At 57.8% G+C, this 264183-nt stretch overlaps 5 protein-coding genes across 15 annotated transcripts; 2 read left to right on the top strand and 3 right to left on the bottom strand.

Annotated features, from left to right (window-relative positions):
- The first annotated feature begins 1602 nt into the window (after positions 1–1602).
- Positions 1603–145949, top strand: NFIC (nuclear factor I C). 2 transcript variants are annotated; one of them, XM_039515593.1, is made up of 11 exons: positions 1603–2076; positions 45365–45896; positions 94649–94720; positions 101524–101598; positions 102002–102125; positions 104569–104693; positions 111996–112118; positions 112899–113083; positions 116599–116758; positions 119873–119958; positions 134503–134906. In XM_039515593.1, exons 1-11 carry the CDS (start codon positions 2047–2049, stop codon positions 134629–134631), a joined length of 1641 nt encoding a protein of 546 aa, XP_039371527.1. In that variant the 5' UTR covers positions 1603–2046; the 3' UTR covers positions 134632–134906. The 2 variants fall into 2 exon arrangements, with proteins under 2 accessions (XP_039371527.1, XP_039371528.1); XM_039515594.1 differs by lacking the exon at positions 134503–134906 and adding an exon at positions 142930–145949 and having other exon boundaries at positions 1605–2076.
- Positions 145950–172001: 26052 nt separating this feature from the next.
- SMIM24 (small integral membrane protein 24) lies at positions 172002–179806 on the bottom strand. Of its 2 annotated transcripts, none has more exons than XM_039516022.1 (4): positions 179575–179806; positions 179063–179198; positions 175572–175610; positions 172002–172738 (listed from the first exon to the last, which is right to left on the bottom strand). In XM_039516022.1, exons 1-4 carry the CDS (start codon positions 179636–179638, stop codon positions 172645–172647), a joined length of 333 nt encoding a protein of 110 aa, XP_039371956.1. In that variant the 5' UTR covers positions 179639–179806; the 3' UTR covers positions 172002–172644. The 2 variants fall into 2 exon arrangements, with proteins under 2 accessions (XP_039371956.1, XP_039371955.1); XM_039516021.1 differs by having other exon boundaries at positions 172002–172741.
- A 14213-nt stretch (positions 179807–194019) lies between these two features.
- DOHH (deoxyhypusine hydroxylase) lies at positions 194020–201454 on the bottom strand. 5 transcript variants are annotated; one of them, XM_039515173.1, is made up of 5 exons: positions 201371–201454; positions 199201–199568; positions 198455–198531; positions 197297–197534; positions 194020–195756 (listed from the first exon to the last, which is right to left on the bottom strand). In XM_039515173.1, exons 2-5 carry the CDS (start codon positions 199472–199474, stop codon positions 195440–195442), a joined length of 906 nt encoding a protein of 301 aa, XP_039371107.1. In that variant the 5' UTR covers positions 199475–199568; positions 201371–201454; the 3' UTR covers positions 194020–195439. The 5 variants fall into 5 exon arrangements, with proteins under 5 accessions (XP_039371107.1, XP_039371103.1, XP_039371105.1 ...); XM_039515169.1 differs by lacking the exon at positions 201371–201454 and adding an exon at positions 201069–201192; XM_039515171.1 differs by lacking the exon at positions 201371–201454 and adding an exon at positions 200985–201055.
- A 13402-nt stretch (positions 201455–214856) lies between these two features.
- Positions 214857–218427, bottom strand: LOC120391549 (protein ANTAGONIST OF LIKE HETEROCHROMATIN PROTEIN 1-like). Its single transcript, XM_039515276.1, has 2 exons — positions 218168–218427; positions 214857–216478 (listed from the first exon to the last, which is right to left on the bottom strand). The coding sequence occupies exons 1-2, from the start codon at positions 218309–218311 to the stop codon at positions 215360–215362; spliced, it is 1263 nt and encodes a 420-aa protein (XP_039371210.1). The 5' UTR covers positions 218312–218427; the 3' UTR covers positions 214857–215359.
- Positions 218428–224096: 5669 nt separating this feature from the next.
- On the top strand, positions 224097–259765 carry FZR1 (fizzy and cell division cycle 20 related 1). Of its 5 annotated transcripts, none has more exons than XM_039515865.1 (14): positions 224097–224251; positions 239567–239712; positions 243793–243918; positions 244239–244302; positions 244584–244711; positions 245625–245707; positions 248990–249173; positions 249408–249473; positions 251148–251250; positions 251944–252128; positions 253411–253644; positions 253745–253849; positions 254778–254870; positions 256206–259765. In XM_039515865.1, the coding sequence occupies exons 2-14, from the start codon at positions 239644–239646 to the stop codon at positions 256245–256247; spliced, it is 1482 nt and encodes a 493-aa protein (XP_039371799.1). In that variant the 5' UTR covers positions 224097–224251; positions 239567–239643; the 3' UTR covers positions 256248–259765. The 5 variants fall into 5 exon arrangements, with proteins under 5 accessions (XP_039371799.1, XP_039371801.1, XP_039371802.1 ...); XM_039515867.1 differs by having other exon boundaries at positions 224119–224251; positions 239570–239712; XM_039515868.1 differs by lacking the exon at positions 224097–224251 and adding an exon at positions 226385–226430.
- The last annotated feature ends 4418 nt before the right edge of the window (positions 259766–264183 follow it).

The raw sequence follows: 264183 nt of genomic DNA on the forward strand, positions 1-264183 counted from the left end.
GAACCCGAGAGGACGTTTCCCGTTTTCTTCTTGCTTAATAAGGCCACTGCTAAGATAACGCAATTTAGAAAGAAGTTGCGGGACAGTCGATCAAAAATCGCAACCCTCGAGAGTCTGACATGTTGCCATGGGAGAGCAGGGCTGAGGTCTCACTTTCAGAATTATGAAGCAGGGATTCCCTTTGGTTTTTCTGTACGTGTCTTTCCCCCCCCCCCCCATTAGTTTTATTAAAGCCTCCAGAATTTTTTGGTGGTTGTTTTCGCCGCTTCATGCAGCCAGAATTTGCGGTTTGGAGTTTGCAGCTTGACTGGGGCGGGTGTTTTCTTTGCTGTTCTTGTTGCGCTGTTTGTGTTGAGGAAGGAGGCGAAGTGATGTTACTAATTTTGAACTGAGCAAGTGCCCCCCCCCCCCCGGCTTTGCAAACTCTTAGCCGCGGCTGGACTCAAGGAATCTAGGAACCCGACAGATGTGTCCGCTAATGCTCACCTGTCGCTGAATGGCCTCGCCCCCCCTCGCCCACTGCGAAACCGGAGCGGCCCGAGGAGTTCACTCGCCTGCTGCAGCAAACAGCAAACGAAGTGACTACGCTAAAGCCTGCGGAGTGAGCGGGGTTCGGGGTGTGACTGGCCGGCTCGCAGGGTGTGATCCCAGGGGGGCCCTGCAGAAAGGCGGCTGCGGGGGGCTGGTAACAGCGCGATTAGAGCCCCGCTTGGCTGTTGATTTGGCACTAACATTTCCCAGGGCCGCTCCGGCCTGTTGCGCTGGGGACCGGCTCTGTAGATCCGGATTTTGCTCTCGGAGCCGCTTCTCTGCACTAGGCGCCCGTGCTGGGCTGAAGGGGGACACCGGGGTGGGGGGCTCGGGCTGCCACTTGCGTGTCCGGGGTCGCTTCTGGTCTGGTCTCTTCCCCCCTAAGCGGGCGCCCGGCTGGTCGGAAGGAGAGTGACCCGGAGGGGCGGTTAGGCGCGTCTGGGTGGTTGTTGTTGTTTTGTCTACGTGCCCTGGGTCCAGATGTTAACAGAAGATCCCCCCCCCCCGCACACACACATCATATCGGGCGATGCCCTTCCGCCAGCTCCAACCCCCTCCCCATCCAGAGCCACCCTTGGGTGCCTTCCCGTGCGTGTTGGCCTGGGGCAGCTCCCGCCGGGGAAGACGCATGTGTCTGGCTGGCTACTAGATACAAAGTTGACAATGTGTTAGCAGCCAGGAGTGAAACTCGAGGGGGGAGCGGGCTGCGTGTGTGTGTGTGTGTGTGTGTGACACACACCCCATCCCTGGCACAGTGACTTCCCCAGAACCTCCAGCCACCGGGGCTTCCATCCTCAGCGTCTCCACGGCCGCCCGCCCAGCAGACGAATATGAATCTGCAGTTTTGATCCTAAGGGCTCTGCCCAACCGCTCCGCAAGCCCTGGCATCTCCCAGCCACCTTGTGCCCCCCCCCCAGCCCCGGAACCTAGGCATTCCCCCACATCTCCCCACTCTGCGCCCCCGCCCCGACTCCCAGCGCGGCTTCGCCCTGCAGCGGCGCAGCGATGTCAGCTAAAAGGGGGATCCTGCATCTTTAAATGGGATGTAATATTTTGGGATGGGCTTTTTCATAACGTCACTTCATTCCTCGCTCCTTTTTTTTTTCATTTTCTCATTCTTTCTTTCCTCTCTCTCTCTCGTGCCCGTGTCTCCAATGGAGCGAATTTCCCTCTAACTTCCCCGATCGCTCCCCCTCTGCCCCCCTCCACTTTGTATTTGGGGGGGGATCTTCTAGGGGGGTCGGAGATCTATACCCCCCCCCGGCTGAGGATGAGTCTTTTTCGTCTTAAATTTCGGGTTGATTTTTTCCCCTCTTAAAGTTGGATCTTTCGCTCTCTCTTGATTTTGGGGTCCCGCCCGACACCCCCCCCCTCCCGCCTGCGATCCATCCCCAGAGAAGAGAGATTCCGGAGAAGGAGACGGGGAAAAACTGCTACAGCCTTCGAAATGACTCAGTAACTTTTGCGCCCTGGGTCTCTCTGCTGCAATTAGTCAGTTTCCCAGATCGGCTCGGGATGTATTCGTCTCCTCTGTGCTTAACTCAGGTAACAGCCCCCCGTGTCCCCCCTCCCCAAATCCCCTCCGGCTGCTTCCCTCCAAGCCCCTGCTTCACCGCTGGCTCTGTTCTTGGGAGCTGGGATGCGGACAGAGAGATTTGCTTCCCCTGCGGAGATCGGTGGGGTTCTCGGTGGAGCAATTTCTCTGCCACCATTAGTGCAAAATAGTTTTACAGTTAAAGAAAAGGGCGGGATTTCTGGTGTGTGTAAAGATCCGGGCTGTCTGCAGCGGGGATGACGCTCGGGTCTTGCCGCTGTTTTTATTAGGCTGGGGGTTGTTTTTTCTGTCTAGTGATTCCCCCCCCCCCCTTCACTTTCACTGGGGCTGGGTTCGCAGGGTTGCGATTGTGGTTGTTGTTGTTGTTGTTTTGTCATGCGGCGGGAGGTGGGTGGGTGCACGGAGACTGCAGGGTTTGGGGGGGCATTTGGGGAGAGAGGAGGGATGGGGGGCATTTGGGGTGTAATTAAAAAGCGCGACTGGCAGCTCGCAGCCGGCTCGCCTCGGGGCACTCCTGCCTTCATGGGCATTTAGAGGGGAAAGAATCGGCCTATAACTAATTCCTTTCAGGCCCCCCCCCCCCCAGTAATACACGTGAAACTTTCCTCTGCACCGAACGGCACATGCCTCCCCCCAGGCCTGGGCTTGCGGGGACGGGCACGATGGGGACAGTTTTTCTTCGAAATGATCTAACTTTGTACGAAGTTGGAATCACGTGTGTGTGTGTGGACTCTCTACCAGCAACTCTGTGTGTGTGTCTCTCTGTGTGTGTGTGTTATTTTAGGGGATACTCTGTGCGCCGTGGCTAGTGTGTATTGTGTAAGTCACAAATATTCACGGTGTGTGTTGTGTGTGATATTCTGAGGGATCATATTTTCTTGGTGTATATTGTGTTTGTGTTAAAATATGGATTATGCGTGTGTTGCTTTAAATGAGAACCTATTCATTGTGGGTGGCTGTGTTACTCTGGGTGATAAAATAGGCTCTGGGTGTTGTGTATTTTATGTGCATGTTATTTTAAAGGGGGTGGCAAAGATCACTACCTGTGTTGTGCATTGTGTTACTCTAGGTCATCAAATAGTCCCTCTCTGTGTGTTGTTTTAGGGGATCACTGGGACTGTTGTGTGGGTTTGTGTTATATTGGGTTATAACATATTGACCGCAGGTGTTACTTTAGATCACAGCATATTGGCCCTGTGTTGTGTGTGTGTTAGTTTATAAAACATAGGCTGCAATATGGTATGTGGGTGTTCTTTTAGGTTCTGTTCACAGTTGGTGTTGCGTGTGTTATTTGACAGGAGAGACTATTCCCTGGTTGCGTTGTGTGTTACCGTTGTGGGCTCTCTGAGTGTGTGCTTTGTGCGGTTTCTTTTTGTGAATAAAATATTCGCTTGAAAGTTTCTTTGCATATTCCACCAAAACTCGGCAGAGGCAGGGCCACGTTGGAGGGGGAGGCTGGATCGCTTGCTCTGTCCATATTGATTCTTGATATTTATTTAATTATTGAGCAGCCAGCCCTCCCTTTGCGTCTGAGTGACCCTTTCCCTGCTGCAGGGCCCACTTGCTCCAGCGAAATCAGGGGTCCGCAGCCTTTCAGAAGTGCTGGGCCGAGTCTTCATTTGTTCACTCTGATTTAAGGTTCCGCGTGCCAGTAACACATTTTAATGTTTTTAGAAGATCTCTTTCTATAAGTCTATAATATAGAACGAAACTATTGTTGTATGTAAAGTAAATAAGATTTTTAAAATGTTTAAGAAGCTTCATTTAAAATTAAATTAAAATGCAGAGCCCCCCGGACGGTGGCCAGGCCCTGGGCCATGTGAGTGCCCCTGAAAAGCAGCTCGCGTGCCATAAGTTGCCTACCCCTGAATCTCTCCTCCCTCTGCTCCTTAGCGACTGTGAGGGTCTATGCTAGGCCTGGGAGCTCCACTGAAAAGAGGGGAGGAGAAAGGGCAAGGACCGAAGGCTCGGTCTGCTCTGGGGTCCCAGCCCCTCAGCTCCCAGCTGCCCCCCAGAAGGAGGGTGATGTTAGTGGGGCAGGATACTAGCAAGACACCCTGCTCGCTTCTCCTTCCGTCTGCCAGTCAGTCCCTCTGGGGCTGGACTTTCCTGTGGCTTTAACCTGATTCTTGCTTCCCCTTCTTGCAACCCCCACATCAGGGTCACCTGCTGCCCCCTGCACTGGGTGTGGGTAGGGGCCCACAGATCTGCACCCCCGGGGAGACAGACACGCCACAGGGACAGGAGGATCCCTACGGCTTAGCTGACCACCCAGGAGGCAGTGCCCGGGAGCAGGCTCACCTCCCCTGTCTTAGGTGTCGTGCACATTGCAGCCGTGTTCCACCTGCCTGTGTCTCTTGGAGAAAGGGGAAGAGAAGCCCCTGGGTTTTGATCTCGCCTCTTTTACTGGCGTTAGTATTTCTGGGCAGTTCCCGAGACAGGCCTCAGGTTCCAGCCCCAGGAGCCCAGGCGACGGTCGTCCCCCCTACATTTTGCAAATAAGGTAACTGAGTTTGCACAAGGCCGCGTCTGGAAATAGAACCCAAGGGTCTCAGATGCCAAAGCTGCATCTCATCGACTCAGCCATGCTGCCTTTGGGAGGGAAGGTGCCAAATCTGTGTGCTTGACTTTGCTGGCTGCAATCATTGCTCTAACCACTAGACCATGCTCTGCTCACTGCTCCAGGAAGGGAACCCAAGACGCCTGATACCCTACCACAGCCACGCACTGTGTAGCCTGCTGGCAAAGCGTGTGTCCTGTCCCTCTCTGGAGCTGCAGTGGGACAGGCCTGTGGCTGGAAACGAAGGGCCTAGATTCGCAGACGGCTGTTGAGCCAGGACGGTGTGTGAGCACGCAGTTAAACACACAGACGAGAGGCTGCAGAATTAAGGTTGCATGAGTGACATTAGCTGTGGTGCTTCCTCAGTTCTGACTTTCTAACCTTAAAGATCTTTAACCCAGCAGCTCTCTCCTTCTCTCCGTCCTGCCTCTCCCCATGCACACGCCTCGCCCCCTAGACAGCCCCTCCTAGGTTAGCACTTGCCAGGGACCAGATGTCTTGGGGGGCTGGTAGTGGCCTGTCAGTCACCACTAGCCCAGTGCAGCAAGGACAACAATTGTGCCCATCGAGTGGGTCTCTCCCACCGTGGCACGGGACTGAGGCAAACCAGGAGCAGAAGCTCCCACGCATGCCCGGCAGGGAGCCTCGTTTGGCTTCGGGAGCTGCCAGAATGGGCCAAACCCTCACCTGACCCCCGCCCTCCCGGTGATGTGGACCTGCCCCAGGTTTGGGCTTTGCGGGGCTCCCTCTGCCCTCGCTCGTGGGCCAGGAGAGTCCCCCCGACGAGCAGCAGCTCTGGGATTGTCCCTTCCCTGCCAGAGCTCGTCCAAGGCACTAAAATAGCCCTGGCACCTCCGCCTAGTGCAGCGCTGGCCGGGGCTCTGCAGTGCTGGCCTTGGTTCCGATCCAGAAGCACGATGACGCGATTGCACACGGTCCAGCTCTCTCTCCTTGACATGGGGCTTCCCTCCACCGAGACCCAGGTTCACTCCTGTCCCCTCGGACAGCAGCGTGAGCTAGCGGTTAGTGCACCGCACTCTCAGCTCTGCCGCTGGCTCCTGGGGTGTGACCTCAGGCAAAACACTTCCCCCTCTGTGCCTTGGTTTATCCATCTGTAAAATGGGGACAGTGATAGTCACCTACCTCCACGGGGCGGGAAGGTCTGAGGCTAAATTAATAACTGCAAAGTGCTTTGAGATCCTCAGCTGGACGGTGCCTTAGATGAGCAATTTATTATGAGTGCAATTAATTATTATTATTAATGCAAGGAGCCTCTAGTGTGTGCAATACCTCGGCCTGCAGAAGCAAGAAAGCATGTGACCTGCTGATTAATTATTATTTATTATTATTTCTGGTTGAGTCCATCCACCCCCTGGTTTGCAGACAAGGTAGGACTGTCCCAGCCAGGGGTAACTCTAGATAATACTGAGTCCTGCCCTGAGTGCAGGGGACTGGACTAGACGACCTCTCGAGGTCCCTTCCAATCCTATGATTCTATGAACTCTTACCCTGAATTCCTAAAGCTACTTCTGAGCAGCGAATATTTCCCCTTTGAAATCCGTCAGAGGCACCAAATCACAGTCTCTCCCCCGCTCCCCGCCCCCCCCCAAAAAAAGCAAAGAAAAGAAAAATGCTCCTGGGGAAGATTCCTATAGCTTAAGGCCAGAGGGACCACTGGCTCCTTCACAGCACAGGCCAGAGAATCCACCCAGGGGTTCCTGCATCGAGCCCACGGCAGCTTCAGCTCCCACCTCTGGCCCTTGTGCAGTCAGTGACCAGTGCCTGGGAGTGTAAAGCACCTGCCGTGCTGGAGGGCAGGAGAATTGGGCCTATGGCGTTCACTCCCTCGTTGTTATTCTAGTTCTTGGCCTGGGACAGGCTTTTCCTCTGGGTTTACCCCGCATCAGGGAATCCCATATCAGCTGCGCTTTCCTCTTCTGCAGAGGGGTTTGGTCACGTTTCCCGGATGCTCGTCTCCAGTCTTGGTCCCACGTTTGTTGTCGCAGAGCTGAGGAGACACTTGCAGGGTTTCAGAGATGAGTAGAGTGAAGTTCAGGGTCATAATCTGCATTCGGGTGCCTGGATCCCGGGTTCTGGGTGGACCCACCTCTGCTTCTGGGGAAGATCCAGGGAACTAACCATGTGCAACCGCTGACCAGGGGAGCCCTGTATGGGTATTTAAACCTCCCAGAGAAGGGGGTCGCTGCCCAGCGTCACCCAAGGGGTAGGAGCCGTGGGGGGAAGTATGTGGTCAAAAGGAAACACAGGACCTGTGTGGGGAGCAGTGCGGCTTTGGACTGGGTGTGTGTGGACGTGTGGGAAGGCGAAATCGGGCTTTCCCATGTGTCATTGCTACAGCTCTCTGAGACTGACCTTGGCCTGGGGAACCACATGATCTTGTAGTCTCACTTGATAAGCCCCCACCTTCTGAGCCCCCGGCCCTTGAATTCCCCCCCCCCCCCGGCTAGGTCTTTATCTGGGTGGAGGAGGGACAGGAGATGTGCTGGGTGGTTGTGCTGTTTTGTCCTCATTCCACAGCCCATGTGGGGGCTTGTGTGAAGGGGGTCGGATGCCCAGCTCCACTCCCGTTGAGGCTGTGCTGGTTTACTCCCGCTGGGCCCATTCATGCCTTCAGCCCAGCGACACCTGACTTACCCTGGCGTCAGGCGGAGGAGCACCAGGTCCCCCGGGTGTGGGCATCCGTGAAGAAAATAGTCCTTCCTAAGAGGGAGTGCCTTGAAAAGCTCACTTCAAATGAACCTCAGTTGAATTGTGCTGGAAAATGACTTGGCAGGGCTGGTGGCTCCGAGCCCAGGTCTGAGAGTGCTGTCTGGCTTGGCTCCAGGGCCCTGCGGGGCTGGGCTCAGGTATTCAAAAAGGGGAGCCCTGGTACCTCTTTGCAAGGGGAGGTCAGAGGAGATGAGACAGCCGCTCGGGCAGTGAATTCCAGCAGTGATCTCAGATCATGTGCTGAAACATGAGGGGTAACTAGCTAGGAACTCGTGGGTTGTGTGTGGGGGGGGAACGTTGCAACATACTTTCGATTCTCCCATCTGCTGCGCATTGTTTGGGAAAAACAATGGGCCCCTTCTTTAAATGTAACCTTCGCGATTCTCTCTCTCGCCCATGTCACGTTCTCCCACTGTCTGTGCCCACCCTCCACCGTGCAGGCCGGGGGCTTGGCCACATCTCCCAGCCGTGCCCTCATGCTCTGCAGTGGCTTAGCAGAGATTTGGCTCCTTCTGCCTGGTCTAATTTTAAAAGCTGGGTCGGTAAAAATAGATCCCCTTTTTAGTGCAATTTATGAACCCGGATACGAGCAGGCAACAGAGCCTGCAGGGAGCTCAGATCCGGAGCTGGGGAGACACGGGGTGCAGGGATGGGTCGGATCAGTAACATGGAGATGGCAGGGTCTTGCGCTGCGCGTTTCAGTGTATGGCTGTATATGTGAGTGTCTGTGCATCCGAGCTAGCTTCCTCTCTCAGCTCCCCCAGGGAAATTCTAGTGACTTCCGGGGAGTCGGGTCCTCTGGGATACATCACAGACTGTTTAGTTACCTCCTTTGGACACTGTTTGTTTAAAACCAGTGGCCAGATGTGATTCTGGTTTACAAACTGCGTCAGTTCCGATGGACTCACACAGTATAACTAAGAGCCGACTTGGGCTCCATACATTAAATTATTAACCCTCATCTGGGTTACCAAAATACCCTTCAATAATTAATGTTAGGCATCTAATTTTCTTTTCCTCCTTTCTGCGGTTGGTTTATTTGCAGCATTTTGCTCAGCCTGGCAATGAAAACAGACTCCTCAGACTCTCATGTGCTGGCACCATCCTGCAATGTTTGGGTTGCTAAGCTCCAAAGAGCGGGTGGGGAGATTACATTAAAATTAAAAAAACGGCTTCCAATGACATTTGGGGGCAAATCAAGAGAGGATTTCTATTAATCGGAGAGTTTAATAAACAAAATCTCAATGTCGGGCCTGAATTTCCTGACAGTGTCTCTTTAAGGGCGCTGGGAGCTGATAAACATGGTCTGTGGCTTTATTTTAGGGCATGCTGGTTACAGGAGCATTCTGGGAGCTGTAGTTCAAATGGGCTCAGTGACATCGCTTCCTGGTGTTGCTCACTTTTACTCTTCCCAGAGGCTCTGGCGGTTCAGTTAGTGCTGGTCCCTAGCAGTGAAATCAGGATCTGGATGAGGAATGTTGGGAGGTTATAGCTGGGTGCTGGAGCCAGCCTCATCGCTGAGTCGAAACGTAGAGGTGACCCGAGGAACAGAGAAATGGGCCTTGGGCACCGGTTCTTTTGCGTCTTGGCGATGGCTAAAGAAGGCTTGGGAGTTGTTTTATGTGCTCCTTGGTTTTTTTCCATGAGAAGCTCAGGTCCCGTCTAGTGTGGAATAGTCTGTGCATAAATGAAAGTCGGGTTGTTGAGCGAGGGAGAGATTTGTAGGTGCACGGCTGTAACTATACAGGTGTACGTTAAATCTGTCCTCCCCCCACCCCACCCCCAGTGTGGACACAGTTACCTTGGACTGGAAGGGCCAAGACACCTTTACACCCGCACCCACACTAGGGCTTGTGAGATGTCACAGTCCCGACGTTGCTTTACTGGGAAAAGTGCCGCGTGTAGAGCAGGCGGTTTAACGCCGAGTTAACCCAGGCTCTGAACCTGGCATTGCCCCTACCCTGCTCCTGTCCACAAACAAAACCCTCTCCCCCGGGGGGTGGGTGTTTGAGCCCTGTGCTGAGCTGCCCGGCCGGAGGTGGCTGCCCTGCCCTGACTCAGGCTGGGAACCCGCTTTGCAATGTGACTGAGGCCAAACCGCTCTCTGCTGCTAGTCCTCCAGCGCCTGCCCACAGGTCCCCGCTGTGCCCAGTAGGACAGACGGCGTCTCCCACAATTGGCTGGGAAGGAATCACCGACCAGCTCTGCTCACTGCAGCAGGGAGCCCCCGGGATACGTCCTAGCAACACGTGGGGGAAGCGCAGTGCCAGCGAGGGGACAGCCGCCTGGGCAGGGCTTTGCAGCAGGGCTGCTGACAGCCAGGCAAGGCTCAGACCCAGGCGCCGAGCGCGCCGGGTGCTCTGCGGTGGCTTTGGTTTGGTTTGATTCACCCCCGGTGAACTGCAGCGGTGGAGAAAGCCTTTGCTAAAGACTGAGCACCCTGGGTAGGGAGGGTACAAGACGCATCCTAACAAGGCCTCCACGTTCCCGCGATACCAGACATTTCGGCACTTCCCACCCCTGCCTGCCCCGCCCCCAGCAGCATGCCTATTATGCACGGCGCGTGCGAGGTCACGCTGGTGGAGCCGGAGCGGTGCACTCTTCCAAAGGGCGTCCCCCGTCCAATACCGGACAGACCCATGTCTGGTTATCGCCCGGCACCGGAGAGGGGACAGAGCAGCCCAAAGGAGACCCCATCTGGTGTAAAACCGGGCAAGTGGCCATCCTATCTCCAGCAACGCCAGGGACAATCGAGCGGACGTGCCTGATACTTACCAGTAAAACCAAGCGCAGTGTGTGTGTGTGTGTGGGGGGCCTTGCCAGGCTTTCTTGAGCGATCCCTGGAAAAAGGAGGTGGGTCCATGTGCTATTTAAAGACCCCAGCCTAATTCTTCTCGGGTGAGAGAGTTCGAGTCCCCGTCCTCTGCTGTTCCTGGTGCCTTGAACTCCGTTCTGGTGGGCGGCAATGCCACTGGAACAGCCCAGCGGGTTTACTTTGTTGCAAACCCTGGTGCTGTAAAAGGGAGTTGAAGATGGGAATGCTGTTATCCACTGTATTCGAGAACAGCCCCAGTGACCCCAACCGCTGTGCCCTTTACACACACGTGGTGAGAACGTCCCTACTCCTGGGCGCTCACAATCTAAACAGACAAAGGGAAACCGAGGCACGGAAACGTCCCTAAGTTCACAAAACAGGTCATTGGCTGAACCCATCACAGCACCCCCTTTTCCTGGCTCCCCAGGCTAGTGCCCAAACCCCAAGCCCATAATGACTTGAGCTCACGTGACTTTATTCAAACACACAAAAAGTTGGGTGACATTTGCCCTGCCGATCGCGTCTCATTGGTGCAGCTCATTTGGCCGCGCGGTTTCCATATAGACCCCGGGGGTGAACTGCAGCCGCGTGCAGAGTCGGTGCCGGGGCGATGCAGGGCTCGAGCCCTGGTTTGAGGTCTCGGTGGGGACCTCGCTGAATGCTGGAATGCACAGTGGGGAACTTCACCCCGTCGGAACAAGAGGCCAAAACAAAACTCCCTCTCCAAACTTTGGGCGAGTTTTGACCTGGGGCTGAACTTCGTGGTTCAGGTTCCCTCTCTAATTATAAGGAGATCATCAGAGTCAGGCCCTCTATTTCTGATCCCAACATTTTTTGAACGCACACGCCCACCCCATGCGTTTTATAAGCCTGTAATTTTTCAGCTGGCAGATCCGGCCTGGCAAACAAGCCACTGGGACTTTCCTTTCTGGGTTTGTGTTGTCACCAGGGATACGGCCGACTCCCTTGGAGTTGTGGGTAGCTGATTCTCTGTGTAGCGCCAGAGTAAATCACTTCAGTTTATTCTGGGGCTCTCAGCTCTCTCCCGCGTCACGTGGGCTGGGAATCTTTCCGTCTCACTCACGGCCAATGGATTAATTTGTCCCTGTTCATTTCCCTCCCCCTTCCCCAGAAGCGCCGGGATTCTGTCTGTGCGATGGGGTGTGGCCGCCCAGCATGGCAGCCAGCAGTTGGGATGGCTCGGCCTGGCACTGGCTTCTGCCCCTTCCCCCACCAGATCCGAGCGGTTGGAGGCCGCAGCAGCTCTGGTGTTTGCTGCATCACCCTTCCAGCGGGGCATGGGGGGGGGGGCATTTCAGTCATCCCTGACCTGTCAGGAGCTGGGTTTTCCAGACCCCTGCCCCCCGCTTCACTCTCACCCAGCCTATCGGTTCCCCTCCCGCCGTACACCCCAAATAGCCCAAGCTGCCCTTGTTTGGCCCAAATCTCTGAGGACACTCGATTTTCCAGCCTCTGGTTTGCAGCGTCTCCTCCTCTCCCCCAGTGCAGCCTGGGCGCTGGAGATCGAGACTCTGAACCCCCCGCGATGGTGGCTGCAGTGACACAGGAGGACGGGCACCGAAAGCAGCAGGGGTCAGTTGGGGGGCGGGAAGGGCAAAGGAAATACTCCCAAGCCCAGCGTAATGCTCCTCGCTGCGCCTCTTCCTGGGCGATGCCGGAGTGTCGGTAATTACCCGCGCGCACGGCTGCACGGCCGCGGGGTGGGGGAGCAGCGAAACCCTTGCGGGGACAGTTCCCCTGCTGATCCTGCTCTCACTTTGTTCCCACACGGGCTGAGCCGGATGCTCAGGTCTCCTGCCGTCAGCACGACTCCCGCAGCCAGGGCCACCAGCTCCCAGGCTACGAGCGTGTCTGTCGGCAGAGCCATCGCTCGCCCCCCACCAGCCCTACCGCTCCCGGCCTGTAGCTTGTGTTGTAGGATCGCCCCAGGAGGTACTGGGTGTTGGTTACACCGAGGGGTGGGGATGGGGGGGGTATCGTTCTGACTTTCTGAGCCCACTCTGCTGCTCTGAATTCTCCGCCTTTGCGCCTCTCTCTCAGCCTGAGATTTTCTCAGGCTTGGGCGGGTTCCTAGGCTGGGGAATCCCAGCGTTTAAGGCCAGAAGGAACCACCAGATCAGATGCTCTCCCCTGTCTCAGCAACCTGCTGGGATCCACTCAGAGATGCAGCCGCTAGCTTGTGGCTTGGATGGAGCCGGAGGTGCTCAGCGCCTCTCCGGACCAGGCTGGTGGTGGCACCCGAGCCTCCCCAGGCACCAGTCATGGCGTTGGCTTTGATCTATACAGGCCCTGTAAGGCTGGTCGGTGGGGCAGCAGGCTGGATCCAGGCACTGGCAGAAATCACCCCTGGAGAGAGACTCCGGATTTACGCCAATGCAGCTGAGATCAGCGCCCGCCCCTTGCCGTGCCCTGATAACCCCCATTGCCCGGGATGCTCCCCAGAGCTGCGCGTTTGCGGGTGGAGGACAGGAGTTCCCTTCCCTTGTGCTGACCTCCAGTCTCCCTGCATGGCTGATCCCTGTCCCCAGGCCTCTGCCAGGAGGGGTCATGCAGGGAGGGTCCTGTTGGCTTTGTTTTCTTTCCTGAGCCCCGGGGCAGGGAGCTTGGGAAGGGGGGCTCTGTGCTGCTGTTTGGTTTGATGGCTTTGGACACCCTGAAACACGGAGAGAGGGGCTGGGATTCTGCCAGCCGGGAGCCGGGCTGTGCACCCAGCATACTGAGCCGGGGCAATGCATGTTACACCAGGGAGCAGGGATCGCCTCGAAATTCCTTCCTAGGGCTCTGGAACAAGTAAGGAAGACGCTGGTTTCCTGACGGGCCACCCCGTCGGTTGTGCTGAGCCCAGTTCCGGCTGGCCCAGGATGTGGGCCAGTGCGAGGATGAGTGAGAGCCATGCAGCTCCCTTCATCCATCCTCGCTCTGCCCCCTCCTCACGCCAGATCAACTCCCCACGTCTTGGGCCAGCTGGAGTCAGACGAAGTACGGGGTGGCCCGTCAGGAAACCAGTGTCTTCCTTAGTTGTTCCAAAGCCCTAGGAAGGAATTTCGAGGCGCTCCCTGCTCCCCGGTTTGAGCCCATTTTTGTGGCATGGAAAATGCTGCGCCGGGGATTGATTTATTGATCAGCTGTTTCTCTAAAAGTGCATTAAACCATGGCTTCCCCGTCTCCTGCCAGTGTCCATCTGCAATTAGCGCTAAGGCCAGAGTATCCGGCCTGTGTCTGAATGTGATCGTATTCGAGGCAGGGAGAGTGTAAAAGAAAAGTCAAACAAGCAAAATATTTTTTTATTCCACAACTGAAACCCAAAAATATTTGGCACCCAAAAATGGAAAAATGTTTGGTTTGGAGGCAATTTCCCCCCCCCCTTTTAGTGGCTGAAAAGAGGGGGAAATATCAATTTTTGACAGACGCCCACAAACCATTGATGAAAAATTTCTGGGAAACCTTTTTTTGAGTTTGTCTAAATTTTTCACAGCTCCAAAAACCATTTCCCGGCCAGCTTAGCTGGGGACCCTGCCCGCTTCCATCCTGTTCTCTTTCACGGAGCCAAACCAGGCCCGCCTGGCCACTGATTTGGGGGGGGTGCCCTCCCCACTGCCCCACACCTCTCCCATCTTTGCAGCAGCCTGGGAGGGTAACTTTGGTGGCTTGCCAGGTTTTCCTCGGTAGCCTCCAATCATGGCGTTTGCTGCAAAGCACTAGGCTGAAACTCCAGATAAATCAGGGGATGGATGAGGTTTATCACCAGCATTGCTTGGCTGCAGTTGGGATCTTCATGCCATCTCCCCCTTCCCCCAATTCTCCCCCCCCCACCGCCCCGGGATTAAGGAAAGTGAGACAGTGGAGAGAACTGTAATGTGAACCTCTCTGAGCACGGCTGTAAAATCTCCTTTAGTAACCTGTCCGCCTGGGCTAGCGTGCACCACGGGGTGCATACAGATGAAGCCGCGCTGCTGAAAAGTGCAGAGTAAAGGGTTTTTTGATGGAAGTGGCCGTGCATGCGAGATGGGTGTTGGAGAGAGTGTATGTGTCGGTGTGTTTGTGTGCCGGGGGGGACGTGCACGAGCGTGTACGTGTGTGCAAGGCGGCGTGCTTGGGTGCGCGAGGCTGTGTGCGTGTGCGCACGAGGAGCTGTGTGTGTTTGTCCGAGGGGGGAGGCAGAGGTGCGTGGGAATGCCTGGGCACACGCCAGTAGCACTGTGTGTGTAAATTAGTGAAAGGGAGGAGACGAGCCGCCTGGGTGTGCACAGGAAGGGCCGTGTGAGTGTGCGAGATGGCTTGGGGATGAATGGAGGGGGTGGGCTGTCGGCCGCCCGCCCCGAATTCTCATAGCGGCCTGCCTTTGGGGGTCTCTGCTGCTCCCCAGCTGTGGCTTGGGCTAGGCCAAGGGGTTCCCAGGCCAGAATTGCTCTGACTGGCCCCTGCCTGCAAGGAGCTGATGGGCCGGGGTTGGTTTGTTCTTCCCGGGGCCGGAACAGAGCCCCGGGACAGCCCAGGAGAGGGAGCTGCGCGCCACGGGCTGGGGCGTTCTGACAATCCCAGGGATGGCAAATCCCCACCCTCCAGTCGCATCCGGGAAGCCAGAGAGAGCTGTGCCTTGCCCTGGGTGATGATCAAAGGGGCCGGGAGCCACTGAACCAGGCATGTCTGAGCACAGCTGCTGGCTCCAGGCCCAGCCCACCTTCCCGCTCCTCTCTCCAGAGAGTTTATTAAACAAATCTCTTTAATTGCACCCGGAGAAGAGTTTGTAGGAAAAGCAAGGGAAATTCCCCTGCTCTCTGCTCTGCCTTTCCTGGCTCTCAGGGATCAGCCACTTCCCAGACTGGGCGTGCGTTTTCTCCTCCTTGCCGTCTCTTTTTCCTCCGGCTTCTTACTGCAGCAGCCCTGAGTGCAGAGCCCTGTTGGGCTCTGAGCTGGACGTGCAAACAGTGAGAGACTTTCCCTGCCCCAAAGAGCTTCCCCTCTGCCCAGACAAGGCAAAGGAGGCGAGGAGACATGACTTGCAGAGCGTCGCACGGCAGGGCAGTGGCAGAGCCGGGCTTAGCACCCAGGGATCCTGAGTCCCCGCTGGGTACCCAACCTGCTACACCGCTCGGCCTCACCGCTGGCCAACTTTGGGAGGATGAGCTCTGTGCCCCTCCCACCCCCAGCTTCCATCTTGGCTCAGGCTTTGCTCCAGCTTTTTGGCAAGGGGGGAGGTCTCACCCCCTCCAGTTCACTCCCGAATGCAACACGCGGAACTGGCTGGTGCAGGGTGTGCACTTCTGCCCCCTACTGGAGAGAATCAGCACGGTGTAGCAATGGGGCCCTGGGCGCCTACCACCTAGCGGAGAATCTTCTTTAGCATTTTGGAGCAGGAGGAGCTGAGCTCTGGGCCTGCGGCCAGCGCAGGATCCAGCCCACGGTGACAGCGCTGCAGCGGCTGATTGCGTGCAGTGTCCTGTCCTGCAGTCCGGGTCGTCCTACCCTGCCTGGCTGCGTTAGGTCTGTCCGCATCGAGGTCCCCCCTTGACCGGTGCCCCCGTGCCGCTGAAGCCCCTTTGGAACAGAAGCCAGTCTGTGGAGCACGCTTGTGAAAGGAAGACAAGCCCCGGGGGCGAGGCGGTTTAATCCACTTGCCGGGCCTGGCCTCCAGCGGCTGCCGCGCCTCACCAAGGAAGCTGATAGCCTGCGTAGGCTCCGGTGTGGGTCACTGCTGGCGATCGCTGCCCGCACTGGAACTGAGCGCGCTAAGATGACCTTCGAGCTGTCTGCAGAGCCGGCCCAATGAGGCTCCCACATGTTGCGTCTGGAGACGGATGTGGAGGGAGAAGGCCTAGTTCTGACCCCACCCCCCGCCTTGGACAGCCCCAGTCCTCCTGGGACAGATCCTGGGCCCTGCTCCAGCCCTTGGCTACTCGGTCGTGGTACTAGCCGGGGCGTTTAGGCGAGCTGTGCACGGAGGGGCGGAGGTGCCCTGCTACGAACAGCTGTGTAGACATTGCAGCTTGGGCCTGAGGCCTGGGGAGGGGGCATCTCTCGGCCTGGGCTCGGAGACTCCACGCTCGCTGTGCAGATGCACCCTTGGTAGCCCCCAGCGCTCGAGCCCGACTCTCTAGCTTACGCCGCCTTTCGTTCGGGAGCTCCCCAGTTCTGGGCCAAGACGGCGGTCGGCTCATGCCGCCGTCCAAATCTGGCCCCGATTTAAGTCAGAGGAGAATTAGCCAGGCCCTGTCATGTGCCTTCTAAGCCGTGCCGCATGCCAGCCAGCAAGGGGCACTCACTGTGCCACTGCCCTGGGGAGAGTTGCAGGTGCCAGCTGCAGAGTCTGTGCCTGGTTGCGAGGCTGACAAGGGAGTTGGGGAATGGCCCGTGTAACGTGCACGTCTGCCCATGGGCGACTGCAGCGAAGGGCTCTCCTTGCTCAGGGCAGGCCGCTCTGGGTCCCTTCCATCCCGCCCCAGCTGAAGGCCGTGTCAGTTTCACTTTTGTTTCTAGCTAGTTGTGAGTCAGTTTCTCTTCTTCTTGGCTGCAGTGTTGGCTGGGGAACCCTTGGCTGTGGAGCTGTTGCTTGTCAGAAGGATCTGTGGTGCTCTGGAGGAGCCAGTGCAGGGGACTCGCAGGGCTCAAGCCTTGTGGAATTTAACGGGTCTATGAACCCCACGCGGGATCCTTTGCCCACAGGTGAATTCTGCATTTCGTGCCTGGGAGGCAACCGGGCAAACCCTCCCGGGCAGATGTTGGGCTTTGTCCCACTGGAGTGACAAGCTCTGCGCCTGGCTCCCTGCACTGTATCCGGCTCTTCATGCTAAGCTGAGTCAGCGGCCCAGCAACGTGTGACTGCCTGGCAGTCCTGCCCAGGTGAAGTGTCTAGTGACCCGCTTCTCCCTGGGCTCTGGGAGTCACGAAGGCTCAAATTTCCAAAAGCTCCTGTGTAACTTAGGAGCTGAACTCCCGTTTTCAAAAGTGATCTAGGCACATAAAGGCCAGATTGCCAAAGGGATTTAGGTGCCTGAAGATGCTGATCATACCTAGTTGGATTCATAAACCCCCCTAAGGAGGTTAGGCCCCCAACCTTGACTTTCAATGGGAATTAGGCACCTAACTCACTTGGGCATTTTTATAAACTCCACCTGGTGCATCAACCCCTTGGAAAATCTGGCCCCGAGTCTCACAGAAAGTCAGTGTCTCTTAAGTCCTTTTAGGCACTTTGGAAAATGTTGCCTGAGTGGCCGCGGGCCCTTTAAGGCCTCTCTGGAACGGAATGCCAAACGCCGCTGTGTTTTTTCAGAGGCCTTGTTGATGAGGGTTCTAAAAATAGAGTCATACTGGGATCTTAATGGGACTTTGTGGGAAACCTGGAAACATTTTCTCATCCCTGTAAATGAGTCCAGATGCATTAGCAGTGACTGCAGCGCATCCTGAGGTAACGCCAGAGGAAGCAGGGACGCGTTTGAATTTCTCCTCTGATTGCAGCAGTAAAACCGTACAGAGCTGGGCCATGGCCTCCCCTCCCCGCCCCCGCTCCCACCCGAGCCTGGCTCTGCCCAGTGCCAGGGCTGGTGGGGACCCCGGGGCTTTAAACCTCCCCCCCTTTATTCTTGCTCCTGCAAGAGCAGCCTTGGAGCTAATTTACGCTCACCCGTAGCGCCTCTAGTGCCTGTTTCGCAGATGAGAAAAGCAGGAGCTCGGCAGCTCTGGCCGGGCCTTGGGCGCGCTGCTCTCTGCCTGGAGTCCCTGGTCCTTGTGCTGAGGGGATTCCTCCCCGGGGCAGTTCCCATCAATAAACCTTCTCTGTTTTTACAGTCTGCTGAGAGTCACATCTGACTGCCGGGGCAGAGCGGGTCCCTTGCCTTTGCCCCAGGGCAGCGTGGAAGGCAGGACCCGGCCCGGGAATGCTCTTTAGCTTTGGAGGGTAATAAAAACATGGCAAACCCTTTGGGCGGCGCTGGGGAAAGGTGCTGGCCCCTGAGCCCTGGGGATGGAAATGGGCCCGGTTCACAGACAAATGCCACCCCCTGCTCTGCCCCAGACGGGCCCCCCAGCACCAGCTTGTCTTGCTCAGGTCTCTGCACCGAGCCCGCTGGATGCGATGGCTGTGCACGAAGCGGAAGCCGGACTGCGGTCGCTAGTGCAGCTGGTGGAGGTCAGCGCGCAGCACGTCCTGTCGCTGCTGACCAGTGACCTGAGGGCGAGAGGCTCTGTAGCCCATTCCCGACCTGCCGAGCCAGCCGCTCCCGGCCCACGGACACACCAGCCCACTCCACCCCCAAATCCTCCAGTTTGCACCGAAGCAGGGCCACGCGCTAGGGGCTGCACGTGCCCTGGAGAGCTGGCGCTCCGCATGCACAGGCAGGGAGGCGGTGGGAGAGGAAAGGACTTGCCCATTGTCACCCCAGCAGAGCTGGGAACAGAGCCCCCTTCAAGGCCCCGCTCACTAGATCGTGCTAAAGCCATTTAGATTGGGGAAAGGGGGGTCCTGTACCCCACCTCTCTCATCCCTCATTATCCAACCCCCCCACCCTGCCCCACACACGCTCACTCACACTCGTTCACTCACACACTCACACTCGCACTCTTCCTCACTCTCACTTGCTCGCACACTCGCACTTGCACACACTCTTGCTCACTCACTCGCTGACTCTCACTCACACACACTTGCTCACTCTCACACATTGAGGGGGACCTAGGGGTTACAGTGGACGAAAAGCTGAATATGAGTCAACAGTGTGCCCTTGTTGCCAAGAAGGCTAACGGCATTTTGGGCTGTATACGTAGGGGCATTGCCAGCAGATCGAGGGATGTGATCATTCCCCTCTACTCAGCACTGGTGAGGCCTCATCTGGAGTCCTGTGTCCAGTTTTGGGCCCCACACTACAAGAAGGATGTGGATAAATTGGAGAGAGTCCAGCGGAGGGCAACAAAAATGATTAGGGGGCTGGAGCACATGACTTATGAGGAGAGGCTGAGGGAACTGGGATTGTTTAGCCTGCAGAAGAGAAGAATGAGGGGGGATTTGATAGCTGCTTTCAACTACCTGAAAGGGGGTTCCAAAGAGGATGGATCTAGACTGTTCTCAGTGGTAGAAGATGACAGAACAAGGAGCAATGGTCTCAAGTTGCAGAGGGGGAGGTTTAGGTTGGACATTAGGAAAAACTTTTTCACTAGGAGGGTGGTGAAGCACTGGAATGGGTTACCTAGGGAGGTGGTGGAATCTCCTTCCTTAGAGGTTTTTAAGGTCCGGCTTGACAAAGCCCTGGCTGGGATGATTTAGTTGGGGTTGGTCCTGCTTTGAGCAGGGGGTTGGACTAGATCCCTCCTGAGGTCCCTTCCAACCCTGAGATTCTCTGATTCGATGATTCACTCTCTCACTCACACTCACTCACACACACATACACTCGCTCACTCTCACTCGCTCACACTTGCTCACTCTCACTCACACACTCGCTCACATACACTCACACTTGCTCACACACACTCTCAGCTGATGGCTAGGGCTGTCAGAGGCCCACCACCCTCCCACCTCCCTGCCTCGTGCCAGGCTGGGCTGCCGTTGGGGGGGTGCTCCGGTAGGTACATGTCCCTATCTTATCAGTGACCTAGAGAGAGTTGTGATAAGGGCCGTGCAGCATGGGACCTGCTGATAACGCCCCAGTGCGACACTTCCCATGTCAGGGACCTGTTATCTCCAGGCTTTCTACAGTCGCCTTCTGTCTTGAGCTGAGCTCTTCTGCAGCCGCCAGATTCCCCCTCCCAGCCAGAGGTGCCTGGCGCAGCCGGGATCCCCCTGCCCCCCCGCCACCCCCCAAAGAGCAGCTAGCGGCGGCGTGGGAAGTTCAGGTTTCTCGGCTGGGCTGGTGCTGTCATGGGGCTGGTTCCTTCCCAGCTCAAAGGTAGCATAGACGGGCCCAGCTGAAACCCTGGACGGGGCAAGGCAGCCTTCTGAAAAGTGGCCTCTAGCGGTGGGTGCCTGAGCTGCCAGCGGCCTGTCCGCTCCCCTAACTGGTGACCCCTTCTGACCATTTTGGCTCACAGCCTTGACCACGGCCCTTGGGCAGGTCACACACACACACACACACACACGTCTTTCCCCTCCCGCCCTGTGCCTGCCTGGTCTGGAAGCTCCTTGGGGCGGACCGCTCAGGACGTGTCTGTCCAGCAGCCGGCACACCGGGGCCCCACTCCGTTTGCAGCTCTAGACTTTGCCAGAGCGCAAGCGAAGGAGAGTGTAGCGAGAACGCTCTGGCTACGTCCCGTCTGCGCGGCTTCCGTCCCAGGAGTCCTGACTGATTATAGCCAGAGCCGGTCCTGGGCCACGGGCTCCTGGCTCCAGCGCTCAGGATAAATCTCCAGTGCCGTGGTCGCTGCGTTGCTGTCGAATGCTGCACTCTGCTTCCGCAGGGTGCCCGGGGCTGAGCTGGAGCCAGGGGCTGTGCCCTCTTTGCATGGCTTTAGCAATGGCTCCTGTAGCGTCTAGGAATAGGGAGGTATCCCAGGAGGTCTCCCCTATCTGCTTGCTGGGGTGTTCGTCCCACTCCCTCGGAAGTTTCTGGTTGTCTAGGTTAGCTGCGCCGGGTCTGATCTGCGCCGGCAGCGCCTGGGGTCCGGGGATCCAACAGATCCCGCCCCAGGCTGTGGGGATAAAGCCAGAGACTCCCCGGGGAAATATCGAGACGTCTGGTTTCACTTCGTTTGGGTGCAGACCCATGACCACCCTGACACTGGGCCTGTGTTGGCCCGAAGGGGTCCCTGAAGTTAACCTTGACGGATCTAGGGACCGTCTGCGTCCCCGTCACAGGCGAGTTCTGCCTGGTTCTGCCCTGGGTATCCCCTGGGGTCGCAGACCCCAATGTTTCTCTCTGTGCCTCGTCCATTTGGTCTGGTCCCTTCGGTGCCTGCTGACCCTTGGCTTACAGAGAAGGGGGCTGGGAGGCTGCTTCTGCGGTAAGTTTGTCTTGTTCAGTAGTGAAATGTGGGCTGCATACAAACGAGCGCGTCCGGCTGGCTGGGTCTGAGACTAGGCTCCAACCCTGCAGCTCTCGCTCGCAGGATCAGGCCCCTCGTGTACCCTCTGTGCCTTTCACGCTCTTCCACCCTCTCCTCCTCCTCCTCCTCCTCCTCCGCTTTCCCTGGCAGCCCGGCCGCTGCCGCCTGCAGCACTGCGGGGTTTGATGGACTGCGCCTTCCGGGGGAGCCCCACGTCAACTCGCGCTGTGCAGCGCCATGGAATTTTCCACCCTAATGGAAGCCCCGGCTCATAACCCTGTGACAGTTCCCGCTGACGGTGCGCAAACCCTCCGCCAGGCAGGATTCAGCTGCTCTGCCCATCCCCCCGGTCTCCACGCCAGCCAGTGATCACAGGCAGGGTGAGGTGGAATGGGGGGGCCTGGGACGTTTCAACACGGCCCGGAGTCTTTTCCATGTTGCTGTAACGTTAATTTCCCCTCAATCTCTTGCCCTGCGGAAATCCATGCAGCTGATCCAGGCAAATGGCCCCTAGTAGAAATCCCAGTGGGGTCCATTAGAATCCCCTAGCTGGCCTGTGGCCTCTACTGGTGCTACTGGCTTCTGCTGGAGAAAGAGTAGCTCAGGGGGATGGACCGAGAGACCCCTGGTTCTCTGCCAAAGTCCAGCTGCCAGTAGGAACCTGCTGAGAATTTTCAGGTGGTTGGGCTTTCTAATGAGGCAGTCTGGCTCAGTGGCTAGCGCCAGAGAGCTGAGCTCTGTCCCTGACTCTGCCACCGACATGTTGTGTGACCGTGGGCAGGTGACTTCCCCTCTCTCACTTTGGCTGTCTGCCTGGTGAGGCCGTAAGTTGGTCAGCGCAGGGCCTGCCCCTCGCTGTGGGTCTGTGCAGTGCCCGGGGATCTAAGCAGTAACACCCCTTTCCGTGACAGTGGGGTGGTGAGAGGCTACAGTAGGGCGCTGAGAGCAGGAACAGATTTACTGGGGTGTCAAGTCCCTGCTCCGTGCCTCAGTTTCCCCACCAGGCATAGTAGCGCTGACTGAGGGACGTGTTTGCGAAGTGCTGCCCCCCCTGGCTGCAGGTGGGGCTGTGAGGGTGGCTACTGCTGCCCCAGGCCCTGGATGGCTCAGGGATGGAACCTGCCCCACGCAGCACACACCTGAGTGAAGTTGTGGTGCCTCCCAGTCAGTTTCCTCTGGTCCCCGAGGGCTTTGTTACAGGGCGGCTGGAGCGATGGGCTGCTGGAGGGTTCTGTGACGTCTGCTGGGGGACCCTAGCAGTGCTGATAGGGATCTTCAGGCTCCCCAGGCTCTGACGATGGATCTGGGCTGACTGGGGCTTCGGGAGCAGAGTGGGGGAGCTGGGCTCTGAATCTGATCTTCCCTCATCAGTCAGGTCCAGGGGATTGGTTTGGCCTGGTGCCCAGCATGGCTCTGGACCCAAACTCCTCCGAGGTTGAGGTGGCTCCAGGGTTCCGATCTGGCCCCGTTTTTAGTTCAGGTCTCTGCCTCTGAGCCGTTTGTAGCCAATGTGTAATTCTGTTGGTTCGGCAGCCCCCGGCGGGGGCACTGAACTGTGTCCCTGCAGTCCGGCCTGGGGAAGGCAGAGCAGCCCAGCCTAGTGGAGACGCGATTACGTGAAAACTTATTTGCTCCTTGCAGAGTTCCCATCCCCCCACTGGCCTTGGTCTTTAAACTCCCGGGTCTGCTTCTGGCTCTGCCACTGACTCGTTTTGTCTCCTCGGGCAACTCACTTAATCCTGCTGTGAAGCAGGGCCCGTGATGTGATCCCTGCTCAGCGTGGCGAATGGTTTTAAGATTGTGGGCTGGAGGGCACTGGCGAAGGCCCTCTGCAGACAGGCTAAAAGGTGTGGCTGGGCCCGAACCCACTCCTGTTTGTATTGGCGTGGCCATCCACGCCACCCTTTGTAAACACGTTCGCTCCCTCCAGTTTGCGCCAGGTAAATCTCTCTCGTGTGGACAAACCTTCCAGGTGTTGTTATTAGGGGTGAAAAGTTCCCCGTGATTCTCCTCTGGCTGATCCAAAACCCCAGCCCCCCAAAGCTTTCGGGGTCTCCAAAACTCTTCAGAAAGGTCGTGTGGCCAGTCAAGAACAGCCTTCAGATCAGGAGGGTGGCTTCAAAATTGTGCGATATTTTGAAAAAGAATCCATTTGGGGCTCTTTTTAGTTGGATTTTGAGCCTTTAGATCACACTCAGGTCCCGCTTTCCAGCTTTTCTCTCCAACCACAAGGGCTAGACAGTTGAGCATCACAGGCTTCCAGGAGCTGGGGCTTTAATGAAAACACAGCCTGCTGTGAGAGTCACGATACCATGGCGAGAATTATCAGCGCTGCCAGTGGAGGGTTACGCCTCCTCCAACAAGCACATTGACTCCTCCAGCCTGGAGGGCTTGGAAAGCAGATAGCCAGGGCCACTTCAATTCACATTCCCAGGCGGTAATGCGGTGCCATGTGGCACCACCAGCATGGTGTGAGATCTGTAGCTACATAGTGGTTTTGCTGTCTGCGAACTGCACGGTTAAGAGTCTAGGAAATGGCTCTTGGCAGAGGATGGCTGCCATTTTGTGAGGCCAAGTGGATACAACGTGGTATGGAACAGATGCACGCGCGCACACTGTGCTCTCTCTCTCTCTCTCACACACAGAGACTTTACTTTTGTTCTTTCTTGGCTTAGACCCTGCTCCTGTCATCAGGATATGCAGGAAGTCAGCCTGCGCTTTTAGTTTGAACAGGAACAACAAAATAAGAAAGAAGAAAAGTAAAGTCTCCTACAGATACTTCCCCAGTTTTCAGATGGGGAAACTGAGGCACAGATAGGTGTAGCAATTAGCCCAGGGTCACCCAGTGGAGCTGGGATCAGAGCTCCAGACTCCTAATTCCCAAGCGTGTGCTCCTCCCATTAGGCAGCACTTCCTCCGCTCCACGGGGAGCTCAGCAGTCTGGTCTGCCCGAGGCTGTCTGCACAGGTGTCCTCTCGGCTCCCCACCAGGCCGCCGGAGGCTGCGTGTGTCACCAGGACGTGCTGATCTGCGGCGGATATTCTTTGTCCCGGGGACTCAGCATCTCCTCCCTCCCGGGGCCGTGAACTTTTCACCTCCCGATCTAGGGACAGGAAGACTGTCGGCTTGCGCCAGCCAATCCTCTTGCCACGTTACCAACTCCCCTGCAAAAGGCCTTGGTTATTTTTAGCCAGTGACTAGCTCCTTGTGCCCGCCCTGGATTTCCAGTGCAGAAACCACCCGCTAGGAAGGGGAGGGGCTGCGTGCGTGGGGGGGCACTGGATCCCGGCCCCACAGCCTGGGGGGTGGGGATGGGGAGCTGGGTTCTCGGGTGCGTCTACACAGCAGTAAAACACCTGCGGCTGGCCGGTATTGGCAGACGCCGGCTCGGGGGGCTCAGGCTGCAGGGGGGGCCCAGGGCCTGGTGCTCAGTGCTGCGGGCGGGTGAAACAGGCAGGCCTGGCCCCGATCTGCCATCTCACAGCTGCGGTCTCGGAGCCAGGTGTGCTGGGGGAGGTGCTGCTCGTGTGCTGGGGGGGGGGGGTTCTGTGTCTGTGTTTGGGGCGGGGGCTGTGTTGGTTGGGCGGGGGGGCGAATCCAGGTCTGACGGGGCTGGTGAGGCCCGTCCGGGGCTGCGTGTTTCAGGGGGCGCTGTCTATTTCTCAGGGGGTGCCTGGTACTGGGGGGCTTGTGGGATCGCACCGGGGGCACAGGACTCTGACTCTGTCCCTGCTGGGTCTCCCTGCGGCTTCCCAGTGGTGGTTTGGGGGATCCCCCATTCTTGGGCTATCTCTCCCTAGCAGCAGTGTGCCACCGTGGGCACAGCCCCCCAGATCACAGCTGTTGTATAGGTAAATAACCCCCCCTGCTGCCAGCCCCCCACCCCGCCCAGTAACCCTGTGTGGCTGGCTGGGCTCCTGACCCCCCCACGCCTCCTTGAGCTTTCCCACCTCATCCTCAAACACCGGGAGAGCCCCCTCCCCCCCCAAGCTGGAACGAGGCACAATCACCCCCAAGTGGGGCAGTCACTGCAGCCAGGCCGATCCCTTCGCTCTCCAGTGGGAATCAGGGTTCAACTGCTCATCCACCCCCGCATACCTCTCCCTCCCTCCCACACACACCCCCACTGTCCTGTCTGTCCACCCATGCGTACGCCGCCACTGCAGAGTCAGACAAGAGCAGGAAGAATGATCAAGGGCCTGGAGAATCTCCCCCGTGAGGAGACAATTGAAAAGATGGGGATTGTAACATTAGAGGGGAGACGGGCGAGAGGGGACGTGATGAAAGGCCAGGAGACACTGTGGAACTCCCTGCCACATGAAGTCTTTGAGGACAAGAACTTAGCAAGATTCCAAGGGGGACATTCCCAAGGCTAATGGGACTGTCCAGGGTTAGAACCGTGGATGGTACGGAAACGCCGGAGGAGATAAACCTCCGACTTCAGGGCTTAAAACAATCACTGGCTACCAGAGACCAGCCGGGGGCGGGTTAGCTGCCACCTGCCTACTGGGGCGTTCTCACACCTTCCTCTGAAGCAGCTGGTGCTGAGACAGGAGGCTGCTGAGACGGACCTCGGGTCTGAGCTGCTGTGACCTTGCGATGTTCTGTCCGACCGGACTGAGCGATTCGCCTGCGGCCCCACCCTCTGTCTGTCGCATTTCGAACACTCCTAGGGCTTGGCCTGGCAGCCTGCACCTGCTGCGGCCGCGCGCAGGGCCTCCCGCTGGCGCTAGCTCTAGTGTAGATGGGTGTTGGCCTCAGAGGTTTTCACCCCCAGGCTCACGGTCCCCAGGCTGCTCTGAGCTCAGGGTTTGGCTGCGGTTCAGGCTGTATCCTAGGATCTCCAATAACTTTCTAGTCATTAGCTATTGAACCTCATCTCACCCCTGCAGGGGGCGTAATAGGGATCTCTGGCTGATGTGTCTGCTGCCTCAGTTTCCCTCTCTTGGCTCTCCACTGAATGCACACATGTGGGGTGCAGATAACACCTCCTCTTAGGGACTGGGTTAGAGACGCAGCTCGAGGAGGCCCCAATAGTCCATCTCTTATGCCTCTGAGGCTTAACCTTTTCTCCCCCTTGGTCACCGCCACCTCAATGGCCACTACCCTAAACAGCCTCCCCTCCCCCCAGCAGGGTCTCACAGCCTGTCGCCCCCTGCCTGACTCTCGGGGTCTCCTCCCTGGGTGCAGGGGGCTGTGCACCCTCCGGGGTTCTGTCCGCCCGCTGCCAGCTGAACCCCGAACCGCTCCTGCTGCTGCCCAGCCTTGGAGCTGGTATCTGGTTAGGTCCTGTGTTTACGCCCAGTCATGTGCCCTGGGACGCCAGCACGCAGCTGGAGAGGACCAGGACCAGTGGCAGATGCCCTGGGGTGTGGCAGATGTCCAGGGACCCGGCCTCTGTGACAGCCTCTCATCATCCTTGTTCTACAAGGGGAAACTGAGGCAGGGAGGCTGGTCGATGTGCCCACCGTCTCACGGGGAGTGAGACGGGACCAGAACCCAGGAGTCCCGAGACCCTGCTCCACTCTGCTAACGCACAGGCCACAGTCCCCTCCCAGAGCTGGGAACCGTGTCATTACTGGCACTGCCCTGTGCAACGTACCAGCTGAACCGCAACCCAGGGGCAAGCTCTGTAGGTGCTTCCCAGCTCGGCCCTGCTGGCACCAGCCCCGGGGCGTCCCAGGATCCACACAGACACAGGGTGTGTTCCTAGGACTGCAGGACGGGGACGACTGCAGAGAGCCTGGGTACAACGGCAGAACCAGTTACTGTCGCAGTGAGGGACGGCGGATCCTGGTGGGATCCCTGGGGCAGGGCAGCCCTGGGGCCTGGGGGCCCCACTCCAGTTCAGTGCTCGCAGGTCTCCAGGCTCTTAGCGTCTCTCGTTGGGGTCCCCCCACCCTGGCTCCATGCCCAGCCGCTGCTGCCCCCCGTAAGCCCCACACAGACCTGCGCCCAGCACGGGGCTCTGTCCACAGCTCCCTGCTGTCGGGCGGCTCCTGACCCAACTGCCCTGCAGGTAGGTGGCAGCCGTTCCCAAAGGGAGCTGGGCCGCCTCCTGGTTCGGGATCACAACAGAACCCAGGAGTCCTGGGCCCCTGACCCCATGGCGCTAACCGCTCCCCTAGCAGAGCAGGGAATAGAACCCAGGGCCCTCACGCGGGTGTCGCCTGCTCTAACCACTAGACCCCACTCCTTCCCCTTGTCGTAGCGTCGCTGTGAGGTCCAAGCTGTCCCCTGGTGCATTCCCTGCAGCGCGGGGCAGGCAGAGACGTGCAGTGAGAGGAGACCAGACAGCAGCTCTACGGGGATGGCCAAGCTCTCCTCTCGCCCCTGGGATTTCCAGCCAGCTTTGAGCCCAGCCAACCCAGTCAGCCCTGCCCTTGTCCAAGGACTGTGTGGGCCTTTGGCAAATGTTGTGAAGTGGGACTGCGCATGTCTCTTTGGGTGAAGGCATCTCCCCTTCTCGCTGGCTGCAGCCCCCCCGCCCCGCTCTCCCCTCTGCAGGCTGGGCAGTTTGGCTCTGGCCTCTGGCGCCAGGCAGACAGCACGGTGCTGTGGAGAGAGGCTGTGGGCTGGCGAATCAGGACCCCTGGCTTCTAGTCCTGCCTCTCCTGCAGACTTGCTTGAATAGCCTTGGGCCGGTTTCGCCACAGCCCCGTGCCTCAGTTTCCCCACCTGTAAAACAGAGGCAGCGGGGCTGGGAGGACTGTGTGCAGAAGGCAGCGTTTAAGGATTAAACATTTCGATCTGTTCTGCGCTCTCCTTCCACCCTTGGAGACGCCCGGGTTGGACCGACACCAAAGAAATGCCAGACAAAAGGCTCTGAAGCAACGAAATGAGAGTCGTGCTGAATCTCCGGGTTCCTGCAGCTGGTGCGGCAAGGAGCAGTGTGCTAGAAGAGAGCAGGGACCCGGGTCCAGAAGCCACAGCTGGAGACCCGAGGGTCAACCCCCCAAGGAAGCCCTGTGAATTCCTGTCTGAAGCGTCTGGGATGGTTCTGTTTTTCCAAACCCTAAGAGCAGCCCCTCGCTCTCACCCCAAACGACTTCCATCTCAGATGAAGGGGGAAACCACAACAAGCAAGAACAAAAGGAAACCCCTTCCTCAATACTGAGTGACTGAGAGCACAGTGTGCATCTCCTCCGTAACATGCTGCAGCAGCCCTGAGAACAAGATGGCTGCTGTGCTCCTCCTGCAAGGGAGAGCGCCTGGAAATGCAAAGGTCTGGGACACAAACCAGCTCCCAGCTGTGAACCCTGCACGCTCAGCAGCCCAGCACATCCCGTGCAAAGGCGGCTCTGGCTGCAGTGAGATGCTCTTGGTTTTGCAGTCAAATAGCCAGGCCCTGTGATACAACCACATGCCTGGTTTGATCTGATCTGGACTCAGAGAAGAGCCGGTGTCCCATTACCCGAGCACCTCCAGATCTTTCATCTAGATGTCCTCACAGCCCCTCTCTGGGGTCATGTGCCTTTCACAGATGGGGAAACCGAGGCACGGTGCCACTCAGAGACCTGCCCAGGGTCCCACAGGGAGTTGGTTGCAGAGCAGGGAATTGTAACTAGGTCTCTGGCTAGCTCCCTAACCACTAGACCGTCTTTCCTCACCTGTCCCTTCTTTATGGCTGCTGCCTTTGGGCCCAATGACGTTGGGGGCCCCCTGCCCTCCATGGAGATGCCGGGGGGAGGGGGGGACTCAATTCGCTTCCCGCAGCCAGCGGAGCGGAAAGAGGCTAAGACAGAGCGAGGTGCTCGGGGGCAAAGGGAGACTTTGGCAAACAACCGCAGCAGCGCGTGGAGCAGCCGGCAGCCGCTCCCCAGCTGTTTCCTGCGATTCCCAGGGAGCCCGGGACCTTTGGCTGCACTGCAGGGATATTCGGTTTCACCGTCATGCTGGAGCCCAGGAGCCCAAGCGAGGAAGGGTCGTTTCCCCCCTCCCGGCTGGCGGACTCGGCCCGCTCCTCGCTGCCTTCCAGGCCCCGAGCAGCTGGGACTCCCTTGGGAGGACGGGCCGCTGCCTTCCCGGAGCTCTGGCCCCAAGCATGCAGCAGGCAGAGCCCAGCCCGCGGTCACAGGTACAGATGGTGCCGAAAACCAGAGAGCCGAGCCTCCAGGGGAGGGGCGCTCCCAGAGCCTTGGGCAGAGCTGTGCGGGGGGACCTGCGCCCCTGGAGACGTTACCAGCACCCTGAGCTGGTGTCAGGCCCTGGGGGGCTGCAGCAGGGGCACTGGGGCTGTTCTTCCGTTCTCTCGGCCTCCGTCCGTCGTGTGCCCAGCGCGGGTGGGCAAGCCAGCCCCAGCCCTCAGGCCTCCGGCTGCTCGTCTGGTCTCAGCCGCCCGCCCGCTCAAGCCGGCCGGGGTTGCCTGCTGGCAGAGCCGCGGCCCGTTGAAGTCAATGGGAGGCCACCCCGTGCCCTCTGGCCAGAGCCCATGGGGGCAGCGTGCTCAGGAGAGGGTCTGTCGGGACAAGCGGGAGGCCCAGGTTGCTCCTTGCTCCTCTTTCACAGCCCACCGCAGGCGCAGAAGGGACGTGCCAGGATTGCAGGCCTGGGGTCAAGGGCTCGGCTGCCTTTGCCCCACCAGCCAGCCTCACGCGGGGCCCAGCTGGGAGCAGCTTCTCCAGGAAGCTGCCTGGGGCAGAGGCGTCGCTTGCAGAGGCTCTGACGGGGACAGCTCTGATGTGACAGCCTAGCACACACCCAAGCACTAGGGAGGAGTCCAGAGACCTGCCTTCCATCCATTGAGATCAGATGGTGAAGTGCTTGGAGCAGGCACTGTCTGTTCATTGCACAGCTGGGCAGGGTCAGGGCAGGGACTGTGTTTGCTCTGTGACTGTACAGCGCCTAGCGCGGTGGAGGCAGGGGCAGGGCAGGGACTGTGTTTGTTCTGTGACTGTACAGCGCCTAGCGCGGTCGGGGCAGGGCAGGGACTATGTTTGCTCTGTGTCTGTACAGCGCCTAGCGCGGTGGGGGCAGGGGCAGGGCAGGGACTGTGTTTGCTCTGTGTCTGTACAGCGCCTAGCGCGGTGGGGGTGGGGTCAGGGCAGGGACTGTGTTTGCTCTGTGTCTGTACAGCGCCTAGCGCAGTGGGGATGGGGTCAGGGCAGGGACTGTGTTTGCTCTGTGTCTGTACAGTGCCTAGTGCGGTGGGGGCTGTGCTGCGCTGTCGCTGGTACCCGTTGGCACCCGTAGCCGTGGCAGCCGTGGCTCCGTCTGCGCTGTCGCTGGTACCCGTTGGCACCCGTAGCTATGGCAGCCGTGGCTCCGTCTGCGCTGTCGCTGGTACCCGTTGGCACCCGTAGCTATGGCAGCCGTGGCCCCATCTGCGCTGTTGCTGGTACCTGTTGGCAGCCGTAGCTATGGCAGCCGTGCCCACTTCCCACTACCTCACGCGGACCCCTGCATTTTGAGACCCCTTTGCTGCAGGGGATGAAACCCCGACCCCAGGCCCTCGCAGCTGGTGCCACCAGCTAGCACCTTTCGGTTGCATTCTGCTCACCGGAGGTTTCGCTGCGCTGCCCGGAGTGGTTATGCGGCAGCACGCTGGGTGCTGATACTACATGTTCCACCCCAGAGGCAGCTGCAATTGAGTGATCCCGGCTTAGTTCTAGTTGGTGAATGATGTTCCGGTGCCCTCGGTCGCCCCCTGAACCGTGCCGGGGGCGAGGTGCATTTTGTCCTGTTCGTCTGGTTGATTTCTAAGCTGGCAGAGACTCAGAATTCAGTGACACCCGCTGTGCCGGGACCCCGTGTGCCAGCGGAGAGCACAGCCCAGAACAAGCATTTCACGGAGCCGAGCCTGGGAAGGCTGCTGGCTTCTCCGCCCTGGAGCCTCTCCCCCCAGGGGAGGGGCCGGCTGGGCGGCGTCTGTGCCAGGCTGGTTGCCCAGCCCTGGTGGAGTCTGATGCCCTGCTCAGCCCGATCAGGTTGTGCTAGAGCCAGGCGCGGACTCTGCACCCCATGGCCCCATTGTGCCTCCTGGGGTCCTAGGGGTACGCTCAGACTCGGGGGCCCATTTGTCCCTTGGCCTCTCTGCTGAGGCTGCCAGCAGGCGGTCGGGGGGGGGGGTAATTGCTCCTGTCCGTGCTGCTCTCCTGGGCAGGGCTCGGGCCTGCCGGCTGCAGGGAAGGGCCCCGTCCCCCCCGGTTCCAGCAGAGGCTCTGGGCGGGTGGGAGGTCGCGCTCCGTACCCAGTGTTTCTCTCCCCGAAGGCCCGTGGCCAGGGCAAAGCTCACCCGGCAGGAGGCTGCTGCATTCGGGGAGCACTCGTCCAAACCCGGCCACGCTCCGGCGTGACCCACAGCGCTGGGCTCCCTCCTCCTCCCCCCGCGGGCCCAGCTGCAGCAGCCGCGGCCGGACGCTGCTTCGTGTGGTTCCCGAGGTCGCCCCGAGCGGCCCCATTGCCGTGCAGGCCCCCGGACTCGCTGTCCTGATCGCCCCACCCCGGCACCTGCATTTAACCTTCACTCCGCCCCTGGGGCAGGCAGGGCTGGGATCCCTGCAGCACAGGCGGGGAACTGAGGCCCAGAGACGGCCCTATAGCCGAGCAGGGACTTCAAGCCAGGTCTCCCCCGTCCTAGCCCAGCACCCCCCACCTCACCTTCGCCCCCGCCCCCGCCCAGCTAGCTGACTCTCCTTGCAGAGGGGGAGCTGAGAGAGACTGTGACTCGCCCCCGTCCCACTGGGAGCCTTTGGCAGCGCTGGGAATTGGACCCCCCCTCTCTGACTGGTGCCTTGATCACAAAGCCATGTGGGGCCCTTCCAGCCCCTCGGGGAGCTGGGTGCGGGTGGGTGCAGGGCCGGGTGGAGCACAGCTCCCAGCACCCCCAGGGCAGCTGTGACGGGCCGTCCCTCGGGCCCAGCCAAGGGGCAGTGACAGGCGGAGGAAGGGGCAGTGCTGTTCCGTTCTGCAGTGCATCAGCCTTCGTTTCATATCGGCACCAGCTCCTCCTAACCCAGCGCGTTCGCCTTCCTCTTGTAGTCGCAAGGCTCCTCAGCGCTGCCGTGCGGCCTGGTGCGCACAGGCCAGGACACCTGGGTTCTTGTCCCGAGTCTGCCACCAACTTGCTGGGTGGTCTTGGCCTGGCTCGCTTGACTGCTCAGTGCCTCGGTTTCCCTGTTCATAATTCAGCTCAGCTGCCTCCTAAGGTTGCTGAGAAAACCTCATTAATATTTGCTTTGAGATCGACGGACGAACGGGGCTGGACAAGTGGCAAGAATTACAAACAACCTTTTATGAATAATTAGTAAACGATGAGCAGCAATCGATTTCCTCCCCCATAATCAATTATGGTAAAATGGATTCAAATAGGTCGCAGTGGCGGAGCCTGGCAAGCTCCCGTGGATTTCGGGGGCTAAGTGCTTTGTTCCAGGGGCTGTAACATTCCTTCTTTACAAGGGTTTGTGCCTGGCTTTGTAGCGGGTTTGAACCTTTCTCAGGATCGCGTGTGACCAGAAGCCCTGGGAGCTGACCCAGCGCGGGAAGCAGAGATCTCCTGAGATCTCCAAGCGCTTTCTAAAGCTGGGGCGGGGAATCAGCAGCATCTTACAGGCCGGGGAGAGAGCGAAGGGATGCGGCTCGCCCCAGGTCTCACACTGAGGCGGCGTCCGAGCTGAGAATTACCGCAGGCCTCCGGGTTCCCAGCCCTGTGCTCTAACCAGCAGGCCGCACAGCCTGAACTAACCTCCGGCTCTGAACTCTGGAAATCCAGAGCTGAACGTTGCTGTTCTGGAGAAAGCCCTCGGCTGCTAAGCCAGTGATTTAATACAGGCCAGATTATTGTCTGTTTCTCTTCAGTGCTGGCCCTCCTGGGACCTGACTGCTGTCTCCAGCGCCCGCCTCGCTGAGGCTGGAGCCTGGGCCAGACGGTGCCAGGAGATTCACATGGCCAAGGCCGCGAGAAAGCTCTGAGTCAGGCAGGGAATGGGGCGGCTGGCCCAGAGCACCTGTGGTTGACGGGGGCATGAGCAGGGGTCAGATAATGGTCCATCTAGCCCAGTATCCTGCCTGTGGCCAGGGCCAGGGCCAGGTGCTTCGGAGGGAGTGAACAGAACAGGGCAATTACCCAGGGATCCATCCCCTGCCCTCCAGCCCCTGGCCTGGCAGGCAGAGGTTTGGGGACACCCAGAGTGTGGTGTTGTGCTCCTGGCCAGCTTGGCTAATAGCCGGGGATGGACCCAGCCTCCTTCGGCTGATGTAACGCTGCGGACGTTGGCCAGGTTTCCAAGCGCTCTGCGCCCGGGATCAGGGCCAGTGAAGGGCTCGGATTTGAGACGAGCTCGGCAGCTCCCAGGTGCTAATCTGGCCTGAAGTTGGCATAAGGGGGTCAGACCCATAGGGGGCCAAGGAGGTGAGACCTCAGGGCTGTCGTCTCCTAAGAGAACAGAGCTCACAAGTGGATTCCAGCCCCTCCCCACCCTCGGGGGCCCTCAGATCTAGGTGCTGCTCAGGACTGCTTCTCCCTGGGGGGGGCATGGAGACTGCGGCAGTTTCGAGGTGGTTGCCAGGCTGGCGAAGGGGCTTAGCAGCCATTAGTAAAATAAACCCTGGCTGGTCTCTGCTGGGGCCGGGCTGCCTTCAGGCAGCCGGGGGTCTCTCCGCGTCTCCTTCCCTCAGGCCAGAGACAAAACAGCCCAGCACCAGGGCCAACAGCTGGGGCATGAGGCAGGGCAGGGGTCCAGGGCCCACTCCGGAGGGATGCGCTCCCCAGATTCGGCATCCCCAGCTCCAGGAGTCATGGGATTTAGGTGAGAATCTCAGTGTTTCTGGACTGAAAGAAATAAATGTCTGGCCCTTGGGGTTGGGGAGAAAAGCTGGAAACTGCAACCTCCAAAGGGCTCAGAAAAGAAGCCATTGAACGGTGGATTCTCTCCATCGCTGGCTATGTTATGGGCAGGATTCAGTGCCTTGCTAACAGAGCCGCTCGAGTTCAGACCGGAGGGATTTCTGGGAGGGCAGGCTGGCTGCTCGCAGGGAGGCTACGAATAAAGAGAACCCACTGTCGGTTGTTGAACTGAACGGCTGATTTTCTAAGCCAAGCTTATGAGGTTCTGAGCCATGGTTTTTGAACACGTAAGGTTGCCAGCACCGTAGCTGCCCGAGCACCAGCCCCGTTCCCACCCCATCCGCCCGGGGTGGCTGAACCTCAAACCATCAAGAGAACTTTGCTTTGGGCAGCCTGGGCCAGTGGGCCCAGCACAGGGCAAGGCGCCAGGCGCGCCTGAGTTCTGATCCAGGCTTCGCAACTGACTCACTGTGTGTCCTTGTGTGAGTCCCTTTGCCTCGGTTTCCCCATCTGTAACTCATGGCTGATGCTTCCCTCCCTAGCAGGAACGTGGCGGCTTAAGTCTGCCTGGGCAGGGCTCTGAAATCTCTAGCTGGAAAAGGCCACAAAAGAGTTAAAAAATAAAGGCTAAATCTGCTCCCACTGAAGTCAAACAGCAGCTGGGTCCGCGGGAGCAGGATCGGGCCCCGTTTCTACAAAAGCAGCACCCTGCAAGCTGGCCTGTTTCCCCAGATCTCATGGGCTCTATAAAACGGGGTTGGACATGGCCCAAGGACAGGATCTCCTGCCAGATTCCTGGCCGGAAATGCCACGAGAACAGCCTTTCTGTGGTATTTCAGCGCGGCTGTCTCCAAGCCCAGCAGTGCAAATGAAAAACAACAGAGGAGAAGTTAACCAAACTTTTGCTGAACTTCAGGAACGGGCCAGTTTGAGTTCGAGGCACAGGGTGGCCCAGCCTATTCTTCCGTCCCCAGTTGTTCGGCGCTGTAATGAACTGGCTAGGGTGAGTGTGTGTGTGCATCGCTGCCCTCTCCTGGATGGAATCGGAGGTGCTCAGTGTGTGCCATATGCCCTATACTGGTGTCCGGTGCCCGAGATCATCCTTTAGTTCCAGTGGCATGGCTGGGGGAGCTGGGCTTTCAGAGCAGGAGGTGCTGAGTCCTCTCTCTGCTCTTCAGGAGGATCCAGCTAGCAGCTGGTCCCAGCTGTGAAGTCCTGGCTGGGAGGTGGGGGGATGGGTTACTGGGGCCAGGCATTGGTGTGTTCTCACCTGCAGCTCCTGCTGTGATTGTTCAGGTCTAAAGAGAGACAAGGCAGTAGCTGGTGGAGCAGGCTGGGCTCAGAGCCGTCCTTCTGCTGGGAGGGGAGGCAAGCTCCGCGGGGCCAGGCCGCAGCCAGCAAAGGAAGAGCTGCTCTGGGGGGCGAGTTGGTGTTCGCTGGCTCAGAGCAGCATGGCTGGGGCTGGGCTGTCTGTTACCCTCAGACCTAGAGGCCTTGACAAGACGGGGCCCTGCTGTGCCGGGAGCTGCACAGACACAGTGAGAGACAGGCCCTGCCCCAGAGAGCTCATGGTCCAGCTAGAGAGCTCAGGCAAAGGTAGGAGGGGAAACTGAGGCACGGAGGGGGGCAGGGATGTGCCCAGGCTCATCCAGCAGGTCAGTAGCAGAGCCAGGAATAGATCCAGGGCTCCGGTCTCCCCTACCAATGCCAGTCTTTCCCTCTGTTCTCTTCTGCACCACCTCCGCACAGCCCCGCAATGCACGGCCCAAGCCATGCCTGGCTGGCTGGCTCTCTTGCCCATCTGTATTCACACTGTGAGCTCGCTGGGGCAGGGACTGTCTTTCTAGTCAATCTTTGTACAGTGCCTAGCGCAGTGGGGACCTGGGCCAGGGTGGGGCTCCAGGCGCTACCGTAATACACCTAATAGCTAATGTACAGTGCCTAGCACAGTGGGGACCTGGGCCTACCGTAATACACCTAATAGCTAATGTACAGTGCCTAGCACAGTGGGGACCTGGGCCAGGGTGGGGCTCCAGGCGCTACCGTAATACACCTAATAGCTAATGTACAGTGCCTAGCACAGTGGGGACCTGGGCCAAGGTGGGGCTCCAGGCGCTACCGTAATACACCTAATAGCTAATGTACAGTGCCTAGCGCAGTGGGGACCTGGGCCAGGGTGGGGCTCCAGGCGCTACCGTAATACACCTAATAGCTAATGTACAGTGCCTAGCACAGTGGGGACCTGGGCCAGTGTGGGGATCCAGGCGCTACCGTAATACACCTAATAGCTAATGTACAGTGCCTAGCACAGTGGGTACCCGGGCCATGGCTGGAGCTGCTAAACACGACAGGGATACCAATAATATCTTAACTCCACTTTTTATCTCCCTAGCTACTGCACCAAACCAGCTGTCACTGCCCCTCCCTTGCCCGAGGAGCCGGGGTTTGCTTAGGGATTTTAACCACCCCCTGGGGCGTCACACAGCCCAGCCCCGCAGGAGAAGGCTGTCCAGTGGATAGGCTCAGGCCAATCACGGCGCCTGCCCAGTTGTTTGCGCGTCCCCCTGGAACATCTGTATTTACGGCACATGAATTGGTCCCTTGTCCGGCCTGGCCACTAAGGCAGATTAATGATATGCGACATCTTTGTGCAGTGGAGATAATCCGGGAGCGGGGGGAAGTTGTCCGAGTGGCTGATCGGATTTCAGGAGCTGCCCCAGCAGATCCCGGCTTAATCCCGGCACAGAAATCAGCCTTTTGGGGCCACGGGGCTTCTTCCCTGGACCAGCCACCAGTGCAAGGGGAGGGGGGGTCAGCAGCAGCCCTTGAACAGAGAATGCAGCAGAAACTGGAGCTGGGACCCTTCTTAATAAGCAGTGAGGCACCCTGGGAGAACAAGGGCCCCAGAACTGCGGCTATGGGGGAGTTTGAAGGAAATGCCTCTAGGCAGGAGCTGTTTCTTCCAGCGTTCCCATGGGTTTGTGGACGGGGCCCCGATCCTGACTGGGCCCCGAGCACTGCTGTATTAGATCTAGCACTCAGAGCGCTGGAGCAGGATGGAGCCGTCACCTTTGCGGAGCTGATGCCCCATTTGGGATTTTGCTGGGACTTGGCCAGATCCCCAGAAGGAGTTTGTTCATAGTGAAAAAAGAAAATCTTTGTGTGTCGGAGCAGGAGGGGCCAGACCTGGGGCTTGTATCAGATCTTCAGAGTCGAGATATATTGACAGCGTTGGGGCAGGGGGGAGCTCAGAGCTGGGCTAGCAGGGGGCTGCGAGTCGGGAGTGAGGGGCACCAGCAGAGCTGTGGGGGGGAGCCCAGGGCTGGGATAGCAGGGGGCTGCGGGTCGGGAGTGAGGGGCACTGGCAGAGTGGGGGGGTTCTAAGGACTGGACTAACAGGGGCTGCAGGGCAGGGTTGAGGGGCATGGAAAGAGCTTGCCCTGCCCCTGCCTGCATTGCCCAACGGTTCCTCCCCCACTGCTTTTCTCCAGGGCATCCCCTCCCCCCGGCCTCGTCACAGCGACCTGCCATTGCTGAGGAAAGTGGCGGGTGGTCCCCCCCGGAGCCCAGCTCTGCTGCTCCTTCAGCCCTCAAGGGTGGGCGCTGGAGGGCCAGGTGCTGGGCACGGCCTAGGCAGCTTCCCCCCTCCCCCTTGGCTGCCCCTGCTGCCAGGCAGAGGGGGCTGCTGTCTGCCCCTCCTCCCGGCCGCAGGCTGCCAGGCCAGGTCCGGGGCGAGGCTGGGCACCCCTGTGCTCTGGGGGCCCGGGGTCGGCTGATGGGCAGCGCGGTGCCTGTTCGCCCCTATGCCTGGCGCTGCAGAGGGGCACGGCTGCCCAAGGGGGTTGGGAACCGGCCCGGGGGCCTCTGGGGCAGGGCGGCTGGCGGTACCTGGATGCTGTCCCCAGGGGCGCGGTGTGGTGGCCTGGCTGTGAAATGAGTCCAGCTCTCTCCTGCGCTGGGGTCCCAGGAAGCCCAGCTCCCTAACGGGCCCCTTCCCAGGGCCGTGGAGTCATGGGCAGGGCTGGGCCAGTGAGCCCTGGGCACCGGGTCCAGGGTCTCACCAGAGTGCCGGGGGGGGGGGGTGTCACAGCCTTGCCGAGGGGGACACAGTTATGGAGAGAGCCTGGCAGCACGGGGGGGACGGGACACGTGGTGAGCTCGGCCCCTCTCGCCAGCACCCCCCAATGTCCAGCTCTTCACTAGACACTCAACCCCCCCACCACCACCGCTAGGCCAAGGGGCCTAGGAACAGTGAACCCCCCGCCAGGCTGGACGGTCAGAGGGGCGAGCTCGGCCCCCGAGCCCGGCGTGGAGAGACCCAGCTGCAAACAGAGGTGCCCTGTGTGTGAGCAGGGCTGCCTCTGAGTGTGTGAGGAGAAGGGCCCGCAGTGGGTGCGTGAGGAGAGGTGTCAATGGGTGTGAGGAGAGGTGCAAGTGGAGGGTGTGTAAGGCGAGGTGCACACAGCAGGTGTATAAGGAAAGATGCCCATGCTGTGTGTGAGAGGAGGGGGTACCTGCAGTGGGTGTGTAAGGAGGTGCCCATGCTGGGTGTGTAAGGAGGTGCCCATGCTGGGTGTGTAAGGAAAAGTGCCCATGGTGGGTGTGTGAGGAGGTGCCCGTGCTGGGTGTGTGAGGAGGTGCCCATGGTGGGTGTGTGAGGAGAGGTGTCCTTGATGGGTGTGTGAGGAGGTGCCCATGCTGGGTGTGTAAGGAGGTGCCCATGCTGGGTGTGTAAGGAAAAGTGCCCATGGTGGGTGTGTGAGGAGGTGCCCGTGCTGGGTGTGTGAGGAGGTGCCTATGCTGGGTGCGTGAGGAGGTGCCCATGGTGGGTGTGTGAGGAGAGGTGCCCATGGTGGGTGTGTGAGGAGAGGTGCCCATGCTGGGTGTGTGAGGAGGTGCCCATGGTGGGTGTGTGAGGAGGTGCCCATGGTGGGTGTGTGAGGAGAGGTGCCCATGCTGGGTGTGTGAGGAGGTGCCCATGGTGGGTGCGTGAGGAGGTGCCCATGGTGGGTGTGTGAGGAGGTGCCCATGGTGGGTGTGTGAGGAGAGGTGCCCATGCTGGGTGCGTGAGGAGGTGCCCATGGTGGGTGTGTGAGGAGAGGTGCCATGGTGGGTGTGTGAGGAGAGGTGCCCATGGTGGGTATGTGAGGAGAGGTGCCCACGGTGGGTGTGTGAGGAGGTGCCCATGGTGGGTGTGTGAGAAGAGGTGCCCATGCTGGGTGCGTGAGGAGGTGCCCATGCTGGGTGTGTGAGGAGAGGTGCCCATGGTGGGTGTGTGAGGAGGTGCCCATGGTGGGTGTGTGAGGAGAGGTGCCCATGGTGGGTGTGTGAGGAGGTGCCCATGGTGGGTGTGTTAGGAGAGGTGCCCATGCTGGGTGTGTGAGGAGGTGTCCATGGTGGGTGTGTGAGGAGAGGTGCCCATGGTGGGTGCGTGAGGAGGTGCCCATGCGGGGTGTGTGAGGAGAGGTGCCATGGTGGGTTTGTGCTGAGGTGCCCATGGGGGGTGTGTGAGGAGGTGTCCATGGTGGGTGTGTGAGGAGAGGTGCCCATGGTGGGTGCGTGAGGAGGTGCCCATGCTGGGTGTGTGAGGAGAGGTGCCCATGCTGGGTGCGTGAGGAGGTGCCCATGCTGGGTGTGTGAGGAGAGGTGCCCATGCTGGGTGCGTGAGGAGAGGTGCCCAAGGGGTGTGTGTGAGGAGAGGTGCCCATGGTGGGTGTGTGAGGAGGTGCCCATGCTGGGTGTGTGAGGAGAGGTGCCCATGCTGGGTGTGTGAGGAGGTGCCCATGCTGGGTGTGTGAGGAGGTGCCCATGCTGGGTGCGTGAGGAGAGGTGCCCATGCTGGGTGTGTAAGGAGGTGCCCATGGTGGGTGTGTGAGGAGGTGCCCATGCTGGGTGTGTGAGGAGGTGCCCATGGTGGGTGTGTGAGGAGAAGTGCCCATGGTGGGTGTGTAAGCAGATGCCCATGGTGGGTGTGTGAGGAGGTGCCCATGGTGGGTGTGTGAGGAGGTGCCCATGGTGGGTGTGTGAGGAGAGGTGCCCATGCTGGGTGTGTGAAGAGGTGCCCATGGGGGGGGTGTGAGGAGGTGCCCATGCTGGGTATGTGAGGAGAGATGTCCTTGATGGGTGTGTGAGGAGGTGCCCATGGTGGGTGTGTGAGGAGGTGCCCATGGTGGGTGTGTGAGGAGAGGTGCCTGTGCTGGGTGCGTGAGGAGGTGCCCATGGTGGGTGTGTGAGGAGAGGTGCCCATGCTGGGTGTGTGAGGAGGTGCCCATGCTGGGTGTGTGAGGAGAGGTGCCCATGCTGGGTGTGTGAGGAGGTGCCCATGGTGGGTGTGTGAGGAGGTGCCCATGGTGGGTGTGTGAGGAGGTGCCCATGCTGGGTGTGTGAGGAGGTGCCCATGGTGGGTGTGTGAGGAGAGGTGCCCATGCTGGGTGTGTGAGGAGGTGCCCATGCTGGGTGTGTGAGGAGGTGCCCATGCTGGGTGTGTAAGGAGGCTGCCGGGGATTAACGGCTGCTGCCAATTGAGCCGGCAGCCTGGCGGTGCCGGGGGCCAGCGGGGATCCGGGCCTCCCTGCTCTCTTGCAGCTACGCTCCCGCAGGGTGCCAGGGACGGCCGGACGGGAGCAGCTGTCCAGAGTCTAGGGCCCAGCTTCCCTAGCACCCCCAGGGCTTGGCCTCGGGCCCCCACCCTCCTGCCGCCTTCTGCTGCCCGCCCCGAGTTGGATGGGCCGCACGGCGGAGAGCCACCACGGGTGGTACCGTGAGCTCCACTCTCCGTCCTGAGCTGGCAGCCGGTCTGGCCAGTCGCCACCTAGCTCTGCCAATGGGGCACGGTTGGGGCATCAGGTCGTTGCCACTAGGCACCGCTGTCCTGGGATGCTCTGAGCCACTGGGGCTTGATGGGGTGAAGGGGGGTTGAAAGTGAAACTGTGAATCTGCAGCAGGGGTGTGGGGGGTGGGCTCTCTGGGACTGGGCACAGAGGGGTCAGTGCCAGGGTGAGCCAGGGTGGGGGAGCCCTGGCTGTGGGCACAGCTGGGTCAGTGCCAGGGTGAGCCAGGGTGGGGGGTCCCTGGCTGTGGGCACAGAGGGGTCAGTCCCAGGGTGGGGGGTCCCTGGTCGGGGCACAGAGGGGTCAGTGCCAGGGTGGGGGTCCCTGGCTGTGGGCACAGCTGGGTCAGTGCCGGGGTGAGCCAGGGTGGGGGGTCCCTGGCTGTGGGCACAGCTGGGTCAGAGCCAGGGTGGGGGGTCCCTGGCTGTGGGCACCGAGGGGGCAGTGCCAGGGTGAGCCAGGGTGGGGTCCCTGGTCTGGGCACAGCTGGTCTGGGCACAGAGGGGTCAGTGCCAGGATGAGCCAGGGTGGGGGGTCCCTGGTCTGGGCACAGCTGGGTCAGTGCCAGGGTGGGGGTTCCTGGCTGTGGGCACAGCTGGGTCAGTGCCAGGTGGGGTCCTGGCTGTGGGCACAGAGGGGTCAGTGCCAGGGTGAGCCAGGGTGGGGGGTCCCTGGTCTGGGCACAGCTGCGTCAGTGCCAGGGTGGGGGGTCCCTGGCTGTGGGCACAGCTGGGTCAGTGCCAGGGTGAGCCAGGGTGGGGTCCTGGCTGTGGGCACAGCTGCGTCAGTGCCAGGGTGGGGGTCCCTGGTCTGGGCACAGAGGGGTCAGTGCCAGGGTGAGCCAGGGTGGGGGGTCCCTGGTCTGGGCACAGCTGCGTCAGTGCCAGGGTGGGGGGTCCCTGGTCTGGGCACAGAGGGGTCAGTGCCAGGGTGGGGGGTCCCTGGCTGTGGGCACAGCTGGGTCAGTGCCAGGGTGGGGGGTCCCTGGCTGTGGGCACAGAGGGGTCAGTGCCAGGGTGAGCCAGGGTGGGGGGTCCCTGGTCTGGGCACAGCTGCGTCAGTGCCAGGGTGGGGGGTCCCTGGCTGTGGGCACAGCTGGGTCAGTGCCAGGGTGGGGGGTCCCTGGTCTGGGCACAGCTGATCATGCCGTGGGGTCGCTTAGGGCAGGTCACTTGGCCTGGGGACCGCAGGATCTGCCCCAGCTCAGACAGGATCTGTCCACGTGCAGCCCTGGACTATCCCCCCTGGCGTCCCAGATTCCCCGTCTCCCCACCCCCAGCTCTGTGCAGAGCGGGATGCAGCCCGGGCTGGCGCTGCTGATGGGACCCTCGTCTTGCCCCTGGCCTGTGCTGCCCGTGCCGAGCAGAGCGCCGGCTCCCGCCCTGCCCCCAGCACGACCCTGGGAGGGGATGGGCCGAATGGCCCCGTGTCCGTCGGCTCGGCGGCTCTGGAACCGAGGCACGTGGCTTGCAGCTAAAAAGATGCTTTTTTGGTCTTGCTGCCCTGGCTCCCGGTTCGATTTTTATTTGGTTTTTTTTCATTGCCCACCCCAGGCACAGTCAGCCGGGGGCCTGAGAGCCCAGCTGGGCTTCCCCCTTCCCCAGTCATCGCTGCTCCGAAGGGCCTGCAGGTCCCTTCCTGCCCTGGGTGACTCCCTGTAGCCTTCCAATTCTGTGCTTGGAACGACTGGGGCTGCAACCAGGGGCGCTGGGGGGCTGCTGCGCTCCCCCCCCCCGAATCAGAGACTAGCAGGGCTGGAAGGGACCTCGGGAGGTTCTAGTCCCACCCCCTGCTCAAAGCAGGGCCAAACCCAACTAAATCATCCCAGCCAGGGCTTTGTCAAGCCTGACCTTAAAAACCTCTAAGGAAGGAGATTCCACCACCTCCCTAGGGAACCCATTCCAGTGCTTCACCACCCTCCTAGTGAAATAGTGTTTCCTAATATCCAACCTAAACCTCCCCCTCTGCAACTTGAGACCATTGCTCCTTGTTCTGTCATCTGCCACCACTGAGAACAGTCTAGATCCATCCTCTTTGGAACCCCCCTTCAGGTAGCTGAAGGCTGCTATCAAATCCCCCCTCACTCTTCTCTTCTGCAGACTAGACAATCCCAGTTCCCTCAGCCTCTCCTCGTAACTCATGTGCTCCAGCCCCCTGGTCATTTTCGTTGCCCTCCCCTGGACTCTCTCCAATTTGTCCACATCCCTTCTGTAGTGGGGGGCCCAAAACTGGATGCAACACTCCAGGTGTGGCCTCACCAGTGCCGACAGAGGGGGAAAATCACTTCCCTCGATCTGCTGGCAGGTAGTTATAACAAACATTGAATACCTGGTTTCTAGCCAGCACCCCTGCTTGGGACACCCAGATGACGCCCCAGGAGGAGCGGACTCCGGCCCTTTCTCCCTTTGCTGGGGTAGCTGGGTGGGAATCCAAAGCCGGGAAAGCTGTGTTAGTCACCCAGCCCAGGACACCCCCGGGAGGCGGAGGGTGACGGGAGGAAAGGGCTGGTTTTTTCAAACACTCATTTTTCAGAGCAGAACCACAGTCCAAAGAAAAATAATTTTTCCCCGGCTTTCCAAATTCTTGGGCAAAACTGCTGCTTCTCACAGTTCTTGTGTTTTCTTAAAAGCCGCGGGGCCGGATCCTGGCCTTCTCTTACGCCGCCGTAACTCTGCCGCTCGCCGTCGAGCCGCCCCTGCTTTACGCCGGGCCGGCGAGGGAAGGATCTCGCCCCCGAGTGAGCGAGGAGGAGCAGCTCCAGTTGTGGTTAGCAGCCTCCTGCCATGCGATCGCAAGGAAAACATTTCCGAAGTGCTGCCAGCGCAGAGCGGGCTTGGCGCGCGGGGCTTTTCCTGATGCAATCCCAATTAGCCTTAATCGGAGCCAGATTCAAAGCAGCGAGCGCGCCCAAAATGTCCGGGAGGTCTGGCACGAAGAACCCGCTGCCTCTTGGGTTTCATCTCAGTCCTAAATCGGGGTGGGGGGCGGATTTTTCCTTCCTTCGCGCACACGCAAAGGCGGCTGGGAACCTGGCTTGGGTGGTTTTTAATGGCAGGTGGTCCTGCAACACGGCTCCTTTTCCCAGAGTCCTAGCACCTAGTAAGCACCTCCCGGCACTTCCCCCCGAGCCACGGAATGGGGAAATCGGGGCTGGAGGGGACGTGCTTTTCTTGGTTTCGTTCTTGGACGGACTCTCTGGGAAACACTAGCCAAGTGGAAAAAGACCATCAGAGCGTGACTCACTCGCTGGAGCGGGGGCTGGGCCAGAAGTGGGGTGAATCTGGGGCGTTCCCTGGCTGGGCCTGCTGCTCACACGGCCGCTGGTCTGGGAAAGGGGGCGCTGGGCCTGGAGCCCTGTGCAGGGGCTGGCACATGCTCCCTGGCAGGGCGGCACATGGGCTCACGCTCATGCCCAGGCACTGCAGGTGGGCACAGAGACCCAGCCTGGGTGCCTCCGATCGCAGAATCTGATTCAGCTGGGGCTCAAGAATCCAGTCCGGCCCCTCCGCGCCTGGCACCGGGCTGGCATACACCTGGCACGGCCGTGGGGCGCTGGGCCGTCGGGGCGAGGGGAGGGGAGGGGGCTCGTTACTGTGGCTACAGCACATTAGGCAGCACCTCCCCCCTCTATTAGCTCCATTACACCTGGAACTGGAGCCTCTAGTCGCCGGCCGCTGGTGATCCAACCCCAGCCCCGCTCGCCACAGCGCCTGGCAACGCAGGTTCCTGCTGTGCTGGCCGTGGTGTGGGGGGGATCCAGATTCTCCTCACCCCCAGCCCCCCAGGCCTAAGTCTGGTGTAAGCTGGGGGGTGACTCCAAAGCAGACAGGACCCCCAGCCCCATGGCGGGAGCAGGCCCAAAGGGGGCTGGAGGAGCTCCAGGCTGGGCAGCAAAGGGTCTGAGCTCATAGCGGGCGACCCCACCGCCCCGGGGAACACGCCCCGACCCCCTGGCAGTGCCCTCGTTGCCAGGCCAGGCCCGGCCGGGGTCGCTCATTTGTGTCCATTAAACAGGGAGGATGATGAACGTGCAATAATTCGCTTTATCAAACGGCTGCAGCAAAATTCCCTGGGTGGGATCCCCAAGGCGCCAGTTCGACACCCCCCCCCCCAGACTAGCCTGGCCCTGCTAGGACGCACACACACTGGGACGAGAGCTCCGGAGTCCAGAGCCCCCGACTCTCCTCGCAAAGCTGGAAACAGAACCCAGGAGTCCTGGCTCCCAGCCTGCCCTGCTCTAAGCACTAGACACCACTCCCCTTGTATCCAGCAGCCCTAAGTCCCAGGTCCCCAGTGGTTAGAGTAGTAGGAAGCCAGACTAGGACTCCTGGGTTCTATTCCCAGTTCTGTCAGAGAACCCAGGAGTCCTGTCGCTTGGTCCCCAAGCTCTAACCGCTAGATTCCCCATCCTTTTCCATCGCTGGGAAGAGAACCCAGGAGTCCTGATGCTCAGCTCCTCCCCCCACTACTAGGCTATGTTCCCATGGGCCCTACAGAATCCCCCTGTGCACGGTGCCCGCCATGGTCCCGCCTGCCTGTCCTGACGGCCCGATGTGTCTGCTTGCTCCTGCAGGATGAGTTCCACCCGTTCATCGAGGCGCTGCTCCCCCACGTCCGGGCCTTCGCCTACACCTGGTTCAACCTGCAGGCCCGCAAGCGCAAGTACTTCAAGAAGCACGAGAAGAGGATGACGAAGGACGAGGAGAGGGCGGTGAAGGACGAGCTGCTGAACGAGAAGCCCGAGGTGAAGCAGAAGTGGGCGTCCCGGCTGCTGGCCAAGCTCCGCAAGGACATCCGGCCCGAGTTCCGGGAGGACTTTGTGCTCTCCATCACGGGCAAGAAGCCCTCGTGCTGCGTCCTCTCCAACCCCGACCAGAAGGGCAAGATGCGGCGCATCGACTGCCTGCGCCAGGCCGACAAGGTGTGGCGCTTGGACCTGGTCATGGTGATCCTCTTCAAGGGCATCCCGCTGGAGAGCACGGACGGGGAGCGGCTGGTCAAGGCCGCCCAGTGCACCAACCCCATCCTGTGCGTCCAGCCCCACCACATCAGCGTCTCCGTCAAGGAGCTCGACCTCTACCTGGCCTACTTCGTCCGCGAGAGAGGTAGGTGCCGCCCGCGGCTCCCCCAGGGCCGGGTTTGCATTGCGGGAGGGCACGGGGCTGTGCCCAGGGGCATCCCCAGGCCCGGTTCTTCCCTGTTTGAGGGACTTTGACCCGCAAAGATGAACCTGGGAACCAACTTGCCCCAAATTCTCTGCCTCAGGGACCGGTGCCCCAGCCACCCAACTCCCTGCCAGCTGCCAGGGTCCTCAGCCCCTCCCCACAACCACCAAATGCCCCCACCCTGCTCCTTTTCCTGGGCTCTCCCAAAAGGTAAACCTGTGTAAATGCCAGCCTGAGGGTGCCAGCTCCTGCCCGTCTGGAGTGGATCCTGGCTGGCGGGTGGTTTTGTCCTGGGTGAGCTGCCAGAGGTGGCTGCATGTCAGTGGTGGGGCGGGGGCAGGGCGGTTGTGTGCAGTCGGAATGCGGCATGTGCCTCCCTGCGGGATCTAGGCCCCCACCCACCGTCGCGCCGTCTCCGGGTGCTCCTCGGCCAACAGCAAGGGCAGCCCCCCTCTGCGGGGTTTGTCCTCCTGAGGGGCCATGTGGCTGCGGGGTGCATTGAAGGGTGGAGTGGGCGGCCTGGCAGCGCAGGGGCAGCCTCTACCCAGTGCGTCTCGGGGGGGGGGTGCTGCCTGGGTGCCCGGGGGCAGGGATCCCGGCCTTGGCAGGGCTGCATTCGGCTGCAATGAGCAGCGCGGGGGCAGCCGGAGGGACTGGGCCCGTGGGCATGGCTGGCAATGTGGGCCAGCAGGTGAAATGCCAGGGGAGTCAGCCCAGCACCGCCCGGGCAGTGAGAGCGGAGACAGAGCTGGGGGTGAGGAGACCGTGCTGTCACGGGCAAGGCCGGCTCCGTGCACAGAGGCACTGCTCAGAGCTGGGAGGCGATGCCCCCACGGGAAGCCCTGCAGGAATATCGGCCTCCGTTCTGCCCCAGGGAGCTCTGAGGTGGGGGGCTCCACATCCCAGTTCATGCCACAGTTTCAGGGCTGGCTGCTGATTCAGGGCCCCTGGGTTTCCAGCTCCCCTGATTTGCAGAGGCGCCGAGTGCTGAGAAAATACCGGCCTAAAACCATAGGCTGCAATAATCCCCATTGACTCCACTGTGGCCAGGATCCCCCAGCGCTCAGCCAGGGCCCGTGGTGATAAATCCCCCGGAGTGAGTCTGGGGTAGAGGCGGCTCTGGACTGGGAGCGACGGGCGGGGCCGGTTCTGGCTGTGGGAGCTCTGCTGTGGCTGCAGAACCAGCTCCCGAGGGAGGGGCCGGGGTGCAGCGCCCGCCTGCATCCCTGACGGCGAGGGGCTGCCTGGGCTTCCCCGGCTTTAGCACCTAGGATCCAAGGCTGGGGTTCTCCCTGGTCCCTGGCCATGCAGCAGGGGCCTGTGGCTGTGCTGGGGTGGGGAGGATGCTGTTGGTATTTCTGACGGTAGCACCCCCAGGCTCACTACGACTAAGCCCCGGGTTCTCCCGGGTATTTGGGCACCTCACTTCCATTGATTCCAATGGAAAGACCTTTGAGGAGCTGGACCTCCGGGATGGCTCTTCCCTGAAAAGCTCCCAGTCTAAATAGACAAAACACGGGAGGGGAAACTGAGGCACGGCCCAGGGACGTGACTTGCCCGAGGTGTCACGGCAGGTGCGTGTCAGAGCTGGGTGTCCTAGGCTAGAGCCTTAGCCACTTGTGTGTCAGCGAAGGTTTAGCTGGCGTGTGAAGCAGGAGTTCAGGTCTGTTGCTGGCCCTCGCTGGTACCCGGCTCTCTGACAGACCCGGTCCGGCGCAGGACATTTGGGGCCTTGGTCTCGCTGGCTGGCTCTCCGAATTGTGCCCATTGGTTGTGCGTTCTCCCTTCACCTCTGGGGTCCCGCTAGAGCCCTCTCCCTGCCCTCAGCACACGCTCGGGCCACGTGCTGATCCCGCCCTGGCCAGCGCGGACGGGGACAGAGCAAGGGACTGGATCGGCGGAAGGGAAGTAGCGTTTGCCCTCCGGCTGCTGCGCGGCTGGGATCTGGGGAGGTTTGCTGCAGTCAAGGCCATCGTTTGATTCCAAGACTTTAATCCACACGCGCTGCAGGAGATTTAGCCCCAGCCCTGGGAGCATCTGACCTGTGTCTGGGATCCCACTCAGAGCCCAGCACAAGCCCGGACAGATGGGAGGGGGTATCTGGGTGGCACTGGGGGTGGGAGCGTGGGACCAGAGCCCGGGAAATGGGGCTGACAATGCAGTGGGAATGTGGGTGCAGCAAAAGTCAGGACTCAGGACCTGGCTGCACCCGGAGAAGTTCAGTGCCTTGGCCTGGGATTGCTCCTTGCAGTGGACTGGTAGATACTGGTTTCCGCCTGAGGCAGAGACCCTGGCCCTTCCGTTCCCAGGCCAGGCTGCTTTCACTCCAGGCGGATGCCACAGGCTCGGGACTAGAGGGGCCAGGCCATGCCCCAGGGAGCTCATTGGAACAAGCCAGGCAGGAGAGGACTTTCCTGCAGGGATCTGTGCTGGGCTCGGGCAGGCCTCGCCCCAAATCGCCCCTCCCCAGCCAACCGCAGACGGGAGAGCAGAGCTCCTGCCCCCAGGCCCAAGGGCAGACAGACCCGAGTGGGCATTTCAGCGGCTGCCGTTCCATCAAAGGGGACCTGACAAGGCCATAAATGAGGCGAGGAGCAGCCCGTGGGCTGGGGAAATCGGAGAAGACGTTTGAGTTGTTAGGTGCTGTCCCCTGCCCCGCCAGGCTGGTGCTCCTGCAGCCGGCCGGGGATGGCAGGTCGTGGGGCTGGCGAGGGGTCGGGGCGCCGTCCGGGGAGCAGGGCAAACCCTGCTGCTGCTCCGCATCGCGTGCCTGAATCCTGGGGGGCTGCCAGGCTCTGGGGCCAGGTGTCTGTGCCGACTGGATTCTGCTTTTCTCCTGGGTGGGACCCCCACTGGGCTGAGATTAATCTCCGGTGGATTCGCTGTGGAGGCTGCTGGACACAGACAGGCCCTGTGGTTCTCTCTGGCTCCCCACCGGGTCTCTCCTGGAGGGGGTCAGCCGCCTACTCTGCAGCAGCCCAGAGCGGGGTGTGAAGTCAGCCTGCGTCGTCACCTTCACACGCTGGGCCCGGCTGGGGCAGCCAGTCGAATCTCACACCCAGCCTCTGGAGGGCGCCGCCAGGCAACGTGGTGACTGGTATAGAGCATGGCTGCTTCTCTCTGCCGGGGCTGGGGGTGGATGCGGCATGCCGGGGGGTGCTGTTCTCTGGAGGCGGGGTGTGGAGGGGTGCTTGGGGAGCCTGTGGGGAATGCAGAGAGAGCAGCTGGGAGGGATGGGACTGCGCCACCCCAATACAATAAATGTGGGGTGCAAATCTCCCTCCCTCCCATGCGTCTCTGCCTCCCCAGCACAAACCCTGCTGCATTGCGGGGAGCACCCCGGGGAGCTCCAAAGAGCCCCTCTCCGGAGCAGAAAGAGGAAACCTCGGACTTCACCCTCCTCCCTAGAGACACAGCAGGGCAGGCCGGGGAAGGCTCAGCTCTGAAGTGTGCCCTGGGGCAGGGGCATTGGGGAGGCCCCTGGGACCGGGCACAAGCCAGCCCAGGCCTGGGGAGCATTCTGCTCAGCGCCGCCTCCCTCCGCGGCTCCTGCAGCACCGAGGAGCTGGGAGCGTGAGGGCAGCGGCTGGGGAAGGAGCCAGGTCAGAATGTGTAATAAAGTGTGTGTGGAGGGGGGGGGAGGTCCCTGTGTTTGCAGAGACCCTGAGGTGCTGGGGGGGACCTTGGCTCGGATCTGCCCTCCGTGACCCTGGAGTCAATCCAGAGTCACCCCAGGTAGGGTGGAGCCAGGCCTGCCCAGCGCCCAGCCTCCCGCACACCGAGCTGCCCCAGCCCCGTGGCCTGGCCAGGGCGGTGCCCCCGGGGCGGCTCTGCTCTCCCATGGGTGCTGCGGTAGCACCCAGGGGCCCAGGCAGGGTGGAGCCAGGCCTGCCCAGCGCCCAGCCTCCCGCACACCGAGCTGCCCCAGCCCCGTGGCCTGGCCAGGGCGGTGCCCCCGGGGCAGGACCCGAGCAGCCCGCGGGGTGGCTCTGCTCTCCCATGGGTGCTGCGGTAGCACCCAGGGGCCCAGGCAGGGTGGGGGACCCCATCTGGGGAGACCCTGCCCCCCCCAGGAGACGGGGGGGATGCTCCGAGCTGGGGGGGCACCTCCCCCGCTGCCTCCGACCTTGACCCCAGGCGTCTGGGTCCCCAGGCAGCCGGAGTCACGTGCCCCGCCCGGCTGGCGGCGCTCAGCTGATAAGGCTCCGGAGCTGTCACTGGCCCCGGCCGCCTCTTAAGGTGGCGCCGCGTCCCCACTTAAGGCGGAACGGAGCCGGCCCGTGTGTGATCGGCGGGGGGCGCTGGAGGGGGGGGCGGGGCTGAGGTGTTCTGCGATCAAAGAGAAACAAGAAGGGTTTGATGGTTGTGATGGAAACCCCTGGATCTCACTGACGCCACCGGGTGTGAATCCAGAGTCACTCTGCTGCCGTACATGGAGTCACTCCAGATTTACACCACTGCCATTGAGATCTGAAATTGGGCTTTCTGGCCCTGATCCTGCAGGGGGAAATGAACCGGCCGAGCCCCTATGGAACATCTCCACGTGCCCATTATTATCCGGGAATAGCTATTGCTGTAAATTCACACCCTACCCTCATCCGGATTAGCTTTCAGGTGTAGACAAGCTGTTATGCTAGACCAGTGGGAGGGGAAGTTGAGACAGGAAGTGACTTGCCAGTGGACACACAGCAGGTCGGTGGCAGAGCCAGGAATAGAACCCAGGGGTCTTGGGGCCCAGCCGAGCCCCTGGACTCCTCACCCGTGTTAGGGCCACCAGACAGCAAGTGTGAAAAATCGGGACACAGGGGGGAGGGGGAATAGGAGCCTATATAAGAAAAAGACCCAAAAATAGGGACTGTCCCTATAAAATCAGGACATCTGGTCACCCTGCCCTGTGTAAAGTTAAGTGTGTGCGTCTGTGCGTGCCGGATCGGGGCCGATCCCCCCTTGTATCCCTGGGGAGCCAGGTTCCTCTGGCCTCACTGAGCCAGCAGCGCCGGTATCAGGAGAAAGGGGCTCCTGGGTGCTGGGTATGGAAATTATTTATCAGCTCGTTAGATCTGTCAAGGGCAGGGATATAACCCCTGCCAGGGAGCCGGTCTGAGCAAACTGGGACAGCAGCTGATCTCTGGGCCCTTGTCAGGCGCGGTTGCCCCTGGAGCTCAGAGCACTGCGTCACCAGGACCTGGCGAGCGGAGCCCCAGGACCGGTCAGAGGTGGAGGCGTCATTGCCCCCCCTCCATGAGACAGGTGGGGAAAGTGAGGCATGGACTTGTTAAGAGCCTCAGCCAAGGCCACCCAGGGAGGCAAGTGATGGAGCCAGCAGGAGAACCCAGGAGTCCTGACTCCTAGTCCCAGAGTGCACTTCCCCAGCCAGAGAACCCAGGAGTCCGGACGCTCCATCCACTGGAACTCAGGGATCCTGACTCCAGGGTGGGATTGCCTGGTGCGGGGGCTGGGCTCCAGAGGCTAATCAGCTGCACAGCTGAACCCGCCGGGCTCAGGGTGGGCTCTGCTGTCCCGGCTGCCCCTCGGTTCTGTTCACGTGTAAGGCCCAGCAGTGACTCGGGGGGGGGGGGGCTATGGCTGAGGCCAGCGTTCTCTTTACGGCTCCGCAAAGTGCTCCTGGGGGCGCTGGCTGGGGTCAGTGATGCGAATTTGGGGCCATTTGACCACTGGCTTCCTAAGATACAGCCCCCCAGAAATCTGTGTTCCTGGGCAGCGGCCCCTTCTTCCAGGGCAGCCCCTGCAGAGAGAGAGAGACCCCGTTCTGGGGGGGCCCGGGGTTCTCCCCTCCCCAAGCCCAGAGCAGGATTGTCCCCCTGTGTCTTCCCAGGGCTCCAGCATGGGGAACAGAACTGACCCTCAGAGCCTCCGTGGAGCTGGGGAGGGCAGGCTGGTGATGCGCTGCTGCTGGGCCTTTCACTGCTGTATCGGACTGTCCCACCTTGTGCCACTCTCCCAGCTCACCTAGACTCCTGCTCCCCGGGCCACTGCTCTGTCCAGGCCAGGCTGCCACCTTCACTCCTGGAGCCACATCCTGAGCCCAGCTCCTGCCTGCCAGCAGCAGCCCCCGCCTCAGGGCACCTGGGCCTTCTCCTCTGGAGATCTTAAAGCACTTTACAAACGGGTCATAGTCTTTGTCCCCATTGTACAGATGGGGAAATCAAGGCACAGGGAGGAGAAGTGACTTTCCCCAGGTCACCCAGCAGGCCACGCCAGGGATAGAACCCCTGTCTCCTGAGCCCTGGTCCAGGGCTCTAGCCACTAGGCCGTGCTGCCTCAGTAAAAGATTATTCCAAACCATCACAACCTGTGAGGCAGCTGGTCTGTACTTTGCAGGGGGTGAGGGGCGAGAGGCTTCTAGCCGATGCTGTGAACCCTGAGCTATGGGCACAGCTGTGGGAGGAGCCCCGGGTGGGAGTAGCTGGGGGTCAGGGAGCATTGGCCAGCCCAGGGGCGTATTATCTCCGGCCGCATCTCTGGAACTCACTGCATTTCCTGTAACGCAACACGCCTGGATGAGGCTCCTGCAGTGATGAGTTCCACAGCTCAGCCCTGCCAGGGCGGGCTCTGAACTCCTCCCCCTGCCCATTCGCCTGGTGTCCCGGGTCTGTGCGGGGGGACGGCCCAGCCATCATGCCCCCCTTGCCTGCCCGCCCCCCGCCTGCCGGCACTGCCAGCTCTCAGCTGCTTCGGTTCCGTGGAGTCGGCCCCTCCCCTCTGCCCCGTAGCCAGCCCCTCACACGGCCCCTCCCCTGTGCCCCATAGCCAGCCCCTCACACGGCCCCTCCCCTGTGCCCCATAGCCAGCCCCTCACACGGCCCCTCCCTCTGCCCCATAGCCAGCCCCTCACACAGCCCCTCCCCTCTGCCCCTGGTCCGAGAATTGAAACCGGATATCGTAGGAATAACCGAAACATGGTGGAACGGTAGCCATGCCTGGAGTACAGGTATGGAAGGGTATGTGCTGTTTAGGAAAGACCGAAACAAAGGTAAAGGTGGGGGAGTAGCATTGTATGTCAATAATGAGGTGAAATGTAACGAAATAACTAGCAATGCAATGGATAATACGGAGTCTGTTTGGGCAATGGTGACATTGGGGAAGAAAACTACTAGAGCGTCCCCTGGGATAGTGATTGGGGTGTGCTATAGACCACCGGGATCTAGCCTGGATATGGATAAAGAGCTCTTTAATGTTTTTAAGGAGGTAAATACTAATAGGAACTGTTTGATCATGGGGGACTTTAACTTCCCGGATATAGATTGGGGAACAAATGCTAGTAATAATAATAGGGCTCAGCTTTTCCTAGACGTGATAGCTGATGAATTCCTTCATCAAGTAGTTGCTGAACCGACAAGGGGGGATGCCATTTTAGATCTGATTTTGGTGAGTAACGAGGACCTTGTTGAGGAAATAGTTGTAGGGGACAGCCTTGGCTCGAGTGATCATGAGCTAATTCAGTTCAAAATAAATGGAAGGATAAACAAAATTGCATCTGAGACTAAGGTTTACGATTTCAAAAGGGCTAACTTTACTAAATTGAGGCGACTAGTTAGGGAAGTGGATTGGACTAACATATTTAGGGATCTAAAGGCGGAAGACGCCTGGGGTTACTTCAGGTTGAAGTTGCAGGAGCTGTCAGAGGCCTGTATCCCGAGAAAGGGAAAACAGTTCGTAGGTAGCAGTTTTAGACCGAGCTGGATGAGCAAGCGTCTCAGAGGGGTGATTAAGAAAAAACAGAAAGCGTACAAGGAGTGGAAAATGGGAGGGATCAGCAAAGAAACCTACCTTATTGAGGTCAGAGGGTGTAGGGAAGCAGTGAGAAAGGCAAAGAGCCGGGTGGAGATGGACCTAGCGAAGGGGATTAAAACCAATAGCAAAAGGTTTTTTAGCCATATAAATAGGAAGAAAACCAAGAAGGAAGAAGTGGGACCGCTTAAAACTTTAGACGGAGTGGAGATTAGGGATAATCTTGGCATGGCACAATATCTAAACGAATATTTTGCCTCGGTCTTTAATGAGGCTAATGAAGGGCTAAGGAATAGTGGTAGAGGGACTGATGGGAATGAAGATATGGGAGTAGACATTACGGTATCTGAGGTGGAAGCCAAACTTGAACAGCTTAACGGAAGTAAATCAGGGGGCCCGGATAATCTTCATCCTAGAATATTAAGGGAATTGGCGAGTGAAATTGCAAACCCGTTAGCGATGATTTTTAATAAATCTCTAAACTCGGGGGTTGTACCGTTTGACTGGAGATTAGCTAATATAGTTCCTATATTCAAGAAGGGGAAATAAAGTGACCCAGGTAACTACAGGCCTGTTAGTTTAACATCTGTAGTATGCAAAGTCATGGAAAAAATTTTAAAGGAGAGAGTGGTTACGGACCTTGAGGCCGATGGCAACTGGGACAAATTACAGCATGGTTTTACGAAAGGTAGATCGTGCCAAACCAACCTGATCTCCTTTCTCCTTGAGAAAGTGACAGATTTTTTAGACAAGGGAAATGCGGTGGATCTAATATATCTTGATTTCAGTAAGGCGTTTGATACGGTACCGCATGAGGAATTACTGGTTAAATTGGAAAAGATGGGGATCGAAATGAAAATCCAGAGGTGGATAAGGAGCTGGTTAAAGGGGAGACTGCAGAGGGTCGTATTGAAGGGTGATCTGTCGGGTTGGAGGGGGGTTACCAGTGGAGTTCCTCAAGGTTCGGTTTTGGGTCCGATTTTATTTAATCTATTTATCGCTGACCTCGGAACCAAAAGTAGGAGTGGGCTGATAAAGTTTGCGGATGACACAAGTTGGGAGGTATTGCCAATTCGGAAAAGGATCGGGATATCCTCCAGGGAGATTTGGATGACCTTGTAAACTGGAGTATTAGTAACAGGATGAAATTCAATAATGAGAAGCGTAAGGTTATGCATTTAGGGATGACTAACAAGAATTTTAGTTATAAGCTGGGGACGCACCAGTTGGAAGTAATGGAGGAGGAGAAGGACCTAGGAGTCCTGGTTGATCGTAGGATGACTATGAGTAGGCAATGTGATGTGGCTGTTAAAAAAGCTAATGCGGTCTTGGGATGCATTAGGCGAGGTATTTCTAGTAGAGATAAGGAGGTGCTAGTCCCGTTATATAAGGCGTTGGTGAGACCTCATTTGGAGTATTGTGTGCAGTTTTGGTCTCCCATGTTTAAGAAGGATGAATTCAAACTGGAACGGGTACAAAGAAGGGCCACTAGAATGATCCGAGGAATGGAAGGCCTGTCGTATGAAAGGAGACTTGAGGAGCTCAGTTTGTTTTCCTTAACCAAAAGAAGGATAAGAGGAGATATGATTGCACTCTTTAAATATATCAGAGGGATAAATACCAGGAAGGAGAGGAATTATTTCAGCTCAGTGCTAATGTGGACACGAGGACAAACGGATATAAATTGTCAGTCAGGAAATTTAGGCTTGAAATTAGACGAAGGTTTCTAACCATCAGAGGAGTGCAATTCTGGAACAGCCTACCGAGGGAAACAGTGGGGGCGAAGGACCTCCATGACTTTAAGATTAAGCTAGATAAGTTTATGGAGGGGATGGTATGATAGGATAACGGGTTTAGTCAATAGGTCAATAACGTGCCACACTGGTAATTAGTACAAAGGGTCAATGTTGGGATATTGTTAGCCTTTTCCAGAGGGTCTGGCTGGAGAGTCTTGCCCACATGCTCGGGGTTCAGCTGATCGCCATATTTGGGGTCGGGAAGGAATTTTCCTCCAGGGTAGATTGGCAGTGGCCCTGGAGGTTTTTCGCCTTCCTCCGAAGTATGGGGCAGGGGTCGCTTGCTGGTGGATTATCTGCTACTTGAAGTCTTTAAATCATGATTTGGAGCATTCAACTGCAGAGTCAAGGGAGAGAATTAGTTCATGAGTGGGTGGATCGGCTTATGTGGCCTGCATCTTGCGGGAGGTCAGACTAGATGATCATAATGGTCCCTTCTGATCTTGAATTCTATGATTCTATGCCCCATAGCCAGCCCCTCACACGCCCCCTCCCCTCTGCCCCATAGCCAGCCCCTCACACGGCCCCTTCCCTCTGCCCCATAGCCAGCCCCTCTCACGCCCCTCTCCGCCCCATAGCCAGCCCCTCTCACGCCCCCTCCCCTCTGCCCCATAGCCAGCCCCTCACACGGCCCCTTCCCTCTGCCCCATAGCCAGCCCCTCTCACGCCCCCCTCCGTCCCATAGCCAGCCCCTCTCATGCCCCCTCCCCTCTGTCCCATAGCCAGCCCCTCACACGGCCCCTCCCCTCTGTTCCATAGCCAGCCTCTCACGCCCCTCTGCCCCATAGCCAGCCCCTCACACAGCCCCCTCCCAGCATGGCAGAGACGGACTCACCCCCCAGGGCTCTCGCTCAGGCCTGGCCCCCAGCCTGTCTCTGTCTCACTCGCGCCCCTTTCACTCCCACCCGCCCCCCAGGCCAGGTGACCCAGGCTGATCCCATCACTGCCCCCAGGCAGCCCCCCCGAAATGTGACACCCCCCCAGAGAGCGACCGATGGGGAGAATGGGAGTCCAGGCCCCAGCCCCCCGGCCTCCCTCTCCTTGGGGGAGAATTAGGCCCGTGGCTAAGCCATGCGGACGCTGGACATTTCGCCCCCACCCCAGCTCCTGCTGCAACGAAAGGGTTAAGGCCGGGTGAGGGCTCGTTAACCTGGCACCTCCCTGGTCCCCGTTATCAGCCGGGAGCAGCCTGCGTCCCCCCCCCCCCCAGCCCGCTGCACCAATAACGGACTGAGCCCAGCGCTGGGCCTTCCACCCACCCCAGGATTCTTTGCCCCCCGCAGCCCCCCAGTCCCATCTCTCCCCACACAGCTCCTCTGGCCCCTCCCGCCAGGGACCCCTGTGTGTCCATCACACTTTGTTGTCCCGAGCCCCCAGCCTGGCCTCATCCCCTCCCTGCCACGGCCGTAGCGCTGCCCTTCGAGGGACTGGGAGCAGTGACCCGTCCTTGAGGAAGCCCCCTGCAGGCAGGATTGTCCCCATTTTACAGATGGGGAAACCGAGGCACGGATAGACTCAACCCAGGCCCCATCTCCAGGCGCCCCTGGGGCCTCAGGAAAGTTTGGATCCAGGCTTCACCACGTTAATGAGGCGACTTGTCTGAGGTTACAGAGAGTCGATGGCAGAGCCCTAGAGGGAACTTTTGGTCCTGTGCCCCATGGCTCCCTGCCCTGGCCATTAGCCCCCACTGCCCTCCCAGAGCCGGGGAGAGAACCCAGGCGTCCGGGCTCCCTGCTCTAAGCCATCCTGCCCCTGCCCCTGCAGGCGGAGCTGGGAACAGAGGCTGAGGTGCCACCTCCCCCCTTTGCTTTACAACCGCCGAGGAGGGGGGTGGGTGGGTCCATTTCTGTTACTGGGGGGGGGGCACGTTCCACCAGGCGAAGACAGGCCCTTATTGTGTGGGGCAGCCCCCCAGCGGCGCCCAGCCCTAGCACTGCCCCCCACCCCCCGCACACACGGGCAGCTGTTTGCTCGAGGCCAAGGAGAGAGGCGAGAGCCTTGGCCAGAGCTTCAAAGGCCTGGCTGGGCCGCGGCAGGGAGCAGGCCGGACACCAGCCAGGCTGGGCACAGCTACAGCGTCCCCAGGGCCCAGGCACAACCTGCGGAGTTGCCCTCCTTTCCTGGCACAGAGCCCTGGGCCCCCGGCTCGCCCAGCGAGGTGTTGGCGAGTGGGGAGCCCCCAGTGAGTCCGAAACGCCCCCAGACCCCGCCCCCAGCGTGGGACCTGCCCTGGCCCGGATAACGTACCGCGAGCAGGGCTCCCTGCCCCTGGACAGCTGCAGTCACCCCGGGGGAAGACCCTGGGTGCCCCCAGGCTGGGGTCGCAGAGAATCCCCAGGGCACAGCCCCACCCATGTTCCCCAGCCCGCTGTGCCCTGGGGGCGCTGGCTCAGCCCCCAGGGTGGGGTGATCTGACTGCGCCCTGTCACACAGGGCGAGAGCGCGGGGCCGGGCGGCCGAGGGCCGGTGCCAAGGGGGGTAGGGGACGTGCCGAGGGGGTGGGGGAGCCCCGTGATGTCGCTGCCTCCGAGGGTGGTTGGAAAGGCTGGGCCCCAGCTGCTAACAGGCGGGTCAGCGCCATGCTTGAGGGCGCTCAGCCGGGACCCCCCAGGGCTTCTCACGGGCTCCCTGCTGAGGCGCTGGAGCTTCGGGGTGCTGGGCAGAGCTGGCCAGGGAGGCAGAACCCCCCTTGCTGGTGCCAGGCTCAGGGGAGAGCACAGGCCATGCGGGATTAGTCGTGGGCACAGTTTGTCCAAGGAGCCATCACTGCTATCAGTCAGCAAGGGTGTGTGGGATCCGGGGCTGGGCTGCGGGGGGCTGCAGGTCGGGAGTGAGGGGCACCGGCAGAGCTGGGGGGCCCAGGGCTGGGCTAGCAGGGGCTGCAGGTCGGGAGTGAGGGGCACCAGCAGAGCTGTGGGGGGATCCCAGGGCTGGGCTGGCAGGGGGCTGCAGCTCGGGAGTGAGGGGCACCGGCAGAGCTGTGGGGCCCAGGGCTGGGCTAGCAGGGGCTGCAGGTCGGGAGTGAGGGGCACCGGCAGAGCTGGGTGGGAGCCCAGGGCTGGGCTAGCAGGGGGCTGCGGGTCGGGAGTGAGGGGCACCGGCAGAGCTGCGGGGGGCCCAGGGCTGTCAGGGGCTGCGGGTCAGGAGTGAGGGGCACCGGCAGAGCTGGGGGGGAGCCCAGGGCTGGGCTGTCAGGGGCTGCGGGTCAGGAGTGAGGGGCACCGGCAGAGCTGGGGGGGAGCCCAGGGCTGGGCTGGCAGGGGCTGCGGGTCAGGAGTGAGGGGCACCGGCAGAGCTGGGGGGGAGCCCAGGGCTGGGCTGGCAGGGGCTGTGGGTCGGGAGTGAGGGGCACCGGCAGAGCTGCGGGGGGCCCAGGGCTGGGCTGGCAGGGGGCTGTGGGTCGGGACTGAGCGCTGGGAGCTGCTTTCTCCCTTTCCCCCTGTGGCGCAGGAGGGAGGGGGGTGGGTTGACCTGGGAATGTCGTTTAGTTTTACTGGGGCTGTCTGTGTGGGGGAGGGGAGAGCAGTGACTTCAGGTGAGGGACGGTACCTGAGCCAGGAGGGGGGGTGGGGCGAGTCGACACCTTTGCCTGGGGAACTGGACAAAGGGAGGGGGAGAGGAGGGGGGAGCCGGCTGGGGGGGGTTTGGTTCAGCTTTGGGCTGGCTGGGAAGAGGCAGGACCCCCAAGTCTGGGGTCTGAGCTCCCTGCCCCCCCGAGGGACCTGGCTGGGGGGTCCTGGCTGTACCCACAAGCCCTGCTGGGGGCTGTTCCCGTCGTCTAACAAACCTTCCGTGTCACTGGCCGGCTGAGAGTCGCGGGGAATCGCAGGACGGGGGGTGCAGGGCCCTGACTCCCCCACACTCCGTGACCCCCCCCCCCTGCTCTTTCTCTGCCCCTCTCCTGAAGGCAGAAGCAGCCCTGGAGCCTGGGCAGCAGTTTCCCTCCCTCGGCATCGGCCTGAGAGCCCCCCAGTGCCGTGCTGGGGGGTGGCCTGGCTGGGGGCGCTGGCGCTGAGCCTGGGGGCTCGCAGGGCCGGGGGCTCGCAGGGCTGGGGGCTCTGGCGCTGAGCTCGGGGGCTCGCAGGGCTGGGGGCTCGCAGGGCTGGGGGCTCTGAGCCCAGGGGCTCGCAGGGCTGGGGGCTCGCAGGGCTGGGGGCTCTGAGCCCAGGGGCTCGCAGGGCTGGGGCTCTGAGCTCGGGGCTGCAGGGCTGGGGCTCTGAGCCCGGGGCTCGCAGGGCTGGGGGCTCGCAGGGCTGGGGCTCTGAGCCCGGGGCTCGCAGGGCTGGGGCTCTGAGCTCTGCAGGGCTGGGGCGCTGAGCTCGGGGGCGCGCAGGGCTGGGGGCTCTGAGCCCGGGGGCTCGCAGGGCTGGGGGCTCGCAGGGCTGGGGGCTCTGAGCCCGGGGGCTCGCAGGGCTGGGGGCTCTGAGCTCGGGGGCTCGCAGGGCTGGGGGCTCTGAGCCCGGGGCTCGCAGGGCTGGGGCTCGCAGGGCTGGGGCTCTGAGCCCAGGGGCTCGCAGGGCTGGGGGCTCGCAGGGCTGGGGGCTCTGAGCCCAGGGGCTCGCAGGGCTGGGGGCTCGCAGGGCTGGGGCTCTGAGCTCGGGGCTCGCAGGGCTGGGGCTCTGAGCCCGGGGCTCGCAGGGCCGGGGGCTCTGAGCCCGGGGGGCTCGCGGGGCTCGCAGGGCTGGGGGCTCTGAGCCCGGGGGCTCGCAGGGCCGGGGGCTCGCAGGGCCGGGGGCTCGGCCTGGGCCGCCCCGTGGCAGAGCTCTGGCTGATCCTGGGCATTGCCCCGCTCCCAGCAACAAGGGACCTGCCCCCCAAAGCCTTCCCTGAGCGCAGCTGGGCCCAGCCGCCCCCAGCCCAGGGCTGGCGGGTGCTGGGGCCTCAGGGCCCCCGGCAGAGGCAGCCCAGCCAAGCCGGGCCCCTTTTCGGGGACAAGATTTTAAGGCCTGTTTAAAAGTGGCTGGAGGTGGAGGCAGCATGGCCCAGTGGTGAGAGCGGAGAGCTGGGGGCCGGACTCCTGGGTTCTGTTCCCTGCCTCTGCTGTGTGGCCTTGGCCAAGCCCCTTCCCCTGTCACTGCCTCAGTTTCCTTAGCTGTGTGGGGGAAGCAGCAGTCATGCCCCCCCTCCCCCACAGACGCTGGGTCAGCCCCGCTGGCCCGACGCCGGGTTTGCACGGCTTTCCTCTGCCCCCCCTCCCCCAACCGAGCCACCCCGTGACGTGCCCCTCCCCCCACGAGAACCCCAAAGTGACCGAGAGGGGCCTGGGGCTGGGCCCAGCGGTCTGCAGCGTGTGGGGGGGGGCAGTGCTCCGGGGCCGGGGGATCGCGGGGGGCTGGGGGAGCGGGGGTTGGGCCCAGCAGTCTGCAGTGGGAGGGAGTGCGGGGGGGCAGCGCTCTGGGGCTGGGGAGGTCAGTGGGGGGGGGGCGGAGCTGTGGGGCTGAGTGACAGCGGGGGGGCTGGGTGGCCGGGGGCTGGGCCCCGCAGTCTGCAGTGTGTGTGGGGCAGAGCTGTGGGGCTGGGTGACCGGGGCTAGGCCCAGCGGTCTGCAGTGGGGCTGGGGAGATCAGTGGGGCAGAGCTGTGGGGCTGGGTGGCCGGGGCTGGGCCCAGCGGTCTGCAGTGGGGGCAGAGCTGTGGGGCTGCAGTGTGTGGGGGGGGGGGTCCTGGGGAGGTCAGTGGGGGGGGCAGCGCTGTGGGGCTGAGTGACAGCTGTGGGGCTGGGTGGCCGGGGGCTGGGCCCAGCGGTCTGCAGTCTGTGTGTGGGGGCAGAGCTGTGGGGCTGGGTGGCTGGGGGCTGGGCCCAGGGGTCTGCAGTGGGGGGGGCAGAGCTGTGGGGCTGGGTGGCCGGGGGCTGGGCCCAGCAGTCTGCAGTGTGTGTGTGTGTGGGGGGGGGGCAGAGCTGTGGGGCTGCAGTGTAGGGGGCTGGGAGGTCATGCGTGACAGTCAGCAGCTTGGCAGCGGCCCAGGAATCGATCGCCTGGATCAATTGTGCTGGGGCCTCCGGAGCATCCCGGGCGGATTCCTGCGGAGCCGCGTGTGGCTGACGCGGCCTCTGGGGCGGGCTCCCTCCCGGGGTGGGGCGAGCAGGCACGGGGGGGGCAGCTGCAGTAGGGCCGCAGTGTGCGGGGGCGTGGAAGGAAGGGGGCAGCTCTCCCCAGAGCCGGCCAGGCCGGGTGGGGATGGGGCACCCGGGGTGGGGTCCTGCCCCCGATCCACCCGGAACCAGGCAGCGAGAGAGAGAAAAGGGGCCCTGCTCCTTGGGCTGCCCCGGTGCCAGCAGGGCGGATGGGGGGGCACTGAGAGAGGGCCCTGCTCCGTGGTGGTGGAGAACCCCAGTGCTGTGAGCTTCCTGCCAGCAGTGCCCTGCCCTGGGCCCGGCTGACACACCAGCTGCAGGAGCTTTCACCTGCCCCCAGGCTGCCCCTGGCCCTGCCCCCAGGCTCCCACGGCTCTGTTGCGGCGCGGGAGATAGATTCGAGCCCAGGTACAGACCCTAATCTCACCACGTCCATGGGGTCCCGTGGGTGGCAGACCCCGTGTCCTCCCACCCGCCCGCCTGAGCCTGGCGGCTCCCTGGCGGCCACACGCACCGGTCCGTGTTCTGTGGCCCTACAATAACAGAGCAGGGGGCGCAGTCCCCCATGCCGAGCTACCCTGAGTGGGCACAGCCTGGCCGAGCAGCCCTGCTGTAGCCAAACGAGGGGCGGGTGGCGGGAGAACGAAGCCCCTTCCCCAAAGAAAGGGCACCCCAGTGGGCTGATTGACAGTGGTGAACTCCCCTGGGAGAAAGTCTGGTTCTGGATTCTGCAGCCCCCCTGGAACGGACTCTGCCTACAGCAGGTTCTTGTGCTCCCCTGGGGATGGGAGGAGAAAACCCGGAGTGGAGTTTAGTCCACCAGTGAAATGGATCCAACCCCGCCGAGGAGGCAAATGTGGGCTGGATTTCTGGGCCCTGGGGAATAGAGTCTCCCCATGGCGAGGCTTGAACCCTGCAGGCCGGCTCCCGTTAGTGGGTCCTGCTGCGGGCCCCGATTCAGCAGAGCACTCAGGCACTTGCTTAGCTGTCAGCGTGGGCTCAAATCCATCCCACTGCAGCTCCGTCCTTAGACGCAGGCCCCACCTGGTGCGCTGAGCTCAGTGGGGAGCACGTGCTGCTGGCGACGCACCCGCAGAAGTGCCTTGCTGAACGGGGCCTTTCGGGGTGTGGCCGGATGGGGGTGATGCAGCAGCCACTGGGCTGGTGAAGGAGGCTGCGGCATTCGGCTGCTCTCTGTGCTCTCCCCTTTCGGGGAGGGGATTGCCCAGGCTTGCTCTGTGACTGAGTCCTGCTGCAAAGATGCAGCGCAATGAAGAGGGAGGAAAAGTCCCTTTTCTCACTGTTGCTAGGTGCTGCGCATGCAGCGAGGGAGGAGGCTGGTCGCTGCCCCGGCGAGCTCAGGCCCAGGTCCCCAAAGGTGTTTCAGCTTCTACCGGCCACTGAATTTGAGGCTCTGGGCCGTAAAGTCTAAGTGGCCCAAGGGATGCAGAGAGGAGAAGTGGCTCGGCAAAGGTCGTGTAGCACTAACCACTGGGACAGGCTGCCTTGCTTGCCACATGTGCCGCAAGCTTTCTCATTGATGAGAGAGGCTGTGTTTTGTGTGTGACGCCCCCTTTCCCATCTCCCTCCGGCTCCTCACAAAGAGATCCCTCCCCTGGCATCTCCCCAGATGGGAAGGGAAGGACAAGGGGGAGGGGACGCCAACCCGTCTGAATTCCTCCCCAGCTTGGCAGCTGGTTCTCTGCACTCCCAGCCCCAGTGTAAGCCTGGAGAAAAGCGAGGCAGATGGCACCAATCTGCTGGATACCATGTGCCAAGCCTCTTGTCCTGAGCTTGCCTTATGTCTCAGAGGGCCACTGTGCCAAGTGTCTGTGCCGTCCTCCCATCTGGAAAGAAAAGATCTCCCCATATGCCCGCAGTGCACGGTGCCGCCGCAAATATTTATCACCGCGCTTGCAAGGAAACTGATGAGATTCATAATATTTTGAATATGCCTTTTGCAGAAATACGCACTCACGCACACTCACGTGCACACTCACCCATGCACTCACCCATGCACGCTCACATGCACGCTCACACATGCACACTCACCCGTGCACACTCACATGCACGTTCACACATGCACTCACCCACGCATGCTCACCTGCACACTCACCCGCACACTCACCCACGCACGCTCACCCACACACTCACCCATGCACGCTCACCTGCACGCTCACCCACGCACACTCACACCTATGCACAGGAGCACATGCCGATGCCCATATTTAGTCACACACACAAATACAGGCACATACACAGATATTCACACACCCACTTACGCACATAGAGACACATATTAATATGTGCACATGTATACACACATCCCTGTGTACTCACAAGCACGTGCACACACGTATTTACACATGCACGTGTGCACATACACATATAAATGCACGTCTATTCACACACACACATTCCCAGACAAGTCACTAAGTTCCAAGTACATCAGGGTGAAGGACCCGCCAATAGCCCCAAGCCAAGGAAATGCAGAGCTAAGCTTCCATGGAAAAGCAGCCTCGCCGCGCTCAGGGCTGGAGCCGCACGGCTGAGGCACCCTGGCCATTGTAGAGCTGCCCAGGAGTGATGCAGTGCAGTCCTCATGCCATTAAGGCAGTCAGTGTTTGGTTGCATGTGATTTTTAAAGATCTATTGGGGTGGGGTGGGGGCTTCACATTTTTCCCCCTTTCTTAGAGCTGGTCCTGGAGTGAGAATAAATGAGTCAAAAATAAACTGTTCCCCCCACTAGGAAATCATCTTTGCAAATAAAGTGCGAATTGCCAAGCTCCGGGGCGGGCTGAGGGGGGGGGGGGAATGTCTTTGGGATGATTTGGTTTGGGACGACTGTTATTTGCAGGGAGTGCTTGACCGACTGTGTGCGTGCGTCTCTCGGCAGGCGCATGGAGACACAGCCAGCCTATCTCTAGGGGGCATGCAGAAGGAGAGGAGACTATTTTTCCTGTGTGGGAAAGGGGCATTTCCCGTGGGATCGCTGGCAGAAATGCTTATCGGATGAGCTTGGGGCACGAGGCACGTGCAGGTTTAAACTAGTGTTGGGGATTCTCTGTGACTTGAGGTCTTTCAATGAAGATTTGAGGGCGTCAGTGACTCAGCCAGAGGTTCTGGGCCTGTTACAGGAGGGGATGGGTGAGTCTCTGTGGCCTGCAAGGTGCAGGAGGTTGGACTAGATCATGATGGTCCCTTCTGGCCTTGAGGTCTAGGAGACTCGGATTAAAAGCCCATTGCATAGAGAGATGTGAGGATGGTAGGAGACGTCTTTGTCTGGACGGCTCAGGAGTGAAATCCTGACCCCAGTTTTGCTGTTGAGGTCAATGTGACCAAGATGTCACCCGTGCGGCTAGCCGCAGCCCCTGTCCAGCGTGCCCACGCTGCACTGTGGCGTCTCATTCACACCTCAGCAGCACCTGTTCAGAAGCGCGTACAAGGATGTCCTGACTTTGTGGGGCTTAGCGTGGAGTGGTGTGACACTGGCACTCGGCGGCACCATCGCGCTAGGGGCTGTACATCTAGGGCCTGGCTGGTGGATCCTGCTCACACGTGCCCAGGGCCAGACTGGGGCTTGGGAAGGAATTTCCCCCCAGATCCGATAAGCAGGAACCTGAGGGGAGGTGGAGCGGCCTCCTTCTGCAGCATAGGTCACAGTTCACCTGCTGGGCTCATCTGGGCACATCTCACCTAACAACTCCCCTGCCAGTGCAGGGGCCTGCCCTCGGGCATTGGTGCCCGTCCTGGTCTCTGCCTGTGGATCGCAGCAGTTTGTTCCCAGAGGACTGCAGTGTTTTGGTCTAACTAAAATCTTTGGGCTCCATACCGGGGAGCACGAATCTCCTGCGATAGATGAGGTCCCTCCTGGCCTGGGGCTCCAGGAAACGCTCAGTGCCTGGCTAGACAAAGGGCAGGGAGGGAAACAGATGCAAGAAGCAGCTTGCCCAGGGTCTCACAGCAAGTGGGTGGCACAGGAGCCCTGGGCCATCAGCCCAGCCCTTCGTCTCCGGGCGCCCTGGGGCTGAGTGCAGGCTGCCCGCAGGTCACAGGAGCTGGGGAGGGCACGTTTGCAAGCTCCAGGTGGTCAGTGCAGGCTGCTCTGCTCAGCACCAGCCCTCGTGCAACAGTGCGTCTGACGCCCCCCGCGTGCGTGCGTCTCCAGGGAGATCCATCGCGCCACTCGGCCGTGGGGGTGGGGGGCTGTGGGCAGGGCTGAAGGCCGTCAGCGGAGCTGGGGCTGGGGAGCTGAGGATGGAATCGGGGGGCTGCGGGACAGGCTTGGGAGACATCGGCAGAGCTGTGGCTGGAGGGATCCCAGGGCTGCATTGGGGATGGGCAGAGCTCTGTGTGTGTGAGGGGGGCGGTGTACGCGCACACGTGTGTGTGTGTATTCACTGGGGCCGGGTGTATTCTAGCCTTTTCAGCCATTTCACAAGGTTCCCGGGGATATAAATGTTAAATGCTGGGGCTGCCTGATGACCCCTCTCAGCATGCAAGCGACTTTGTTTTTGTGTAGGACCTACAGAAAGAGTGGCATACCCCCTCCCCCACTCCTAGCAATTCTCAACCGGGGTGCCCAGCATTAGGCCGCCGTGGTTCTGATTCGGGGAGCAGGGGCACGTTTGATAACCCGTTGTGCTGCCATTGAGGAGGCGCGGAGCGGCGGGAGGACCCCAAAGCTACCTGGATGCTTGGTGGCTTTCTTCCTTCCCTCCCTCCTCTGGCCTCATTCGTTCCCTCGCTTTTCCACTCCCCTTCCTCCTCCTTTCACTGCCTTTCCTTGCTCCGTCCCTCCCTCCTTCCCCTCCTTCCTGGGCTTCCTCCCCCCAGCACGGCTGTAAGAACTCGGGGGGCAGACCCAGCTGCAGAGCGGGGCCGGTGCTGCAGTGGGCGGGCAGCTGGCTCGGCTGGGTCCCAGCCCAGCACTATGAAAAATGAACCTGCGGCGTCTGCTGGACCCAGCCCCCACCCCGCCGACTTATTTATAGCCGGCCAGGCGGCCGTGTGGCTGGGAGGGGGGGAGCGTAGCTCTGTGGGGAGCTGCTTGGGGGGTCATTGGGGTGCGGATTTGGGACGAGTGGGGGCTGGTGGCAACTGGGTGGGGTGATTAGATGGGGTGTGGGGCAAATGCCGGACCATGGGCAGAGGGGGGCAGATGTGGTGGGGGGGAGGGGCAGACCCATGGCACGGGATGGAGTGAATACCGCTGGGGGGCAGATTCACTGAACAGCCAGGACAGGGGTGACCCGCTGGTGGCTCAGAAGGGGGCTGGTGCCCAGTGAAACGCAGCCAGGTCCCTTTGGGCCCCGTCCCCTGTGCGGTGCGACCCCACGCTGCCCGCCCCCTGTGCGGTGCGACCCCACGCTGCCCGCCCCCTGTGCGGTGCAACCCCACGCTGCCCATCCCCTGTGCGGTGCGACCCCACGCTGCCCGTCCCCTGTGCGGTGCGACCCCACGCTGCCCGTCCCTGTGCGGAGCGACCCCACGCTGCCCGCCCCCTGTGCGGTGCGACCCCACGCTGCCCGTCCCCTGTGCGGTGCGACCCCACGCTGCCCGTCCCCTGTGCGGTGCGACCCCACGCTGCCCGTCCCCTGTGCGGTGCGACCCCACGCTGCCCGCCCCTGTGCGGTGCGACCCCACGCTGCCCGTCCCCTGTGCGCTGCGACCCCACGCTGCCCGTCCCCTGTGCGGTGCGACCCCACGCTGCCCGTCCCCTGTGCGCTGCGACCCCACGCTGCCCGTCCCCTGTGCGGTGCGACCCCACGCTGCCCGTCCCCTGTGCGCTGCGACCCCACGCTGCCCGTCCCCTGTGCGGTGCGACCCCACGCTGCCCGTCCCCTGTGCGGTGCGACCCCACGCTGCCCGTCCCCTGTGCGCTGCGACCCACGCTGCCCGCCCCTGTGCGGTGCGACCCCACGCTGCCCGTCCCTGTGCGGTGCGACCCCACGCTGCCCGTCCCCTGTGCGGTGCGACCCCACGCTGCCCGTCCCCTGTGCGGTGCGACCCCACGCTGCCCGCCCCTGTGCGGTGCGACCCCACGCTGCACTCCCACTCTGCAACGGAGGATCTGGCCGTGGGGCTGACCCTGGCTGTCACGAGGTGCCGATGTGGCCTGGGGGCAGTGAGGGGGCTGATCAGTTAATTCAAAGGAAACCCTGGTCTCCCCCCGCCGTGCCCCCCGTGGGACAGGAGAGGTCAGCAGCGGGGGCCAGGATTGGAGTGCTGCGTCGGGGGCGGGGGGAGCGACACAGACGGGCGCAAGGGGATCCAGCCCCCCCGGGAGGGGTGCACACACACAAAGCTGTGGGGGCGCAGGGACGGGGTAGGCCCCCCCCAGAGCGAGGGCCTCCCGTCCACGCCCCGGCCGTGGTGCACCCGGGACGTGCCAGGCACGCCCATGCAGGGCAGGGTGGGGGAAGCCTCTTCTGGCAGCGCTGCGAGGGCTGATGAATTAAAGATGAGCGGGGGGTTGTCTGGCTTGCACCTGCCCCCCCCCCCCGCAGCCGCGCCGCGCTCGTTGGCAGGCGCCGTGCCCGCTAATGGGTTTGCAGTTGCCATGCTGGCAGGCTGCCCACGCTCGCGCAGTGCTCCCGCGAGGGGGGGGGCAGCTGGGCCAGCACATGCTGATGCTTCCCTCTCCTCCCCTCCCCCCGCCTCCCAGCCCCGGCCAGGGGCCGACGTAGGCAGGGCCCAGCACTGGGGCACCGGCCGAGCCAGAGGGACTCGCGCCTTCACAGTGGCTGCTCCGCATCTCGCGGGATCCGCCCGGGCACAGCGAGCAAAGCCCTGGGGATGCCTCAGACTGGCAGCCCAGTGGTCCCCTTTGCTGCAGGGGGCCCGGGATTCCTAGCCAGCACCTGGAGCACTCAGCAGAGATAACCAGGGCCAGCCCCCCAGCAGGGTTAGAACGAGACGGCTCGTTCTGGGTCTAGCCTCACTCCGGAGCTGGATTTTGCCAGCTTGGTGGCCACCCAGGGCTGGTTCTGATCCATTTGAGCTGAACCACCAGGCCCGGCTGGGTCGGCTTAGAGACTCCAGATTTGGTTCTGTCTCTGTCCTGGCCAAAGGAAGTGAGTTGTGCCAAAGCCCGTTCTGAGCCAGGATCTGCTGTATCCAAGCCACCAAGGTGTGTGGGGAGGGAGATCAAAGAGCCTGGGCTTGTTCCATCTCCGTCCCGGGCAAACGGGTTTGGGGGGATGGTTCCGAGCCAGGATCTACTTCAATGGAACCACCTGAGTTCTGGTCTGGGGCTGAGATGAAGGTTACAGGCCTTGAACTCATCCAGCAGCTGTGAACCTAAGCGTGGGAGGTCGGCTGAGAGCAAACCTCCATCCCTGCTAATACCAGACCAACCTGCTGGTCCCGACTCACCCCCCAGAGCAACCTGAACCAGAGCATGCTGGCACTGCTCGGGCTGGGGGTACGATTCCCTGCGAACCTCCCAGCTCCTTCAGCCCCATCTGCGCCCCAGGGATTGCTCTGCCATTCCTATCACCACCCACCCATGTGTCCCGCCAGCCATGAATCGATACATCGGCTCCTCCAGAGCCGTCAGCTGCAGCCCACAAGCAGGGAAAGCCCGGCTGCCTCCAGATTCTCCTTAGGCACCAAGGAGAGGATGAGATCTAGCTGGTGGAGGCTTGGGTCGGCACTCGGGTATTCCCTTCCTGGTTCTATCTATCTATCTATCTATCTATCTATCCCCACACACCCCCTCTATCTATCTATCTATCTATCCCCACACACCCCCTCTATCTATCTATCTATCTATCTATCTATCTATCTATCTATCTATCTATCTATCTATCTATCTATCCCCACACACACCCTCTATCTATCTATCTATCTATCCCCATACACCCCATCTATCTATCTATCACCACCCACCCCATCTATCTATCTATCTCCATACACCCCATCTATCTATCTATCTATCTATCTATCTATCTATCTATCTATCTATCTATCTATCTATCCCCATACACCCCCTCTATCTATCTATCTATCTATCTATCTATCTATCTATCTATCTATCCCCACACACACCCTCTATCTATCTATCTATCTATCTATCTATCTATCTATCTATCTATCTATCTATCTATCCAGTGGCTCCTTGTATTGCTGTTCCAGTGCCTTTCCGGGGCTGGTAATCACCTTCACTAACGCGACCTCAAACCCAAAGTGAGTGACTTTAGCTGCAAAGCCTCCTGTGCTGGGCCACTGGGGAGGTGTCTTGGCAGCATGTGCTAGGCTGGGAGCACTGGGCTGCAGCCAGCCAGCGACTCTCCGGCCACCCAGCACCAGGTCACTGCTGCTAGTCTAATGAGCCGTCATGTCCTGCAGAGAGGCAGTGATCTGTGAGGGGCAGCAGGGAGTTCTCGTGCCAGCGGGGACAGCTGGTGGCACTGTGAGGATGCCAGGAGGAAGGCGCGGCTCAGCTGGCAGGATGGAGGCTGAGTGCATGTCTCCACACGGCAAGATGCGCGGGATTCTCCCAAGCAATTAACCTTGATTAAGCCACCCTCTGCATCTGGATGGGATAAACAGCTGGTAAACAAGTCCCTGATGCAAGGCTGCAATTAGCAGCACGCAGGTCCCTGTCTCCCAGCCAATCTGCCACGCACGGGGCTGGCAGGAGGAGGGCGGGTTGTTTTCTTTCTCTTCCGCGTTCTGTCTTTCCAGCCTGGGCCATGGCAGTGCTGGCAGGGCAGGTGGGAGCCGAGCGGGGCAGGATTCTGCTGCAGCCAGCGAGCTTAGTCACAGAGCTGGGAGTTACATTTAAGCCAGGTCGGTCCAGGGCTGGGCAGCGCCTGAATCCAGCCCCAGGCTGTTCGGGTGCACAAGGGGCAATGTGTTACTCCCGGAGCCCCCAGGGTCTCGCCCCACTGAACGGAGAAGTGAGCAAGGGGTGGTGGTGGGTTTGTGGCCCAGGCTGGGGCGGGGGCCATTGTAGAGCCGGGATTGATATGCCAGGAGGCTGCCTGGGGGGCACATCGTGATGCACTGCAGGCCTCCCCGTGCACCCGCGTGATGCCAGCGCCGGAGGGGGTGAAGCGACTCAGGTTGAGGCCACTGGTGCAAGGATGGCGTCCTGGGCAGCCCACGGAGGTTAACACAGGGTGATACTGGTGCCCATCTGGGGCACAGGGAGCTCCAAGCCACTGCTTTTGGCCATTAAACATCCCCCAGCCTTTTCCCTAAGAGCAGCCCTAGCCCAAAACATCCCGGCCACATGCGTTCTGCTGGTCCGGCGTCACCCCGGCAGTGTCACCGGGATACAGAGCTCTTTACTTCCTGTCCTAAACCGTAGTATTGCTGTGTGCTGTTCAGCTGCTGCAGCGTTCCACCCCAGAGGGGGCTGCATTTCAGCACCGGGTGACTTGATCTGTGCATGTGGAGGGTGCTTTGAGATCTCTGTGGGGCTGGGGGCATGAGGCAAAGGGGGTGTAGATTAACCACCGTCTGGCCACAGGCCGTTGCTTCCTCTGCCCTCCATGCCTGCAGACACCCTGCTCCCTCCACCCCCCTGCCCGGCTCCCCAGGGCCCCACTGTTCTCCAAGGCAGGCGGAAGCAACAGCTCAGGACTCCCTTGCCATCCGCCACCAACGGCAGCTGCCATGTGGAGCCTGGGAGCCCCCTCAGCTCCCCTCCAGCCGTGGCACTGCCATCCGCCCAGGTCAGGCCGACAGCAGCTGCCAGTCTGCTGCTCAAGGCATCTTGATGACAGGATGAAGCAGTTGGCAGTGCCAGTCCCAGGCAGATGGCAGCAGGTGACGGGCGCCCAAGAGCCAGGCCCCACGGGGGAGCCGAGTGGTTTTCTCAGCTCTGCAGGCAGGGGCTTTTAACAGGCTGGCAGATGTCTCTCCAGCCCCTCCCTCCCCTGCCCGCCAGTTCTTGGCACCGCTCGCTGCGCGGACTGTCACACGCTCCCCGCAGGGCAGAGACCCCTGGAAAATCCTAGGGACACTCGGAAACACGCCCAGGCTGCTGGCCCATTCCTGCCCGGTGCCGCTTTCTGCTGCGCCCCCTCCGTGGGTCCGGGCCCCTCCCCTGCCAGCTTCCCTCCCTCCCTCCCCTGCCTTGCTGTGTTTTCTCCTCCTCCCTCCTCAGCCCCTCTGCCTTGCTCTGTCCCTTTCTCCGGCTCACTCCTTCCTTCTCAATTTCTCTGTCAGTTCATCTTTCGGTCTTTCTCTCTCAGCCTCCGCGCGGGAACACGGCCCCCGCCCTGCCCCCCACCCGAACATGTGCCCACGTCACAGGGTAACCATGACACAGACCAACATCCCTGAACAACCCCAGGGGAGGGGGGCAGCGCTGGCACCGCCCGGGCACCTCCGCCAGCAGCAGGCTGTAGGAGAGGCTTGCAGGGCCCAGCGTTAAGTGGGGAATGAGAGGATGAGCCCACGAGCATGGCCTGTCGGAGGGGCCTGCCAGAGCGGTGTGGCCGTCCCAGGGCTGTCTCCGGCTCCGCGATATGGCACGCACCGCCGTGGGGCGGCACTGCAGCCAGGGTGCCCTCGGTGCCTCTTTCCCATGACAAGGGTTGGGTACACTGGGGCAGGGGGAGCCCTGCCCCTCCCCTTGCCCTGGGGGCAGCTGTGGAGGGCCGGGAGTGAGGGGCTGAGGCTCTCGGGTGGTGCGGGCTGAGGCCTTGGCTACCCAGCACTCCTGGCATCACCCCTCCCTGCTGGGGACGGTGGCTTCCCGCCATGGGGCTGTCTCCTCAGACGCTTGCGCCCCTGGCTTGGGGCAGGAGGGGACCCGGGACAAGGCTGAAGCCATCGAGCTAAGCCTGGGGGTGGAAACCGAGAGGTGCTACCCCCTAAAGCATGACCCCCACCCCCAGGCTGCCAGGGTGGAGGCAGTGCCCATGCCCAGCCCTCCTCAGCCACAGGCAGGGGGCACAGGCCTCAGCTCAGGCTCTGTCCCAGTGGGAGCCTCCCCAGAGATTGGGGCACCCGGGGGGCTTGGTTTGAGTCAGACCCCCAGAGGTGCCACCAGGGGGGGTCACCCCACCCCCTTGGGCTGGAAACCTTGCGAGAGACCAGGCGCCCTCCCCAGCCTGCGGTGCCATGCTCCAGCCCCGGGCCCAGCCGGGCTGGCTGGGGACCAGGCCTGAAGCGGAGACGGGTCTGAGACAGCGGCTCTGTGGCTTGGCCCGTTACAGAGACAAGGGCTGGGCCAAAGGCCGGAGCCAGCCCCCGGCCCAGCCCCTGGGCCCGCAGGGCGGCTGGCGCCCCCCACTCAGTAACACGGGCCCGGGGAAGGGGCCGTTCTCCCTGCCGGGCTCCCCACAGAGCCTCCCGTGGCTCCTGGAGATGCCAAAGGCTGCCTGGCAGTGGAGGGGGTCCCCGTCCGTCCGTCCATCTGCCGCCCCCTTCACACCCAGCTGCCCTCTCCCTCCTTCCCCTCCTCCCACTTCCTCCTTCCCTGCCCCACTCCCCCCAGCTCACCCCCTCCCTTTCCTCGTTTCCCTCCCCCCCTTTCGCTCGCCCCAGCGGTGCCGTCCCCGCTTTCCCCACTTCTCCCTCTGCACGCAGCCGGGCAACACCACCCACTCTCCCATCCCGGCCAGGCCAGGTCAGGGTGACCCTGCCCACGTCAGGCGTGGGGCGACTCCCAGTTAGCACAGGCCAGGGAGCTTGCACTGGGGAGTGTGCAGGGCTGGGGCCCTTCCCCCGGGGCACAGGGCCGGGCTTGGGCTCTGCCCTGTAGCCTGACGCTGTCAGGACAGAGAATTCTGCCCCAGTGACAAGAAACAGGCTCCTGCAAGGCCCCTCGCCATGGGGCCAGAGCCAGCTGGGGCACTGACGTTGTCAACTTCCTCTCAGCAGTGCCCTGCAAATGCTGACTGGGGGCTCCGGCATGTGAGCTCTGGGGAGCTGTGAGAGCTCTCGCACTGATCAGCTTGTGCCAGCAGAGCCAGCACTGAAAACCGCCGTGCCAGGACCCCTCCCTGTGAGCTCCCCCCCAGCAGTGCCCTCGCCGTGCCAGCTGGGACCCCTCCCCTGTGAGCTTCCCCCCAGCAGTGCCCTCACCGTGCCAGCTGGGACCCCTCCCCTGTGAGCTCCCCCCCAGCAGTGCCCTCCCCGTGCCAGGACCCCTCCCCTGTGAGCTCCCCCCCAGCAGTGCCCTCACCGTGCCAGCTGGGACCCCTCCCCTGTGAGCTTCCCCCCAGCAGTGCCCTCCCTGTGCCAGCCGGGACCCCTCCCCGGTGAGCTCCCCCCCAGCAGTGCCCTCCCCGTGCCAGCCGGGACCCCTCCCCTGTGAGCTCCCCCCCAGCAGTGCCCTCCCCGTGCCAGCCGGGACCCCTCCCCGGTGAGCTGCCCCCCAGCAATGCCCTCCCTGTGCCAGCCGGGCCCCCGCCCCGGTGGGCTTCCCCAGCAGTGCCCTCCTGTGCCAGCTGGGACCCCTCCCGTGAGCTCCCCAGCAGTGCCCTCCCGTGCCAGCCGGGACCCCTCCCTGTGAGCTTCCCCCAGCAGTGCCCTCCCTGTGCCAGCCGGGACCCCTCCCCGGTGAGCTCCCCCCCAGCATGGCCCGCCCTGTGCCAGCCGGGACCCCTCCCTGTGAGCTTCCCCCCAGCAGTGCCCTCCCTGTGCCAGCTGGGACCCCTCCCCGGTGAGCTCCCCCCCAGCAATGCCCTCCCCGTGCCAGCCGGGACCCCTCCCCTGTGAGCTCCCCCCCAGCAGTGCCCTCCCCGTGCCAGCCGGGACCCCTCCCCTGTGAGCTTCCCCCCAGCAGTGCCCTCCCCGTGCCAGCCGGGACCCCTCCCGGTGAGCATCCCCAGCAGTGCCCTCCTGTGCCAGCTGGGACCCCTCCCCGGTGAGCTCCCCCCCAGCAGTGCCCTCCCCGTGCCAGCCGGGACCCCTCCCCGGTGAGCTCCCCCCCAGCAGTGCCCTCGCCGTGCCAGCCGGGACCCCTCCCCTGTGAGCTTCCCCCCAGCAGTGCCCTCCCCGTGCCAGCCGGGACCCCTCCCCTGTGAGCTCCCCCCAGCAGTGCCCTCGCCGTGCCAGCCGGGACCCCTCCCTGTGAGCTTCCCCCCAGCAGTGCAAGCGCTGTGCTCTTCCTTCGAGCAGTGCCAGTGACCATTCTAACTTTCCCAGCTCCATTGCAGCAATGAGAGCTGGGGCTGCAGCCATGAGCGGGGCTGGGAACGAGGGCACAGTGTCCTGTGCGCCCTGGCAGGGCAGGGGACAGGCAGGTTGTTGGTAGAGTGAGAGACCTAATGACACTCTTGGCTTCGCAGAGCTGGGGCCCAGTTGCAAAGGGGTGTGGGGGGATGAGTTGGAAAAATGTCTCCCTGGTTAGAAAACTCAAGATCCTTCTCGGGGGCTTCTTTAGCAGGGACCCTAGGTCAGGAGAGCCAGAGACCGGTGTGTCTGGGGATAGGCAGACAGACAGACAGACAGACAGACAGGGCGGATGTTTGTGTCCATTTAATTTTCCAATATGGGCTCAGGCTGGAGCAACAGCCAGAAATGTGGGTGTTTCTCTGCCCCGCAATGGGTGTGAAATCAGGGCAGGTCGCTTTACTCCTGCTAGTTTATGGCTTCGGCATGTGATCCCAGCCAGGGCAGATGGGGGACAAACCTCCAGTTGTTGCAAAGCGGGACGGTAATGCCCGGGCGGGGGGTGGGGGGATGCATCCAAAGCCCAGGAAGGTTTGGGGGTTGATTTGGGGCTGAGGGTCAGGGGGCTCTTGGATCAGAACGGGCTGGCTCATCCCTTTCCCCAGGAAACGAGGCACGTCACCCAGGCTCCTCTAGGAGCAGCCAGCTAGCGGCCTCCCCAGTTCTCTGCACATCTGGAATTTGGGCCCCTGTAGGAGACAGCTGACTCCCACTGGGGTGGGAGAACTGGGGCCCTGGAATTACCTCCCCCCCCAGGGCCTGGTGGAAAGCAGCAGGCGTGTATCTGCGTACAGGAGCCAGAGCACAGGCGTTTACAGAGGGTCACTCTGACGGTTACCCCAGCACCTAGCGTCCAGAGCCCCACGGGCGGGAGGAACAGCCTGGCACTGCAAGGGTTCGTGGCAGTCGCTCTCCAGGGATTTCCGGTCCATCCTTTGGAAAGCTATTAATGAAATGAGCTGACAGCCCCGGGCGCAGCTGTCCGCCTCTTTCTGTGCCATATTGAGCTCCTGCCACCAACATCAACCAGGCGGGGTTGGGCGGCGTGACACGGGGCCCTGGGCGTGAGCCGCTGCCCAGCCCCTGGGGACCGGGACCGCTGGAAGGTACTTTGCTGCAGTCCCAGCTGGAGAGCAGCTGGGGGCAGGGAGGGGGACTCTCCCGTGGACGGGCTCTCGCGCCCGGCTTTGTACATGCAGCCAAGCTGCCTAGCTACAGCCCAAAGCACTTCCCAGAGTTAAATCGCACACGTCAGCATGAGGCATAAATTACGGAGGGGAGCGGGGCTGGGCGATCGATGGACGTGCCACTCGCAGAGGCAGTGAGGACTCGGAGGGGGGAAGGGGCGGAGGAGGCGGCGTTTGCATGGGAAGTGTGGAGGGAGCCATAGCAGAGGGGTCAGGGGGCCAGGAGCTAGATTGGATTCACTCCAGTCCGGCCATGTAGGTTCCAATTCTGTGCCCATCACCGTGGTATCTGAGCTGCGGGGTGGTGTTGGTCCTGCACCAGTAACAATAGATGTCAAACTGCTTCACAGTCTGTCGTGCATTTATCCTGGCAGGACTCCTGTGGGGCAGGGCGGCACGGTTACCTCCATTGTCAAGATGGGGAAACTGAGGCACAGGACAGCTAAGGGTGCAGAGGTGGCTTGGCAGCCTTTTCCCTAGGGTTGCAGCACAGCATCTCCTGGGGACACGGGGCACCTCCCCACACTGACCTGGGAGGTGCTGCTAGGGTAACCTGGGTCCCCTCCTCCCGGGGAGGCCTGAACCCCTCCACGTCTCGCCAGGCCCCGCAGCCAGGGTCCACCCTCACTCCTCCCTGCCCCTGCCTGGCCTGGCCTGGCCCAGAGAGCAGCTGGAGTCTGAGGGCAGCCTCTTGCCCAGCTCTTTGCTCCTGGACCCCTCCCCCCTCTTGCAGCGCCTGCCCTCGGCGCTGGAGCAAGGCGGGGGTGGGCGTGGTTCCTGGGGGACTTCCCAGGCACCAGGAAGAGCCAATTCCTCTTGGCAGCACCCCACACCAGGCAGCTTTTGCCTGCACATGTGGGTGAAGCAGGAAACTGGGAGGCCAGACTCCCGGGTCCTGCCCCCAGCTCTGCCGCTGGCTGCTGGGTGACTGCAGGGCAGGCCTGTCCCAGGCCCGCTCTGTGCTTCGGTCTCCCCAGCTGGGATGAGGAGATAACAATCTGCAGCTGAGGTGCTGGGGATCCCTCCGAGCACCCTTCCCGGGAAGCCACCAGGCTAATATTAAACACAACCTTCGAGCCCTCCCGCTTGCCTCCCTCGGTCCAGCCGGCTCTCCCCGTCCGCTCTGTCCCTCCCTGGCCGTCCAGCGAGGAGCTGGGAGACCTGGGGACCACGCAGCGAGCGCTCTGCCTTCCCTTTGGGGGTGAGAGACGCAGCCCCCTCCCCGCTGAGCCAGCACCGGCTGGGCTGGGCAGCACCACGGGGGAGACAGGCTGGGGACGGGGGATTGACCCCTTATAGAGACGGGCTGCAGCTGCCCAGGAGCTGGATCCCCCAAAGGTGCAGAAGGTCCCTAGCCCAGCGCTGGGGATGGGCTCCAGGCCACCCCTCCACCCCCTGTAGGACGTCTCCCTTGGCACCAGGCCTTATCTCTGGGCCTTGGCCGCTCTGCTGAGGCAGCCAACACGAGGCAACTGGCCTGAGATCCAGCAAACTCCTGCCACCCACAGCACTGACTGGCCACCACTGCTGACGCTCTCTGCCCCTCCTGGCCCAGGTGGGATTTGAACCTGTGCCCTCGAGGCGAAAGATCTCCAAGTTCCGCTCACCTAGAACCAACCTGTGACTGCTAGCAGCAAATAGCCCCCCGGCTGGTGAGGGGAGGCTAGCTGGGGAGGGCTCTGGGCTACAGAGAATTCGTGCCCAGGTGTCCGGCTGGCAGGTCAGGGTCTAACTGATCCCCATATCTGGGGTGGGGTCAGATTGACAGAGACCCGGGGGCGGGGAGGGGGGTGGCCTTCCTCTGGGTCACATGCAGGTTTGAACTAGTGTCAATGGAGGGTTCTCTGTACCTGGAAGTCTTTAGCCCAGGGGTTGGCGACCTTTCAGAAGCGCTGGGCCGAGGCTTTATTTATTCACTCTGGTTTAAGGTTCCGTGTGCCAGTAACACATTTTAACGGTTTTAGAAGGTCTCTTTCTATAAGTCTATAATATAGAACTAAACTAGTGTTGTCTGGAAAGTAAATAAGGTTTTTAAAATGTTTAAGAAGCTTCATTTAAAATTAAGTTAAAATGCAGAGCCCCCCGACCGGTGGCCAGGACCCAGGCAGTGTGAGTGCCGCTGAAAAGCAGCTTGTGTGCTGGCTTCGGCGCCCGCGCCATAGGTTGCCTCCCCCTGCTCTAGACCAGGATTTGAGGCCGTCGGTAGCTCAGCCCGGGGGTAGGGTCTGTTACAGGAGCGGGCGGAGGTTCTGTGGCCAGTGACGTGCAGGAGGTTGGAATAGATCCCGTGGTCCCTTCTGGCCTTAGACTCTGTGAGGTTCTGCTCAGCACTCCCCAGCCCCCTCCAGTGACCCCCCTCTTTGGGGCCAGCCCCTCTGCACCCCTGCAGACACCTCATCCCCGGGTTTGCAGGGGGCCAGGAGGAGCTTACACGCCGTGCTGGCCTCCCGTGCCCTGTGTGCGAGCGAGCAGCTCGAGGGCGGCGGGAGAGACCCTGGGCTGGGGAGTGGGAGCCAGGAGGAAAATGAAGAGAGACGGGGCAGAGGAGGGACACAGCCGGTACCTGGGAAATCAGGCCCATTCTCCTGCCCTACCTGTGATCCCTCGTGGGGATCTGACCCACCTCCTAGTGCTGGGTGGCCAGGCAGCTCTGCAGCCCGTGAGTCAGCGCCATGGAGCCCTTCGCTGCAGGCCGCTCCGCCGCTGCTCCTTGGCCAGCTGATGTGGATTGGGCTGAGCCATACTCCTGGCTTGTGGCTCCTTCTGTGTCTGTGAGACACTCCCGCTCTGGGCCCCTGCGTTCATCGCAACTGGCTGGTAACTCTGGGTCCTAGTGATGGGGAGATTGTCACGTTGACTGTTCCCACTGGGCCCCGACGCACCAGGGGTTGGCATTAGGTGGGGACCGCGACAGGGTGTCTTGTGGCTCAGGGCCGGACCATGATTGCGACCGCAGAGGCCAGCGATTTGGGATTGAGACACCCCCAGCCTGATTCCCAGAGGAGACAGGTCCCTCCTGCCCTTAGGAGATGGGGGCATTTGGCACTTGCTGAAAATCAGCTCCCAAGGGCCTTTCAACTCAGGCACCCAGACTGAGCTGCCCTTCGTGGCTGGCAGTATCCGGGGCGGGGGCACCTTTGGGGTGAAGCCCCCTGGCCTTCCTGTGTTAAGCAGAGAAGGCTCCAGTCCCCAGCCCCTCCTGCTGCTGCTCTGTGAATCCAGGGGCGGAGGCGGCTGTTCAGCCCATTAGGTCAAGCTACAAAATCTGCGGCTTGGTTCCAGCTCATATCCAGCCTTCCCCGCTCGTGAGCCCCGAGACTGGGCCGTTAGCAATAGAGTTCTGGCCCCCAGGCACCGGCGAGGAGGAGGGGGGAGGGGAGAGCCAATACCCAATGTGGTAACGCGAACCAGGGTGGGGATGCCGCATTGACGGAGTTCCTGCGCCCCGAGGCCCTGCTGCAGCCCCAGGGCTCTGGCACTCCCCGCCCGCCATGGCTCCATCTTTTCCACGGCCTCCTCTCTGTCTCGGCCACGCCAGCCGAGGGGAGCGTGTGAGCCCTTGTTACTGTAACTGCTTGGGCAGCTGTCCGGGGCCGGGCGCTCGCCCTGTGTGGCGGATGGAGGGGGCAGCCCCCCATGACCCAGCCTGCGACCCCTCGGCCTAGCTGCATGTGGAAGGATCTGGCACTGAGGTCCCTCCACTGCCCCATTAACCCATCCAGTGCAGGGAGGAGCTGGCCCCCGAGGCTGGGTGCAAAGTGGACCCCAGGGAGGCATGATGCCTCTTTAAGGGACTGCTCAGCCAGGCACTAAGAGAACAGTCCTAGCACCATGAAGGGGTTAAAACCCCCTGGGCTATACTGGGCCCTGAGTTACTTGGGGGGAGGGGCTCAGGATGTGGGGTGTCTCCTGCGCGGGCCCCACTGCCACAAAGGGCTGCTCAAGGGACCCAAACCGTCCGTGTCCATGCCACTGCCTAAGGCTGGCACGGCCAATGCCAGCTCCCGCCGTGTCCACACACGCCCTGCGCAGCGCCGGGCTGGGCTGCAGGGGCCTCGCTCCACGGGCGTCCGCTTGGTGTCATTAGCACCAGGGGCAGCGCTGCCCGGGCACAGCCGCCAACTATCAGAGCTGAAAAGATGCCTGGGCCTGATTTAAAGATTCCAAGTGGTGGAGAATTTACCCCCTTCAGTGCTAATCTGTCCCGGGGTTAATTGCCCTCGCTGCTAAAAATGTGCATCTTGATTATTACTCCTCACGTGCCTCTTCCAGCACCCCTAGCGGCCTTGCCCCTGCCGGACAGCAGCCCTGCCCCACGGAGCTTTCCCACACACCCCAGAGAGCCGTGGGCCAGGGCGCATTTGTCTAGCATCAGCTTCCAGCCGTTGGCACCAGCCTGGCTCACAAGCTCAGGGCCTCCCATATCCCAGCCCCATCTCTCCCCAGCCTCTTCCGCAGCCCTGCGGTAGCCCGGCTCTTGGCTTCTCCGACCCCATCCTGGGCCTGCCGGAAACCAAGTTAATCATTAATGGCAAGTATGGGTAAGAAATAATCCCCCAGCCCGGCCCAGCTCCCTGCTCTCCCACCCAGCCCAGCCAGGCCCCTCCTGCCCTGCTCCCACCCAGCCCAGCCCTCTCTTGCTCAGCTGTATTTCTTGTGGGCTGCATGTCAGAGTCATCGCTCCCCTCCCCCATTTCAATGTCCTATGTCACCCGCCTGGGCCCTTCTAGCGCTAGGCTGATCCCTGAATTGGCATGAGCCAGGCGTGCTGTCTCCAGCCCCCATTCCTTCCCCCAGTGTTGCTAGGTGGTGTTTTTTGTAAAGCCCCAGCTCCTGGAGTCATGTGAACGCGTGGGACTCCCAGTTCTCATGTATGCCAATCTCAGGCTGGTGTGTGCTGGGGCAGGGGCTGGCTCATGCCTTAGCAGGGAGGGCAGGGCTTGGACCAGGCTGGACTGGGGAAGCGGCGGCCGCTCGCTCTGAGCCAGCACGGCACCAGGCTGAGGGAAGGGAGCAACGCGTTGCCAGCTAGCACCCGGGGGAACACCTGCTGGTGGCAGCAGGCCAGGCGGTGTCTGCCGGGCCAGGGCACAGGCAGCAGCAAGTGTGAGGTGAGAGGAGGCAGGCCCGGGCAGGGAGCGAGGACGTTGCTGTTGTACAGACAAAACTACACAGGATCGTTTTAGGGGTCAAGACAAAGATGCCACATTTATTATGATAACAATTTGATTTATGACCAGTAACTAATATCTTAATCCTTATACACACACATTATACCCAATACCTACACACACACACACACCCCATCAGATGTTCTGCAGCTGCTTTTGCAGCTTGGGTTCGTAGCTTGTGGCGGTAACTGGCCAGGAAAGCCGGGCACAAGGATGAGCTGGGTCTCTGTTGGGCAGGCACCGATGTCCTTCCATGTTGGCAGCAGAATGTTACCCTCCAAAGTCGTCCATCTGACCCGTCCTTTTTGTAGGCTTTAGTTTGAATCCAGAGTCTCTAGGTCTTGCTGTGTCAGGCTGCCTCTGGGTTTGGTGATTGATCACCCGTCAATTGCAGGTGTGACTTTCAGCCTTGGACCTGGCTTTGATCTTTCTTCTATTGCACCTTTTATTTTTAGGGTGGACACTTCTTTGTTAGGGCTCTTGTCTGCATCTTCAGCCGGTGGTGTTTGAACTTTATTTCATCAGGACAGGCTGGGGCTGGAGGTTGATTCCATCATTCATACATGCCTCATTCACACATCTAAACTAAACTAATAAGATTACAGCAAGGTTTGCAAAAATGAAGGTTGGAGGAAGCTTTTACAAAATGGAGTGAGCGTTTTAAAATGGGGTTTGAATTACAATATGGCAAACAGTGAACAGAAGTTACAATGTAGGCAAGTGTAGTGGATGGTGAACAGTGAACAGAAGTTACAATATAGACCCGTGTAGTGGTTGGGGAACAGTGAACAGAAGTTACAATGTAGGCAAGTGTAGTGGATGGTGAACAGTGAACAGAAGTTACAATATAGACACGTGTAGTGGATGGGGAACAGTGAACAGAAGTTACAATGTAGACACGTGTAGTGGATGGGGAACAGAAGTTACATTAATAAAGTGAACAATTAAAAACAATTTCATTGATCAGTTCAGCATTGGGAAGGAAGCTGCTTAGCAGGGACTTCCTTGAACCCTTTGCTCATTTTCCTGGCCTGAGCCACATGATGGCCCCTGAGGCTGTCAGACGGCAAGGCCGAATCCAGGCCTGCCAACGCGGCTCCCCCGGGGGTGGGGAGCCCAGCTGTGGAGTCATTAACACGGGTACGGGGGCATCTCCCCCGAGCTGCCTGTGGATCGGTGGCTCAGTGGCAGCAGATATGCAGGCAGAACTGCCCGGATTTCCAGAGGGCTCTGTCCTCCCCCAGGACAGCTCTCCCCCCTCACTGGGGTACAGCGGAGTAACCCCACTGGCATCAGTGGGCCAGACCCAGCATAAGGGAGCTGGGGTCTGGCCCCAGGCCTCTCTGTCAGACCCACTGACACTCAGTAACAGCAACAATCACAAAGAGCAGAGCCCAGACCAAGCCCCGGGACAGATATGCCCCAGCTCGGGGTGGGAGACGGCCCCTGCCTAACGGGGCAAGCCACAATCCTGGCCCCAACTGCCGAGAAACTGCAGGGCTTTGCAGCTGGATCCATTTGGCGCTCATGATGCCCCCTGCTTCCAGCGAGGTTCTGGTTCCCCGCTGGCTGCCGGCCTCAGCCAGGGCCTCTCTGTCACCCCCAGCCGCCCTGAGGTCATCTGGCCCACGTGTTTCGAACCTCGTGAACCCGTCTGGGCCAAAGGTTCCGGGCTGGTCCCTCTTCTAGGGGAATCGCGTTAGCCTGGCACGAAAACAAAGAGAAAGTCAGAGAAAGATTTAAAATACATCTGGCCCAGAACCCAGAAGAGGGGGGGCTGGGAAAGCCATGTCCCTGCAGCAAGGCTACAGACAGTTAAAGATTAAAGGGGCCTTAATGAGAACATGGAACATCTGTCATGTCAAATCTATCAGCTCCGTCGGCTGAGTGCGGACTAGCCGGTGAATTCAAATGGTGGAAACCACCGTGGAGATTTTTGAGACAGACATATCTAGGGCCAGATTCTGATTTCAATTACCCGGGTGTAAATCTGGAACAAACCCATGAAACCAGTGGAGTCATTTGGGGATCTAAGCCGGTGTAGCTGAGATCAGAATCTGTCCCTTTGTGGACAGTGGGGACAAAGAAAATGACCTTCCTGAAGTGTCTGTGTGCTCACTACCATGGGTAACAGAAAGGGCCATCTCCATAGGAAGAGATGGCAAATTCAAACCCAGCTACCCTCTGTGCAAACCAGCCTCTGAGCTCAGCAGGCCATGTGGGGGGTGTCTTTACACCTGGAGCTGGAAGCTGGGCTGGGGCAGATCTGAGGCAGGAGAAGAGGAACAGAGCAGCCTTAGGGATAATCCTTCTTAAATTCTCATAACGTTCCTTGTTCAGTGTCGGAAGAAAGTGACTCTTTCTGTGAGGCTTTGGCACAGCAACACGGGCGTTGCTCAGCCCTCAGGTCCATCTTGCCCAGTGTCCTGTCTCTGACCGTGGACAATATCGGATGCTGCAGAGGCAGATGTGGGATAATCTGACCCCCACATTAGAGCTCATCCTGATCTCGGAGAGCTCGAGGCTGGCTTAAGCCCTGGAGCACGAGGCTCAGCTGGCACTGGTACTGCTCTGGCTGTCAGCACTCGCATTGCATGGGGGCGCAGGCTGGGCCATCTATTCATGGGCGAGATGGGAGCGGGTTCACTGTTCATTCACCGCAGCTATTGCAATTCACAGCCGCTGAGGAGCTGCCCGGAGGCAGGTGCCTAAAGGGTGGCTGAATTCTTTAGAACAGCTGGGCTGTGGCTGGGTCTGGAGCACCTGGAAATCTGGTTCCTGACGTGGGTCTGGTTGTATTTTGCCATTGCCAGCAAAGCCCCCAAGCTATGGGAAGTTTCACTGTGTTCGGAACTGGCTCCTCCGCAGGGCTGAGCCGCCGTCTATGGGGCGGGGGGGAGCGCTCAGTGGGGAAAGCGTCCCCAGACTGAACCGTGAGCAGCTTCAGATCCCAGGATGTTTGCATGAGAATCCCGATCCAGGGACGGCTCCTCAGCTGGAACGTGTGAGGCAGCTCAGATGGTTTGGATCAAGGAGATTGGCACTTTTTGGGAAACGCTTCTGGAGAGCAGCTTTTCCAAAAAACTGTGGGGCCGGATGGAGTAAACCCAGGCCTGGGGGGCAGGTTCTGTTCCCACCTCAGCCGCTTGTGTGGCCTTGGTTACACTGTGTGTGGCTAGAGCACTGTGCAAACGCTGGGCCGGGCACCAGGAGGCTCTGGCTGTTTGCCGCGTGCTGGGACTGCGGCCGGTTTGCATGGCCCGAGCTGGCTGACTGTAATGGGGGGGTGAGTGGAGAGGAAGGCGTAGGCTGGGACCTGGGGCAGGGCCCTGTGACCCACATTCTTCAAGGTAGATAGGGGCTGGGCTGCTCAGCACTGCAGTGACCAGCTGACTTCAGAGCCTGAATGCGACGTGGGCGTTGAGATGTTGAGGGGAGCAACACTTTAGTGCCACTAAATCTCTGGCTCTCTGGGCCTCTGTTCCCAGCTGTACAATGGGGAGCCCTGCGCTGCCGCCCCGCTGTGCCGTGCGAGGCGCGCACAGACCAGGGTGCTGGGGCCAGGCAAGAGCCCAAGCTAGCGAATCCAGCCTGTTACCCGGCTGTGAAGTCCGACTGGGACATGCGCAGGCACTAGGGATTCAAGGAGATATAGGCGTCTAAACCCTTTAGGCTCCCCAGCCCAAGCGCTTCTCCTCACTCACTGTTTTTCAGTGGGGAAGTGACTCATCTAAGCTCCTGCTCCCAGGCAGAACGCCCGGCTCCTGGCTCCCTGGCCAAGGCCTAAGCCACTAGGCCACAGGGTCGCCCCCTTCGAGCAGACACGGAGCCATGTGGGGTGATGGGAGGGGCTGGCACACGCTCCTTTATCCCCGCCCAGGCGCTAGGAAAGGGACAGTAGGGAAGGGTCCTGCCCCGGCCGGCGGAGAGGCTGCAGGCGGGGTTGTCAGAGGAGCTGCAGGTCAGTGGGAGGTGAACCGCACATCCCCAGCCTGGGTAAGCCCCTCGAATCCCATCAGCTGGGTCTAATGCTCCCCGCAGGGTCGCCCGTGTGGAGGGATGCTGCTGAGCAGCTGTTTGCCTTCACTCTTGGCTCAGATGCTCGGGACTGAGCATTAGTCCCAACTGGCTCCCGGGACTGGCTCCCACTGACTTCAAGGGAGGGCACTTGGGCACGGCCAGCCAAGTGTGCAGACAGCGCACTAGGCAGGGCTTAAATTCTCCCCGAGTATTTCCCGGAAGCCGGGGGTGCTGGAGCTCAGAGCTTCTGTCCCACGGGAGGCGCCGGGGCTCAGAGCTTCTGTCCCACGAAAGGCACCGGGGCTCAGAGCTTCGGTCCCATGGGTCTGAAAATATTTACTGGCGCTCTGCTCCAGACAGCTCTGCCTAAATTTGAGCCTTGGCGCAAGGCCTGCCTGGCTGCTTCACTCTCCCCTAACCCTTTCCACCTGAGGATCTCAAAGCCCTTTTCACCAACTCCCCTCTGATGTGGGTATTATCCCCATTTTACAGATGGGCGAACTGAGGGACAGAGTAGGGCAGTGACTCCCCTTGGTTATACCGTGTCACAGCTGAGAACAGGACCCCGACGTCCTGACTCCCAGTCCTGCTGCCTTGTTCCCACCACAAGAGCTCCCTTCCCAGAGCCGGAGCTAGAATCCCCCATCCCCACGTCCCTTAGCGCTAACCACTTGCCGGCACCCAATCCCTGGGCGCCATGCTTTGGCAGGCCTCCATTGCTAACGACTTCCAGAGAAGCTGCAAGAGTTTGGGTTGCAATGGGGGAGGAAGGTGGAGGGTGTGTTCTGCCCCGGAGAGCGTGTGTGTGTGTATGTACACACGTGTGTGCGCACACATGTCTGTGCAGACGCCTGTGTCTGTGTGAGGGTTAACAGGGCAAGCCTTTCTTTCCTTTCCTCTTTCTTTGCTGGCACGAGTCGCCGCCCTCCCTGCCCGGGAGAGTGACGTATTTCTGCAGAAAAAGGAAAGGGAAAAGAGTGCAGAAAATTCCCCCACCCCCCAGCAGCTCTCCCCTCCCGGGGTCCTGGCACCCGTCCGCACTCCCCCTTCAGCGCTCCGCTGCCCTGGCTCTTTTCCCTGGACTGCCGGAGGAATTCACGCAACCTAAAATGGCTGCCAAGAGGAAACTTGGTGTGTGTGTGTGTGTGTGTGTGTGTGAGAGAGAGAGAAGTGCATATGCACAAGTGTGTCTGTGTTGGGTTTCTCTTCCCTCATGCTCTGAAATGGCTGCCAGCTACACCGGAGGCTGCGGGCTTGGGCTAAGACGCTGTGTGGAGAGAAAGCAAAGCCAAGCCCTAGACCCACAACCACGGGGGGTTTCTTTCCCTGGCTTCTTTCTCTCATTCAGGGTTTCTCTCTCTTCTTATTTCCCCCCTTTTTCAGCCCGTGATACCCCACCCCCATCATGGAGCCATCTCATTTGCACGCTTTGTTCCAGGACGCTTATTCTGAACCTGGCTTGCTTTATATTTGTGTTGGCCGGTATTCGGGGAGGGACGAAAAATCTGGGAGTGTGGGGAGCAGGGGGAGAAAAGCACGAGCCCCAGCGTGGCACGACGGGCACTATTTCACTCTGGGCAGAAGTGTGAGAGGGCCCTGCGTGAGCAGAGCCCGGGGGGGCGGGTTTCCCACTGCTCCATGCACTGTGGTTCTAATGGGAGCACAAAATGGCCGCCGGGCCGGCATGGGGGAGTAACGTGGAAAAGTGGGGAGGGGAGCGGAACAAAATGGCTGCCCTCGGCGGTTACGTCAAGCAGGATGCACTGCTGTGAAAGCCTTCCCCGTGGGCCGTTTCTCCTTCTCTTTTTCACCCCACCCACCAACAGCCTGTGCCATGGGTCTCAGCAACAGCGACGCCCTTTGCCTGTCTTTTGGGTGAGAAAAGCACATTCCCAGGCACCCGCTTCCGTGCCTCCCGAGGCCAAAAATAGCAGGCCACGCTCCGGGAGCCGCGCTTCCGTGCGAGGTCTCGGGAAAGCGCGTGAAAGGGAAATCAGGGAGCAAAGAGCCGTCAGGCGGCTTGGCTGGGCTGCTGTGTTTTGACTGCGTTGTTTGGATTGCCTCAGCCTTTTCCCGGCATCAGCCAAAGCTGTGAAAGAAAAATGCCGAAGGCCAAACAGGTGGGAGGAGGAGAAGGATGGAGAAAGAGCGAGAGAGGGAGAGAGGAGAGAAAAAGGTGTGTGTGGGGGGGAAGGTTTGGAGCCGCTTTGAAGCCAGCCTGGCATCTCACCAGCTCCCAGAGCCAAGCGACGGAGGCTGATGGAAAGCACGGTCCAGACTCCTGGCAGAGGCGGATTAAGATTTATTGGAGCACTGGACACAAAGAACATTTGAGCCCCCCCATCCCCTGGCAACAGACCCCGAGGGACCTCCCCCCACTTTTTAACATGGATATAGTAGCCTCGGGCAGGCATGGAGCAGCTGCAGCATGGCCGTAGTTTGGGGGGGCAGTGGGGCCTTGCCCCCCCAAGCTGCCAGGCTCAGGCCAGAGGCGACAGGAGGAGCGGGGGACCCGGCGGGGGCAGCCTGGCAGCAGGAACCAGGCACAGGCACTGAGCGAGCCCGGGTGGCGTGCGGCAGCTGCTGAGGCCGGGCCAGTGGCCGCGGGAGCTGTGCCAGAGAAGCCTTCCCTGCCCGGCTCCTCACAGCCTGTGACCTTCCCGGGGCTCCCTGCTGCCTCCCAGCTGGGGCAAGGCCTCCTCTCCCCGCAGAGCGTGTCTGCAGGCCCAGGGGAGGGGGCAGGATGCTGGACCAGAGCCCCCACTCCTGGGTCTCACCGGCAGCGGTGCGCCCCGGGGGGTGTAGACATGGGCCGGGGGCTGTTCTCGGGCACCTCAGCCCCCACCCAGGGCAAGCAGAGGGTCTGGGGATCCCCACAGCAGCCCAGGCTCTCTGGGCCAGCGGCTCTTACCACTGGCCAGGGGATGGAGCCCTGGGGAAGACGAGGAGCAGGGAGCAGGGCCACAGTTCCACGCCGCCAGTGGCCCCCCACTTCTGCCCAGGTTCTGGTGCTCCTGTGGGGCCCCACATATTGGCCGGGGCCCCCAGGCACAGGCTCCGTGGGCCTGTGCGTTTATCCATCCCTGCTCCCGGGGAAGATCCTCAGCAGGTCACGGACGATACTGTGGGGTGCAAAATCCCTGTCGGTGGCACCATGGGACAGAGCACGCCTGGATCAGAGGATCAGCCAGGCCCCACACTCTATCCCACCCCGTATCATTATCGTTATGTTAATGGCTCCAGCAGCCTTAACTCCTCAGTTACCCAGGGACTGTGCGCTGCTGGGAATAACGCCACACCACTGGGCTCTTTGCTGAGCACGCATCTTATCAGGCATCTCGAAAACACGTCACAAGCGTTCATTTCAGTGGGGCTCCCAACCCTGCCTTCCGCCCAGGAACCAGCAGAGCATTAGCAGCCCCACTGCATTGCGGGAAACTGAGGCACACAGGAAGTGGCTGGTGCAGAGCCACAGCAACAGACCCAGAAGTGGAATCCAGGAGCATGTGCCAAGCACTAGGCCAAACTCAGCCCCAGGGCTGGGAATGGAAACCAGAGTAGAGCCTTTTGGAGCAGGGGCAGTTTAAACCAGCTGCCCTCCAGAGTCTCAGCTCCTGCTCCCCTGCTCTAACTACTAGACCATACTCCACCGCTGGCAGTAACAGCAGAACCCAGGAGTCCTGGCTTCCCAGCCTCCGCTCCCCGCTCCAACACTAGACCACACCCCTCTCCTGCCGCCTGAGATCCCATCCAGATACGGTGCTGTGGTTCTGCTGTGCCCTTGGCAAGGCTTCTTCTCCTGCCTGCTTGAGTCCCGGCTGTCTCCTGACCCAGCGGGTCTCCTGGATGGGAGCGGTGGGCACAGCTTGGATGTATGTAAATATAACCAGCCTGTGGCTAGTTAGCCGCGTGGCCAGCGTACAGTGGGTGGGCCCATGGCTGTGATTAGGGCGACCCGGAGGTATGCTGGCCGGGGGGGTCCCTCCATTCGTGGGTGGAGAAACGGCCGCCAGGAGCGTTGCTGGGACTGGGCTGCCTCTGCCCAGCCTCGAAGAGGGGAAGCAGGGAACAGCAAAGGCCACTTGGGCTCTGCCTGGAGCCGAGGAAATGAGCCAGCGAGTCTCCACACAGAGCCGGGCAGTCCTGGGCCCCCAGGGCTTGGAGCTGAGCCGCTGACGGAGCGCTGAGTGGGGGCCTGAGCCAACCCCCCGGGTCTGTCGCTGCTGCAGTGGGCGCAGCGGGGCACGACTGGCTCTTCCAGAGCTCTGCGGCTCCTGCAGGAGCACCGGCAGGCCTGCCCCAGCGCCCAGGTCTGGTTCCTCGCTGTCACTGCTCGGCCAAACCTCCCAGCAGAGCGGCTCTATCCACGCTCCGTGCTCTGCGCTGCCTCGGTGCGCCGGAGCCGGCTCTGTGAATTCACATCTGGGCCCTAGTACCCCCACAGCACCAGGGCATTACAAACCCAATGGGCTTTGAAACCAGCAACCTACCAGCCCCGGCCCCAGACGCGGCAGGCGAAGCTGGGCTTAGCCTGCATCTCCAGCCTAGAGGGAGCCTGGTGTGACGAGCAGAGGCTGCAGCGGAGCTGTTCCGTCCTGGCTGCACGCCGGGGGTGCCCGTGCGTGGGCATGGCTACCTATTGTGGGTATTTATCCATCCCCCTTACCAGGCTACCTGAGCCCCACCCCGTCTTTCACGAACTGAGCCTCGACGCGCTCATGGGGGCGGGGGCAGGGCAGCACTGCTAGCCCCATGTACAGGGGGCAACTGAGGCACAGAGAGACAAGGTCACACAGGAAATCAGGGGCAGAGCAGGGGCTTGAGCCCTCGTCTCCTAAGACCCAGGTTGGGGCTCTAGCCACCGGACTACCCCTGAGCCCAGAGGAAGGCACCTATGGCAAGGCCCAAGCAGTGCCATCAGTGGGGCCTTCCCGTGGGTCCCGTGGTGCATGCTGGGTGATGTAGTCCCCACGGGCGGCACTTCTGCCTGACGGTGGCTGCTGCTCCAGCCCTTGGGATAGCATGGCTCTGCATCCCCTGCATCAAAGCCCAGGTCCTGCCGGGACGGCAGGGACAGCCCCCCAGCCCCCAGCAGTGCCAGATCCTGCCCCTGGGCTGTGTTCGTGGCGAGCAATGCAGCACTCCTGGGGGGTAACCAGGCAGCACGGTCCTCCATGTCCGACGGGGGGAGGGAAACGGCCTTGAAATCTAATCCAGGATGCTCTAGAAACCAATAGTGCTGAGCTCAGCGTCTGCGAGCCTGCCGAGGAGTCTGATTATTTTTAGATAAGATGGAGCAGGGACGCAGGCTGCCCAGCCTGCCTGTGTGGCTGATGAGGCGGTGAGGGGTGGGGAGACTGCAGCAGGCGCTTCCTTTGCACCATTGCTCTTGTAAACGTAACGCGTGCCGCCATCGTTCTAGTCTGCCCGTTTTTCAACCACCTTTCCTTTGGGAGGGGCTGGCACAGGAGCGGCGCTGAGCCGGCGTCGCCCCAGGGAAATCAGTGGAGTTACTCTGCATTTACCCCAGTGTCACTGAAGCCAGGATCTGGCCCCTCCGCCATCCAAACGGCACCGCACAGGCCCAATCCTGCAGTCCTTACTCAGTCAAAACTCCCACTGAGGTGGGGAGCTCAGGCAAAGCAGGTGGTAGTGCCCTCTGGGGCTGGAACAGCAGAGTGGGGTCTATGGATGAGACCTGGTTCCCAGCCCTGCAGAGACGCTGCTCAGCAATTTGGGACAGGAAGTGGAGGGGTCTGCCTCCAGAGGAAGCAGCAGGAGGAAGTCACAGAAGCACTTAGGCCTGGTCTACACGACAAATGTAGGTCGACATAAGCCGCGTTAAGTCGCTCTAATGATGTATGTGTCTATAGTACCGAGTCCCTTCCGCCGACCTCAGCCCTGGTTTGTTAATGAGGCATGTGGCTCAGCCCCTTGGCTTCAGGTCTCCTAGTACAAGGAGTTCCGCGTCTGCAGGAAGTTGCACGTGGCCACACAACGGGTAGGGGACACCGCACACCCACCCACACACACCGGCCGCATAGTGTGAGAAAGAGAAGCCAGCCAGGCTACATTTCAGCAGCAACGGTGCTGGGTTTCCCGCATACGTTGTTTCTTGTTGCTAATGCAGTACATAAGCTATCCGGGCGTCACTGAAAGGGCACCAGGAGCAGCCAGGAGATGGGCATGTGGGTTGCCATAGGTCTGATGGCCACGGCACAAGGGGGAAGGCAAAATAAAAACGCCCGCGGCGAGGCCCGTCCCTCCTCCCAATCCTGGGAGCCGTGGCGAAGGTTCAAGCAGCAGCATGAAAGCTGCAGGGCCTGGCAGAGTGGAAGATGAGCAAAAACCACTGATGCTGCTCCAGTTGGGGGTCTGGGGCCAAAATGTTGCCTATATGCACTGGGCATGTGTGACGGGTCTGTGTGATGGACGCGATGCTGGGTATATGCAATGGGTCTCATGCTGGGTGTGTATGATGGGTATATGCCAATGTAGCCCTGGGGGTAGGGGGCAGGGTATATGTGACGGGATAGCCCAGGTGTAACGCTGGGTATATGTGACGGGTATCGTGATGGGTGTACTGCTGGGTACGCACACTGGGTAGGGAGTTTGGGGCAGTGCAGGGTATATGAAATGGGTCTATGCATTGCCTAGAGGTTAGTGCTGGGTACACGCACTGGGTGTAGTGCTGAGTATCGCACTGAGTTCCATATCCAGGGTGAAGGGGGGAGGGAAAGAACGACAGAAGGAATCGTGAAAAGGGCTGGGGGTCACGGGGCCCCTAGGGAAAGGTCTGGGGTCACAGGGCCCCTGGGAAGGGGGTTCCCTTTGCAAGGCCTGGCCCCCGGAGGAGGAGGAGTTCATCTTCACACCTTGACATTTACCGAGTCCCGTCCCATGGGCTGGCCCTTCGTGGGGCCGGATTGTGGCGTCTGGCGCACACCAGGTGCTCAGCGCGTTATGGCGTCTGGCCCCAGACAAGGCCCTGGCTACAGACCCTCTCGTTCTGGGCTCGAGAGCTGCGCGGGGCACGTGCCAAGGCAGTGCTGCTCAGCCAGGCAGCAGGACGGAGAGCCAGGCGAGCGCCCGCAGAGGGGCAGAGGGCACGTGGCTGGAAGCCCCGAGTTTGAGCAGGGAGGGGAGACTTGGCGGAGTGTCAGCCGGGGTCACTGGGCTGGCATGGGGAACGCCCAGCTGCCAGGGGAGCGTATGGAGACCAGGATCAGCCCCACGCCTGGGGGAGGGCAGAGGCTGAGCTGAAAATGCAGGGCTAGAGTGTGGGAGGCAGCCAGCACACAGCCTGAGCCTGTGTCTCCATTACCCTTCCCCCCTCCCCTCCCCTCCTCTGTCTGCCAGGGTACCTGGTCTCCGTGCCACCTGCTGAGGCCTGGCCAGTCCTGTCTCAGATCCCCCAGACGGGACCCACCCTGGCACCGGGCTCGCCCGTGGTGGCACTCCATGACCGATGTCACATCCCCGTGACACCATAGCAATGAAATCCCATTGCCTCGAACAAGGTCTGGGAGCTCCAGGACGGCTCCCTGAAACCACTGAGACCCTGCCACAGCCCCTGGGGCTGGTGACCCCCCCCGGCCCTCCCACAGCTGTGGCTAAATTGCTAGCGAAGGCAGTTTGGGCGGCTCGGAGCCCCCCACGGCACCTACCTCCCCGAGCATGCCAGGCTGTGGCATCGCCCCGGGGAAGGCTGCCAAGGCCCGGGTGGCAGGGAGCAGCCGTTCCAGAGCCAGGTGCAGTGGGCAGGCCAGGCGGTGCTTCGTGCCCGTGCGCAGGGCCGCCCAGCCAGGGGGTTGCAGCCACAGCAGAGGAACCCAGGGCTGTTTCATGGCGCCATCGGTTCTGAGGTTGGGAGCTTCCTCCATTACTGGCGGCGAGCAGGCAGCGGTGAGGGCAGGAGGCTCCGTCGGGCACGGCAGCCCATTAATCATTGTATGGGAACAGCAAAGTGACCTCTGGTTAGTGAGCGCAGACCACGCAGGGGCCATTACTGCACAAATGCTATTACATAAAGCAGCCATTAGTGTTTGTCTGTTGCCAGGGGAACCAGGGGCCTGCCTGGTCATGGTCACTAGAGGGGAGGAGGGAGGGGTCGTTCTTTCTTTCTTTCTTCACTCCCTCAACCTTTACAATTCCCCTCCCCCACCCTTCCCACAATTTGATTTGGATGCCGCATTCTGCTCCACTTCCTGTCCTAACCTCTTGCACAGTGTTCCTGTGCACTGTTACATAGTTGCCGTGTTCCACCCTAGAGGTGGCTGCATTCCTGCGTGCCGTGAGTGAGCCATGTGCAGTGTTGCTGTCCAGATTCAATTATTGCTGTGTTCCAGCCCAGAGGTGGCTGCAATGACTCCCTTTCCTTTCACTGTCAAAGGGATCCTCTAAGGGATACTGTGAGGAAATGCTAGAGCAGGGGTAGACAATCTATGGCACGTGTGCCGAAGGCGGAACGCGAGCTGATTTTCAGGGGCACTCACACTGCCCGGGTCCTGGCCACCGGTCCGGGGGGCTCTCCATTTTAATTTAATTTTAAATGAAGCTGCTTAAACATTTAAAAAACCTTATTTACTTTACATACAACAACAGTTTAGTTCTATATTATAGACTTATAGAAAGACACCTTCTAAAAACATTAAAATGTGTTACTGGCACGCAGGGGCGGCTCTAGGAATCCCACCGCCCCAAGCAGGGCGGCACGCCACGGGGCGCGCTCTGGCGGTCGCCGGTCCCGCGGCTCCGGGGGACCTCTTGCAGACATGCCTGCGGAGGTTCCGCTGGTCCCACGGCTCCGGCGGACCTTCCGCAGGCATGACTGCGGAAGGTCCGCCGGAGCCGCCTGCCGCCCTGCCGGCAAAATGCCGCCCCAAGCGCGCGTTTGGCGCGCTGGGGTCTGGAGCCGGCCCTGCTGGCACGCGAAACCTTAAACCAGAGTGAATAAATGAAGCCTCGGCCCAGCACTTCTGAAAGGTCGCCGACCCCGTACTAGAGTCAGTTTCCAGCCAACAGGGGGCGCTGCGGAGAATGTGACAGGGTCCAACCACTGACAAGGGTAGCGAGTGTGAGCTAGTCCCGAGCCCAGCCGCTCCCGGCTCCTACTCCTGACGTGGGCAAGCCACCGTTTCCACACCTGTGAATCACAGCTCGTGGGAGCTGTTACCATCTTCCTGGGGTGTGCGGGAACCAGGGCTGGTGCCAGGGCGGGTGACTGCCGGAGCCAGTGAGCACCAGTCTCTACCACCCCTTGGGGCAATGGAAGCACGGAGTGCTGCTGGAATTAATCGGGGGGCGGGGCGCGATGGGGACGGTTGGGCCATCTAGGGCAGGCTCGACGCAATGCCAACTCTCCCCGCTCTAATGCAGCCCCCAGCTCTTGCCATCCTGAGAGCGGGCTGGGGGCAGTGGGCTGGTTGCTGCCAGCAGGGGGCGCTGCTCAGAGCGGGGCATAAGGGCCTGGTGCGGGGTCAGGATGGGGGGAAAGAGGCTGGCAGGGGGGTGCTGGGCTGCAGAGTCTCACGCCCGGCTTTTCCTTTCAGATTCGGAGCAAAGCAGCAGTCCGAGGACAGGGATCGGCTCGGACCAGGAGGACAGCAAACCAATCACATTGGGTAAGTCAGCGCTGGGTGCGGGGGGGTCCCCTCACCCCTCTCCCTTGCCAGCTTGTGGGGGGTAGATCTCACATGCAGACCCCATTTAAAGCTCTCTCGGGGCAGGGAAGGAAGCCGTGCGGGTACTGAGGCAGTTGACACCCTCCCTGTTCACCCTCCCCAAAGCCAGGGGCCAGGCCTCTCGCTGGCCACAAGAGTGATGAGTTTGGGGCTCTCTCAGCCTAGCGTCCCCTGGTGGGAAATCTCTGCACAGCGAGGCCTGAGAATGGGAGTGGGGGAGGAGGAGTTTCTTAAAGCCCCAGCCTCTGGGGTCAGGTGCTTATGGGAGAATCTCAGCTTTGGTTTTAAAAATACCTCAGGGATGTTTCTCACCCATGTGGCTGTGGAGAAAAGGTGCAAGACCTGAAGCCTCCGGAGCCAGAAGGCAAAGGACGAGACCCCCCAGTTAGTTAGTTGCTACAGCTCAGGATTCGTGGGGGCTGCCCCATCATTCTGGGACGCTTTAGGGGGGCAGGTTTCTGCTGGGATAGTGGAGGGGCTGTGGGGTGGGACGGAGGGGCTGTGGGGTGGGACTGAGGGGCAGCAGCAGAGCTGTTGGGGGAGCCCTGGACTGGAGCATCAGGGGGGATGGGAATTTAGGGCCATTGCAGAGCTGTGGGGGGGACCCAGCACTGGAACAGTGGAGGGGCTGCAAACCGGGGGCATGGGGCATTGGCAGTGCTGGGCATGGGAAGCTTGTACGGCGCTCGCACATGCTATGCCAGGCTCTCTTGTCAAATTACCCCCCAGCCCGCTTCTACCAGAGGGGGCGTGGGGGTCCTGAGGGGCACAGAGGGCGGTCACACAGCTGCCCCAGACTCTTCGCCACCCGGGGAACAGCTGAACACACCTCACTCCTGCCACCGGGGGCGCCAGAGAGCCCTGGGCCAGTCCAGCACCACAGGCGGGTTCTCACTCCTGCCACTGGGGGCGCCAGAGAGCCCTGGGCCAGTCCAGCACCACAGGCGGGTTCTCACTCCTGCCACCGGGGGCGCCAGAGAGCTCTGGGCCAGTCCAGCCCTATGGAAGCGGGACGGTTTTAGCCGAGTTTTGCATCGAAGTGGTCAGCAGCACGGACACCTGCTCCTTCAGGGGCCAGTGTTGCGCCTGTTCTCCCAATGAGATCAGACAGCCCACAGCAGGACCCTGAGCCGGCCCCCCAGGTGCTCCCAAGGGGTCAGGTTTGTGCTTCCCCCTGAGAGCTGCTGGGGCCTTTTCAAGAGCACACGGTTCCCTCGTGCCAGCAGTCGATGAGGAAGATGCTCTCCAGCCAGCACCCCAAGCCAGTGGTTCTGTGCCTGACTGTCAGGCCGAGGCTCTGGGCCAAGGCACCCCCCCTTAGGCGCCCATGTTCACAAGACCCGGGCTCTGCGTGCCCCCCAGCTCCCGGGCACAGAGTCAGAAACAGCGAGCTCGGAGCTCAGACCCAAACACAGGCCATTACCGCGGGGAGATGGGGCGGGGCTGGGGGCGGTGGGTAGCGCTGGAGAGAGGGGCAGACTAGCACAAACAGAAGAGCTGGATGTTAATGGAAAGCAGAACGTTCCCCACCCGAGAGGTTCCCCCATTAGTAATGTCAAGGGAGGGGTGTCCACAGGACGCCCCTGATTTCACAGGAGTTCGCATCACGGACGTGTTGGGCCCCTGCAACAAATATTACTTGTTATTTGTATCACAGTAGCACCTAGGGGCCCCCAAGAAAGACCAGGGCCCCACTGCCAGGAGCTGCCCAGACACCTAGAGAGACAGCCTGGCACCCCAAGGGTGGGCCGGGGACCCAGAGGCCAGAAGCAGGCCAGTGGCAGAGTTAGAAAGAGAACCCAGGTGTCCTGAGGCCTGGGCCTCCCCACTAGGCCGCACGGTTTTAGACAAATCACATTTTGGTCGGCTGCGTCTGTCTGACAGCCAGCAAGGTGGAGGCAGGAGAGCAGGGAGAGAGGGCTCCCAGCCGGCCTGCGCCAGCCAAATCTTGGCTGCCTCTGGCCCAGGGCATCCCCAGAGCAGCGCCCGGAAGGGCTGGGGGTGAAAGGTCAGGCGCCGAGGTGGAACGGAAAGGAAGTGATTGGATTTTGCTAGATGGGAAAATGCCACGGAGAGGAAACTGCTGAGCCAGGGCTTTCTCCTCCACCTCCGGCTTCTGCCAGCAGCTTCTCAGCCGCCGGTGACGCTGAGACCCAAACTGACCCCGTCTGCTGCTGGTGCACCGCCCCGCGCTCTCGCCCGCCTGCAGCAGAAGTGCTGACTCGGCAAAGCCAGGCTGCAGCAGGGGCTTGGCTCCTTGGTGCCTGGGGTGACATACACGCCAGGCAGATGCTGAATAGCTTCCCTCTAAGGGGACTGGGCTGAGCGACAGGGAGACTGCTGGCTGGCCAGGAGCCGGAGTTTTTATCAGCTGGTCTGTGGAGTGTGGAATGAGTTTGGCAGGCCTCAGCCCAGCTCCCCAGCATAACAGCCGTCCTCGGGCTCCTTGCAGAGAGGCCAACAGAGTGATTGCGTGGACCTGTGGCAGAGGGCAGCAGGACAGTGGGAGCATGCCCTGGGATTCCAGGTGCAGGGTGACTGGAGACGGGCGGGGTGGTGCCAGTGGTAGGATCTGGTGCCCAGAACAGGGGCTGAATCCCAAGCTGGCAAATTTGCAGTTTGCCCCCATTCACTGACTTTGCTGTCTCGCTGTGAGTGCCAGGATCTCCCGCCCGCGGCTGCTTTCCACTGAGTCACTCCTGTGGTTGGGTTTGGTTTTCTGAGTCACCCCCCATGTGCCAGAGGCCCCTGCACTCAGCTTTGCCAGCGTGCCGGCCCCAGGGCATGCGGGCAGGAGCTTGGCTGCCAACTGGGGATGGAAGTATCCAGGACTATTGAGCCATCAGTTATTATTGAGAAGTGGCACCTGGAGGCCACCCCCGCTGGCACGCTCCATGCCACCCCAGACCAGTGTGCCGGGTGCTGCACAAACATACAGTCGAATCAGCCCCTGCCCGGAAGAGTTTACAGTCTGTACAGATAAAAGAAGTATCAGAGGGGGAGCCGTGTTAGTCTGGATCTGTAAAAGCAGCAAAGAGTCCTGTGGCACCTTATAGACTAGCAGACGTATTGGAGCATGAGCTTTCGGGGGTGAATCCCCACTTCGTCGGATGCAAGAAGGAGTTTTAATCTCCATCTTAGAGACAGGAAGCTGAGACCCGGAGAGCCAAAGGGACTTGCCCCTGGTCACGCAGGGGATCTGGGGGTCGGACCTCTGAGCCCTGTGCTCTTCTGAGACCCAGTGCAAGACCATCCTGCCTTTGTGCTGGTTTGCTGTTCCACCAAGCCTGCCCTGCCGCGTGCACGAGTCCCATGCTCAGACCTGCACACACCAGCCTTGATACCGCACTTGTCAGTCCCCAAATACAAATGCAGGGCAGTGTCACTGTCCCCACTTTACAGATGGGGAAACTGAGACACAAATCTTGTCACCCTAACTTGCTAGATTTCTTTGAAGAGATTACAAGTTTGGCTGGTTCAGGTAATAGTGTAAGGCATTTTGGCTTGGTGCTGCAGGATATTTTGATTAAAAAACAAGAACAATACAAGATCAACACGGCACCCACAACATGGACTAACATCTGGCTCACTGATGGGTCTCAAAGTGTTACTGTGAATGGGGACTCATCAGCAATGTGCTTCTAGCAGAGTCCTGCCGGGATCAGTTCTGGGCCCCACGATATTGAACATTTTTAAGAAGGACCTTGAAAAGAACATCAAATCATCACCGATAAAGTTTGCAGATGACACAGACATTGGTGAATAACGAAGCTGACAGGTCACTGAGACAGAACGGGCTAGCTTGCCTGATGAGTCGGGCACAACCAGCCAACCTGCAAAGTCACCCGTCGAGGAACACAGAGCGTGTGCCACCATTACAGGAGGCGGTGAAAAAGAGGGAGAAAGGTTCTTCTCTCTTGCCACACAGGGCAGGACAAGAGGCAGTGGGTTCGAACGACAGCAGAGCAGATTTAGATCAAATCTCAGGAAGGACAGTAGGACAATGGACCGGACCTGCCTCGGGAGGTTGTGGAAGCTCCTTCACTGGAGGTTTTCGAAAGGAGGCTGGAGAGCACCTGTCTTGGATGGTGCAGACACAGCAAGTCCTGCCCCTTGGCAGGGGTTAGACCACATGACCCTTGTGGTCCCTTCTAACCCTACAGGTCTTTGGGGTACTCCTGGGGAAGCAGTGCCTCTGAACAGGACTTTGGGGTCAGGGTAGAGAATCAGTTGAATTCGCTCTGGGTTACTCTGATCCTTGGACATCTAAACGGGAATCTCAAGTCGGAGTAGGGAGGTTCTTTTACCCCTGGATTGGCTCTGGTGCGACCGCTGCTGGGACTTTGTCCAGTTGGTGCCCACGATTCAGGAAGATGTTGATCACAGGGGAGGGTTCAGAGAAGAGCCCTGAGAATGACTAAGGGATTGGGAAACGAGCTCTGCCTGGTTAGCAAAGGGAAGGTTGAGGGGTGATGTGGGAAGTAGCTGCCTGGGGAGCAGGAATTTGAGAATCAAGGGCTCCTCGGCCCAGCAGAGCCTGGTCTAATGAAATCCAGTGGCTGGGAGTTGAAGCTGGACAAACTTAGATGACAAACAAGGTGCAATTTTTAGCGAGGCTAATTAACCATTGGAACAATTTGCCTGGGGCCATGGGGGGTTCTCAGCCCTGGAAATCTTTAAACCGAGAGGGGGTGTTTTTCTCCCAGCTCTGTGCTTGTTCCCCAGGAATTAGTTCAGGGACGTGCTGTGCAGGAGCTCAGAAGAGATGATCACAATGGCCCCGGCTGACGTTATAATCTAGGAATAAATGAAGGGACTTGAGTCATACCCGGGCCAGGCCTACCTGCACTCACGCCACTGGGTCGTTTCTGTGGATAACAAGAATATCCAGAGTAAATGTTTTAAAAGCAAAAGAGCTTGAAAGGGGAATGAACCCTCCTGCTTCAGGGCAGGAGCTGACCTCTAGCCATGGGGGTCAGCAGGGGCCTGTGCCTGGGGCAGGTACCCATCACTGCTGGATTCTTGCCCGTTCCTCGGAAGCAGCTGTTAGAGGCAGGATACCAGGCTAGATGGGCCCCTGATCTAATCTGGCAAGTCCCGAGCTGCCTCTGTTGTGTCTCCGATTAAAGCAACATTCTGGCTAAAAAAACAAGGAGTCCTTGCAGGGGTCTCCAACATGGTGCCCGGGTCATCTAAGTGCTCCTGCATACTGGCTGGCGGACGAGCATCTGCCGAAATGCCGCCGACAAGCTGCAATCCAGAGGTGTCGCTGCCGATTTTCGGTGGTATTTCGGCGGCGCCGCCTCTGGATGACTCTGCTTGTCGGTGGCATTTCAGCGGCGACGCCAATTGACGTTGCCGCTTGTCGGCGGAATTTTGGTGGATGCTCGTCCGCCGCCACGGTCCTCCGTGGCTCATCGTCTGGCGCCCGCCAGACGAAAAAGGTTGGGGACCACCGCCTTAGAGACTAACAAATTCATTTGGGCATAAACTGTCGTAGGCCAGAACCCACTTCATCAGAATGTCAAGTCAGTTACAGCCGCCCTGAGCACTTGTGACCCAGCCCATGGAGAGATTAGAGCTGCTTTCACACCCCGGCTTGGGGTTTTAAGCTGCGTGAGTGTGACATGAAAGCAGGTCAGGTCAGTATGACATGTACGTCAGTTACTGGATATCTGACACACAGGTGCAATACGTGGGAGCCAGCATGAGTCATGCAGATAGGAAATTAGATTTCACAGCCAGTGCCTGGGGATCTGGGCTGGGGATCCCTGGCCCTCTCCGAGCCCCAGGCTGGAGTGGGCAGCGCTCAGGGGGCAGAGTTGTTGACAAGGAGCAAAAAGGGTGGGGAGGAGCCAGGCTGGGCCATGCCGACGCTGCTCTGGTGCCCGTTGGATCTTCCCACTGGGCCGACTTGGGAACTTGGCAGGGGCCCATGGGTCGGCAGCTGCTGGGCGAGGGTGCAGATTGCGGCTTCAATGCATGCAGCATGGGAGACGCCAGGCTGCTGGAATGTCTGCTCCAGCCATTGCCCCAAGCAGACCATGGGAGGTCCCCAGGATCCTGCATCTCGGGGCGGCTACAGCCTCTCTTCCTTGCCAGGGCTCTAGCTCGCTGGCAGCCCTGGGAAGCGATGCCCAGCACAGGCAGCAGGAGGGAGGCGGGAATCTCCATGGCCCTGCCCGCCCTGGCCTCTGCAGAGATGCGGCCAGTAGCTGAGGTGCCACCTCTACCCCAGAGCTCCTCTCCCCTGGGTCCCTGCAGAGCGACGGCTTCCAGCATCTAGGCTCCCTGGTCCACTGCCAGCCCAGCCCCTTGGTTCTGCTAATTGATGGACCAGGAGCTCCGGGCAGCTCAGCTAGCCTGGGGGACTTGACTCTGGCCTAGCCAAGCGGAGCCCGGACCTCCCTCAGGCCCCTGCCTCAGCTCCCAGGAGCAAGGCTGGAACCAGCAAGCCAGGCAGCTCCCCCGAACCCGTGGAAACCTGGGCCCCGTGTGCCACGTGCGCTCCTCAGGCACCGCGGTTGGGCGTCATGACACACGCTGGGCAACGCCGGCCCCCGGCGGCCGTGCAAGGAGGCAGGTCCCCAAGGCGATGGATTGTGGGTGGAGGGCTGGGGCAGAGGCCCACCCCGGTTAGAGACGCAGGGAGGGAATGGCGGCGAGTCTGGTGCCAGAAATGGGTGCCCAGAACCGTGTCTCTCGGCTCCTCTCATCTCGCTCTCGCTCTCTCCCCACGGCAGATACGACAGACTTCCAGGAGAGCTTTGTCACGTCGGGGGTGTTCAGCGTCACGGAGCTCATCCAGGTCTCCCGAAGTGAGTACCAGGCCGGGGGCGCAGCGGCAGGCAGGAAAACCGTCAGGGCCCCAGAACTTTCCGTAGCGCCGACAAACACGCCATTGCATGGCGAGGCAGAGCCAGACACTTCCCCTTCCGCCCCCGCAGCCCCTCCAGGGGAGCAGGCTGCGTGGAGTTCGGCTCAGGGCCTGGTGAACAGGTCTGGGCGCAGCCTGGCAGCCTCATGCCAATGGCTGTGTTCCTGCGCCCCGTGGGGGACGCCAGTCCTAGCTGGCATAACGGCCAGGAGTGGGTAGCGAACGTAGCTTCCCCCCGGAGCAGCAGACCTAGGGGAGCTCTGACATGGAGGGACGTGCCCGCCCCCGGCGGGGTGTTCTGATGAGCCCCCCTGACGCGGGTCTCTCTATGTTGTGATCCACAGCGCCGGTGGTGACAGGCACGGGGCCAAACTTCTCTCTGGGGGAGTTGCAGGGTCATTTGGCCTATGATCTGAACCCCTCGAGCACTGGCATGAGACGGACGCTCCCCAGCACCTCGTCCAGCGGGTACGTACCAGCCTCAGCACGGGCTCTGGGGGCAGCGGGGCCGGGAGGGGTGGGGGGGGAGGATAGGCCTTTTCTAGGCCTTCTCTGTGCAGCGCAGTGTGGGAAGGTCGAGGCAGGTTCAGTCCTGCTTCAGCCAGACGCGGGGCCTGCCGGCACGCCTAGTCCCATGCATGCAAGCACCTTCCTGGGCACACACACTACCGTGCATAGAGACCCGGATGTACAGAGCTGTAAGCACACCCGGGATCCCGCGTGGAGGTGCAGTCGCACATGGAGTCCCACGTCTGCACCCTGCGACACGCGTGGAGCTCCAGTCACACACGCCGCCAGAGCATGCACGTCTGCGGACTCGTGCAGACACACACACCGGGCAGTAGTGTAAAACTGCCTGCGCGGCCTCAGATCGGGGTTCGTTTGGTCCATGGACTAGAAATCCAGGGCAGGTTTTTCCCTTTGCTGGGCGGTAGCCAGAGTCCAGTGCAGGTGGGCTCCTCTCCTCACTCCTAGTCCTCTCCCTGCCTGACACACGGTGTCCCAGGGAACTCCTTCCTCCCACCCTGGCTGCAGCCCAGGCTCCCAGCCTCTAGCCTGGTAACCTCCTCTGGTGCGGAGGGGGAATATCTGTTACTTAACCCCATCAGTGCTGCAGGGCTCCAGGGACCCGGTGCAGCGCCGGCCCTGCCGGGAACAAAGCCAGCAGTGACGTGGTTAACCAACAGTTTTGGCCTGGTGGCTTCCAGGGACAGCTTAGAGCAGCCCTGAGCTTGGCAGCTGTAGCAGCCTGGCGGCGTGGGCCTGTCACTGCTTCCGTCTAAGCAGGGCCAAGGCTGTGCAGGAGTTGGATGGGAGGCCGCTTGAGGAGCCCTGTAGAAAATGGCGTGGGCCCTGCCCCAGTGATGGGGGCTTTCCCCTCTGACCCGGCCTGGCCCCACGCCTGGGACTGTGCTTTGGGGGCTGTTGCATATGGACTGAGGCCGGTGGAGACTTAGGAACGAGGAGGAGTATTAACAGCAGCGTGCGGGCTCCCTACCTCCTTTGGACAGGACCTTGTGCCTCCCTGTAATCCCCGTCCCTCTGAAGATGGTCTTTGCCATTTCCGGTCCTAGACTGTTGTGTGGCTGTTAAACAGCTGCTGCGTTCCACCCCAGAGGCAGCTCCCGCGCATAGCTAGCCGGTGAGGATGATATTATTCAGTGGCGGCGGGTGTGCGCCCTTTGCTTTCAGCCTGTAAACTAATGCGAAAGAACAGGAGCCTGGGAGCTGAGGGAGAAGCAGCCCGCTTGGGTCTCTGGGCAGAATTTGGCTTTCATGGGCGCTGCCAGGTTACTGGAGAGCAGAATTTGGCCCACAGAGTCCATTTCCTCTGGCAGGGAACGTGCTGGCAGAGACCAGGCCCTGTGGATTTCCCGCCAGATGAGCTAGGTGAGGGGAGGGGGATCCTGCCGGCCTTGCCTCACTGGTTTGGCAGGGTGGACGGGGCCTCAGGGAGCCCCTTCCTTTCTCTCGTCTTTGATCGGGGCAGCGTGGGGCAGCCAAGCCCTCGGACACCCACTTAGAGTTAACTGGCGCTCCGGGCGTTGCTGGCGATGGTTGGCTGCACTTGGGGCCTGTTTCTGGCCTGACGCTTCTCAGGCCAGGCCGACGCGCCAGACCCGTGCTGGTATCACTACGTCGCGCAGGGGTGTGAAAAATCCACCCCTCCGAGCAACGCAGTTACACCCCTAGCTCCCTGCAGACAGCAGCCTGCGCACGGGAGGGCTTCTTCCATAGACACAGTACCCCTCTCCGGGAGGTGGATTAGCAAGGCCGAGGGGAGTGGCTCTCCTGACGCTGCAGCCGTGTGCATGAACACAAGCCCCCAGTCTGGCTCCCAGAGCACCCACTGGGGTCACGTGGGTGTAACGGAGAGGGAATTTGACCCTGGGCCTGCCCCCAGCTCCAGCCTCCTCCCCTTAGTGCCGAGGCTCCAGGACGCAGCAGCCACAAGGCCACCCCGCGCCGTATGGAGCCAGCCCAAGAATCTCTCGTGCGGTGCCCTCTGCCACGCGCACCCCAGGGGGCTCTGCCCTGAGTAACGAGCGCTCCCAGCTGCCCTGCATGGCGATAACATCACATTCCTGCCGCCCCGACCTGTGTCAGGTGGGCCACTCGCTCAGGGAATAGGGGCCATAAGACTGGGCTGGTGACTCACCTGAGGTCAAACAGCCATTCAGTGGCAGAGTCCCCTACTCTAACCACCAGACGACACTTCCCTCCCAGAGCTGGGCACAGAACCCAGGCATCCGGGCGCCTAATCCTTGGCTCTAACCTCTAGACTGCACAACACAGGGAGGGAGGGAGCCCCTGAGCCGTGACTGCCGCCCCTTGGCTGTGGGCAGGAGCCTATGGCAGCGAAAGGCCCCGGTGCCCACGCTGATCAATTCTCCTTCCTCCTCTTCCCCAGGAGTAAACGACACAAGTCTGGCTCCATGGAGGACGACATAGACACGAGTCCGGGGGGCGAGTACTACACCTCGCCCAGTTCGCCCACGAGCAGCAGCCGCAACTGGACAGAAGACATGGAAGGGGGTAGGTATCCGGGCCGGGGCCTTCCCCGGCGTCTTCTCCCGGCTCTGGCGCCAGGCCGGGCCGTGCACCCGGCTTCTCCTCACTTCGGCTTAGGAGCCAGTTCCTGGCCCAGAGGATCCCCCAGGTGCAGAGAGGTCTGAGGTGGGGCAGGGAAAGGAGCCACCCCCTGCATCCTGGGGCATCCCGGCTGCTGATCGCTGGCGTCACGGGTGCTGTATGTGAGGGCATGGCCGGGGGGTGAGCCAGGGTGCCATCCTCCCTCTGCCAGAGGAGACCGGCAGCCGCAGGGCCACTCTGCCAGGCACTCTGGGCTCGCTGTCGGAGCTCCTGGCTGGGTGCTTGCCAGCGCTAGGGGAGCCCTCGAGGAGGCGCCCTCGGTTTCTATAGGTGTCTCTGATGGCTGTGCAGGGAATGGCCATGGGTCCACTGGGTCTTCCCCAGCACAGGGTCTCTGGAGTGGGTCTGTGTCGATGACTCTTCCAGGGGAGGGCCAGCAGCTGCCCTCCCCGCTCAGGAAGCCGCCTGGCTCCTGACCCACCCGCTGTGCCCCTGCCCCCGCCGCCCCGGACCCCTCTGTGCACTGCCAGGCTGTGGCCCTGCCCCCGCCGCTCCCCATCTCCACAGGTGCCCCATATTATGGAGGACAGATTTCTTCCTTGTTTGATGTTTTGTCTTCCTGTCTAGACAGCCCCAATTAGCCGCTCATTAAGAGAAGGGGGAGGGGGTTGGCTGAGCTAATTAAAGCAATACAGACCCTTTTTCAGATGGCTGGTTCCTGGGGTCCCAGGCGGCGCCAGTTCTCCCTGCAAGGACGGGGGCGGGGGGGTTGTACATTATCTTGTATTTATTTCTTTTTATAATCTTGAGATTTCTATCAGCGGGTAGGGGGGAGGTTCCCCGGGGATCTGCTGGGTTGGGGGGGCAGTGAGCACTGGCAGCTAATGGCCCCGGGGGGTTCACCCCCCAGCTTCACACAATTAGGGATGTTTTTAAAGGGGCTCGTTAGCTTTCCTACCTCTCAGCCTGGGAGCCCCAAACTATTGCCCCCCGCCCCCCCGCAGTCCTTGGGCCTGGCCCCCGGCCCTCCCCCCAGACTGTGTGTGTGCGTGTGTCCGTGCACACCTGTGTGTTTGTGCACATGTGTGCAAAGGTGGGCCGGGGGGGGGGGTTCAGACTCCAAGCCCAGATCCTGGGCCCCCTTCCAGAACCCGCACCATGCCAGGAGTCCAGGGCCAGACCAGAATCGCGGCCCGAGCCTTTGTCTGCCCTGCTGGGCGCAGAGCCTGAGCCCCCTCCACCGGGACTGCAGGAGTCCCCTGACCCCTGCTGGAAGCGCCACATCACAAGCTTTGCACCACTGAGCCAGCCCGGGGGCACCTAGGACAGTGTACACAGCCCCTCCTTCTCCAGCGGGGGGCGGGGGGCAGAGAACTCGGGGCTCCAGCAGTTCTGGGCAGCAGAGCACACCGAGAGGCCCAGTGCAGAATCTAGTCCATTTTCCTCACTGGCTTTCCTCCTGATTTACACCAGCCTGAAATCAGAACCAGGCACAAGGTATCGTGCTGGGGACCCAGGACGCCTGGGTTTGAGACTCAGCACTTTGGGCTGGCCAGTCTGTTCTCTGTGCCTCGGTTTCCCCACCTTGGGAAGAATGGTGCTGACCCCAAGTGGTGTCCTGAGTTAGCAGCTGCAAAGCGCTTTACCCCGGGATTGGAAAATCCCAGAGCCGGCTGAGAGTTTTGTTCAAAGCTGGGTTTGGATGTCAAAGGGCCTGTTTCTTTTCCTACATGAAAATTTTCCACAAATAAAACCCGTTTCGTTAGACATTTGGGGGAGGGTTTTTTTTTTAATGAAAAACGAAAAGCAAAGCAGGTTATTGTGTAAACCCTGCCCCCTCCCCATTTTTGCTTTCCAAGCTTTTCCTGGGAAAAGCCCTTTTCCAGCCGGCTCTGTTGATGATGATGAATGTGAGATTGTTTTAAAGATCCCTAGGACAGGTTATTCAATCTTCCGCTGTTCAGGCTCCCGGGTTTTGCTAGCCTCTCCGATATTTGCTAGAGGTGGGTTTCGCTGTCTATTATTTATTTATTCTTTGCACTGTGGTAGCCCCTAGCAGCCTCCTCTCGGCCCAGGTCCCTGGCCTGCCAGGCACTGAAGAAACACAGAACAAAGAGAAGCTTTGCTGGGTGGGTCTGGGCTTGGCAGCCGGGATGCCCCAGGCGTGGTGGAATAGCCCTGGGGTTGCTCTGCCTTAGCTACGGAGCGCTGGGCGGCCAGAGTAGTCAGCCGCTGTCAAGACATTGTAGGCGTGGTGGCAAGGAGGAGCGCTCACCCAGAGCCAGGAAGGGAACCCTGGTTCCCAAGCGCCCTGCTCCAGACCGTGGTCCTCCTGCGCTGCCGCTGTTTTTCCCCTGTGGCGGGGCCTCGACTCACTAGCTCCACCAGCTGTTGGAGTTCAGGGAGAACCTCAGCTCTGGGTGCGGGTGCGTGGGAGTCCCTCTCTCTCTGTGCCCCCCAAGCCCAGCCGCGGGGGGGGGGGAAGCCATCCGAGAAGGGATGTGCTTAGCCGGCGCGTCGCAGGGGAGGTTATTTCAATCCCGTACTGGATGTTCTGTGAAATCCTCCTAAATGACCGTCTGAGAACGGGCTAAACCCATTAACACCGGCTGGGCCGAATGGCTGGAGATAAATCCTCCATGGCACGGTGGCAGCAGGATTAACTCCCTCTGGGAGCGCCCTGCTTCGGGCGGGGGGAGCCCCCACAATGGAGCCCCGGGTACTAGGATGGGGAAGGGCAGACGAGCCACACGCCCTCTCTAGGGGCTGCTCAGTGCCCTGCACAGCCACAGGGCTCTGCCCTGGTGGGAGCGTCCTGCCAATGCCCACGGGCTGAGGGGGCTGCAGGGGAAGCCGCGGCCGGGGGGAGAAGCAGGGGCGGGGTTGAACGCCGGGCACAGCAGAGAGAAGGGCACGGGGTGAACTGGGGAGGGGCGCCAGGGGAAGGGCGAAGCAGTGGGAGACGGGGCCAAGGGGCACGGAGGGGGATTGCAGTGGGCAAGTGGAGGGGCTGGGTTGGACGAAGCAGCTGCCCAGGATGTGGGCTGCCCCGTACAGCCCAGGGGAGAGCAGAGAACCAGGCACCCCAGCCGGAGACACCATCCTGCCCCAGGAGCCGCACACCGCCTCTGGGCCTGCCAGCTGGAATCACCTGCGGGTGTGGGGGGAGCCAGTTCCTCCCCAAAGCCCTGGGGCTTAGCTGCCCATGTCCTGCGCCCGGAGAGGCCCTGGCACGAGGGAGCACGGGGGAAGACAGGCAGCCTGTGGGCAGCCAGGGGTCAGAATAGAGCGAGGCAGGGCAGATGCAGTGCACGCTGGAGGACACTGGTGAGGGTGGGCAGCTGTTCCATTTCAATGAGTGCTGCTGGCTCCCGGGTGAAAGGCAGCGAGGCAGGGACCACTGGCCTGGAGACCTGGGCCCTAGCGCCTCTAGGACCGAATCTGCCAGCCTTCGCTCAGCAGGAGGATAAAACTGCAGTGTTTGACCCTCTGAAAGCAAGGATGAGCCAGCGGGATTGTTGTGCCCAGCCCTGGAGAACCCAGGCGTCCGGGCCAGTTTTAAAAACTGACCTGAATTTCTGGCTAAAGCACACGCAGCCCGGTGGGAGGCAGGATATGTTGGGCCTGTTCCCACAGCAGATCCAGGCAGCCAGCCGTGCTGGAGGCCAGTGACGGGCACTGCTGGGAGGAGATTCCTGCCCTGCATTCCCAGACGGAAGCGACAGAGATCCTGACCCCCGTTTGTGTGCTGGCGATGAGAGGCCAGTGGTGCAGACGAGAACTCTTTGCACGTTGGGTTGGATCAGAGGCTGGTTTGGATCAGAGGCTGGTTTGGATCAGAGGCTGGGTTGGGAGCTCCCCCCCGCCGGTGGTTCGGTTCCAGCCCTTCTCTGGTATAACCGTGAGCCAGCAAGCTATGCAGACAAGGTGCCGGAGAGCAGCTCCCGGGGGTTTGGTGCCACTGAAGAGCGACGGCGGCTGTGTCATCGCGTGCCTCCTCGTGGGGTGCAGGGTCAGACAGGGCAGTCACGCGCCAGAATGCAGCTCGGGAGACAGCAGGCAAAGCCCCGAATTCTGGGCTGGGCTGGGGGCGGGACTGCCCCGGTGTGTTAGAATAGCCCTGGGGCTGCTCTACCTTACTGCAGCCATACCGGCCCTGCATGGACCACTGTGCAGCCCCGAAGAGCCAGCCCACACCGCACTCCAGCCACTCCTCCTGTCCCCCTCATACACCTGCCCCCCAGGTCTGGGGCGGGGAGCCTACGCGGGCCTTGGGGAGACGATCTCATCGCAGGCACGTTTCCCTGGCTCAGCAGCCCTTCCCCCCATGGTGTTTATGCCTTTTGGCTCCTTGTGCTCAGGGCTCAAATCCCCCAGCTCAGCGCTCTGCAAGGCTCAGCGTATTTTTAGCTCTCCTAATCTTTCCTCATAAATCAACAGCCAACTATCCCGGCTGGGGCCCATCCCGGGGCAGGGCTGGGGCTGGGGTCTCCTGTCTGCAGCACCACAAGCTGAGCCAAGGGGAGCTAGACCCAGAGGGTTTCCTTTACTTTGGGTGACGCTCAGTGGCAGAGGGAAAAACAGCGTCTCTGTCCCGTTTGCTACGACAGGGCCGACAAAGGGGGCTTGGCTGGTTCCCGTTCTCCTTGGCACAGGCACCTCTGCCCTGGCAGACCCCGCAGTGGGGAAAGCAAAGGCCTGGCAGTGTGGCTGGCCAGGCTGGGTGCATGGCGCCAATGTCGCACAGAGCCACCTCACCTTACCCTGCCTGGGCCTGTACGGCCCAACCCCCACCTGTCCTGGGCCTGTACGGCCCCGCCCCAGCCTGCCCTGGGCCTGTACGGCCCCGCCCCAGCCTGCCCTGGGCCTGTACGGCCCAACCCCCACCTGTCCTGGGCCTGTACGGCCCGGCCCCCGCCTGCCCTGGGCCTGTACAGCCCCGCCCCCGCCTGCCCTGGGCCTGTACGGCCCGGCCCCCGCCTGCCCTGGGCCTGTACGGCCCTGCCCCAGCCTGCCCTGGGCCTGTACGGCCCGGCCCCAGCCTGCCCTGGGCCTGCTCGGCCCAACCCCAGCCTGCCCTGGGCCTGCACGGCCCTGCCCCAGCCTGCCCTGGGCCTGCACGGCCCAACCCCCGCCTGCCCTGGGCCTGTACGGCCCGGCCCCTACCTGCCCTGGGCCTGAGCCTGCCCTGGGCCTGTACGGCCCCAGCCTGCCCTGGGCCTGTACGGCCCAACCCCCACCTGTCCTGGGCCTGTACGGCCCTGCCCCCACCTGCCCTGGGCCTGTACAGCCCCAGCCTGCCCTGGGCCTGCACGGCCCTGCCCCCGCCTGTCCTGGGCCTTTATGGCCCAACCGCAACCTGCCCTGGGCCTGTACGGCCCGGCCCCAGCCTACCCTGGGCCTGCACGGCCCTGCCCCAGCCTGCCCTGGGCCTGCACGGCCCTGCCCCCGCCCCAGCCTACCCTGGGCCTGCCCGGCCCTGCCCCAGCCTGCCCTGGGCCTGCATGGCCCTGCCCCCGCCTGCCCTGGGTCTGCACGGCCCTGCCCCCACCTGCCCTGGGCCTGCACGGCCCCGCCCCAGCCTGCCCTGGGCCTGCACGGCCCTGCCCCCGCCTGTCCTGGGCCTGTCGGCCCTGCCCCCACCTGCCCTGGGCCTGTACGGCCCCGCCCCAGCCTGCCCTGGGCCTGTATGGCCCAACCCCAACCTGCCCTGGGCCTGTACGGCCCGGCCCCAGCCTGCCCTGGGCCTGTACGGCCCCGCCCCAGCCTGCCCTGGGCCTGGATTCCCTGCCTTGGGTGTTTCCCCTGCGGCTGCCTGGCCTGGCTCAGGCTCTATTCCTGGGTGTGTATCGATGGCCTCAGCCGTTCCCGTGGGCAGAGCGGGAGGTTCCCCCGGCAGCCTGGGCCCTGCGTGGCTGGAGGGAGGGGAGGAACATGCGAACCCCCAGGGCACTGCCCAGCATGGTGCAGGAGATGCAGCTCGTGCGGCAGCTGATGGGTTTCGGTGACTGGGGCCTGGAGGGGACAGGACGAGGTTTGGGTGCGTGGCCTTGTGCAGTTCGACCCTCCCCCCAGCTCTCCCAGCTCAGGCCCCGCTGGGGGGAGAAGCGGGTCGGAAACACAGAACTGGAGCCGGGTGCAGTGGGGTGAGGCTGCCCAACGGGGAGGAGAGAGACACCTGCACACATGGGGATGGATACTCCTGCCAGCACTTGTATACCAATGTGTACACACGCACATGCACACACACGCGCAAACACGCCTACCTTGTGTATACACCCCCCTGCATACCAGTGTGTCCACTCACATACACCCTGCGCATACACACACACCCCCTGCTGCACACCCATGTGGACAAATGCACACTTGTGCACTCGCACACACATGCGCACACACAAACGTGTCACTTACACACCCTGCGAGCCAAGCAGTCGAGCCAGGGAACGTGACCCACTTCATAAGCTCCTGCCCATCCCTCTGTCGCTACCTAATTAACGAGAGCAAATTAGTGGCTGTGACAGGGCCTCAGGAGAGTCTCTGGGTTCTGCGCTCCCTGCTGGCTCTGCGCAGCAATACCCCAGCCGTGCTCCCGGAGTTCTTTGCGCTGCGCCTCTGCCCGTGACACCCAGGCCAGCAGCACCCCCCTTTCCCGGGTAACGCCGGGCACGGCAGGGCCCTTCCGTAGGCGCCGAGCTGCACAGCGTGCAAACCCTCGCCTGGGCGTGTCTGGGACTGGGCAACAGGGGATGGATCACTCGGTGATTCCCTGGTCTGTTCATTCCCTCTGGGGCACCTGGCATTGGCAACTGTCGGCAGACAGGATCCTGGGCTAGACGGACCTTTGCTCTGACCCAGTGTGGCCGTTCTTATGTTTGCTCCCCCAGGTTCTAGGCTCAGTTGCTGGAGGGTTTCCCCCTCCTCCCCACCCCACTGGTGATTTCACTGGGCTGTCAGTGCCTCGAGCCAGGCCGGAGTGAATCCATTCATGGGCCGTCTCCTCTGGCCTCCGGCCTCTGAGGCAAGCGCTCCAGGGGATCCATGTGCCTGGTGGGAGGGGGAACCCTTCCTGACCCTGGGGGTCAGATTCTGCCCTGACGCCTGACACTGAATGGTGCTTCTGATGGACTCCGCTGTGGATTTTATTTGTGGGCCTTTTAAACGCCGTCCCTGAGCACTGTCATGGGCCAGAGCGGCGGGGGGCTGACCCCTAACAGCACCACTTCTGCTTTTCTCACGGCTCACTAGGCATCTCCCCCGTGAAAAAGACGGAGATCGACAAATCGCCCTTCAACAGCCCGTCGCCCCAGGACTCCTCCCCGAGGTTGAGCTTCACCCAGCATCACCGTCCGGTCATTGCCGTGCACAGCGGTGAGTCTGGCTCTGCGGGGGGGCAGGCCCCCAAAGCATGGGGGCGGTTCCTTTGTCATTCACAGCCTGGGAAGGGGTGCTGGGCAGGGGGGTCTGGGGGAGGGCTGCACGAAGGCATGCGTGGCTAGTATAATTTCTGCTGCGCCCACAGCCTACCAGGCAGCCTGCAGGCAAAGACCCAGCCCTGAAGAGTTTGCAAGGGAGAGAGAGCCGCCAGCTACAGTCTGGCAGGGTCTGCGTGACCAGGGTGGGGGGCAGAAGGAACCCAGCTTGGTTTTCAGCCCAGCATCCCTTGGCTTGTGGGCTGGGCCCTGTGAGGTTGGGGGTTGGGAGGGCGGTTTCTCGGAGTGGGACTGGTTTGCAAATGGCAATGCTTAGCACCGCCCGTCTGCCAAATGCTTCACCAGCGTCAGCTGATCCTCCATGCACCTTCCCCCCAGCCCCAGAGGCAGGTAAGGATCGGGGTCCCCATCCGCAGATGGGGGAAACTGAGGCACGGCGCGAGGTTCAGTGACTTGCCCAAGGCCATAGAGGGGCCTCGGGGTCAGAGGCAGGGTGAGGGCTCAGGAATCCCTGGCTCCCGGCCCCCACCACGAAGGGATACACAGTCATAGATGTCAGGCAGCTGGGCCGTGTGGGGCTGCCGCCTGAGCCGCTGTTAAGGGGGCGCTGGAACCAGAGCGGAGTGCCCGTGGGGCAGGAGGGTGCTGGGGCGCTGCCTGGCCTGGAGCTCCGAATGAAGGCCGCCCCGGTCCTCTCTTTGTCTCTCTCCCGCTCTAGGTATCGCTCGAAGCCCACACCCTTCATCTACTCTGCATTTCCCCACCACCTCGATCCTCCCCCAGGCGGCCTCCACCTACTTCCCCCACACGGCCATACGGTACCCGCCTCATCTCAACCCGCAGGACCCCCTGAAAGATCTCGTCTCACTGGCCTGCGACCCGTCCAATCAGCAGCCTGGACCGGTAAGGAGCTGCCTCGGCAGCCCCCACCGCTCCCCCACCCTGGGGGCCTGTGTTGGGGACAGTCCCACAGGGCCGATGCAACCCGGGTCCTGCCAGACCGGCCCGGCACGTCCCTCCCCACCAGAGACCTGTGAGCCGGGCACTGCTTGCCCCATGCCCGCACCCCCAGGCGCTGTCGCCAGCCTGAGGCCTCCTGAGCTCGGACGCTGCACCCAGCGGCACTGTAGGAGCTAGATTAGATAGACGGGGTGTCTCCGGGCTCCCGCGGGGTGAAATCCCCCCCCCCCACACACACACATGCCTGTGCACTGCTCACACCCAGCCTGCGGGACTTGCTTGGGGCGCAGGCCTGGGGCTCTAGGGTGACCAGACAGCAAGTGTGAAAAATCGGGATGGGGATGGGAGGTAATAGGAGCCTATATAAGAAAAAGACCCAAAAATCGGGACTGTCCCTATAAAATCAGGACATCTGGTCACCCTATGTGGCTGGCCCCTCCGCAGTGGAGAGACGCCGCCACTTGCCCCGGGAGAACAGCCCATCCTGGGTGCAGCCCATAGGCAGGAAGGAGCCGCTGTGCTTTTCCACCACCACCCCTGGTTCATTTTCCTGTCCCTGAGGCGTTTGCTGGGAACAGGGGGTTTCATTCTCCGGCCCAGCCCAACCCCCCGAGAACATGGTTTGATTATTATTTTTAAATATCAGTTAGTAGCTTTTCCTCTTTCATTTGGCTGCGAAGCCGGCCCGGGCAGGGGTGTTGCCGGCCTGGGGCTGCCCCTGCTGCGTGGGAAAGGCCCGTGGCACCGTACCCTGCCAGGACTGAGAACCAGGAAGTGAAACTGACAATAAACAGAAAGTGAAACTGAGCCTGTGCAGCCAGGCTGGGGCAGAAAGGAAATTAGCTGCGTCTGTGGTGCTGGGAGGGGCGAGGACGCGGGGGGGGCACCGACCGTTTCTCGTCCTTTGAAGTATAGCAAATGATTTGCAAAAGCTGAGGCCCAAGTCCATTGCGAGAGCAGAGGGGTTTCCTGCCCCACGGACCCATGAACTGTCTGTCCCCCAGTGCGTGTGCTGCCAGGTCCTTCCCGAGCCCCAACTCTTCCGAGCCAGGCGCATGCGGATGTGCTGGTTCCCTTGCCCCAGGCCCTGCTAGTGCTGCCTGGTCACCTGGAGGGGGGTCTTCTCTCTGTGTCGCCTTCTGCTATCAAACCTCCCCCTTAGCTGCTGCTCTAGCCCCCTCCCTGCCCCCTGCAGCACCCTGGACAGTTCCCGGGACTCATCCACCCGCTGCTGAGACAGCCCGGCCCCCCAGCCAGGACCAGAACCCGGCCTGCCGCTCCCAGGCCGAGGGAGCGCTCGCCAAGTGGCACTAGTAGTAGGTCCTGTATCCTCTCTCCCACATCCATGCCCCTGCCGCTCTCCAGACTTGCCTGGGGGTTCTCCTCGCTCCCGGCCCTGACTCCCGGCTGCCCCGTCCTCCCCGCCACCAGCTGGCCCTTCGCCCAGGGCAGGCAGTCTGCTGGGCACAGTTCAGGCTCTGCTCCTCACCCCAGCACAGCACGCGGTTGGGTTTTCCTGGCGGATCCCCCCTCCCCAGTCCCCCGGGGGCTGTGGGTTAATTTCACCCCCACCCAGGCAGACTGTCCTCTCCAGCCCTCCAGCTGACTAGCCTCCTTTGGGAGCGGGGATTTCACAGCCCCCTCACAGGCAGCCTCCGGTCCAGGAGGCCAGTGGCACAGCCAGAATCCTGCCCTCGCCCCAGAGGCCTGTGGCAGCTTCTCCTGCTGGTGGCTGGGCCCTGGGCCTGGCGCGGCGGCTGCAGGGACGTGACCCCCATGCTCAGGGCCGGCTGGAGAGGCAGAGCCCCCACCGGGCAGGTCTAGGAGCCCCTGAAAGCCGCAGAGCGGGGTGGAGGGGAGGGAGGCTGCTCCGCAGCCTTTGAAGCCTTCAGCTGGGCCCCCGAACCCTAGCGCGGGCCCCCCAGCCCCAGGGTTTGATGGAGCAGCGATTGCTTCCCAGCTGGCTCTGGGCCACCTCGGCTGGGCGCCCCTCCCCACGGGGGCGGGTTCAAAGGGCTGACAGGAGGGGTGCCCCCCCCCTCGCTTCCGCTTCCCCCTCCGGATTCAGAGGGCAATTTGGTCAATGTTTGGGAGTCTAAACTGGGACCCCAGGCTCTGCCGATGCCCCTCAGTCCCGACCCGCAGCCCCCTGCAGCCCCTTTCCTGTGTTGCTGACAGAGCTGCACCAATGCCCCTCTGTCCTGGCCCCCCGTCCCGGCCGGTCACTCACAAGCCCAGCTGGCCGGATTGCGCAATGGCTGAGCTGGGAGCTAGTCGCACTGAAAGCCGAGGCGGGTGCATCTCGTGGGACATGCTCACTGTCAGCCACGTAGAAGATCCCCAGCTCCCCCCTCGCCTGTCAGGGCACTGAGAGCGGGCACTGCGGGAGGCAGGCGCAGGCAGGCACTGACAGCGGGCACTGACAGCGGGCACTGAGAATGGGCACTGAGAGCAGGCACTGTAGGAGGTGGGCACAGGCAGGCACTGAGAGTGGGGGAGGCGGGAGGTGGGTGTGAGCGCTGAAGCGGGCACTGCAGCAGGCGGCGGGGGCGGAGTGCAGGCAGGCACTGAGAGTGGTCACTGGGGGAGGCGGGCGCTGAGAGCGGGCACTGAGAGCAGTCAGTGTTGGAGGCGGGTGCAGGCAGGCGCTGAGAGCGGGCACTGCGGGAGGTGGGCTCTGACAGCAGGCACTGAGAGCAGGCACTGAGAGCGGGCACTGCGGGAGGTGGGCACTGAGAGCGGGCACTGAGTGGGCACTGCGGGAGGCGGGTGCAAGCAGGCACTGAGAGTGGGGACTGTGGGAGGCGGGTGCAGGCAGGCGCTGAGAGCGGGCACTGGGGGAGGCGGGCGCTGAGAGCAGGCACTGAGAGTGGCACTGCGGGAGGCGGGCGCTGAGAGCAGGCACTGAGAGCAGGCACTGCGGGAGGTGGGTGCAGGCAGGCGCTGAGAGCGGGCACTGAGAGCGGGCACTGCGGGAGGTGGGTGCTGAGAGCAGGCGCTGAGAGCAGGCACTGCGGGAGGCGGGTGCAGGCAGGCGCTGAGAACGGGCACTGCAGGAGGTGGGCGCTGAGTGAGGGCACTGCGGGAGGCGGGTGCAGGCAGCCTGGCCTGTGCAGGGCTGGTCCCAGACCCTGGGGTTCCCCACGCTGCCTCCAAGCAGGGCCCTGGCTTTGCATCTGCTCTTTTCCATCAGCTGCCCCAGCCGGTGCCTGAAGCCCGGCCCTCGTCCCGGCCCTCGTCCCTGTCCCCAAGCAGCCCCGGGGCCCCGAGACCTCCACCCGGACCAGACCCCTAGGGCTCCCACTGCTCGGGGCTCCGCCCTGCTGCTGCCGCAGCCCCCACCCGCCGTGCCAGTGGCACCTGCGGCGCCGTGCCCGGGAGGGCCGGCTGGGGGCTGCAGGGCAGGGCGCGGGCTCCTAACGGCTTGTGGTTTGTTTTTGTCTGTGTTGTGTCCCCAGTTAAATGGAAGTGGTCAAGTGAAAGTGCCCAGTCACTACATTTCTACCCAGATGCTGGCGCCGCCACCTCCCCCTGGCATCCCCCGGCTGGCTCTCTCTCCTGACACCAAATCCACCACGACAACTTCCGAGGGCGGGACAACCTCACCGACGTCACCCAGTAAGCAGCCCGCGGCATCGCGAGGGGCCAGCCTGGCCCCGGTGCCATCCCCCCCCCACACCTCCTCCTGCCTCCCGCCCTCCAGCTCTGCATCCAGCCCGTCACGCCCGGCAGGCACCTCAGGGGAGGGGGCGTGGAGTCTCCGTTGGCTTCAAGTCGCATCCCCTGCTTGGCCCCTCAGGGCATTCTCAGGGCACCGAATGGGCCACGGACACTGAGCTTCCCTCTCTTGTACCCATGTCCTGCTCCACAGCCCGGGGCAGGGCCCGGTGCTCCAGCAGGGAGCTGGCCGTGTGCTTCCCCAGGAGGTGGGGTCTCTGCTGCTGGCCGCTCTGACCTTCCTGGGGAGGCAGGTCTGAGCTGGTGCTGCCGGGAACGGTCACTCTGTGCTGCTTCTCCGCTCTGCCTGGCAAACTCGCCTCCTTCACTGGCCTCTCCATGGTGCATGTGTCCAGGTCTGTTTCCCACCGAAAGTGCTAGGGATTTCAAACCCAGGATGGGCGGGGAGGCCGGGCTCCGGGGTTCTGTTCCTGGCTCAGCCCCACACTTCCTGGCCGCCCTTGGGCAAGTCACTTCAGCACTCCGTGCCTCAGTTTCCCCATCTGGAAAATAGCTGTGGGGGTGGAGCTAATGCCTGTCCCACGGGCTGGTGGGGGGTTCCATTGGCTAATGGCCACAGTGCATTGAGCGCCTCCAATGGGAGGCATTAGGGAAGGACGATGTAGGACTGATGGTTGGAGGATTAAATCCATGCATCCATTGGCATGCGCGGTGCCCCGAACTCCCAGTCACTGCACACGTGAAACTAAACAGCAACTGCACTGGAAACTTCAAAGGGAGAGAATCCACGATGAGTCTAACGAGCCAGAGGCCATGCCCTCGTTAGCGATGGTGGTCAGTGGCTAGTTCACCCATCAGCTTCCAGCCCATGAGGATTTGTAAGGCACTTCGTGCACTGCACATGTCTATGGGTCCCACCAGAGCCCCATAGAAGTTGGGGCCCAGCTCCCTACATCTTGTGAGCATCAGAGCTGGAGCATTCTCGGGGCAGCGCTGCTCAGCAGCAGCGGGTCCCTGCCGCCCGGCATTCACCCAGCATGGGCAGCGCGGAGGGGCGGCGTTTTGCCATGGAGTTCAGGGCAGGCTGGGGTCTCAGATGGGATCCCACGGCCCCCAGCCCAATGTCACATCCAGTCCATCCCCTCCCGCCCCACTCCGGCCTGCCTGTTTAAAATATCCCAAGCCACGGGCCTTGCCCCTCTTCACCCCCTTCTCCAGCTGGAGCCGTCTACCCGTTCCAAATGGTGGGGCTGGGCCATCCCGTGGGGCGCCGGGGCACAGCCTCAGCATGTCAGAGTGCCCCATGGCAGAGGCCTAGCTCCCAGGGCACCGACACGGCCCCACAAGATGTTCCTGGCTCATGTTGCCATCACGTGTCATCGCCTAGCACCTCCCAGTGCATTGGCTCAATCCTGGCCCCTCAGCCGTGCCCCCCGGAGCATGCTCTGCTCCCCCGCCAGCCCACGTGCCCGCTGGAAGCCCAGCTGCCAGCCACACCCCAGCGAGAAGGAAGCAGATCCTGACTGCCCCTAGCTCGAAAGGCCGGCTGTGAGTAAACACTTCCCGCGCCAGCAAACCGTAATCGCCGACCGAGAACCCAGAGCTCACTGATGGGAGCGAACGAGGAAAGACTCGTCAGTTCTGCAGCCACCTTCCAGCTAGAGCGGAGGAGGCGCGTTCGGAACGAGCCGGCGCCAGGAGGGGCTGCCTTGAATATTTCATCAGCATTGATGAATGATGAATTTTTCATCCACTCCCTCCGGTCTGGGAAATAACCGGCCAGAGGCCCTCCCAAGCCCGGGGGAAAGGTCCCAGCATCCCCGGAGGCTGGGGAGCAGTGGGAGAGCTGGCAGCCTGCGCAGTGCGTCCGCGGTGCCCCCTGGGACGGCGACGGCAGGGCTCGGCCGCGGGGTACACGCTGAGCCCCAGACCTCTGGCTCTGACAGAGCTAATGGGCCAGTGCGAGTAGATCGGTAGCGCTATGGGCTGCTAAAGCGCCCTACACAGCCCAGCCACTGGAGGGGGCCAGCGAGCCGCCCCGTCAGCGTGGGGCACAGACCCAACGGGTCTGGAGGCTTCGGGACATGCCCAGGGGGGTCTCCCCAGCTCCTAAGGCAGCTGCCCTCAGCCCATCTGATGCCTGCTCCCTTTCGCCCCAGCCATGGCCAGTCCCGGGAGCACCGGGAGGCGCCGCCTCGCCCAGCTTGCATTAACCCTCCCCACGGGCCGGGCCATGTCAGTGCAGTTCCATGCCCAGCGCCAAGCAGAGGCTCTGAGAACCACAGCTCCCAGCATGCCGTGCTGCAGCAAGCTCCGCCCCCTCACCTGAGGGCTGTGATTAAAATGCAAGGGGGTTAGTGGAGGACATGTGACCTAGTGGGTAGAGCAGGGGCCTGGGAGCCAGGCCGCCTGGGGACCAGTCCTAGCTCTGCCACTGATTTTCTGGGTAGCCTCGGGCAAGTTGCTTCATCTCTGGGTTTCCCCACCATTGGCGAGCGGTTGCGGATCGCGCTGTGCCGTGGGGCACGGGGCTTTGGGAAGCTCCCAGATCCTGGCATGGGAAGTGCTGAGTGCTGCGTGTGTGATCCTGCTCTCTGGGGGTGGGACTAGACCCATGTGTCTTAGTCCCTGTACTGCTGCTGCCCTGGCTGTGCGAAACAGGATTCTAGACTCGGGGGGTCTCAGCCCGGCACCTTTCGCCATCACTAACCATTCAGAGCAAGTGTCTCTGAGACACACCCACGGGACGTGGCTGCAGTCCATTCCCCAGGCCCTGCCATCAGTATCAACACAGAGGAAGCAAAACCCTTTGGGACAGCTAGACAGAGCGACCTCGTGGGTAGGGCGCCCATGACGAGGCAGTGTGGCCTAGCAGATGGAGCCCAGCCTGTGCCAGAGACGCCTGGGTTCTGATCCCAGCTGTGTCCTCGACCGTGCCCCTTTGCCTCCCTTCCCAGTGGTGTGCGGCCACCGGTGCTGGGCCGTGGTGACTGATCAGCGCATCGGAGGCGCCTGCCATTCGCCGGGCTAACGAGCTCTTGTTTCTGTCCCCAGCCTACTCTGCACCCGGCACGCCCCCTGCGAATCGTTCCTTCGTGGGATTAGGACCAAGGGATCCGGGGAGTATGTACCAGGCACAGGTAAGAGCTGCGTGCGCTGGGCGCCACGCGGGGAGGGAGCGCTGGCCTCCCGGAACTGCCCTGGCGCAGGGGCTCTTTGCCATGGCAGGGAAGCACTAGCAGGCCATGCTGGGCAGGGACCCTGCCTTCCAGCCACGACCAGGACTTGGGTAGGAAACAGCCAGCCCCATGGCCAGGCCTGGGGGCAGCATCCTAGTGGCTCTGCCTCACTGGCAACCATCTCGTTTTCCCCGGCGATCAGGTTCCCTGTGGTCCCATGTGGGATCAGGCCGGCCTGGTGGCATGTGAGCAGCAGGGCCCTGGGGCAGGAGCACGGCCAGACAGCCTCTCAAGTGACAGCGGGCGGCATCCTGCCGAGCTGGCATCACGCAGCCTCACCTGCCGTCCGTCGGGGCCCAGCTCCCCAGAGCACAGCGGGCGCAGAACCCCTCGGGCGGAGCGGAGGGAATGACGGCCCAGCATGGCTGCTCAGGGCTGGATTCAGTCACTCGGGGCCGGCCCGGCAGAAGGGGCCAGCTAAGGTGGCTTTAAGCCTTGGCTCTCTCCACACGTGAGGCCATGTGGGCAGCAGAGAAGAGCCACAGCCGGGCTCCAGCAGCAGCGTGGGTGCCGTGCCCTTCCTCCAGCTCTGTGCCAGCTGGGAGGCAGCTCAGGGGGCCATTGGTACCTACTTTAAGGGCCCTCAAAGCCAGAGTGGCCCAAAGGGACCTGGGGGTATCTGGGAATTGGGCTCTCCCTGGGTGCTGGGGCGGCCTGTGCTCCTGCATAGGCCCAGCGAGATTTGTCACAGGCCGTGACGCCTGCGTCTGACCCTGGTACAGCAACGCGCTTGGGTGGTGCCCGCGCAGCCACGTGTCTCCCAGCCCAGCCACGCGTCTCCCAGTGCCTGAGCATCCCCCACGCTGCCTCGCCGGCTTCGTCTCAGTGCATTCTGGGAGAATCCGGGCAGCTGTCCCGTCGTGCCTCAGCAGGGGGCGAAGTGCGCAGAGTGGCACCAGCGTGGCAATGCCTCCTGGGATTGCTAGTGCACCGGGAACAGGGAGCAAGGCGGAGCCGCCAAACCGGTTACATGGAGACACCCAGCAGCCAGCCTGGGCCTCTGGCAAAGCGACACCCGCTGGGCTGCCGTGGGGACTAGCCCTGCTCCAGCCACGTGTGTGCGGGCACAGCCCACGAAGGTGTGTGACGGGGCCCTGGTGTGCCAGGCGCTGGCCCTGCCTAGTTCCACACAAGCTCGGGGGAGAGAAGCAGGGTCCCGCTCCTGCCAGTCACTGCGAATCCCCGGCAACAAGACACGGCCTTAGAGACGAATCCCGCCCAAGTGCTTGCAGGGCGGAGGAAGGCCAGGCTGGGGGGGGGACGGGGGGGGCTGACGGATTCGCACTTAGAGGCCAGCTCGCTGGGTGGCAATCGCAGCCTTTGACCACTAAGTCGCTGGTTCAAGCCCAGCCAGGGGATGGTCTGGAGTGGCTGCTGTGCAGGGGGTTGGGGAGCCTGGTTGCTCCCCTCACGCCGCCGCTGAGGGGGCTGAGAAGGGGGGTCCAGGGTTGTGTGGGTGGTGGAATCTGGGCTCCCAGAGAGGGGCCCTGCTGCCGCCCAAGCTGGGGAGAAGGCCCCACTGTGAAGCCAATGGAAAGACTCTCGTTGGGTTTGAATTGGGCAGCAAAGGGCGGGAGGAGCTGGGTCACCCGGCCTGGCCCGGTTCTGAGTTCACTCCGGAGCCCATCCTGGACTCTGCTCTCCATGTCTTGGCTCTGCTCCCGCCTCCCTCGCTTTCCCAGCCTCCGCGGGCACTGCAGCTGCCTGGAGCCCAGCTCCCACCTTGGCACCCGACCAGCACCTCGGAGCCTCGTAAAAAAACAGGCCACTAAAAAAAACTTGGCAGCTGGCGCTGAGTGGCTGTTGAGCCTGCGCCCCCCTCCCCCCGGCCAGATTGGCACAGCCGCCGCTTGGCATCTGATTGGCTGGCTCTGTAGCGTGATGGCCGTCAGCCAATGGGATTCCTCCGGCGACGTTGGCACCTGGCAGAGATGCTAGGTGGAGCGCGGCTGGTGGTGCAGCGAGGAGCCGTTACCCTCCCCCCAGAGCCCCCACGTGAGCTCGGTCCGGAAGGGGCAGCTCTTTGCTCTTAAAGAAACAGGGGCTTAAAATAACACGCCCCACCGCCCCATTGCCGTGCCCCCAGCCCTGACTCTGAGCCCAGCCCTGCTGCTGGGAGCGGCTGGACCCTGGCCTTGCCACGGGCACACACACGGCCCCGCAGGCCTGTCACAGCTGGGAGCTGGAGTGTGGATTTTCAGCTGCTTTTAATTAGCAGCGCTTATTAGTTAATCCATAATTCATTAGCCGGTGTTTGCAGGCGCAGGGTTCCCAGGTGCGGTACTGTGTCACTAGGTGGCGCCCTTCCCTCTGGGTCCCTGCTCCTCGGCCATGCTGCCCAGGGGCCGCGTGGCTTTAGGCTGGGACTGCAGTTCGTTGTGCAGACTGGGGCGGCCCCTGGTGGCCCCGTCACAGAGCCCGTTGTGCTCGGTGCTGTACGCCCACAGAACAGAGAGGCCATCCCTGCCCCGGCGCTGGCAGTCAGATATGTGAGGGGATAGTGCTGACAGCGAGACGAGGAGACACGGCACAGCCGGCACTGGGGGATTATTACAGATCGGGGGACGGGGTTCCTAAGCGTCTTGAGGACGGGATCCTGGCCAGGGCCCTACCCCGGGACCTGCTCCTGGGATTTCCACAGGGCACAGGATTCCTTGTTGTGTCCCGTCCTGAGCGGCTGCTGTTAAACGTCGTGCTCCACCCCAGAGGGGTCGCGTTTCAGCAGCCGATGGAATGAGCCCAGCATCTCCCTCCCCTCGGTGATGGGCATTGGTGGGTCTGTGTCTGAGGAGCCTGGGGGGAGCCCCGCCAGGGGAAAGGCCGGAATCGGAGCTGGTTAGGCGATCGCATGCTAATGACGAACACATCAGCTGGGTGCCTCTCGGGAAGCCCAGCTGTGACCTAGCAGAACAGTCACCTCTGACACGAGTTAGGTAGCCTCAGCTCTCCCAGTGGCACTGGCTTGGCAGCCTCTGCTGCTCTGTGTTTCAGCCACAGCCTGGGCGCATGGGGAGAGCTCCCCTGCAGTGCCCAGAGCACTGCGAGGGGGCAGAGGGCACGGCCAGGCCTCACTCGGTCCCTGTGCAATGCCAGCCAGGCTGCCAATTAGCGCCGATTGTTCTGGCGCCATTTGTGTGGCGGACAGTTGGCAACGAGGAGGCGGCGAGCCCTGTGCTGCCGGGAATTCGCTCCCCCTCCGCTTTTCCCTTCTCCGTTTGTCCACACGTTGGCAGACCGAAGGCAAGGCCTGTAAACACTGGGCTGTTTGTCTAGTGTCTCCGGGGGAGGTGGGAGGCTGGGAGGAACTCAGGTGAACATTGAGCTCATTCATTGTGGTTTGAATCCCCAGGGAAGAAAGGTATGTGAGAGAGCCCAGGTGCACTGCGCTGCCGGCTGCCTGCGCTCCGCACAGCACCGGCTAATGGAAACTGCAGCGCGGGGCTCTCCGCCAAGGGGCCTGGGCACTGCCAGAGAACGCCCAGCAGCTGCTGACCCAGCAAAGCGGCGGCTACACTAGGGCTGCCAATTAATCACCATCAACTCAAACGATTAACAACATTAATCGCAATTCATCGCCCTGTTAAGCAATAATCGAATACCCATTGAAATGGATTATAAATATTTTTGGATGTGTTTCTACATTTTCAAATAGACTGATTTCAATTACAGCCCAGAATCCAGAGTGTACAGTGCTCCCTTTATATTCTTACCTTTGCACTGTGAGAAAGGTAGAGAAAAGGAATCGTATTTTTCAGTTCATCTCATACAGATTACTGTAGTGCCATCTCTTTATCCTGAAAGTGAAACTTACAAATGTAGATTGGTTTTTGTTGCTGTGACGAAGTGGGACTGTTCTTAATGTTTCCTCTGAATACTGGGGGGGGGGCTCAGTTCCCGGCCGACTCTCTGTCTCCTGGCAACTAATGGCCGGGCCCTTCCCCCCTGCCAGGGGATGCTAAAGGTGTGGGAGAACAAAGAGATCAGGTGACCTCCTGGCCCGGGAAAGGTACAAAGCCCAGAGGAGGAGGGGTGTGACGAGGCGGTTCTGGCGGGACCCAACTGAGGTGCCAATTCAGGACCAATCACTCAAACTGGGCAGCCACAGCCCTAGGCTGGGGTTTTTCCACCTCTAAGGTAAACCAAACCAGCCAGACAAAAAGGACTTTGGTCTCACCCCACTGGCTAACCACAAGTCACACAAGCAATCTCCTTATACACTCCAGTCTCCCAGTATCACCACCAGTGCACTTGTCCTGGGGATAAATGGTTATGAAAACCAACACCCCAATAAAAGAAAAAGGTTCTCTCGATCCCAAAGGACCAAGCCCCAGACCCAGGTCAATATACACATCAGATCTTACCCACAAATCACGCTGTTGCCAATCCTTTAGAATCTAAAATCTAAAGGTTTATTCATAAAGGGGAAAAGGTAGAGATGAGAGCTAGAATTGGTTAAATGGAATCAATTACATACAGTGATGGTAAAGTTCTTAGTTCAGGCTTGTAGCAGTGATGGAATAAACTGCAGGTTCAAATCAAGTCTCTGGAACATCCCCCACTGGGATGGGTCATTCAGTCCTTTGTGCAGAGCTTCAGCTTGTAGCAAAGTCCCTCCAGAGGTAAGAAGCAGGATTGAAGACAAGATGGAGATGAGGCATTAGCCTTAAATAGGCTTTTTCAGGTGTAAGAACCTCTTTGTCCTTACTGTGGAAAATTACAGCAAAATGGAGTCTGGAGTCACATGGGCCAGTCCCTGCACTTTGCTGAGTCACAAGGCGTGTCTGCCTTCTCTCCATGGGTCAATTGTGTAGCTGATGGTCCTTAATGGGCCATCAAGCAGGCTAGGCAGAGCTAACACCAACTTGTCTGCGCTGTCACCCAGAAGCAGAGCACAATAAAAAATACAGACAGTACAGAGCCAATACTTATAACTTCAACTACAAAATGATATACAGACAGCATAATCATAACCAGTAACCCATAACCTGGTCTTAGACACCTTAGATGACCCCCTTTACTTAAGATTTGGTGCCACTACAGGACCTTGGTTGCAACCCATGTTCTATATGGTCCCAGTTTATATCAATAACGTCACAAGGGCTGGAGGGGGTTTCAGTCTGGAGCTGGCTGGGGACGGGAAGTGAGGGCAGACATGGGGGTTTGGCTCACTGCCCCCCAGAATGGACCTGGCCGAGGGGTCCGGTTCGCTGTACCTAGAAGCTCTGTTTTAGACCCTGTTCCTGTCACCTAATAAACCTCTGTTTGACTGGCTGGCTGAGAGTCACGTCTGACTGCAAAGTGGGGGTTCAGGACCCTCTGGCTTCCCCAGGACCCCGCCTGGGTGGACTCGCTGTGGGAAGCGCACGGAGGGGCAGAGGATGCTGAATGCTCCAAGGTCAGACCCAGGAGGTGAAGCCATGTGAGCTTCTTGCCCTGAAGACAGTCTGCTCCAAGGGAGAGGAGGCTCCCCAAAGTCCTGACTGGCTTTGTGGGGAGCAGTCCCAAAGCATCGCCTGGGGACTCTGTGACAGTTGCATAACTCAAAAACAAAACAGTGTAAAACTTCAGAGCCTCCAAGTCCACTCAGTCCTACTTCTTGTTCAGCCAATTGCTCAGACAAACAATTTTTTGTTTACATTTACAGGGTCCTACCTCTAATTCCCCCTCCCCGCCCCCTGTAATACACTTTCACAATGAAGAGATTGCACTACAGGCCTTGTGTGAGGTGAATTGAAAAATGCCATTTTTTAAATCTTTTTTACAGGGCAAATATTTGTCATCAAAACTAATAATAGAAAGTGAGCACTGGGCACTTGGTATTCGGCGCAGTGAGTGAAATCAGTGTATTTGAAAATGTGGAAAACATCCAAAAATATTTAACTACGTTGGTATTCTGTTAGTGTTTAACAGTGCGATTAAACCTGCCATGAATCGGGATTAATTTTTTTAATCATTTGACAGCCGCAGGCTAAACCCAAAGCCCCGAATACCACGTGGTCCTTAGCAAAAGTCGCACCCCATCCCCATGGTCGCTCTCTGCCGATCATGCTGTTACATTACCCTGCAACGTGTGTGTGCGCCCTCTGCTGACTGGCTTCAGAAGTGCTCCACTGGGTGTCATAGCCTCTGTAGGGCTGGTGGCGGCGTTGGCTCAAGCGGCAGGGCCTGTGCTCTCAGCGCCGGCAGACCTGAGTTCCGTTTCCCATGAGGTCCCACGTGGCCGTGCCGTGTAGCAGAGGGACGGCTGGGAAGCCGCCGGTACCTACAAGCATGGTTGCAGGACATGGTGCATGGGATCCGCGCCCGGCTGGCTCCACAGCATCGTGCTGGGCTAGCGAGTGGTGGGAGGCCAGGAACAATCCCTTCAGCAATGGTGGGGTGCTGTGCTCTTCCCTCCGGATCATGCCCGATGCCTCGGGGCGGCACTAGGGGTGCTGTGGTGTGGGCAGCCGGGTGGGCAACTCAGTAGGGCTCCTTTGCCCTCTGGGTTCAGTGCTGCTGGTGGGTGACTGGGTAGGAGGCGCTGTCCCCTCAGAGCCCCCGTGCGGTGCCAGGGGAGCACTGTGGGGCACTCTGCCCTCCAAGTCAGCGCTGCCCCCATGGCCAGCTGTGGAGCTGCAGGAGGCTGTGCTGGTGATCCTTGGGGTGTCGCTCTCCCCCCTGAGCCCCGCCTGCCCCCTCACTCCAGAGTGCAGCGGTGATGCATGATCGACGCTGCCAATGTCACCCAAACGCCTGCGTTGTCCTTGGCTCCGGCCGCAGCTCCCCGGCTTTCCCCTTCCTCCGTCCGCTCCCCAGCTGGGCCCAGCCAGATGCAGTTAAACCTCAGAGGGGAAGCAGCTCTTCCGAGCCCACCCTGCTCTCACCCAGCCGCCAGGGGAACAAACGTTCCTTGTCTCCCTCTCTTCGTGCCCGCTCCCCCAGCCCCTCTCTCTGCCTCAGTTTCTCAGACATTTCCCTGGGACCGGGGGCGGCTGCAGAAACCCAGCGAGTCAGTTCAGTTCCCAGCAAGCAGGTGTCACCGAACGGACCCCAGTGGCAGTGGCAGGGGGTCCGGGCCTGGACCGGCCATTGGGATTGCACTCAGCACCGGGACCCCTGCCAGCGGAGACACATCCTGTGTGCAGGGGGGGGGGGCTTGTGCTGCCACCTGCTGGGGAAATGCAGAACTGCAGGGCAATCACCTCAGTGCCCGTGTCGGTCGGAGCTCAGTGCCCAGACGTCTCCCTGTCTCCTGCTTTTCCTAACTCTGGCCTGGACATTGTCTGTTTGTGAAGCCTGGCGTGACCTGTTTATTCCCCCCAGGGATTCCTGTGGCACCCCAAGAGACTGAACCCCAGCGCCAGGGGAGGAAGGGAATTTTAGATCCTGTCTATACTAGGAAAGTTGCACCAATTTAAATTGATACCGTTACATTGGCACAAACCCTTAATCTAGACACATTAGGTGAACTAGATAAGTTCCTGGAGGACAAGTCTATCAATGGCTATTAGCCGGGATGGGCAGGGATGTGTCCCTGGCCTCTGTTTGCCAGGAGCTGGGAATGGGCGACAGGGGATGGATCACTCGGTGATTGCCTGTTCTGTTCATTCCCGCTGGGGCACCTGGCACTGGCCACTGTCGGCAGACAGGATCCTGGGCTGGATGGACCTTTGGTCTGACCCAATATGGCCGTTCTTATGTTATTATTTAGAACAGTTTAACACTGGCCTACACCAGTTCAGTTTGCACTGGCAAATTACAGGCTTAAGCTAAACCAGTGTAAATAAGAGTTAAACCAGTATGAGTGTGTCTACACATAGGGGTTCATACTGCTTCCCAGAGAGGAAGTTTGAGTGGATTCTGTGAAATCAGAGCCACTTTTCTAGCCTGGACAAGACTTGAGCCAGACTGTTGTCAAACATCATTGCTTGTGGTTATTTAACTCCAAGGCCTAATGATCTCTTGGGAGACAGGAAATCTTTGAGATAGTCACCATCTCTCCCCCTTCAGTTAAGGGGCATGAGACCACCTGATCCACACCTGAGACCACCCCCACAGGAAAACCAGGGAAGATGAGATCTCAGTGCCCCATCTCCCCTGCCCTTGTCCCATCTCCTACCTCCCCACACTGGCTCCTCACCCCACTGCATTCCCACCAAGCTGTGCCTTCCTCCTCCTCCACACTGCCAGGGGGGCACTGAGCACACAGCTCCCTGCCCTTGGCTCCAGGAGCAATTGCAGGGCAAGTCCCATTTGTCCCTTGCAGCCCCAGGGTGGAGCGTGCTCAGTGGCTCCTTGGGGGTGGCACCTGCACAGCCCCCTCAGCACGGAGGAGCTGCAAGGGGCTGGAGCACGCTCAGTGCGGGTGGAATCTTCGGAGCATTTAGCTGCCAAACTATGACAACTTTGACACGTCTCTACTGAGCATGTGCAAGCTGAGATTTCTGAATTTGGGCAGATTTTTATGGGGATGGCAGAAGGCAGCTCCCTGCAGAGAGAGACACACACACACACACACACACACACACACACACACCGCCAAATTTCAAGTCCCTGCTCCACAGCACCGGGGCACCAGAGCTGCTCAGCTAAACAGCTGGAAGAATTGTTTCACATGGGCACAGCGATGGGTTTTCCCCAGCCTCACTCGGAGGAACGGGTGAACCGTTTTGGCTGGAATTTTCCTTAAAAATCCAGCCCTGAGCAGAGACCTGACGTGGGAAATTTCATCCCGGACAGTTAAAGTTCGTCACAATTGCAATGGACTGAAAACAGGGTCTGATAATGGGAAGTGCTGGACAATCAATGGGGCTGCCTGCCTGCCCTGCCAGGAGTGGATCCTTTGCAGACCCTTCTTCACCCCAGAAGAGGCATCACCCCTTTGCAGTATTCCAGGAGGCTGATCTGCCCACAGATCCACCCTGAGCCCACCCTGCTCTCAGCCTGGGCCTGTCGTCCCGGCCCCAGCAGCAGGCCTGTCTGTGGGGTCCGTCCCCACGCGAGGCGTTTGCTGCATGTTCTAGCGAGGCTGCCAGAATCCCCCACCCCATCCAGCAGGACGTGGTTTCCTCGGTAATTTTCCATTCCCTGGCACTGTGCAGCCAGCAGACACGGTGCTGGCACAGCATGGAGCATTCATATAAATGAGTCAGTCCAGGCTCGGAGCTGGGCTGCTGGAGCCCCAGGGAGCCAGCTGCAACTAATTCCTGGTGCTCTCCAGCAGGATGGAGGCTCAGGGAGGTCCCTCTCCCCCGGCAGGCAGACGGGATTTCAAAGGGGGGCTTGGCCCAGCCCCCTCTGGCCCCTGGAGCAGCAGGGATGGGGTGAGACGATGCCTCAGGCTGAACCAGGGACGCTGTGCATGGCCCGGCTTGTCTGGAACCCCCAGCAAGATGCTGGGGCCATTTTCCTGGGGTCACCTCTCCGCCTGGGAACGAGAGAGGTTTGGTTCCCAGGTCAGATCTGAGGGGCTCCGCTGGGTTCTCATCACAAATGTTTTCCCGTCTCGGCTGCTCGATTTCTCCAAACGACTCAAGCGAGAGGGCTTCCCTCGGGCTGCCCCAGGGGAACATCTGGGTCTGGGGCCAAGGCCTCAGACTACAGCCGAGCCAGCCTGGGCCATAGTTAGGGGAGCACCCCCAAGCCACCACGCCGGTGTGCTAGGCTCTGTATACATGGGACGAGACTCCCCTCCAGTCTAACGGGACAAGCAGACAAAGGGACGAGGGGAAGGACTTGCCTGAGCAGTGGCGGTCAGGAATCGCACCCAGGTTTCCTGAGTCCCAGGCCAGAGCTCTACCCACTAGACCGCACTGCCTACCTCGGCCTGTGGGGCCTGCCTCTCGCTGGCGCTGCCTGTCTCCGACTGGAAGAGGCAAAGCGAGGGACCTTCTGGAACATCTGAGCAGAGCCCAGGGGAGCCGGGCCCCTGTGACGCTCTTCGGCAGGGCTGAGCCAGGCACAGAGGGCGATGGGGAAACTGAGCCTTGTCGCCACGGGCAGCACAAAGGGCACCGTGTGCCCCGTTCACTCCTGGCAGTGAGGAGACCGTCTCCCAGCTCCCGTCCCCCCAAAGCAGGGGCAGGGGAGCAGGGAGCACTGGACCTGGATCATCCCCTGAGCATACACGGCGCCTGCAGCCCCAGCCCCCAGCTCTGCTCTGCAGGGAGAGGCTGGGAATCTGCCAACTGCCCAAGCCAACCGGCCGCGTTTCCATGCCAGGCGGTTACCGCGCCCCGGGCCCACACGCAGGAGCTGGGACTGCCCCTGCCACACTCCAAAGGGAGAGACCCTTCCGGCCATCTGCCTGTGCGGGCTACGGCTCACGTCACCCTCTGGGGCGAGGCACAGCAGCGGGGAAATCTTGCCCGGCAATCTCGCCCCAAGGCAGAGGGCGGACGGCGAAGAAGCGTCTAGGGTCCATGGGCGGCTGCCCGGGGCCGTGCGGGGGAGGCTGGCTGTAATCGCCCCACAAGGGCATTTGGCCCAGCGCTTGCAAACAAAATCCAGATCCTTGATGAGCTCGAAGGATCAGGATCTTGGGTTTACACCTCATCTTGCTCAGAGGGACGCGCCTTCTACTGGCCCCTCCACCCGCCCAGCGCCGCACTGGGGTCAGCAGTGGGCGGGAGGGGGAGCGCCCCCTACAGAGCCCCCCGCTCCCTGCAGCACTGTGGATTTGCTGTGAAGGTCTCTCATCCAAGCCCTGCCCGGGCTGGCCTCCCGGGCGGTCCGTGCTGGAATGTCGGCCCCAGCGCTGCCCCACCCCGCTTCGAGGGAGCTCAGATTCGGAGCCTAGTCCAGATACTTGGTCGGCCGCAGGGGTCTAAGAGCCGGTGGGATGGCCCGGCCCGGCTGCAGGCCCCAGGAAACGGCACATGTTCATCCATGGAGATACCAGAGGAGCCCGGGGAGCCACACGCTGCTGCCCCATCCTGGCAGTCTGAGGCCCCTCCAGAGGAGATGGGATCTTGATTCAAAGCCGCTGTGGAAGTCGAAATGCCGGCGACACAACCAAGGCGAAGTGACTATAGGCCAAGGCTCAGACAGCTGCAGGTCAGGCACCCTGGAGCTTGGGGGCAGGAGCTCTGTCCGCACAGGATACACCGTCTGGTTCCTGCTTCCGCTGCCTGGAGCAAGCTGACGGGTTTTGCATGGACCATATGGCGAACTGGCCTGCCCCGGGCGTGCCCTGCCAAAGCGGAACTTGGGAGGGCTCCCATTGGGCCTGCTTAGAGCAGAAACCCAAACCTCAGGCAGCCAGAGCCCTGGCTTACTGGGGGCCAGGGATGAACGTGGGCAAATCACGTGAGGAGCAATCAGCGCCGGTTCTGCACTGCCTGGGCACATGCTACACTGGGTGCTGCCCCCGGCCAGCATCACTCTGTGTCATCCACAGCGCAGGCACAGCAGCAGGGCAAGCTGCCCCCCAACCCCTGAGGCTGCTCTAACTTACCCAGGGCCAGGCCAGACCCGGACATAGCTCTTCCTGAGACCCTCAGGCTGCAGTGTCTGAGCACTTCCCACCAATGAATTAACCCACCAACCCTCTGGGCGGCAGGGCAAGGCTGTTATCCCCACTGTACAGGTGGGGAAACCGAGGCACAGAGAGGCCAGGCGACATGCCCAAGGTCACACAGGAAGTTTGTGGCAGAGCAGGGAATTGAACCCAGGTTCCTGAGTCCTAGACCGTCACTCTAACCACTGGTGCATCCGTCTTCTCTCCCCCACAGTGTGGGGCTGGGGGGGAGCTGGTTCTCCAGTGCCCTACACCTTGTGTCCTCATTTGCACCAGTGCCAAGTGGGCATAAGTTGCCCCCAAGTGGGGACGATGGCAACACTTGGCACTGGCTTTGCCCAGGTGACCCGAGGCGCAGGGCACTGGAGAACCAGGCCGGGGTAGCCCAAAGCGGCTTCATGCCACCTTCGCCCCATTGCCCTCACCTCTCTCCAGCCCTGCCCCACTGCAGGCACAGTGGCACTGACCCAGCTCTTCCCGATGTCTGTGAGCCTCGAGCCACGTGGGTGCGGGTCGAGGCAGAGCCCAGGTCGTGGGAACCACCATCCCCACAGCTAATGACGCACTGGATTCTCAGACCGGCCTGAAGCTAATCCTCTCTCCAGCCCGGGGTCGGGTCACCCGCTGATGGTGCTTCACCAGCACGATCGGCCTGCTGGTGTCACACGTGCCCACCGGACATTCATTGCATATCCAGTCTGCTGCTGGTCTTGTTAGCTCTTGATGCATCACTTTTGTATCACACTCTACCCAGGGCCAGGATTTCCAGCCTGTATCTGAGTGCTAGAGGAGGAATCAGATGGGGCATTTGACTGCACCCAGTGTTAAATAGGGGAAGTCTTGACCAAATGGAACTGAATTGATCGGGGGCAGGGCTGTGATAGTAAATACACAAGCACCAAATTGCTTCTGTGAATCAAAGTCTCCTAGTTTTAGGGATTTCCATAAACCTGACAACTGTGGCTGCAGCCAGAAGTGACCCCTTTCTAATGGGCCTTTCTGTTTTCCCCCGTAGGATTGGACGTCGCATTTGTAACAGATTCTTTTTGTCGCTAGCCACCTCTTTTACTCTAACACGGCTGCTACTCTGAAACCTCTTTTACTCTGTTGGTCAGCCATGGCGGCCTTTTGCGGGGCCTCTTAGTGGGTTTTTTTTTTTTAAATCTGGGGCCTACATTTCATTTGAGCCTCTGTTATGGTGTTTGAAATCATTTCCATGCAGCTTGCAAGCGTTTCACTCCTGTGACTGTTCCTTTTCACGTCCGTTTCACCAGCCTCCTCGTGTTTGTGGAGCTCCCCGTTCTGCAGGGAAATGCTCCTGGGGTGGGTTACTTTGGTATTTCTTCCCCCCACCCCGAAGGATGTTACCTTGTGGGAGCTACCAGTGAGCCGCTCAGCTCTGTTCACCTCTTGGAGCAGATCCTGTTTGCACCTGGGACTGAATCACCTGGGCCTCTCCCCAGGTGGGTTCCGGGACTAGCTGCTCCAAGCAGCCATTAACGGTGTCTAGAAATGTGTCTCTGCACCCTGTCCTGTGGTGACATGTCCCCACTCAGTATGGGGAGAGATGAAATCCCCAATTGTTACTGCACCCTCTCTAATCTCCCTGAGCCTGTCACAGTCACAGTCACCATCCTGGTCAGGGGGTCGGTAATTCATTCCTACTGCTCTGTGCTTATTCACGCATGGAATTTCTATCCACAGAGATTCTCTGGTACCGTCTGAGTCTGATTTTCACTATATTTGACTCTGTGCTTCCCTTCACATACAGCGCCGCTCACCCACCAGCGCAGCTACTCTGCCAGTCCCGTATATATTGTACCCCGGTATTACAATGTCCCGGTTATCATCCTTCCACCAGGTTTCTGTGATGCCGCCTGTATCAATAGCCTCATTTAATACCAGGTGCTCAACTTCACCCATCTTAATATTTAGACTTCTAGCATCTGTGTACAAGCATGTAGAACATTTGTCGCTAGTTAGTTGTCTGCCTTCGTGTGATGTCATTGAATGGGACTCTTTCATTTGACTGTTTCTCTGCCGTTCCTACCTGCACGTTATCAGCCTCTATCCCCTCCTCTTTACTAGGATGTAGAGAATCCCCTTCAGTAAATCCTCCCCTAAGGGATGTCTCAGAACCGTGTGCTCCTGTCAGGGGCGGCTCTAGGAATCCCGCCGCCCCAAGCAGGGCAGCACGCCGCGGGGCACGCTCTGGCGGTCGCCGGTCCCGCGGCTCCAGGGGACCTCTTGCAGACATGCCTGTGGTGGAGCCGCGGGACCAGCGAACCCTCCGCAGTCATGCCTGTGGGAGGTCCACTGGTCCCGCTGCTCCGGTGGACCTCCGGCAGGCATGACTGCGGAAGGTCCGCTGGAGCCGGCTGCCGCCCTGCCGGCAAAATGCTGCCCCAAGCGCGCGCTTGGCACACTGGGGTCTGGAGCCGGCCCTGGCTCCTGTGCATCTCTCAGCTCCCCCCTCCTCGATGAACGGCTGAATTTGCCACGCCAGCAATCTGGTTCTGTTTTGGCTTCGGTGCAGCCCATCCTTCCTGTACAGGCTCCTCCTTCCCCACATGGTTCCCCGGGTCCTCCCAGCACCATGGTCTCATCCACGCGCTGGGGCCCTGCAGTTCTGCCCGTCTTACTGGCCCCGTGCGTGGAACTGGAAACATTTCAGAGAATGCTCCCAGGGAGGGTCTGGACTCAAATCTCTGACCTAGCAGCCTAAATTTGCCCTCCAGGACATCCCTCCTGCCCTTCCCTACGTCACTGGTACCTACATGTACCACGACCGGCAGCTCCTCCCCAGCACGGCACTGAAGTCTGTCTAGAGATCCACAACATTCGCACCCAGCAGGCAATTCCCCGTGTGGTTCTCCCGGTCATCACAACCCAACTCTCTAATAACCAACCCCCCATTACTGTCTCCTGTCTCTTCCTAACAACAGGGTCCCCTCCCCTGGAGGGGTTTCCTCAGTGCGAGAGGATACCAGGACATCTTCTGGAAGGAGGGTCCCAACTACAGGACTCAGTTTCCCTCTGTTCTCCTTCCCCGAGACTTTCACCCTCCCCAGTAGCACAGAAGCTGCCAGACTGGGGCTGGGCCTGCTCTGCTGTGTCCCGGAAAGCCTGGACTGTGTCCCTGGCTGTCTCCCTGAGCTCCTCCAGTTCAGTCACTCCAGTCTCCAGAGCCCATACTCGGTGTCCGAGGGCCCGGAGCTGCATGCACCAAATATTCATGTACGGATGGGCTGCATTCAGGGCAATAAACTGGATACCCCTGACCCAGCTGCTGCCGTCTGCCTGCATTATTTTAACTCTTCCCCAGGGGTGGGGGGGTGTTTGTTTGTTCTTTGTGTGTGTTTCATTATTGGCCTAAGTTTAGAGAATGTTTATTAGAGTGTGTTTGCATCTCATGCTCCCTCACAAAATAGATAGATAGATAGATAGATAGATAGATAGATAGATAGATAGATAGATAGATCTTTCATCCAAGGATTTCAATGTACTATTATAACATGAATGAATCCAACTCGCCGAGAGACAGCTGAGTTTTATTAGCAGGGGGGCAGTGAGGTTCATTGCTTGTGTTCGCACTGATTTGTATCATAGCAGCACCAGTGCAGCTCGGGACCCCGTTGCGCCAGGCACTGCAGTGGGAGGCCGTCCCTGACCCGAAGAGCTGGCAAGGCTAAAAGCCACGGGTTGGGAAGGGAAATTGAGGCACGGAGCAGGGACGTGATGTGGCTCAATGAGGAACAGAACCCAGGGGCCCGGTCCTGTGGGAGTCAGCGGCACAGTATATGGAAAAGCCGCAGCTTTGGGCCCTAGGAATGCTGGTCCCCCCCCCACCCCTGCTCTAACCACTAGGCAGTCAAGGTGCTGTTCAGCTGGAGGGTTAAAGGAGAGCAAGCGGCTGGCCAGGGAGAGGTGGAAGGAAGAGGCCAGGGAATCCAGGCGGGGAGAGCCAGAGCCCGCTGCCTGCAGCAGGAGGGTCACGCCCAGAGCCGTCTGGTTGCCAACGGAAACCAGACATGAGGTAATCGCAGGATGAACTTGAACTTGGGGGACTTAGGGAGCAACACAGAGGAGGCCAGTCGAGGGCAGCAGCGATTCTCTCAAGGCGGCAGGGCAGGAGCCCTCTCAGCTGGCCTGCCCCAGCCCCTCCAGCCTGGCCGCAGAGCCTGGCTGAGCACTCCCCAGCCAGCCAGACGCCCGGCACAGGGGAGGAGCCGGTGACTCGTGGGATTGAGGAGGGCTCAGGGAGTCCCGGCTCTGGGGACCCTGTGCGGGGGTAGGAGCCGGAGGAGTTTGTGGCAGGGCCCTGGCTGGTGCTGGGGCACGGCTCTAGATTCTGGAGCCGGTTCTGCCCCACAATGCACAACCTTGGCAGAGTCTAGGGGCCGCACACGTGGGGCCAGATCGAGAATGCCAGGGCGGCATGAGGGAGGCACCAGCAGCCCACGCCGCCCCCCGCCCCAGCCCCTTGGGGAAAAATGAGCCTGCACAATAGCAGCCGAGCGCAGGGAGATTGGAGTAACAGCTGCCCCAGGAGGAGTTCCAGGCGTTATCTAGTGGGTGCTGCCAGGCAGGCCTAGGCCTGATGCTATTCAGGAGCTTGACCATGAAATCCTGCCGGTGACCTTTGTGGGTAAGGCAGGATTGGCTCCATGGGAACGTGCGCCGAGGACAGAGCAAGCTGGGCCCGTTCCCAGCTCTACAGCGGGGAGCAAGGAAGGCCGGGCTGGGGCCTGGATCTGGGAAGCAGCGACCCTAAAGGAGTTAGGGGTCAGAGTGGACCAGCACCCCACTGTGAGGCTAGTGGGACCTGTGGCCAGCTAGAGGGGCGTGGCGGGGGGGAGCAGGGAGGTGATTGTAGCTCTGCGCCTGGCGGTGGTGAGTCGATCCTGGACACCGCACCCAGGTCTGGGTCCGCAATATAAAGAGGATGGTTAAAAAGGGGGGTTGGTGCAGAAAAGAGCCGCAGAAGGGATCTGAGGGCTGGAGGGAATGCCCGGTGGTGCGGGACTGGCGGAGCTCGGTCTGGCCTGTTAGAAGGGGACTCGATTACAGCGTCTAAGCACCGTGGTGAGGAGAAACCCAGGGCCTAACGGCTCTGTGACCGGGCAGAGCAAAGACCAACGGCTGGAGGTGAAAATCTCCCATTGCAACGGACCGTGAGAGAAACAACTCTGCTGTCACTCGCCCCGACGGGGACGGGACTCTCGGCAGAGGGGGAGCCAGGCACACAGTGAAACAGGGCCAATGCACTCGCCCGGTGCCGGGGTAACGGGCTCAGAGGTATTGGCTGATCCAGCTTTAAAACCTCTGGATCAACGATGTGGGGCTGGGCCACGGCACGAGGGGGCCCTGGGCTGTGGTGTGGCCCCCCAGGCAGTCCCTGCAAGGGGCTGCCCCTTTCCAGGACCCAGCATTGCTGCCCCCTACTGGAGGTGCTGGTGGGGCCTCCCCATGCTGGCAGCGGTGCAGGAACTGAGCCTCCATCCCTGGCTCGCCCCGTCAGGGTGGGGGCTGGCACCCAGGAGGGGTTTGGCCCAGTGCACTGCACTCCCCTGCACCCCGACACACAGCGACGGGGAAATATGCTGCAGACGCCGGCAGCCTGAGCCCTAACACTGAGGTCGTTGGTCCACTCGGGGCCAGATCCTCAGCTGGTGTAAATCTGCAGAACCTCTGCTGAAATTCCCTTTACACCAGCTGACCGCGCCTGGCCCACTCGCAGGGCTCGCGTACCCAGCTCGCAAGGCTTCGGTTCCCCACAACAGACAGGCAGGCGAGCGGGGCAGGGGCTCTTGGCGGGGAGCACCGGATGGGAACTCAGGCAACCTGCCTTCCGGTCCCAGCTCTGCCATGGCCCTGCTGAGCGACACTGGGCCAGGCACTTCCATGCTCTCTTTCCCCACCTGTTATCTGCATGTACAGCCCCTAGCACACAGGGCCCTGCCTGGGGGCTCTAACTAAGAGCCATGGAGAGCGGGAGAAAGCCCGTCCCAGGAGCCAGCTGGGGGCTGGGGGCAAGCTGGGGACACTGAGGCAAAGGCAGGTGCACAGTGCGTAACCACCCACCGGGACATTGCCATGCGGCGCCTGGGGCTGGGGAGCTGTCCATGCCTTTGCACTGGGGTACTGCTCCCCTCTCCCCATCCCTCGCTGTATTTAGCCATGGGGCGGGGTAAGAACTGAACGTTTGCGGGGAAAGGCAGCAAGGAGCAGAAATCGTGACAGGAGCTGTTGGGACGGGAGGAGGGACCCGGGCTGTGCATGCAGGGCCGCTGAGAGGGGCTCGGCTCCGCTGCCCTGTGGCTCCCCTGGCTGGGGCTGGCAGGAGGGGTCAGCCCTGCCCTGTAAACCACCCTCCCCTTGGCTAATTGGGGCGGGACTCAAACCACACCTGAGCCCTGGCTTCCCTGCAGCAGGCGGACGCCCCCCGCCTCTGGGGCTGGGTTTTGGAGGGCAGCTCGCACCGCGGGCACCCACCCAGTGCCAGCTAGCGAGGCGGGAAGCTCTGTGATTGTAGAGGAAGCTGGCAAGTTACAGGCCCTGCTCTGAGGAGCAGAGGCAGCCGTGGTACTAATGGAGACTTTTACATCCCTTCAGTCCCTCTCCTCCCCCGCTGGCGCACCCCACGGCTGCCATGGGGGCGGGAGCTGCAGATAGAAGAGTGGCAGGGGGCTGCTGGCTTCCCGGCCAGAGGTCGCACAGAGTATGTAGCCCATAGAGGGGACCCTGCCCTGAGGACTCACTGATGGGCCTTGGGCCCTGGTGGTGTGGAAAGTGGGCCTGGGAGGGCTGCTTGTCCCTGTAGGGGGCACCTTGGAGATCCCAGGCTTGTGCACCCAGGCATAGGCCTGGAGCACCCATGGGTGTTCAGCACCAGCAGGCCCCACCAATCAGCTCCTCTCCTGCCCACTGCTGATCAGCTGTTCAGCAGCAGGCAGGAGGCACTGGGGGAGAGGGGGAGGAGTGGGGCCTTGGGGGAAGGGGTCGAGTGGGGGTGGGGCTTGGGGCAGAGCAGGGGTCGAGCACCCCCAGGGAAATCAGAAAGTCGGCACCTCTGCACCCAGGGATGCTCTCTGGAGGCGGGGGCTAGCAGGAGGGAGGAGGGTGTGACTCCAGATCAGCTGCGAGGGAAGAGCTTGTACTGAAAGCGCTGAACTGTGCTGGGTTTGCTCAGTGCCCGCGTGACTCAAACACTCGAAAAACCCTTGGGAGAAAAACTCTCTGTGTTAAAAAATGTAACGCTCCAGCCCCCTGTCGGCTGAGCCAGACTCATCCTCCTGCTCCTCCCCAGGGAGTCTGTCTTAGGTACTTATCTGGCTCTCATCACCGTAGCCTCTGGGCATCTCACAGTCTTTAGCCTCATAATGCCCCGTGAGGCCGGGATGTGCTCTTATCCCAACTGCATAGAGTGGGACTGAAGCCCTGGCCCCATTGGAGTCAAGGGCAAAACTCCCATTCAGCTCAATGGAGCCAGCTGTCGCCACCCAGCGCTCAAGTCTGTGGTATAGGAGGGATCTGAACTCAGGTCTCTGGAGTCCGAGGCTCATGCTCTAACCACTGGTCCATGCTCCCTAAGCCCCCCACACCAGAAAACAGCCTGTTAAAAAAATCAGCCCTTTTCCCTCATAGATTCATAGACTTAAGATCAGAAGGGACCATTATGATCATCTAGTCTGACGTCCTGCACAATGCAGGCCCCAGAATCTCACCCACCCACTCCTGTAACAAACCCCTGACCTATGTCTGAGTTACTGAAGTCCTCAAATCGTGGTTTAAAGACCTCAAGCTGCAGAGAATCCTCCAGCAAGTGACCCGTGCCCCACGCTGCAGAGGAAGGCGAAAAACCTCCAGGGCCTCTGCCAATCTGCCCTGGAGGAAAATTCCTTCCCGACCCCAAATATGGTGATCAGCTAAACCCTGAGCATGTGGGCAAGACTCACCAGCCAGCACCCAGGAAGGAATTCTCTGTAGTAACTCAGATCCCACCCCATCTAACATCCCATCACAGACCACTGGACATATTTACCTGCTAATAATCAAAGATCAATTAATTGCCAAAATTAGGCTATCCCATCATACCACCCCCTCCATAAACTTATCAAGCTTAGTCTTGAAGCCAGATGTGTCTTTTGCCCCCACTACTCCCCTTGGAAGGCTGTTCCAGAACTTCTAATGGTTAGAAACCTTCGTCTAATTTCAAGTCTAAACTTTCTAGTGTCCAGTTTATATCCATTTGTTCTTGTGTCCACATTGGTACTAAGCTTAAATAATTCCCTCCCTGATATTTATTCCTCTGATATATTTATAAAGAGCCGTCATATCCCCCCTCAGCCTTCTTTTGGTTAGGCTAAACAAGCCAAGCTCTTTCAGTCTCCTTTCATAACACAGGTTTTCCATTCCTCGGATCATCCTAGCAGCCCTTCTCAGTACCTGTTCCAGTTTGAATTCATCCTTCTTAAACATGGGAGACCAGAACTGCACACAATATTCCAGATGAGGTCTCACCAGTGCCTTGTATAACGGTACTAACACCTCCTTATCTTTGCTGGAAATACCTCGCCTGATGCATCCTAAAACCGCATTTTCATGTCACATTGGCAGCTCATAGTCATCCAGTGATCAACCAATACTCCGAGGTCCTTCTCCTCCTCCGTTACTTCCAACTGATGCGTCCCCAATTTATAACCAAAATTCTTGTTATTAATCCCTAAATGCATGACCTTGCACTTTTCACTATTAAATTTCATCCTATTACTATTACTCCAGTTTACAAGGTCATCCAGATCTTCCTGTATGATATCCTGGTCCTTCTCTGTGTTAGCAATACCTCCCAGCTTTGTGTCATCCACAAACTTTATTAGCACATTCCCACTTTTTGTGCCCAGGTCAGTAATAAAAAGATTAAATACGATTGGTCCCAAAACCGATCCCTGAGGAAATCCACTACTAACCTTCCAGCCTGACAGTTCACCTTTCAGTACAACCCGTTGTAGTCTCCCCTTTAACCAGTTCCTTATCCACCTTTCAATTTTCATACTGATCCCCCATCTTTTCCAATTTAACTAATCATTCCCCATGTGGAACTGTATCAAATGCCTTACTGAAATCAAGGTAAATTAGATCCACTGCGTTTCCTTTGTCTAAAAAATCTGTTACCTTCTCAAAGAAGGAGATCAGGTTGGTTTGGCACGATCTACCTTTTGTAAAACCATGTTATATTTTGTCCCAATTACCATTGACCTCAATGTCCTTAACTACTTTCTCCTTCAAATTTTTTTCCAAGACCTTACATGCTACAGATGTCAAATTAACAGGCCTATAGTTACTTGGATCACGTTTTCTCCCTTTCTTAAAAATAGGAACTATGTTAGCAATTCTCCAGTCATACGGTACAACACCTGAGTTTACTGATTCATTAAAAATTCTTGCTAATGGGCTTGCAATTTCATGTGCCAGTTCCTTTAATATTCTTGGATGAAGATTATCTGGGCCCTCCGATTTCGTCCTATTAAACTGTTCGAGTTTGGCTTCTACGTCGGATGTGGTAATATCTACCTTCATATCCTCATTCCCATTTGTCATCCTCCCATTATCCCTAAGCTCCTCATTAGCCTCATTAAAGACTGAGGCAAAGTATTTGTTTAGATATTGGGCCATGCCTAGATTATCCTTAACCTCCACTCCAACCTCAGTGTTTAGTGGTCCCACTTCTTCCTTCTTTGTTTTCTTCTTATTTATATGGCTATAGAACCTTTTACTATTGGTTTTAATTCCCTTTGCAAGGTCCAACTCCACATGGCTTTTGGCCTTTCTCACTTCATCCCTACATGTTCTGATCTCAATGAAGTAGCTTTCCTTGCTGATCCCTCCTATCTTCCACTCCTTGTAGGCTTTCTGCTTTTTCTTAATCACCTCTCTGAGATGTTTGCTCATCCAGCTTGGTCTACAACTCCTGCCTATGATTTTTTCCCCCCTTTTGGGATGCAGCTTCTGATCGTTTCTCCATGAGAACCCCCTTCCCAAGAGGCCCCCATCCTCAGCGGCTGCAAAAGAGTGAGGCCTAAAGGGCACGTTGAGGTCACTTTTCCACCTGCTCTTCTTGGGTTGGAATAGGCTGGGCCTCGGCGGAGGGGTAAGCCCAGGGAGACAGAAGAGCTGCTGGAGCCCAGCTGGGGTGAGGATGGAGCGGGATGTACGTCAGAACAGGATTATCAGCCGGAGCTGCCAGGACTCCAGGGCCCTGGGGCCTGTTCCTCTCAGGGCCACACTTCTCAGGCCGGTTCCCACATGGGATCCTCCTGCCCTGTTTTCAGAATTTCCCCAAATACCTCCCAGGTGGGTCGAGGTCTCTCAGGGTTCGCCTGGTCTCGACCTGAAACACACTTTCCCCCGATAAAAGCAGGTGCTGATTGATGGATGGGTTGGGGGTGACTCCTCTGAGACGGGGGGGTGTCTCCCATTCTGTGGCTTTCTGGTGGGTGGGAGGTGGTGTGGCTGGAGGATCGGCGGGCTAGGCTAGGGGTCAGGAACCCTGCCTCCGAGCCCCCGTTCCACCAGCGACTCACTTTGCGTCAGTTAGGCCCTTGTCTTCAGAGACGCTCAGCAGCTACAGTGTTGTCCTCTGGGGTTTGTGCCTCAGTTTCCCCACCTGTAGCTTGGAGCTAATGCTGACACCCCTCTCGGCAGCGTTGTGATGCGCTCGGTGCTTTTTCAGAAAGCTTCTGGCCTCGGCCCGTGGCTCCGTATGTCCTGCGGGGCAGGTTCTGTCGCCGTGAGGAGCTGATCGGGTGGTGCTGGAGGGGGCAGAGGCAGCAGAGGGTGAGAACAGTAGGGAAGGGAGGAGAAAAGCAGGGCTGTCGGGAGCTGGCTGACTGCGAGGACCTGCGGGATGGTGCGATCTAGCTGAGTGGGGTCGTCTCCACGGGCCACGGCTGAGCTCAGCAGACACTATCGGCACCTGACTGGGGCCAGGCTGGGGCATTCGCTCCCTCCCTGCCTGGCAGAGCCCAGACCTCACACACCACACATGACCCCCCCTCCCCCCTTTGGAAATGAAACTGAGGCACAGGGAGTAAGTGATTTGCCTGAGATGGGCCAGGAGTAGCTGCACGTCCCCTCCCCAGTGCCCGAGCTCAGAGATGGCAGGCGAGGGGCACCAGCGAGCCCTGCAGTGACCCAGGTAACCCCTGAGCCCAGTTCAAACCAGTGACCATGGGGGTCGGGTCCCTTGGCTTCTAATAAATTGAAAGCTGAGGCTGAGGCTTACGAGCTCCCATCAGCCTTTGCTGGGAGTGGAGGGAGGGGCTTGTATGCAAATCAGTAACAGCGGCATCTGTTCTTTCTTTCCTGCTCAGTCCTGGTACCTGGGATAATCGCAGCTGCCCCGTCCCGTCGCCTCCCTTCTCCTCTGCTTTGGGCGTCTCGAGAGGAAAACAAGTAACACAGCCCCAGGCCCAGCCTTTCGGTGAAGATGGAGAGAGCGAATTAACGATGACGACGACGACGACAAAAAGAAAACGAGACCCACACCCAAGACGTTACAAGGAAGGAAGGAAGGAAAAGGTTCAAACTTTTTTAAAAAGTAAAAACAAACAAGAACCCTACAGACAAAACAGCGATCCACACGCGCGGCGACGCGGAGTCCCGTTTGCCAGAAACACTATTCGCCCTGCCGGCCGGCCGACCTCCTGGGAAGAGAACGGACACAGCTCATCACACAGGTCTCTCCCAGCAGCAGCAGCAGCGCCGGAGTCTCGCCTGCACTTCTCCAAAGGGTTGTATATGCAAAATTGTCTTTCTGATTTCCTCTTTCGTTCTCGCCTCTCGTGAGTAGAAAAGAACAAATTTCCCAGGTTCCCCCAGCCCACCCCAGCCCACCCTCCTCAGCAAACTGTTTACGTTCCAGGAGGGTGCTGGGGCGGGCTGGGAAGACAAAGGACCAAGGCATCTAGTTGTTTCTGAACCAGAGGTGCTGGCTGGCGCGGGCGAGTGCTCCTTAGCGCTGTTGCTCCCCGTTCCACCCCAGCCAAGACGCCTCCAGCCACCCGCTGGCCCAGAGTTCGGACAACGCGTTCGCCTTTGCTTTGGTTTTTCTTAAATACTCGATGCCATTAAATGCTCTTCTTTCGGGTGGGGAACGGAGCCCTCCTGGGATCTTGGTGCTGCTTTCCAGTACCCCACAGGAGCGGCGTTGTGGGGAAGCGGGGGTGGCGGGGGGACACGGGCCGGAGCCCCTTGGGCACTACCGGCTGCAGAAGGGGCGGGGTAACTTGGCTACTGACAGAACTCTGCTGTCCCTGAGCTGAGCCGCAGGCTGGGCTCCTCTGCACGTTCCAGGCGAGGAACCGGGGAGCAGGGCACTGGCTCAAGGGGAGACGTTTCCACAGCTCGGAGCCTTGGCACGAGCCAGCACTGCAGGGAGGAGACGGGTCTGAGACTCGCCGCCCGGCTGCTGGAATGTACAAGGAGCAGACACAAGGCTGCTGTTCAGATTGGCACTAACAGGCTCTGGGAATTAGCCCTGGAGCTCCATTTGGAAATGGAAATTTCTGATCGGCTGAAACACCTGAGTCCAAAACTCCAAATCTCTCCTCTGGGAATAATTCTCCCGATGGCGTCTGCCATTCCCCAGGTGCCGAGCCCTGCCAGCCGGAGCCAGCCGGGAGCAAATCCGTCTGTCTCTCTGCAGTGAGCGTGTGGCGTGGCTCCGTCGAAGCCCATGGGTGGGGCTATTCCGCCCTTACGTGTGTCATGCCCATAGCGCGGGGCTGGGGCAACGTAGCCACACTGGTAAACTTTCCATACTGGAGCTTACGCCTCGTAGCTCCTGGCAAATGCGGGGCCTGTTTGAAAAGCCCGCAGCTCTCTTTGTGTGGGGGCGAGGCGGGGCTGGACTCTGCTACCAGGGCAGGGCCTGGGATTTGTGTGGACCGAGTCTTCTTCTCGCGTGGCTCTGGAAAGTTAGGCTGGGACAGGCGGGCCGAGGGGAGGGAAGGTCGGAGCGAGATTTCCCCACGCACCTGTGTACAAAGAGCTATGCACACCTGTGGACAGGTACCATGTAGACTAGTGGCGAGATGGTTGCAATTGTGTTGCACATTTTGTAGGAAATGCACTTTTAAGAGGGAATGATAAAAAAAAGAGCAGCAGCAGGAGATTGGAGCTCCCGGCACTGGCTTGCTGGGAGATTTTTTTTTTTTTTTAAGCGAGATGATTTGCTTCCTGAGAGGATGCACCACAGATGGGACCCCCCACCCCCGTTTGTGGGGCTGGAGTAGGCCTTGGATCCATGACTTGGGTAGGCAAGGTGCCCTAAATTCAAATGGGTTGGGGCTGGGCTCTGCTCAGCTCAGACCTCCCCATTTCCTTCGCCCCGGTCAGTCACTCCTCAGCCCCCGCCGTCAGCAAACCCAGCTGGGAGGTAGAACGCAGTTCCTGACTGGTTCAAGTGCCTCGATTGTCTGCTGCCGTCCCCTGGGCGTCGGCAGGCTCAGAGAGCCGCAAGGGCCGGGCGTGTGGAGGTGCAGCATCTCCGCTCTCACCTGTGCCTCCATGGCTGCCCGCAGGGCTGGGGGAGCCGTGGGGGTCCCAGGGTATTAGCATGCGTTGGTGAGAGATGCTCTCGAGTTACACAGAGCCCTTCCGCACGCAGAGAAGCATGAAGACAAACTGGGCCCCGTTCCCTGGCATTCCTGGCTGGGCCTGAGAGAAGCTAAATGAAACCACACGAGCCGGAGCATGGGATGGGCTCGGCGAGGGAGAGGCCAGTTCGGGACTCCGCCCGCCGATCCAGGACACTGAGGGGGCGAGACGCCGTTGCCGGGCAGTTGTTGGAGGGCTGCCTCTGCCGAGCGAACCTTTCACGAGTGCCTCACGCAGCAGCAAGAGAAACGGGGCCACTGGCTGCGCCCTTTGGCAATCGAAAGTGTGAGCAGGGAGAGGGGGAACTCGGCTCCCTGGAACAGCCCTGCCTGGGGGGGCACTGCTGGTACGGGACAAAGGCACCCGCACATTCTCGGAGCCTCCGTTGGGTCACGGCAGAGAGCCAAGCGAATTCACCAGGCCAGCACCCTCCTCCCTCCCTGGCCCATGTCGTGCTGTGCCTGGGCTCCTTAGGAGAGCGCTCGAAAGGTCCAACAGCTGCTTCTCACCAGTTCCTGTCTGTCCCTCCGCGATGAGGAGAGCTTCCCTCGCCCTGCTCTGGCCAGGCTCATTGGCGCTGCAAGGGCGCGGCGTGTGGCTAGGGAGCTGCTGGGCTCGCCTACAGAAGACCCCAGGCATCCACTCATGGGTACAAACCCGGCATCGCTCTCTCCAGCAGCCAGCCCTGGCCATCTCCGGGGCAGGCCGGGCTCCGAGGGGAGGCGAAGGCGGGAGCAGAGCAGGTGGGATGGAGATGCAGCGGGGCCCGGAGAGAGGCGTCCCAGCCTTGTTCCCCTGCAGGCAGCACCGCCGGTTAGTGCCTTAGATCAGCGGCGGGACCGTGCTACTCCCTCCCGCCTCCGGCGCAGCCGGGCCCCTTGGCGCCCCTGCTGCTGTCTCCTCCGCGTCACGCAGGCAAGTGGAGAAACGAGGGGCTGTCCCCCGCTTCCTGCCCATAGATACACCTGGGGCGGGGGAAGGCTAGCGGCAGGGCAGGTGTCTCGGGGGAGCCCCAAGGCCATGCAGCAAAACGTCAGGAATCCAGGCAGAGGCAGAGCCACCCAACTGCCAGCACCTGTTGGCATAGCCCAGCGCCTGGCGGTGCCCTCGGAGAGCCCAGCGCCCACAGGGCATCAACAAACAGGGGGAGATCCCCAAAGGAGAGTGAGGTGCCCAAAGGAGAGTGAGGTGCCCAACTCCCAGTTGGGCACCTCAGTGACCGTCAGTGCCCCTATGCCTGAACATCAGGGCGTCAGCCCGTCCCCACTCACAGCCACCTCCACCAGCACGGGACCCTGTCTAGAGCTGGCCCCAGACGACAGCCCCGTCTCTCCATGGGCACAGCAAGACCGGCCCTTTGCTCCCCCTGCTCCTTCCTGCTGGCCGGCCCCTGTCCTGCTCCCCGGCTCCAGGCTCTGCTGCGCCCAGCGAGGGGAGAAGGGCGCTGTGGGGCCGCGCATCCCCAGCCCGAGGGCCGTGCACACTCCCTAACGGAGAGAACCAGCAGGAAAGGAGGAAGAGGATGGCAGAGGAGCGATGACTGGAGAGGAAGGCTGCGAATGGGCCATCCCGGCACAAGGGAGCCAGGGAAACACCAGGTGCCTGCAAGCCACTCGTGCTGCTTCTCTGCTGGGCCCAGACTGAGTCCTCACCAGGGCGGCAGGAAAATCCATCCTGGCCCTGCAGCCCTGCGCACCCCAGGCCAGGCTCCCCTCCTGTCCCCGCTCTGCCCAGGAGGTACCCAGGGTACTTACAGCCCTGGTTCATCCTCCCCCACGGCCCCGGAGGCTGATCCCTGGGTCCGTTCCAGGGGTGCCCAGACAGAGCCCGCGCTGCTGCCTGCCGGGGAGTCGAGGCTGCAGCAGATGCTGATCACCGGTGACAATCATTTCTAACACACACCCCCCCGCCCGCCCACCGCAATGGCTTCCTGCTCAGCCCAGTGCCCCTCGATCCCTCTCTATCTATCCCCACCCACCCCCTCTATCTATCTATCTATCCCCACCCACCCCCTCTATCTATCTATCCCCACCAACCCCATCTAACTATCTATCGATCTATCGCCACCCACCCCCTCTATCTATCTATCTATCTATCTATCTATCTATCTATCCCCACCCACCCCATCTATCTATCTATCTCCACCCACCCCCTCTATCTATCTATCTCCACCCACCCCATCTATCTATCTATCCCCATCCACCCCATCTATCTATCTATCTATCTCCATCCACCCCCTCTATCTATCTATCTATCACCAGCCACCCCCACAATATAACTAACTATATCCACCCACCCCCTCTATCTATCTATCTATCTCCATCCACCCCCTCTATCTATCTATCTCCACCCACCCCATCTATCTATCTATCTATCTCCATCCACCCCATCTATCTATCTATCTATCCCCACCCACCCCATCTATCTATCTATCTATCGCCACCCACCCCCGATATCTATCTATATATCTATCTCCACCCACCCCATCTATCTATCTATCTATCTATCTCCACCCACCCCCTCTATCTATCTATCTATCTCCATCCACCCCATCTATCTATCTAGAGGGGGGAGGCCCAGGGATCAAAAATTGGCAAATGCTAGTGAGTGCAGGGGGGCCTTGAGGGGGCCTCAGGTCCTTCTCTTCAAAAATTCTGATATATATATCTATCTCATTACCTATCCACACACACCCCCTCTATCCTATCTATCTATCCCACCCCACCCTCCCCCCCACCCTATCATCTATCTCTCCACCCACCCCATCTATCTATCTATCCCCACCCACCCCATCTATCTATCTATCTATCCCCACCCACCCCCTCTATCTATCTATCTCCACCCACCCCCACTATCTATCTATCTATCTATCTATCCCCCCCCACCCCATCCATCTATCTATCTATCTATCTAAACCCACCCACCCCATCTATCTATCTCCATCCACCCCATCTATCTATCTATCTATCCACCCCAGCCCTCTATCTATCTATCCCCACCCACCCCATCTATCTATCTATCTATCTATCTCCACCCACCCCCTCTATCTATCTATCCCCACCCACCCCCTCTATCTATCTATCTATCTATCTATCCCCACCCACCCCCTCTATCTATCTCCATCCACCCCATCTATCTATCTATCTATCTCCATCCACCCCATCTATCTATCTATCTATCCCCCTCCATCTATCTCTCGCCACCCACCCCCTCTATCTATCTATCTCCACCCACCCCATCTATCTATCTATCTATCTATCCCCACCCACCCCCTCTATCTAGCTATCTATCTATCTCTCCCCACCCTCTCCATCTATCTATCTCCATCCACCCCCTCTATCTATCTATCTATCCCCACCCACCCCCTCTATCTATCTATCTATCGCCACCCACCCCCTCTATCTATCTATCTATCTATCTATCTCCACCCACCCCATCTATCTATCTATCTATCTCCATCATCTATCTATCTATCCCCACCCACCCTCTATCTATCTATCATCTATCTATCTCCACCCACCCCATCTATCTATCTATCTATCTATCCCCACCCACCCCTCTATCTATCTATCTCCACCATCTATCTATCTATCTCCACCCACCCTCTATCTATCTATCTATCATCTATCTATCTCCACCCACCCCATCTATCTATCTATCTATCTATCTATCTATCTATCTCCACCCACCCCATCTATCTATCTATCTATCCCCACCCACCATCTATCTATCTAATCTATCACCACCCACCCTCTATCTATCTATCTATCTATCTATCTCCATCTATCTATCTATCTCCACCCACCCCCTCTATCTATCTATCTATCTATCTATCTGTCCCCACCCACCCTCTCTCTCTCTCTCTCTCTCTCTCTAGCCCCAGTAGCGTCTAGGCACTGGCTCCAGTGAAAATCGGAGATACTTTCCTTTGACTCAAACTCTTTGCCTGCCCCCTATGGCTTTGTACAGTTTTGGGGGGTTCTCTCCCACTATTTCTTCCCCCTCCTTGTGCCCCCTGCCAGCTTCCCTTCCGCCCCCCCTCTGGCAGGCCCGGCACAGAGATGCTGGCTTCTCCCCCTCAGCAGGAGCTTGGGCCTTTGGAAGTGACTTTCAGTCAGCCAGCGAGTCAGACACCGAGAGGAAGAGGGACGCGCCCTTGCGCCCGCCCCGGGTACACGTCCTGCTTCCCAGAGCTGGGGGCGAGTTAGCCTGCGTGGCGCACACCTGGGGCTCCCGGCTTGCAGGGTCTGTGCTGCCTGACAGACCAGCCACAGGCAAAGCGCGGCTGATGGGATCCCAGCACCTGCATCTTCCAGGGGAGGGCTGGGGATTAGGCACCCTGCTCTCAGCGCTGGGTTTTGGGAGCTAGACTGGCTGGTTCCAAGGAGCCATGGGGAGGCCAAACCTTGCATACCAGGTCCAGCACCAAGGTGGGACCTTATCTGGCGGGGGACGGAGGGACCTCATGTCTGGTGCCCCCCTGTGGGAGGGGCTGACGCAGGAAGTCCAAAAAAAAGCAATTGATGGAGAGGGGGAAAAAATTTAAAAATACAAAAAAAAAATAGAAATAAACTGCATGGTGCTTTAACAGGAACTCATGTGACCTAGCTCAACCAATCAGCTACTGGCTGATAATGTGCATGGCAGACTGTATAACTGGCTCTACCTTCCCCCCCCCTTACAAAAAATTATGTATAAAAGAAAAAAAGTTAAAAAATCCATGTTTCCTAATTTGCACGAAATTTGATACCACATGATGTGCCTTGCCTTCTAAGACTAAGTATTAACCGTACTGGTATCACTGCACAGGAATAGCTGCATGCACTGGTTCTCGTAGTAAAATTAGGGGGGGGGAGACTTTTCGCCATTTGTCAAACCCTTCAGGGTTCAATTGGGGGCTGTTGTTTGTCGATTTTCTTTTTGACGCGTGTGTCGGTTCTGACGTCCTGGGGAGGGCTCCACGCGGCTCAGAAACGTTGGGATGGTGTTGAATAGGGCTGGGCTCGAGGCTCAGCTATGCTGGCATAATCCGGGGCGCGCCCCTTCTGATCCTGCTTATGCCTAACTTGCGGCCTTTGTAGCCCCATTGGCTTCAATGGGGTTACTCCCGTTTCACACCCTTGTGACCCTGTTCACATTCAGTGGAGTAACTCCAGTTTCACACCGTTGTGATCCCGTTTACATTCAGTGGAGTTACTCCAGTTTCACACCGTTGTGACCCCGTTTACATTCAGTGGAGTTACTCCAGTTTCAAACCATTGTGACCCCGTTCACATTCAGTGGAGTTACTCCAGTTTCACACCAGCATAACTGAGATGACAAGTCTGCCCCAAGACTGTACATTTGTTTTGTAATCAGGCGTTAAATCTGGACCCCTCCGTACTGGCAGACAGGACACAGAAATAAATAACCAGGGAACCTTCCTGGGTTTCAGAATCAGAAACCAATGAAATTCGCACGGGGGGTGTGAAACAAACAAAGCCCCGGCCTGGAGCCATTTGGCTGATTGAGGCAGGTCCGAGGGGGGAGCCGAGCCGAGGGGTTAAGAATCACCTCCTGGTCTCTAGTGCTCCCAGCAGGAAGATTGTCTTGGCAATGACCCCCGGGTATGCCCCCTCGTTTGCCATCTCTCGCCCAGCCTCCCCCCTTGTCCAGGCCAAATTAGGCGGCAGCTCTCCGTACGTTAGCCATGCACTTGGTTTCTTTTTTCTTGCGTTGGACGCTGAGTTGCCAGGCTGTCCCGTTTATTATCAGCTGCCCCCATATACGTCTTCCAGCTGTTCATACAAAGTGCATCCTGTATGAAAAAAATATGCAATACCTGTTTTGTCTGTATCGATAGCTCCGTTAGCTGAGGCGCTCAGTGACTGATCCAACCCCGCGGTGCAGTGGGAGGGATTGCCTGGGTTTTGTGGCGTGGGACGGGGGAGGTGGGATTTTGTGTAGTTTTTCCTTTTCTTTTTCAATTGACCAAAGTTAATGAGCACGGCGGCAGAATCTCCCTCCTTCCACAGCAAGCTCTTGGTGGGTGGGAAGGAGACACTCATACGCTCTGGTGGGGTGGTAGTGGTGGGGGATTCGTCACTGGTATTAGCACCGTGTTTCCTTTGAGAAGGGCAGATGCTTCTGAAGGTGGAAGGGGACCGGGATCCTCGAGCTGAGCTGTGAAGCCAGGCCAGGCCCACAGCCTCTGATTTGGCCGCCTGACCTCAGAATCAAGGGCAGCTGGGGGATTGTTTCTATCTTCCCGGTGATTTTATTTTTAAATCACATTGATTTACCTCCTGGAGAGGAGACTCCACCAGCTCCTGCTGTGCCGAGCCTCCTGCTGCACACCCAGCGCGCTCAGCAGCCACGCTGGGCTCCCGGGGGTGGTGGGTCATTGGCGCTGGCTGGAGAGGATGAGAGCGGGGCAGTCCCCAGCGATGGACATGGCCAGGCTCTCGGCAGCCCCCCGCCCTGCATGCTTCACAGTGTGACGGGAGCGGAGGGGCGTTTTCAGGGAGATGGCGGGTCTGTGACGTGCTGGGCTGGCAGGGTTGGAGCAGGCAGCAGTGAAGAGGAAGGGGGAGCAAGGGGTGCGAGCATCCAGATCAGAGGCATAATGTGTGAGTGCTGGGCGGGCTGCTCCAGAGGAACCCAAGGGCCGTTGCCTCTCCAGGCTCTGCTGGGACAGTGCCCGTCGCTGGCCACGCCACCGGCACCAGGCGAGTCTCTCTCCCCCCTGTGACGGCAACGACCCAGGGTTCTTCTGGAACCAGGAGCAGCCCCCGGGCTCGCCACTTGCCTCTCTCACCCCCCTGAGCCCAGATCAAAGAGACCCCTCCCCAGCCAGGGCAGGCTTCACACGCCCGGGGTGCAGCCCCCCAGACATCACCGCGTTTAAATGTATAAACGTCAGTTCTCGGGAGGAGACTCACCCGGGCCCCGTGGGGCTGAGTCAGCACAGGGGCAGGTGAGAGAGCCGAGTGTCACAGGCCCGGTCCGGGCCCTGGCACTTGCCGTGAGCGGTGGGTGCTCCGTAGTGCCTCAGCCTGGCTTGGAAGGCAGGCGGAAGAAAATTAAAGTAACTTTTTTTGGTAAAAACCTTACAACAAATTGTCCCCGTTCCAGCCAGCGACCATCCCACACGGCACAAACCAGCACACACACACACACCCCCGACACACCCAGCATTGCCATTCCTTTTGATCGGTAAGGCAAGCTGAGGCTCTCCCTAATCCTCCGCCTCCGTGAGCTGGGGGAGCAAAGGACAACAAGGCTGGCCATTAAAACAGCGAGCGCTGGCAATGCTGGGAGATGCCGGGAGCGTCCCCCTCCAGCTGGACATGACAGCTCTGGGCCCATTTCTGCTGCTCTCAGAGGGTCTCACTGACTGCGCGGGTTCTCCCACTGTGTTACGCCTGCTTTACATCAGTGCAAGTGAGATCAGGGACAGGCCCTGCCCAACACCAGGAGGGGACAGGTGGACGGAGCCGTCTGCAAGACTCGCTGCTTTAAAAACCCTCTGGGCTAAGGTCTTGCACCAGCCCTACAGCCACATCAGCCCTTAAGTGGGACATAAGCGTTGGGGAGCTTGAGTCACCGTGTGCTGGTGAATCTCCTCCCAGGAGAAGGATCCCCCGCGCCAGCAGGCCGCTACCGCCTTGCCGCTGTAGTACGGGCGCCCCTCGCTCACGCCATCTGCCGGTTCCACACCCACACGCACACGACGTGAACAATCACGGAGCCGGAAGCGAAATGTGGCTTTGTTTGAGGAGGCAGGTTTTTGTGTCAAACGTGCTAGATGATGGGGGGCTGGGAGAGCGACCGGGACAGAGGAAGGCTAGAATCGTAGAAAGCTCTTCATGGGTTTGTCTTTTTTTGATTGTTGCATTCTCCGTGCCGCGGGCCGGAGAGCGAGGGATTTGAAGCACGGGACGCATGCGTGGAAAGGCCTTGTGGGGATCTTTTTATGCAATGTGCAGTATTGTTTTCTGCAAGGACAATGCAACGCGGGCAGCTGTAGTTTATTTTAAAAAGACCAAAAAAAATCAAAAAAGAAAAGAAAAGCAGATTAAAAAAACCCCACCAAAAAAAATCACCCGCAACCTAACCGACAAGTGACCAAGTTTGCAGGCCGCACGCCCGCTGTGACCAGCTCTGCGGGCACCGGGCTGGGCAGTAACCCCCACAACAATCCAACCCCCTAGTGCAAGAGCTCCTGACACAGCGACTGGCTTTGTGTTCATACCATGGAAAAGAAGGGGGGGAGGCAGGGGGCGCTGGACGCTTTCTTGGTGGATGAGGCATAGGAGAGGAGAACGTGTCTCCTAACCAGGTGACCCTCAGCCTGAGTCAGCCTCCAATCACGCCCAATTGCTCATGCAGGCACAACGCCCACTGAGCTGAGCTGGGGTTTGGCCTGTGCATGGCTCTGTTTCGGGTGCACACAGCAGCCTCCCTCTGTGGCGGGAGTGCACAGCACCGCTCGTGCTTCCTGGCCCACCCGAAATACACCAGCTCTCTGCCGGGTAAAGATCGGCTTCAGTTTTTCCATTCGCAGCCTGCAGATTTCTGGCAGCTCTGCAGATGGCAGCTGTTGGGCCGGCGAGATCTTTGGGCCGGTTCAGGGCCACCAACCCCAACCCCAGAACTGTCCAGTTGTAGCACTTCATTTTTGTTGGCTTATTTCAAAGACGGCCACAAAAAAATCCCCCACGAAGAAATTGCACCTTACCAAACGTTCCGACCAATCCAGACGGGCGCTGAGCAGCGCGGGGGCACCAGGATTGGCTAATTGATTGGGTTCTTTCTCGTCCACCAATGAAAGGAAAGCACACACCGCCCCCTCCTCCTCCCCTGGGAAAATTTGCACTGTTCCACTCACCACACTTTTCTTTGCCGTTTCTTAGTTACCCCAGCCCCAGGGGCCGGGGAGGGGCCCAGCCAGGGGGAGACCGAGGCAGGAGGGACCGGGATGGGAGAGGGCCGTGTGATCAGACAGCCCAGAGACCAGGCACAAGCGTTCAGACCCAGATCCCCAGGCCTGGTTGGAGCCCGAGTTTGGGTTCAGGTTCTGGGGGCTGATTGCGTCTGAAGCTGGGGCTCCTTGCTAGAGACCAGCAGGGCAATCCTGCACTCACCGACCCCCTCATTTACCCCGGTGTGCGCAGGGCAGAATTCGGCCCCCTGGCCTCCACCCCCTTGTCTGAGACGGGCCCCCAGGCCCCGCCTGAAGGGAATATGCAAATTCCATCACAGTCTCCATCTCCATCGTCTTTTGTACCCTTGGAGGGTTCGTTTGGTTTGGTTTGGGGTTTGTTATTTTTTTTTTCTCTGTGACTTTTGAACTCCAAACAAGGCAGCAGCCTGAGCTGGGGAGCAGAGGTCACTGCGCGCGGTAGACACTTAGCACGGGATGTTGGGTTTGGTGGTTTCATTTTTTTTCTTTCTCTGCTGTATCGATACAATCACATAGTTCAGCCGTTGAAATAGACACAGAGCCGTTCACAACGATCTCTGGAAATATCTTGGCAAGGCAAGGATCTTGGGGGGGCAGTGCCAGGCACGGGCAGGACAGGCCCGTGGGGGAGGAGGGGCACGGGCGGTGGCTGGAGAGGAAAACACCCCATCGGCGTCAAGCCAAGGGGCTGTTTCTCCACACAAACGCCTGGAACTTTTAGCTCTTCTCGAGTCTCTAGACAATCAGGTTGGGGAGCAGCCTGTGCAGCCTTCGCTGGCATGGAGGGCGGACGGGGACTGCGATGGACCCAGTCCAGACTTCCTCCCGCGGTTCTGAACTGTCCCAATCCCCAACTTCCACTGAGAGACAATCCCAAGTCACACCCTAGGCCAGGGAGATCTCCTTCCCTCCAGCCTCTGAGCCATACCCTCAACCCTCCCCAAGCAGAGACAGCCCCCATCCGCTGGTGCCCTCCATGCACAGCCGGGCAAGGCACGGTGCTTGCTGAGTTCGTTCATGCACTACAGTTTCTCTAGAGGGTTCTTGATTTTGTTCGTTGTTGTTGTTGTCAACTTTAAAAAAACTAACACAAAAAGTTCTCGTGATCTATAAATAGAAAACCATGTACATATCTCTCTCTATGGTGCTACGGGGGCTGGAGCTCAGAGCCTTGGGGACCCCGCCTGCTCCTCTCTGGAGAAGATGATACTCCAGCTGTTCCGGTTTTAATGTCGTTTGTTTCGTGTAGGGAAGGAGGCTGGGGGCTGAGCATAGACCCTAAGAGCAGACGATCCTTCGTCACAGCCCCGGGCCCCCAAGCAGGCAAGGTCCCTTATATCACAAACGAGGGTCTCATTTGTTTTGTTGTCATGTGCGTTGGAAATTGCGACTCGTTGTCTCTTCAGCTTGCACATGGATCTCGGGGCTTGGCTGCCACTTCCTCCCATATTTAGCTGAAGTATTGGGGCCTGGGGGGCGGATCCTCAGCGGACAAAAGGCCCCAATCCTGCTGCAGAGGAGTCTTACGCCCCTGTCCAGCCAGCTAGTGCAGCCCAAGCTGGAGTCCGGCCGTGTTCCACACAGCGCTGTGCTGAAGCGGGGCCGGGGGGGTCTCACTGAAGTGACTGAGCTCCCCCGAGTGCATTGAGCTAAGCACGTGCCTAAATCTCTGCAAGCGCGGGCGGGAAAGCCCTGTGGCTCCATTGAGGCCGCACGGGAGCTGTGCCGAAGGACCCAGCGAGGGACGTCGCCCCTAGTCTCTCCCCCACCCTCCTGCCCTGAGGTGGCTCCCAGGGTAGGAGGAGAACTTACTAAAGTCCCCTTCACTGGGCCAATCCAGACCTTTGTAGATTAACAAGACTGGAATTCCTGTCGGGAACATCCACGTGATCACAAGATCCTTCCCCCTCCCCGTGTGTCAGACCTGGGCCGATTGGCTCTGGCGGTCCTGCACGCCGCAGAGCCCCGCCCCTTCTCGTTACTAACAACGACAACAGCCACCGTTTTACACACCACAACCAAAAAAAAAAAAAGAAGAAGAAGGAGAAGGAGAAGCAGCCAGCAGGAATCTGAACTACACCAATACCAAAAATTCTGACAAAGCAGTGCCTCTTCCTTACTGCTGGCTTCCTTCTCGTCTCTTCTCTTGTTTCTTTGTTTTTTTTTTTGCCCTGCCCTGCCCAGGATTTTGGCGGGCGGGCAGCCGGAGGGACGGGGGGTTCCTACTCAGCACTGCCTCTGTCCGAGGGAAAGCCCAGCTTCGTCCTCTGCCATGCTGTCGGGATGGGGCCCGGCGGGGGGCGGGGTCAGTATTTTAGCCACACCCACCCCGCCGGATCATTAGCAGAGGGGGCGGAGGTTTTTTGTTTCATGAAGCCTCACGAACTTTGTCCGGAAAAAAATCCAGGGCTTCCTTAGTGGGAAAATGGTGGCGGGGCAGGGGCCAGGGGCGGGTACATTCTGGGGTGTCTTTCCCCTGGCATCTGAGCCGGGCCTCCTGGAGCCAATGGGAAGCTACCCATGGCCACAGCTAGGCCTTGGCCCAGGTCCCCAAGGCACGGCTTGGGCGGCGTTCGAATCCTGCCACGGGTTGCCAGGCTCAAAACGCCGCCACCCCAAGCCATCGGGCCGGCCCCAGAGCTGGTTAGCACCCCCCGCCGCTGGCCGTGCACGGCAGGGTCTCCTGGGCTGGGGGCGGCACGTCCTTTCCCACGGGGTTTTCCCCAGGCCGAGGCCGGCGAGGCTAGCGCCAGGGAGCAGATATTTCTCGGAGATACGCTGGGACCGAGGGGAACGTTCGTTTTTTTTCTTTGGTTTTGATTTCCTTCGGAAGCTCTGTTGTTCCTTCCTTTCCGTTGCTACGGGACGGCCATTACAGTCATAGTTACTCTGTTTCTTGCTTCTTGCTTGCGGCTCCACATTACACACGTACCATGGCACCAGGGAAGGCCGCGCCGCGGGGCGTATATCTCATGGGCGGCTTTAGCCAGTGCCTTGTTGGCAAAGCTCTCGGATCAACCCCCCCCGTCAGCCCCCCAGCTCTCCCCCCTGCATGTAGAGCCCCTCCCCGTTCCCTGCCCCACCCCCACGGCTGGTTGCTTCCCTGGTGCCTCACAATATTTGATTATAACATTGTATGCAGCCATTATTGTTTAGCAGATGCTCCTGCCTACGTACAACTTACTGAAAGCGACTATGGGTTTTTTTCCCCCCTATGCAAAAAAAAAACAAAACAAAACAAAACAAAAAAAAGTTTAAAAAAACAGAAAGAAAGGAAAAAAAATAAGAAAAAATGTATAAAAATTAAACAAGCTATGCTTCAACTCTACACCGTGTCTGGGTCTCATTGCGGCCGCCGGGCCGGAGCCTGCCAGCCCTGGGATGGGGGTCGGTGGCGTGAGCCTTGGTTAGCAGCTGGAGAAACTGAGGCACAAGTGGGGGCAGTGGCTTTAGCCAGGGACACCCTGGGGTCCCGCTCCCTAGTTTCTGTGCGTCATCCCATTGGGAACAGCACTTTCCAGATTAGCGTGAGAAGGATCGGTGACCACGCTCTGGGCCTCAGTTTCTCCATCAGTATGGTGGGGACCCTGAGATGGACCCTGCTCCTATCCAGAGCATCCTCAGTCCTGGAGGGTTTTGCATTTTTGCCTCTTGTCAAAAAATCACTCCCGTTTGCCATTGGGGAAACTGAGGCACAGAGGTCCCGATTTGGGAACGCACAGAGGGGTGTGTTTAAGTCCCATGGACACCAGTGGGGCTTTAAGCACGTGCTTCTCTGCTTTCTGGAACCAGGGTGCCAGGGGATGTGACCTGACATGAGTCAGCAGCACATCTAGGAACCCAGGTGTCCTGCCTTCTGTTCTCACTGCGACGTAACTCCGGTCTTCTTCAGCCTGGGCTGGTCTCCTTCGGTGACACTGCTGCCTCTGCAACGCCGGGGGGTAGGAACAGCCCCCAGCACCCCACTGGGGACCCCGTCTCCAGAGCTCATCACGAGACCCCCCAGCCTCCACACAGGCCAGGAAATCAACTGACCAGGTCCCAGGGTATGGAGCCAAGATCGGATTGTTTAGCTTTAAACCAGATTAGTAAATAACCCGGGAAGAGTCCCTGCAGCGTGAGCCAGGCAGCCCCAGACACGGCGGGTTGCTCCCCAGGGCTGAATTTGGGGTGCATAGACCCCACAGCACAAGGGGCCCCTGCTGGCCAGAGACCCTCTTAAAGGGGATTATTTTTCACCCTGCTGCTCAAACATGGGTTGGGAGGTCACGGCTCCCAGGCGATCCCCATGCTGACCGCATGGTGGGCAGGTGCCCAGGGCTCCCCCAGGCGGCCCCGTGGCGAGCAGGTGCCCAGGGCTCCCCAGGCGGCCCCGTGGCGGGCAGGTGCCCGGGGTTCCCCCAGGCGGCCCCGTGGTGGGCAGGTGCCCGGGGCTCCCCCAGGCGTCCCCGTGGCGAGCAGGTGCCCGGGGCTCCCCCAGGCGGCCCCGTGGCGAGCAGGTGCCCGGGCTCCCAGGCGGCCCGTGGCGGGCAGGTGCCCGGCTCCCCAGGCGGCCCGTGGCGAGCAGGTGCCCGGGCTCCCCCAGGCGGCCCCGTGGTGGGCAGGTGCCCGGGGCTCCCCCATGCCATGGCCGCAGCCCTGCAGGGTGCACATGCAGCAGTGAGGCCAGGCCAGATGAGCGAGATACCCTGCCGCCCAGACACTCCCCAAAGCCCCACTTTGGTGGCAGGCTGGTATGGCCCAGCCCGGGGGTTCTGCCAGCACTGCGGGACCGGGCCAATGGGAGGGGGGAATAGTGGCATGTGACCCCAGCCGCTCCCTGCAGACGTTGGTCCAGGCAGGGTTGTGTCCTGGCCTCACCCTGTGAGCCCTGCACATCTGTCACAGCTGCAGCCAGCAAGCACCTGCACCTGCTCTGATCCAGCGGTTAGGGCCCCTGGCGACACAGCGCCGCCCTGCTGCCTCGGCCCGGCTGTGTTAATTAGTCGCAATAAAGGGGTCCAAAGAGTCCGAGATGTTCCCACGCCCCAGGCGCCGCCCAGCATTAACCGGCGCTCAGCAAGGCCCGGGGTTGGTAGCCAGAGCCCAGCACCAAGGCAGAGACACTGCCACAAAGCCTAGCAGGGTATTGCCTGAAACCCCCAAAAAGCAAAGACCCGAAACGGGGGCCCGAGCATTGACACTGGGCTGGGGGGAGGTTACCACAACCGAATCCAGTCCCGGTCTCTTGGTCAGTCCATCTTGGTGCAGAGGAAGGGCCGGTTCTGAAGGAGTGTCACGTTCTGCTTGCGGCAAAGCAGCTGGAAGGGGAAGAAGACAGGGGGGGAGCGAAGCCGGGGGATGCGGCTTTCGGCCAGGTTCTTAGGTGGCTGGTCAGGCACAGACGGACGCTCTGGCCTGCCAGGTTGGCCACAGCAGCTCTTGCTCCGGACCCTGGCTCAGCTCTGCAGTCCGGGCTGGCCAGGTCCCTCTCCGTGGGCCTCACCAGGCTGTGCCATGCAGCACCGCCGGCGTCAGGAGCGGGGCAGAGCTGAGGGAGGGGAGGAAGGTGGGCATGGGAGGGAAAGGAAGGCAGAGCAGGATCACACGTGTCTCCTGCCAGCGTCCGCGCTGGGGCAGCAATGACGGGCCAGGGGCCAGCATCTGGTGTCCCAGCCACAAACCTTCCACCGCAGCCACGATGGTAAGACCCCCAACCCACGCCCCAGCCAGGCAAGGGGTGGAATTAACCAGCCTCTCCTTGGGGTTTGGCCCCCAATCAGGCTCGATCTCAGACACCCCAGTTTTGCTCCTCTTGTGCAGGCCAGTGGGGTAGCCCCTTAGCCCCAGTCCCTTCCCGCAGCATCTCCGGTTTCTTGCACAGCCCGGAGCCGTGTGACAATCCAGGACCTGTCGCCCGCGCAGGGCCGGCTCCAGGCACCAGCTGAGCAAGCTGGTGCTTGGGGCGGCATAGTCTATGGGGCGGCTTCCACCCAAACCCAGGGCAGCACGGCCGGGTTTTGGGGGTTTTTTTGGTTTGCTGCTCCGGTTGCCCTGTAGGGGGCAGCAGTGCGGAGGAGGGGAGCCCCCTGCAGCAAACTGGGCAGGGCAGCCCCCGTTCTGCCCTCTCCGCCAACCGGAGCGGCGCGGAGCCCTCCCGGCAGGCGGCACAGTGGTCGGGACCACGGGACAAGCGCCCCGCTGAAGCCCTGGCCGCCCCCCTGCTCTCTCTGCCCCGCTCCCTCCCCTTCCTCCCTGCTAGACTGGGTGCGCACTGCGCTGCACGTCTGCAGCACAGGGAGTCCCCCGCACCCTGGCTCTGGCTGCCCGGCAGGGGTTTTTTGTTGTTTTTTCCCCCTGCTTTGCCGCTCCGGCCATGCCCCAGGTTTTTTTGTTTTCTTTCCCTGCTTTGCCGCTCCGGCCGTGCTGCAGGTCCCTCCCCCCCCACTGCTCCGGCCACGCCGCAGGGTTTTTGGCTGGTTGGTTTTTTTCCCCTCCTTCTTTGCCGCTCCGGCCGCGCTGCAGGTGTCCCCCCCGACTTTGTTGCTCCGGCCGCGCCACAGGTTTTTTTTGTTTTGGTTTGGTTTTTTCCCCTCCTGCTTTGCCACTCCGCCCCCTCCCCTTTTTTTTTTTTTTGCTTCGGGCGGCAAAAAAGCCAGAGCAAGCTCTAATCCAGCTGGTACAGCTAAAAATAGAATCAGAGAATCATAGAATCTCAGGGTTGGAAGGGACCTCAGGAGGTATCTAGTCCAACCCCCTGCTCAAAGCAGGACCAACCCCAACTAAATCATCCCAGCCAGGGCTTTGTCAAGCCTGACCTTAAAAACCTCTAAGGAAGGAGATTCCACCACCTCCCTAGGGAACCCATCCCAGTGCTTCACCACCCTCCTAGTGAAATAGTGTTTCCTAATATCCAACCTAGACCTCCCCCACTGCAACTTGAGACCATTGCTCCTTGTTCTGTCATCTGCCACCACTGAGAACAGCCAAGCTCCATCCCCTTTGGAACCCCCTTCAGGTAGCTGAAAGCAGCTATCAAATCCCCCTTCATTCTTCTCTTCTGCAGGCTAAACAATCCCAGTTTCCTCAGCCTCTCCTCGTAACTCATGTGCTCCAGCCCCCTGATCATTTTCGTTGCCCTCCGAGGACTTTCCAATTTGTCCACATCCCTTCTGTAATGGGGGGAGCAAAACTGGACGCAGTACTCCAGGTGTGGCCTCACAAGTGCCAAACAGAGGGGAATAATCACTTCCCTCGATCTGCTGGCAATGCTCCTACTAATGCAGCCCAGTATAGCTTTCTTGGCAACAAGGGCACACTGCTGACTCATATCCAGCTTCTCGTCCACTGAAATCCCCAGGTCCTTTTCTGCAGAACTGCTGCTTAGCCAGTCGCTCCTCAGCCTGGAGCAGTGCATGGGATTCTTCCGTCCTAAGTGCAGGACTCTGCACTTGTCCTTGCTGAACCTCATCAGATTTCTTTTGGCCCAATCCTCCAATTTGTCTAGGTCACTCTGGACCCGATCCCTACCCTCCAGCGTATCTACCTCTCCCCCCAGCTCAGTGTCATCTGCGAACTTGCTGAGGGTGCAGTTCATCCCATCATCCAGATCAGTAATGAAAATAGCAGTGTGGACATGGCAGCCAGGCCCCCGGTGCCGCTGTACAGTCTGCCAGGCCCCGGCTAGGTACTCCCAGTGCTGGTCCATGCCAGGTCTGCGCCACTGCGTCTACACAGTGCGTTTAGCCAGAGTAAGGCTCCCTGCAGTGCAATCACATCTCAGATACACACCGCCCTGTGTACGCGCGCGCGCACACACACACACACACACACACACACACACAGAGCCTACCCTGCAGTGCCCCCTGCCGATAAACCTTGGGTTATCACCACAACAGCAATCTTAAGCCTGGTCTACACTAGGCGTTTAAATCGGTTTTAGGAGCGTAAAACCGATTTAACGCCACAACCGTCCACACTAGGAGGCACCTTATATCGATTTTAATGGCTCTTTAAACCGGTTTCTGTACTCCTCCCTAACGAGAGGAGTAGCGCTAGTATCGGTATTACCATATCGGATTAGGGTTAGTGTGGACGCTGATTGACGGTATTGGCCTCCGGGCGGTATCCCACAGTGCACCACTGACCGCTCTGGACAGCAATCTGAACTCGGATGCAGTGGCCAGGTAGACAGGAAAAGCCCCGCAAACTTTTGAATATTTCCTGTTTGCCCAGCGTGGAGCTCCGATCAGCACGGGTGGTGATGCAGTTAAAAATCAAAATAAAGAAAGAGCTCCCGCATGGACGATGCGGACGTGATCGCTGTAAGGGCAGGCAAATCTGTTCTATCAGCGCTCCGTTACAGAAGACGAAATTCAAAATCATTTTTTTAAAATCTCCAGACAGATGCCATAGCAGGGACTCAGCGCACTGCTGCGTGACAAACGTAACGGAAAGCCAAAGAATCAAATGGACGCTCATGGACTGGAGGACTCAAGCTATCCCACAGTTCCTGCAGTCTCCGAAAAGCATTTGCATTCTTGGCTGAGCTCCAAATGCTTCTAGGGTCAAACACCGTGTCCGCGGTGGGTCAGGGCATAGCTTGGCAATTTACGTACCCCCCCACCCACCCCCAGAAGTGAAAGGGAAAACAATCCTCTCTTGACTCTTTTACATGTCACCCTATCTTTACTGAATGCTGCAGATAGACGCGATGCTGCAGCCGTCAACACCAACATCCTCACTCCCCCCCACGCTATGGCTGGCTGATGGTGCAATACGACTGGTATCCGTCCTCGTCATCAGTCTATTGGCACATGGGGCAGTGCAAAAGGGCTGGTAACCATGCCAACTAGCATCAGTGAGGTCAATTAAGGGCGCCTGGCCCTAATTTTTCCTTGTAGATGGTGCAGTATGGCTGGTAACCATCCTCATAATAGCAACAGGGGGCTGAGCTCCATCAGCCCCCACCTTTCATGTGTAAAGAAAAGATTCAATTGCCCCTGAACTAGCAGAGGGATGCTGGGCTCCTCTCCTCCACACTCCTTACTGTCCTGTCTGGACTATCATAGCAGCTGGAGGCTGCCTTCCACTCATATCTCACTAACAAGTCACTGTGTCTATTCCTGCATTCTTTATTACTTCATCACACAAGTGGGGGGACAATGCTACGGTAGCCCAGGAAGGCTGAGGGAAGAACGGAATCAACAGGTGGGGTTGTTGCAGGAGCACCCAATGTGAATAGCATACAGCTCATAATTTCTGCAGGATCTGACACAGAGCAGCTGTGCTCTCTGGTTCTCTGATACAGTGGTTCTCTAGTACACTTGCCCATATTCTAGACAGGACTGATTCTATTTTTAGATACCAAAAAGGAGGGATTAACTCAGGGAGTCATTCCCAATTTTGGCTTTTGCGCCCCTGGCTGATCAGCCAAGGGCACTTATGACAGCAGCAAATGGCACAGTGCAAAAGGACTGGTAACCATGACCATCTTATTACCAATTTATGGTATGGTAGATGGTGCAGTATGGCTGATAACCATCTCTGCTGTCATGCAAAAGCAAAAGCATGCTGCTGTGTAGCGCTGCTGAATCACCTCTGTGAGCGGCATCTATTACACATACGGTGACAGGCACAAAAGGCAAAACAGGCTCCATGATTGCCATGCTATGGCATCTGCCAGGGCAATCCAGGGAAAAAAGCCGCGAAATGCTTGTCTGCCGTTGCTTTCCCAGAGGAAGGAGTGACTGATGACATTTACCCAGAACCACCCGCGACAATGATTTTTGCCCCATCAGGCACTGGGATCTCAACCCGGAAGTTCCAAGGGGCGGGGGAGGCTGCGGGAACTATGGGATAGCTACGGAATAGCTACCCACAGTGCAACGCTCCAGAAATCGACACTAGCCTCGAACCGTGGACGCACACCACCGATTTAATGTGTTTAGTGTGGCCGCGCGCACTCGATTTTATAAAATCTGTTTTACAAAACCGGTTTATGCAAATTCGGAATAGTCCCGTAGTGTAGACGTACCCTTAGTGATGCTTAGTCCTGACCAGTCCTTCCCTCCCCCATTGCTGCCCCCCCATCCTCCTATTCCTGCCCCCACTCACACATAATTTAGCACAAGTTGATCACCAGGCCTGTGGTACTCAGCCTTTGGCTCAAAGCTCCAGATCCTGGAGTCCTGGGTTCACAGGAGGCTCTTGGTGTCCAGACACCCAAAAAAATGTAAGTTACGTGTGTGCATGAGAGAGAGAGAGAGAGAGACATCCCATGTTTCTTTATCTCTGTACCACAAGCTCGGGAGTTGCTGAGCTCTGCCAAAGCAGCGAGAAACCCCCCTGGCAAACGTAGGTGAGGTCTGCTCCGTGCTGTTATTGATCATTGTGACCGGGTGCCTGGGATGCGCCAGGCTGAGAATGCCACACTCAGGGCCGACTGCAAGAAATGGAGCAGCCAATCCCCAGAGCTGGCGCTCAGGGGCTGGAACGTGTGTGAGGAGCTATAATTAGCTTCACCAAGCCAGTAGCAAAGAGTGTCTGCAGCACCACCCTGGTTAACCAGCAGCCAAACACCGTCCAGCTCAGGCCTTCCAGCCCGTGGCTGCCATCCAGACATGTCTAACACAGTGCGAGATCACTGACAACCCAATTCACCCTATGATGGGCCCTGCCCAATTCATGGACCATTCTGGTAAGTTTCACGGTCGCAGCATTTTAAAAATCTTGACTTTCCCAGTTTCTGATATTTAAATCTGAAATGTCCCGATGGTGTCACAAATCATGAATATGCATTAAAAATATAAACACGTAAAGATTGTAAATCAGCAGGTCTCAAAGGGGGGGGGTCCCAACCCAAAAGGGGGTGTCAAGGCTATTGTGCGGGGGATGGGCATGATATTGCCACCTTTACTTCTGCGCTCCCGTCACGGCTGGGCGGCTGGAGAGCAGCAGCTGCTGGCCGGACACCCAGCTCTGAAGGCAGCGCCGCCACCAGCAGTGCAGGTAAACACTGAGTGTGTCTGGGGTGAGGGTGGACAGCAGTGCATGGGGGTGAGGGTGCACAGTAGTGTGTGGGTGAGGGGTGAGTGTGCACTGGAGGGTGAGGGGGTGAGTGTGCACAGCAGTGTGTGGGTGAGGGGTGAGGGTGCACAGCAGTGCATGGGGTGAGTGTGTACAGTAGTGTGTGGGTGAGGGTGAGTGTGCACCGGAGGGTGAGGGGTGAGTGTGCACAGCAGTGAGTGGGGTGAGTGTGCACAGTAGTGTGTGGATGAGGGTGATTGTGCACAGTAGTGTGAGGGTGAGTGTGCACAGCAGTTCATGGGGTGAGTGTGCACAATAGTGTGTGGGTGAGGGTGAGTGTGCACAGAAGTGCATGGGGGTTGTGCACAGCAGTGTGTGGGTGAGGGGTGAGTGTGCACAGTAGTGTGTGTGAGGGGTGTGTGCACAGTAGTGCATGGGGGTTGTGCACAGCAGTGTGTGGGTGAGGGGTGAGTGTGCACAGCAGTGCATGGGTGAGTGTGCACAGCAGTGTGTGGGTGAGGGGTGAGTGTGCACAGTAGTGCATGGGGTGAGTGTGCACAGCAGTGTGTGCAGTAACCTAGTGACTCTCCTGCACTCCTGGCTCAGGCTCTGCCAGGACAGGGGGCAATGGGGATTCTGTGCTGACCGCGGGGTGTGGGGGGTACAATGAGGATTCTCATCCTTTGGGACCCACCAGCTCCTGGGACATTGACCTCCCCCCCCCCCCGATCCCAGTGGGATCCTCCTCATTGAGCCACAAGGGCCCTGCCCCGGCCGCACTCAGCAAAAGGTCGGGGGGCGACTCTGGTGTCTTCCAGCTACAGGGAACCACCCTGCCCCCCCCCACATAGGCTCCTTCACCCTGTGCTTGCAGAGTCTCTTCCTCGAGGGGCCAGAGCCTGCGCTGCCAGGTGAGGGAGCCCCACCCCCCTCTGGCCCCGAGCACAGGAGGGGGGGCGGGGGCCAGACCAGGGCTCCTCAGGGGCTGGGTGGACTCAGCAGCTGCCCATCCCCCATATGCTCCCACTGCCCCCATTCTCCCCACTGCCCCCCATCTCCCGGTGCTCCCAGAGCCACCAACCCCAGCGCCCGACTCCCCAGCAGTGCCCGGCTGAGCTCCAGCCCCACAGAGCCCTGGGGCTGCCCAAGGCCAAGGCCCGGGGTGGGACCCCCCCAGGCATTCCCCCAGCGGCGCAGTGGGTGACGTGCAGGACAGGCCCACGGGCTCAGCTCACAGAACAGTCACACTCCTGCCCCCAGCCCAGCGCCCCTCACCCAGCAACAGCCCCACACGGCCTGGGGCCTCTGCACAGGGGCTCAGGACACCTGGGGGCTCGCCCCTGCCCCGCCACTGCCCTGCTGGGGGGGGGGGGGCTCTGTCTGGCAGGGCACGTGGGCGGAGCTGTTTGCTCTGGGGCCGGGGGGGCGGAGGGAGGCTCTGTCTGGCAGGGCGCGTGGATGGAGCCGTGTGGCCTGGAGCCGGGGCGGGGGGGGGCTCTGTCTGGCAGGGCGCATGGGTGGGGCCGTGTGCCCTGGGGCCGGGACGGCGGGGGGCTCTGTCTGGCAGGGCGGGTGGGTGGGGCCGTATGCCCTGGGGCTGGGGGGTGGGGGGATGTGAGGAACTGGGAATGTTCTGAATGTTTTCTCTGAATACGGTGTTGGTGCCTCAGTGTCCCCTCTGCAGTTCTTAATATCCAGGTGGTGGATCAGGGGGTGTGATTGCTGCAGAGGAAGGAGCCAGTGCACCTAAATGCCTGAGACTCTGTCTCCTAGCAACTGATGGCCTGGGCCCGCCTCTGCAAAGGTGCCAACTGAAGGTGTTGGAGACAAAGAGGTCAGGTGACCTCCTGGCCCGGGAAAGGGGCTGAGCAGAGAGGAGCGGGGGCTGGAGGGGGTGTTAGTCTGGAGCTGGCTGGGGACGAGGAGTGAAGTGCAGACGTGGGGGTCTGGCTCACTGCCCCCCAGAATGGACCCGGCCAAGGGGTCCGGTTCGCGGTACCTACAAGCTCTGTGTTAGACCCTGTGCCTGTCATCGAATAAACCTCTGTGTTACTGGCTGCCTGAGAGTCACGTTTGACTGCAAAGTGGGGGTGCAGGACCCTGTGGCTTCCCCAGGACCCCACTGGGGTGGACTCGCTGTGGGAAGCGCACGGAGGGGCAGAGGATGCTGAATGCTCCAAGGAGAGACCCAGGAGGTGAAGCCGTGTGAGCTCCTTGCCCTGCAGACAGTCTGCTCCAAGGGAGAGGAGGCTCCCCAGAGTCCTGTCTGGCTTGGTGGGGAGCAGTTCCAGAGCAGCACCCGGGGACTCCATGACAACTGGTGGCAGAGGTGGGATGTCCTGCACCCCGTGAATGGCGCTTCTTGCAGTAAGTGACTGGGGAGCAGTAAAACAAAGGGGGGATAATGAGGACCAGGCCTGCTGAAGGCTCAGAGAGGGACGGTTTCAGGGGGCGGTTAACCTCTGGGAGTGTGTGACCAGCGAGAAGGACTGTTGGAGTATCGGGGTCCCCCTGAGGACGGCAGTGAGCAGTCTCAGGGGCGGAGGAGCTGCCGCTCGACCCTGGGAGAGAGAAGGATTTTGCAGTAGCAGGGTTCCCCTGGGGATTGCAGGAGCAGTCCCAGGGTGTGGTGAGGTGGTGACCACGAGGAGGCTGGGCACCAGGGTTCCTGGAGACCATGGGGGGAGCCAGAGCACCCCAGCCCTGTGAGTCCAGAGCCACCTGGGAGCGGTGCAGTGATGGCTGCACACAGTGCACACAGATGGGGTGGGTTCCCCCAGGCCCACCCAATCGTGCAGTTGAGAGGGGAGGAGGAGGAGGAGGCTGAGAGCAGATTCCTGACCCAGATGGGGGCAAGAGAGGGAGGGGGAGAGCAGAGCAGCAGCAGCAGAGCAGCCAGTCTGGTCCCCCCCCCTCGAGTCTGAGAGTCTTCTTTCTCACGTTCCCCATCAGGGGGAGGGGGATTGGGGATGAGATTGAGAGAGAGAGAGAGAGAGAGAGAGAGGAGAGAGAGAGAGAGAAGAAGCAAGGCAGCAGCAGCAGCAGCAGCAGCATGCGATGGTGGGAGCGGAGAGGGGGGCCAGGGGGGGGGGGGTGGAAACACACCTGGGGTGGGGAGACCGACCTGCAGAGAGAGGGACTGGGGCAGCAGGCGCAGATGCTGGGGGGGCTGGGGGACCTGGGGGGGGGTCGGTGGGTGATCCTCCCTCACCCCTATGGCCCGGATCCCCCTGTGCAGACCCAGGACAGTCGGGCTGGCTGGTCGCTGGGGCTCTCAGGGGCTGGGGGGGGAGGCCTGGGGGGGGGTGACTGTGTGTTTTGGGGGGGGATCCAGGCCCTGCCCTGTAAACGGCGAGAGGTTTGAATCAAATCCAGGAAACCTGGCATGGGGGGGGCTGCAGGGCCAGGATACCTGCCTGCCCTGTACCAGCCCCCTGGGGGGGCTGTAATAAAGGTAATAATTGGAGCAAGAGACCTCAAAAGTCATCAAGTCCAGCCCCTAAGTGGCCTCCTCAAGGATTGAACACACAAACCTCTGGCTCTGAGCTGACCCAGGCAGAGAGACCGCTGCCTGCCCCCCACGGGGACAGCAAGGGCAGCACAGGAGGGAGCTACAGGGACCGGGCTCAGGGGCTGTGACCCCAGGCCCAGCCTGCAGAGGGAGCAGGTCCACTCCCTGCCCCCCAGTGGGAGGATCCCTCCTTGAGAGCTGAGGGAAACTTGCTGGGCCAGCTGCAAACCCTTGGGGAAGGGCTGCAGGGACAGATCCCTGTGGAGAAGGGATTTGTGCCGGGAAAAATGGCTCAAGGAAGGAAGTAGAACTGATCGGGAGGCAGTGGCTGGGCCCCCAGGAATCCCTGGATTGGGAGGAGAAGGGGGCAGACCCCCTGGGGGATCTCTTCCCTGAGGTGGGAGCCAATCTCCCCATCAGGTGTTCCCCATTCAGAGTCCCTGGGGAAGCAGCCCAGAACCTGCAGAGAGAGGTCAAGGACCTGCTGGCTTTAGATGGGATCCAGCCGTTTTACAGCCCATGAGCCTCACCTGTGGGGCTGGTCCCCAAGGGAGACGGGATGATCTGGCCATCACAGTGTCCGATGCCGACCCCATGCCTAGGCCTGGGGAGATTCTAGACAAGCCGAGGGGGATGGAGAACGTGGCCCTGGCAGACACTGATAACGTGCATCTTTAGCCAGACCTGGGAGGAACAGGTGTCCCAGGTGAAGAGGGGGCTGGGCTGCCTCAAGGAGGTGGGACTGACGGTAACAGCTGGAAAGTGCAAGGTGGGGACGGCAGAGGTGTTGGCTGTACAAGGTGGTGGCTGCCCAAGCCCAGAGCTGGCCAAGGCCAAGATGGGGCTGCGGCTGCCCAAGCCCAGGGTGCTGGGAGACGACCCGGCCCAGTCTGATACTGGGCTGGCAAAGGTTTCGGCCGCACAAACCTTCCCACATGTGGCCCCAAGAGTGCCACGAGCACCCCCGCCTAAGGGGAGGGCGTGAGACTGGACTGTCCTGGGGTAACTCACCCCAAGGAATGGGAGAGATGCTGGGGCATCCCTGGGAACGTTGGTGGGTTCGAACTTCCCCAGGTCACTGGCTGAAGTGACCTCGCTCAGTTCGGTCTCGAAGCGGGGAGAGATGTGAGGAACTGGGAATGTTCTGAATGTTTGCTCTGAATACCGTGTGGGTGCCTCAGTGTCCCCTCTGCAGTTCTTAATATCCAGGTGGTGGGATCAGGGTGTGATTGCTGCAGAGGAAGGGGCCAGTGCACCTGAATGTCCGACACTCTGTCTCCTAGCAACTGATGGCCTGGGCCCCTCTCCTGCAAGGTGCCAACTGAAGGTGTTGGAGACAAAGGGATCAGGTGACCCCCTGGCCCAAAAAAGGGGCTGAGCAGAGAGGAGCGGGGCCTGGAGGGGGTGGTTAGTCTGGAGCTGGCTGGGGACGTGGAGTGAGGGCAGATGTGGGGGTCTGGCTCACTGCCCCCCCAGAATGGACCCGGCCGAGGGGTCCGGTTCACGGTACCTACAAGCTCTGTGTTAGACCCTGTGCCTGTCATCGAATAAACCTCTGTGTTACTGGCTGGCTGAGAGTCACGTCTGACTGCAAAGTCGGGGGGCAGGACCCTGTGGCTTCCCCAGGACCCCGCTGGGTGGACTCGCTGTGGGAAGCGCACGGAGGGGCAGAGGATGCTGAATGCTCCGAGGGAGAGGAGGCTCCCCAGAGTCCTGCCTGGCTTTGTGGGGAGCAGTTCCAGAGCATTGCCCAGGGACTCCGTGACAGGGGGCTCTGTCTGGCAGGGCGCGTGGATGGGGCCGTGTGCCCTGGGGCCGGGGGGGCTCTGTCTGTCAGGGCATGTGGATGGAGCTGTGTGCCCTGGGGCTGGGGCGGGGGGGGTCTCTGTCTGGGAGGGCGGGTGGGTGGGGCTGTGTGCCCGGGGGGCGGCGGGGGGAGCTCTGTCTGGCAGGGCCCGTGGGTGGGGCTGTGTGCCCTGGGGCTGGGGCAGGGGGGGGCCCTGTCTGGCCGGGTGGGTGGGCCTGTGTGCCCGGGGGGGCGAGGGGGCTCTGTCTGGCAGGGCGCGTGGGTGGGGCCGTGTGTCCTGGGGCCGTGTGCCCTGAGACGGGGCGGGTGGGGGGGCTCTGTCTGGCAGGGGGTCATTGCTCCCAGGATGCAGCCTTCCTGCTCACAGAGTCTCTGCCAGTGTGCCCACCAGGCTGCCCAGCCCCGCAGCAGGCGAAGACCAGACCCTGCAGCCTCCAGCCGAGCTCCTGGCACGCGGGCAGACCCTGACCAGGAGTCACAGCACCTCTGGCCCCGTGGTCTCTGCAGCACCCCGAGCTGGAGGCAGAGCACCCCTAGGCAGCAGGGGGTGGGGGGTAGGGACTTGCCCCCAGAGGGTCACATGAGGGGCACAGTGCTGGCTCCCTGCTCAGCCCGCTTGTCCCGCCAGGAAAAGGATGGGGAGGGGCCATGGCTGGGGCAGGCAGGGTCCCCAGCTGGCTGCCAGCAGCAGGCAAAGCCGGCCTTGTCCATGCGTCCCCACGCCTGTGTGCTGGGGCCGATGCCGTGTTGGCCTGGGGAGCCCCTGGGGGCAGTGCAGGGAACGGCCCTCAGTGCTGCCTCATCAGGCTTGCGGGGTCTCCGCTCTGCAGGCGAAGGGGGCCCAGGGCCTGCCCTGCGGAGGTGCTTGTTGTACAAGGCCAGAGGGGCTCAGCCTGGGAGCGGGGACAGCAGAGGTTGCCGGCTGGATCCCTGCAGCACAGCTGTGCATGCAAGGTCTGGCCCCCCGCAAGCGGGCAGGGCTGAGCTGACCCACTCACGAGGGGGAGTCACTTTCTGATGGCTGAGCTGATAGGACGCTGCCTGGGCCCGACTGGCTGGTCGAACGGGCAGGACCGTGCACCCTGCAGTGTGTAGCACGGGCCCTGGCAGGCAGCAGAGCCTGTGGGGGGTATTTCCTGGATCTGACCCACAGTCCAGCCCCCAGCTCTTCATGCAGCTTAGAAATTCACTTTATTTTATGCTGTGTCCCAGTGATCAGCTTCAACACAACCCCCTTGAGCTGCATGGGCCAGTGCATCTAGGGTGACCAGACGTCTCGACATTAGGGGCTTTGTCTTATATACACAACTGTACCCTCCCCCACGAGAAAAAATGTGTCCCAATTTCCCACATTTGCTGTCTGGTCACCCTAAGTGCAGCCCGTGGAGCAATGGGCTCAGGCTCTCTGCACACTCAGGCAGACGTCTCTGCGTCGGTCGCACACACGACATCCTGCTCTTAGGCTTTTCTTCACAATCACAAGGGCCAAAAGCCTTTATTACCATTGTCATTCGTATAAACGCAAGTGCAGATTCTGGAGCCCAATTCTGCAGCATTGGGAGGGAAGGGGGAAGTCTGCAGCCTCAGAACACGGGGGGCCCGGCCAACAGGCCATAAACCGCTCACCTCCTGTTCCTTCCCTCATTTCTCTAGCTGGGATTTACTCTCCGCTTTCCCTCCTGGCTGCCAGCAGGTGGCACCAATCAGCGCTATAATGTTTTCAGCCCAGCTGGGCAGCGCAGGGGACAGCGTGGCACCGGCGCCCGTGGCCCAGCCGGGCTCAGAGACGCAGGGAGATTGTTCTGCTCCCTCCACAGGCTCCTGCACCGCACGCTCAGCCCGCGCAAGGCCCAGCCTGGACCCCGCTGCAGGGGGCGCTGCGGTGCTGGTGGGGGGCTTTGGGGAGAATCCCCTCCAGGGAAGGGGAGAGGGGGCTTGTCCTGCACAGGGTAGTGAGGGGGCGTCTGTGCCCGCTGCACCCCTGGGCCCTGCACAGCAGCACACAGAAGAGGCCTCCCGTGCTGGGCCAGGGAGGGTTCGGGCAGAGCTGGGCACAGGGAAGCAGTGAGTTGATTTGTGTGCCGGGCGGCACAGCGGGGCACCGTGGCGGCGGTGGCAGCAATTCCATGGTCTCCCACCCCGCTGGGCTCGCAGGCTCCTCACAGGGAGGTCGTTTTATTCTCCTTCCTCACGTTCTGCTCCTTCTCGCTGTCCTCCTCCAGCGCTAGGTTGTTGTAGACGTTTGAGACCGCCCTGCTGAACAGGGGAGACAGCGAGGAAATGTGGGGCCCCAGGGTGGGGCTCGGGCCGGGGGCGAGGGCAGCTCCCTGGGACGACTGGTGCATGCTGAACCTGGGTTCAGATCCCTCGGGGTAATGGCCGCTCGCTGGCTCCCCCGGCCCCGCTCCTGCGTGTTCAAAGCACAGGTTGCCTTGCCCGCACTGGGGCTTTAACACGGCTATGGGGCAGGCTGTGAGCTCAGCAGGGCCGGGCCAATCTCTGGCTGTGCGGCGCCCTGCCCAGGGGGGCATTTAGGTGCCTCCGGGAGGGGAATCGTCAATAACAGGAAGGGGCGACCACCGCAGAGCCAGGGAGCTGGCTTGTCCCTGTCCGATGGGCTCCGCCTGTCTGCTCCCATCCCAGCAAGCCAGTGGCTACCTAAGGTGTCCCATTTGCCACTGCACTGCTGGCCACAGCCATCTGGGCCCTGAAGGCAGCAGCGGGGACAGAACCCAGAGTCTCTTGCTTCATAAAGCTCCATCTCTGAGCAACAGGAGGATCCTCACTAGCCATTAGCAGTATAGGGTGCATGACATGCAGCTGAGCAGCCCCAGTTCCCACCAGCTGCAGCGTCTGGCAGTGTGGGGATCCCCCCCTCAGAGAAGGCGCCTGCTTGTCACCGTTCCCACTGAGGAGCTGAGACGGCACTGTGAGCGGCCCTCACCTTTCATTTCTACCCAGACCACTGAGCATGCACGAGCACCTGCACGTACCCACCCACCCACACAGGCATGAGCACACACATGAGTACACGCACACACACATATACGAGCACACACACAACAAGCACACACACGCACAAGCACACACACATACACACACACACACACACACACAGACCACACACGCACACACACACACCAGACACCCCACCCCGCACACACACACACACACACACACACACACACACACACACACACACACACACACACACACACACACACACACACACACACACACACACACACACACACACACACACACACACACACACACACACACACACACACACACACACACACACACACACACACACACACCCACACACACACACACACACACACACACACACACACACACACACACACACACACACACACATAGTAAAGTGCAACTAAAAAGATTAGGGGTTTAGAGAGGGTCCCATATGAGGAAAGATTAAAGAGGCTAGGACTCTTCAGCTTGGAAAAGAGAAGACTAAGGGGGACATGATAGAGGTATATAAAATCATGAGTGATGTTGAGAAAGTGGATAAGGAAAAGTTATTTACTTATTCCCATAATACAAGAACTAGGGGTCACCAAATGAAATTAATAGGCAGCAGGTTTAAAACAAATAAAAGGAAGTTCTTCTTCACACAGCGCACAGTCAACTTGTGGAACTCCTTACCTGAGGAGGTTGTGAAGGCTAGGACTTTAACAATGTTTAAAAGGGGACTGGATAAATTCATGGTGGCTAAGTCCATAAATGGCTATTAGCCAGGATGGGTAAAGAATGGTGTCCCTAGCCTCTGTTCATCAGAGGATGGAGATGGATGGCAGGAGAGAGATCACTTGATCATTGCCTGTTAGGTTCACTCCCTCTGGGGCACCTGGCATTGGCCACTGTCAGCAGACAGATACTGGGCTAGATGGACCTTTGGTCTGACCCGGTACGGCCGTTCTTATGTTCTTACACGAGCATACACATGAGCACACATTCTTGCACACACACACGAGCACACACACACACACACAGAGGCATACATATGTGTGCACACACGAACGCACACACACACAGGCATTGCTGTAGTGAGCCAGGCTTGCCCAGTGGCTGGGGTCCTGCCTGCTGCTTGGCCTCTACTCCCAGCTCTGCCACCAATTCCCTTCCCCGCCTTCATCTCCTTTGTCGTGTCTGTGACCGTCCTGGGGGGTGTTGGCTCCGCGTGGGTGTCCCTGGGGTAGCGGGGCCCTGAGCTCACTTGGGGTGTTGGCTCCGTGTGGGTGTCCCTGGGGTGTTGGCTCCGCGTGGGTGTCCCTGGGGTGTTGGCGCCGCGTGGGTGTCCCTGGCATACGGATGCCCTGAGCTCACGTGGGGCCTCTAGATGTTCCAGCCGCTCCTGCCCCGGGAGGTGGGTGTCCGAGCCACGGGCAGAAGCCATTTCTTAGGGCCAATAGGCACAACAGGGCTGCTGGCAGGACAGGATATTCCTGGGGGCCTCCAGTTGGGAAGGATCCAGCCAGAGCCCTTAGCTGGCCCCATCCCAGAGGTCCTGGGCACCCCACAATCACCGACATATTCACCCTCACAGCCCCTGAGGGGCGGGGCAGGGCCGTTACCCCCTTGTACAGATGGGGCCTGAGGCCCAGAGAGCCGGTCTGGCCTGAGGGAGCATGTAGCAGAGCCGGGCGTTATAATCTGCTTGCCAGGCCGGCACCCGACCACTAGGCCACCCATCCCCCAGTGCCAGCTGCACCTCCCACAGCAGTGAGCGCCAGGGTTAGCGGCCTGGTGCTGGGAGCCCCATGTGAGGCAGGCACCACGAGCTCTTACACTGATCCAAAGTCCAGCAGTGATGGGCCCCGCCCCACCTCCCCTTCCATCTCTGCGCAGGAGGCTGAGCCGATCCGCCTGCAGGGAGGGCCAGGGACTCACCCCAGGCCTTGCAGCAGAGCCAGGGTCACCGGCCCACTTGGCCACCACCCCACAGTGCCTCCTCCCCTGCCCTGCCACCAGGGGTCACTGCAGCCAGTGCAGCCACTGCACCCCAGAGAACCCCCAAAACGCCGCGGCTCCGGGGCTGCAGCCAGAGAGGCAGATGCTTTACCTGGATTGGGCAGGTTCTCCCAGCGGCTCCTCCTCATTCCTGTGAAAAGAGCAGTGGGGACAGGGAGTCAGAGGGCACCGTGCGGCAGGGGGGCCCCCAGACATGCACTGAGGAGCCCCAGTCAGCGCCAAGGGGCGCCTCGGTACAGAGTAGCCGCTGTCCCCTGGTGCGGCAGGGCCCTCGTCCCGCTCTGGATACACAACGCGCCCATCTTGCTGCCCCATCGAGCGCTCCCAAGTGCAGCCGGTGAAACCCTTTTTGTCTGCACCATCGTCCGCAAGAAAATGCCTGTTTTGCCAAACATTTTTGATTTCCCAGTGGGAAAATGGACAGGGCGGTGCCTGGCTGCCCCCCGACGGCGCTTGTCCACTTTCACTCTGCCAGAGAAACTCTCAGAGGCCCCCAAGGGCAGGAGCCCAGGTGCCCAGCCGTCCCCTCAAAGCTCTCTGCCTCGCCACCTCCCACAGCTGGGGGCTGGCTGGGGGTGAGTGCCCGGAACTGCGGCCTCTCCACCCCACGGGCTGCGTCAGTTTCACAAGTGGGTATCCAGCCAGCTGACAAATACAACGTCTTTCCCAGGAAAGTATTTCTGGTTTCCCATCATCGGTGCTTGAATTAAGAAACGCCAGCACTACAGCTGGCCAGGCCACCTTAATCCAGCCCCCCGCTAACCGCACACAGGAGCCAGCTCTCCTGGGTCTCTGGCCAGTGCCTTGCACACAGGAAAAGAGCCATTCTCCTCTTCCAGGTCCCTGCCTCCTTCACTGTCCGTCCTGGGCACTGAATGAGGCAGGGGTCCCGTAGGGCAAACAGCGCGTTATCCGGTGGGGAAAGGCTGTATTGTCATTACAGCTGCTGGGTATTTTTCAACAAAATGGGGTCGGGGGGGTTGTTAGAAATGGCCAACTCATCAAAACCAAAACATTTCACAGAAACATTTCGGTTTTGACAAAACTTCCTTGGGAAAGTGTCTGGGGTCCAGGCTGGAATTTCTGGCTAGGGAGCAGCCCTCACCCCAGGGTGGCGGTAGCTTAGTGAGGTGGGGGTGCTTATCTGTGACGGAGGAGAGCCAGGGTCAAGTCCCTGCTCCAGATTAGGCAGAACAGGGACCTGCAGCTGGGATTCTCACGCCCCAGGGAAGTGCCCGCAGCAGTGGGTGGGGCCACTCTCGTGTGTGGTTTGGGGTGACAAATTTGGAAAAGTCCCGTTCTCATTCTGACATGGAATGAAAACAAATCCGGCTCTTTGCCATTTTCTGCGACCTGAAATTCTCATTTATGACCAGCCGTACCCCGGTGTGAATGCTCCAGGGGGGGTGAATTTAAACAAACGCAGAAATGTGTGATCATAACAATCCTCCCCCAGAGAGCCACGAACAGGGCTGGCACCCAGGACCTTTAGCTCCACAGCACAGATCCTCTGCTACTTAAACTTAAGGAAGCTAGCTGAGGTAGTAGGTTGTTATCCTCCATCTGGACCAGTCACTTGAGGGCACCTGCTAGTATTTGCGAGCCAGAAGAGGAATGAAGTGAAGCTGGAATGGTGGGAGCTGCTCTGGCTCGCCAAAGGAATATCATCTAGATCAGTTCTCAGCCCGTGGATCGGGACCCGAAATTGGATCGCCAGAATGTTTCGGAGGGTGGCCTGGCAGCTCCTGCAGCTCCGGTCCCACAGGGCTGGCTGGGTTTGCCCCCCTGCTCCAGGCACTGCGACTCCAGGGTCCCAGGGTCACTCATGACGACAGGAGCCCGGGCAGGCCAAAACCGAGTGAGTGGCACACGTGAGCCAGGGCACAGCCCCACTCACACCAGTTTGGTGCGTCGGGGGGCGGGGCCCAATGTGCCAAGGTGGGGCCAGCCCCACAGGAGTCTCCACTGTGGGGTGCCAAAACCACCCAGGGCCTCCACCCCCAGGCTATTTACTGGGTCACAACGAGTCATAACCATTTACAGAGGGGGCCCGAGCCCACAAAGGTTGGGACCCACTGGCCTCGTGTGTGCAGACCCCACAGCCAAGCGCTTGGATTCAGCCTGGTCGCTCGGAAAGGCCAGTAGGTGTGTGGATGACACTGGCTCTGCCTGACGTTCCCTCGCAGCAAAGGGCCCTGCTCCTTGCCTGCCTCTGGCAGATGGGCTGGGAGCCTCGCTGACTAGGAGCTGTGATGTGCACAGAGTTATGACCTGAGTCTGGGGGAGAGATAGGACCAGATTCCAGTGTCCTGCTGGCTCCCTCCCCACACGCCTTCTTGCAGCCACTTGTCCAGAGCTCAGGCTGTGTGAGCCTGGAGCACGTTCAGTGCAGCTGGAAAGGTCAGAGACTTTAGCAGCAAGCTTCCTGCAAGCTCTCCTGAGCATGTGCAAATGGCAAAAATTTGGCCCGGGTGAGTTTTCATGGGCACAGCAAAAGGCGCCTCCCTGAACCGAGGATCATACCCCTGCCAGATGTCTACGTTCCTGCGCCAGAGCTTGGAGGCGCTAGAGTTCTTCAAAGGAATGGGCAGGAAGGACCCTGGCAAAACTACCTAATTTCCCCAACCTTGTTCTCAGAAAGGCTGGACTGTATCGAGCCCGACACTGAGACCCAGCTGGAAAATTTCAGCCCAAACTGGTCAAATTTGTCAAAGTTATGAGCAGCTGAAAACAGGGGCTGATAATGGAAAACATTAGGCCACCTTAGCTACAGGTGGCTCTGCCCATTTCGTCTTTAATAGCCGGGCGCAGCAGGGACTTGGTACTTTGTACGCACTCGGTGCCCTGTGCTCCCTGAGGCAGCTGTACGAGCAGAACGCAGAGCCCAGGTGTGTCCCGGTACGTGGAACAAGCCCCAGATAAGCACCAAACCGCTGATTCCAGCCCTGGAGACACCAGAGGGGAGGGTGACCTTCACCAGGCAACGGGGTCCACTCCCGAGATTACAGGGAGCTGATGCATTGTGCCCTGTGACAACACATTTTGTTCAAAGATCTCAAAAATGTTTCACAAATATGATTAGTGATCTCAGAGAGCGTCACGGTGCTTTGTGGACATTGCCTAAAGCCCCCATTCCCCCAGCCTCCTGCGGGCCAAGGAGCTCTGTTTGCCCTTTATATAGATGCGGAAACGGAGGCACAGAGCGGGACAGGCACCTGCCCACAGTACACAGCAAGTAAAGTCATTTTCCCCAGGCACGTCACTAGCACAGCTGGGAATGGAAGCGAGGAGCCCTGACCGCCCGCCCACCCTGCTCCAACCACTAGATCCCCTCTCCTCCCAGAGCTGGCTGGAGAACCCAGGAGTCCTGACTCCCAGCCCCTGCCCCTGCAACTTACACTGGTCTAACCAGCACTGCCTCCCTGTCACAGCTCTTTGTGGTCTCAGACCATCCTGGCCAGTGACAGCGGAGAGCAGGTGAGGGGGCCAGAGGACCCAGGAGAGGGGCGGGCGCTCTGCACCCGCAGGATTGGGCCGAGGGGAGGGTCACATGGCATATGTCCCGTCAGACAGGGAGCCCACCTGCGCTTCTTGGAGCACCAGACTCTGTTGATGATCATCAGCACGACGACGACGAAGAGGAAGACCATGACGGCCGTCAGCCCCACCAGCCAGGGCTGCAGCGTCCTGGAGCCCGTTGTGGTGCCCTGCACTGCGCCTGCCAGGCCAAAGGGAAAGGCTTGTTCCAGAGCGGGGAGCTGCAGCGGGATTAGGGGAGGCAGGTGCCCAAGGGGGCTCCCTGGATTGCTTCAGTGATTGCCTCAGCGGCTTCAGCCTCCAGCCTACTCATGGTCTGGAGGGACTGGCCCCTGCCAGGGCCACCTCCAGCACCCACGGCCCTGCTTGCTCCCTCCGGCAGCCCCGGCCCCGCAGGCTTCCCCCGACACACACACAGCGCAGAGGTGAGGCCAGGGAGACCGTGCCCGGGGCCCAGAGAGGCAGGGACGGGCACTGTTCAGACCCATCTCCTGCTCCCCTCCTGCCAGGCTGCCCACCCCCCACCGCGGTCTCGGGCAGGGAGGGGGCGTCCCTACCGTCCTGGGCCTGCGAGGCGGCGATGAAGAGCAGGAAGAACAGAGGAGCGCGGAGAGGAGACATGATGCCCGGCTCGCTCGGTGGCTGCCTGTTGTCCCGGGCGCCAGGCGCTGTCCCAAGCCAGTGGGGGGGGGCCGGGGATTGTGCGAGGATGAATCTGAACTCAAAGCCTGGTGCCTCTCCCAGCAGCCAGCGCCCACACCCAGCGCGGCTAACAGCCCGTCTGAGGGCTCAGGGACGCCAGCCAGTGGCTTTATTGTGCTCAACAGGGCAAATGCCAACTTGTGCTTTAAAGGTACCATGGCAACCAGAGCCCTTTAACCCTCTGGAGGCGGCGCGAGACCGACCAGGAAGCGGCGAGAATCCCAGAGTCCAGGCCAGGCCCCGCACAAGCAGCTGGCTGAAATTTTTCAGGCAAATGGTTTATTTGCTGCCTAACACCAGCTCAGCCAGTGCATGTGACACGGTCAGTTCCGGCCCGGAAACACTCTCCGGGCCAACCCACTGGGCAGCGTTTGGCCAAGCCCGTGGGGGGCACTGCCCGGGATGCTGGAGACCCCCGTCAGCGTCAGGGGGAGCCAGGCGGTCCTCTCTGCTCCTGAGCCCCAGGGCACCGGCCCTGGCTCTGGCTCTGGCTCTGGCGCTCAAGTTGCAGCAGCTCATGCTCTTAGCTCCCAAGGTCCCCGGTTCCATACCCAGGGGGTTGGCTGAGGGAGCAGCTTCACAGCCACCTCAAGGGGCTGTACCCTCTCCTGCCCTGGGGGAGCCACGAAGACCGCGGCTGGGGGGACCCCTCCTGCCCCAGGGGGAGCCGCAAAGAGCGCAGCTGGGGGGGGCCGAGGGGGGGCCGCTAAGCTCCAGGGCCGCCCAGAGGGGGGGGCAAGAGGGGCAATTTGCCCCGAGCCCCACAGGGGCCCCCACGAGAGTTTTTCGGGGCCCCTGGAGCGGGGTCCCTCACTCGCTCCGGGGGCCCCGGAAAACTCTTGCGGGGCCGAGCGCAGGAGCTTCTTCGCTCCCGGTCTTCGCCGGCGGGGGGTCCTTCCGCTCCGGGCGGAAGGACCCCGCTGGCGACTACCGCCGAGACTGAGCGGGACCCGCGCGAAGTTCAGCTCGGTCTCGGCGGTGGCGGTGGGGCCCTTCCGGTCCGGGACCCGCCGCCGAAGTGCCCCGAAGACCCACGGCGGGGCCCCCCCCCCGAATTACCGCCGAAGACCAGGCTGCACTTTGGCGGCGGGTCCGGCTTTGGCGGTAATTCGGCAGCGGGGGGGGGCCCCCGCCGCGGGTCTTCGGGGCACTTCGGCGGCGGGTCCCGGAACGGAAGGGCCCCCCACCGCCGAAGACCCCGGGCCCCCGGAATCCTCTGGGTGGCCCTGCTAAGCTCAGCTGCCTGTTGGGAGCTCTCCAGGGCGCAGGGGCCTTTCACTGACACAGCGATTGCACTAATCATTAACGCTGTTATCTGGGTGCCCTGGGGTGACTCACGCTGCTGGAGACTGAGCACCAGGGCCCATTGGGCCAATGCTGGCCGTGCTGCCCATGAGAACAGCGCAGCGGGGGCAAGGCTCAGACCAGGGGTGGGGCAGTGCTGCGCAGGGGATCAGCTGTGGGGCAGGGGAGCAGGAGTGGGGTGAAGCTGAGCAATCAGCACAGGGCAGAGGAAGTCCAATGAAAGCAGCTGTAGGCTGCCTCCCCCCCGCGACGTGGGGTTGCCCCCAGAGCAGCCTTTGAACCCAGGCCCATGGTGATGCCCCCCCAAGCCCCATCCGGGGCCCCAAGTCTGCAGGCGAGGGATGGCAGATGCAGCCCCCTTGGTCTGGTCCCCCCACATCTGTTCTCCCAGCCCACGGGCCACTTGGTTTGGGGCTGAGTCTTCAACTGCAGGCCAAGGGCACTGGGGAGCTCAGACCCGTCCCTGCTGCAGGAAGCGTCTGCCCCAGGCACCCCCACCCCCCGCCCCGCTGTGCCCCTGGGGGGCGGGGGGGCAGCCTGCTGGAGTTTGGACTTTGATGTGGCCGCTCAGTGCCCCGCGGCAGCCATGGCAACGGTGCCAAAGTATAGTCAGAAATAAACACTTGGCGTCTTCCGAGCACCCCACCCCTTTGGGGGAGGAGTTGGCCTTGGGCCCACGCTGGCAGTGGGGGTGGGGGGTGCTGGGACTTGCAGCCCACATCTCCAGGCGCGAAGGGCGAACTCCTGGTCCCTCTGAGGCCAATGGGCATTTGGCCACTGGCTGGCCGGGAAGCAGCATCTTCCAGCCACAGCGACACCCCCCCAGCCCCCCAGCACAAGCCCTTGGCTCCTGCTTCTGGGGCAAAGCCCGACCTGCAGTCCTGGAAGGGTCTTTCCCCAGGCCTGCAATGGGCTGGCTGGCGCAGACAGTAAGGTTGCCAATTTCCTAATCACTCAAAACCGAACACCCCTGCCCAGCCCCGTGCTCTGCCCCTTCTCTGAGGCCCCGGCCCCCGCTCCTTCCATCGCTCGCGCTTCCCCACCCTCACTCACTTTCACCGGGCTGGGGCAGGGGGGTGGCGTGTGGGAGGGAGGGAGGGCTCCGGCTGGGGGTGCAGGCTCTGGGGTGGGGCTGATGAGGGGTTCAGGGTGCAGGAGAGGGCTCCGGGCTGGGGCAGGGGGTTGGCGTGTGGGAGGGAGGGAGGGCTCCGGCTGGGGGTGCAGGCTCTGGGGTGGGGCAGGGGGCTGGGGTGGGGTGCAGGGTCCTGGCAGCGCGTACCACGACTCCAAGGAAGCAGCTGCCCAGTCCCTGCACCCTCTAGGCACATGGGCGGGCAGGCTGCCTGGTGCATGCTGCCTTTGCACCCGCAGGACTGCCCCCCACACCCCTGCAGCTCCCATTGGCTGCAGTTCCTGGCCAATGGGAGCTGCGGAGCCAGCGCTGGGGGAAAGGGCAGCGCGTGGAGCCTCCCTGGCCTCCCCATGCCTAGGGGCCGCAGGGACCTGGCGGCTGCTTCTGGGAGCCACGCGGCGCCAGGGCAGGCAAGGTCTCTGCCTGAGCCCCGGGCCCCTGCTGCGCTGCTGATCGCACTTTTAATGGCCGGGTCGGCGATGCTGACCGGAGCCGCCAGGGAGTGGGCGTTCCAGTCAAAGAGTGGACACCTGGCACCCCTAGCAGACAGGCCTGCTGCAGGCTCCCTTCCTTCCTGGACACCTGCGTGAGGTGCCAGCCAGGCAACCAGGAGGGAGAAATGGATGCGGGGGGGGGGCTTCAGACGCCCCGGAACAGCCGTCCCAGCAGCTCGCAGTGTGTTTGGGAAACAAGTGGGACCCCAGCAGCTGGGGTAAATTCCAGTCAGATCCCCACAGTTCAGACACCCCAAGCAGCCTCTGGGGAAGCAACATTGCAGGACAAGGCTGTCAGAGACAACCCAGCCCCAACCCCTAACCCCTAGCTCCCCCCTCACGTCTTGTCCCCCCCTCCCCCAACTTCTGTGCTTCCCTGAGCGGGAGGGAGGCTGATCCAGCGGCCAGGCCTCACCGAGCTCTCCTGAGCTGCATCCAAATTCCGGGCCTGCCCCTCCCGGGGGGGCTAATGCCTGGGATAGGATGAGATGCACGGGGCAGAGAACTGACATTAAACTCCTCTAGACAGGCTGAGGCAGCAGCAAGCTCAGCTCCACAGTTGCTTGGAACACAAAATGAAAGTAAGTGTGTGTGTGTGTGTGTGTGTTGAGAGAGAGAGGACAGTGGGAGTGTGTGCATGCATGTGTCTGCAGAGTGTCTGTGTGTGTTCACGTGACTGCACTGTTTGTGTGCATGTGTCTGCAGAGTGTCTGTGTGTGTTCACATGACTGCACTGTTTGTGTGCACGTGCGTGCATGTGTCTGCAGAGTGTCTGTGTGTGTTCACGTGACTGCACTGTTTGTGTGCACGTGCGTGCATGTGTCTGCAGAGGGCGTGTGTGTGTGCAAGGGTTGACAGGTGTCCAGTTTTCGACCGGAAAGTCGGTGTCCCGTCAGTCCTGCTGACTGGACACCAAAAGTCTAGTTACCGCAGTACCCAGCCTCTGCTGTCGGACGGCGTAAGAGCAGCTGCTGCTGGAGGAGCTCAGCTGAGGCAGAGAAGCTTGATCTGAGGGACTGGCTCCAGCTCCGGCAGAGAGATAGGTACCGGTGCTGCCGCCAGGGGGACGGACCCTGACACACGCAGCAGCGTTTGAGGAGCAGGGTTGGCAGCTGGCCTCGCTGCCCGTGATAGCCTGGCAGGGCTTCTCAGCCTCCCCGGGCCCCGACTCCCTTCGGCCCCTGGCTCCGGGGATCGACCCCCTGCTCCCCACCATGCCCCAGTTGGGCTCCGCGTCAGCTCCTCCCAGCCTGACTCTTCAGGCAGCAGATGAGACCCGGGGGGGGAGGGGAGTGAGCGATGGAGCTGTGGGGGAGGGGCTCTAATGTCCAGTTTTGGCAAATTGGCAACCCTAGTGTGTGCTGTGTGGGAAGCCCCGTGACACTGCACGCGCGTGCATGGGGTGAGCTGTGCAGCAGAGCATGAGTGTGCACATTTCTTCCATCGCCTCAGCCAGCTGATTCTGGCCCGGCCGAGCCTGCCCGAGCCCTGCTGGTGCCGGCAGCTGGAGTCTAAGCAGCTGTTTCAAGGGGCCTCCCTCACTCTGTGGCAGAGAAGCACCGAGTTGGTTTCGGGGCCCACCAGTGGCTGCCCAGGGCACGGGGAAGATGACAGCGCTGGGGCCCAGACAGCGTGTTCTCAGGATGGCAGCCCCACTCCTGGTTCGATCCCTGGGCCCGTTTCCCAGCGCTGGTTCAGGTGCAGCTGAGGAGCTCACCCCATTTCTGGCCTGACTGGATGGTGGGGGCCTTTGGGGGCGAACTCCCACAGCCCTGGCTGAGAACCAAACCCAATCTTGCATCTAGCTCCAGCTGTGCTTCCGGACTCCCTGCCCAGCTGTCATAGAAACATAGAATCTCAGGGTTGGAAGGGATCTCAGGAGGTATCTAGTCCCACCCCCTGCTCAAAGCAGGACCAATCCCTGGACAGATTTTTACCCCAGATCCATAAGTGGCCCCCTCAAGGGCTGAACTCACAACCCTGGGTTTAGCAGGCCAATGCTCAAACCACCGAGCTATCCCTGCCCCGAGGGGTTTGAGCAGTGGCCTGCTAACCCCAGGGTTGTGAGTTCAGTCACTGAGGGGCCATTTATGGATCTGGGGCAAAAATCTGTCTGGGGCTTGGTCCAGCATAACCCCCATACGGAGTGCTCCAGCGTGGGAGTGGGAGGGGTCCCCGGCTAATCCCAAGGAGGGTGAGGAAGAGTCCCCAGCCACCCCCTCAAGTGCCCCAGATGGAGCCTGGTTGTTCTGAGGCCTGGGGGTCCAACGGTCTTTGTGCCGAGCTTTATTGACCAAAATGTTCTCCCCCAAGAGCAGATTTTGTTCCCCTGAACCCAACACAGTCACTGAGAATTGGGTGACACGTCACTTACATTTGCTGATTTTTTTAAATGAAAACCATAAAACTAATGAGAGAGAAGGGAGGGGAATGGGTGTGGGGGGGCTGGGAATGTTTAGCTTTTGTTTGGTCTAAACAATGGAAAAATCCACAAAGATTTCCAACCCCCCCCTTTGTATTTGTTTCTTTCCCCTTTTGGTGGGAAATGCACAGCGCTCGCTGGGCCGCTCTGGTTGCAGGGGAGCCCGTCCCCGAGAGCAGCACTGAGCCCACTGGCTAACTGGCCCTGGCCTCCCCTCCCCAGAGCAGTTCTCGGGGGTGCCTGGGAGCCACCTTGCTACCCCCAGCGTGAAGGAGTCTTGCCTGGGGTAAGCGGGTGGGAGCTACCACCACCAGCCTCCCCTGCGGGCTGTGCCACCTGCCTTTCCTTGCAGGTGCACCCCCATCCCCGAGGCCTTCGGCAGCTTCCCCCGTGATCTCCCTGACACCGGCTACTCACGGATGCCCAGACCCTCTGCCCACAAAGGGAGCACTTTGCCCCCGTTTCTAGTGCCCCTGTAACCGCCCTGCTCCGGTACAACGCCCAGCACCTGGCATGAAACCAAAGCAGGTGTATCTAGGAAAGAGCAGAGGGACCACTACAAGCCAGAGCACGTGTTGGACACCGATGGTTAACACACAAAGCACAATCACATAAGGAGAACCAGAGCCTGCACTTGTGACCTGCTCCCTGGCCCGCCAAGCTCCTGCCGCTGCACAGCCGCCGTCACAGGAACCGGGATCCACCGTCCACGAACCTTCCGCCGAACACGAGTGGATGCGAAGCCTCCGGGTCCCAGGCAGGGCGACCCCCTGGCTGTTACACTGGTCCCGGTTTGCCCCCAGCGGTTTCGATTGTTTGCAGCTGTTTGGGGTGGGTTCCATTGACTGTTCTGGGATGGTGCAATGGGGGAGAACTGAGCCGTGCATCACAGCGGGGGCTAACCAGGGAGGGCTGGCCCCTCCTGCATCACTGTGTCCTGTATCGCTGCCGGGCGCTGCTTTTAACCTTAACCCATATGGGCAGACGCTCCGGTGTGGTTCCATTGTTCCCACGCCGGGAGTCTGACCAGCACTAGGGCGCCGCTCCCCTGTCATGGATTTGGTGTAACGAGTTTGTCCAGTCTGAGATGGGAGCCGCTTGTCGAGAGCAGTGAACCCTTCTGCCCTGGCACCGACAGCCCAGCGCGGGCAGTGGGCGCAGTGAAGCGGGCGGTGGGCGCAGTGAAGCAGGCGGTAAAGTGCAGTGAAGCGGGCAGAGGGCGCAGTGAAGCGGGCAGTGAAATGCAGTGAAGCGGGCGGTGGGCGCAGTGAAGCAGGCGGTAAAGTGCAGTGAAGCGGGCAGAGGGCGCAGTGAAGCGGGCGGTGGGCGCAGTGAAGCGGGCAGTGAAATGCAGTGAAGCGGGCGGTGGGTGCAGTGAAGCGGGCGGTGGGCGCAGTGAGGCAGGCAGTGAAGTGCAGTGAAGCAGGCGGTAGGCGCAGTGAAGTGGGCGGTGGGCGCAGTGAAGCAGGCAGTGAAGTGCAGTGAAGCGGGCGGTGGGTGCAGTGAAGTGGGCGGTGGGCACAGTGAAGTGGGCGGTGGGCGCAGTGAGGCAGGCAGTGAAGTGCAGTGAAGCGGGCGGTGGGCGCAGTGAAGTGGGCGGTGGGCACAGTGAAGTGGGCGGTGGGCGCAGTGAAGCAGGCAGTGAAGTGCAGTGAAGCGGGCAGTGGGCGCAGTGAAGCAGGCAGTGAAGTGCAGTGAAGCGGGCGGTGGGCGCAGTGAAGCGGGCGGTGGGCGCAGTGAGGCAGGCAGTGAAGTGCAGTGAAGCGGGCGGTGGGCGCAGTGAAGCGGGCAGTGGGCGCAGTGAAGCGGGCAGTGAAGTGCAGTGAAGCGGGCAGTGGGCGCAGTGAAGCAGGCAGAGGGCACAGTGAAGTGGGCGGTGGGCGCAGTGAAGTGGGCGGTGGGCGCAGTGAAGCGGGCAGAGGGCACAGTGAAGCAGGCAGTGAAGTGCAGTGAAGCGGGCAGTGGGCGCAGTGAAGCACGGGTCAAGCGGCTCCTTCTCTGCCTGCCGGACAGTCTTGATCCCAGCTTTGGGCCCTGGCGGGCGGGGACCTGGCCTGAGCAGGCCCCTCTGCCGGGGAGTCTGAATCTGCCCAGCCCCACAGGCCCACGCTGGCAGCTGGAGCTGAGAGGCAAGTTGCCCTGCCAGCCCCATGGAGCCACTGCCCCCTAGTGGACAGTGGAGGCCCCCAGTGCCTGCTCCGAGCTGCGCCTTAGAAGAACTTCTGGTGAGAGTCTGTGGAGGGGATGGAACTGCGGGGGGCGATGGGGGGCAGTGCCAGGGGGGCTTCCATCCCAGGCAGGGTGCAGGGAGCTTGGCAGCCCTGTCCCTGTCCCTCCATGGAGGTCTCCTCCTCTCGCCTCTCCTGCATCCCCATCGCTTTCCCCACAGCGACTCCCCCGCCGGCCTCCAGCTGCTCCTCTGGTTTCGGCCCAAAGGCCCAGTCTAAACACAGAGACAGAGAGATGAGAAGCGGCATCGTCCTCCCCCTGCCCTGAAATAACGCCCGGGGCAGCCCAAGGGCCCGACCTGGAACTAGCCCGCAGGCGAGGCCGCCGTGCGGCTGGCCCAGGGCAGGCGGGCAGGGCCGCCCGGCACAGGCAGGCTACAGCCTTGGCAGATCAGTAGGTGCCGCAGGGCAGGGCCCCACCCGGGGTCTGGGCAGCAGAGGCTGAGGGGTCACTGGGCTGCCCTGACACTTGTTCTCATGAAGGATCCCTGGGGCTTTTCCTAGCAGCGGGTCTGGTAACCGCAGCGTCCTGCTGAAATTCCCCCAACAGCCCAGACGGACCCCACCGTTCTTCAGCCAGCCCAGGCAGCCTCGCTCTGCCCTGCCCCAAACCGTTGCTCTTCGTTGCTCTGCACCGCCAGCAGCAGCTCTGTCCCACCCCAGAGGGGGCTGCACTGCATTGGCGCTGGGTGCTGCACGTTCAGAGCTGGGGCGTCAGCCAAGGGGAGATGGGCTGGGAGCCAACCACGGTGGGTGGAGATCAGCTACCCTGGCACGCCCCCAACCACAGCAAGCCTGGCATTGGCACTGAGGCTACACGCACAGGGATCAGTGAATGCCACCTCGTCCCCCAAAGCCCCCCGTTCCCTGGGTGGAGGCTGCCTGGCAGCCACAAGACAGGAACAATGTCCAGCCAGCGCTGATGCAGGGCGGCTGGAGCAGCTGATCTCGAGCTGAGATGGTCCATGTCTCATTCACCATCTCTGAGCCACCCGATCCATTCCCCAGGCCCGGGTCCCTGCCACTGACTGCTCACACCCACCCGCCCCGTGGGCATTGCCAGGCGAGCCCTGCCCACTGACTGCTCACACCCACCTGCCCCATGGGCATTGCCAGGCGAGCCCTGCGCATCCCTGCCACTGACTGCTCACACCCACCCGCCCCATGGCACTGCCCAGCCATGCCCTGCCCACTGACTGCTCACACCCACCCGCCCCGTGGGCATTGCCAGGCGAGCCCTGCGCATCCCTGCCACTGACTGCTCACACCCACCCGCCCCATGGGCATTGCCAGGCGAGCCCTGCCCACTGACTGTTCACACCCACCTGCCCTGTGGCACTGCCCAGCCCTGCCCTGCCCACTGACTGCTCACACCCACCCGCCCCATGGGCATTGCCAGGCGAGCCCTGCCCACTGACTGCTCACACCCACCTGCCCTGTGGCACTGCCCAGCCATGCCCTGCCCTCTGACTGCTCACACCCACCCGCCCCGTGGGCATTGCCCGGCGAGCCCTGCGCATCCGTGCCACTGACTGCTCACACTCACCCGCCTGGTGGGCACTGCCCAGCACATCCCTGCCTGCTGACTGCTCACACCCACCCGCCCCGTGGGCATTGCCCGGCGAGCCCCGCGCGTCCCTGCCACTGACTGCTCACACCCACCCGCCCCGTGGGCACTGCCCAGCCATGCCCTGCCCACTGACTGCTCACACCCACCCGCCCCATGGGCATTGCCAGGCGAGCCCTGCCCACTGACTGCTCACACCCACCTGCCCTGTGGCACTGCCCAGCCATGCCCTGCCCACTGTCTGCTCACACCCACCTGCCCTGTGGCACTGCCCAGCCCTGCCCTGCCCACTGACTGCTCACACCCACCCGCCCCATGGGCATTGCCAGGCGAGCCCTGCCCACTGACTGCTCACACCCACCCACCCTGGGGCACTGCCCAGTGAGCCCTGCGCGTCCCTGCCACTGACTGCTCACACCCACCTGCCTTGTGGCACTGCCCAGCACATCCCTGCCCTCTGACTACTCACACCCACCTGCCCCATGGGCATTGCCTGGTGAGCCCTGCGCATCCCTGCCACTGACTGCTCACACCCACCTGCCCTGTGGCACTGCCCAGCCATGCCCTGCCCACTGACTGCTCACACCCACCCGCCCCGTGGCACTGCCCAGCCATGCCCTGCCCACTGACTCCTCACACCCACCCGCCCTGTGGGCATTGCCCGGCGAGCCCTGCGCGTCCCTGCCACTGACTGCTCACACCCACCTGCCCCGGGGGCTCTGCCCAGCACGTCCCTGCCACTAACTGCTCACACCCACCCGCCCCGGGGGCATTGCCCAGCGAGCCCTGTGCGTCCCTGCCACTGACTGCTCACACCCACCCGCCCCGTGGGCACTGCCCAGCCATGCCCTGCCCACTGACTGCTCACACCCACCTGCCCTGTGGCACTGCCCAGCACGTCCCTGCCAGTGACTGCTCACACCCACCCGCCCCGTGGGCACTGCCCAGCACGTCCCTGCCACTGACTGCTCACACCCACCCACCCCGTGGGCACTGCCCAGCCATGCCCTGCCCACTGACTGCTCACACCCACCCGCCCCATGGGCATTGCCCGGCGAGCCCTGCCCACTGACTGCTCACACCCACCCGCCCCGGGGGCACTGCCCAGCACGTCCCTGCCACTGACTGCTCACACCCACCCACCCCGTGGGCACTGCCCAGCCATGCCCTGCCCACTGACTGCTCACACCCACCCGCCCCGGGGGCACTGCCCAGCACGTCCCTGCCACTGACTGCTCACACCCACCCGCCCCGGGGGCTCTGCCGGCACGTCCCGGGGACACTCACCAGCGAAGTCGTGCACCAGGTCCTTGATCAAGTGGCCCACGATGGCATAGGCGACGAGCCCCACGATCAGCGCTGCCATCAGCGGGTACAGGACGTAGCTGGGCAGGCGGAGGGTGTCCAGGGCTGGGGGCTTGTAGTCCGTGTACAGGGCCTCGCCCCGCTCCGGGGTGTCCTGCAGCAAGTGCCGCATCCCCCGCGGGCCGTCAGCCGCGCCCCGGCCAGGAGCCAGGCTCCCGCTGCTGCCCGAAAAGGCCTTCTCCAGGCGAGCCACGTCAGCCCCCGCCTGCCCTCCTAGCCGTCCCGCACTGCCCGATGCTGCCGCCCCGGCTCCTGCTGGCTGGGCCCAGGGCCAGAGGCAGTGCCAGGCAGCGGCTCCGCACTCGCTTCCCAGGCGCTGCTGCCCGTGAGACCTCGCCAGGGAGACGAGCGCCCGTCAACAGCCTACGCCCGACTCCCCGGCCCCGTCGCTGGGCCCGACGGGACTCACAGCTCCTGCGACGGGGCAGGCAGGTGAAGCGCCGCGGGGTGCGGCTGGAGCCTGGGGCACGACCCCTGCTAGCTCAGTGGTGACTCAGCTGGGGGCGCAAACTCCCCTCTCAGACAGGATCTGCAGGGGGAGCCCAGGCCTTTCTCTGCCCCCCACGGGGTCCGGAGGGCCGGTCCCCAGCAGGCTAAGCTGAGTGTGGCCATACGAGGGAGGCAGTCGGGGGCGCTGGCTGGATTGTACTGACCCTTCCCTCCTGGGTGCCAGGTGTGTCCCAACACCCCCCAGCCCCCAGGCTACTGTTAGGATAAGGGAACGATGCCCCGGAGGGGACGAGCTCCCCCCAGTGGCTCCCAGCACCCGGTCGGGGCAGGAAGAGGAGGCCTCGGGGCCTGGCTGCACCGAGAGCAGCTGGGCAGGATGGAGCCACGGCCCTGACCCCTTAGCCCGCCTCTGGCTGTGCCAGGCTAGGAGCCGCTGGAAATCTTACCCCTGGGAGCGGCCGAAATGCTGCAGGCTCCCAGGTGCCAGGTCCCTCGGGGCTGGATGGGGGCTCGGCTCTGCCCTGCGGGAGCTCACACGGCCGGTGACGAGCGCTTAGCGGCTGGGGTCGGCAGCCTGGCCCTGGGCTGGCGGGTGAAAGCCAAGTGCCCACAGCTTTGGGGAGGGACGGCTCCCCCCAGGCGGAGCTAATCCCTCCCAGGCTGGAATCTCCTGGGCAGATGGTCTGAGAGCAGCAAGGGACGTCCCCACACAGGAGCCTGCAGCTCTGTTCCTGGCACTGGGCTGGTGGGGGGGCACAGGGGGTTCCTTTGGGGGGGTTGGGGAGGCAGCTCCGGGGCCAGCCCACCGGGTTTGGGGCCCTGGATCCAGCTGGTGTCCTGCTGTTGAGAACGAACACACGCACAGGCGCACACACACGCACACACACGCAGGCCTGTTCCCAGGGCAGATGCTGATTTCATGTCCAAGGCTGGGTCAGGACACTAACCGCGGGGGAGGGGATCCATGATCTCCAATATCATTGGCTAGCCATTAATGATCTAATTTGCATATGCATATTAATATGGCATGGGCCACAGGAAAGGCTTTGCCCACTGTCCTCCCTGCCCGTCCCACTTGGAGAAATCGCCCCCCAAGCCTGCTGCGAGGTGGATGCCTGGGAGTCAGCCCAGCTGGTACAGCAGTGCAGCCACCTCTGGGGCAGAGCATGGCAGCTGTACAGTAAGGAGCTCCGCTGCCGCAGACCTCAACACCCCCCAATGGAAACCACAGGAGGAGTTTAGGGAGCCAGGCAGGGGTTCCCCAGGTTGGAATTTGGCTGGGGCACGGGGCCAGCTCTTGCCCTGTCTTCCGGGGGTGGCAGCTTTACAGCTCAGCTGAAATGACACTAACTCCGGGTGTTTGAGAGGCAGCATTCGCCAAAGGGTCAGGACCCAGCCGGGCAGATAAGGGGGTGAGGGGGTCTCCCAGGTTCTCTTCTAGGGCTTCAGTGTCTCTGCCTGGGACTTCCGGCAGCACTGGACTCTCCACTTCCCTCTCCCCACAAAGAGTCCAGAGGGCCAGGACTCCTGGGTTCTATTCCCAGCTCTGCCCTTGACTCACCCCGTGACCTTGAGTCACTGCCTCTTTGTGCCTCAGTTTCCCCCAGCTGTATGAGTCGATTCTGAGAGCTCTAACAGCTAAACCATCCGAGAGTCGTATCAGCCTCCAGCACGAACGCTCCCCAGGGTGCGCAGTGGGGAGCTACCCGCCCAGCTCAAGGGCTGCGCCGAACATTGCCAGCAACGTGACGTTGCCGACACGTGCTCTGTGTCGAAGCCCAAACCATCCGTGGAGACGTGTTGGTTTCCCAGATGTGGGTGACCCAGGTTCAAGTCCCCAGGCCTTCCCTAGTCAGGCAGGGACCCGGCTCCCAGGGCAAGAGAGAGTCAGACTCTCCCCCGGCCCCGGAAGCCAGATTGCTCCGCTGCACCGGCTGGGTCACACCAGCCCCATCCCCCCTGCTGACCAGCACAGAGCCAAGCTTGGAAATGGCCATAACAGAACTGTCCCTGTCAGCTGGCCCCCAACCCCCCCCAGGACCCCCGGCCCTACTGGACACCAGCTCCATCCAGCCCCAATATCCCCCCCACTCCCAGTACCCAGCAACCTCCATGGCCACAGCACATTCCTTTGCCCGTCTCCTGCCCATCCGATGCATGGCACAGGCATGGCTCTCCCGGCCCCCCTCTCCTCCCCCAGTGCATTGGCCCCTGGGGGACACACATCCCCCCAGGAGCACGGACAGGAGCTGGGCTGGCAGCAGGTCTTTTCCCCCCTCCTGCCCCAGCAAAGAGCTGCAGCAGCATTAGAGGGTTTAGGAAATAAGAGGATTGAGGGAGAGCGACTCAGAAAGGGCTTTTGCCGAGGAAAAAGCATCTGGGAACAAACCGGACACAGCTGCTGGCCTCCGGCCCCGGCTGGGAGCAGCCAGGAAAGAACGAGGGGAAAGCCAGGCCGAAGCCCCCCCGGCCGCTGGGCCCTGCTGCCACGCAACCCACCAGGCTCAGGCGGCCACGAGCGCTGGTGACCCCCATGACCTGGCGTCACAGCCCAGCGCCCCTTCAAGCAGTGTCCTGGGGAGCTGCTGCCCCGGCCTGGTGCCCCCCGTTCAAGGAGAGGGTCAGAGGGGAGCCATGAGGATGATGAAAGGGTTAGAAAACCTGCCCTGCAGCGAGAGACTCAGAGAGCACAACCCATGGAGCTTAACCCCACGCTCTCCTTCCTGGTGTCCCCCCGCCCCCAAGTCCTTCCCCCAAGCCCCCATGGCAGTAACATGCCCTTTGCCCCTCCGTGCTGTACACCCTGCTTGTGCCTTATAACACCCCCCCCCCAGTAAATCAAGGCAGGGACCCTCACGTACACTGATCAGTGCCCAGCACAGCAGAGCCACTGGGTGCTTTGTTATACCAGCCCGGTGCTGACTGGCACAGCTCCCGCCCCCAGGGTGAGCCCCCCCTCACACGCCAGAGCAGTGCTCGCACCTCCCTCCCTCCTTCCCTCCAAGAGCCACATGGCCCTTTGTGCCGGGGGTCAGACGGCTTCGTGAACCTGGCTGGGGGCTGCTGGCCGGGGCTCAGACCCAACAGGGAGAGACCGGGAACTGGGCTGTGGCTCAGGCCCGGGGGGGGGGGGGGGTGAAGCGGGAACCCGGCCATGGGGCTGCTGGCCAGGGGAGACAGCGGGAACCTGGTCGCGGGGCTGCTGGCCGGGGGCTAAGGCCCAGCGGGGGAGACAGGGGGAACCCGGCCATGGGGCTGCTGGACGGGGCTCAGGCCCAACGGGGGAGACACCGGGAACCCGGCCCTGGGGCTGCTGGCCAGGGGAGACAGCGGGAACCTGGTTGCGGGGCTGCTGGCCGGGGGCTAAGGCCCAGCGGAGGCAGAGGCACCCCTGGTCCAGTGCTGAAAAGAGGCAGGTCGAGGCCAGACCTTCCACCATTCCATTTATTCCCCGCAAGCCCTTCCCAGCCCCAGTACAAGTGAACGGCTGTACCCGACCGGCCCCCACAGGCTCCGTCTGCTGCAAGATGGCCCCATCCACGCGGCGAGACTAGCCCAGCTCTGCCCTGGGCATTGCGCCCTGCCCGCTCCGAGGGGGCTCCCCCTACTCCAGCCCCAGTGGATCACATTCCTGTTTGGGAACTCGCTGGCACATGGCTACAAATCTCCCACCTCCAGCCCCTACACCCCTGCCCTCCTACGTGCCCCCAGTGCTACAGGCCGGCTGTGACCCACTCCGCGGGAGACCCCATAGCACTGCCAGAGGCCCCCCCCACTCGTCTTCCCCCCGGCCAGTGCTCAGAGAAGGCAGCTGTGGCCGGGGTCTGTGTTGCCCTGGGAGGTCTGCTCCTTGGCTGGCACCGGAGGGGAGCTCTGGGGTAACGCGGCTTCCCTCTCTGCCATCGCCCAGACAAGCGGGAAATCGAAGGGCAGATTTTCCAAGCGGGCACCCAGCCTCACTGCACAGCAGCCACCCCTAGACAGCACACAGCACTGGGAGCACAAAGCCAGGCCTGCAAAGACCCGGGGGCAGGTTGAAAAGCCAGGGACTCTCCAGCTCTGTCTGAGCCGCACCCCTGGGACAGAGGCTCTGCCAACGGTGCTGTGGGTGAACGGGCAGAGGCTTTGGCTGGTGTTTGTTCCTGGTGCGAGGTGCAGCCCCCGCCACATGGGGCACCACCTGGCCGCGTCGAGCTGCGTGTCACCTCCTGTAACGCCTGCCAGCGGCGCAGCGCAGGGCTCTGCCCAATGCATTAGGCCCCGCAGCAGCAGTGAAGCTGGAGCACAGACGTGGAGAAGGGAGCCTCTGTGGGTACAGCCTGAGCAGCTACGCGACAGAACCTTGTGCCCACCCACAGCCCGTGACTTGAGAGACAAGCCCTGCTCTCCCGACGGGCTCAGACCCTGGATCCCCGGCAGGCTCCCCCCAGAGAGCTGCCGGGTCAGGATCCAGCAGTTCAGCCAGTCAGCAGAGCAGCTGTTTGACACCTCTACCCTGGGTCCCCAGCACGGAGCCTGACCCCCAACCCCGCAGGGGCTGGATCTAGGGTGCTGGCCCATCCCAGGGACTCAGAGAAACAAGCTAGCGGTAGAGGCTTGCTGCCACCCCCATGGGACCCAGAGCGCACAGGACTATGCAGATCTGGCTTCCCACCCACTCTGCCCTGGTGCAAGCAGTGGTGCAGGGCAGGGGTGAATCAGGCCTGGCTCCTCCGGCAGCCACCCAGCTCCCCCAGAGGCTGAGGCAGGCTCCCTGCTCAGCCCGAGGCCTGCAGCTTGCTCAGCCCGTCGGCATACTGGAATTCGGGCCCGTTGGCGTAGTTGTACATGTCCAGGGCCACCTCGCAGCTCTCCCTCACCACCCGCTCCCCATCCTGGGCAAAGGCCCGCAGCGTCTCCAGGCAGGACGCCTTGGCGATGGAGCCCAGCGCCTCCGCACACTCGTGCCGCACCATGGGGTTCTCCGCCGCGCTCTCCAGTGCCGCCGTCAGCTGGGGCACGCAGGCCTCGTGCTGCATCTGGCCTAGGACGAAGCCAATCTCGTGGCGGAAAAGGGCACTGCCGCACACCAGGCCTGGGGAGAGCGGGGGGGGGGAAGGGTTGGAGCAGGCAGAGCGAGGAGGTAGCCCAAAGCACTCTGGGATGTTGGGCCCCACCCTCCCCACACATCTGAAGGGAGGGACCCCCCCACTGCTCTTGGGCCGGCTGGGAGCGAGTTGCTGGGGGCTCAGCCGCTCGGGGGTTAATAGCAGCAGGTGCAGCCTGGGGGGATGAGTGGGGTCAGCCAGGGTCCGCCTGCACCCGACCCACCAGACGCCCTGTCGGCCATGGAGACTCAGCGGCCCTGTAAGGGTCCCTCCAGGCAGGGCTGAGGCACCAGGGCTGGGGGTGAGAGGAGGCGCTTGCCCTGATCCGTTGCTCTCTGCCCGACACAAGCCTGGGCCCTCTGGGCTCAGCAGCACCCATCCAGCAGGAAGGCAGAGGACCCCATGGGGGCAGGGAAAGGGACAGTGAGCCCTGACAGACTTTGCAGTGGGGCTGGATTTCACTCCAGAAGGGCCCCCACAGTCCTGCTTATCCCTAACCGGGTCAGACCTGCCTGGGGGCCAGAACCGGCCTGGCCCCATGGGGTTCTCAGGCTCTGTGGGTCGGTCCCTCCCAAGGGGCTGGATCCACAGAACCACCCACAGCACTGGAGCCACTGCTCGACCGCAGCCAGGCTGGGGTGACCAGTTCCCTCTGGTGCAGGCAGCAGGATGCCCAGAGAGAGCAGATGGAAACGCCCTGAACCGGCCAGCTCAGAGAACTGGGTTGGTCCAGGGGGCTCCAGGCTTAGCTGGGGGGGGCTCTCCCCCTAGAGCAGTGGTTCTCAGTAAGGGCCGCCCCAATGCGGGACGGGCACGGGGTCCCCACACACACAGGGAGCCCCTGCTCTGGCCTGCCCCAGGGAGGGGGCAGAGCACAAGCGGCTGGTCCCCTTTCAGGGAGCCGAGATTCCACAATTTGGTGGCGATTCCTGGGGAGGGGGAGGGGGTTTGGCCCTGCCGAGGGCAGCAGGGTGGAGGCTCTGCTGTCTGCCTGCCCCCGACCCTGCGTCTCTGGATTCCAGCGGCACCGGGCCAGTCCGTTGCCATGGAGGATCCTGAACTCGGACATGACACCCCGGAGGGTTCCTGGAGGACTGGGGGGGGGGGGGACGACACACGCCGTGGGCTCTCCCACCCAGCAGGCACGGAACAGGGCATGCACGTGGCAAAGGCTCCAGTGGAGCCAAGTCCCGGGGGTAAGTGTATTACAAAGCATGGGGGGAGACGGGGGGGGATGTCTGCTCGTCCCATCACTGGCCCAGGCTGGGGGGGGGAGGCGCGCGGGGGGTGCTGCTGAGACCGTGCCCTGTGCCCGGGGAAGTGAGGCAGGACCTAGAGTGACCCCTGGTGGAGGGTGCTGGGAATAGCAGGGATACAACCCAGCCAGGGAGCCCAGCTGCTCAGGCAGGGATGGGTCCCAGGGGCAGCACTGCAGTGGGGCCCCCCACTGTGGATCTCCGGACTCAGCTTGGGCCAGGGGAGATGGCGAGGAGGAGCCACAGCATCGGCGATCGGGGGTTGTCTCACCGTCAGCCAGCGCCAGCGCCGCGGCCTCGCCCCCCAGGTTCCTCAGGGCGAACATGGCACGGTACCGATCGAACAGCGGGCGCGACTCATCCAGCAGGGTCTCCCGCAGCTTGGCGACGTCCTTCTCCTCGGCAGGGGGAGCCGGGTCCACAGACAGGTAGGGGCTGGCGCCAGGTGCTTCCTTGTTCTTCTGCAGCCATTCGAGCCTCTTGACCGCCAGCTGGCAGGTCTCGGCTACCTGCAGAACGGGACAGAGACACCTTCACTGGGATCCCTTGGGGAGAGCAGAGTCCCACCAGCCAGACAGCAGCGTCTAGTGGTCAGAGCATGGGACTGGGAGTCACAGCTCTGCCACTCACGCACTGCGACACCACCACCAAGTCACGTCCACCTCTGCGACTCAGTTTCCCCATTGGCACAACAGGGCTCGTACCCAGCTCTGTCACGCCTCACCCGAAAGGAGCGATGGACCGGCCAATAGTCAGACATGCAGCTCTGACATTGCACTGCCACGGGGTCCGGCTGCCCAGTGAGGTTTTCCTGCCCTTGTAACTTTCTGTGCAGGGTGACTGGGCCTCCTGGGGTATAAATAACCCCCTTACTGGAACCAGTTCAGTTCCTGGTCAGAGGAATCCCAAGGGCAGCAGACGCACCAGGTATCAAATGGGGCTACACAGAGTGACTCCCCCAGACAGGGCAGCATGGGGAAAGTGGCACTGCCAGCAGGACTAGGGCTGTTATCTGCATGAGAAAAAACTCACAGACAAGAGGTGTGTCTGCCCATCAGCATAATACCCCCAACAACTGCCCTACTCGCTGCCACCCGGGGGTCCCTGCATCAGTGCCAGGGTTACAGCAGAACCTGCAGGTCCCAGCGGAGATCAGGCTCCACTGGGCCAGCAGCTGACCGGACAAATAGGAAGAGAGTCTCTGCCCTGAAGGGCTCAGTCTCACCAGACCAACATGAGAGGGGAAACTGAGGCACGGAGCAGGGAAGGGATTTGCCCAAGGTCACTCAGCAGGTAAGTGGCAGGGCTGGGAACAGAGCCCAGATCTCTGCAGTCCCAGTGCGGAGCTCTGCCCACTGACCCAGGCTGCCGGGTGGTATGATCAGTGCTGATGGCTGCGCTTGGCAGGGGAACGCAGGGAAAGCTTTACCTCAATCACCGGGTCTTCCGAATAACGTCTGAGAACATCCAGCACCTGGGGGTTCCCGATCGCTCCCAAAGCTTCCCCTGGAACACAGACCAAAGGCACCGGTGCCAGTGAACAAGCTGGAAGCTCCCATACTGCTGCCATCACCTTTAATGAGGCCTTGCCCCTCGCCTGGGGGGACACAGCCCTGCCACACGCCTGGCTGCGGCGCTTCTAAAGAGCGAGAGCCGAGCTACGAAAAGCGGGAGGGAAACGCAGCATGTGGCACTGGGGCAGAGGGCAGGGACGAGCTGGCATTTTGCGGGGACGGGAAGCAGCTTCAGCCTGGCGTTGAGGAGACGTCCGCAACATCACACCCCAGTGAGTTTAGCATCGGCCCCTGGAGCTCGGATTCACTGTACAAGCAGCACATGGGGTCTGCTCCAGCATCCCGGGAGCTCCATTGGGGGGGGCTGTAGACGGGAGTTAGGAACCACTTTGCTCCTCACATCGCCAGCCACTGCACGGGGGGAGCCAGCAATGTGGAGTGGAGCACTGGCTCTGCCCCGAGGTGCCAGCCAGCACAGAGCTGGAAATAAGACACACCAGGAAAAGGTTGGCACGTGTTCCTGTCCCCCAGGAACAAGCCACAATTCCATCCATCCCTGCCCTGCCCGGCTACGTCAGCCCCTGGCTCGGGCTGGACTGGCAAGGGCCTCTGTGCCAGTGGGACCGGGACAGGCTCCCGCTCAAGCCCTGAGCTCTCGTACCTGCTTCGTGGCGCACCATGGGCTCCTGGCTGGTGTCCTGCAGCACCCGGACCAGGCAGGGGATGGCGCGCTCATCCTGCATCTGCCCCAGGCAGTACGCCAGCTCGTGTTTCAGAAGGGCAGACTCATCCCCAAAAGCCTGGCTGATCCAGTCGATGGCAGCACGGCCGCCCACATTGCGCAGGGTGAAAAGGGCTCGGAAACGAGCCTTCAGGGGCTGCATCGTGTCCACCAGCGTCCGGCCGACGGCCTCCACTTCCTCCTCGGTCACCATGGCGCCTGGGTGGGGAGAGCCGAGGGTCTCCAGCTAGAGGCAGCTTCTCTTACTCTACAGCCAGCAGCTCCCACAAACCAGGCACTGCAAGAACCTGGGCATGAGAAAGAGAGGTCAGGTCCCCGATACTCCGGGGTAGAGCAAACTCCACGGTCACGTTTTAACTCATTCACTAACAGGATTGAAAATTCCAGTGTGGACAGGACACAACGGCTTGTTGCTAGTCATGTTTAAGCCTAGTTTGTGTCCGGGGGACTTTCTGTAGCATCCTCTCTGCAATCACGTTGGTTAACATGTGTTAAAGCCCAACCCCAAATTCAAGAGTAGACCTAGGACGTTTGGAGACACCTGACAGCAGGTGCCAGTCTGGGAGCTAAGGCAGAAAGCAAAGGTGTAGGCTCACAGCAAGTATAAATACAAAGTAGCTGTTGTCCTCATCTCCGCAGGTTTGGTTCCCGGGGAGGCTTGCAGGGAAATCAGAAGGGGAACTTATTACACAGCTCAGGTAGGAGAGATTTTTTTCATACCCAGGCAGAGCGCCAGGCACGGCTCAGCACTGCTCCAGCCACAGACACTTAGGCCTTGTCTTCCCTACCGACGCATTTTAAAAAACCTGGCCTCTGCTGGCAACAGGGGGCCAGAATTTCCAAAGAAGCCAGGGCCAGTTATTCTAGTGCTCCCTGGCCATCTCTGGAGCCTGAATTTCAGCTCCCAGGTAGGCCCCCAGCCTGTGGAGCCCTTCAGATACCCTGGCCCTGCGTGTCCACACTCGAATTTCCAATCCTGCTCGTGGAAAGGGAAGCGCACACACAGCGATTAGTGCGGCCCGGGCCCACGGGGAAGGCCGCGGAGAGGAAAGATGCTCTCTGGCTCTGGGAATGATGCCCGCCCCCTACGGCACCTTTCAGCCAAGCACCCCCAAGCGCTTTACAGCCGCGCAGCCGGGCACAGGGCTGAGCCCCTGGAGCCCAGCTAGCGAGCGGATGCGTTTGCTCCGGGGCCACTGGCTCCATCCCCACAGGGGGGTGCAGGCCGGGCTGCCCCAGCGGCCTGCGCTGGGATGGAGCCCAATGAAACCCCCCCGGAGTTCACCAGCCCCTGGTCAGCAAACAGCCCCTGCGCCTCTCCCCCCTTCCCCAGCCCAGGGAAGGGCTGCAGGGCCCAGGGGCTGACAGCTGCCCAGCCTCGCACCCCCGGGGGATGGGGCCACACGCGGGGGCCAGGCAGGAACCTGTTTTGCCTCCCACGTGTTCCCAGCGGGGCCAGGGAGCAGCCAACACGCAGACGCGGCTGGCTCGGGCCCCACGCGTGGCGGGTCCGCGCACGTGGGACGCCCCTGGAGTTCGCTGGCGGTCAAGCGGGTCAAGCGGAGCCGGGGGGGGGGCAGGAGACCCGGTTTCTGGGCCGGAGCCGGGGGACCCCCAGCCTGGCCCTGCGGCTCCCAGGTCCCAAAGCCGGACGCTAGCGCGGCCCAGCTACCCCGCGGTCCGGTCCGGTCCGGGGACCGAACCTGCCACCTCCGGGCAGAGCTCCCCGCCCCGCCATGCAGCCGCCTCTGGGGGGGAGTCGGGCAGGCTCGGGGCGCCGCACTCACCCGCCGGCTCCGGGCGCAGCCATCGCTCCACTGCCCCGCCCCCAGCCCGCCCGGGCGGATCGTACCACTCCCGACTCGTGCTGGTGGAGCCGGGCGCAGGCAGCGCTCCACTGCCCCGCCCCCACCGCGCCCTGGCGGATCGTACCACTCCCGACTCGTGCGGGGGGGGGGGGGGGAGCCGGGCGCAGCCATCGCCCCACTGCCCCGCCCCCACCCCGCGGATCGTACCACTCCCGACTCGTGCGGGGGGAGCCGGGCGCAGCCATCGCTCCGCTGCCCCGCCCCCACCCCGCGGATCGTACCACTCCCGACTCGTGCGGGGGGAGCCGCCTCTTCCCAGCAGCGCCCCGGGCGGGAGGTGGCCCAGCTCCCCGCAGCGAGCCGGAGGGGGGCAGCCGGGTCCGCCCCCCCGCCGCCGCCGCTGCAGTGGAGGAGCCGGGCGGTCGCACGTGGCCTGTGGGCGGAGCAGACTGCAGCCCGCCCGGAGCCTGAGACTGGCGGGGCGGTGCCCCTGCGCCCCAGCTGCCCCCGGGCCAGCCACGCCCTGGTGGGGAGCAGCTGGGCTCCCGCTCCCGGGACTGGCCCTGGCAGCCACCGCCCGCCGCGGCCGGCTGCGGGCTGGGCAGCGCTGATCCCGGGACTCCGGGAGCTGGGGCTGGCCGAGCGGCCCCCAATGTCCCGGGCAAGTCCCTGGAGCTGCCAACGCCGAAGGAGCGAATTCAGCTTTAAACAACGTGGGTCTCCCTGCCAGCTGCGGGGGGGGGGGGGTCGCTCTTATCATGGGGGGAGCTGTCACTGCATCCCTCCCCAACCCCTCCCTTAGCCCGCTCCTGCACCCCAGTCTCCTTTAGCTCCTTCTCTGCACCCCCATATCCCCCTGCACCCCTGTATGTTTGTGTCTCCTCTGCACCTCCACATTCCCCTGTACTCCCATATCCCCCTGCACCCCTGTATGTTTGTGTCCCCCCTGCATCCTCACATTCCTCCCGCACCCCCATATCCCACTGCACCCTCACATTCCCTCCTGCCTTCAGCAATCTCCTGTCACCACCCCCGCCCCCTTTCCTCTCTACATTTTCCTGCCCAGCTCCCTAACCATGGAGGGAGAAGATGACTATCTTCCCTAAGGGCAGCCTGGCTTCAGTCCCATTGGAAATGATGGAAGTTCCCTGCAACTGGAACAGGGAAATGGCAGCCATCTTAACTGAGGGCAGGCTGTGGCTCTGGGCCTGCTGAAAGTAAAGGGAACTAAATGCATAATTCATGGAGTTTGACTGAGGAAATCAGGGGATCATGAGAAACTTAAAATATTCCGACCTTCACAGTGATATTGCGGGAGCTGGTAGCTCTGAGCTCGTCTGGGTGATTTCTTTGCCCTTGGCACGGCTAAACTGTTGGCCAAACCTATGGTCAATAGAAATATGTCCTGATTTTTCATCTGTAATCCCAACAGAAACAGTTTTATTACAAACAAATAACCAATAAGAAGTAGCCTGTGAGCTCTGCGGGGCAGGACTTCTCTGTTACTGTCTGTACACCACTCAGCACAGTCAATCCCTGATCCGGATCGGGGCCTGGGAGCACTGCTGGATCAAGGCCAAAGACGATCCAGGGCTCTCGGCATACTCTGCGTAGCATACCCCCTGTGCACACTGCCATAGCAGCCAGTTTCAGAGTTAAGATTAATGGGGTAATGCAAAGGTCCCCAAACCGTGGGGTGTACCCCCCTATGGGGGTGTGGAGGAACATTCACAGGAGCGGGGCAGGGAGGGAGCTCCACCCAGCCCTGCTCCAAGCCTTGGTCCCAGACCGCGGCTCCGCTCTTGGCCTCAGCCCTACCCCCAGCTAGGGTTGCCAGGCATCCAGTTTTCGAATTCCCGGTCGAAAAGGGATCCTGGCGGCTCCTGTCAGCACTGCCAACTGGGCTGCTAAAAGTGCGATCAGCGGTGCAGCAGGGGCCCGGGGCTAAGGCAGGTTCCCTGCCTGCCCTGGCTCCGTGTGGCTCCCAGAAGTGGCTGCCAGGTCCCTGCAGCCCCTGGGCGCATGGGCAGCACTGCATGCTGCCCCTGACCTGAGTGCCAGCCCCACAGCTCCCATTGGCCAGGAACTGAGCCCAATGGGAGCTGCAGGGGCGGAGCCTGTGGAGTCTCTATGGCCTCCCATGCGCCATGGGGCTGCAGGGACCTGCCAGCCGCTTCCTTGGCGCTGCGGTTTGTGCCACTGGGCCTCTGTCACGGAGTCCCTGGGTGATGCTCTGGAACTGCTCCCCACAAAGCCAGTCAGGACTCTGGGGAGCCTCTTCTCCCTTGGAGCAGCCTGTCTGCAGGGCAAGAAGCTCACACGGCTTCACCTCCTGGGTCTCTCCTTGGAGCATTCAGCATCCTCTGCCCCTCTGTGCGCTTCCCACAGCGAGTCCACCCCAGTGGGGTCCTGGGGAAGCCACCGGGTCCTGCCCCCCGACTTCGCAGTCAGACGTGACTCTCAGCCAGCCAGTAACACAGAGGTTTATTCGATGACAGGCACAGGGGCTAACACAGAGCGTGTAGGTACCGCGAACCGGACCCCTCGGCCGGGTCCATTCTGGGGGGCAGTGAGCCAGACCCCCACGTCTGCACTTCACTCCTCGTCCCCAGCCAGCTCCAGACTGAAACCCCCTCCAGCCCCCGCTCCTCTCTGCTCAGCCCCTTTCCCGGGCCCAGGGGGTCACCTGACCTCTTTGTCTCCAACACCTTCAGTTGGCACCTTTGCAAGGGAGGGGCCCAGGCCATCAGTTGCTAGGAGACAGAGTCTCAGGCATTTAGGTGCACTGGCCCCTTCCTCTGCAGCAATCACACCCCCTGATCCACCACCTGGATATTAAGAACTGCAGAGGGGACACTGAGGCACCAACACCGTATTCAGAGCAAACATTAAGAACATTCCCAGTTCATCACAGCTTCCACACCCCAAACCGCCTGCCCGAGCCCTGAGCCCCCTCCTGCACTCCACACCCCTCATCCCTGGCCCCACCTAGCCGGAGCCCTCACCCCCTCCTGCACCCCAACCCCCTGCCCCAGCCCAGTGAAAGTGAGTGAGAGTGAGCTACAGAGGGGGAATGGAGTGAGCAGGGGATGGGGCCTCAGGGGCAGGGCAGGGCAGGGGCGTTTGGTTTTGTGCAATTAGAAAGTTGGCAACCGTATCCCAACTGTGGCCCCTTCAGAGGCGATGTGTGACGGAGCGGGGAGCAGGGTGGATTTGACCTGGGAATGTTGCAGGGAGGTTACACTGGCACTGGGGATGAGAGTAAATCTACCTGAGCTGTAACCTGAGCCAGAAGGGGGGTTGGGAGAATTCACACCTGCCTGGGAGACTGAACAAAGGACAGGGGAGAGAGGGGAGGGGGGAGAGCTGCTGGAGGGATTTTTAGTTTCAGTTTGGGCTGGGTGGTGCAACGCAGGGAACCCCAAGGCGGGGGTCTAAGCTCCCTGAACCCCCCCCAGAAGGACTTGATTGATGGGTCCTGGTTGTGCCTACAAGCTCTGCTGTAGCCTGTGTTCCTGTTGTCCAATAAACCTTCCGTTTTACTGGCTGGCTGAGAGTCACTGTGAATCCCAGGAAGAGGGGTGCAGGGCCGGACTCCCCCACACTCCATGATGGGGGGTCATGTCCCCCAGATTGGCCTGCCGGGGACGGGGAGGGAGAGAGGCTCTACCTTCTCTCCCTGCGCCTGCTACCCCCTACCTTTGGCTAAATTGGCTGCGCTCCCCGGCAGTGGGGCAGGGAGGAGGACCGAGCTCCATGTGCCTGAGAGAGCCTGGCTGGGAGGCAGTGGTGGCCTGCTCCCTGCCTGGGCTCGGCTGCAGGGGGAGAGGCGACCAGCTCACCTGCAGCAGGGCCCGGGCGGGAGGGCAGCCTGCTGCCGCCCCAGCTGCCAGGGACAGGGGCTGAGTGAGCCAGAAACATGCTGTGGGTGGGGAGAGGGGACTGGCTCGCTCACCCCTGTCCCTGGGGACTCTGGCTCCCTCCTGCCCGGCAGCCGAGCCCAGGCTGCCTCCCAGCCAGGCTCTCAGGCAGATGCGGAGTGACACACACACACCCCGCCAAGCCCGGGGCTCCCGCCCCATTTTACCTGCGGGGAGGGACCCATGGGTTCTGTCCTTCTCTCCCTGTGCCCAGGGCCACCCGGGGGAAGGGGGGGGCAAGTGGGGCAATTTGCCCCAGACCCCACAGGGGCCTCACGAGCCCTGGCCCGGCGGTGGTCCAGGTCTTCAGCGGCGGGGGGCCCTTCAGTGCTGCCGAAGACATGGAGTGACTGAAGGGCCCCCCGCCACTGAAATGCTCCGCGAGCCTTGGCCCGGTGGCGGCATTTCAGCGGCGGGGGGCCCTTCAGTGCTGCCAAAAACCCAGAGCGTCTAAAGGGCCCCCCACTGCCAAAATGCCGCCGAAGACCTGGACCACCGGGTGAGTACAAGCGCCGCAGCTCCCCCGCTTTGCCCCAAGCCCCCTGAATCCTCTGGGCGGCCCTGCCTGTGCCTCCTTCCTCCCCCAAGCAAATTCGACCCACTCTCCGTGGCAGCCGGGCAGGGAGCGGGACAGAGCCGCGCTGCCTGCGAGAGACAGAGGCCTTGTCTCCCCTCCCGCGGCCGCTGAGCCCAGGCAGGGAGCAGGCCACCCTGCCTCCCAGCCAGGCTCTCTCAGGCAGATGTGGCGCTGTCCTGCTCCCTGCCCAGCGGCCAGGGAGAGCAAACTCTCGTGGAGATACTGGGCAATCCGCTGCCGCATGTTCATAGGCAGAGCTGCTTTGTTTCTTGACCCATTAATGGTAACTTTCCTGCCCCATTGTGCCGTCACAGCGGGGGGACCATTGCTGCACACAGGCGAGAAGCATAGGGGCCAGGGCCAAAGCTGCAAGCTTGGAGAAGACCCTCCCTTGATTCCCTGCTCACCCTCAGCAACGAGATATCTTCCATAATGATCCCTCCTGTCGAAAGTGTGGGGACAAGGAATGATTATCAGGCCCCCCTACAGTGCTGGCTCCCCCCCAAGAGCCACGTGCCCAGTATACTGCAGGGTCCGGGAAGAGTGATTTACCCTGCGGCTACTCACCATTTTGGGGGTCTTGTGGCTCATGTGTGCTTGCCTGGGGTCAGCCAGTTAGTGACAGGTGTGTGAGTACTGGCTGTGTTTTAAATCACTCACTCAGTGTTCTCCGTGTTGCAAACAATACTGCTTCTGTAAAATGTTGCATTTAAACTTCACAGAGATGACCTTGGGAGCCCAGCCTCCCTCTTTGTTATCAGCGGCAGAATGGTTGCAAAGAATTAGAAAGGATCCAAGAAGAGCTAAGGAGGACTTTCTGCGTGAGGTTATGATGTGCTCTGAAACAGGAATTGAAGGAGTGGCGGGACAGCGAGAAGAGGGTACAAAAGGAGAACGCGGCACATCAGAAAGAAGCCATGGAGTGGCTCTTAACAGTTATGGAGCACCAAGCGGACACACTCCAGGCAATACTAGCGCCACACACACACACCGCAACACACTCTTATCAACCTCCTGGCTCCACTCTCTACCCGCAGCATTGCACTCCTCCCACCTCACAGGCCAGCAGTGTGGACTCCCAGTACCCACTGCACTCAACACCCATCCCTCTGCAGTTTGGCCCTGCTGAAGTACAGCACCCGCTGCGTCGTCCTCCAAAGGAGAAGGTTGGGTATGATCCCTGGACAAACACAAATCTGTAACCGTCCCGGGACCCCCTCCTCCTCCTGAGACCTTCCATTCCGCCATCCTCCTCCCTGCTGATCATTTTTTTTCATTTGACTCTTTCCTCTGGTTGTTGGCTTTCAAGAAAAGAATTGTTTGTTTGAAATCAATCTTTATTCTATTACGTGAAAGCAAAAAGAGCCCTGCAAAGCAACATACAACTATGTTAAGGCCCCTCCTTGCATCAAGTGCACCAATCACCTCCTAGCATTTCAAGCACTGCAATCCCGAGCATAGCAACAAATATTAGTGGCTTTCAGCTTCAAATTGCTGCCTCAAGGCATCCCTGATCCTTATGGCCCTGCACAGTGCCCCTCTAATAGCCCTGTTCAAACTCAGCCTCCAGGCACTGAGCCTCTGCAGTCCAGCCCTGAGTGAAGCTTTCACCCTTCCCTTCACAAATATTATGGAGCGTACAGCACGTGCCTATAAGCATAGGAATATTGTCATCAGCCAGGTCCAGCTTCCCGTACAGGCATCACCAGCGAGCTTTTAAACAGCCAAATGCGCACTCCACAGTCATTCTGCACTTACTCAGCCTGTTGTTGAACCGTTTCTTGCTGCTGTCAAGTTGCCCTTAATGGGCCACGGCATTAAGGGGTAGACAGAGTCTCCCAGGATCACAATGGGCATTTCGACTTCCCCTACTGTGATCTTCTGGTCTGGGAAGAAAGTCCCGGCTTGCAGCTTCTTGAACAGGCCAGTGTTCCGAAAGGTGAGTGTGTCATGCGCCTTTCCGGACCAGCCTGCGTTAATGTCTGTGAAACGCCCATGGTGATCCACAAGCGCCTGAAGAACCATTGAGAAATACCCCTTGTGATTAATGTACTCGGTGGCTAGGTGGTCTGCTGCCAGAATTGGAATATGCGTCCCATCTGTCGCCCCTCCGCAGTCAGGGAAGCCCATTTGTGCAAAGCCATCCACAATGTCACACACGTTGCCCAGAGTCACAGTCTTTCGGAGCAGGATGCGATTAATGGCCCTGCACGCTTCCATCAACACGACTCCAAGGGTCGACTTTCCCACTCCGAACTGGTTAGCGACCGATCGGTAGCAGGCTGGAGTAGTCAGCTTCAACAGTGCAATCGCCACACACTTCTCCAGTGACAGGGCAGCTCTCATTCTCATGTCCTTGCGCCGCAGGGCTGGGGCGAGCTCATCACACAGTCCATGAATGTGGCTTCTCATGCGAAAGTTCTGCAGCCACTGCTCGTCATCCCAGACGTGCATGACGATCTGATCCCACCACTCAGTGCTTGTTTCCCGAGCCCAAAAGCGGCGTTCCACTGTTCCGTGAATGCCACAAGCCATCTCATGTCATAGCTACTACGTGTGGCGAGATCAGTGTCACACTCCTCTTGCCTTTGTAGTTTAAGGAATAAATCCACTGCCACTCGTGACGTGTTGGTCAGTGTGTGCAGCATTCTGGTCAGCAGTTCGGGATCCATTCCTGCAGCCCGAAAGAGGCAGGGCAGGGCGCGCTGTGCACAAACCGTTGAAAGATGGTGCCAAACGCGGACGGAAGCACAGGGACTGCTGGGATGTGAAGCAATGCATCATGGGGCATTGGGACAGGACCCAGGGTGACCCGCGACCCCTTCCGTCTTCCCACAAGTCTTAGTGGCAAAAGGGAAAGAGGTGCTCTGTGAGATGGCTGCCCAGAGTGCACGGCTCCGAATATCGCTGGGAGTGCCACAAGGGTGAACACACTATTGCACAGGCAGCTGTCAGCGTGAACACACAACAGCGGTTTTCCTTCAGCGCTCTGAGCGGTGCTGGAACTTTGCAAGTGTAGATGTGCCCATAACCATCCAAGACAGATGGCTTAGACATAGTCTGGGGGTGCCAGGGGTCCACAGGTTATAAACCACAGCTCTAGAGGTTCTCAAAGGCAGCTTCATGCTACTGCCTGAGAGCCTGAAAGTGAAAAGTGACCACAGCCCCAAGTGAAACTGACTAAGCTGTTTTCCCTGCCCAGGCCAAGAGAAAAGGAAATAAACAGCAAGCAGTGCAAAGTAAATGGTTTAATTTTCAGATTTAATACTCTGAGCTGTTATTAATTCAGGAAAAGAAATGTATTTTCATTATCATCTTTAACTCAATGGCACTTGTGAAACAGAGGCAATGTAACAAAAGAATAACAATCCTATTAAAGTTGCTCCCGGAGGATCCCAAAGCTACATGCATCATCTGCCACGGCAGTTCACGCACTCGGCCCAACAGCACCGCATAGCGGTTTAAGACAGGAAGTGAAGAAAGGAGCAGCTGTAGACCCCAAATTGTTATGCACGTACTTAACTTTAAGCACAAATTGTTCCACTGAAGTTAACTGACCTACTCACCTACTTAACTGTGTAGGGACATATTTGCTGGATCAGGGCCAGAGCCCTACTGATATCATGAATTCTTCAGCTGCTTAAAATGAGGGGAAACAATCCAATTGTGCATTAGGGCCCTGATTCTGGTCTCCGTGACCCTGATTTTACATTGATGCAATTGACTTTAGTAGAATTAGTCCTGATTCCCACCTGCGTAATGGAGATCAGACTCCAGCTCTGTTACCTACAGTAACATATTGCAATCCACGCGGCATGCTCTGATATGGGCGGTATGGAAAGGGGATGCTTTAATAGTCTCAGCCTTAAGGTGGAAATACCGTACCAGTCCCTAACCTACCTGCAACCATAGCTTCAAACCCCTGCTGCTTTGACTCAGCCCTTTATCCCTCCCGAGGCAGTCGCATCTATTGCTACACAATTTACTGTATGTGTCTGTGTCTTTCAGAGACCTTAAAAAAATGAGGTCCTATATGCTCTGTTTGGGCATTGGAGATCCCCTGGCACCATTTGCAAAATGAACAGGTTTGTCTAAAGTCACACCCCAGACCATTGTGTTGTGCCCTGGTGGGCTGCTCCCCTTCCCCCACTGCCCCAGAAGTGGCTCCCTGAAAGTGCTGCTGTACCGTGTGACACTGCACCCCATATTCTTCACAGTGATATTATCCTGAGAGGTGTGTGGCAGAATGATGGTGCATTTTGTACAAGAGGAGTCATGTGAGGTGACATTGGAAGTTATGGTTTGCTGAATAGGATTATCCTGTTTGTATGCAGGTATCATTTTTGTATCTGAAGTTATGAATATTGACTGTATCTGTATTTCAAATGTAGTTACACCTGGGTAATGCCCACTGGACAAGATGCTTTCAGTCAAGATAGCTGGTCGGGAAGGGCCTCTTCAGGGCAACGAGCCATTAGGGAAAACAATAGGCCTTAGGAGGATCATAGAATATTAGGGTTGGAAGAAACCTCAGGAGGTATCTAGTCCAGTCCCCTGCTCAAAGCAGGACCAATCCCAACTAAATCATCCCAGCCAGGGCTTTGTCAAGCCTGACCTTAAAAACCTCTAAGGATGGAGATTCCACCACCTCCCTAGGGAACCCATTCCAGTGCTTCACCACCCTCCTAGTGGAATAGTGTTTCCTAATATCCAACGTAGACCTCCCCCACTACAACTTGAGACCATTGCTCCTTGTTCTGTCATCTGCCACCACTGAGAACAGCTGAACTCCATCCTCTTTGGAACCCCCCTTCAGGTAGCTGAAGGCTGCTATCAAATCCCCCCTCATTCTTCTCTTCTGCAGACTAAATAACCCCAGTTCCCTCAGCCTCTCCTCGTAAGTCATGTGCTCCAGCCCCCTGATCATTTTTGTTGCCCTCCGCTGGACTCTCTCCAATTTGTCCACATCCTTCTTGTAGTGTGGGGCCCAAAACTGGACACAGTACTCCAGATGAGGCCTCACCAGTGCCGAATAGAGGGGAAAAATCACTTCCCTCGATCTGCTGGCAATGCTTTTCCTCATACAGCCCAAAATGCCGTTAGCCTTCTTGGGAACATGGGCACACCGCTGACTCATATCCAGCTTCTCATCCACTGTAATCCCCAGGTCCTTTTCTGCAGAACTGACACTTAGCCAGTCGGTCCCCAGCCTGTAGCAGTACATGGGTGTAGCGAGGCGACGACTCACTGGTGCGGCACCTCCTGCTGGTCATCCTGGGAATTAGCTCTCCAGCATACGGAGCGCCCCTACTGGCCGGTGTCTCACCTGTCGCTGGCCCGTGTCCCTCCCGGACCACAGTGTCTCCTACCCTGGGGTTCTGTCCCTGGCAGTCCCCACGCTCTGGGTCTCCCCTCCCAGGGGAACCCCAACCCAGTATTCCCACCTTGCCTCAGTGGCTACTGCCAATCACCTTCCAGCCCCTGCTCACTGGGGCAGACACAGTCTGTGAACCACTCATCACTGGCAAGGGGGGGTGGGAGTTGGACCTGCTGCCTCTGCAACCCCAGTACCTGTGTTGGGCCTTCACCGAGGCCTCAGCCTGGGGAGTTGCCAGGCTGGAGCGCCCCAGCTCCTGGTGCCTTTCCCCAGCCCTGCTCTGCCTCAGGTCCCCTGCTCAGCTCCCAGGCAGCCAGGTCCTCCTCTCTCCACGGCTAGACAGAGTGCCCCAGCTCCTGGCTCACAGCCCTTTTGTAGGGCCAGCTGTCTTCTAATTGGGCATGGCCCCACCTATGGCTGCCTCCCCAGTCAGCCTTTTCTTCTCAGCTTTCAGCCCCAGCCCTCTCCAAGGGCTGCTTTTAACCCTTTCACAGGAGCGGGTTCCTGCCCCGCTGCAATGGGATTCTTCCGTCCTAAGGGCAGGACTCTGCACTTGTCCTTGTTGAACCTCATCAGGTTTCTTTTGGCCCAATCCTCCAATTTGTCTAGGTCCCTCTGGACCCTACCCCTACCCTCCAGCGTATCTACCTCTCCCCCCAGCTCAGTGTCATCTGCGGACTTGCTGAGGGTGCAATCCATCCCATCATCCAGATCAGTAATGAAGATGCCTGGGAGCTGACCTTGTCCCTTTAGACTGAGGCAAAAAAAGCACTGAGCACTTCAGCTTTTTCCACATCATCTGTCGCTAGGTTACCTCCCCCATTCAGTAAGGGTCCCACATGTTCCCTGACCTTCTTCTTGTTGCTAACGTACCCGTCGAAACCCTCCTTGTTACCTTTCACAAGCTTATCTCCCACCTGGTGAGTCTTCCTGAGAAGGTTACAGACAGCCTGTGAGTGATGGCTGCTGTGACTCTGCAAGGACGTGTGCCCACACCACATAATGCTGGACTCCATCTTGGGATGTCAGTATTTTTTCACCAAGCTTTGGAACAAAGGGTTCCCGCCATATGCAAAAAGCTATATAAGGCTGGGAGTGACATCATCTGGGGTTCTTCACTCCCCACACAAGAAGACTCCTGGAAACACCTGAGGCACAAAGACTGAACTGGGGGAAGTGCTGGACCCAGGCTAATGGGATTTCTAGCCTGTGAATGAGACATCTGGGGATTGCAAGTGCAGCTTGGCCCTTAAGAATCAGCAACCTGCTTGTGTCATCTCTTAGGGTGAGAATCTACTAATTCATGTCCCATCTATCCAGTATATTAAGCTTCGTTTGCATTTTTTGTTTATCTGCTGGGTAATCTGCTTTGCTGTTTTCTATCCCTTATAATCACTTAAAATCGATCTTTTGTAGTTAAACTTGTTTTTGTTTTAATCTAAACCGGTGAGTTTTGACTGGAGTGCTTGGGGGAAATCTCAGCTTGGTTACCACAAGGGTGCATTGCTCTCGTCACCCTGAGGGAGAGGCAGATCGGGTATCAAACCCATATACTAGCCAGGTTTGACCAGGGCAGGACAGTACTGCTCTGGGGTCCCGAGCTGGTGGTTAGAGAGCGTGTGTGTAACTGCAGCTGGGTGTGTCTCTACCTGTGTGAATACTGGTGAAAGCAGAGGCTGGAGGGCATTGCAGCTTGTCACAGCAGTACAGTGTGAGAGGGAGCCCAGGCTGGTGGGTCAGGGGGCTCAGTGGTACCCCAGTTCCAGGTGGCACCCCAAGGGGAACCCATCACACAGTGTATCTAAAGCACTCGTGGGACAGGCAGGGCCTTGCGGAGACGTTAAGGAGCCATTTGCCCAGCCCGAAGAGAAGTCCTCTCAGCTGCTGACGCAGGGCTGGCAGGTTTAGGTGGAGGGTGAAAGCTGCTGAACCATGGCTGCTGTGCGAGAGCCAGGAGCCTGGGGAAGGAAGTAAAGTGTGGAGGGAGTGCTGGAGTTTCCCCCAAACTGTACGGTCCAGAGATTCATAGAGTTAAAGGCCCAAAGGGACCATTAGCTCACCTGACCTCCTATACGTCGCAGGCCATGGAATTTCCCGTTACCCCTACACTGAACCCAATGATGTGATTAAGCTAAAGCATCTTCCAGAGAGGCATCCAGTCAAGGCTTCTTTGACTCAAAGGCAGTAAGTTCCCAGGTTCATAAAGAACCAGTCAGACTCCTGGATTCTTCCACCCTACGTAATGCAAGGGCCAGACTTTGCTAACCACATCACCTGCCACTCTCATAGCATGCACTTCAGTAACTCAGCCAGAGGTTAGGGGCCTATTTCAGGAGTGGGCGGGGGAGGTTCTGTGGCCTGCAATGTGTAGGACGTCAGACTAGATGATAATGATGGTTCTTTCTGACCTTCAAGTCTAGGAGCAGACAAATATCCGGCCATGTTTTAAAAATCAAAGACTCCAATCCTGGAGGCTTAAGGCTTGGACTCAGTGGCTCTGTCCATGCATATGTGTAACTCTTTGCAGAATGTAGTTACCTCACTGGAATTTGTCTGGATACTCAGGTTAACACCCCTGCTACATCCACAGCCTTTCAGACACAGATATTGCTAAAGTCCCAAATTCTTGTTTTCAGATTGTAGGAGTAAAACACTAGATTTCCACAAAACAAGTGAGTTCTGGACAGCAGGCAGAAGCGTGGGGGTATGGAAACGACTGAGGCTATTAGTGCCCCCCCAGGAATGATGATGCAAGGCAGCGTGACTGGCAAAACGGGAGGTGGGTGTCAGCAGAAGCAGAACCACAGATGTGTGCAGCTAAACTCAGCCCTGATGCAAATGGGAGTCACTCCACTGAAGGCAATGAAGTCGTACTCGCTGGAGGCCCAGGTGAATCTGGCCCATGATGTTGTTTGTTGTTATTTCCTTCATCACGTGATTTCATCTGGAGGCAGCGTCTCTGAAGAGATCCCACCATGCCGGGCAGATACCTTTGTGGAAAACCACCTACCTCCTAAAGTGACTCCAGGGCTTTTCCCACCCGCCACTGTCTCAGCTTCTGTGCTCCTGAAGGAGGCCAGCCTGGAGAGCTGCAGTGACTCACCGAGACACCACGTGCACAGGCAGCCCCAGCGCGGCTCTGCCAACGTTCCTCAGCATTAGCCAGGAACTTCAGCCTCAGGCTGGGAAGGTAATTCAGCCACCTGAGGGACGTGGAGGTAGTGCAGTCTAGTGGGTAGGGTGCTGCTTTGAGCAGGGGGTTGGACTAGATACCTCCTGAGGTCCCTTCCAACCCTGAGATTCTATGATTCTAGCCTGGGAATCCTTGACTGCTGGATTTTTATCCCAGCTCTGCTGCTGGCCTCAGGCAAGTCACTTTCCCTCCCACCTGTGTGCATCCTGCCTGTTCAGACAGTAGGGTGACCAGACGAGAAGAAGAAAATGTCGGGACACATGGGGGGTGAGGGGGGCGGTGTCCGCCAGCGGAGGGGAAAAAAAAGCTGAATGCTGCCGGCGGAGCAAAAAAACACAAAACAAAAAAAGCTGAGTGCTACCGGCGGAGCGAAATATCGGGACGCGGGACAAACACCTAAATATCGGGACGGTCCCGATTTTATCGGGACGTCTGGTCACCCTATCAGCCAGTGAGCTCATCAGGGCAGGGACTGGCATCTCTGGGTCAGGACCCAGCACAATGGGGCCCTGTCCTCGGCTGGGGCCTCCAGATGCTATTGTGATTCAGACAATAGTGCCTATTCCATCCTTTGGCCTTTCTGCTGATGTGTTTCTGGAGCACCCATCAGCACGGCATCTAGGCGCTTGCTGCTGAGGCTGCCCATGCAGGTGACACTGTGCCAACAGTAACAGTAGCACTGGGTGAAGGACGCCTGTCTGCTGAACTGAGAGCCACCCACCTTTTCCCACAGGCCACTGAGAACTCAGCAGCTGGTAACTTTCCCTGACTGCCAGCCTGCAGCCTAGGCTGGCTTCATACCAGGGACCAAGACGTGACAGGCTCCGTGTCCTTTCCCCATCGCCCTGAGCCCGATTTATTCGTAAAGAAAGCAAAAAAAATATGCACCGCTCTTTTTGTCCAATCCTAGAGCCCCTGTTTTATTTACAGCTCACGGACCACGACAAGATCGTCTAAACCCCAAGGCGAAGAATGGTTTAGCACAACGCGGCCGACCTCCTCTGGACTGGAACTGGTGGCTGAGCCGGGAAGGGCTGGCTCCTTACCAATCCCCCAGCCACCTTTATTCCACGGAAAAGGCTCTGCAGCATGTGGCAGTGACAGTCCCCATTCAGTAGCCTTTGACTGCTGGGGCAACGTCAGATGTACTGGAGTTACTGAAAGCTTGAGAGCGGGAGCGCATGCGGCATTGCTTTGTAGCAATCAGCCTTCTCCGTAGCTTTCAAAGTATTCGCACAGCAGCTCTCGCACTTCCTCGGCGCCGCTGTCGTCCATGGACACGGGCGCAGGCTGGCAGGGCTTTGAGAACTCGGCGGGCTCCAGCACCTCCAGCCACTCGTCATTGAAGGGGCTGTCGTGGGCCTCGCACACGTTGTGCAGGGTGCAACAGGCGAGTATGACCGTGGGCAGCAGGTCCAGGCTGCAGTCGTCGCACTTCAGGAGGAACTGCCACCGGGCCTTGAGGCGCAGGAAGGCATTCTCGATCACGCTGTGGGCTCGCTTCAGGCGATAGTTGAACTGGAGCTGCTGTGGGGTGAGGGTGCCGTCTTCGGGGTAAGGCTTGAGGAGCCAGTCCCGCAGCGGGTAAGAGGCATCTCCCAACAGGACGTACCTTTGTGCCCTCCCCATGAAATGTTTCAGGGGGGTTGGGAAGAGGCGGCCCTCCCTGGCTAACACCCACAAGCTGGAGTTTTCCAGGACGGTGCTGTTCTCCATGCTGCCGGGGAAGCCGGCGCAGATGTCCCAGAACTGACCCAGCCCATCCACCGTGGCCTGCGTGAGGACAGAATGCCAGCGCTGGCTGTTGCAGTAGTCGGCACCGAGGTGCGCAGGGGCGTGGATGGGGACATGGAGGCTGTCCAAGGCACCGATGCAGTGTGGGAATCCCCAGCGGGCACTGAAGATCCGCACCATGTTCTCCAGCTCCTGCTCGCTGGGCAGCCGGAGGTAGAGCGGCTTCAGCAGCAGCACAATGGCGTAGCTGACCTCCTTGACACAGTTCTGCACTGTGGACGGACCCACCCCAAAGAGGGGGCTGATTGTCTGGTACTCTACATTGGTGGCCAGGTGCCAAACGGCCACGGCTACCCGCTGCTCCAGAGGCAGCACCGGGTGGGGCTGGGCACTCGGGTGGGACAGCTTGGGTCGCAGCTGGTTGCAGACATAGAAGAAGGTCTCCTTGGACATTCGGAATTTCTCCAGCCAGTCCCGAGGCTGGAAGTCTTTCAGGACCACCCGTTCCCACCAGTCAGCGTTCCGGAAGCTGGGCCATGAGCGTGGGTGGAAGTAACAGCTGGATCTCCTCCGGCGGGCAATCAGCAGCTGAAATTTGACAATTACAGGCATGAGGCAGCATTTCCTTCCAGACACGTATACTGGAATGTGAGACTGCTCAGCACTGTTACAGCACTGCATCTACAACCAGCCAACGTGCTGCACAGACAATCAATTCATCCTCTCCGCATCCCTGGGTACTGGGTCAGCATCATCCCTACTGGACACAGGGGGAAAACTGACACAACAAGGTGTTAAGTGACTTGCCCAAGGCCACCCAGTTAGTCACTGAGTTGGCTCTGGAGCTCAGTCATCCCTGGCACTCAGCCCAGCCCCTTGTATCAGGCTGTCTACATGAATGCCAAGCTAACTGAAAGGAATGAGTGTCTGGCCTAGTGGGTGGTGCACTGGTCTGGGACTCAAGACACCTGGGTTCTCTTCCTGGGTCTACCACTGACCTACTGGGTGACTTTGAGCAAGTCATTTTGCCTGTTGGTGCCTCAGTTTCCCCACCTGTAAAATGAGGACAATGATACTGACCTCCTTGGTAAGGCACTTTGAGATCCATGGATGAGAAGTGCTAGGTAAGAGCAGGGTATTATTACAGCCCTATATCAGCTTTCACCCAATGAGTGTCAAAGGCCTATGAGGTATTATACATACCCTGCCTCTCTCTCTCTCTAGGTAACTCCTTTAGCCCGCTCCTCCCTCCGTCCCCAGCCCCCTTTGGGATGCACCACAGCCGCCGTTTACCAGCACGGAGCAGACAAGGCCAGGGTGCGAAACACAACACTGCAGCCCACTGAGAGCTCCAGGCGGGCAGAACGGCATCGCTACAGCTGGGCGACACTTGGAATTTCTCTTCTGCAGAAAATTTGAAAACATTTCATTCCGAATGGGGACGAAAAGTCACAGTGGCCCACAAAACGAACTTTCTGGGGGGAAAACCCGTTTCGGGTCAATCGCAATGTTCCAATTTCAGCTTTTCCCACGTTTTGTACATTTTATTTTTGTTTTAACATTCAGGTTTAATCATTGTTTTTAAATTGGATTATACAACAAAACAAAACAATCATTGGGTGACCAGACGGCAAGTGTGAAAAATCGTGACGGGGGTGGGGGGTAATAGGAGCGTCTATAAGGAAAAGACCCAAAAATCGGGACATCTGGTCACCCTTTGGTAACCGGCATTGGAGCTGCCCATTCCACCTGGTAGCTGGTCTGGTGATTACTAAGGAAGCCCTGAAGCTCTAGGAGGCAGAACGTGGTGGAAAGTCTTTATTCAGCCTCATGGTCCTGGCTGAGCTCGTGGATGGGCACGAAAGGAGAATTAGCCGAATATAACAGGAAAGGGGCTTTATTCTGTCTGCAGGGGCTGGTCCCCTCAGCCCAAGTTTTCTAGATGGGGGGTGCGGTTTAAAAGTGTTAAATTATTACCCCCTCCCAGATTTTCCTCCATTCTCCTTGTGCCCCCCCCCCATTTCCCTTCTCGTATCTTTGTACTCCCTGTCGCCCCACTTCCGCCCCTAATCCTGGTCCAGTCCCTGGCCTGTCCTCCTCCCCCCCACTCCCCACTCTGACCCCACAGCGGCCTGCCAGCGCGATCAGCCCGTAACTCAGCGCGACCCCGCCGCCCAGATGCGCCACAGCTGGATTCTCCCCGGGGCTCCCGGCCCCCGGACAGCTGAGCGCTCGGTGCCCGGACGCCCCGGCCCCGGCCCCGGCCAAGGCGTTTACCGTCATCAGCCTCTTCTGTCTCTGCGTGTAGTACTGCCGCAGCCAGGCTGCCCGCTGCGCCCCGTCCCCGCGGCCGGCCATCTCCCCGGCCCCCGCCCGCTGCCTCCCCAGGTACAGCAGCAGCAGCACCAGCGACTCCCGCATTTTCAAACCCGGAGCCCGGCCCCCGCAGGAAGTGAACTGCCGGAGAGCGGCGGTCACAGCCCGGCCGAGGGGAGGGGAAGGTGGCTCGGCAGCGGAGCTCCCTCTGCTGGTCTCTGCCTCCCGCGCCCGGGCAGCCCGGGACACGCTTCCGGCTCGTGTAAACGCACCAGGGGCTCGCCTGGCCGGGTCCCCGTCCGGGGCTCCAGCCACCAACACGCTGCTGCGCTGCGGGGGTTGCAAAGGCTGCAGGGAAGTTGACCCCCCCCCCCCCAGTACATACAAGTATTTCTCCGGATGCTCCCTGGTAAATATCTATTTACAAAACCTCAATGGAGGCTTGAGCTCGCCGACTGCTCCCGTTTTAACGCCGAGGCGATTGGTTTTTAAAAATCAAAGGGCGGGAGAGATGGACTTTGCAAAGCCTCGCGCAGCACAGGGAGACAGGGCTCAGTTGCAAAGTGGGGGGTTGCTCCTGGAGCAGCTAGATGCAGACAGACCCTGTGGTTCTCTCTGACTCTCTAGCTTCCAAACTGACTCATACAGCCAATGCTGCTTATAGGCATTAGACAGGATTGACCGAAATCCTGGCCTGAACAAAGGGTTAATGGAATGGGTGGCTGATAACGCTACAGTCCCAGTCTTAGGCAGCGCTCCTGCAAAGATTTATGCATGTGCTTAATTTTAATCCTGACAGCTATGGCAGTTGCCTGAAATATCTTTGGGAGATCTTACTGTATTGAGTATAGGTACCATGGACGGCCAGAGACAGTAAGTAATTTCATGGGGAAGGGTGACCAGAGCCCTCCAGGAACTAAGAACAGTGTGTGTGTGTGTGTGGGGGGGGGGGGTTGATTAGCCAAATTCACTCAGGTTGTAACACCTCCAGAGAGGTGCCACTACCTGGAGAGGCTGCATGGACTGATCCAAACTGGATTCTCCAGAGACCAACAGACAAAGAAAGGACGTTTGGATAAACAGCCTGAGTTTAAAGTGACTCAGGACCTTCTGTGCATGGGGTGTCTCAATCCTTCCTAGAACGGGTTGGAACTTGGAAGTCCTTCCATGGGTGAGGTCTGGGAAGCTTATTAGCAGGATCTGGAGTTCTTCTATTGTTTGAATGTTTTCTTTGTAATGCTTTCACCTTAAGAATAAATACACTTGCTTGGGCTGAGTGAACCTTATAACTAACTGTGGGCAATTAGAACTGTTCGCAGACTCTGAGGAGAGAGCAAAGTGCAGACACTGGCCAGGTTAGTGTACGCAGGGAACTGTGCAGCCTGGAAAAACCCAGGTCAGGAGAGAGGCAGGTTTCTGCCCAAGAGAGATGATGGCTGAGGAGCCAGGAGCCTAGAGCGGGTGCTCTTGCTGGAATGGACCATGGATCAGGAATACAAGTGCAGTTGCCCTGAACTGTGATGATTCCATCAAACTCAGTGGGTCTGTTCTGAACTTTGTGGGTCCACTCGTGTGCTTAAAGTTAATAACAAGAGTATAGGATTAGGCTTAAAATGCCTGTCTTGTACATTTCTGTTTTACTTCACAGCTGCACAACCAGCATCTGGATAAACTGTGAAATGCTAAAAACTGGTCATTGACTGAATCCCGATTAACGGAAGTGTTTAATTTGCAGCACAGCCTGAGAGAATTGTGAAGGATCCTATGTAGACGAGAACATGGCACAATCATTAATATGAATGTGGACGATGAGCTTTTCCTCGCCAGCCAATTCTGAATTTTAACAAATGAACAAGATCCAGTGTCTTGGAAGCGCGTGTTTCTGGATGATCAGAAGAGCAAGTTCCAGTCCCAATTTTTTCCCCAGTGCAAAGTATAATATAATGCAGCGTCCATGGACATAGTGTCCTTCCCAAGTGTCTCAGGGTATGTTGTAAACTACACATACTTTTATCGTCTTTCATCTTCCAGGGGGATTACAAAGATTAAAGCAAAACAGACAATTTTAAAAAAATGTAAGTAAAAGTAGTTTCTGGTCTCACCCCTCCCACTGTGTGTGGCTTTGACATCTCTTTTCCTCCCCCCCTTCGCTTCTTGTTTTTCTGTCCCCAGCTGCTCTGTGTAAACCCCACACAAATAAAAGGAGAATCTGACAAAGGCCCCAGTTCTGCACGTGGATCCCCACCGTGCTTATGCAGAACCCTGCTCGTTTCAGCAGGACTTCTCCCCTGGGCCAGGCAAAGAGGAGGAAGGAAGGGCTGTCTGATTTTTGATCTCCTGGCCCTTGCTGCTAAGCTTTGTATTCAGCTGGCCTCAGGGTGCCTAGGCAGCCAAATGGGCCCTGCAGTGCTGCCCAGGACAGAAGGAGATGAGAACACACTGCAACTGGAACTTGGATCCTGATTTCCGCCCACCCCATCAACCAGAGCTCAGATAGTGATCCCTTTCCCTCCCCTGACCTGCACACAGAACGTACACCCTAAATCTCCTCCTGATCTGCAGTGAGAATTCATATCCCAGTTCCCCTTCGGCTTGCACCCAGAACTTGGATTTTGATTCCTCCCAACTGGTTTGCAGATCCTCCCCTGAAACGTACATGCAGAACCCAGATCCAAATTACCTCTCACCTCATGACTTGCACAGAACCCAGATCCTAATCCCCACTCAGAATTTGGATATCAACCCTCCCCCCTCCTCTCTCTAATGCACCCAGAATTTAGGAAAGAGTGGGGTTGAGTGCGACAGCATCAGATCATGCAGCTGTACATATTAGGGACTGGGACATCATGGTGGTTCTAAGTCACATGAATTATTTTAAATGAATAAACAGTTTGCTTTGATTTATTAATCATCAAGGCTGAGGCATTGGCTGGCTTTTGGGTCTTGAGTAAGGATCTGAATTTGAGTAGCTGCCAGAGCTTGGGTGTCAGTCCTTCATTAAATATGGAAACCATATTGGTTCAGTTTATAGATCAGAGCAAAACCAAAATGATTTCCAACACATCTTCTGTAGTCAGTGTAATGCTAGCATATGGCAGAGACTATTGGGCAACAACAGCTGCTCTGCTATAAAAGAATGTAGGTGTTACAGATCTATATTGTTTGGGCATATAAAATATTTCACCTCTTTTCACCCCCATACATTTACCAAACCCAGCCAGAGCCATCTTGACACAACAGGTCACTGGCTATTTTGATCCTGAAATTCACCACCTGGCTCACAGCTGGGGACTGTGAGGAATCCTGGCTGAGCTCAGTCCTGGATCTTGTGCACTGACTCCTGCTGGAAGAGGCTGATACTTGAGGAGCTAAGAGTTTCCATTACAGTCACTTCTCTTATATCCGCCCTTTTAGCACCCACTGCTGGCAATGTCTGCAAACCAGTGCTGTGAGTTCCCTCACAGGTAGCACCGGGGCGGCTCCAGGCACCAGCACGCCAAGTGCGTGCCTGGGGCGGCAAGCCACAGGGGGCGCACTGCCGGTAGCCGCGAGGGCGGCAGGCAGGTTGCCTTCGGCGGCACGCCTGCTTGAGGTCCGCTGAAGCCAGGGGACCAGCGGACCTCCCGCAGGCATGACGCTGAATCCGCGGGACTGGGGACCTCCCACAGGCAAGCCGCCGAAGGCAGCCTGCCTGCCGTGCTTGGAGTGGCAAAATACCTAGAGCCGCCCCTGGGTGGCACTTTTACCGCATTTGCCATGTGGCCTCCTGCAGGAAAAGGATAGTGGTCCAGTAGCTGTCCCTCACTGCCTTCACACCAACTCCATCCCCATACAGCGCCTCTTGATGGGGGAGGCGGAGACAAGTAATTGTGAGCTTCCCTAGCTGCCGCCCTGCTCTGGGATCGGACCAGCAGCCTCTGCTGGCTACAGAATGTATGACAGAAAGCTAAGCCCAAATTCCTGAGCTGCCGGCTAGTCCAGGTGTGACTGGGAGCATCATGGGAGAGCAGCTAATAATCTCTTAAATTCACTGGAAAATTATTGGCAGTCCTGAAATTCTTATTGGATTCTGAGCTCTCAGGAAAACTTGCTTTGACATCAGAAGCCAAAACCGTGCCAATATGAACTTTCAGAGCACAGGGAATGAAGAAGCATGCACCATCCCTCTCATTTTAGATCATTAGATAGGCATTCACCATACGATACTTAAAGAGAGACGGAGGTTTTCAGTGTCACAGCATCATGGATGTCATGTAGCTGTGACTGGAGGGACTTTTTGCTACACTGACTGAGCACCAACATGGGGTTTCCCACAGATCGCATACAGCCAAAGAAGATGGCCGCATCTTGCAGAACTGCCAACCCCAAGCATTCAAAAATCATGAGTCATGTCCCAACCCATCATGAGATTGGCTCAAAATTCAGGAGATTTTAATAATAAATATTGGGTTCTTTTTATTTGTTTTCAGGTTTCTGAGTCTTTAAGGTTCACTCAGGTCACATTTCCCACTTTTTCCTCTATAATCCTGATCACTATAAACTTACTGCAAAAAAATAAATACAGCTGAGATTTTAATGTAATCATGTGACTGCAGAAGTGGGCCCTTTAGGAAACAAATCAAATATTGGTGAGTTGCAATAAAATCATAAGAGCTGATTACACTGGGTCTGCTGTGCAAAGTTAGATTTTCTGGTGCCTCCCTGCACAGATACATCAGGTTATATCAGGTTATATGCCATGGCTGGGCTGTAGAGTAACCATTACCCCAGGCTTCTGCAGGGAGCCGTGCACGCACCAGTGCCAGCCGCTGTGAAAGGCCAGTTGACAATGCCAGGGAGGGAGGCTGGGTGGTGGAATACAACCCCTGTTCTCAGACCTCTACTATGTCCACGGAGGCCTGGCTCTGCTTTTATAAATTGGGCCCAGCCAGCAACATGAGCAGAGGACATCACCTGGCGGTTCTCATTACTGCCTCACCAGCACTATGGCAACCGTGCCATGGAGATGGCAAATTGTGTAATAATTCTCAATGGGACACCCCACAGCCCTGCCAGGCCCCAAACCCAGCGATGGGCCCACAACCCCCTACCAGCCCCTCAAATCCACAACCCCCCACCAGGCCCCAAACCCACCCACAACCTCCTAACCCCCCACCACACTGAACCCACTCCCACAACACCCCAACCCCCCCCAGCCCCCCAAACAAACCCCTGAACCCACCCCCAGCCCTACAAACCCACCCCCAAACCCACCCTGGGGCCCACAACCCCCTGGCAGCCCCTCACACCCACAACCCCACCAGGCCCCAAACCCACCCACAACCTCCTAACCCCCACCACACTGAACCCACCTCCCAGCCCCACAACACCTCAACCCCACCACACATCCCCAACTCCTCCAGCCCTACAACCCCAACCCACAACCCCTGCCAAGCCCTCAAACCCACAACCCCCTACCAGGCACCCCCCTAACCCCACCCAACACCATCCCAACTCCCCCTCCCCCCGAACCCACAATGGCACACCAGCCCCCCAACCCCACAACTCCCCTCCAGCCCCTGAACCCATCCCCGGCCCTACAACCCCCGAAATCCACCCCGGGGGCCACAACGCCCCGACAGTCCCCCAAACCCACATCCGGCCCCATAACCTCCACCGGCCCCCCAACTTCCCGCTAGGCCCCAAACGCAGCCCCGGCTCCACAACTTCCCGCCAGGCCCGGCCGACTCCCAAACTCCAGCCCAGGCCCGAACCCATCCCCCTGCCCCCGGGCGGAAAGACTTTAAATGGAGGCCCTGCCCCTGCCTCAGCCCGGCGCCACTAGGCCTCAGTGGTTGCCATGGGCAACGAGCGTATCTCCTCCTTCCTGTATTGATTCGAATGGGGCGAGGGGGAGGAGGCTCCCGTGATGCACCGCGCGGGGAGGGGGCGGAGCCGCGGGGAGCGCAGGGGCCGGGCAGGAGCGGCCGCCATATTGGGGAGCGCTGAGGGCTGAGGCCGGCGGAGAGTGACAGGAGGAGGCGGAGCAGGAGCTGGGCTGGCTGGGTAGGTGCGGGGCTGCGTCCGGCTGCCTCCGGGGGGAGGCCTCGGGCCTTGGGGGGCGGAGGGGCCCCTACCGCGGGGCGCGGGCTCCAGGCCTGGGGGCGGGGGTGCAGGGCTCTTTGATCTGTGTGCTGGGGGGGGGGGGTAGCCCCAGGTTAGCCCCGCTCCCCACCTAAATCACGGTTCGGCCTGCGGGGAGCCCAGGGGTCACTTGAGCCAGTGCCCTGAGCTCCGGGGCCCCAGCAGTGTCCGTAAGGGAGGTGAAATGGGTGCAGTGGGGCCCCAGCAAACATGATGTGGGGGGGCCACACGTTTCTTTTCGGGGGCCTAGCCAGCCCCCCCCCCCCCTCGACCTGACTCTGGGCACCGTTTGGCTGGCAGATGTGCACAGGGCCTCCTTATTCAGGTTGGCTTTACACAGGTCTGCTCCAGCGGAGCTAATGCAGTGCCCTGTCGTACTTTGGGGATGATTTATTTAAGATTTAAAATTTACAGAAGTAGTTCTCATCTCTTTAAGGTAGGACTGTCAAGCAATTAAAAAAATTGTGATTAATCCTATCGTTAATAATAGAATACCATTTTTAAAAAAAAAAATTGGATGCTTTCTCCATTTTCAAATATTGATTTCTATTACAACACAATACAAAGTGTACAGTGTTCACTTTATATTTATTTTTATTACAAATATTTGTGCTGTAAAAAACAAAAGAAATAGTATTTTTCAGTTCACTTCATACAAGTACTGTAGTGCAATCTCTTTATCATAAAAGTTGAACTTACAAATGTAGAAATATGTACCCAAAAAATGCATTAAAAAATAAAACAATATAAAATGTTAGTCTACAAGTCCACTCAGTCCTACTTCTTGTTTAGCCAGTCACTCAGACAAACAAGTTTGTTTACATTTACAGGAGATAATGCTGCCCACTTCTTGTTTACAGTGTCACCTGAAAGTGAGAACAGGCATTCACATGGCACTGTTTTAGCCGGTGTTGCAAGATAATTACATGCCAGATGTGCTAAAGATTCATATGTCCCTTCATCTTCAGCCACCATTCCAGAGGACCTGATGACAGGTTCTACTCAATAACGATTCAAAGCAGTGCAGACTGACATGTTCACTTTCATCATGTTGAGTGCGATGCCACCAGCAGAAGGTTGATTTTCATTTTTGGTGGTTCAGGTTCTGTAGTTTCCGTATCACAGTGTTGCTCTTTTAAGACTTCTGAAAGTGTGCTCCACACCTCGTCCCTCTCAGATTTTGGAAAGCACTTCAGATTCTTAAACCTTAGGTCGAGTGCTGTAGCTATCTTTGGAAATCTCACATTGGTACCTTCTCTGCGTTTTGTCAAATCGGCGTGAAAGTGTTCTTAAAACGAACAGCATGTGCTGGGTCATCCTCCGAGACTACTATAACGTGAAATATATGGACAGAATGCGGGTAAAACAGAGCAGGATACATGCTATTCTTTCCCCCCACCCCCCGAGGAGTTCAGTCAAAATTTAATTAATGCTTTATTATTTTTTTTAACAAGCCTCATCAGCATGGAAGCATGTCCTGTGGAATGGTGGCCGAAGCATGAAGGGGCATATGAATGTTTATCATATCTGGCACATAAATACCTTGTAATACCGGCTACAAAAGTGCCATGCAAACATCTGTTCTCACTTTCAGGTGACATTGTAAATAAGCGGGCAGCATCATCTCCCTTAAGTGTAAACAAACTTGTTTGTCTTAGCAATTGGCTGAATAAGAAGTAGGACTAAGTGGACTTGTAGGCTCTGAAGTTTTACATTGTTTTATTTTGAGTGCCGCTATGTAACAAAAAAAAAAATCTACATTTGTAAGTTGCATTTTCACCATAACAGGATTGCACTACAGTACTTGTATGAGGTGAATTTCTTTTTTGTCATTTTTACAGTGCAAATATTTGTAATAAAAATAATATAAAGTGAGCACTGTACACTTTGTATTCTGTGTTGTAATTTAAATCAATATATTTGAAAATGTAGAAAAACATCCAAAATATGTAATACATTTCAATTGATATTCTATTGTTTAACAGTGTGATTAAAACTGCAATTAATCGCAATCAATTTTTGTAATCCCGATTTAATTTTTTTTTTTTTTTTTAGTTAATCACATGAGTTAACTGCAATTAATTGACAGCCCTACTTTAAGGTAATCAACAAGACTTTGGGCTATAATGTTGCAATATGTATCTGAATGTTTTCTTTAACTGCGCCTATTTCCTATACACATCCACTGCTTGTGAATGTGTTTTTGGAAGTGGTTTGGTGTCAATGATAGTCAAACCGAGTTTAAAAAGGGGCTGATTTTGACTAGTGCATCAACACTATTTTCAAACGTGGATCCTTCTGTATTGAGCCTGGGAGCCAAAAATCGTTTTCTTGCATTTTCAGCATCCTTTGTGAAATGAATTTGTCCAGGTGCTGGTGTGACAAGTGTCCCTGTTATGAAAAATAGCAACACATCTGGCACTGGCTGTCAGTTTAGTTGGCCATCTTGGCAGAAAGACCAAGACTGGACTGGGCTATTGGGGACTGAATTTGCTCCTTAGACCTAGCGATGGGGCAGTGTGAGGGAAACTTGTGCTACTGCTGCCTGTACTGTATCAGTTCTACAAATAGAGGGTTCTACTCTCCAAGAGTATCAAGCCAGCACCATTCAATAACACAAAACTGTTCCCTTTTTTATAGGGATGCTGTCAAAGTGAATAGGCTCAAAATTTAATCTTGCTTAAAAACAGCTGTTAAAAATTGTCACACTGGAATATCTATTAGTCTCCATAACAAGGGCAGCACACTTAAGGTATGTCTTCGCTAGCAACGTTAAAGCACTGCCGTGGCAGCGTTTTAACGTGGCTGTGTAGTTGCGGCACCAGTGCCGCGAGAGAGCTCTCCCACTGCTGTAAAAAACCCACCCCCGTGAGGGGAGTAGCTCCGAGCACTGCTGCACTGTCTACACTACCACTTTACAGCACTTTGCAGTATACAGGGGTGTGTGTTTTCACACCCCTGAGCGAGAAAGTTTCAGCGCTGTAAAGTGGCAGTGTAGACAAGGCCTTAGTGTGTTAGATTTGCTTGACTGCATGCATGTGTCTTCTGCTGTTCTCATTTCTACCCTAATCAGTCCTTGTGAACAATGGTTATGATCTTGAAATGTACTACAAGAATCCAGACAGGTCCTTGAGCGGATGTATGGTGCATCCATATTACTAAGGGAATGAAGTGTAGTATACGTACATCTAAACCAAAACAAAGCGAACAGACTTCTATTTTGAGGCCTCCCTACCCAGCCAATGTACCTCAACCCCACTTGGAAAGAGTCTCTGTTAGAAGCGAAAAGGGTAATTCAGTTTCTGTGGCCTCTTCAATCCTTGGTTTCATTGCCAAAACTGGTAACAATGGTGGTAATTGTGATGGTGATTTTCATGAGGTGAACACTTGTCAGCTGGGGACTAGACCCAAATTCAGTTCCCATAAACCACTGGAAGACAACAACAAGGTGTCATTAGCCCCTAGGCTGTATATAAACAAACAACCTAGAGGGAAAGGGCTCTATAGCTTTTCCAGACCTGAAGAAGAGCTCTGTGTAAGCTTGACAGCTTGCCTCTTTCACCCACCTGGTCTCTCTAGCTTATTGTCAGTCTCCTTACTAACCATTTTCCCCCTTTCATTTGTTTTAAGATTAGAATGTTTTTTTAGGAGGTGGTGCACAAGTTCTGTAATTCATAGGTCTAGAAATCCTAAACTCAGCTTCTTTTATTTTACAGTAGATGGAGAGTCTTCCTTTGGAATAGTCACTAAAACTAAATGAAACCTCTTCCCCAATCTTAACATTTTATTCTTTAAATTAATTTTACTTGATTTGTAGCTCTCTGAAGGCACTGTGCTCACTTTCCTGGGGAGAAGTGCTGAGTGTTATTGAAATGGTGTGTTTGATGCTAGCACAGTGCTTCATGCTTAAGAGTTCATCACTAATAGTAATTCCCATCCTGATAAGTTTCTCACATTTAAAAATTGTGTTTTATGTACAAATAGAATTTTGTGAAGTTGTGGGTTGGGGCTGCTGCATTTATATAAATGCTGTGATTTATTTTTCTTTATGGCTGGGACTGGATTGTATTCTAAGTAGTTAAAACATCAGGTGTGTTCTGTTTTTTTGATTTATTTATTTATTTTATGGCTTGCTTTTCAGCAAAATTCTACAAGAATTACAGACTTCATGCATTTTACAATTTTGGTTTAGATTTGCAGGTGTCTGGTAAGACTCAATTACAATACAGCAGACCTGTTTTCTTAGGATAGCACTGTTAACAGTTCCATGCACTTTTTCTCATAGAATCATAGAATATCAGGGTTGGAAGGGATCTCAGGAGGTCCAACCCCCTGCTCAAAGCAAGACCAATCCCCAACTAAATCATCACAGCCAGGGCTTTGTCAAGCCTGACCTTAAAAACCTCTAAGGAAGGAGATTCCACCACCTCCCTAGGGAACCCATTCCAGTGCTTCACCACCCTCCTAGTGAAATAGTGTTTCCTAATATCCAACCTAAACCACCCCCAATGCAACTTGAGACCATTACTCCTTGTTCTGTCATCTGCTACCACTGAGAACAGTCTAGATCCATCCTCTTTGGAACCCCCCTTCAGGTAGTTGAAAGCAGCTATCAAATCCCCCCTCACTCTTCTCTTCTGCAGACTAAACAATCCCAGTTCCCTCAGCCTGTCCTCATAAGTCATGTGCTCCAGCCCCCTAATCATTTTTGTTGTAGTGTGGTGCCCAAAACTGGACACAGTACTCCAGATGAGGCCTCACCAGTGCTGAATAGAGGGGAATGATCACATCCCTCGATCTGCTGGCAATGCCCCTACTTATACAGCCCCAAATGCCGTTAGTCTTCTTGGCAACAAGGGCACACTGTTGACTCATATCCATGAGGCATTAGAAAACAAAAAGTACAAAATATAATTGTCTGGATAAAAACTCTTATAGTGCCTTCATGGAGCTCATTTTTTACAGTATATGCATGTGAGTATTTGGGATAACAGTACAATTAGACACATGGGGCTTGTACATAAGACTGCATGTGGCAGCTGTGGCGTAAAAGAAACGTATATCGGCAGATTTCAATAAAGCAAGATAATGTAGTCCTGGAATGTACAGGCCAGGAGATAATGTTTCCTTCAAAACATGGCTTCTCTAGGATGCATGGTTATCCATGCAGTAACTGTTTTTTCCCTCAACCTCTGTCAAAGTGCTACTTGAATATTAATTCACACAACGAGCCAGATCCCCTTGGATAAATGGGATTGTACTGTATACAGTAGAACCGCAGAGTTACGAACACTTCAGGAATGGAGGTTGGTTGTAACTCTGAACAAAACATTATGGTCTTTTAACAGCTTAGAACATAAGAACGGCCATACTGGGTCAGAGCAAAGGTCCATCTAGCAGAGTATCCTGTCTTCCGACAGTGCCCAATGCCAGGTGCCCCAGAGGGAATGAACAGAACAGGTAATCATCAAGTGATCTATCCCGTCGCCTATTCCCAGCTTCTGGCAAACAGAGACATGGGGCACCATCCCTGCCCATCCTGGCTAATAGCTATTGATGGACCTGTCCTCCATGAAATTATCTAGTTCTTTTTTGAACCCTGTCATTGTCTTGGTCTTCAAAACATCTTCTGGCAAGGAGTTCCACGGGTTGACTGTGCGTTGTGTGAAAAAAGACTTCCTTTTGGTTGTTTTAAACCTGCTGCCTATTAGTTTCATTTGGTGTTATGAGAAGTAGTGAACAACATGTCCTTATCTACTTTCTCTACACCAGTCATGATTTTATAGACCTCTATCATATCGCCCCTTGGTCATCCCTTTTCCAAGCTGAAACGTCCCAGTCTTATTAATCTCTCCTCATACAGAAGCCGTTCCATACCCCTAATCATTTTTGTTGCCCTTTTCTGAGCCTTTTCCAAGTCCAATATATCTTTTTTGAGATGGGGCAACCACATCTGCATGCAGTATTCAAGGTGTGGGTGTACCATGGATTTATATAGAGGCAACATGATATTTTTTGTCTTATTATCCATCCCTTTCTTAATGATTCCCAACATTCTGTTCGCTTTTTTGACTGCTGCTGCACAGAACATTGACTTAATACAGCTTTGAAACTTTACAATGCGGAAGAAAACTGCTGCTTTTAACCATCTTAATTTAAATGAAAGAAGCACAGAAACAGTCCCTTTACCTTGTCAAATATATATTTTTTTAATTTTCCCTTTATTTTTTTATTAGTTTATGTTTAAGACTGTACAGTATTTGCAGGGTGGTGTGGTTTTTTTGGTCTCTGCTGCCTGATTGAGTACTTCCAGTTCCAAATGATGTGTGTGGTTGACCAGTCAGTTTGTAAGTCTGGTGTTGATAACTCTGCGTTTCTACTGTACAACAAAAACAAATTCTGTAGAGTTCGGTGGCCTATGACCAAACAAGAACCACATCATCAGTTTGTTTTTACTCATCTTGTGTCTTTACTCACAAAACTTTCATTTCCTTTATTCTGCCCAGTGGCTTATGCAAAATGTGTTTGCGTGGGAGGTATTTAAGTCCATTTCCTAATGGATAGGTGTCAATATCAGTAAAAAAACATTGCTGTGACGTTTGGCACCTCACCTCCTATGCTGGCAGTCTCAACAAGGCCAAGGATTGAAGGGACATAGAAACTGCACTATAGAGGTACAGTGCTGGAGCAGCACAAGAGATGCTTGGATTGGCGTTGCTCATATTGTATCTCTTTTATAGGACTTACCAGTCTGGCTGCATTTACTTATGACATGGGTGGAGAGGCATTTTTAGGTAGTGATGCTACTTAGCTGAGCTTAGTGAGGAGTCAGACAGGACCCCGAGGCTCTGTGCCGCTTTGATGAATGGGGGCTGTGAGACTTCAACGGAAAGTGAAGACGCTTGGCTAGTTCTTCAAGGTGTTTCCCCTTTCAGACCAGCATTGCTTTGATCTTTGCTGAGCTCAGCTTGAGCCAGCAGCTCATGATGTAAGAGCTGACTTCTCGTAGGCACTGCAATGTTTTAGTGGTGGTTCATTCATCAGCTGAGAATGAGATGTGTAGTTGTGTCATCTGCGTACTGTTGACAGCTGAGCCCACAGCATCTCGCTATCTCTTGTCAGTAAGAGGAGAGGGGGTGTCATGGATCTTGTGTGTAGAGCGGGAAGCCTGCCTCTGCACCCCGGCTGCGCCACTGACCAGGAGCCGCCAGAGTTAAATCTGCACCCCGATCCCCTGCCTCAGCCCTGAGCCCCGCAAACCTGGAACCCCTTCCTGCACCCCAAACACTGAGCCCCTCCTGCTCCCCAAACCCCTCAGCCCTGGCCACAGCCCAGAGCCCCCTCCCACACCCTGAACCCCTCATCCCCAGCTCTACTGAGTCGCAGGTATCAACAATTTTCTTCAACTGGGTCCCCAGAAAAAAAGTTTTAAAACCACTGCTTTAGAGTATCAATTATTAAGACACATAAGTGTAATGAGCCAATTTCAGATTTAAGACCGAATGATAAAAGAATATCTCCATTGACTAGTGTAAATCCAATATATTTTATTAGCAGAATTTCTCTTTTCTTATAAAACTTGGTTTAAACAATATGGAGCCAGTTTTCAGTTAAACATAATTTTGTACCTTTTATTACCGTATTTTCCGGCGTATAAGACGACTTTATATACTAAAAAACAACCCCCAAAAATCGGGGGTCGTCTTATACGCCGGGTATAAACAGCGGGCAGCCCAGAGCCCTCTGATTCCCGGCCGTGGCTGGGATTTAAAAGGCTCTGGGCTCCCCGCCGCAGCGGGCAGCCCAGAGCCCTCTGATTCCCGGCGGCGGCTGGGATTTAAAAGGCTCTGGGCTCCCCGCCGCAGCAGGCAGCCCAGAGCCCTCTGACTCTCGGCCGCGGCTGGGATTTAAAAGGCTCTGGGCTCCCCCGCAGAGGGGGCGGTCTTATTAGTATAGTATAAACCAAAACCTATGTTTTTTTAAAAAAAAAAGGTCGTCTTCGTCTTATACGCCTTATTATATATAAAAAAATAAAATTATTAAAATATTTTTTTAAAATCACACTGGTTGAGATCTTGTTGGCTGTATTTAGCTGACTTTTTATGTCCAGTTTCTAAAAATATAAGAGACAGGAGTCAATAATGACCTTATACAATCTACCACCACTCTTACTGACGTATGCAGTTTAGCCTATTTATTCCAGTTACCTTGCTATACCTTCTTTCATTTTGTTGTCTGGTCATAGTCTTGATTGTAGATAGCATTGTCTAGTGATTTAAAACATGGGATTGGGAGCCTGGAGACTTGAGTTGAACTCTGCTGTGCGTGACCTTGGGCAAATCACTTAACCTCTTTCTTACTCAGTTTTCTTCTCAGTAAAATATGGGAATCCTATTTTGTTGTAAAGTTCTTTGGGAGCTTCAGATGATATTTTGAATTTCTTTCTAATATTTTAGTATTAATCTTGAATAAAATTAAACACACTAATCCAAGCTGAGAGCAGCTTTTCTGATTTTTTTGAACTTTTAAAAAAGCTCAGTTTTAAACTTGATTTTGCTATAAAAATTCTTAGGATGTAAACTGCAAAACATGCTTCTCTTGAAAATTATAATCTGAAGAACAGTGCATGTTGGTGTATACTCTAGTGGGCTGGAGTATTTATTTTTACTAATTAAGCAACTGTTAACTTGTACCCAGGTTGACCGGCGCTGCATATGAAAAATAAGTATTAAATTCACTGGTGGCATTATTATAACTTTTTTTTTCTCTAGGCAAAAAAAAAGCATAAACTGGAGTTAAAACAGACAGCTTCAACTATTTGAGAAGGCTCTTTCTTAACTTTAAAATCTGACTGCAATTTCATCTTAACTTTCTGCAAGAAATATGTAATAATTTCTATAGTCAAAGACATTGAATTATGATCCTTTTTCATTAGTATGAAGATCACTTAAATTCTAGATCAAGAAAAAGAATATCCATGCATTAAAACGGTTTTCCAATGGTATTCTGAATGCCAGTTTAACTAGTTGACAAAATAACTACATTTGTTTGAATGCTGTTCTAATTACAGTAGAACTTCAGCGTTATGAACAACCTCCATTCCCAAGGTGTTCGTAATTCTGAACAAAACATTATGGTGGTTTTTTCAAAAGTTTACAACTGAACATTGACTTAATACAGCTTTTAAACTTTACTATGCAGAAGAAAAATGCTGCTTTCCCTTTATATTTTTAGTAGCTTACTTTTAACACAGTACTGTTTTTACTCCCCCCCCCCCCCCCCGCTGTCTGATTGTGTACTTGCGGTTCCAAATGGGATGTGTGGTTGACTAGTTTAGTTCGTAACTCTGGTGTTCGTATCTACTGTACATGCCTTGCTGCCTTGTGGAATATGTATCCTGACACGTGGGCTATATCTACCCTGGACTCTTTACTCCTGGGGGAATTCTGCGCTGCTGCATGTGTGCAGAATTCATGTCCCCTGCAGATTTCTTTGCTTCCCTGCAGAAAAATGACTTTCTGATGGAAGCAAAGGGAAGCTGCAAGAGCAGTCACGCACCACTCCCAAGCAGTGCACATACATTGTTTGTTTAAGGCACCCAGAGCATCCAGCGGAGAGGTAAATCACCATGTGGCTCCTACACTGAGCCAAGATCACCTGCTAGTCCCATCTGGGCTGGAGGCAGGAGAGGATGAGACTTTCTCTTCTCCTGTAAGAAGTTGCTGGGGCTATGTCAGATCCACCCCAGAAACCTCCACCAGCTGCAGGAAGCTCAGATCCTCCTGTTTCCTGTCCCTCTCACTCCTCAGCTGTGGGGGGAGGGGTCACTGTATGGGGAGCTGCTCCCCCATCCACCTAACCCCCGTGCATCCGGACCTCCCATACCTAGACAACCCTGCCAAGCCTCACCCGGTACATCCAGAACTCCCCTAGCCCTCTACACCTGAACCCCAGCCAGTGAAGCTCAACCCCTGCATCTGGAGCCCCCCTGCACCCAGGCTCCCCTTCCTCTGGCCTCCCACTCCTGCACCCAGACCACCTCCCACTTCCTGCACTCAAACCGCTACCTTGATGCCCCACCCTCTGCACCACCCTTAGCCCCCACCTACAGACCCCCATGCCACTGACCCCCAACTAGCTGCACCCAGACCCCTCAGCTGAGCCCCAACCACCTTCACCTGGAACCCCTGCTCCAGATTCCCCCTACACCTAGACCCCTCACACTTGGATCCTGCCTGGTTGAGTCTGCGTGCCCCACACCTGGTGTGCCTGGTGCAGAGGGGCAGGGCCCCAGGGTGTTTCTGGGGCAGGCCCAGGCCTTGCGCTGTGTCAGGGTTGGGTGCAGCCTCACCACTGAGTCTGTGTCCCGGGGTGGAGGGGCTGCAGGGAGGTCTCCCACTTTTGTGCATCCAGTGGACTGTGCTCCCCACTGGCATGCTGGAGCCTCTGCATTTATTTACTGACAAATAAAACTTGTCGGATTTTAAAATATTTAGAATTTTTTATTTTTTTGGTGCAGAATTCCCTCAGGAGTAACTCTTTAGCAATGTTGACACTGGGTATCAGACACAGGTTTCTCCACCCCCTCAACCACAGTTGAACTCTCTTGACCCTGATCACACCAGCAGGGCAAGAGAGTTGAACATTTGGCTTTAACAAACCCTGCCTACCCATTTCATTCATATAGAAGTTGGCGGTGATCCTTTTAAAATGGGTGCTAAACCGTTTATGTAGGTTCCAAACATAGGTTATATTTATGCTATACTTGACAGTAGGAATATCAAAGCCAGTGGAATTCATAAACTGCACAAGCAGTCTACCTCTAGTTATTGTTCTCTTCATAATTAAAAAAAATTCTAGACAATTAAATGCAAACATCTAGTGTTAAAAGAATGGTATGGGTTTGGTTTCAAACCCATACAAGCTGGAAAGTTATGTAGCTGATTGAGCACCATTAGCACTTTTTGCCCTGATGCTCCTGTGCAGTATTTTCTCTTCTCCTTTCCTTGTTAAATGTGTTAAAGCTACTTTTTGTTATACATGATGCAAAGTGTGGCTGAGGTACTCTTGTCACACAACCTTAAGTTTGTGAACTTCTTCACTGAGGTCTTGCAAACTTAAGTTTACTTTTTGTCTTTAACTTGTTATACAACTGACACATCTTGTGTGTAACAGTGATTTGCATTAAAATACTGCACAGTTTTAGTAGCATGATTCAAAGTAGATGGAGTATGCTGGATTACGCTGTCATTTTATTGATACATATACAGATGATGATCTCCTACTAAGTAGTGTGAAAAGTGAATGGTTTTCCTGAAATTCTGGTTTTGACACTAGTGACTGTCATGGGTGTCACATGGCTATCCCAGTGACATGTTGGTACTTCAGTAGCAGTAAGATGTTGGGGTTTTATTTTTTTTAAAGCTTTCAGAAGTTGTTAGTGACTCTTAATTTTGTAAAAAGTTAGGGCCTCTTCCAAAGTTTTGTGAAGTCAGTTGGGAGTCTTTCCACTGACTTCAGAGGGTTTTGAATCAGGTCCTGAGGGCCATATTTTCAAGAGTTCAGCCCCAAGTTGCTGCCATGAGAACAATGTACCATTTTACCTGGTTTTACTAAAATAAAAATTCCTTAAATTTCTGGAAGGTTTAAAAAGAAATACACAAACTTCTTATTGCTACTGAAAGTAGCAATACATTTTACTAGGATAATGTTTTCTGGCCTTAGTTTCCGGGATCACACAGTCTTGAAATGAAAGATTACTATAATGTTATGAATCTAATGCAATGCTTAGTTATGTGCTCAGAGAGTTACAATACATTGCTGCTGAGTGTTGAGCGAACTCAAAAATCCGGCTATATGTTTAAAGGTTTTGGTGTGTTCTGTTAGGCAAACTGACTTGTTTTGAGAAATAAACGAGATGTATCCATGATCAAAAATATCTTCCCTTGAATAGCTTTTGTTTATATGTGTTACAAGTTGAGCACTGTAAATTGGGACATCGCTGATTTCAACAGCAGTGATTGGTTTAAAGTTTAAATTAACCATATTGATGCACAGGCATGAGGAAACATTGGTCTGAGAATATAAACCCTTCTCATTTATATTACATTCACTTGACGCCAATCTAGCGGTGTTTTCTGGTCCGTTTTAAGCAAAGGATAGTAAGTGTGTTAACATTCCCAAATGAAAACTTTCATCTTTCAGTGATTAACTGAAATCATGTTTTCTGCAAAATGTCAACATCTCAAAATCTGCATGTGATGAGCTTTGTCAGTGTATATCATGTACAAACAGGATTACCAGTTTTTGCTTTGGTCAGGATGTGACGGTGCTGCCCATGGGAGCCAGCTAAGGTCACTCAATTAGGGTGAACTGCAAACAGAACGGGGCAGACAAACCCAAACGCTGGTGGATATTCCAATACTTAGATTTACCAAGCCAGCACAAAACAGCTTCTATAGTACCTCACTGGTTACTTAGAAGTCCAAACAACGCAGTTCCCTTAAAGTACCCAGCCTCAGGCCTCTGTCCAGACACACCTGTCAAACATATGATGATGATTACTGAAAATCTTATCTCATCATATAAAAGAAAAGGTTCTTCCAATCCCAAAGGATCAGCCACACACCCAGATTCAATTATAACTTAGATCTTGCCCAAAACATACGCTTATAGTCAATTCTTATTAACTAAACTAAAATTTATTAAAAAAGAAAAGAGAGAGCGTGTTGGTTAAAAGATCAATATACAGACAGACTTAAATTCAATTCTTGAGGTTCAGATACATAGTAGAGGTGAGCTTGTAGTTGCCAAAAGTCCTTTTAGAAATAGTCCATAGGTTATAGTCCAATGTCCATGTTCAGGGTGACTCCAGTCAGTGACTGGGGATCTCAATCCTTTTGGCTTAAGGTTTCCCCCTCTTGAAACCCAACGCAGATCTGAGATGAAGTAGGATCATGTCCCAGGGTTCTTACACGTTTCCAGCAGCCTTTTGGCCTGAGAAAACAATAGGCTTAACTCCTTCTCCCAAACATCCTGGCAATTAGCACAGGGTAACTTATCCATTAAACAGTTCAGATACAGGTTACCACAACCTTCAAAGAGACGCATAGACAATAATACTATTTCACTCAAGTATCTTCCTAAATGTTGTTAATCCTTTTTTGATCTTTGAATTAAAGCTATAGCAATAGACAAGACTTGTTTGCCTACATCACAAGACCTGAGCAAACACCTATCCTTCTACCTCTGACAATGCAGACTTGCATTTCAAAGCTCTATTCATTTACATAAAGAACAGGAGTACTTGTGGCACCTTAGAGACCAAATTTATTTCAGCATAAGCTTTTGTAGGCTACAGCCCACTTCTTCGGATGCATAGAATGGAACACACAGACCAAAGATAAATATGTATAAATATCTTCTGTTTGTGTGTTCCATTCTATGCATCCGAAGAAGTGGGCTGTAGCCTACAAAAGCTTATGCTGAAATAAATTTGTTAGTCTCTAAGGTGCCACAAGTACTCCAGTTCTTTGCCGATACAGACTAACAGGGCTTTATCATAGAATATCAAGGTTGGAAGGGACCTCAGGAGGTCATCTAGTCAACCCCCTGCTCAAAGCAGGGCTAATCCCCAGATAGATTTTTGCCCCAGATCCCTAAATGGCCCCCTCAAGGATTGAACTCACAACCCTGGGTTTAGCAGGCCAATGCTCAAACCACTGAGCTATTCCTTCCCCCTACTCTGAAACCTATTCATTTACATATCTGCCTAACCAGTTTCTAAAGTTCGGCCATGGGTCAGGTCAGTCTGTGAGTTAATTAACTCTTTCTGACCCTGTCATCGTTCTATGAAATATTAGATCAGACTCATAACGTCACACAGGATTTAACCGAAAATGAGACACCCTGTATATTCCCAACAAACTGCTGTTGCCATTTTCTGTATATTGTAGCCACAGAGTCCTAAAATGCATCCTTTATTCACTGGTCCATTTAGGAAGCTACATTAGTGTGACAATGCAGTAGATGAGAAAAGTTTGTCAGATGAATGATGTCTTTAGTTGTCCTTTCTCATGCCTGAAAGAAAAGGGAGTTCTGTTTAAAAACAGATGATAAAGTGTGATCTGGTAATCTAAAGGTATAAGTTCTGTAAGTAGGTGAAAAGCTGTAAGACTGAGAATAGAACTTGAAAGATAATGTTTAATTTTGTATGACTCATTCGATTAAAATCTTACCAACCAAATGTAAATGAATATCTGTTGTGAAATCACATCCTCCTGGATTTTATGACTGAAAGATAGTCAGGGCATGGCTCCTCTCTACTGCAGCTACAGCTGTAGCACTGTAGTGTAGATACTTCCTCATTGACAGCTGAGGTTTTTCCATCAATGTAGTTTAATCCATTTCTCTGAGAGGCAGTAGCTAGATCGACTGAGAAGTTATTCCACTGACCTAGCTGTGTCTATACTGGGGATAAGGTTAACCTAACTGTGGTTTTCAGGGGGTGAAATTTTTCACAGCACTGAACAACATAGCTAGGTAGATCTAATTTTTAAGCATAAACCAGGTCTCAGTGGAGACTAGGACCAACCGTCCACCCAGAATTGTAGAGCTGGGTGGTATCAGCAGCCATGAGGGTAATAGAGTTGTGTAATGTAATACATTCTGTGGGTGGCGTACCCGAGCCCACTTATCCACTGATGCTTTAAAAACTCCCACCCCCCAATCTGGGTCTATGCTGGTTATGTGATATGTATGTATCTCGTGATCTTTGTAACCGATACCTATAATCCCTCATAACTCAAGCCTGACTCCAGATGTACAGTACCTTCCCTCTTAACGTGTGTATATTTAATTTTAAACATTAACTTAAATAAAATTCCTAACCAGCCAATGCACTGATTCTGTGCTATGCTTTACCAATTGAAATTCTGAATACTGTGCGACAGAGAGGCAAAATGGTCTTGTGTCTTGAAGCACAAGATTTGAGTTGGGACTTCTAGCTTCCATTTGTGATCCTGCTACTTACTTAACCTCTCTGTGCTTCCCTTCACAGATTGTGGCAGAAATTTGATGTGCTTCTCATGCTGGTTGGGTGGCTTAATTAATTAATGTCTGTAAAGTGCTTTGAGCATCTCCCGTGGGCAGTGGTATAGAAATGAAATTTGGTGGTGGCAGTGGGTTTGTATATGGGACTATGCACCATTTGTTGACTTTCTTCCTGTTTTGTTGCAGCAGACTGATTACTGGCTAGACTTCATGAATAGAAGGTCCTGGGACTGTTAGACTCCCCAGCCCCCGCCCTTTCCACCATGGACCAGGATTATGAGAGACGTCTCCTGCGCCAGATCAACATCCAGAATGAAAACACGATGCCTTGTGTAAGTCAGCACATTTCCACTGTGCCTAATGATTCTCCTAGTGACTTATCCAGGTGCCACTGCCCCTCCCACATCCCCCAGCAAAGAACAGACTTTATTCTGTGAGCTGTAATGTGCTTTCTCTACTGTCCTTCAGACAGGCTATCTAGCTTCCTATATGAGCTACTTAATAGCATGCAGGCCTTTAGTTATAAATTAAACCAAACCTTTGACTGAAATGCTCTACTGTCTAAGTTTCTGAATTGTCCTGGGAAACAGTTACTCAAACAACTTCTTAACTTGGCCAGTTTTCTCAGCTAAAATTGGTTAAATCTCTGTATGTATGTAATACTCAGAAGCCCAAGGGGGTTATAACATCTTTATTATTCAGTACTTGACATCAGGAAACTATATAATCTCATTAGGTACTACTGGAATATAGACAGTTAAATTTTTTTAAAACTAGCTAATCTTCTGAATGCTGGGGGTATATGATTGGTGGACTTTAGACACACACAGATCTTCCAGCTTTTCTGCGGTGTTTTATATCATAAGAGCATAATAATGGCCATACTTGGTCAGACCAGTGGTCCCTCTAGCCCAGTATCCTGTTTTCTGATGCTGGCTAAGGCCAGATGCTTCAGAGGGAATAATCCAAACAGGGCAATTATCGAGTGATCCAGTCCCAGTATCTGGCAGTCAGAGGCTTAAGGCCATGTAGAACATAGGTCCATTCTTGGCTATTAGCCAAGCTGGTCAGGGATGCAACCCTATCTTCCATCAACGATCTAATTGAACCCAGTTATAGTTTTGGGCTTCACAACATCTTGTGACAATGACTTCCACACGTTAACTGGGTGTTATGTGAAGTAATTCCCTTTTTAACAAAAAACCTGCTGCCTATTAATTTTTTGTCGGGTGACCCCTAGTTCTTGAGTTATGTCAAGGGGTAAATAGCGCTTCCTTATTCACTTTCTCCACACCATTCATGATTTTATAGACCTCTGTCCTATCCCTCTTTAGTCATCTTTTTCTAAGATGAACAGTCCCAGTCTTCTTAATCTCTCCTCAGATGGAAGCTGATCCATATCCTTAATCATTTTTATTGCGCTTCTCTGTACGTTTTCCATTTGTAATATATCTTTGAGCTAGCCCAACTAGAACTACACTCGGTATTCAAGGTGTGGGCATACCATGAATATATATAGTTGCATTATGATATTATCAATCCCTTTCCTAAATATTTCTCAACATTGTTATCTTTTTTTGACTGCCACTGCAAACTGAGCAGGTGTTTTCAGAGAACTATCAATGATTTGATTACTCCAAGATCTTTCTTGATTGGTAACAGCTAATTTAGACCCCAGCGTTTTGTATGTATAGTTGGGATTATGTTTTCCAGTGTGCACTGCTTCTCATTTATCAGCATTGAATTTCATCTGCCATTTTGTTGCCCCATCACCCAGTTTAGTGAGATCCCTTAGTTAAATCCAAAGAAAACTGTGAAGAATTACAATCTTGCGTAATTTGTATAATCTGAAAACTTCGCTACCTCACTGTTTTGCTAAGATCATTTATGAATATGGTGAACAGCACTGATCCCAATACAGTTCCTTGGGAGACCCCTCTGTTTACCTCTCTCCACTCTGAAAAGTGACCATTTATTCCTACCCTCCATTTCCTATATTTTAACCAGTTACTGAGCCATGAGGGGACCTTCCCTCTTGTCCCATGACAGTTTACTTTGCTTAAGAGCTTTTGTTGAGGGACCTTGTCAAAGGCTTTCTGAAAGTCCAAGTCCACTATATCCATTGGTTCACCCTGGTCCAAATGTTTGTTGACCCCCTCAAACAATTCTAATAGATTGGTGCGGCAAGTAAAATATTCTTCTGAAATCCTTTGGGAGAGACTGTTGTACCCCTTAGAGGCGTGGCACAAGCATAGCATTCCAGTGGAAGGGGGCCAAAGGTTACTTTAATCCACCTTTGTGCCTCCCAGATTTGGGGTGCCTCTGGGGCCTAAAATGGCAGCTGGGGTAAGTTAGGCTCAGGAGCTGGACCCAAGGGGCACTGTAGGCTGTGGTGCCACCCTGAATGGCCATCGTGCTATGCCATGGTGCCCAGTATTGCCAGTTCTTGTAATTTTATTGTGACACTTGTGTTATTTAACACCCCTGCTCCTGGAGACAAGTGATTACATTAATCTTGGCTCCTGTTTTTAAAAAGTAAGTTTCTCACGTTCATGTTTGCAGAGAAAAGCTTGAACACGTGTCTCAAGTGCACCCAGAATCACAAATTTTAATTTGATCAGATTTCTAAACCAGTCTCATGACTTTTGGACAGTTGGGGTTGGCAATACTGCCCCCTGTGGTGGGTCTTATAGTGAGGCCTGTAGCTTCCTTACACAACACTTGTGCTGAGAGAATTGTCCTCCAGCTAGCACCTAGTGTGTTAAGGTCCTTGTATGCTGTGACATGGCCCCAAATTGCAGCCTCTGTCTCTACTTGGATAGGCCTTCAACTTGGATCGGCAACCTTTGGCACGCAGCTTGCCAGGGTAAGCACCCTGGCGGGCCGGGCTGGTTTGTTTGTCTGCCGCATCCACAGGTTCAGCTGATCGTGGCTCCCACTGGGCGCGGTTCGCCGCTCCAGGCCAATGAGGGCCGCAGGAAGCAGCAGCCAGCACATCCCTCGTCCTGCGCCGCTTCCCGCAGTCCCCATTGGCCTGGAGTGGCGAACCGCGGCCACTGGGAGCCGCGATTGGCCGAACCTGCCGACGCAGCCGGTAAACAAACTGGCCCAGCCTGCCAGGATGCTTACCTTGGTGAGCCGCATGCCAAAGGTTGCCGATCCCTGGTCTAATCTATGTCATCCACTTATGTTGGTATTTCACTGTTCTTGCTTTCTTTGCCTTAGGTAAAGTGTGTAAATAGTCTAAAGACTGTGATCTCTGATCTCCATATCTTACTGAGTCTTGGAACGCGTCCTCAGCTGACATGATGCACGTAAATGGCTTTTAACTGAAATAAAACTCCCACAGGAGGATTCGTGTATTAGTTCCGGTGCATATCTGCTACGAACTCCGTAATACCTTTTGCCATTACTAAGATCTTAAAATACACACTTACCTGTAGTCCTGTAGAGATTCTACTTGATGTAATTGATTTAGGTTCAATGTTGTATTTAAATGACATGCATATTGAAGAGATACTTCTGGGTTACACACGATATCTCTAGCAAAACCAAGAAATATAAATATAAAGGAGGTCCCTTTTATGTACCCCCTACAAGAACATTAGCATTATGGAGAAAACAAACAAATGTTAGAAAACTAGGAAGTAGTGTTAAGGTGACATTTTTCCCACACAACACGGCAGCCGTGACTCTGCTCCCATAGGTATGCCAAGAGGACTTGGAAGCATTGCTGTATTTATCTGACCTTAATAAAATTTGCTGTCTTCAGTGTGCACACACCCACTCCAAACTCCTGTTCATATGCCGCAGCGGGCCCTTGGCATACTTACGGCAGCAGCCTGGGTATGGCAGAGATCACACTAACCAAAAGGCATAGGGAGGAGCAAAGTACTGAGATCTCCCTTTGTGGGACTCTTAGGAGTCAGTGCCCTCTCATTCTGGAAGGACAGAAAAAAGATCGGGCTGACTGCCTGCAACCTTTTTGTGTGAGAGATATTCTTATAAGGTACAATACACTGTATGTTTACGTGAGGCCTGAATCAGACCAATAGGGGAAGGGATTCCAGTCATGCCAATACCTCACAGTGCCCTGCCTCCAGCTGCCCAGATTTCAAACCTTGGGACCATTGGCAAGAGCATGCCAGCTGATCTCCACTGTTGAGAGGGAGCATGTGGAGAGACAGATTCTTTAAGTGCTCCTGTTAGCACTCGTCAGTGGGAATCGTGCCTGTGGAAGGAGTGCTTACTAGGCTTGTAAGGTGACAAACCATGTGTTCTGTCACTCCAGGTTTATTTGGCCCTAATGAAAGCAGATTTCTGGAGTCTGCCTTTCAGAGCCCACTGTGAGCCAACATTTTTCCTGCCTGGTTCTTGCAGTGTTTCTCCATATGTAACTTTTTAAACTTCAGGTAGTTGAGATGAGACGAACACTGACACCTTCCAACTCTCCAATGTCCTCCCCCAGTAAACATGGAGACCGTTTCATTCCCTCAAGAGCTGGGGCCAACTGGAGCATTAACTTTCACAGAATAAATGTGAGTATTACCCCCGAGTTACACAGCACAAGGTATTTTTCTTAGCAGGATGGGGGAGTTTGCATGGAGTTAAACAAGTTTGTTTGGCAGGAAAACTACTTCAGAGGACTAGCAGAGTATTACCTTCCCTCTCCCTTCCCTTCCCCACTGCTTCACCTTCTGCCCTCCATCTCTTTTGCTGCTTCACTATTTGATGCCTCAGCATCACAATCGATTGCTGCAGATTTTTCAAGGTGGTGGTGCTTTTCCCATTACTGGGGGGGGAGAACTTTGTTTGCAGTGACTGGAGTGTTTGTTAGCATATATTTCCCCCCCTCTAGGAAAACGAAAAGTCACCAAGTCAAAACAGAAAAGCAAAGGATGCTACCTCAGACAATGGCAAAGGTAGATGTGTTTTGTACCACTTGTTCCTTCGTGTCTAGCTTTTGATTTGACACTGAAGTCAAATATAACATGGGCAACAGCAGTGCAAGCATCTCGCTTGCTGCCCTAGCTATTGGGCCACAGCCCTGACCGGGAGGCCCCATCACAGGGAATATGATACCTTGGTCTCCAGAGCCCATTCAGATGCGTTGACGTACCCCCTGCAAGGCCACTGCATACTCCGGTTGAGAACCACTAGCGTAGGACACTCTGCTCAAGAGCTCGTTTGTATGTTTGCACAGATGGCCTTGCTTACTCAGCCTTGCTAAAGAACGAACTGCTGGGAGCAGGGATTGAGAAAGTGCAGGACCCGCAGACAGAGGACAGGAGACTGCAGCCATCCACGCCGGAGAAGAAGAGCCTCTTCACAGTAAGCTTGGCTAGCAGTGCATCAGTCTGCATTGCTTATGCGAGAGGAGTTGGACACTCCTCACATATGGCAGCCGGTGCATAGTGTAGTAGCTATATTAAGAAGTCTAGCCAAGGTTTAAAGTGAGTCATCAATAGTATGGAATGACTGGGGTGGGTTGTGTTAGTGACAAAATCCAGTGGACGCTGTCCACCGACTCCACAGAGAGCATGAGGAACTGCTGCTTGCTGCAGAAATTCTTCTTTCCTGAGTTATGACGGAGGGTTTGAAAAATTGTTTTGGAAAGGACGTGGGCAAGTTAACACATGGCCTTGGTGTGTTCCCTAAATGAAGGAGAGGTTTTGAGATTCAACAGAAATTAGTTTCTCAGTATTGCTATAGAGCAGGGGTAGGCAACCTATGGCACAGGTGCCGAAGGCGGCACATGACCTGATTTTCAGTGGCACTCACACTGCCTGGGTCCTGGCCACCAGTCCGGAGGGCTCTGCATTTTAATTTAATTTTAAATGAAGCTTCTTAAAAAATTTTAAAACCGTATTTACTTTACATACAACAATAGTTTAGTTATCTATACTATATACTTGTAGAAAGAGACCTTCTAAAAACATTAAAATGTATTACTGGCACACGTAATCCTTAATTTAGAGTGAATAAAAGAGGACTCGGCACACCGCTTCTGAAAGGTTGCCGACCCCTGCTGTAGAGCAAGATTTAAAGGAATCTTTAAGGGAAGGGACTGAAGAGGATAGAAAGTAAAACACAGTGGGGCCACCACAATGCAGGGTTTTGAAGGGACCTCTGACTAGGTAATGTATGTTAATTAATTACATTGTAGGTGATCTTGTAAACCTCTGGCACGTCAGGACCTGTACTGTGTGGGGTTTTTGTATCCAATGCTTTCTTCTTTGTGCAGTACTCACTCAGCACCAAACGCTCCAGTCCAGATGATGGCAATGAGGTCTCCCCATATTCCCTGTCACCTGTCAGCAACAAAAGGTAATGCTGGCTACCTATGGGTGGGGAAAAAATGGGGGCTGGGGTTTTCAGGAGCTCTCTGACTAGTGTTATAATTGGTTGCTGTACAGCTATGGGATTTCAGGAGGGGAAGCAGGCAGCAGGAGTAGTCAGACACCTAAGGAGCAAGGATCTTGTCTCTGTGCAAACAATCCTAGAAATACAGTAGATTCCACTTGCTGGGAACCGAGAGGTTGCTAACAACTGCTGTTATTATCCAGAGGCTGCCGGTAAGTGAAAGGCAGGTTTGCAGGGCTGCAGCCAGGGAAGGCAGTGCTGGCAGCTGGGAGAGGAGGCTGTGGGCAGGGAATTGGCGGGGAGGTTTGTGAGGCTCTAGCCAGCACTGGGATATGCATTCCCATGCCGCAGCTCTCGAAACCTGCCTGTGGCTGATGCTTGGCGTGTCTCAGTGCTCTCTTCCCTGCCACATCCCTGAAGGCAGGTTTGCAGGGCTATAGTCAGGGAAGGAAGCACTGGGACGTGCCAAGCCTGGGCCTCTGGTACCAGGGCAGGGCACAGCCTGGAGAGCACCGTGATACCATGCAGCCCCTTGGACCTCCAAGCTCCTGCTCTCATGAAAAGCCCGGCATCCTCCTCCCAAACAGCAGGCAGGTTTGCAGGGCTGCAGCCGGAAAAGCATGTCAAAAGGCTGTCAAAAAGCAGCATGCCTGTTAATATCTGAATCCAATTAACATTGTAGTCTAATGAGATGGGATTGGTTCCCAGCAAAATGTTGCTATTAACCAGAAGTTGTTCATATCAGGAGTGTTATTAAGTGGCCTCCCCTTTTTGGGCATGTTACTGTGGTCGCTGGAGGGGCCACACGGAGATCACTCAGTCAGAGCAAACTGCAAAGGATGGGGCAGACAATCCCCAAAACTGATGGTTTATTCTTATAATTCGATTCTCCAAGCCAGTAACAAAATAGCTTCTGTAATACCACACTGGTTACCCAGAAGGTAAAACACAGTTCCCCTTAAGCAATCCAGCCCTGGGCTCCCACCTGGACAGCCAAATCTAATATAGGGAGGATTACTTAAAATCTTATTCACTATATATAAAGTTCTACCAATCCCAAGAAACCAGACACGTTACCCACCGGGTGAATTAATACTTCTTACCCAAATACATTCTTACAGCCAATTCTCATTCATTAATTTAAGTTTTATTTAAAAAAAGAAGAGACAGAGTTGCTATGGGTAAAAGATCGTTATACATACAGATATTGCTCCTGGGGGAATTCTGCTCCCCAAAATTAAAAATTATGTTCACAATATTTTAAAATACTGCATATTTTGTCAAAATAACGCAATATAATCACACCAGTTTCAATTATTTTTGGTCATTTATTTCAAAATACCTGTCAGCAAGTATGTGGGTAACAATACGGATAACAAAAGAGAGTCAGGAAATGTTTTTTGACAAATAGATTCCTTACTAGGCATATTACTGCAGAACTCTGAGTAGGAATTCATTTAAACGACAATACAGAACCGTATTTCCCGCACCCCTCCGAAGCAGTGCAAAGGCTATGGGGAGTTAGGGATAACGGAGTGGCTAAGGGAGAGGGAAGTAAATTGCTGGGAAGGAGCCTGGGTGTGAACTTGGAGGGTTGTTGGGTATGGGTGGGGAAAAGTATGGAACAGGTTTTTTGTGGGGGGGGGCAAGGAGGGATTGTTAGGAGCTTCCCCCATGCAGCCCCTGGCTGACTCCTAGCCTCTCCCATTCAGTCAGGCACATCTGCCCCTGTCCCATGTGTTCCTGCACCTCCTGTCCACATGTCCCTCCACCCCCATTCAGACACCACCTCCCCCATCCCCATGTGGTCCTGCACCGCCCTCCCCCATGGCCCTGTGCCTCCACTCCCATTCAGCCCCTGTCTCTGTCTGTCCTCTCCCACTAGCCCTTATGAGCCTCTGTCAGCCCACCCCCAGCACCCATGCTGTCTGTCTCCCCATAGTCCCTGTCCCCTGACCTGACCTGACCGACACTGGGCAGAAGGCAGGCTCGTTCTCGCCCCTAGCTAGCCAGGAGCTGCTGCTGTGGTCTATTGCCACAGTGCCCTCTGGTGGACAAAAGGCAGAACTGCAGCAAGATTTCAGCAGACGCTTTTTTCTGTTCAAACAATTAGAACCATGTGGCTCATTAATTATGCACATGCGAAGTAGTGCAGGATTCCCCCAGAGTAAGATATGAATAAAGTTCAGGTCATTTTCATAGCAGCGATGGCGAGCTGCTCATTTGTAAAAGTCTTCTTAGAATCAGTCCAATAGTTTAGTCCATGTGTAGAATTTGTTCAAATTCTTCCATGAGAATTTGCAAGGATAGTCCAGGACACACCTGGAGACCTCAGTTTTGTGACTTGAACGTCCCTGATGAAGTTTGAGCAGATCTGAGATAAAAAGTTTCAGGCCCTAGAGTTCTCTTATAGTTTTCTAGCAGGCTACGGTAGCATCTTGAAAGCAAACATCACAGCAGGCGTTCTTGGACGAAGGATAGGCAATACCTATTGTTGCTTTGAAGTAAATCTTTCTTAGTCACACGCTAGTAACTAGCTGCATTCATTAGCATAAGGTAATTAACCATGCAAGCAGTTCATAGACAGTCTGTCTACCTTTCTCTTTGAAATTTGTAGTAATATTAGTACACCACAAATTTCCTCTAAATGTTAACATTCCTTTTTGATCTCTGAATCAATAGACTATAGTAACAACAGGAACAGAAGTTTATCATCTACAAGCTAATTAGATCACATTGGTAAACTTAACAGATATAGGTAAACACCGACAAACACAGTTAGTATCTACTTCTAATTCTCTGACAATATAGGTTTACATTTAAAAAAATTAAGGCCATTTCCACTCCCCTGACTGACAAAAGTGCTAGTGTAGACAAAGCCTAAGTCTGCTTAACGTGGCTTTGATGACGATCTAAGAGAAATAGCCCTGTTTACCATTTCAGTACTCCTCTAATGTATTATTAAAGATTGATTTTGGGTCACTTAGCCTGCTGATTACTTAACCCTCACTGGTTCAGTGTCACAGGGCAGCTTTGCTGTGTGCAGCTTCCCTTTTTCATTTTGTGTCCATTACTTTCCTCTGGCTGCTCACCTCAGGAGGGTGGCAGCACTGAAGGAATAGTGCGATCTCTTTCAATCTCGACATTTCTGTAGAAAGGCAATGAGCAAAACAGTAGGAATTTCTCTAAATCTCTTTGTACCTTCAAAGCCTCATAAAACAATCCCATCTCTATTTGTGTGAACAGTCAGAAATTGCTAAGATCACCTCGAAAACCAACAAGAAAAATCTCCAAGATTCCTTTCAAAGTGCTGGATGCTCCAGAGCTGCAGGATGACTTCTACCTGAACCTAGTGGACTGGTCTTCTCTCAATGTTCTCAGTGTTGGCCTCGGTACCTGTGTTTACCTATGGAGTGCTTGTACTAGCCAGGTAAGGCATGGCCTTTTCTTTCCTGCTATGGGAGAAAGTAAAATGGACTGCGGGTCAGTTGGATCGGCCTTCGTGTTTCGTATTCTGCAGTACTCTTTCCAGTACCCTGGAATGTACCATCTGTGCGGTGCAAGGTACTAGTGCTCTTAGTTCCAAATACTTAATTTGCTAGGCAACTAATCTCCTAGTTTGCCTCTTTAGTCCTAACTTCCATTTTATTTCCTAATTTTCAAGGTGACCCGGTTGTGTGATCTGTCTGTGGAAGGCGATTCTGTGACATCAGTGGGCTGGTCAGAACGGGTCAGTATAATACTACCACACAGACCGTTAGGACATTCTTTTCAGAGATGCTGAGCACCCAAAGCCCAAATGAATGTTAACTTCATTTGCATTTGTAAGAGCTCAACATTTCAGAACATCTGATCCTCCGTATGTCACTAGAGACACTCCTTAGCTGATAGGAACACACAGTGTCACGCTGGAGTGAGAACCACCTAGATTAAGTTCAGTGAGCAACACATGACCTCAGTCGAGATACCAAAGAGCATTTCTCTCTACTTTTTTTGTTAAAGCCTAAGATGTATGCACTTAAGGTGTGTTCTTCTGGACCCCCTTTCTCCCCCACCCCCCCAAAAAAAAAGAAAAAGAAAAGCCTTGCCTACATAACAGGATAGCGGGGATGGACGTGGACTGGTCTGTGAGTGTAGAACTGCCTCCGACATTGACCATAAATATATCTGTATGTGAGTGAGCCGTGCTCTTGTACACACTGTGCCATTGCTGCAGTGCTGGGAGCGCTCTTAGAGAGAGGTTCCGGACTACTGCTTGTTCTGGAGAGATGCTCTGCATGAGCTGATGTGCTCAGTGTCTTTGCTCTAATTACTCTCCATATTCTTGTCATGCCAGATTTGTCTTCCTCGTTCCGGGGAAGGCTTGGGGTAAAAGAGCCCAGCATCCTGCTAGAAAAGCCTTTTGTGAAGCAGAACCTCCAGATGCTCTGTTTGATGCTCTGTGTAGTGCCATGAAATCCTGCCTGGCTGGTTGGTTGAGGCCAAAGAGATGTATCCCATTGCAAAGGAATTCAGCAACATCTCCCATCCTGTTTAAACCAATAGCTTATGTGGACAGGTATTCACTGTCTCTTTAGCAAGCACTCACATAGAGTTTAGAGTGGAAGACAAGGAGTCAAGACTGCCTCCTGGGTTCTGTTTCCAACTCAGCCAATAGCTCACTGTATGATGTTGGGCAAGTCACTTAATGCTTGTGCCTCAGTTTACCCTATCTGTTAAAACATCTTGGGGTCTGGGGTGTGTGTAAAGATGTAATTAGGTAATGATTATAAATATCTTAGAGGGCCTTGGGAAAAAGGTGCTCTATAAAGAAGTGCCAATATTATCCTTCTTTAAAAGGATCTATTGATACTTTTCAGTTTTCATTTCTACAGATCTTCTTTTAATAGTTGTGTGTTAAGGTATTGCAAAAATTTCTTCTTCATTCAACTCATTGCTGATTAACAGCTGGAGTTCCTTTGAGCAGGACAGATCTTACAAGATGTGCAATCTCCAGAGATGATACTCCTCCTCCCCCTCCCTTTGCCTTTTAGGGACTGAGGGCTAGTCTTCACTGTGGGGAGATTGACACTGCTGCAAGTGACACAGCAGGGATCGATTTAGAGGGTCTAGCGGAGACCAGCTAAATCGATGGCAGAGCGCTCTCCAGTCGATCCTGGAAGAGTAAGGGAAGTCAACTGGAGAGCGTCTCCTGTCGATACACCCCGGTATCTTCACTGCGCTAAGTTGACCTGAGGTACATCGACTCCAGCTACATTGCTCACGTAGCTGGAGTAGCATAACTTAGGTCAGCTTACCCCTGTAGTGAAGACAAGCCCTCAGAATCTGTCGTGCGGCTCTTGGATCTCTTTGTACGTTTACTTACTGACTTTATTGATTGCAAGTTTTCTTTTTGTGTATTTAGGGGAACTTGGTAGCCGTTGGAACTCACAAGGGCTTTGTACAGATCTGGGACGCGGCTGCAGGGAAGAAATTATCCATGCTTGAGGGTCACACAGCCAGAGTGGGTAAGGAAGAACAGGAGGCAAGAGAGCTGAAGTTTACCATTTGAAAATGGCATTTGCTAACATAGAAGAGGGATCCCATAAGGCTGTGTTAATATTGCAGTATTGCTCTCATTTATGATCCAAAAGGGAGTGTGGGAATGGTCACTCCTTCCCCAAACCTTCTATGAAATAGACTTTTTTTTTTTAAAGTCCTTTTAAATTCACTGGCCTGCTCTTGGGGGTAGTGATACTACGAATCATCGCCACATACAGTTGTGGAGGGTGTTGTGTGATGAGGCATCCTAGGTGTGTCCTGTTAATACGCCTTGTTGAAACCAATGACATTCAACCCTCCAGGCTGGCTGCTTGAGGATTCCAGTTCATCCTGATTTTCAGGGAATAACTTTTACAAGTAGGCGGTGTGAATTGGTGACCGTGTCAGGGGTTGGGAGTTGAGACACCTCATGAGTTCTGATGACCTCACGCAAGTTGTTACACCACTCGTGCCTCAGTTTACCCAGCTGCAAAGTGGGTGTAATATGAACTTCCATAGGGTTTGTGTATGTAAAAAGCTTTTTGATCTTCCAACAAAGGTTGCTCAAGAAGAGATTTGTTTAGTCCTCCTCTGGTTATAATGGCTTGGTACTTACCCCCAGGAATCCTGCACTGACAGCTGCCTGGAGTTCTCACTCTGTTCCTTTGCCTGCATTTCAGGTGCTTTGGCGTGGAATGCAGACCAGCTTTCTTCTGGCAGTCGGGACAGAATGATCCTTCAGAGAGACATCCGGACCCCCCCACTACAGTCTGAGCGACGGCTTCAGGGCCACAGGCAGGAGGTGTGTGGGCTGAAGTGGTCCACAGACCACCAGCTCCTAGCGTCGGGTGGAAATGATAACAAGGTATAGTACTGATTGCTGTGGCTCTGGGCTCGGCCTCATCGCTGAACCTGCGTGCCCTGTCTTAAAAGCTGTCGTCTTTCAAAGAGACGTCAGCTCTTAATTCTAGCCTCTCTTCTCTGACGATGCCTTTTTGTTACTAGCGAGGTGATTGACAGACCATCCCCTCTCCCCCATGTGGCTAAACTAGACTATCCTACAACTTTCTAGTGTCCGTCGTAGATAAAAATCAATAGGGCACCTTAACTGTGCTTTGTTGCTCCTCATGTGCTTGGGCATCTCCACCTGTATGTCTGGCCTGAAGGGTGTTAGGTTTCAGCGACGCTGGTTTAAACAGGCTCCACTTAAACATGAAGTTTGGCAGTGTGCAGTGAAGGACGTTTTCACAGTTTTAACTAACTTCGTTGACGCTGAAATTCCCTTCTGCGCGTTTGTTCTGTTGTAAGAGGCACAGCTCAGGTTTGCTATTTACCACAGAACAAAGAATGGATACATATGGTACCAAGAACAGTTCTGAGAGCACCTTGGGATCGATTCCTGCACAATTAACTCCCCAGACATTGGTGTGATGGAAGATACTGTGTCCCAAGCCCTTTCAGCTTCTACTCTCGTTCACGGGCGGGGGTGGGGGGGGAGAACAGTTTTCCAAAGTTTTTTATTATGGCTGGATTATTCAGTCTTTCATGTCAAGAGACCAGAGTTCAAGCACTGCACATAGCCCAAGTGACACGAGTTTGTAGATCTTACTCTAGCCCAGGGCTAGGCAACCTATGGCGCAGGTGCCGAAGGTGGCACGCGAGCTGATTTTCAGGGGCACTCACACTGCCCGGGGCCTGGCCACCGGTCTGGGGGGCTCTGCATTTTAATTTAATTTTAAAGGAAGCTTCTTAAAAATTTTAAAAACCTTATTTACTTTACATACAACACTAGTTTAGTTCTATATTATAGACTTATAGAAAGAGACCTTCTAAAAACATTAAAATGTGTGACTGGCATGCGGAGCCTTAAACCAGAGTGAACACATGAAGACGCGGCCCAGCACTTCTGACCCCTGCTCTAGCCCCAGATTGCAGAAGGAACCCTGCGTTGAGCAGGTTTGGCTGTCCCTGAGGGAGAGGCCCCAGTACAGGAATGGCTAATCGTTAAGATGGAGGTGCATTGGCTGAGCTGTGCAGGGCAAGCTTCACCAGGCTGGGCTTTAGCCGGTGCTGTCTCCTCGGTTGGAGGGCAGGGGAGCGGAGGTTGTAGTTGTATGTTAATTAGTCTTGTTTCTTCTCTCCACCAGCTCCTTGTGTGGAATCACTCCAGCTTGAGTCCTGTCCAGCAATACACAGAGCACCTAGCAGCAGTGAAAGCTATTGCGTGGTCTCCACACCAGCATGGCCTGTTGGCCTCGGGTGGTGGGACAGCTGACCGCTGCATTCGGTTCTGGAACACTCTAACCGGGCAGCCCTTGCAGTGCATTGATACTGGCTCACAAGTGTGCAATCTGGCTTGGTCCAAACATGCCAATGAACTAGTAAGTTGAACCGGGGGGTTGGAGTCCTGCTGCTGAGCTTCCCTGGGTCAGGAACTGTCAGTGCTGACTCTCTCTTGTAATTCTTGTCTTCCCCCTACAGGTGAGTACCCATGGATACTCGCAGAACCAGATTCTCGTCTGGAAATATCCCTCCTTAACCCAAGTAGCAAAACTAACCGGGCATTCGTACAGAGTCTTATACCTGGTAAGCTAGAACCCATGCCCTTTGCTTAGTGATCTCTCCTACTGCTTCTGGTTCTGCTGCGACTGGGTTGTGCACTGAGACAAAACCCACACTGCCTAGTACTGGTATCTGCTGGTTCCTAGCTACCCAGGGTTTGGTTAGTGAAACAAACAAGACTAAGCTTCACTGCACTCAGCAGGAGCATTTGGGATCTGGCTGTCCCTGCTTGCTGACACTGGAGTGAGGGATTCTTCTGCACCACTTGACAAAAAGTGACCCAAATTAACCTTTGGACAAGCCCCAGGTTGTCAAACTCCAACTCCCCTCACTTCTGAGGCGCACAGATACCTGGGTCAGCAAACAGATCTCAAGGGAAATTGATAAAAGCTGAAAGTTTCTTCGGAGTTAGAAGACTTTTTTTAATCCTCCTCCTTATTCCACCTGTTTTTCCCCTTCATGGTTGTGCATTAAAACACCCAGTCCTGTTTTAATCCAGTTCCATCTCTTATCTGGTGGGGGAAGCTTCAGCACAGAATGGGATCAGCTGAGCCTGCCTCATACTGTTCTAGACACTGTGGCTAGTTCATTTGTTAACAATGTGTAGGGTGATGTTGGCATCCTAACAGCTGACTCCTGGCTTTCTAAAGAGAAGTGCGATTCTAGAGAGAATGTGAATGACCCTTACGTATCTGCAGCAGCATAAACTACGACTTGTTTCCAAAGTTCTGCATCTTGCCTGTGACAGTGGTGACAAGGCAGGAGGAAAGCAAAGGCAGCTGGGCCTGGTTTACCTTCATTAGAGAGAAGGTGAAGGGAATTGAAGGGAGGTGAGGAGAAGGGAAGTTTGTATTCTGGTGCGGGGGAGGCCTCCATTTTAAACTACCGCTTAGAAACATGTGAACTGGTATTTTGAAGACTGTTCGTGCTTTTGTTTTCTTTCTCGCCTTAGGCAATGTCTCCTGATGGGGAGGCCATAGTTACAGGAGCAGGAGATGAAACCCTGAGGTTCTGGAATGTCTTCAGCAAAACTCGCTCAACAAAGGTAAATCGCTCGTGTATGTGGCTAGTTCGTTCCTGGTTCTGCAGCAGGCCCTGCCCAGTGAGGGAGAGCCCTCTAGGAGGGAGGCTGTGGATCGTCTATCCAGCTCTAGTCACTTGCTGTGTGACCTTGGACAGTCACTTCACTGCTTTTGTATTCCTCCACTTACCTATGTGTACAATGATCACACACCCAATACTTCTCTCTGAGCAGCTGGGGGGGATTGAGTCTTGATCAAATGCTAAGGGGTTTGTGATCCTCACTTGAAAGTAGTGATTTATGAGGCCTCCGCACAGAATAAGTAAAGTAACTAGTACAACTAAAGGCCATCGGTCTCCATTTAAGGCTGGGTGTCACATTCTTAAGATTGAACCGTTGGTGGTTATGCTGGTGCCATGCCATGCCATGCCACACCGCTCGTTTTAAGTAGCAGCGGTGTAGGGTGTCCACCTTAGCCTGTTCCTTCCTAGCATTTTAATACACTGTTGCAGTGTCATTTGGATACATATTCTTCAGTTCTGGCACAGTGGCTTTAGGAGACAGGATCAAACTCCCTTAAGTCCCTGAACTGTCACCATTCTAGAGATGACTTCTCAGTGGGGGTCAGCAAAAAGTTTCTGCAGGGCTCTTTTTGAAAAGTAGTCTCAAGGCATCTTGAGCAGATGTGGAGAGACGGCAGAGGTGGCCAGGAACCAAGATACCATGCGGCGGGACCACAGAGAGACAGAGACCAGCAATTAATGGATTGATTGACAGTCTCCACCTGGTTTCTGGTGGCTCTGGTGTAGGATGTATGCAGCAATCCCTGTTTCACAGAAACTTGTACTGCAAAACTAGCCCATATCGTTTTCTGCCATGCTCCCACTCCCCATGTACCCCGTAGACGTGCATGGGCACAGGAAGGTTGTTCTCTGACCAACATCAATCTCGGGGATGCTTATGAAGCTTTGCCCTTTAATGTCAGGCAAGCCCCAGACCCATTTCCATAGGTGTGGTTTGCCTCGAGCCCTGGCTTCATGGCAGAAATGAATGTGTGTGGGATAGGGCTGAGGCAGTGTGGTGGAGCTATCTGTGCCCAACTCATTTTCTAGTGAATACACCTCTACCCCGATGTAACGCAACCCAATATAACACGAATTCGGATATAACGCGATAAAGCAGTGCTCTGGGGGGCGGGGCTGCGCACTCTGGCGGATCAAAGCAAGTTTGATACAACACGGTTTCACCTATAACGCAGTAAGATTCTTTTGGCTCCTGAGGACAGCGTTATATCGGGGTGGAGGTGTATTTAGAGTGGGGATCTTGAGTTCAAAACTTTTCTCTTCATTTTTTTTTCAGGAGTCTGTGTCTGTCCTGAATCTCTTCACCAGGATACGGTAAACCCCGTATTGCACAGCAGGAGACCCCGGTACAATGTGCCAGGAGAAAACCACTAACTTGGCGTGCATGGAACCTCTCACTATCAACCAGAAGAGGGGAAGGGGGAGTGCCAGTGGGTTTGGAGGATGGACTTTCAAGATTCTTCTTAAATACATGATTGCGAACCATATTGGACAGTATTTGGGGTGGGGCTGGGAGGGTGATGCAACTACCAAAAGGTAAAGAATTCATTCTTCATAAAGGGGAACAGGTGCAAGAGGGAAAAACTAAAGTATCTAATTTTATACATTGGGTAGAGCTTGTGTGATGTGGACCATGATAAGGAAGACTAGGCCAAGGGCATCCCGACTGCTGCTTTGTAACCTCTGTGAGAGAGGAGTGTTCTGTGAGGGGGTGGGTTGGTTTGGAATGCTGCTCTGGGTTCTTCATCGTTCTCTGATTTGACACACTTCCTCGGAAGCCGGAGTTATCCAGACTGGATCAAATTTTACTGGTGGGAGAGGACAAAAGTTAGAACTGGGAAGAAGCCTCTGGCATGTAGAATGGGTATTGGTTTTGCTTGGGACTAACTTTCCAAGTAGAAAAAAGGAGAACTGCTTATTTTCCTCAGACACACAGTTTTCTCTTCCGTTTAAAAAAATGACTAATACTTGACATGGATGTTCCCCTAAGCGTTTAATTTTCAGCACACTTAGTATCTGGCTAAAATAACAGAGCTGAGAATTTTTAAAAAAGATTTTAACAGCAGCTGCCTCTTCTGAAGGAAAGATCACTGCACAATCCAAAGAGATGATTATTTTTTTAAAAAGAATTATTGATATTACACGTTCAAAGCTGGTCTCAAGACTTTTAGTTTAATGGGGAAACAATGGCTTTTTTTTTAAAAGACCCAGGAGTATTTATTTAGAGCTTTATGCTGTGCCAATTATTGCAGACTGATTGCTGCAGTGTCTCTATGAGGACAAAAGCAGTTGAGATGGATTTAGAAAGAAAGACTATTGTGGATCTGTTTTCAAAGACAAAGGTTCTTTAAGATTGTTGCCTGTCTTCCACATGGGACGGAAGAAACATCATGTGTTTGTAAGTCTGTGTGCAAGGTATTTTAGGCAAGGGCGAAGTGTTGCCTTTTTTTTTTTTTTAAACTTCAATTAGGTCAGAGCCAGAGGCCCATTTTTAAGTTTCAGGAAGAGAGATCCTGCCAGTTTGTTGGAATAATGCAGTGAGGTGTGATGCTAAGCACTTGTGTGTGTGTGTGTGTGTGTCTTGCTTTTAATTTAAAGAGAAGCTGTTATGCTTGCAGCAGCCAGTTCCTGTCTACTTTGTACATGTGCCAATGCTCGCCTGCTGTGCATCTGGCTGTTCGGCCCACCCCCTCGCTTCCTTTTGTAAAATGTGTGGATGTAAGTGCTGTCTCTTCTCTTGGCTATTGTGTATATAGACCTTGTCCTGTTGTACATAGTGTGTAGGCAGATACCTTCTTGCGAAACCAGCCTGCCCAGGTGTGGGGGAGGGAAGGTGTGGGAGATACCTGCTCCTCTAGAGCAGCAGCGACCCCTTTAGAAAGGGCAAATTTCAGGTAGCAAGTCTGGCAGAGAGAATTGCTATGAACTGATTCCATTTCACTGCAGCCTTGGCCGAGCGTGCCATTTCCAGCTAGCGCGTGGCTGTTGGGCTCTGGGGACTGAGTGCTTCTCGACACGGGGTTCCGTAGCAAAGCTGACGGCATTGGAGCCCTTAAAGCCAAAAATGGGACCTGAATAATCCCGCCGCCCCCTTCCCACGCTCCTCCAAAAACCATTTCAGCCCAGATCTGCTTTACTCTGGTTCTCGCCACAAAATTCCAAGGCACTGCAAAAATGGTCTCCTGATGCCTCTCTTGCTGCTTGTTACGTGTTTGGCATCCTCAGCCGTCCCATCACTAAAGCACTAAGGAATTGTTTGCCTGACTTAATGATCTGACAGGTTAGCATGTCTGAATTCCAGGCGTCCCTTGCAGTGAAACATGGTCTGTAACGGGGGCCTGTTCCACCCCCTGGGGCAATTATGGTGGAGAAAGGCCCAGAGGCTTCAGTCAGAGACTGGGAGGAGGGGGAATGTGGCTTAGTTCCTCGTTTGCGATAACTGTTCCCCAGTCCCCGAGCTCAATGTCCAAACCACCCACCAAACATTTTCCTCCTGGAGAAAAATCTGTAAATGGAGGGAAACAAGGGGAGTAAATTTGTCTCTGCTCAAGTTGTGTAAGTGCCCACTTAACGAGGAGGAAAACGGAAAGTGTCTTGTGCAGAAGAAAGGTGGAAAGTCTGATGGTGTGTGCAGGGATGGCTGGGGGCTGGGAGGGAGCGGTACAGGCTGGGTTGTGCAGTGGTCCTGGTAACTATCCTGCCAGTAATCCCCTCTCCTCCCGCCCCTGCCCAATACCACACGCTGGAGAGGAGCAAGCTTTCCTGTTTGTTAGGCGTGTGATCAGCCTAGGCTTGTGCGCCCTACATCAGAGAGCCACCCTTGCTGAGGCAGCTGGTAAAAGGAACATTCGAACTCAGGCTAAGACGAGCTTTGCTTTTTATTGGGGAGGGTTTGCTTGGAAAGGAGAAGGGAGCAGACAGTCCCCTTCCTTTAGGCCTGCAGTGTTGGGTTTGGTTTTGAAGCACTCCCCAGAAATATAATGGAGTGGAGGGAGGAAATACCACAGAGAAGTGGAGATGCTCTGGAGTCTGTGCTGCAGTTACACATGGGAGCTTTCTTGTGTGTCGCACTGAAATCTCAAGCAGAGAATTGCATTCGACAGAGAGCTCAGTCAAGAGCGAGCCTCCTTCTAGGCGCTCAGTTTGTTGTTCTCTGCTTCTAACAACATTATTTCTGTCAGTGTTTCAGAACGATCGCGTTCCTAATCCTCTGCTCTGCGCGTTCCTAATCCTCTGCTCGGAAGGCTGGGCTGACACCTGCTTTGGGAGCAAGACAGGTTACTTTGTGTTCCTACGGTTCTGCTTAGCAGGGATGAGTAGTTGATTCCCGATCCCATAGCTGGTTTATGGTTGAGTGTATCGGCTGCCCGGCTGGAGAGGTGGTGGGAGAGCAATGTTAAAAACTGTCATTAGTGGACATAAAAAAAATACCAGCACAAATTCCCTGTTTCCCATGTGGTTGCTAAAGGAGGTGGTTTGCTGGGGCTAGTGGAGTGTCCTCAACAGGTATCTTTCCGGGGGGGGTGCTGGGGGTGTTTGTGTCCAGAATCTCATGTATGCAACTCGTGTGAAGCGATTGGCTGCCTGGAGTGTGCTCAATAGTGTTGTAAATGGAAGAAAAACTCCCGTACACTTATTTCAATGTATGAACCATAACATTTCTGACTTGTACAGTTCAGGCAGTTTGAAAGGTCTCCCCAGAGTTTATGCAGGTAAATTCTAAGAACTTGTGGCATTGTTACATACAAAGCATCATATGGTGGAAAAAAATACAGAGACCATTGTAACTTTTCATGTTAAGCAATGTAACTGGCATTAAATACATTGTCAATTTACGCCTGGTGTCGCCTTCTGTAAAGCTTCACGTGAAACACCTGAGTGATGTTGTGCTTTAAAGTGCTGTGTGGATCCTGGGCTCAAGTACCTGAGCTTTCCCCTCAGCCATGCAGCCGTGTGGACTTCCCTGGGGCGAGGGTCTGGTTTGGAGAAGCAGGGCCAGAGAGAGAGTGACTGTGTCACTTTTCAAAATGTTCTATTCCAAGCCATTTTCATTGGTGTACAAATCAAGTGATGTTTCCTCCTCTTCTCCCCACCCCTCCAAAAAAACCCTCCCCCTGCTGTGATCTGAAAACCCGGCTGAGGATTCTGGGGCTGGCGGGCAGTTTTTAATGCCGTGCAAACCAGGATGGAATCTGTCTTGCTCCAGTCCCTTCTCCCATGGCCGTGATGGCTTCTGTTGCCCTAATAAGACACAGAGAGGGAACTGGTATGTTGACTGGCCTGCCAGCCTGGCTCTTGCTCTTACACGTGTAGACTCGGGACCCGTCCACTTAGCATTTGTCAGCACTGTTAAGCAGATACAAACCTTGCCTCTCAGATCTGACCGCTAACTACAGTGCTAATGAACTGGACTCTTACTGTACAGACTTGTACAGATCCCAGAGTGTTGGCTATGGCTGGAGATTAAGCACGTTTCTCACAACAGCATGGCTTTGGGATGCTGGAACAGAACGTGAGACATTAGCGTCTGCGGAAGCTATTTTACTGACTAACTGATGTCAGTAATGATACCCTGAACGTAGCCTGGGCCACTCTTTCCACTGGATGCACTTCTGGCCTGTCCACCTCTGGCTCCCATGTTTTATTCCCCTGGAGAATCCAGGCCAGAAAATCTACAGCAGGGGTCTGAGGCTAAAGACTCAGGAGGGGTCACATCTGTTCTTCTCTCCTCCCCCCTCCCCTAAATCTTCTTCAACAGCGACAAGTTTTTTGAATAAAAAATGGGGCCAGGAGGGCAAGGAGCATGTTCTGCCATTCGATCCCTGCGTGTGCATCCCCCAGCAGCGTGTTTTGGAAGGTGTGCTGGTGCCAGCCCAGGGCCTGAATGAGCTCCTGCAATTGCTTGTGAGCGCTGGAGAGGGGGGTCGTCAATTCGTTTTTGTCAAGGTCCAAACTTCTTTGTCAAGATGTAGTCAAGGTCTGGACTCCAGAGAAACACAAGTGCCCCAGTTCAATGAACACGTACGATGCTGTGAAATATACCCAGGGCCTATATTGCTTATATTTTTACTGCATTAAGTGAAAAATAAAATCAAACCACAGTATAACCTAAAAATAACCTCCAAGGAAGATGTAATTTATCTGAGACTTTGAGAAAGTACTTAAATAAAATGTCAAACATGCAAATATTAGCATTAAAAACTTTCAGGCAACTGTTTCAAGTTTTGAATGAGTTTTGTCAAATACAGTTATTGTAATGTAGGCATATCTACACATAGATAAACACGTTCAAAACTTTTCAGGCCTTTTGTGGTTTATTTAACAGAAGTATCAGTTTTATTTGAAAGAAAATGACACTTCGTACATGTGAACTCTTATCTTTTATGAGTCAAGTCTTTCCAATAACATTCACACCCACCTACATGTTTATTAAGCGAAAAAGAACCATGAATTACTGCGAAATCCCTGTTAAAACTAGTATCACCACTGAAAATGTAATTTTATACAGCAACACAAATTTAAAATGAAATAGGTGTGAATAATATATAACGATTCTAGTGCTCGCCAGCAGTGGGAAAAGTGACAGCTCCTCTGCTGGACAAGGGCCTGGAAGTTTGGAGTGAGTTCGGTCCAGACAAGACGGAGGTGACTGCACAGATGATGATCGGTCAGAACAGAGCGATTACGAGATTTAATGTTCAGTGTTGCGAATGCGACTCTCACACACATGTCGCACCAAACACAGCCAAAATGGTAAATGCTGCCTTCCTTGAGTGTGGATACGTGGAGTCCGGCACAAGAGTTGTCCAGAAAGTTTCAGACGTAGTTTCAGTGCCACATCTTAATCACATCTGCTTGTAAATCAGTAAGCTCCAGCTGGAGTGTTGCTTTTTCAACATCTGAAAAGGATGCTTTTGCTTGATCCCACCAAATACCATTTGCTTGTACCACAAATGGGTTCCTTACAAACAGGACAATGTCTTTAACATTTTCAAATTCTTGGAACCTCTGCTGATTCACATCTGCAGTGTCCCAGCAGCTTAGCAACGATGGGAAATGCAGCATCTCCCCAGTTGTGTCTGAGCATGGCAGTTGTCTGAAGGCAACAACGCTGTCTGTCTTCTCTGTAAAAGGTTTCAGCTGTAGTAACCATACCCTGCTTAATAATGTCTGCATCCGTAAAAGGTTTCCTGTGTTTTGACATTACCCACACGCACCTCGACGAAGTTTCAGTCGCCTTTTCCTGAGCACAAGTAGCCTTTAAAATAATATTTGTGTTCTGAAAATATGCATCCGTTAATGAAGCAATCTTGTCTCATCTTAACCGGGAAGCCAGTGAGTATTTGTGGTCAGAATCCTAGTGCCGTTTGATGTGCCTGCTTTTAACACCAGCCAGTCTCTATGCAAATTAAACACACTGGTCGACCCTTTGGGTGTTGTGGGAAAATAACAGTCAGCATTGACCCTCCTCTGCTTTAAATGAACAGTTTTCAGTGTCAACTTTCCTTTTTTTTTTGCTGCCATTTTTAAACACGGTGCTATTACATGTCCTCGAAAGCCCCGGCAGTGGGATTCCCTTGGGTCTCCTTTGCTCCTCCTGCAGTTCTGGTATATTTTTGATATTAAAATACTCTCTGGGAGTCCTTTTCATAAGCCCCCATCAGAATTAATGTATTTTCAAAAATGAAAACATTTAACATTGGGTTTTGAGTTGAAATGCTGATGCAGCTGTTGGTTCAGTGTTTTCTTTTCTTCGGGATCTTAAATATCACATCAATATAGTGTCATTGATCTGTTCAACAGAATCAGCCTGGCTTTACCCCTCCAAAGCCCCGAGTCCCGGCATGATTCCTGGCAGGGCTGAAGCCACGAGTCCCAGCGGGGCTGATGGGGTGCAGGGGGGAAGAGAGAGAGGCACAAGAGCCCTCTCCTTGTGCCAAGAGGAGAGGGAGGGGAAGAGCAGAGCTGCTGCAAGCCCCTGAACTCTCCTCTCTCCTGTAAAATGGCACCTGCTCAGGGGCAGGGGCAGAGGGCCGCCCTGATTAGCAGCAAGGGGACAAACAGCCCCTCCCAAGCAGACATTTTAATTGCAGGGTCTGTAACCCAGCGGTGCCATTTTAGATTTTGATTGGGGCGGTGGGTAGCGTTCCAGCTGGGCTCCTGCTGTCAGGGTTTAAATTCAGGTGCACAGATTGGAGCTGGATAAATGTTTGGGAACCCCCGTCTCTCCTGCCGGCCCAAAGTGCTGGTCCCCGCATGCCTCAGGCAGGGCTGAAGCCTGGAGTCCCACACGCTGCTGATAGGGCTGCCCCCCGTCTCAGCGCGCCTCAGGCTGGGCTGCAGTCCCAGTGTGTTTCCCGGCACGGCTGAAGTCCCAACTCCCCGCGGGCCTCCGGTGGGGCGTCAGCCCCGTGGGACGTGCGCCTGGACTCGAGGCTTCAGCTGCCAGCAATCCGAGCTGCAGCCCCCTGGGAAGCACCTCGGGACTGAAGCCGTGAGCCCCCGTCAGCCCTGCGATCCGCTGAAAAGGCTCTCGCCGTCTGGATTTGGCCACCTATTGACACCCCCGTGCAGGCAGCTGGAGCGGTCGCCGCAAAAGTCACACACAGTAAGACTCACATACACCATCACAAGGGAAAATCCCCACTTCATCACACCTGTCTTACTAAACAATAATAATCCATGCAGCTGTGTGCGCCAAGACGGGGCCAACCGAACCCTCATGCTTCAGGACAGAAACTGATCACAGGGGTCAGGAAGGAATCGGTTTCCCATCGGTGCTACTGGGCACCCCAGGCTAGGCACTGCATGTAGCCGGGCCGTTGTCTCCCTTGGAAGGAAGAAGTGCAGATCTCAGCTTGCCCGTTGAGCACGCTAGAATGCCCTTTGTGGCGGGGGGAGGTTGGAAATGACTGGTTAAAGGAGGCTTCCGCTTCCCTTGTGAGTTCAAATACTTTGTGCTTGAAAGACAGAACTGAGGGAGCTGACTGCTGCTGGAGTCCCCTGTACCTCACTTCTCCTGGGCACTATCTACCCTACTCCAGCGGGCGCGATGCCGTACTTGGCATCCTGTCGAGGCGGGTTGGGTGCTGCAGGGAGGCTTCTCTGCTGGAGGTAGGATCTGGACATTGGGGTGAAAACTGAATTCTCTGCAGCTGGGCCAGAAGCGTTCACGTGGGGGGGGGTGGGAACTGAGTGAGTTGAACGGAGGAGGGTGTAACGTAGCCTGGGGTGGGTCTGGCAGCCCAGGCTGG

This window comes from Mauremys reevesii, linkage group 26, assembly GCF_016161935.1.
Source record: "Mauremys reevesii isolate NIE-2019 linkage group 26, ASM1616193v1, whole genome shotgun sequence".
In the NCBI taxonomy this organism is placed as follows: domain Eukaryota; kingdom Metazoa; phylum Chordata; order Testudines; family Geoemydidae; genus Mauremys; species Mauremys reevesii.

What these genes read in the sequence shown, in the direction of transcription:
- NFIC (XM_039515593.1), top strand. Translation starts at nt 2,047, where the DNA reads ATGTATTCGTCTCCTCTGTGCTTAACTCAG. An exon ending in GACAGAAGACATGGAAGGGG is followed by an intron (nt 104,694 to 111,995) that starts GTAGGTATCCGG and finishes ACGGCTCACTAG; the next exon opens with GCATCTCCCCCGTGAAAAAG. An exon ending in CCAATCAGCAGCCTGGACCG is followed by an intron (nt 113,084 to 116,598) that starts GTAAGGAGCTGC and finishes TTGTGTCCCCAG; the next exon opens with TTAAATGGAAGTGGTCAAGT.
- SMIM24 (XM_039516021.1), bottom strand. Translation starts at nt 179,638, where the DNA reads ATGTCTCCTCTCCGCGCTCCTCTGTTCTTCCTGCTCTTCATCGCCGCC. An exon ending in TGGTGCTCCAAGAAGCGCAG is followed by an intron (nt 175,611 to 179,062) that starts GTGGGCTCCCTG and finishes CTCTTTTCACAG; the next exon opens with GAATGAGGAGGAGCCGCTGG. An exon ending in GGAGAACCTGCCCAATCCAG is followed by an intron (nt 172,742 to 175,571) that starts GTAAAGCATCTG and finishes TCCCCTGTTCAG; the next exon opens with CAGGGCGGTCTCAAACGTCT.
- DOHH (XM_039515173.1), bottom strand. Translation starts at nt 199,474, where the DNA reads ATGGTGACCGAGGAGGAAGTGGAGGCCGTCGGCCGGACGCTGGTGGAC. An exon ending in CGGAAGACCCGGTGATTGAG is followed by an intron (nt 197,535 to 198,454) that starts GTAAAGCTTTCC and finishes CCCGTTCTGCAG; the next exon opens with GTAGCCGAGACCTGCCAGCT. An exon ending in GGCGCTGGCGCTGGCTGACG is followed by an intron (nt 195,757 to 197,296) that starts GTGAGACAACCC and finishes CGCTCTCCCCAG; the next exon opens with GCCTGGTGTGCGGCAGTGCC.
- LOC120391549 (XM_039515276.1), bottom strand. Translation starts at nt 218,311, where the DNA reads ATGCGGGAGTCGCTGGTGCTGCTGCTGCTGTACCTGGGGAGGCAGCGG. An exon ending in GACAGAAGAGGCTGATGACG is followed by an intron (nt 216,479 to 218,167) that starts GTAAACGCCTTG and finishes GTCAAATTTCAG; the next exon opens with CTGCTGATTGCCCGCCGGAG.
- FZR1 (XM_039515865.1), top strand. Translation starts at nt 239,644, where the DNA reads ATGGACCAGGATTATGAGAGACGTCTCCTGCGCCAGATCAACATCCAG. An exon ending in CAGTGGGCTGGTCAGAACGG is followed by an intron (nt 249,474 to 251,147) that starts GTCAGTATAATA and finishes TTGTGTATTTAG; the next exon opens with GGGAACTTGGTAGCCGTTGG. An exon ending in GGGTCACACAGCCAGAGTGG is followed by an intron (nt 251,251 to 251,943) that starts GTAAGGAAGAAC and finishes CCTGCATTTCAG; the next exon opens with GTGCTTTGGCGTGGAATGCA.